General features: G+C 49.9%; 1 protein-coding gene across 1 annotated transcript; it reads left to right on the forward strand.

Moving 5' to 3' along the window:
- Positions 1-3,116: 3,116 nt before the first annotated feature.
- On the forward strand, positions 3,117-231,205 carry EPHB2 (EPH receptor B2). The gene is made up of 16 exons (XM_064281446.1): positions 3,117-3,196; positions 85,865-85,929; positions 89,014-89,698; positions 177,141-177,296; positions 178,470-178,805; positions 196,339-196,463; positions 206,889-207,051; positions 210,138-210,246; positions 211,152-211,216; positions 222,112-222,234; positions 222,835-223,082; positions 224,274-224,489; positions 225,414-225,563; positions 227,620-227,813; positions 230,118-230,273; positions 230,833-231,205. The coding sequence occupies exons 1-16, from the start codon at positions 3,136-3,138 to the stop codon at positions 230,939-230,941; spliced, it is 2,961 nt and encodes a 986-aa protein (XP_064137516.1). The 5' UTR covers positions 3,117-3,135; the 3' UTR covers positions 230,942-231,205.
- Positions 231,206-263,180: the final 31,975 nt, after the last annotated feature.

Consider the following 263,180-nt stretch of genomic DNA (forward strand, 5'->3'; position numbering starts at 1 on the left):
GAAACCATCAAGCAATCCAATCAAACAGACCAGCTACAGACCTGAGTGGGGTTGACCATCATTCAGGAAGCAGATAATAAGTGTGAAGGGGTCAGAGAGGGGCGAGGCCAGTGTCAATTAAAGCTCTTGGTGGGGGTTGGGGTGGGGCTGAGTCCAAGTCATTAGAGTGGAGATGGCAACTAGGTGGAGGCCGCGGCTGGGACAAAGGCCCTGCTGAAGGCAGTTGCCACAGAGACTGGTGTGGAGGCGGGCTTGGCCAGATTGTCAAAGGCAGCCATCTATAGGTTTCCAAATGGGGGAAAAAATCATGCTTAGGCAGAAACAGGGCGGGACTGAAGGGAGGCTTTATTTTATTATTATCACTATTAACTTTTTTTTAGCCAGGAAAAGGTTCTGGACTAATGCATATTTAATTAAGCAACACTGAGTAAGTCACTTCTTTCTTGGGCCTCAGTTTTCTTATCTATGAAATGGGACATGGAAAGTTGACTAAATGACTTCCTGAACTCTATTCGTTCATAGGAGGAAGATGGGGCCAGCGCTGGAGTCAGACAGACTGGATTTTGAATCCTAGATGCAACTTGCTGTATGATCTGAGACAGATTACTTATCTGGTCCTCAGTTTCATCATCTGTTAAACATTAGCCTGGTGGAGTTGAAAGGATTAAGGGGGATGATGTGTATATAAAGCTTAGCCCAGCATCTAGTGGTTGTTGTCATTATTCTTAGGTGCCATCTCGTTGATTCTGACTCATGGCGACTCCATGTATGTGGAGTAGAACTGCTCTAGAGGGTTTTCAAGGCTGTGACATGCTTCCTTTCAGAAGCAGATTGCCAGGCCTATCTTCCTAGGCACTTCTGGGTAGGTTTGAATCACATACATTTTGGTTAAATAGCCTTTCACAAAAAATCCAAACCTGTTGCCATAGAGTTGATTCCAACTCATGGAGACCCGATGTGTTAGAGAATAGAACTGCTCCATGGTTTTTTTTTGGCTGTAATCTTTATGCAAGCAGATCACCAGGCCTTTTCTTCTGTGGTGGCTCATGGGTGGGTTCAAACCACCAATCTTTAGGTTAGTAGATGAGTGCAAACCATTTGCACCACCCAGGGGCCTTACTAGTGCCTGGTACCAGATCCTTAATAAATGATAGCCACTGTTGTTCTTATTTTGAGTCAAAGGTGGGAGGTAACTGAGAGTGGATGGGTGGTGATGAGGGCCGGGGGGAAGAAATAGACCAAAGAGCTGAATCAGCCCAGTCCATAGCAGGGGCTCAATAATATTTCGTGAATTGGGCAGGGTCAGGAAACCTGGATGTTCTCGTGCACCACTGCCCTTCCTGCAGAAAGACTCTTCTGAAGACTTGGAGCAAGCCTGTCCAGGAGAGGGAGTCCTGGCCCAGGATGGGCCCCCCGACCCCCTGAGGTCTGACAAGCAGAAACTAAAAATAAAGGCCAGCCCCGCCGCCGAGAATCTTGACCCTGAGAAGAGTCTGGAGGCATAAAAGGGAGAAATCTCCCCTTGCCTTCTCTCTCCCTGCTCACTTCTCCTGCTTCTTACCTGCAAGGCCTTACCTCCCAGCCTGCAAGGCCACCTCCTCCAGGTGGCCTTCCGGGATCATGCCTATTTCAGTTGGACTCTTGGAGCTTCAATATGTGACCCAATTTTCCAAATCTTAGATGGAGTCCCAGAGTCTGTGGTGCCATTTTCTTGGTATGGACTGTAGGGTAGGCCCTCAGGGGAAGGGATTGCTAGGACATTTTGATAGTTTGTGGGACAAAGGGACAGGAGAGGTCTGGGTGGCATAGACTGGACTTAAACTGTCTGTGCCTCCACTGGGCTGTTACACCCACTCCACAGAGCAGAAAGCTCCCAGTTAAGTTTTGCCTGTCAGGAGTGCAGCTCCCAAAGGCCAGGGGCCCTGCCTGGGTGATTCCGGAAGGCTCCCTGCAGCCCGCCCACCATCAGCCTCAGAAAGGCCCTCTAATGATGATGGTGATGAAGGCTGTCAGAGCAGAGCTGGGCCCACAGGGATGGAAGATGGGCTTGTGTCCTCCCTGAAGGGACAGCCTGGTACAAAATCATGGCTCTACAGACAGGTTCATTCCACGACGTGGGAGGGGAAGGGCAGCTCCCTCAGACACCCCTACCGTCAAACTACATTCAGAACCAGACCTACAAAAAAAAGAGAAATTCTATGTACAGAGAGGAGGGTCTGCGAAGAGGGGCGGGTGGGCTCGCTCTGAACAACAAGCCAGGGAGAGGAGGCCTGAGGTCTGCCTGTCAGGACCTGGCCCACCGCTGCCAGAGAGACACCCCCGCTCCCCCCCCCCCGCCCCGCCCAAGGCCTTCGGGTTAGCGCCAAGGCCCCCTCTCCCTGGCTGAGGCCCCAGCCCAGCCCCAGCGCCTGGGAAAGCCGCCTGTTTTGTTCCCAGCTCCCCCCCGACCACCTTTTTTTTTTTTTTTTTTTCATTCATTGCAGTTCGGTCCCTTTCGGAGCCGCAGGGACCAGGGTGGCAGGGCTGAGACGAGGGGGTGGCACTCCCGGCCCTGACAGGTAGGGCCAGCCCCCGCTTTGGGCAGCCCCTTCTCCCTCCCTCCCCCCGGGTCCTCTCTCCCTGCCCCTGTCAGCCGCGCCAGACGCTCTCAGGCTTTGCAGCATTCAATAAAAATTGAGAAACATTTGGGCTGAAATCGCTGCTTTATCTGGAGAAGCCACAGCGCCGGAAGAGACCACTGCTGCGCGGGGGGGAGCCCGGGGTCTCCGTCTCCCGGGCGCGTGGAGTCTACGCGCTCCAGCTCCCCGCGACCCCGGAGTGACCCTGTGGACTCCCGGCACCCGGAGCTCCGGGGCGCGTCCGGCCAGCTGGGGTCCGAGGTGCGTGCAGGGGGCGGTGGCCAGACCGGGCTCCCCCCGCGCTGCGGCGCAGGTGGGCCGTGCCCAGCGCTGGCGGAGCCCGGGTCCCCGTTCTGCCCGGGCTGGATGGCTCATTCTGCTGGCTGCGCGGTGGCGGCGGCTGTGTGTGCGCCGCGCCTCGCCGCTCCCCCCGGCCCCCCGAGCCCGGGGCGCGCGCTCCCGCCCGGGCCGCCCGAGCCCCGCGGCGCCGCGGCCGGAGGCCCCGGGCAGCACAGCCATGGCCCTGCGGAGGCTGGGGGCCGCGCTGCTGCTGCTGCCGCTTCTCGCCGCCGTGGAAGGTGAGCGGGCGGGCGATGGGGGCGGGGAGCGGCCGGGCACGGGCGGCCACCGGCGCCCACCTCCGCCCCGCGGCCCGCAAAGTTTGCCCGGGGGCTGGCGCTGGGCTCAGGTGGCCGCGGGGAGGTGTGTCCGGCCGCGCAGGGAGGCGCGGGCCCCGCGGGCGCCCGGGAGCGGCGGGCGCTGATTGACTGTGCCAGGAGGAGGCGAAGGGACCATATTGCCGAGGCTTTGTAGCCAGCCCGGCGAGCACCGCCCAGGGCCGGGGGCTGCCCACGCGCGCTCACCGCCCCCGGTCCGGGCACCCCCCTCTCGCGGGCCTGGCTTGGCTCGGCACCCGGTGGAGGGGCGAGGGGCCCCGTGCACGGTCGGGGCTGGAAAGTTTGGCAGGGAGCAGAGGGAAGGAGGCACCACGGCTGGCCGGGGCGGGGGCTCCGGGTCCGCGCCCCCGGAATGGGGCCCGGCGCCCCGAGAGTGGCGATTGGCAGAGTGGAGTGAGCGCGCCGCCAGCCCCCGCGCCGGTGCCTGCCCATCGCCCGCAGCGTACAATGGGGTCCCCTCCCCGGGAGGACCGCGGGGGGGATGGGGCTGTGGGCATCTCTCCGCTGCGCGGGGTCTCCGGGCACCCCTGCCGGCCACCGCCCCGCAGGCGGCAGAGCTCAGCGTGGCCACTGGAGCCTCGGGAACTCTCCGGCTGCCGCCAGGGCGGGACCAGATGCTCTTGCCATGTGTTAGCCTTGGCTAGGTCGCTGGACCCCCTCCGTATGGCCCACGAATGTTGGTACCACCCGACCCCCAGCAGGGCGGGGGTGGCCGCCGGGTCTTCTAAGCTAGCTTGCTCTGGAGGGAAAGTTAGTGGGGCCTGGGTGTGTCTACCAGGAATGGCCAAGCTTGCAGGCAAATAAATGAATATGAATAATGGTTCTCATGTGTACTGCACTTTACAGTTTACAAACCGCTTTACAGTTTATAAAGTACTTTGTATTACAACGGGCTGCACAGTTGACAAGGTAGTTTTAGCTTTACAAAGTGCTTTCCCACCCACAATTTTGTTGGATTCCCTCAAATAAGTAAGTCTTTCAGGCAAGCCAGGTGGGTATGATTCTTACTGGCTTTTCACAGATGGAGTAACTGAGGCTCAGAAAAGTCCATTGTCTCATGCTTGGCCATTGGGTGATAAAAATACAATCCGGTCTGAGGACTTGGAAGCCCAGCTCTGTTCCCTTTGCTGGGTCTTCTTGTCCCTAAACAGGGTAGCCCCTTCCAGGATTCTGCCACCATGGGCTGAGGGGTAAAGCATACTTACCCTCAACTTTTCCATCTCAGGCCCGTTTAGGATGCCCCTTCCCTTCTGGCAGTTTCATCAGACTAGGCAAGGGGGTTTACAGCCCCTGCAGCCCCTGGGAACTGCTCAGTTGGGGGACCCATGCTATAACTTAGGTTTCTTGCCCTGTAATGAGCGCTTTAGTGACCACCGTCTGGGGGGAGGGGATGTCCCTGGATGGCAGCCACAGTTCCTGGCACTGAGGCAGCTGTCCTCCAGCTCCTAGAGAATTTGGCTGCTGCCTGCGGTTTCCCGGAGTGGGGCCACTGGGGCACTGGGGGTGCCACAGGCCCTGGGTGTGGAGGGCAGCCCCCCGGCCTTGCTGCTGGCGGCAGCTCTCTGGAATAGGGCTGAGGTACCACTTATTAACTCTGGCTTTGGGGAAATGACTCATTCGTTGGCCCGCTATACGTCGGGATGTTTACAGTATTATGGGGACCTTGGCATAAATATTGCTATTTAGGTTGCAGTCAGCAGTGCTGGAGGGGAAGAAAATTGGCCCCTCTCGTGTTGGAGGTGGCCTGGGTGTGTTTTTCATTACCTTGGGGGTAGATAGAAGGGCGATGTGTGTCCAGCCCTGGCCATGGTTGGAATCTAGTGGGCTGTGGCCAGGCTGGGCCCCGGGCTCTGGACACAGAAGGGCAATTGGGTTGCTGATATCATAGGAAGGGGTGACTGCTCAGGCTGCCACATGGGGGCAGGGTTGGAGAGGGGCTGCAGGGGGTTCACAAAGAGCTGGTGTGAGGTGGACATCAAGGGGCCTGCTTCTAACTCCCTGTGGGACCCCGGGCCAGCTGCTTTCCCTACAGGGGCCTCAGTTTGCCCGAGTGAAAAATGGTCTAGCTAAACTCTTGGAATTCTGTCATATACAAGCTCCGTCCTCTCTCTGAGCCTCAGTTTCCTCGTCTGTCAATGAAGGCAATCATAATGCCTGTCCTGCCTGTCTCCAGGGCTGTTCGTGCGGCTCAGACCAGATAAGCAAAGGGAAAAAGTCCACCTTGAAAAGCTGGGGTGGCCTTTAGGGGGCTGGCAATGGGGGTGAGCAGTGATGCCTGAGGCACATCCCAGAAGAGACCAGGATCCTTTTGGGGGCAGCACAGTCCGTGGTGGGGAACAACCCCGGTGTCTCCCAGCACCCAGAGACATGTGGCCAACCCCCCCCCTCCCCATACCCTGTCCTTAATGCTGTCCTGAGCATCAGGGCCCTAGGAAACTCCCAGCTCCTGCCTTGGAGTGTGAGAGAGGAGAGAGAATGCGTGCGCGCGTGTGCTCCTGGGTTAGGCTGATGAGCTTAGTGTCCCCCCCAAACCATGAGAAATAGGACCTTCCAGGAAAACATCAATCTGGAGCGTGTGGAGTGGTCTTCGACACGCACAGAAGTGCCCTGGGGACACGTTCGACAGGAAGAGAGGCTGGTCATAGACCAGCCACTAGATGGAATCCAAAGGTTGAGATCTAGAGAGAGCTGGACTCCTCTGTGCATGTGTGCATTCGATCTCCAAGTATTTATGGGGCTTCCTCTCTGGCCGAGTGTGTGCCGAATGCTGGGGTGGGCAGGGAGACAGGCAACAAGCTGACAGGGAGAACAGTTGGCAAGATATAATGTGATCACTGACCGTCCTGACCAGGGCCACAATAGATGGTCCTGAAGAGAATGGAAGAAAAACGTAAAGCAGAACTCAAATTCTTAAAAAAAAAAAGCAAAACAAACAAACAAAAGCCAGACAAACTGGAACAGTAGAGAGCAGGGCACTCCCTGAGGCTATCGCCCTGAGACGGTGTTTAAATCTAGAACTGAGCCTAGCCCCTCAGATCGATCACCTTTTAGTGAAGTAGCGGAATGGCACACAAAATGAAGGACAGTACCCGTAAGGCTGGTGCCATACCTAAAAACCATCAGGATGAGACCAAAAGGTTAACAATTGCTCCAAAGCAAAGATGAGATGATAAGGGGGCAGGGAAACTAGAGTACTGGAAAGGGAACAGACAACACAGTGGAAGAGGATGTGGATGAAAAGTGTTCAACGTAACCAACGTCTCTGAAAAATTTGTGTGGAAATTGTCAAAAGGGAACCTAACTTGCTGTGTAAACTTTCACCAAAACTCACATTATTATTTAAAAAAAAAAAAAAAAAAGATATGATATGATCAGTGTGTCCCAGAGTGCTACCAGAAGGAAGTTGTGAGCCACCTGGGGCAGCAGAGGCTCTTTGGGATAAAAAAAAAAAAAAATAGAAGAGGGATATTTCGTCTTTTGTGGCTTTATGCTTTGCCTCAGCTTCTCACTGCCCATTTTCTCTCCTATCCCCTGCAATGAAACTTTCTCAGCCACCTGTCCAAGTAACAAACTGTATTCTCAAAAGGTTGACTTTGGAATGTAGAGGGTGCAAATTTTGCCTGGAGAAGGAAACAGCACATGTAAAGATGTAGAGGCGTTAAAGATGTGGAGGCATTATGGTTGAGTTTTACTGGGTGTGTCTGAGGGGTATGAAGCTGAGAATGAGGGAGTGAGTCGGGTCCTGAAGGCTAGGATGGAAGGCTTGACGCCAAGGGCAGTGGGAAGCCATTGAAGGTTCTTGAGCCATTGAGGGACCTGGTCAGATTCGTGTTTGGAAAGATTGCCGACTTCCACTGTGTGGGGATGAGCCAGATACAGTTCTGCATAGTCAAGATAAGGCCAGCTTCTCTGTTCCCTGATAGACTGTGAGCTCCCTGAGAGCAGGGACCCATCTGGCTCATTTTTTAATATCTAGGTGTGGCACACAGGATTCTGCTCAAAGGCCACCTCCCCAAAGGCCGTCTCTGATTGCCTTATCTAAAACAGGCCCCAATTATGCCACTTTCTATCCCCCTACCTGCTTGTTTTTTTTCTATAACTCTCATTGCCACCTGAAGTGGTGTTAGAGACTGGTTAATTTCCTTGTTTAGTGTCCACCTTGCCCACTAGACTGTAAACTCCAGAGGCTGGGGTTCTTCTCTGTCGTGTCCACCATAGTATTCGCAGTGCCTAGAACTGTGCCCAACGCATGGTAGGTACTCAGCAACTCAATGACATAGTCAGTCAATGAATGAATATATTCTGTTGTGTTGTGTGCTAAGCATTAGGAGAGTGGCACAGAGATGGAGGAGAAGGTTGGTCCAGCTAGGCGATCAAGGAAATCTTCCCCGAGGAAAATTTGGAGGGGATGGCTTGAGCAAAAGCTAGGGAGGCAGGAGAGCATTTGAGGATAATCAATAGACCAGTTTAGCTGGACCAAAGAATTCGAATGGGCCTGCAGCAGCCAGTGAGCTGGTTAGACAAGATCCCCCTTGGGGTGGGGCAGGGGGAGGTAGGCTGCCTGCACCCCTCTCACCCCCTTGTCTTTGCTATCCCCGCCCAGCCCTCTACTGGGTGCACCTTTTGGGCATTACGTATCTAAGACCCAGCGACCTTCAGTGGGATTAATGTGGAATTGGTTTTCCTTTTATGTTTGTTTTTTCTGCTTCGCAGTTTTTAAAGGAGGCTGCTTTCATGTACCCGTCTTAGCCAGGAAATCAGGGCTCAGATTTAAAACCCAAATGCGGTAGAATTCAAAAGCAAGTTAACGTATTTATTCATTTTTCCATCCGCCCGTTTATTTTAAGAGTCACCAGGCATCTATTCCCTGTTGGGTGCTGAGTGGGAGAAGGGATTCTGGCTCTGTGTAGGGAACAGGGCCTGCCGACCTCACAGCCTTAGGGGACACACAGACCTGGCTTCAAATGCCAACTTGCGGTGTGCCCTGGGGTGAGGAGCTCAGACTCTCTGGGCTTCAGTGTCCTCAAGGGAAACTGTTGTCAGTTGTTACTTGCTGTCGAGTTTACTCAGACCCATGGCCACCCCATGTACAACAAAATGAAATGTTGCCCAGTCCTGTACCATCTTCACAATCACGGGTGAATTTGAGTCCATTGTTTCTGCCACTGTGTATTTTGAGTGCCTTCCAGCATAGGGGGTCCATTTTCCAGCAGTCTATTGGACATTGTTCTGTTGTAATCTGTAGAGTTTTCATTGGCTACATTTTGGAAGTAGATCACGACACCTTTCCTCCTAGCCTGTCTTAGTCTGGACTCCACTGGAGCCTCTCCTTTATGAGTGACCCTGCTGGTATTTGAAATACTGGTGGCATAGCTTCCAGCATCATAACAGCACATAAGCCACCATAGTACAGCAAGCTGACAGAAGGGTGGTAGAGGGGTTTCTATAGACACCCACATAAAGTTTCAGGCAGATGGTTGGGTACGTCAAATGCTGGTTGTGGCCGCTCTGACCTCCCCTCCCTCCCATGGCCTGGTCATGCCCATGCTGCTGCCATGGGCATGGTCAGTGACGCCTGTGTCCTAATTTGGCCCCCTTTTTGATGTCTGGGTTGTACGGGTAACAAATCAGTCCTCCATATCTCCCCAATAACCCGTGAGTCCCCATCTTCCTCCCCCCAGTGTGGGTAGGTCCAGGACTCCACCTCTTCCTTCTTCTCCAGACCTTATCAGGGAAAATATTCAGGTTCTTAGACCGGGGGGTAGGTGGGGAAGAGCTTTCAACTGGGGTCCATGGGCCTCCTAAGTCCTGGGGGCATGTGAACACCCTGAAATTTTAATAGAACGTTTGATGTTAATATGGATTTTCTTCGGGAAAGGGGCATTAGCTTTCAGCAGATTCCCAAAGTGGTACTGATATCCCAAAACGGTTCTGAAAACATCAGCCCATAGCCCGAGCACACAGTGGGAGCTTGCTTCCCCCCAACTCTGGGGCCCTAGATACATCCCCGCTCCCACTGCCACTGCCCTCTGCCCTGCTGTGGCCCCAGCCCCCTGTGGGATTGCCTTTGTCCCCATTTCATTTTTTTTTCTACATCAGCCTCAGAGCTGGGGTGGGGGCAGCCATGCTGGGCATTCAGGGTCGGGGCTGGCCAACTCTGCCCACCCAGAGCTCACCTATGAGTTTAGGCCTGAGATGGGACCCCTGCAGGCAGAAAGACCATAGCAGGAAGGGACAGATGGAGCTGGCTGGTGACAGAAGGCCTGGGCTTCCACTGAGGACAGAGTCGGGTAAATCAGGGCCAGCCTCCTGGTGGAGGTGGAGCTGGCCGGGGTCCTACAGGTGGGGAGGTTGTGGGAGGTGGGATGGAGGCCATAGGTCATGGGAGTCCTGGCCACTGGTGACCTCTGGAGGGTGGTCCCACACCTGCAGACCAGACGCCCCACAGCTGACTCCCTGGGATCTCAGGGGGCACAAGTGGCCAGATGGGCCATTTTCATTCTCACCTAGAACCCCAGACCTACCCTGAGATTCCTTCTAGAACACCAGCCAAGATGCTATGTAGAAGCTTCGGATCCTGCCTCGATTCCACCCCAACTCCAGACTTTAGGGCAGACCCTTTTTTGGGGTAGGGGGTGTGGGGGGCGGCAGTAAAACAACACACTGACCCTCTTTCTTGGAGCCCCGGTGGGTCTCCAGGACACTTGCCTTTGTGCTTTGATAATCGCACCTACACCTCACCACTGAGAGAGCCTGCCTGAAGGCTCCTTATAAAGTATAGAGCGTGAGGCAGAAGTAAAGAGGTATGTGTGTGTTGGGTGGTGCGGTGGACTCAGCCGTCCGCGCCACTGCCCACACATTAATTCAGCCAGCATTCATTCGTTTGTGGATTGTCCAGAGGACCAGGTTCTAGGGGTGAAGATGAGTTATCTGGCCCCACTTACCAAGAAGTCCAGGAGCAAGTCAGCTCTTATCTGGACTCTTGAAGTAGCTGTTTAATTCTTTCAGCTGCCACCTGGCCCCCTCAGCCAGACCAGTGTTTTCCTAAAATGCAGATCTGTGCCCTCTCCCTGCACCTACCTCCTACCAGCACCCATTGCCACCCTCCACCCATGCCACCCACTGCCTTGCCTGAACAACCATCTATGGCTCCCCATCGCCTCCCAACCAAGGCCCATGGCCTGGCCTGGCTGAAGAGTTGGTAGAATTGGAAGGAGGCCAGGGAGTCTGTATTTTTAACACACTCCTCAGGTCTTTCCATCGGCAGACAGATTTGCCCCCCAGAAGCCTAAGATAAAACATGGGACTCCTGGGAAAGAGGAAGAGAAACCTCAGCAGGAAGCTGGAAAAAGCTGAAATGAAATGAAATGAAACCAATCAGAATTCCAGCCTACAGGCCTGGGCTGCCTGCCTGCTGGGATTGGGGTGGATGGGGGTTGGCTGGGGGAGGGCAGAGAAGGAAGAATGTTTGTACAGTTTACAGGGCGAGGTCGGCCGTTGATCAGGATAGCACCTGGAAACTTCCTGATTGGGATCGGCTAGGTCTGATAAGGCTGCCTTGAAAGCATTTTAGGGCCTTTTAAAGCAGCAGTCTTCCGGAGGATGGGGGAGGGGACACCTGTCTCCCTGGCGCCCCTGCGTCACCTGGGGGCTTACGTAGGTCCCATAGCCTGGACGTTTATAGGTGAGCTTCCTAGAGCCATCTGTCACTCTCCTGCAGTCCCCTGGGAGAGGGGGGAGGTGCTCAGAGCTCTGGTGGCACAGTGGTTAACAAGTCGGCTGCTAACCAAAAGGTCAGCAGTTTGAATCCACCAGCTGCTCCTTGGGAACTCTATGGGGTAGTTCTACTCTGTCCTATAGGGTAGCTATGAGTTGGAGCCCTGGTGGCACAGTGGTCAAGAGCTTAGCTGCTAGCCAAAAGGTCAGCAGTTTGAATCCACCAGCTGCTCCTTGAAAACCTTACGGGGCAGTTCTCTGTCCTGTAGGGTCGCTGTGAGTCGAAATTGACTCGACAGTAGTGGGTTTGGTTTTTTTTTTTTTTTTTCCAGATCCTTGCCAGAAGTACCTGCTCCTTTCTCTAAAACCCCACAGCCCTTTAACTTAGCCCTGACCACTTTCTTGATCTTGAGGTTTACACGAAGGATATCTAGAGACTGACTGTCCCTTACTGTGTGTCCTCTGGCCAGTTACTTAAGCTCTCTGAGTCTTTGTTCCCTCATTTCTAAAATGGGGATAATAAAAGTTTCTAGCTCTTGAGAGGAGTCCCTGGGTGATGCAGACAAGTGATGTGCTTGACTGCTAACTGAAAGGTTGGAGGTTCAAGCCCACCCACTGGAAGAAGGGCCTGACGATCTATTTCCTAAAAGTCAAACAGAGCCATTGAAAACTTATGGAGCACAGTCCTACTCTGACACACATGGGGTTGACATGAGTGGGAATTGGTTCAATGGCGACTGGTTGGTTAGCTGTTGAAATGGTTGTGAGGAGTGAATGTGTTAATCCCTGAAAGACGAAGCTGAGTGAGAGCCTCACGTGTGATGAGCATGCAGTTATTGCTTGACTCCCATGGGAAACTAGATTCAGAGTAGGGGAACCTGGGTGCCATTTTACTCAGCGTTCCCTGTCTCTGGCTCTCCCCACCCCTTCTTCACTAAAAAAAAAAAATCTTCACTAGACCACAGGAAAAAGCTAAAGATGTCAGGCAAGGGCCTCTCTCTTTTTTAAAAAAAAATAATATTTTCTTGAGTTTTCAGTGAAAGTTCACTAAGCAAGTTGGGTTTCCATTGGACAATTTCAACACACATTGTTCAGTGACACTGGTTACATTTATCTCAGTGTGTCAATATTCTCTTTAATTGTGTTCTGGTTTTTCCCTTTTCAGTACTCTAGTTTCCCTGTCCCCTTATCATCTCATCTTTGGTTTCCAGTGATTGTTGACCTTTTGATTTCATCCTGATGGTTTCTAAGTAGTGCACCGATCTTACAGGTAATGTCCTTTATTTTGTGTGCCATTCTGCTACTTCACTAACATGTGATCTGAGGGGCTAAACTAAGTTTTAGGTTTAAAGAGTGTCTTAGGGTGATGGTCTCAGGAAATCCCCTATTCTGTACTGTTCCAGTTAGTCTGGCTTTTTTTTTTTTAATAATTTGAGTTCTGCTCTACATTTTTCTCCCATTCTTTCTGGGGCCACCTATTATGTCCTCAGTCAAAATGATCAGTGATGGTACCTGGCTACCATCTAGTTTTTCTGGCCTCAGGGTAGATGAGGATGTGGCTCATGTAGACTGGTTTCTTCTCTGAGCTTTTGGTTACCTTCTTGCTGCTTTGCTCCTGGTAAGTAGAGACCCGTAGTTGTGCCTTAAATGGCTGCTTACAAGCCTTTAAGACCCTACATGCTATTCACTTTACTAGGAAGCAGGTCATGATTTTTGTGAGCTATGTTATGCCAATTGACGGAATTATCCCATGAGACTATGGTCCTAAGTTTTCAAACCCAGAAAACCAATCTTGGAAGGTGTCAGGTCATGTCTGTGGAATGTCTGTATTTGTGCCTTCAATGGATAGGATGTGCCTCTACCCACATACTTGTACTTACACATACTTATACATATTTCCTAAGAGCTCAGCTCCTAACCAAAAGGTTGACAGTTCAAATCCACCAGCAACTCCTTGGAAACCCTATGGGACATTTCTACTCTGTCCTACAGGGTCGCTGTGAGTCGAAAATGACGGCAACGGGTTTGGTTCTTTTGATTTTTGTAGATACTTCTAGCTGTTATCACCTGTGTAAACCCCCATACCAATATGCCATATACCCACATACCAATATGCCTATGCCCATCCATATGTGCTAAGGGCCTGACTTGCTGAGTTGTTGAGAGACCCCTCCAGCCTGTGACTTTCTGATTTTTCTTAAATGCTCCAACCCCAGCTTGACTTTCCCAGGAAGCCAGTAGGGTCCTCAATGGCCATGCCCTCCTTGGCCCCATACCCACCAACTTCCATGCCATAATAATGACCGAAAAAAACCCGTTGCCATTGAGTTGATTCCGACTCATAGAGACCCTATAGGACAGCATAGAGCTGCCCCATAGGGTTACCAAGGAGCAGCTGGTAGATTCAAACTGATGACCTTTTTGGTTAGCAGCCTGAGCTCTTAACCACTGCATCACCAGGGCTCCAGGACAAAGTCAGTAGCCATTAATTCTTGTCAACTCAATGGAGAGTTTTTTTTTTAAAGTGTTTGTGGAACAAAGGAACCTAGGAATTAATGAAAAATGGCAGCAGAAGTCAGGAATATTCAAGACTGGCATGAAGCCTAAGGCCAAAGGAGGGGCCGAGAATGTGAGGGACACCTGGGCTGGGTGGAGCTGAGTTTGGGCATGGGGGTCCCAACAGCCCCACGAAGTAGTTCTGTTATTATTATGCCCATTTGACAGATGAGGAAACCTTGACTGGCCCAAGGACACATAACTACTGAGTGCTAAGGCAGGGATTTGAACCCAGGTCTGTGTGACTCTGAAGCTTATGCTCTTCATTGCCACATAGCCACTTCTAGAACGTGCCTCCTCACTCAGAAGAAAGGCTTGGCTCGAGCCAGGGCCTCTGAGGCAGCTGTCCAGCCTCTGACTCCATCAACATCCTGAGATAATGCAAGCAGGAGGATTCTGGAAATCACAAACCTGCCATAAAAATGCAATCTCTGTCATAATGGTCAGAATAATGTTGTTCTAACTTAGACAAATCGGGTGTTAACTCATTACATTGTAAGGGGCCCCTCCACAGAGGACTGAGACTATGGAACGGTCACAGGACCATTCACAGCTGTACTTCCAAATGTATTAGCTCATCGGTCTTCACAGCAACCCTGTAAGTGGGCAGGAGCCAGGGGGCCCATTTTAGAGATGCGGAAACTGAGGCCTGGGGGATAACACAACTTGCCTGAAGCCAGTGACGAGATCAAGCTCGAATCCCAAGGCCAGTCTCGATGGCCCAAAGACCATCAATCCGGTTTGAATTCTTAGCCAACATTTGAAAATCCAGATATTTTACAGAGAAATCCTGTTTCTGGCTTCTCTAAAAAGTCAGACAGTCTGGCTTCGCTGGGCCCACATTCCCACATGGCCATGGTTAGCTTCAGCCAAAGAGTAACTGCCTCTCCAGACAGAGCCTGTGAGTGCCAGGGGTAACTGCCACCAACTTGCATCACACGTTTGTGTTGCTCGTCTGGCCCCTGCAGGGTTCAGGTTTGCATCCTAGATCTACCCCTGACTGTCCATGGGGCTGAGAGTAAATTGCTTCTCCTCCCTGGGCCTTCTCTCCCCTGCTTCTTCTGTAGAACAAGGTAGAGGGGACTCAGTAGTTTCGGAGGCTGCTTGCAGGTCTAGGATTCAGTGCCAATTGTGAAGCTCCCTGGGTGGAGGGTCGGGGGGTGGGGGCATACAGAAAGTACAGGGCTCTGCCCCTGGACAGTGTTGTTGTTGTTGTTGTTAGCTGCTGTTGAGTCAGCCCTCAACTCATAGCGACCCCACGCACAAGGTGATTGGGCTGTTGTGATCCATAGGGCTTTCACCGACTGATTTTTCAGAAGTAGGTTGCCAGGCTTTTCTTCCTCGTTTGTCTTAGTCTACAAGCTCTGCTAGAACCTGTTCAGCATCATAGCAGTACGCAAGCCTCCACTGACAGACAGGTGGTGGTTGCACTTGAGGTACATTGGCTGGGAATCAAACCAGGGTCTCCTGCATGGAGGCGAAAATCTACCACTGAACTACCACTGCCCCCAGAGAGTGTATAGGTTATCTGTTGCTGCATAACAAACCATCCCAAAACCTAGTGGCTTCAAACAATAAGGATTTATTATTTCTCCTGATTCTGTGGATTGACTGGGCTCAGCTAGGCATTTCTTCTTCTCCACGTAGTATCAACCGGGGCCACTCACGGGGCTGCATTCAACTAGGTTGGCTAGAAGATCCATGATGGCCTCACCGACGTCTCTGAGGCCCTGGTAGGGATGGCTAGAAGGCTGGGCCCTCTCTTGCTCCTGTGGTCTCTCATCTGTCCATAGTCTAGCCTGAGCCTCTTTCCTTGGCGCTTGGCTCCTATGAGGGCAAAGCAGAAGCTGCAAGACCTCTTGAGGCTTGGGCTCTGCTGTCCCAAAATGTTACTTCTCCAGCATTCTGTTGATCAGAGGAAGTTCACAAGGCCTTCCTAAATTTATCCCAGGTTTCCTCATCAGATACAGGGAGAGGGGAAATCAGTACCCCCGTTGATGAGAGGAGCAACATGTATGTTCAGCAACGCGGGGAATTGTTGGCATCCGTATTTGGAGACAATCTGCCACAGGGAGCATATAGTCTAGTGCAAGGGTGGTGGGGAATAAACTCTAAGAACCAAACTCACTGCCGTCGAGTCAATTCCGACCCATAGCAACCCTATAGGACAGAGTAGAACTGCCCCATAGAGTTTCCAAGGAGCGCCTGGTAGATTCGAACTGCCAACCTTTTGGTTAGCAGCCATAGCTCTTAACCACTATGCCACCGGGGTATCCGGTGGGGAAAAGGAAGCCAAAAATCTCTGTCCTAACGTTCTGTGCCCCCTTAACATTACCTCCCTACATTGTCTTCCAGTGTTTCTGTCTCCCTGAGACGGCAGGGACTCTCCTCTTCACCCTTGTGTCCCCATGCCCAGCACAAGGCCTCGCTCATAATAAGCACTCAGTAAGTATTTGTGAAGGAGCCCTGCTGGTACAGTGGCTAAAATGCTTGGCTACTAACTGAAAGGTCAGCAGTTTGAACCCACCAGCTGCTCCACAGAAGAAAGATGTGGCACTCTACTTCCATAAAGGTTTACAGCCTTGGAAACCCTATGGGACAGTTCTTCCCTGTCCTGTAGGGTTGCTGTGAGTCAGATCGATTCAACAGCAGTGGGTTTGGGTTTTTTTGGTTTAAGTGTTTGTGGGAGTCCCTGAGTGGAGCAAGTGGTTAAGGTGCTTGGCTGCTACCAAAAGGCTGGCAGTTCAAGTCCACTCAGAGGTACCTTGAAAGAAAGGCCTAGAGATCTGCTTCTGAAAAAAATCAGCCATTGAAAGCCCTGTGGAGCACAGTTCCACTCTGACATTCGTGGGTTTGTCATGAGTCGAAATTGACTTGATGGCAACTGTTTTTCAAGTGTTTGTAGAACAGAGGAACCTAGGAATTAATGAAAAGTGGCAGCTGGAGTCAGGGATATTCAAGACTAATGTGAAGCCAGAGACTAGACCTGGGGCCCAGGATGTGGGGGACACCTGGGCTGAGTGGGACTGAATTAGGGGATGGGGGCCAGTGTGCCTGGGGCAGGTCACTTCACTCCTCTGGGCCTTAGTTTACTCCTCAAAAAATTGGGACTCATAATTTTAGCTACCTCAGAATCAGAAAACTGTGCCCAGGAGCAACTGTAAGTTTTTAATGGAACTATAAAAGAATCCATAAAGGTGTGACTGTGGTTGTCACTTCCCCCACCTTGGACAGGTGCCACCCCAGGAATAGAGAAGCATTGGGGGAAAATTTTGAAAAAATTCTAAAGCCAGTTGCTGTCAAGTCTAAGTTTGGACCATAGGTTGGCCCAGACCATATGGAGGTTTGTGCAAATGCCAAAGTGGCGGGTGGGGCCTCCTGAGTTCTGAGCATCACTCCCAAAGACATGCTTGGAGGAGACACCTGGTACAGTGCAGAGTCAAATTTGATGTGTTGAACCATTGAGCCAGCAATGTGGCTTCTCTTTGCTGACTGAACAGGAAACCAAACCCAATGTGACACAGGTAATAAATCACAAAGGCCCTGGTTGGAGATCCAGGTGAGTGTTGGATGGACCATAGGGCTGCTATACTCCGGGAGAGCGCTTGTCCTGCCTAAGGAAGGCAGGTGCTACTCCACTCCTGACATGTTGCCACACAGGGATCAGGGCTCAGGTTTGCCAGATCTTCACATTTGCAGAGTTCAGATGTTTATGGGAAAACTGTTTTTTAAATGTCAGCTCAATACATTTTTTTTTAATAATTTTTATTGTGCTTTAAGTGAAAGTTTACAAATCAAGTCAGCCTCTCACACAAAAACCCATATACACCTTGCTACACACTCCCAGTTACTCTCCCCGTAATGAGACAGCCCGCTCTCTCCCTCCACTCTCTCTTTTCGTGTCCATTTCGCCAGCTTCTAACCCCCTCTACCCTCCCATCTCCCCTCCAGGCAGGAGATGCCAACATAGTCTCAAGTGTCCACCTGATCCGAGAAGTTCACTCCTCACCAGCATCCCTCTCCAACACATTGTTCAGTCCAGTCCATGTCTGAAGAGTTGGCTTCAGGAATGGTTCCTGTCCTGGGCCAACAGAAGGCCCGGGGTCCTTCCAGTCTCAGTCAGACCATTAAGTCTGGTCTTTTTATGAGAATTTGAGGTTTGCATCCCACTGCTCTCCTGCTCCCTCACGGGTTCTCTGTTGTGTTCTCTGTCAGGGCAGTCATGGGTTGTAGCCAGGTACCATCTAGTTCTTCTGGTCTCAGGAAGAGGTAGTCTCTGGTTCATGTGGTCCTTTCTGTCTCTTGGGCTCATAATCACCTTGTGTCCTTGGTGTTCTTCATTCTCCTTTGATCCAGGTTGGATTGAGACCATTTGATGCATCTTAGATGGCTGCTTGCTAGCGTTTAAGACCCCAGACGCCACTCTTCAAAGTGGGATACAGAATGTTTTCTTAATAGATTTCATTATGCCAATTGACTTAGATGTTCAATACAGTTTAAAACACAGTCCTGGCCAAACCAAACCATGTTTGCTGGCTGGATTTGGCTCACTGGGTGGCAGTTTACAAGCTCTAGTTTAGGTGTTTGGGGGAAGAAAATTAGCAAGGGTGTTGTTATCTCCGTTTTACAGATGGGGAAGCTGAGGTTCAGAGAGCCAGAGTGACTTACCCACGGTCACACAGCTGGTAGGCAGTGGAGGTGTTAGAATTTGTGCTTCTTAACCTTGAATCAGAAACCCTGGTGGTGGAATAGTTAAAAGCTATGACTGCTGACCAAAAAAGGTCGGCAGCTCGAATCCACCAGGCACTTCTTGAAAACCCTGTGGGGCAGTTCTACTCTGTCCTATAGGGTCGCTATGAGTTGGAATGTACATGACGGCAATGGGTTTGGTTTTGTTTGTTTGTTTTTAACCTTGAACTGAGGAGTTTCTTTTCCTGTAACTTCTCTCTAAAACAATCCAGCAACATAAGATCTATTTTGCAGGGATCTGCCATGTTGGAAGACAGCGCACATGTCTCCTTCAGTTTCCTCTTCGGGGGGCAGAGTTGATGGAATGGAGCGCACACGGCTTAGGAGTAGAACCATGGCTCTGACACGTATGATTTGGCATGATCTTGGGCTCTTTAACTTACTTCTTTGAGCTTCAGTTTCTCCAACTGTAAAATGGGGCTAGTAAAATCTTCCTCAGGAGCCCTGGTGGCGCAGTGGTCAAGCACTTGGCTGCTAACCACAAGATCTGCGGTTCCTACCCACCAGTTGCTTTGTGTGGAGGAAAGATGTGACAATCTGCTTATGTAAAGATTACAGCCTTGGAAACCTTATGAGGTAGTTCTACTCTGTTCTATAGGGTCGCTATGAGTTGAAATTGACTCAACGGCACACAACAACAAAGGCTTCCTCGAAGAGGCAACTTCTTAAGAAATAGCCAGGTGACGAAGTGGTGAGGCAGGCATTCCAGGCGTTGGGAACAGCATCGGCAAAGATCAGGAGGCCTATGGGTGTGTCATGTATTTGGGGAGCTGGAACGAGTCCTGGGTGCCTGAGAACAGGGCATGCCAAGGCCTGGGGCAGGGTGCAAGCTGCCTGGCCCCAGCAGGGAGACAGCGTGGGGTCAACATTCCCATTATGGCAACGACATATGTCCACAGCACCAACTTGTCACTTGGCCTGAGTCCATGGGAAGCCGGAAGGACCAAAAGCATCTGAAACGTGTAAGTGAGGAGAAAGCGGCTTAGTGCACAGTGGGATGCGTCCCGGCTGAATGGGGTTTCTCTGCCTCTCACAGGGAGGCAGAGCCTGGGAACAGCCCTGGCCAGATCCCGCAGGGCCTTCTTGGAACCCACGAAAGGCTGTGGCCCAGGGAGTCTGTTTCAAGTCAGGACCCAGACCATACATCCTCTTGCCTGGCCCCATCAGCGTCAGCTGTCACTCTGCACGGCCTCAGATGGCAGCTCCCGCGGCTCTCGGGAGAACAGTCGAAAGAGCTCCTCAGCTGCCAAGGAGCCCCTGATGCTGGGTGTCCCTTCCCCAGCCCGGAAGACCAGCCATAACAGCAAAGCTTGGGACTCCCTCTGAGCAGCCCCTTCTGAAGTTAAAAGGGTCTGATGGGGCTGGGCCCCTTGGCCTGGGTCCAGGAACTTAGAAGAGACAGGAGATGTTATGAAAAGATCCTGGACTTTGGCAGCAGGCAGATCTGTGTTCAAATCCTGACTCCTCCACTCCCAGCTGTGTCGCTTTGGGTAAATCATTTCACCCTCCTTGGCCTTGGTTTCTCATCTGTAAAGTGAGGATTGTATCATTTGGGGAGTTAAAGGATAATATATGAAAAGCATGTGTTTATTTAACCTCTTCCAGCTTCAGTTTCTGAGCTGTTCAATGATAATAGTAATAACAGTATAATAATAATAACAGGTGCAGCTAGCATTTATTGAGGAATTACTAGAGGCAAAGCCCTGGGTGGTACAAACAGTTAACGTGGTTGGTGGCTAACCAAAAGGTTGGAAGTTCAAGTCCACCAACGGGCACCTCAGAAGAAAGGCCTGGCAACCTATTTCCAAACTATCAGCCATTGAAAAGCCTATGGAGCACAGTTCTACTCTGACACACATGGGGTTGCCATGAGTCAGAACTGAATTGACTCAACAGCAACCGGTTTTTACCAGAGACCAGGCACTGGGTTTAGGTATCGTTATTATCCACATCCTATAAATTAAGAAATTAAGGCTTAAAAAAAGTTAAATAATTTGCCCACGATCATTTAGCCAGTAATGGTGGAGCTGGGATCCAGGCTCAGGTGGTCTGGCTCTGAGATAGATTGACAAAAAGCTAATCTCGCCTCTTCCTCCTCCTCCTTTTGAACATTTCAAACATGCAGAAAAGTTAAAAGAATAGTAAAATAAACACACATAATATCCTCCACCTAGATTCAACAACTGTGAACATTTTTGCCGTATTTGCACTCTCTCTCTCTCTCTCTCTATATGCATTTTTTTTTCTTTCTGAAGCATTTGAAAATAAGTTGCAGACATGGACAGAGAGCTAATGTATATCTAGAACTGGCTCATGTAATTCTAAGGCCCACTTTCTTCACCACTATGTTAGATTACTTTGCCTGGCACACAGTAGGACTTGAATATTGGCAGTGATTGGGAAGAATAACTAATATTACCTACAGCTTACCGAGTACTCCACCTATATTATTTCATTCAACCCTCTTGACAGCCTAGGATAACTATTAATGGTTTGTGTCATTTTCAGAAGAGAATAGATAGACTCAAAGGTTAAGTAATTTGCAGAAAAATATGAGATAGAAATTTATACCTGGGTCTATTTAACAGCAAAGCCTATTCACATAAAATTTTGGGGGGTTCACTTTCCTCTTGTCTGAGTTTATCCCTTTTGTAGCCACCAGAACCCAAGCCCAGAGCAGCAGATGGCATCTTCTCTCCTAGCTGCAGTAGAATCTGCCCTTTCACTCAAGGAATTGGGGTGGGGGAAGCTGCAGGGTCCAGGGACCTTGGAAAAACTGGGTCCATGGCTAACCAAATGGAGACAAGGACTCAGACCTTTGGGCATCTAGAGTGTTAACCCACCATGCTGTTTCACACTGCCCTCCTTGCCAGGGTACCCCTCTCACCTTCTCTGGCTATCTCCTGTTGCATCCCCTCCTGTTTTAAGTCAGCTCTGACCTCTCTCTCCACCCCTCCACCCCCCTTCTATGAGCAGTGTTGATCCTTCTGTCCCTTCTGTCCTTAAAAAAAAAAGTGGCCTCTAATTCCTTGGTGGTACCTTGCATTGCAAAAACCCATTGCTGTTGAGTCGATTCCGACTCATAGAGACCCTGTAGGACAGAGTAGAACTGCCCCATAGGGCTCCCAAGGACTGGCTAGTGGATTTAAACTGCTGACCTTTTGGTTAGCAGCCGTAGGTCTTAACCATTGCGCCACCAGGGCTTCACATGGAAATCCTGGTGGCATAGTGGTTAAGTACTATGGCTGCTAACCAAAAGGTCAGCAGTTCAAATCCACCAGGCACTCCCTGGGAACCCTATGGGGCAGTTCTACTCTGTCCTACAGGGTCGCTATGAGTTGGAATCAACTCAACGGCAATGGGCATAACGGTATACCTTGCGTTGCACAGGTCAGACTACACTGCAACAGTATGTCAACATGTCTGATTTTCCTCCAGCTGTAGTGGGAGATCCTCAACCATATTAGCTGTATAGTTGTACAATTGGATAGCTGAATGAGTGATTGAGCAGTTGGAGGAGTGGTTAAGTGACTATGGGGCTGAGCTGATGGTTGGATGGCTGAGTAGCTGGATGAATAGAGGATGACTGCATGGAAAGTTGCATAAATTGAGTGGTTGGATGGATGATGGACAGGCGGATGGATGGAGGGAGGGAGGGATGGATGGATGGATGCATGGATGGATGGGATGGATGGATGAGTAGCAGTGTGGTTTCATGGAGAATACGTGGATTGGATGGTTGGGTGATTGGATGGCTGGGTTGATGGTTGGTTGGATGGATGGATGAGTAGATAATGGCAGGATGATTGCATGTTTTGGATAGTTGAGTAGATAAATGGATGGAAGAATGAACAAACACCAAACACCAGAGTACATTTCTCCCCACCTGCTCAGGTTCCTTTCAGTATCTAGACTGTGAAATTTCCCCAGTGCTTATTCTCTAGGTCCTTGCCCTGGAAGGATCTGGTAAACAGCAAACTTTCCAGGTGTGGAGAAATCTTCTGAACCATTGACTGGCCTTGCCAAAGTTTCTGTACTGGGTGGTTTTGGAGAAGTTGGCCCCTAAAGTGTAAAGTAAATCCCATTTTCCCATTGACTTGGCTCACACTTTTGGAGATGTGTTCCTGCTGTCAGGGGCTGATGCTCTTGAGGGCTGGTGACAGGTTGGGGCAGAGCTGGAACTCCCCTGGGCATCAGCTGCCCTAAGCTTCCGCTCACTCAACCTTGAGAGTAGGCTGATGCTGGCCAGGAGCACGGGAGCTTGGAGCCAGGGGGGAGATGCAACAGCAGGGGAACAGATTTGGCATCTGGTCCCAGAAGCCTCTGCTGCCAGTGGGATGCTATGCTGCTAGGCTTTTGGGATAACACACTCGGTCTCCCAGACTCATCCATTTCCATTCATCTGTCCATAGACCCTTCTTCCCTTCTCATAATCCTCCCTTCCCTCTTTGTATCCATCCATCTGTCTATCCATTCAGTAATCATTCATGAAAGCCTCCTGGGTGCTAGGGAACATAGTGAGGAATTCTGATGTCAAAGAGTTATATCCCAGTAGGGGCAATAGGCAAGACGCCCTTCCTGTCTCTCTTCCTTCTCCATCTCTTCTTTCCCTTCTCCTGCTCTTCCTCTTTCTTATTTTCCTTTTCCATCATTACAATGTTATCATCATAGGAGCCTCCAACCAAGTGCCTATTCAGTGTTAGGCACCGTACCAGGTGCTTATCTGACATGTTCTGATTTACACCTTGTTGTAGATTGAATGTGTCCCCCCAAAATATGTGTTGTAAATCCTAGCCCCTGTACCTGTCATTGTAATCCCACTTGGGAATAAGGTTTCCTTTGTTTTGTTAATAAGGCCATGTTAGTGTAGGGTGTGTTTAAAGCCAATCACTTTTGAGGTGTAAAAGAGCAGATTAGGCACAGAAGCAAGCAAGCAGGAATGGGGAAAGATAGATGCCACGTGGAGATGGCCAAGGAATGCCAAGAGCACTAAAAAAGCTTTCCCCAGAGTGGACAGGGAAAGCCTTCCCCTAGGGCTAGTGCCAGTGAATGTGGGCTTCTAGTCTCCAAAACAGTGAGAAAATACATTTCTGTTACTTAAAGCCATCCACTTAGGATATTCTGTTGCAGCAGCCCTAAGAAACTAAGACAGTCCCCTCAACAACCCTGCGTAGCAGTTATTAACCCCCGTTTTCCGGCTAAAAAAGTAGGTTCAGAGAGGTTCAATGATGTGACCAGGGTCACGCTCATTAATACATACCTGGTGTAAGATGGAGTATGTTGAGTGCAAAGGGGGAAGTGTCTTCCCATGAGGGCACCAGGGAAGGCATACGTGGTAGGTAGGATCTTGACACACAGAGAGCGGAATGAAAGGTATTCTTGGCAGAGCGCATAGCCTGAGCAAAGGCTGAGAGGCTGAAAGGGGACGATTTTGTAGAAGCCACTGTGAATGAAAGCATGTGAAAGACAGAAATGCAAGCCGAGGGTGGCAGAGGGGGTTTGAGCCAGAGAGAGGGTGACGAGCTAAGGTGTTTGGACCTGATGCTGGAGGCAGTAGGGAGCCACTGAAAGAAATCAAAAGCAGGAGAGGGAGAGTTTAGGAAGATGGCCATTGAGACTAGTGTAAAGGAGGACCCAGAGCCCTGGCAGGGCTGGGACTTGAGGCCAGATCCCTAGCCACCGACACCCTTCCTGAGAGAGGTAAGACCTTAAAGGCAGTGGCCCCTTTTCCTAGCTGTGGGCACTTGAACAGATTATTTAGTGTCTGCTTCTGGAGCGCTGGTGGTACAGTGGTTAAGGGCTCAGCTGCTAACCAAAAAAGGTCAGCATTTCAGATCCACCAGCCACTCCTTGGAAACCCTATGGGACAGTTCTACTCTGTCCTGTAGGGCTGCTATGAGTCAGAATTGACTCGATGGCAACAGGTTTTTTAGTCTGGTCCTTTGGAGAATGAGGTGGGATAAAAATAAGTAATGGACATTTAAAAAAAAATTACATAACCTCTCTGGACCTCAGTTTACCCATCTGTAGAATGGGAATGACAATGAAAACAAAAATAACATTATTTAGTTGTTGCTTTCTCCCATGTTAGAATGTAAGCTTCATGAAGGCAGGATTTTGTCTCTTTGATTCGCAAATGTCCAAGACAGTCCCTGGAATGTAGTAAGTGCCCAATAAACAATGAATGAATGAATGAGGAGTAGCCATCATTTAAAGCCCTTTACATGCAGAAATCTGTTTAATCCTCAAAACAATACCGTGGAGTAGGTGTGATTCTCCCCACTTCGCAGATGAGGGAACTGAGGCTCAGAGAGGTTACGCATGACTTTTCCATGGTCACACGCTTCCTGGGCAATGGAGCTGGCATTTGAACCCAGGTCTTTGTGGCCCTGAAGGCTGCAGAGCTCCCTGAACAAGATGGTCTTTTGAGGACCTACTGGGGGGCCTGGCACAAAGTAGGATTGGATACTCAGTGTCCCTTGCCCTGTTGCCCCAAGTCCTCTCCCCTGGACCTCAGTTTTCCCACCTGGAAAACTCCAGGGCTGGAGTCTGACCTTCTCACGGTGCTTTCACAGGAACCTGTCACACTGGGATGGCCTTCATATGCTAACAATGCCAAGGCCTGTTGGCCTGACTGATTGTGACCAACCCCACCCCACAGGGACAAGACCCCTGGAGGTTTCTCAACAACCACTTCCTCTTCTGGGACTCTAGCACTCCAAGGTGTCTCCACCAGCTTCCCAGAGGGCCCCGAATTGGCCTCGAGATGGATCTGTCTGGGTGGCAGAGCCTGGTGGCCTTTTGGAAGGGTGTTTTCTCCCTGACGGCGTCCGTCCTGAGGTGCGAGGCTCCAGCTGCACGCGGCGGGCCGGGCTGCCGCTCTGTCTGGAGCTCTGCTTGGAGAAACAAACACAGCTGTGTTTATTCCAGAAATTATACGTCCTGATAATCGGCTCACTCGGGGTAATGCCTCCCAGTTAGGATCACAGGGGGAGCCGCGCCGAGTTTCCTCAATTTCTGGGCGGGCTTTAATTCTCCGTAATAATCGTGCTATTGAGCAGACCTTGGCCAGCAGGTAGGCCTCAGCCAGTGGGCACCCAGACACCTTTGGAATGCCCAGTCCTGCGGGTAGTGGGCGTTCCCTCCTGGGTATGAGATACTAGGAGGAGGGGACCTTTTGCCTTGGAATCCTCAAATTGGGAGACTTGAACTTGACACCTCTCAACCCCGGCCACACCGAGAAAAAGACACAGACCTCTGTTAGGATAACTTGACCCAGGATGAATTTTGGACCCAATCATATTGTTTCTCTAAAACATTTCCGTGACTTCCTATTGCTTTCCGGATAAAGACTCACCCTTCCCGTGACCAGAAATCAAACGACATATTGTCTTGGGCAAATCTGCTATAAAAGAGCTCTTTAAAGTGTTAAAAAGCAAAGATGTCACTTTGACGACTGAGGTGCACCTGCAAGCCATGATATTTTCGGTTGCCTCATATGCATGCAAAAGCTGGACAATGAATAAGGAAGACTGAAGAAGAATTGATGCCTTTGGATTATGATGTCAGCAAAGAATATTGACTATACCATGGACTGCCAGGAGAACAAATAAGTCTGTCTTGGAAGAAATACAGCCAGAGTGCTCCTTGGAAGCAAGATGGTGAGACTTCGTCTCATGTACTTTGGACGTGTTATCAGGAGGGACCAGTCCCTGGAGAAGGACATCATGTGTGGTAAAATAGAGGGTCATTGAAAAAGAGGAAGACCCTCTAGGAGGTGGTTTGACACAGTGGCTGCAACAATGGGCTCAAACATAGCAATGACTGGGAGGATGGTGCAGGACTGGGCAGTGTTTAATTCTGTTGTACATAGGGTCGCTATGAGTTGGAACCAACTCAACGGCATCTAACAACAACTTCCCATGACCCAGAGGCCCTCCTTGGTCTGGCTACTCCTTTCCTGCTTATCTCCATCACCCACCATGGTCTTGCAGTTCCAGCAACTCTGGACTTTCAATCGTTATGCTTTCTAGGCTTCCTTGCACCACAGGGCCTTGGCACTAGCTGGTCCACTGTCACTGAGATAACTTTCACCCATCCTTCAGACCTCAGTTCAGATGCTACTTTTTTTTTCTAAATTTTGCTTATTTTGTTGTTGTTGTTGAGAATATACATGGCAAAACATACACCAATTCAACAGTTTCTACATGTACCATTTAGTGACATTGATTACATTCTTCTAGTTGATTACATTCTACCATTCTCACCCTCCTTTTCTGAGTTGTTCCTCCCTTATTAACATAAATTCACTTTCTCCTAAAGTTCCTATCTAATCTTTCAAGTAGCTGTTGTCATTTTGATTCCATATAGATAGTTCTTAAAAGAGCATAATACTCGAGGCAGCCTTTTTTTTAATAGTTAAACTAAACTATTGTTCAGTTTTAAATTATTTCAGGTGATATTTTTGGTTTAAGTTTTAAAGATTATCTCAGGGCAATAGTTTGAGGGGTGCATCCACCCTCCATGGCTCCAGAATATCTAGAGTCCATGGAAATTTGAAATTCTGTTCTGCGTTTTCCCCCTTTCAATCAGGATTCTTCTATGGAATCTTTGATCAAAATGTTCAGTAATGGTAGCCAGGCACCATCCAGTTCTTCTTGTCTCAGGGAAAGGAGGCAGTTGTTCATAGAAGCAATTCCATATCCTCCTCCTATTCCTGGCTCTCCTTCCTCTGTTGCTCCAGGTGAATAGAGAGCAATTGTTGTGCTTTTAAGGCCCCAGGCACAATGCAACAAATTAGGAGGTAAAACAGAAGCACTAAACATGTTGTTAGGCCAGTTAACTGGGATGTCCCATGAAACCATGACCCTAAACCTCCAAACCAAGGAACCAAATCCCATGAGGTGTTTGCTTGTATAGTGGCAGCCTCGGCAGCTACTCTTTCAGTTCAGATGCTGCTTTTTCAGGGAAGCCTTCCCCAAGCTCCCAGCAGCTTCACAGGTTGATCTTTTGCAGCATCTGTCCAAGTCATAATTTTAGGATAATTAATATGTTTCTTTGATTATCTCTTTCTCCCACGAGACTATAAACTCCACAAAGGCAGGGACCATGATTGAATTGCTTCATCGCTGGTTTCTCCTGACCTAGCATAGTACCTGTCCCACTGTAGGTCCTTAACAAATATGTATTGGTGGAACTAGTGAGTGAATGAATAAACAATTCTCAGGATGAATGAAAGAAGGATCCACTTCTGTTTGTTCTTTTGGGTGGCAGTTGGCGGAGTGCTGTGACAGCCATCATCTCACTTTAATTGAACTAATTGTATTGAAGTCTGCAGGAGCTTGGCACAGGGCCAGGCCCCAGGGTGGGTGATGGGACATGAGGTGAACTAGGGATCATGGGCCTTGCCCTCGGGAACTCACACATTGGATGTGTGCAGCCCCCCAGAAGGAAGGGCTAGTACCACTGGGGCTGTTCTTCTCCAGGGTTAGCAGACAAGGCTTCTGATACTCAGAGAGGGGAAGTGACTTGAGGGGGTCACACTGCTGATAAGTGGGGACAGAATGCACTCATATCCAGCGGGCATAAAGTCTGGTAACTTTTCCTTCCCCTGCTTCTTGCTGACACTGACAGGTAGACCCAGGGGTCTGATGACCTCTGGGGGTCTGCAGCCTGCGGCTTTGACACTGCAGTCTGTGACTGTGGACATATTACAGGGACAAAGCAATGTTTCTGCCCTGTGGAGCATCCCTTCTAGTGGGTGGGACTGAGAATCCATATCTAGGAAGTAGATTCGGTGGAGATGGTGCTAAGAAGAAAACTAAAGGAGGCTTGGAGGGCAGAGAGGGAACAGGGGAGGTGTCAGGAAGGCATTTCTAAGGAGGTGATGTTTAATCAAAGACCTGAATGAAGTGAAGGAGGGAGCCCTGTGGATAGCTGGGGGAGAGTGTTGCAGGCTGAAAAGACAGCCAGTGCAAAGGCCCTGAGGCAGGAGTGTGCAAGGAGGCAAGCGTGGCTGGAGCAGGAGCCTGAGCGGAGAGTGAAAGGAGGCGGCGTCGGGCGAGGGGCTTGTGCCCCTCGTGCAGGGACAGTCAGGACTTGAGCCTCTATTTTGAGTGAGATGGGAGCTGTAGGAGGGTTTTGAGGTGAGCAACAGATTCTGACTTGTGTTCTGAAAGGGCCTTTCTGACTGCTGTGAAGAGAACAGACCATGGGGGACACAGTGGGAGGGGGAGCAGGGGAACCAGGAAGGATGCACTGCAGAGCCCAGGCGAGGGATGGTGGTGGTGGGAAGCAGCCAGTCAATGGCTTTCCTCCCTGATTCCTCCTGCTTCAATCGGCTTGGTGCGGGAGGCAGGGAGGGGGCCACTCTCCCGTGCCCTTCACCCACCCCAGGAGGCTCTGTTGGCGTTTCGTGGTATGGAAGCATCTATCTTTTTGCTTCTAACATAGGTTAATAATCTATTGACCACTTGCTCTCCAGGCAGCCATGTTGGTGACTCTGGCTCACTGCCCCCTCAGATGGATCATTCTGAGGAGGAATGGGGGGGCAGGGGAAGGGCCTGGCCTGGGTATGCATCCAGCCTTGGTCAGGACTTGGGGGTGACAGCGGACAAGTCTTTTTCCCTCTTGGGGCCATGATTTATCTACCTTTAAAATGAGAGTGAGACTTGTCACCTTCTGCTTCGATCAGCATAACTCTCATTGACAGTATCCTTGGACCTGCACACATTATGCATCTGCTGTATACTGGGATCCTTAGAGTGACACAGAGAGGATTAAGCCTCGGTCACCATCCTCAATGAGGTCTGAGCCCCAAATACAAAAAATAGATACTTGTCAGGCCTCAGATGATTAAATAGAACAGGGCTGGGGGCTGCAATGGGGGGCAGCTGACCAAGGGGCTCTGGGATCAGACCACCCAGGTTCAGGTCGTAGTGCCACCACTTACTAGGTGTAAGGATGGACAAGTTCGCCTCCTGGAGCCTGTTTCCTTATCTGTAAAATGGGGATAATAGTAGTACTTACCTTATTAGGTTATTGTGACGTGTAGTTAGTGCTCAATAAATGATCATCATCATTGTGTAGAAGGCAGAAGAACAGAAGCCAGAGCCAGGAACACCCCTGTCCAGCCTGTGTCCCTGCCCCAGACCATACCCAGCGGGAACTTGTTGTATGTTCAGTTGAGCAGGCCTGGGATCCCCCAGCTTGTGTTTCAGAACGCCTCCCCCTTGATGCTTGGAGAACCTCAGCAGCCCAGTCCCCAGGAGACAGCGCCCTCTAGAGGAAGGACTCGGCTCCGGGGCCACACAGACGGTGGACAGGCTGTGTGACCCCGCGCTCAGGACACCTTGAGCTCCAGGGTGATGAGCCTCCCCATCTGTGCAGTGGGGATAATGAGAGGACCTCTCTCTCCCAGGCTTCCTGGGAGGCTGAAATAACCCACTTGGAAAAGGCTCAGAGGGTGCGGCTCAGCAAACGCTGCTACCCAGATGCGTGGGCCAGTTGCCTCCCAGGAGTGGGAACCCAGAGCCTTGAAGGGCCTGGGAAAGGTGAAGGGGGCATGGAGCAGGGGGTGGGCAGATGCCAGGAGGCAGGAGGAAGAGGGTTTGGGGGAGGGTGTGGACAGCCTCAGGGGTGGCTCTAAGAGTTCTCTTTAATTTTTGAGAAAATCTTTCCCCCATCTTCATATAATTAAGAATATTTTTAAAATGTCATGCTAAAATAAAAATAGTCCATTTCCATATGACCTCATTTCAGTCCACGTACCTCAACACACACACACACACACACACACACACGGCTAGGATTTAAAGCTGCCTTTTGTGCCTCTGCTTAAAAAAAAGAAGAAGAAAACAAACCCATTGCCATCAAGTTGATTCTGACTCATAGCGACCCTATAGGACAGAGTAGGACTGCTCCATGGTGTTTTCAAGGAGCACCTGGTGGATTCGAACTGCCAACCTTTTGGTTAGCAGCCATAGGTCTTAACCACTACACCACCAGCGTAGGACTTCTGCCCCGTTTGTTTTCTGCTCTGCAGTTGGAGGCGCTTTGGGTTCCTTAACACTAGCTAACACTGTGCAGCTCTGCAGTTTACAAGGTATATTCATAGACACTAAGTCCCCCTACCTCCAGGCCCTGGGAGGGGGTCACTATGATCTCAAATATCAACGTAGGACTGTGTGATCCTCATCCTTTTACCAGCAGCATCTAGCCCAGGACCTGGCATGTTACACATACAACTCAGACGTGTCTGTTGAATACAAATGAAGAATGAGGTCTACAAGACAGATGAGCAAACAGGCTCCCCGACTCAAACCCAAAAACCAAAAAAAGCAAACCCATTGTCATTGAGTTGATTCTGACTCATAGTGACCCTGTAGGACAGAGTAGAACTGCCCCCATAGGGTTTCCAAGGCTGTAATCTTTATGGAAGCAGACTACCACATCTTTCTCCCACAGAGCAGCGGGTGGATTCAAACTGCCGACCTTCCGATTAGCAGCCAACTGCTTAATCGCTAAACCACCAGGGCTCTTATTCCAGTGATATCAAAAAAACTCAAACCTGTTGCCGTCAGTCGAGTCTATTCTGACTCATTGCAACCCTGTAAAACAGAGTAGAACTGCCCCATAGGGTTTCCAAGGCTGTAATCTTTATGGAAGCAACGGCCACATCTTTCTCCTGGAGAGTGGCTGGTGGGTTCGAACTGTTGACCTTTGGGTTAGCAGCGGAGTGTTTAACCATGGCGCCACCAGAGCTCCTTTGAGGTTCAAACCCAAGACTGTTCCAAATTCTCTGTATGTTCTCTCTCTCCCCAATTGCCTTCCTAGTCAGGCCCCTTTTCAACTGGGAAACCAAAGCCCAAAAAGAGAAAGGATTTGTGCAAGGTGAACGGCAAATATTAGGGCCAGGTTGACTTTACAAAGTAGGTTCACATACATTGTGGCCTTCCTTTGTGCCAGGTACGCCTACTAATCACATTGCCTGGCTGAATCTACCACTGTGAGGCAAGACTGCTATTATCCCCATTTTAGAGATAAGAAAAGTGATTCTCAGAGAGGTTCAGCAACTTGCACAAGGCCACACAGCCAGTAAGTGACAAAGCTGGAGCTTGAATGCATGATCTTCAGACTCCAAAGCCCATGCTCATAATAAATATGTCAGGCTATCGGGTATGATTTTGTGGGGGCAGAGCTAGGAGTTGAACCCAGGACTCTGGACTCCTGGCCTCCTGCGTTTCAAAACAAACAAACAAAAAACCCATAGACAAAGAAGTCATCCCCAGTGGGAGCTCCTGAGTAGGGGAAGACAAGCTCTGTCCCGGACTTCCTACTCAGAAGCCAGCCTGGAGTGGGGAAGCGGGGGCTCATGGTTCTCTCAGACCCCTCTGTGAGAGGTGTCTGGAGTGGCAGATAAAATCCCCCGCAACACACGAACTTTGGACATGTTTTCAGGAGGGATCAGTCCCCAGAGAAGGACATCAGACTTGGTAAAGTACAGGGTCAGTGGAAAAGAGGAAGACCCTCAACGAGATGGACTGACACAGTGGCTGCAACAGTGGGCTTAAGCACAGCAATGATTGTAAGGTGCAGAACTGGGCAGTGCTTCGTTCTGTGGTACATAGGGTTGCTATGAGTCAGAACCGACCCTCAGGCACCTAAGAACAACAACACACAAACAGCCCTGTATAGTTTACAGGACCGTTTTACCTCCACAGTCTCTACTGAGCCTCACAACATCCTTGTGAGGTAAGCTGGGCAGGGCACCCCATACTTCACATAGGTAAACGGAGGCCCACAGAGGTGTACACTCCAAGAGAGTGCTACAGGATCGTCAGTGCTCTTTGCTGTGGTTCTTAGCTTCTTTGGGGTCATTTGAAAGTTGACAAAACCTGTGAACCCCCAAGTCCCCAGAAAATTGGAGACAAACGCACACGCTTTTATATACAATTTCAGGAGATTCACAGATTAAAAGCTTGTGTTGTATTGCTCTGTGGTGCTGATGACAGTGATGAGAGTGTGGGTTGACCAAGCACCTCTTCTATGCCTGTCTGGGTGTTTGATGCCTTCCATACATCATCTCATCTAATCCTCCTAACAGCCCTGCCAAGTGGGGCTTATGATCTTCATTCTATTGTTGTTGTTAGGTGTAGCGGCTCTGTGCACAACAGAACGAGACACTGCCCAGTCCTGCACCATCTTCACAATTGTTGCTATGCTTGAGTCCATTGTTGCTGCCACTGTGTCAATCCATCTCGTGGAAGGTCTTCTTTTTTGCTGACCCTTTCCTTTACCAAGTATGATGTCCTTCTCCAGGGACTGATCCCTCCTGATAACATGTCCAAAGTATGTGAGACCAAGTCTCACCATCCTTGCGTCTAAGGAGCGTTCTGACTGTACTTCTTCTAAGACAGACTCGTTCGTTCTTCTGGCAGTCCATGGTATAATCAGTATTCTTCATCAACACCACAATTCGAAGGCATCAATTTTTCTTCATCTTTCTTATTCATTGTCCACCTTTCGCATACATATAAGGTAGTTGAAAACACCATGGCTTGGGTCAGGTGCACCTTAGTCCTCAAGGTGACATCTTTGCTTTTCAACACTTTAAATAGGTCTTTTGCAGCATATTTGCCCAATGCAATGCTTCTTTTGATTTCTTGACTGCTGCTTCCATGGGTGTTGATTGTGGATCCAAGTAAAATGAAATGCTTGACAACTTCAATCTTTTCTCCATTTATCATCATCCTTGTTGGTCCAGTTGTGAGGATTTTTGTTTGTTTTTATATTGAGGTGCAATCCATACTGAAGGCTGTGGTCTTTGATTTTTATCAGTAAGTGCTTTAAGTCCCCTTCACTTTCAGCAAGCAAGGTTGTGTCATCTGCATAATGCAGGTTGTTAATGAGTCTTCCTCCAATCCTGATGCCCCATTCTTCTTCATATAGTCCAGCTTCTCGGATTATATGCTCAGCATACAGATTGAACGGGTGTGGTGAAAGGATACAACCCTGACACACACATTTCCTGACTTTAAACCATGCAGTGTCCCCTTGTTCTGTTCGAACGACTGCCTCTTGATCCGTGACAGATTCCTCATGAGCACGATGAAGCGTTCCGGAATTCCCATTCTACAGCTAGGGAAACAGGCTCAGAGACAGTCCTAGTCACTAAGGCTGCACAGGAGGGATTTGAATCAGCTCTGCCCGACCCTAGGGCTGCATTCTCTCACCCTCTGACCTGGGGGGCTCAGTGTTGAAGCCTGCTCCTAAGGCTACTCTGAGGAAGTCCAAAGTCCACGGTTAGTGTCTGCCTTTGGAAGAGGAGTGCTGGCTAACCCCAGGGCCTTGAGAGCAGGGGAGACCTACCGAGAGCAAGGTTTTCTAGCTCCATCTGAACTCCCACTTCCTGGTGGCATGATTTAAAGGCTTTGAGAGAACCTCTCTCTCAGCTCTGAATGACTGGAGAATCTTCAATTTAAGCTCAACTCATTTTGTTTAAATTATGGGAGTTTGTCTCCCCTGAAATTGTCCCTCCCACCCCAGGACAGCTTCATGATTCTTAATGATTATAGGGTACTCAGAGCTCTTTGGAACTGAGTCTGCCCCAAGACCAGGAATGAGGGTCAAGGGTTGTGGGGTTGATAAGGTCACTGGATTTAGAGCAGAGCCCCTGTCTGTTCACCCCTCATTAGCAGAGCATCCTCAGGATTCTTGCGTGGTGGTTAAGTGTGGGCTCTGGAGTCTGATGGACCTGGGTTCAAATCCTGACTCAACCATTTATGTGCTCTGTGACCTTCGATAGACTGCTTTCCCTCTCTTAGCCTCAGCTCCCCATCAGTAAAATGAGGATGATAACATGGCGCAAAGCGGCACGTAGCAGCGTGCCTGACACAGAGGAAGACACAAACAGTTCGTCAGATGTTGTTGTTGCATAAGTGTGGATAGGATGAAATGCACCCATGCTCTAACGAGTGGGCACATGTGGGCATATGCAGGAGGCTTGTCAGGGTTAGGGTCCTTCTCCACCTCTGCTGGAGGCAGGACTGCAGCCTGGAGGGGCATTGGTTGGGGAACGAGCAGGGGATCTGGGTGTAGGTATGGGACAAGGAGGCCCTTCTTGCTTGGTCAATGCAGTGAATGAGGCCCCGGGGCTGGGGCCCAGAGGCACAAAAGCGTTCCCCCTTCAATTTCCCTCCCAAATAATTCTGGAGGCTGGATAGAGTTCCTTGGGGTCCCTCTTCCCAGTGCAAGAGCAGAGGCTCTGTTTAGCTGCCCCCCAACCCACGGACCCACCCCAGCCCCAGTGACTGGTCACCACGTGGTGGGGGGTGGGAAGGCGTCTGGGAGCCTCAATGGGGCCTGCAGGTCGCAGTCTGGTTCCCATAGGCCCCAGGAGGAGGCCCCTTCTCAGCCTCAGCGCCAAGCCTTTTGGGGGTGGGGCAGCCCCTGCAGCTCCACCCATTTGTGCCGCTGACACGGTGGCAGGGTCATCATGGATAAAGGCGCTGCCTGGACCCCGGGCCCAGCCTGGAATGGGGCTTTCTTGTCAGAGAGGAGCCTTTCTTCCCAGTGCACTGTGGGGCGGCCGCAGGGGGTCACCCAGCCTAGGGGAGGATAATGGAGCCGTGCAGCCGACAGAGACACGGGGGCCCAGCCTGGCCTCCAGATTGCAGCTGGGGGAGGAGGGGAGGCTAGGGGCAGCTGGCTGGCTCGGGAGCTTGGCCGCCAACTTGGCAATGGCTCCCAGGGCGGGTTTGAAAGGAGAGACACAACCCCCGCCAGAGGCCTCTGGGTATCTGTGAATCCAGCCATCGGCCTGACGAGGAATCTTGGGCCAGTCATCCAGTGTCTGTGTCCTAAGCTGGTTGCCGATCTCAGCAAAGTATCCAGGCCACAGCCAGCACTGACCTTTTCAGCACCCCGACCCCGCACCCCCTGTTCCAACTACTGCTCGACTTTCCATCCCTCCAGGCACCCCCTGACCTCAAGGCCTCACCCTTCCTCTCCTGGATCATCTCAGTGACCTCTTGACCCCACACAGCATCACCACTGAATCCTCAGAATTGCAGCTCAGACCACTTTATTCACATGCCCAAACCTTGGGCTACTTGTCTGAAAAATCAAGGTCAAACTCCTTCCCTGGCTTACTAGCCCTGTGCTTCATGACCTTGCTCCTGATAACCTCTTCCGCCTGTTCTAGTCACAAACTCTAGGTTCTATACACACGTTTCCTAAACTCCCATGCTCCCAGACCTTTATTTAGACCCTAGGTGCTGCCGGGAATGCCCTTCTGTCACACCTTTGTCTGGCAAACTCCTACTCATTCTTTAAGGCCCGACTCAAATGTCCCTTCCTTAGTAGATCCTGCTCTGTCCCTGTTTTAGTTATTGTCTTAGTCATCTAGTGCTGCTGTAACAAATACCACAAGGGGATGGCTTTAACAAAGAAATTCATTTTCTCACGGTCTCGTAGGCTAGAAGTCCGAATTCAGGCTTTCCTCTCTTTATTGGCTCTGGAGGAAAGTCCTTGCCATCAATCTTTGCCCCAACTAGGAACTTCTCTGCGCAGGGACCCCAGCTCCAAAGGATGTGCTATGTTCCCAGTGCTTCTTTTTTGGTGGTATGAGGTCCCCATGTCTCTCTGCTCAATTCTCTCTTTTATATCTCAAAAGAGATTTGTTTAAGATACAATCTAATCTTGTAGGTCTCATCAATATAACTGCCGCCAACCCATCTCATTACATCATAGTGATAGGATTTACAACACATAGGAAAATCACATCAGATGACAATATGGTGGACAATCACACAATACTGGGAATCACGGCCCAGCCAAATTGATACACGTATTTTGGGGGGACACAATTCAATCCATGACATTCTACCCTTTGGCCCTCAAAAATTCATGTCCATGCCACATGTAAAACATATTTACCCCATCAGTTATCTAGTGCTGCTATAACAGAAATACTACAAGCAGGTGCCTTTAACAAACAAATTTATTTTCACACAGTTTAGAAGGCTAGAAGCCCTAATTCACAGTGCTGGCTCTAGCGAAGGGAAGGCTTTCTCTCTCTGATGGCTCTGGAGGAAGGTCCTTGTCTCTTCAGCTTCTGCTTCCTGGTTCCTTGGAGATCTCCAGGTGTCTTGGCATCTATCTTACCCCATCTCCTCTCCTCTGCTCAGTTGTTTAATCTCTTTTGTATCTCAAAAGAGATTGACTCAAGACACACCTTATACTAATCCTGCCCCACTGATGTAACAAAAACAACCCATTCCCAAATGGGATTATAACCACAGGCATAGAGGTTAGGATTCACAACACATATTTTGAGGGGATACTGTTAAATCCTTAACAGTACCCATCCTCAGCCCTTTATCCACAACGTTTTTGTAGACGGTCCTTATCACATCAAGATGTGGCTTATTTTGTACACATTGGCCTCCCAATGGTTGTACACATTGGCCTGCCAATGGACTGGGGATATAGAGACTTTCTTGTAAACAATGCTGCAGTGAACAAGGGTATGCATATATCTATTCGTGCGAGGGCTCTTACCTCTCTAGGTTATAGTCCAAGGAGTGGGATTGTTGGATCGTATGGTACTTCTATTTTTGGCTTTTTAAGGAAGTACCAAATCAATTTCCAAAGTGGTTGTACCATTTTACGTTCTCACCAGCAGCATATAAGTGTTCCAGTCTCTCCACAACCTCTCCAACATTTATTATTTTGTGTTTTTTTGGATTAATGCCAGCCTTGTAGGGGTGTTGGTGTAGTGGTTAAGTGCTATGGCTGCTAACCAAGAGGTTGGCAGTTCGAATCCGCCAGGCGCTCCTTGGAAACCCTATGGGGCAGTTCCACTCTGTCCTATAGGGTCACTATGAGTCAGAATCGACTCAACAGCAGTGGTTTTGGTTTTTGGGTTTGGTTTGTAGGGGCAAGATGGTATCTCATTGTAGTTTTGATTTGCATTTCTCTAATGTAGGGGTGGGGAATGGCTAATGATCATGAGCATTTCCTCATGTATCTGTTAGCTGCCTGAATGACTTCTTTGGTGAAGTGTCTGTTCATATCCTTTGCCCATTTTTTAACTGGGTTATTTGTCTTTTTGTTGCTGAGGTTTTACAGTATTTCATAGATTTTAGAGATTAGATGCTGATCAGATTTGTTGTACACAAAAATTTTTTCCCCGTCTGTAGGTTGTCTTTTTACTCTTTTGGTGAAGTCTTTGGATGGGAGCATAAGTGTTTGATTTTTAGGAGCTCCCAGTAATCTACTTTCTCTTCTGGCATTTGTACACTGTTAGTAATGTTTTATATACTGTTTATGCCATGTATTAGGGCTCCTAGTGTTGTCCCTATCTTTTCTTCCATGATCTTTATCATTTTAGATTTTATATTTAGGTCTTTGGTCCATTTTGAGTTAGTTTTTGTGCCTGGTGTGAGGTATGGGTCTTGTTTCATTTCTTTGCAGGGGGATGTCCGGTTATGCCAGCACCATTTGTTAAAGAAACTGTCTTTTCCCCATTTAACTGACTTTGGGCCTTTGTCAAATATCAGCTGCTCTTATGTGGCTGGATTTATATCTGGGTTCTCAATTCTGTTCCATTGGTCTATGTATCTGTTGTTGTACCAGTACCAGGCTGTTTTGACTACTGTGGCAATATAATAGGCTCTAAAATCAGGTTGTGTGAGACCTCCCACTTTGTTCTTTTTTTTTTTTTTTTCAGTAATACTTGACTTATTTGGGGCCTCTTCCCTTTCCATATAAAGTTGGTGATTTGTTTCTCCAACTCATTAAAAAATACCATTGGAATTTGGACCGGGATCGCATTGTATCTTTAGATTGCTTTGGGTAGAATAGACATTTTCACAACGTTGAGTCCTCCTATCCATGAGCAAAGTACGCTTTTCCACTTATGTAGGTTTCTTTTGGTTTCTTAAAGTAGTGTCTTGAAGCTTTCTTTGTGTAGATTAGATCTGGTTAGATTTATTCCTAAGTATTTTACCTACTTGGGGGCTATTGTAAATGGTATTGATTTGGTGATTTTCTCTTCGATATTCTCTTTGTAGGTGTAGCGGAGTCCAGCTGATTTTTGTATGTTTATCTTGTATCCTGATACTCTGCTGAACTCTTCCATTAGTTCCAGCAGTTTCCTTCTGGATTCTTTAGGGTTTTCTGTGTGTAAGATATATCATCTGCAAATAGAGATACTTTTGCTTCTTCCTTACCAATTTGGATGCCCTTATTTCTTTATTTAGCCTAATTGCTCTGCCCAGGACCTCCAGCACAATGTTTAATAAGAGTGGTGATAAAGGGTATCCTTGTCTGGTTCCCATTCTCAAGAGAAATGCTTTCAGACTCCCTCCATTTAGGATGATGTTGGCTGTCGATATAGAGTCTTTCTTACCTCACTCACTGTTGGATCCTTAGTGCCTAGCACAGGGTCTGTACCAACAGTCTCTCAAGTCGATGTTATGTGATTGAGGTTATGAATGAATACGTTGTCTGCCCATAAAATGACTCCCTCCTCTATCCTAGAGGCTTTTACAATTCAGCGTGACAGCCCCACAAGACCTTGGAAGTGGGAGGAAACTACCATAAGGCACCAACTGTTCAGATGCATCTGTAACTAGGTGGAACCTAGAACGAGACTGGCACTGGGTCTTGGGCCAGAAAAGGTGGCTCTTAAATTAGCCTGGCCTTCAAGAGGTCTTTGAGTCCGTGTCCCTCAGTGAGACAGGCCCTAATGAAACCATTTCAGGATGCATAACACTAACTCCTCTTAGAAATGAGAAATCTCCTTTGGGCCTGGAAGCATTCTTGGGGACCACCTGGCCCAGCCTCCTCTTTGGGGATGATTTATACAGAAGCACAGATGGCTTTATTCACTTGGGAACCTGATCTTAGCTTCCCTCTCCCTCCTTCCTTTGTTATTTCCTTATTCCTAAACATGCCTGGCTCTGTCCATGTCTATGCTGATGGTCTTTCCAAAGCCAGGAGACCTCAAATGTTCTCAGTTGTAACTGATGATGCCTATGATGGTAACGGTTTCTGTTCTCTGGGCACACCTGGGTGCCAAGCACTGTGCCAAGCTCTGCTCATACCTTATCTCACTGCATCTTCATAACAACCCTTTGCAGTAGGTAGTACCATTACCCTCATATTACAGATGAGAAAACCAAGGGTTACAGAGGCAAAGTAACTTGCTAAAAGTCACCTAGTTAGTTCAGTGCACAAATCTACATATGATTGCTTTTTCTTTTTGTATGACCATACTGCCTCCCACACGGTACCCATGGGTCTATTCATTCATTCATTCATTAAGCCATTCATTCAACAGCCATTTGTGGAGAGGATATGTCATTATTAATCATTTTAGTCATTTATTCATTCTTTGCATTCAGCAAATGTTTGCTGAGGGCCTACTACGTTGAATACACCAGGGACTGCCAAATGAACGAACAAACCTGTCTTGGAAGAAGTACAACCAGAATGCTCCTTAAAGCAAGGATGGCAAGACTTTGTCTCACATACTTTGGACATGTTATCAGGAGGGATCAGTCCCTGGAGAAGGACATCATGCTTGGTAAAGTAGAGGGTCAGCCAAAGAGTGGAAGACCCTCAACGAGATCAGTTGACACAGTGGCTATAACGACGCACTCAGGCATAACAAGGATTGTGAGGATGTCACAGGACCAGGCAGCGTTTTGTTCTGTTGTACAAGGGGTTGCTATGAGTCGAAATTGACTCGATGGCACCTAACAACAATAATAACACTATGTGCCAGGGCTCTGCTACAGAGGCTTCCAGGGGAGGTGAGACTTGAGCTGGGTCTTGAGGTTGGCAGAGAGGAGAGGAGAGGTATTCCCAACCCAAGATGGCAGAACCCCTAGGACTGAAGTGCCCCCACAGTCCTTGAAAACTTGGACCCATGGCCCTGGAGTCCTGCTGTCCGGCATACTGGGGACGGCAGGTTGTGGTATCAGCAGTGAGCAAGCATGCTCAGGGTTTTGGAGTGCGACCCCTGTAACTTCAAGTCTTTGGGGGCAGTGGTGGTTCAGTAGTAGAATTCTGGCCTTTGGTGGAGGAGACCCGGGCTCGATTCCCAGCCAATGTACCTCGTGCACAGCCACCACCATCTGCCATTGAAGGCTTGTGTGTTGTTATGATGCTGAACAGGTTTCAGCAGAGCTTCCAGACTAAGACCAGGAACAAAGGTGTGATGATCTACTTCTCAAAATCAGCCAGTGAAAACCTATGGATCACAACAGTCTGATGACAGGGGTGGCGCAGGATCAGGCAGCAGTTTGCAAGGAGTTGCCATGAGCTGGAGGCTGACTCTATGACAGCTAACAACAACTTTGAGTCTTAGCTCTGCCACCTTCTCACCAAGCCACCCCCGCCCCGACCTCATCCCGAAATGGAGCTAAGCAGACCTGCCTCACCTGCTTATTCCGAGGCCTCAAGGGACTCATCTGTGTTAAACACCAAGTGCACAGAAGGTCAGACAGGAGCTGGGGAGTCAAGAGTTCGGAGAAGCTGATTGGAGCCCGCTCAGCACAGCCGCCTGGAGCTGGGGGTGGGGCACAGGCTCCCTGCACCCTCCCGCCCAGCCCCGCCTGGATTCGATGAGTGATTCATAACCTGACACTGCAGAAAAGTTGTGCCGGGCCGCAGAAGGGCTGCCCAGGTTTTGTGGTTTTGAACGGGGAGAAGAATTCCCTCATCGGCTCAGGGCAGGATAACTTACTTGTTGAGAGAAACATTTTCACAGAATAAATCCTTAGAGAAACCAGGCGCTGAGGCAGGGAGGCCTGGTGAGGGATTATCTAAATAAACCCCGTTTTTGAAGCGATTTGCCTGAGCTTTTTGTTGCTTCCTTGTACTCAGCTAGGGGTCCCCCATGGCCCTGAGATCTTCCTCAGCAGTAGCGATGTAGCCAGAGCCTCCCATCTGGGTGATGTCCCCAGCATTTGACCTCACTGGAATGCCCTTCAACGGGGGTTCATTTGGGTTTTGTTCTTCCTTTGGTGGGGAGGCGGGAGAAGGGTGTTGTGATCAGTCTCATCCTTTTTTTTTGTTTTTGTTTTTTTAAAACAAGGATGCTGTTCACATTCCGGGCAGGACCATTCTTCGTTTTGTGGGACTGTCCTGCCCATTGCAGGATGTTTAGCGCCCCAGGCCCCAGCCTGTGAAATCCCCATAGCATCCTCCACGGTCACTGTGACAACCTAAAATGCCTCTACACATTTTCAGTGCCACGTAGGGGCCACCTCAGCCTCATGTCCCGTCACCTTGAACATCTTGCCATTCCTTGAAGTCATCCTACCCTTTCACACCTCGCTGGCTTTGCTCGTGCTGTTCCCTCTGCCTGAAATGCCCTTCCCTACCCATCCATTTTCCTCCAGAGCTCTGCCTTCAGCCTCAGTCTGAATGGTACCTTCTCCAAGAAGCCCTCCATTTAGAGTAGCATGTCAGCATTATGCTGTCCCCTCTGCCCGCACTGTTGTGGGCTTCAGGCTCATGTCTTCATCTCTCTGAGCCTCACTTTCCTCACCAGTAAAATGGGGAGAATAAAAGAAGCTTCCTCCTCCAGCTGTGGGGCGGTACATGTCAAGCTCTTAAGCTGATGCCCAGTGGAGTAAACACCTTGTGAGTAGGCGCCACCCCTACCGTACCCAGGCCTTCACTTGTTGCAGACAGGTCTGGGGTTAGCACCCCGGCTTGTGCAGCCTGCTCACCTGTCAGCCTCTGCTCCCCATCCCCTGGGCCGCCCATGTGGTGGGAGAGCAGATCTCATCCTCTCAGGGGCTCCTCTAATCCAGCAACGATGGCCTCACTACATTGGTGAGGAGGACACTGTATGCGTCAGCCCCAGTGAGTGTGGGCTTTGGAGACCCCCTCCAGCCCCTTATATAGTCTGAGCGTGACTGATCTCCCTTCTGAGGCCTCTTGGGGCACATCTCCCAAGACATCTGTCTCACCCTGGAGCTGCTGGGATGTGTCTCCCTGACCTGACATCTCAGTTGAATACCCCCTCCGCTCTCTCCTCATAAGTGAAACTTCTTAAAACCACGTTCCTAGAGCCCTCTGCTTCCCTCCTTTCCCGACACCTGGCTGTCCTCCCCCAGCCCGCGCCCCCTAGTCTCCCTCTTATCTAAATCCCAAGCCCTCCTGTCTCTCCTGGGGAGATAAGGGGATTCCCTCTCACCCGGGTAAAAGTAGATTACCGTAATTACACATAAGGCTCGCACCGCCTGACAGTGTAACGTCCGGCGTGTAGTAGGCACCTACGTACTTGTTGAGTGAGTGAATGGACCGCGTGCCCCCATCAGTTCCTCCTGCCTAGAGATTTGGAATAAAATCTAAAAGCCTTGGGGCAGGCAGGACGTATTCACTCTGACACCCTGGTTTTCTTCTTGTCAAGGAAACGAAATCAATTTCCCATGTTGGCTCCAATAACAACAACAACAACGGCGCCAAGAATAGCTGACAAGAATAGGGCTTCAGATGTGCCATGCACTGTGCTGATCCCTCCCATGTCCATCTCAGAGGTGGACTCTGTTTCTATCCTCAGGGGCCATATCAGCCCAGCAAACCTGAGGGCCCATGGATGGCATGGTCCAGGCCCAGAGATGCTGATGCCAGAACTCTTGTTGCTGTTAGGTGCCATCAAGTCAATTCCAACTGATAGCGACCCCATGTGACGGAGTAGAACTGCTCCATAGGGTTTTCTAGGCTTTAATCTTTCCAGGAGCACATCGCCAGGTCTTTCTCTGATGGAGCCCCACTGAGTGGGTTCAAACCACCAGCCTTTCAGTTAGCAGCAGAGTACTTAACTGCTATACCATCAGGGCTCCTTGACGTCAGGACTGCCCCACCTGATATAGGAGTATGCACAGCATGAGATGGTTTGGAGCCAAACAGCCCTTCCTGCTTTCAGGTAGACACAGGGCCAGTCAGAAGCAATGGAGGGAATTTGGGAGAGGGAAGGGCGAAAAGGCTGGGAGCCGGAGGTCCACCCAGTATTCCCAGCTCCTGGGCCTCACCTGGATCAGAAGGAGAATGAAACTTATTGACTTTCTATTCCAAGGGCTCTGATATCATCTTTCTGGGGAGAAAAGTTCAGCCTCCAGTTTTGTTGAGAGGTTTCTACTCTATTTCGGCTTTAACATCAGCTACCAATGGTGCACCTACTCTGTGCCTTGGGAATGCATTGCCCATTGATGCTCACATCTCCCCGAGGCTCAGTAATGACCTGGGCCATCTCCAAGGTCCCGATAGGCCACTGACCTTCAGTACCAGGAGGCCACCCTTTCCATCCGTTTATTTCCTGTGAGACCCAGGCTAGGGCGCTTCGCCTCTGAGCCTGAGTTTCCTCTTCTGTAAAATAGGACAATCATCATTGCTTGACAGTGCAGTTGGGAGATCAAAGGAGATGATGCCCCCAAAGTTCTGAGCGCACTGCCTCGTGCGTAGTAGGCCTCCCGCAAATGAGAATTTCATCTGCTTCTGGATGGGGTGCCCAGACTCTGAGTCAGGAAGTCTGAGCCAGTGTCCAGAGCAGCAGTTAATGGAACCACATTCATCCGAACCCTCGAATTGGCACATAGGAGGTCTGACAAAGGGTTTATGACTGATTTGTGACTGTGTTTCTAATGGAAATCGGTAGTATTACAAAGAGTTGAATCAATTTCATCATTGACACAGTGAATCATTTTTACCCAAAATAATAAAATTACCCCAAATCATGAGACCCCTAAGAAACAGTTGGGGCAGTGAATAATATCAGTCATATAACCCCATTAGAAAACTTTTTGTAGTTTCCAATAAAGGTAAGCGTATGCCTACGCCATGGCCCAGCCATTCCACTCCCACGTAGGTACCTAAATGAAATGAGTGCTCATAACCATCAAAAGATAGGTACTAGACCAGAATGTTCAGAGCAGCTTTGCTCACAACAGCCCCAAACTGGAAATGGTCCAAATGTCCATTGACAAAGAATGGGTAAATAAATTGTGGTATAGTCACACAATGGAATACCATACCATAATGAAAAGAACACACTGCTGATAACACACAGCATCGTGGGAAATCTCCAAATCATTATGCTGAGCAAAAGAAGCCAGACACCAAAAGATACACACTGAGCAATTCCATTTATATGAACTTCAGTAACAGACAAAACTAAGCAATGGTGATGGAAGCTAGGAGAGTGGTTACATGTGGTGGTGGTGGTAGGCAGTATTGTTGAGGAAGCGCACAAGGAACTTTCTGGGTTCCATGGGTGTATATGTCTGCAATATTCAAGAAGCTGTACCCTTAAGAGATGTGCACTTTCCTATATATGACTTATATCTCAATAACCAAAAACCAAACCAAACTCGTTGCTGTCAAGTCAATTCGGACTCATAGCAACCCTATAGGACAGAGTAGAACTGCCCTATAGGCTTTCCAAGAAGCGCCTGGTGGATTCCAACTACCGACCTTTTGCTTAGCAGCTGGAGCTCTTAACCACTACGCCACCAGGGTTTCTATACCTCAGTAAAGAAGTGAAAAATAAAAAAATCCCAACAGCAGCGTCTCCTCTCTACTCCCTAATATTCTGACTTTGGGTAAGTGACTTCACCTGTCTCAGCCTCAGTTTCTTTCACCTCTAAAGTGGGGTGAACAAATCCTGACGTCACTGGGGATTGTGAGAATTGAATGAGATAATTAATGCTTGTACAGGGGCCTGGCACACACTGGGTACTTGGCAAGGGGGGTCTTTGTGGATGTTGTTGGGCAGGACCCAGGCTGGGCCTTGGGCAGGTCAACAGCTGTGAGCACAGGAGGTGCCTGGCCCAGTGTCTGCCAGCGGATGTGACTGGCATGTCTGGCTGACGCTTGTCTGGTTTCTGTGACAATCTCCAGCTCATCTTTCAAAGCATGTCTCTGCCACCTCCACCCCCCACCTCCCACTGCAATCAGCCTGTAAGGGTAGGGACACAGCACGATCAGGATGTTTAACATTTCCAGATGCCACCAAGGCTTGGTGAGAAAGCCCTCCAAACCACTTAGTGACCGGCTCTGCTCTTGATAAAATCAGTGACTGAGCACCTCCTCTGGGCCAGCACTGTGCCCGGACCCGGGGGTGCAGCAGCAGACTGCACAGGACCCCTGTCCTCATGGAGCTTAGAGCCTCGTGGCAGAGACAGAGTCATCATGGAATCCCACAGAAATGGGACAGCCGTGTCTTTGACAGCTACTCCAAAAGAGGTTGTAAGGGAGGATTGGGTATTGTAGGGAGGTCAGGGAAAGCTTCCTGGAGGAAGTGGCACACAAGTGAGACCTGAAAGATGAGTGAGAGTTGAGCGGGCTGAGGGGGGAAGGGAGGGAACAGCAGAGGGAACAGCTTGGGCAAAGCCCAGCAGGAGTGTGGATTACTAGTGGCTGGAAGACCCAGCATGGCTGGGACTGAGAGGTGCAGGTAGAAGGGCTGGGGTAAGCCTGAGAGGCCTGTAGGCACCTGATCAAGTCCCACTCTGTAGCCCTTTTGCCTTTACACTTAAAGCAATAGGAAACCACTCCAGAGTTTGCTCCTGGGAGAAATGAGATTGTGAAACTGGCTTTCTGCAAGGATAACAAACCTACATGACTGACCGCCTACCCATGTGCCATGCAAAGTCCTCTGGACACCTCTCATCCTGACCACCTCTTGCAGGGAGGTCTCACCCCCACCCTTCAAGATGGAGAAGGAAGCTCACCAAGGTGTTAACTTCATGACCTTCAGCTAGGGAGTGGAGGAGCTGGGGTTCAAACCCAGCTCAGTATGAAGCCATGTCCACACCATTCCCCCTGCCCTTCTTTTTTTTTTTTTTTTAGGTCTGCCTGGAATTTTAGATTTCCTTTTTTTTATTGTGCTTTAGATGAAGGTTTACAGAGCACATTAGCTTCTCATTAAACAATTAGTACACACATTGTTTCATGACATTGGTTGCCAACCCCGTGATGTGTCAACATTCGCCCGTTCTTGACCAGCTTTCCTGTTCCCTCCTGCCTTCTTGTCCTTGGCCCTGGGCTGTTGTGCCCATTTAATCCTGTTTTTTTCTATGGTCCTGTCTAATCTTTGGCTGAAGGGTGAACCTCAGGAGTGACTTCAGTACTGAGTTAAAAGGGTGTCCAGGGGCCATACCCTCAGGGTTTTTCTAGTCCTTGTCAGGCCAGTAAGTCTGGTCTTTTTCTGTGAGTTGAGTTTTGTTCAACATTTTTCTCCCGCTCTGTCTTGGACCCTCTATTGTGATCCCTGTCAGGGCAGTCGGTGGTGGTAGCCGGACACCATCTAGTTGTGCTGGACTCAGTCTGGTGGAGGTTGTGGTACTTGTGGTCCATTATTCCTTTGGAATGATCTTTCCCTTGTGTCTTTGGTTTTCTTCATTCTCTCTTGCTCCAGGCAAAGTGGGACCAGTGGAGTATTTTAGATGGCCACTCACAAGCTTTTAAGACCCCAGACATAACTCACCAAAGTAGGACGTAAAACATTTTCTTGATAAACTATCTTATGCCAATTGAGCTAGATGTCCCCCGAGACCCTCTGCCCTTCTGATTTATAGCAGCTTCAGGTGTAAATCCCTGACCTTCTCAGCCTTGGTTTCCACATCCCTGGAAAGGGCTTAGAACCTGCCCTGCCCTGCCACCCTCCTAGGGGTTGTTGCAAAGTTAAATGAAATAAAGATGAAGAGATAGATGGTCAGAGTGGGTGAGCCCCTCCATCCAAGCCTCTTTATAGAAGAGGAAGCTGAGACCCAGAGCGGGGGATTGGCTGGCTCCAGATCACACAGGCGGTTATAGGCAGGTCTAGGACTGAAACTCAGGTTTTGGTATCGGCTGCGTCATAGCTGAAACCCAGGAGAAGCAGTGGGCAGGGGAGAGCTACCTTCTGCTTGGACCTCGGTCATTGGGCTGGGCCGCATTTTACAGATGGGGAAACTGAGGCAAGAGAGGACTAAGGAACTTGCTCAGTTCTGTGTATCATGCTCAGAGCAGTTGTGGGCCCACAGATGGGCCCAGGCCAGGCTCATTACATTACTAAGGGCTAAAATGTATTAAGCACTTTTTATGTGCCTGAACTGTGGTAATAATCATATTATTTAATCCTTGGCGTTGCCCTCAGGTGATGAAGTAACTTTGCCCAAGGTCAGACTCTGGACTGACCAGGCTGTTACAGGGACTTTGTGATCCTGGTAGGGCAAATTCAGAAGTCCTCAGAATCTTCCCAGTGCTCACTGCCAGTGCCTCCTCCGCACAGCCACGGGCATGAGAGTGGGTGCTGAGATGATTCACCTACCCAGGGGTGCAAAGTAAACACCTTGGGGTAGCATGTGGCCTGTAAGCTGGCATTGTCAGACCCCCAGTCATCGGGATCCTTGCCAGGCAGGGGCCTGCAGGACAGCAGGCAGATGAGCCGTCAGGATTCCTCTGCCACCAGGGGACTCAGGTGTGACCTGTCTGGAGCTCTAGAATGCATTCTGCTGTGGAGCTGAGCCAACCTACTAAAGGGAAGTACAGTGAGGTCAGGCAGGGCCTGGTCTGCCGCCGATGAGCTGTGTAACTTTGGGCAACTCACTTCACCTCCCGTGCCTCAGTTCCCTCATTTGACAAATCTTCATCATCATCATAACACCGTCTTTGGGGAGTTGTTATGTGAAGCAACTGAAAAAAACACGTGTAACGGACCTGGCAAAATAGCATGGTGGCTATAGGGTCGCTGTGAGTCGGAATCGACTCGACGGCAATGGGTTTGGTTTTTTTTTTTTTTTGGTTTTAAGAGCCGGATAACTCTTGAGCCAAGTGTCCTAGTTCAAATCGTGCCTCCACTACTTGAGAACCACTTGAGCAAGTTATTTAATCCTCTCTTGCCTGGGCTTCCCCATCTGTAAAATGGGGCAAATAATCTTATCTATTTCACTGAGTTACTGTGAACATTCGGTATGTTTTCTCACATAATGCTCTTAGTGCCTGGCACAGAGTAAGCACTCTAAGTTTTTACTATTATTTTTATTATTTCCCTTCATCGTCCCCTTTCAACCCGATTCCTTTCTCACCTTGGCTGCTGGGAAGCTCAAAGCAAGCATTGTGTCTTGATTACCATCATTATCTCGTTCCAGGCTCACGGAACAATTCTCTTCCTTCCCTCTAAGGGCTTTCTGGGGACCCTTTTTCATAAATTTAACTATTTGTATATTTTTTACTATAAACTTCCCCCTAGTTGTTTCTAGAACTCTGGCAGAGAGCGTGGTATTTTATGAAAACCAACAGGGAGGTTACACGTGTTCTAGGGCCTCTCACCTGCAAGTTGGTTGTTGTCAGGGCCTGTCTTATTTCTTTTGTACTTTGTGGCTTTGCTGGTTACGCCACATAATGGTGTCCTGGAAACAGGGTAGCAACTGGGATGTGTATTTCTTCTGGACACCCCCCAACCCCCATACTGCCTGGCCCAGGGCCGGACACATTGTAAGCATTCGGCAGAGCGTCTGAGGGATTCAGACCAAGTGTTCGACTCCAAGGCTGCTCGACAGAAGGTCATATGACATTTGGCTCCTGCTGGGATAAGTTGTCCCTCCCAATTCCTCTCTGAGGGAAAAGGAAAGGAAGCCAAGGGTGTCAGACCCAGGATGGAGAGGGGAAAACGCCACCTGCTCCCCATGCACAATGTAACTTGGTTCCACCTGAGCCATTACTTCATCCATTCAACAAACAGTGACTCCTTAGACCCCCATTGAGTTCCAGGCTCCACACTGAGGCTTGGAGAACCAAGATTAGTCAGCTGGTCCCTGTTCTCACAGAGTGCCCAGAACGACAGACAGACAGAAGGACGGATATGAGAAAATTCATGAAGTGCTACAGTTACTGTAATTGCAACACACGATTTGACAAAGGACATTTTGCTTGAGTTTTGGATTTATTTATAATAATATCAACAACAACTCGTCTCATTTGTTGAGTGCTACCTGTGATAAGCCCTTAGCCTGCATTTTCTTGATCCCTCTACGGTAGGTAGTTTTATCCTTATTTTGCAGACGAGGAAAGGGAACGGAGCAGGGATGTGATGTGCTCAAGGTCACGCAGTTAGCGGCTGTCAGAATGGAATTTCAAGTCCAGAATCCTTAGCCTCAACTTCTACCATGTGCTACCTCTCCATGAAAACAAATGGGGGGGGGTGGTCTAAATTGGGGTGACCAAGAGACTCCAGGGCAAGTAGATGATGGTTTTTCAGCAGGTGAGGGGTGGGAGAAGAAAGAGACATGGGGTGGAGGGGCTCCCACGGCCAGGACCTTTCTTTGGCATCTCCTTCTCTTCCTGGAGTCCTGGGTCATCAGAGCCAGACTTTAGACACGCTCTAGTGCGGTGTTTACCAGGGTGTCGGGCTGAGCAGACTCTGGGGGAACACGGAAGCGGTATTAAGTAACACTGAATCACACGGTGAGAAATTTCCCCTTCCTTCTCCTCCACGCCTGCTGATTACTCACGGAGAAAGTCTGTTTTCTGCCAGCATGTCTCTAACACCTCTCTGACAGCTTCTAATCTCCCTTTTCAATAGCAAAAAGCAGTCCTCAAGCTCAGACCCTGCAAGGGAGCTGGAATGTCAGGGCATGGTCTTGTTTTCATTGTACCGAGTTTACAGTTACCTTCTGTTTATGTCTTTTTATTTAACAAACACATACACAGCACTTACTAAGTGCCAGTGCTTTACAAATATTAACTCATTTAATCCTCGTAATGACTTTATGAGATCCCAAAACCAAACCAAACCTGTTGCTGCCGAGTCGATTCTGACTTGTAGCAACCAGACAGGACAGAGTAGAATAGCCCCATAGGGTTTCCAAGGGTGTAATCTTTATGGAACCAGACTACCACATCTTTCTCCCATGGAGCGGCTGGTGGGTTATTGGCACTGTTATTATCCTCATCTTATAAATGAGGAAACTGAGGCACAGAGACGTTAAGTAACTTGCCTGAGGTCAAACAGCTAGTGAGCGGCAGAGCCGGGATTTGAACCCAGGCCGCTAGCTACAGAGCCAATGTTCTTAATCACCTCACCAAACTGGTTCTGTGAACTGGTGTTAGCTTACTTCTAGTTACAATAGTTAGAGTAGTAACCTGATTTTTCCTTTATTAATACATTTATTTCGTTAAAAATAGGTGAGCCCGTTTAAGAAGTAAAATGTAGTCCAAGTAGTTATGTGAGCATGCTGAAGTCCTAAAAGTAGTTCAGTAATGACTGGATTTTGAGGAACGTTGGTCTTTTTTCTTTTGGTCTAGTCCAAGCCCTTCATTTGCTGGATGGGGAAGCTGAAGCCCAGAGATGGGAGGGGATCTGGTCACTATCACACAGCAAGTAAGCCTGTAAGCCGGCAGGGTAGTTAGGGCCGTCTTCTCAACCCCCCTCCCCGCCCCCCCATACCTATCTGCTTCCTGCACCCAGGGCTAATGGGCACCAGGCAGATGGAGCACTGAGGTGTGCTCACCTGCCCAGTGCTGTAACAGGCTCTCAGTTATTTGTGCTGCTCCCCACACAAGGCAGGCTCTCACCCCGAGGCCCAACCCCATGTCAGCATTTTTTGCCATCGCCGAGCTAACTTTGTCACTGGTGTCTACCTGCTCTCCCCCAGGTCTCCTTACAGCCTGAGTAAGGAGCTCTGTCCTCAGCCTGCTGGTCAGTACTCACCTTTCCCACCTCCATGCCTTCCAGGAGGTTCCATGGCCTCTGCATTAGGGAGCCATGAGCTGACCTAGGTTCAAATCCTGGTTCTGCCACATACTTACTGTGTGGCCTTCAGCAAGATGCTTAGCCCCTCTGAGCTTCTCTGTCCACACTTGTAACGTGGGGATGAATAAGAACAAGGACAGGTGACTGGGGGACACATGAGGTGAGGTGCAGCTGCCACTCAGAAAGGTCATTGGGCTGCAAGGGCCACCTCTTTGTCCTGGAGGCCACCAACCTGCCCTTCTATTCCAAGAGGCTCCTGGGAAGTGGAGAAGGAAGTAGGGCCACTGTCCCTGTTGTAGAAATGGGGAAACCAAGGCTCCAAATGGGGAGCTGACTTCTCTCAAAGTCAGGCACTGGTCTGGAATTCCGCCTTGTGAGCAGTGGCCCAAGTCGCCCCAGTCACAGGTTTTGGACCGTTGCTACTCACTAGCTCCACGTAGCTAGGGTGAGGTGAGGCATCATTTCTCCTCCCTTGGCCTCAATTTCCTCGTCTGTCAAAAGAAACCTACCACACAGGGATATTGTGGGATTTAAGTGCAGTGAAAGTCCTTGGTGATGTCTGTGTTCTCTACAGATGTTATTTATGACTGTCTTTATGCCTTGTGTAGACAGAAAAATTACTGTACGTGACTCTAAAATCGCCATGTAGAAGGGTCATACAAGGGAATTAAAACCCATTTTCCAGTAAGAAGGAGTCTCTGGGTGGTGTTAATGCACTTGGCTGCTACCTGAAAGGTTGGAGGTTCGAGTCTACCCAGAGATACCTCTGAAGGAAGGCCTGGTGATCTAATTCTGAAAAATCAGCTATTGAAAACCCTGTGGAGCTCAGTTCTACTCTGACAGATGGGGTTGCCTGAGTCAGAATTGACTTGATGGTAACTGACTTTTTTCTAGTAACAGGCTCTGTAAAGTGCTGACTGGAGTTGGGTCCAGGCTGGTATTGTGACTCTCCTTCATTCTTCCAGTTAGCCATCTTTTTTCACCATCCACTGTGTAAGGCCTCACGGTATGGAGGAAGGAGCATGGGCTCCAGAGTCAGGCAGCCCTGGATTTGCATCCTGACTCCCCCACTTCCTGGCTGGGTGACCCTGGGCAAGTTGCATCACCTCTCTGATCTTCAGGTTCCTCCTCTGTAAGCTGGGCATGATAATAGGACCAGCCTCACCAGGTTGCTGGGGGATTAAATGAGTCAATGCATGGCACACTCCCCGGCCCATGGCGGACGCCTGATAAATGATGGCTATTTTTGTTGTCAGAGTCCCTGAGTGATGCAAATGGTTAACATGCTCAGCTGCTAACCTAAAGGTGGGCTTTCAAGCCCACCCAGAGGTGCCTTGGACAAAAGGCCTGGAGATTTGCTTCCAGAAATCAGCCATTGAAAACCCCGTGGAACACAGTTCTACTCTGACGCACAAATCTGACACACACGGGGTTGCCATGATTTGAAACTGACTCGACGGCAACTGGTTTTTTTAGTCTTGTTGTCATAGTAATATTATGCCCTGAGCCCTCCACGGGGCTCCTGTGGCACAGTCAAGTGGGTTCAGCAGACATGCAGATAAGTCACTCCCATGCCCTTGTGAAGGAAGCCCCAGACAGCAAACCCAGTCTGAGTGGCCGGGGTAAATGGGGAAGGAAAGGGCACACCAGGCAGAGAGATCAGCATGGGCGAAAACTTGGAGGCCTGGCGGGAACTGTCTTTGCCTTTGGCCACTCTCTGGCTGCGTGTGGGGGAGAGGCAGGAGATGAGGCTGCCGAGTAGACGGGCCCCCTGAGGACAGTTTGTCGGGGAGCTTGACAAGGTTAAGGATCTTCCTCGAACATCCTTTCACTTCCCTTCAATAACCGGGCACTGATCTATCATTCCGGTATTTATATAAACCCTTGCTGGTCCCATTTATATCCTCAGCCTCTCCAGCTTCTCAGCATAATGAGCTCCAGATGTGGTGAAGGGCCTTCCCAAAACCTCTGCCTCAAACTTGGAGGGTGCTGGGATCGGGGGACGAGTCCCCATTCACCGCTCCACATCCTGCAAGATGGGAGGAACTCAGGGCATGCCCCCAACCCTGGCTTCACCCTTACATAGGCCCAAGATAGTCAGATTAGGGTTGGTGATAGGCCCTGAAGGGACCCTGGATACTGGGCCTGAATACCCTGCATGCTACGGTGACCTCAAGGGTCACCCCAGAGATACTGGACCCACTGTGGCTACCGCAGGAGAGAGACAGGGCAGTTAGAAAGTTCTTTCAACCATCAAAGATACACCAGGACGTCCCCAAACCAAACAGAACGTTAGAGCTTGAAGGGGCTCTGAAACCTCCTTGTCCTACGGTTCCCCAATGTCAGTCTCAATTTCTACCATCTCGAGCCATGTTCTTGCTGTTCTTTAAATGACTCACTCTTCTATTTACTCAAATAAATGTATTAAGAAGGAAAGTCCATATCCCTGCCTTAAATAAAACACCAATATCTCTTGACGCGAACAAAAGGTAACTCTAACTATAAATACAGCAGAAACAGGACAACGTGACTACCTTCTAGCTATAGCCTGCTGCTTAGTCTCTTAGCTGGGCTCCTTACAGAAAGGAGGGGAGCCTGAGGTAAGGGTTTAGGGAACCAGAGAGGGGTACAGGGAAGCAGGCAAAGGGAATCTGAAGGTGTGTTAGGAGCTGGACGTTGCCATGGGCAACTGGGGCTCATGAGGAGCCGGCAGCATGTGCCTCAAATCAAATCACTGCCCAAGGGGCATCATCCATTGGCTCTGCCCCCACTGGTCAGGGTTTCTCCTGCCGATTTATCCTGTGAGGGCGTGGAGGCTCCACAAACACCAGGGCGTCAACAAAGCCCCAGGGAGAATGCCAGAGATTTGCAGGTGAGTGAGCTCTAGAGGCAGCTCTACACAAAGCATGGAGGCTGAGACCCACTTTCTCTTTGTTAAGGCAGACCAGCACATTTCAGAGAGATGTTAAAGTCATAGCAGCCCCCGATGGAGACTTTCTTCTTGAGGGATCAGGGGATTAAAGAGAACCTAAAAGAGGAAAACGTTCTCACTTTATAGTGTTCTAGAATGCAGTGTCAGGTCCTGCTAAATCCTCACACAAACTACCCTGGTGAGAAAACAGGTTCAGAGAAGGGAAGGGACTTGTCTGAGGTGCAGGGCAAGCTTGTAGCAGAGCCAGGACGAAACCTAGTGTTCCTGACATTTGGTTTGGTTCTCCTTTCACTGTGCTGGCCTGCCTTCCCCAAATTCATTTATGTTCACTTTAACAATTTAAAAAAAAACAAGAGCCAGGAGACATTTTTAGATGGATGCAGGAAAGGAAAGGTCCCTCAAAATCAAAGGGCAGGAGGCTACCTTCAGCAGAGCGACGGTCAGGAGAAAGAAGTCACAGCCTTAGAAAGGCTGTCCCAACTGTCTACCCTCCCCCTGCTCACCTCTGGCCCCCAGGCCCAGTGTCCTTAGGGTGAATCTTGAATGAGTGGAATGATACAAGACAGAGTGGGGGGCCATCTCACTGAGCTGCTGGAAGGCTTTCTTGAAGAGGGACTTCCTGGGGGAACCAGATACAATGAGTTCAAGTCCCTGCTCTGCCCTGAACTGGCTCCATGACCTGGACAATTTACTTCACTGCCCTGTGCCTCAGCTTCCTCATCTGTAAAATGGGCATAAAACAGTGCTACTTCCCAGGATGATTAAATGAGTTAATACAGTGAGGCCTGCGAGAGCCAGAACTCGACGGCACCACCTTGTGTTTCCCAGTCTCGCAAGTTTTCTGCCTTTGACAGGGTGCGGTCTTACCAATTTTCTATCGTCCTTTTTAGTGGAAAATATTTATGTTTTCCTTCTCTGTTAGTTTTCTGCCTGACACAGGCTTCAGCTTTCATGGGTTTTACTGTCCACGTAAAGTGCTTAGCCCCAGCACTGTATGTGTTCACTGCTGTCATCATCGACATTGCCATTAGGACAAGGAAGAAAGGATGGCAGCATAGTAGGTATTTAGCCCTTACAAAGTGCCAGGCACTGTGCCTGCAGTTTGTAAAGATCATCTTATGTCGTCCTCGAGACAACTTGAGAAAGATAGTTGTTTTTCAGATGAGAAGCCGGGACTCAGAGACCGTAAGTGACATCGCCAGGGTCCCACCATTGGGGGTACATAGCCTGCATTCTGATCCTAGGCACAGGATGACCTCTTCAGGGCTCTCACGGACATGGACAAAGTGGGGTGATGTGAACACACAGTGAAAGGAGCCACAATGGCAAAGCAGAGGGCCTGGGGGTCGGGGGGGACATCAGGCTGGAAGGGGCGGCCAGGGCTAGCTCAGGAATTCCGGGGGAAGAAGTTTGCACTTTCTCCCACAGGCACTGGGGAGCCACTGGCAGGCCATGAGCAGGGAGTGACATGATAAAAGGGGTGTTCAGGGAAGGTCTGCGCGGCTGCGGTTTCAGGATGGATGGACGGCGGAAAAGCCCAGAGGGAGGCAGGAAGCTCAGCTGGGTTCCTGGACCCAGAAGGTCCCCTGAGAGAGGCACAGGGAACCTGCAGTCAGACTGACCCCCAGGACCCCTGGGCAAGGCCTAGCCAGGTCAGAACCCGGGGCCCGAGGTGCTGAATGGGCCTTGGAGACCCAACTCTCTTTCCCTTTGCAAGTTTGCAGCTTTATCTGGGAGTCTGGGGAGGGATGTCCTCAGTGGGGTTAAGCAGGACTGACCGCCTGCAGATTTATGAGGTGTGGGGGGAAGTTGGCTGGGAGGGGGGCAGCGGGTGTACGAGATAGGCCTGTTGGGAGAGGGGAGAGCGAGAGGATGTTCTGCAGCCCACAGCCAGCTGACGGTGTCCAACTTGGAACCCCGTGGCCCCCGCAGACAGTGTGACCCCATGTTTCTCCACTCCCTGCTCCCAAGACCTCCTGTGGGCGAGGCCAGGAACACAGCACCTGTTTCCTTAGTTTCCTCTCACACACACCCTGTAGAGAGGGCCTACATACAAGACTGTTAGACATGAGAAGGCTGACACCCTGCCAGTAAAAAGAATGTGGTGGATTCTTGCACTACAGGGTCAAAAGGTGTCTGTTACGTCAAAAGCAGGTTACAAACAGTGTCGAATGTGATTCCATTTGTGACTTTCAGAGAAAGAAATATGCGTTTATGCCTATCCGTATGCATTTTATGCACGGTGAAATGTCTAAATGACTTCTAATTGCGGTGTATCTGTGGAGAGAAGGCCTCTGACTTTTCACTTTATACCTGTCTACATTGTTTCAATATCTTATAATGAGCATATACTTTTTTCACTTACATTAAAAAAAAAATTGATTGTAGGGGTGTATTTGGGAGAGAGAAGGGAGGGGCATCTCCATGGTTACGGGTGATAGGTGGATTGCCGTTGCGGAGCCCTCACCGGCAGAAGGGTTCTGAGAATGCTCAGGGCTTGGGTTGTTCTGGAATTCTTGGGTCCTCTTCTCCTTTCTGAGAGCTCTGCCTTCCAGGAGACCCCAGCCTCAGTGGGGAGGCCTTGCTGGCCCACATGGGTGAGTGCATCACAGAGCCATGGATAACATGGGTACAGACAGGTTCCAGAGAGCATTGAATTGAGCTGGGGCCATCAGGGAGGGTCTCCCAGAGGTGCTGGGCACTGAAGGGTGAAAAGATTTGGCTAGATGGGAAAGAGAGCAGAGGACATTCTAGAATGGGAAGCTAAGAGCAGACTCTGGAACCAGTCAGGTGTAAATTCAAATCCTTGCTCTTTAACTTACCTGCTGAACAAATGTCACCTCGCTAAGCCTCAATTTTCTCATCTATATAATGGGAATCCTAATGCTGTTGTAAAGATTAAAATCAGATTGTGCTCACTATTGGAAGCTGTTTTTTTCAGTTATGAAATCCCAGGGCTGAGGGATGACCCCTCAGCTTGAAGTTTTTTTTTGTTTTTTATTTAAGTGAAAGTTTACAGCTCAAGTTAGTTTCTCATACAAAAATTCTTACACACATTGTTAAGTGACCCTAGCTACTATCCCTATAATGTGACAGCACATTCCTCCTTTCTACCCTGGATTTCCCATGTCCATTCAACCAACTCCTGCCCCTTTCTGCCTTTTCATCTCACCTCTGAAAAGGAACTGGCCATTTAGTCTCACGTATCTACTTGAGCTAAGAAGCACGCTCTTCATGAGTATCATTTTATGTCCTACAGTCCAGGCTAATCTTTGTCTGAAGAGTTGGCTTCGGGAATGGTTTCAGTTTTGGGCTAACAGAGAGTCCAGGGGCCATGTCCTCCAGGGTCCCTCCAGTTTCAGTCAGACCATTAAGTCTGGTCTTTTTTCCTAGAATTTGAGTTCTGCACCCCACTTTTCTCCTGCTCTGTCAGGGACTCTCTGTTGTGTTCCCTGTCAGGGCGGTCATTGGTGGTAGCCAGGCACCATCTAGTTCTTCTGGTCTCAGGCTGTTGGAGTCTCTGGTTTACGTGGCCCTTTTTGTCTCTTGGGCTCATATTTTCCTTCTGTCTTTGGTGTTTTTCATTCTCCTTTGCTCCAGGTGGGCTGGAACCAATTGATGCCTTTTAGATGGCCACATGCTAGCTTTTAAGACCCCAGATGCCACTCACCAAAATGGAATGCAGAACATTTTCTTAATAAACTTCATTATGCCAATTGACCTAGATGTCCCTTGAAACCACGGTCTCCAGATCCCTGCCCCTGCTACTCTGTCCCTTGAAGTGTTTGGTTGTGTTCAGGAAACTTCTTAGCTTGGTTTAGTCCAGTTGTGCTGACTTCCCCTGTGTTGCGTGTTGTCCTTCCCTTCACCTAAGATAATTCTTGTCTACTATCTAATTAGTGAGTACCCCCTTCCTCCCTCCCCACCCTCGTAACCATCAAAGAATGTTTTCTTCTGTGTTTAACTCTTTTCTTGAGTTCTTATAATAGTGGTCTCATACAATATTTGTCCTTTTGTGACTAATTTCACTCAGCATCATGCCTTCCAGATTCATCCATGTTATGAGATGTTTGGCAGATTCATCATTGTTCTTTGTTATTACGTAGTATTCCATTGTGTGAATATACCATAATTTGTTTATCCATTCATCCATTCATGGGCACCTAGGTTTGTTTCCATCTTTTTGCTATTATGAACAGTGCTGCAGTGAACATAGGTATGCATATGTCTATTCATGTGAGGGCTCTTATTTCTCTAGGATATATTCAAGGAGTGGGATTGTTGGATTGTACTGCACTTCTATTTCCTGCCAAATTGATTTCCAAAGTGGTTGTACCATTTTATATGCACACCAGCTGTGCCTAAGTGTTCCAGTCTCTCCAAAACCTCTCCAACATTTCTTATTTTGTGTTTTGTGGATTAATGCTAATTAATGGTATCTGATTGTACTTGTGATCTGCATTTCTCTAATGGCTAATGATCCTGAACATTTCCTCATGTATCTGTTAGCTACCTGAATGTCTTCTTTGGTGAAGTTCCTGTTCATATCCTTTGCCCATTTTTTAACTGGGTTATTTGTCTTTCTGTTGTTGAGGTTTTGCAGTATCTCATAGATTTTAAAAGATCAGACAGTGATCAGATTTGTCATAGCTAAAAATTTTACCCCAGTCTTTAGGTTGTCTTTTTACTGTCTCAGTGAAGTCTTTGGATGAGCATAAGTGTTGGATTTTTAGAAGCTCCCGGTTATCTAGTTTCTCTTCTGGTGTTTCTGTATTGTTAGTAATGTTTTATATACCGTTTATGCCATGTATTAGAACTCTTAGCGTTGTCCCTATTTTTTCTTCCATGATCTTTATCATTTTAGATTTTACATTTAGGTCTTTGATCCATTTTGAGTTAGTTTTTGTGCCTGGTGTGAGGTATGGGTCTTGTTTCATTTGTTTGCAGATGGATATCCAGTTATGCCAGCACCATTTGTTAAAGTGACTGTCTTTCCCCCATTTAAGGGAGTTGGGGCCTTTGTCAAGTATCAGCTGCTCATAGGTGGATGAATTTATGTCTGGATTCTCAATTCTGTTCCATTGGTCTATGTGCCTGTTGTTGTACCAGTTACTAGTCAGCTTGAAGTTTGAAGGTACCCTGCCAGATATCCAGGACCCCAACCTGGAAAGGCAGAGGGTCGTGATGACTGTGTGGAGGGATGTGGAAGGGAGTCAGTTCCTCCCTAGGAGGGGGCTTCCTTGGTAGCTGGGTGAGGGCAGGGAGACTGGCAGCTCCTTGTAGGGGCCATGGGCAGTGCTTGGATAAGGCCTCCCCCCACTTTGCCCCACCTAAGTGTCGCAGGCGCAAGCTGGGACTCATTTACATGGACACTGCCTCCTGAGCAGGGCTCCTGAGACACCCACAAAGCAGGACGCCATGCTGCTCCGGACCCAGGCCTGAGCCCTGGACTCTGAAGCCAGGGTGGGATTCTGGCTGCCACCTGGGGCCTCAAGAGACTGGAATTTAAGTTCCAGTGCTGCCTCTCGCTTGTGGTCTGTCCCTGCATAAGTCAGGTCCCATCTCAAGGCCTCAGTTTCCTTGACCTGAGGGAGGGTGGACCCATTTCTGAGGGTACTTCAAGCTTTGGAAGTCTGTGTGAGATTTGAGCTAGTTGTCTGATTCAGTTCATGTCCTCAGCCTCCAGCATGGGGGAATACCTGTGGGGGCCAGCCAGCATCCAGTGAGTGATGGATGGATTAGTTACCTAGTTAACTAATGAACACGCCAGAAAGTGACTGACTCAGATAATAAATACTCCCTCCTCAGGGCCTTTGCACTCCCTATTTCTTCTGCTTAGAACATTCTTTTTCTGTTATTTTCCTGGCTCACTTCCTCACCTGCCACGAGGCATGCCAAAAGAACGCTAGACTTGGAGGCCCAAGGCCTGGCTTTACTCCCAGCATGGCCACTAATTAACCATGGCCTTGAACAAGACCTTTGGCCTCACTGAGCCACAGTGATCTCACCTGGGGACACTGAGGCCTGCCTGCTTCCCTGCTCTGTGCTCCCCTGATGTGGTACCTATTACCCTTTATTGCACTTAATAGTGGTCTTGTCTCTGCCCATGCTTCCCCACTCCCCTGTCCCGATTTTCTGCATTGTCCAGGGGCTGGAACTCGGTCCTCCCCTGGTCCACTGAGCCCAGCACAAGGCTGGCCTACAGACGACAATCAGTAAAGGTCTGATGAATGAATGAATGTCCACGTTGCAGGACGGTTGTAAGGAAAGCATGAGACAATGAAGAAGGAGAGAGTGCCTTGCCAACTGTAAAGCACTGTGCTCACCTCTATTGCTTGATCTTTATGGAGGCTCAGTCCACGACCACATCTACGTGGCTCAGCCCTGGGCTGCCTTCCCAGGTAGCTCTGAGCCTTTGGACAGAGAATTCAAAGCAGTTTCCATTCACCACCCCGCCCCCATTGTGTTCATGTGACACACTTTAGAGGAGTGTCAGGAATGTCCTTCTCACAAGGGACAATTAACAGCTCACCTTCCTTGATGACCGGCCCTCCTGGAGGGGCCCGTACCACAGCCACGCTCCCTGATGGCTCCTTCGAAGCCAGACTTTGGGCCTATCTGACAGCAGGCCTGAGGTGGGAGGGGGGCAGCCCCTTCTTTGGAACATGGCCCATCCCCTAACACTCTCTCTTCTCACACTTTTCAGAATGAACCCACATCCTCTAATTTGTCATACATGCCAAGCCTCTGAGGCAGGTCGGATGGATAAGATGACCTACCAATTTTACAGCTGAGAAAACTGAGATTTAGAGAAGCCCATGCTTGGCTAAATTCAGACAGAGCATAATCCGACCCCACCCTACCCTCTTGGACCTCTCAGTTTGGTGGGGGTAGGACACTCAGAACTGGTTATATCTCAGTAGGGGAAGGAGTGGGGGCGGCGGCACCAGGAGATGGAGGCTGAGGGAGCCCAGGAGGTGACCTTGTAACTGGGTCCTGAAGGCCGAGCAGGATTTTGGCATGTAGTGCAGGTGGGGGAGACTTTTGGCTAAGGCCAATTCTGGGTGCAGCAGTGGGGGGGGCTAGTTTGTTAAAGATGGCAAGTGGCTGGTGTTTGAGTTAGGGGAGCAGGCGGGAGGGGGACGGGAGAGGCAGGAGACAATCTTGAAAGCCAACACATGGTAGTTGCTCAATGAGTGTTGGTGGAATGAGCCCCAGTCACATTTGGGTCTTCACCTGTGGGTAGTAGGGAGCCATCGATGATCCTTGAGTGACAGAATCCAAGCTGTGTTGGGGAGAGGGAGACCTCGGGGAGACAGAGCAAACCAAAATCAAACCTGTTGGTGTAGGGCCGATTCCAACTCATGGTGACCCCATGTGTTACCAAGTAATTAGAACTGTGCTCCATAGGATTTTCTTGGCTGTAATCTTTACAGAAGCAGGTCACCAGGCCTTTCTCCCTCAGCACCACTGTGTAGGTTTAAACAGCCAGCCTTTAGGTGAGCAGGTGATCACAAACCACTTGTGCTACCTAGGGACCCTAGAGAGGCAGAGGCAGGGCCTTAATCAGCCTCACCCACCCCACTCCCTAGCTCCTGGAGGCTCCCTCCCTGTCCTCAGGGAGTAGCCTTCTGCCCTTCCTAAAGCCTGAGCCCCCAAGAGCCCACTTTACTCATCCTGGCCATGGAAGGTAACGGCCCATGCCTGGGGTTCTCACATGCTCCTGCCTCCAAGAGGACTGACACCTGGGGGTCAGGTCAGTTAAGCACACCCCAAGACCCGCGTGGGTCACTTCCCCACTGCTGGAACCCATTTGCCTCTCCTCTGCTCCAGGAGCCTCCCCACCATCCCAGCCATACCCTTGGAAGTGGCCTTGGGACAGCTATGAAGGTAGCTTTGTGGGTTGGGGGATATAAGAGCTTGCAGCCTTTTTCTCTCATCCTCCCAACAACCCTTCAAAGGAGAAATTCATGGTCTCACTTTTCCAGATGAGGAAGCTGCAGCTCTGAAAGGTAAATTCACTCACCCAAGGCCACACAGCCCAGCCCATGGTAGAGCCACATTCAGACTTGACTCCAGCAGCCCCCAGAACCGTGGTCTTGGCCAAGCCCAGGTCTGTGGGCTGACCCAGGCTGGCTGCATCAGCATCACCGGAAGCTTGTTAAAATTTCAAATTCCCAGACGCCAACAGCCAGCCTGTCCCCAGATTCTAATTCTTCCAGTCCCCTGGGGTTAAAGGACAGCCAGGATAGGTATTTTTAAAAGGTGCCCAAGCCCATTGTGATGCGTAGCTTGGCTGCTACCCTGAGCTACCACCAAATGATGTGAAAAAAAAACATCACAAATGATGGGGAGAAAAAAAACAAAGAGTGGAAGGAACACACTAAAATCCTGGCAGTGGTCACGAGGAGTGGGGAGACTATGGGGACAAGCTGATTATTTTGAACTTATATTTCTCTTCGACTTTTCTACAGTTTCCAAATGGTCTTTAATGAGCACGCATTGCTTTTATAATGAAAAAAATAGATAACAGAGCATGTGGATGGGAGCAGTTTGGAGAGGAGTGAGAATCAGAACTGGAGTTATGTTCACACAGACCTGGGCTGGCTGCCCAGCTCCATCCTTTCCCAGCTACTGGGACCTTGGGCAGGGCATCTGATCTCCTGCGTCTCAGTTTTCACATCTGTAAAGTGGGGATAAAAAACCTTCAATGTTTTGCTGGGAATATTAAATAGGCTAATTCCCCAGAGCCAAGAATTTTTCTTCCTCCCTCTCCAGTACCTTTCTTTCCCTGGCAACAGTGTCTCTTACATTGGATGCCTCAGATGGTACAAATGATTAATGTGCTTGGCTGCTAACCCAGAGGTTGCAGGATCGAGTCCACCCAGAGGCACCTTGGGAGAAAGGACTGGTGATTTGCTTCTAAAAAAATCAGGCACTGAAAACCCCTACAGGGCACAGTTCTACACTGAGTCACATGGGGTCGCCATGAGTGGGAGTCGACTCTGTGGCAACGGGTACTGGTTCTACCAATGCCCAGTCAGAGCCTCTTCCCCTGCTCTAGCTCAATCCCCCACAGAGCTTTGCAGGCTGCCTGAGCCAACCCCATTTTACAGATGAGGAGGCTGAGGCTCAGAGCCGCAGGACTCGGTTGCCGGCTCAGCTCCCAGCCTTGGGGGTGGGGGGGGTGCATGTGTTTGCTGCGCCTCGCTCTCCCTGTCGGAGCCTTGCTCAGTGTGTGAGGGGGCAGCAAGTCACCATCTGTGTTTTCCAATAAAAGAAAATGAAAATTGAAGCACATTAAAAATAGCTCAATTGGGATTCTGAGCGGGGCTCTGAGACCTGCTGTGGCAGCAACGCCCAGCCTGGCACCTCCCCCTCCCAGCCTGGCACTGACACCATCGGGAGTCATCTGAGGCAAACATCTCCTAGGGGCTTATGGGAAGGGGCTGGAGCACAGGCAATGTTCCTGATAAGGTCTAAGGGGACCCCAATTCCAGCTTCCTAGCTCCCAGCTGCTTATGTACCAGGATCTTGGAGTTCCACTGGAGACAGTGGAGATAAACTCAGAGGCATATCCCTCCCCACTGGGCAGACCCTGGACCCACCCCCCTCACCGAGGACCCCAGGGCCCCCAGCTGAGCCCCTCTCTCAGCCGGTAGCTTCCTCTGTAAAACACAGACATTAATAGAGGCCACAGGAGTGGTACAAGAGTGGGCTTCCCAGCCTCAGCTCAGCCCCTTTCCAGCTATGTGACCTAGGACAGCCCCTTTCCCCTTCTGAGCCTCCATGCCCTAGTTGGTTCTCATTATTGTTATTTTTCCCTGTGAAATGGGAATGGAATGACCCGAGCCATAGGAAGCCAGGGTGAGGTCCTATGGGCAAGGGTTTTGCAGGGGTTACAGCTGCTTACCAGCAGGAAAGTGGTGGGTATCTGTCCAGAGTCCCAGTTCCCTGAGCCTTTCTTTCTCCCCAGGGGGTCCAACCCTTGGCACAGTCCGGCACCTGGAACCTCAACTACCGTTCAGACCCTCTGAGAGGCAGGCAAGAGTCACAATTCTTAACCCTGAAGCCCAGACTGCGGCAAAGCCAGGAGCAGAGAGTGGCCTCAGGTCACACAGCCAGGCCTGTAGCAATGGTCTACTGCCCGGCAGACCCAGTAGGATCCGAGTGGCCTTCAGTGGATGGGACTTCCAGGGAGGGCTGGAGCTGGACCTGTTCAAGCAGAAGCAAAGCCAGGCAGCCTCACTGGCCGAATGAGAGACACTAGAACCTAGTAGTGAAGATCACATCCTACTGGATGGCCTTGGGCAGGTTGCTGCACTTCTCTGAGACTCAGTTTCTTCATCTGTAAAATGGAGCTGATAATAGGCGCTGCTGCATAGGACTTTGGGATGATTAGGTCCTGGGCAGGGCTTGGCACATGTAAGCACTACATACACAGTAGCCCCAAGAGTAGGCCACCACACCCTTCTTCCCCTCCTGTCTGAAGGAGAGACTGCTGCTGTGCCCACCAGTGACCAATCACAGCCCCAAGCCTCCCCTGGCAGGTACGTGGGCAGCAGGATGGATGGGAAGTGCCGGAGTGGACGGCTCTCCTCAACCTCAGTGCCAGGCCCTCTCCCACCAGCACCATCACCCTCTTAGCAGAGAGGCTGGGCTTTCTCAGTGGTGGAAAGTGAGGATGAGGGCTTCCTGAGGGTTGAGCAGTTGCTGGTGTGCAGGAGACGACATCTTTGTTAAGGAGGGTGTATTAGTTTTCTGAGGGCAGTGATGGTTCGGCAGCAGAGTTCTCACCTTCCATGCAGGACGCCTGGGTTTGATTCCCGGCTCGTGCATCTCATGTCAGTGGAGGCTTGCATGTTGCCGTGATGCTGAACAGGTTTCAGTGGAGCTTCCAGACTAAGACAGACTAGGAAGAAAGGCCTGGTGATCTACTGAAAATCAGCCAATGAAAACCTTATGGATCCCAACAGTTTCACCTGCAGCTGATCATGGGGATGGCGCAGGACCGGACGGCATTTCATTTCGTTGTGCATGGGGTTGCCATGAGTTGGAGGCCAACTCTAAGTAGCTAACACTAGCTTCTTGTTGCCGCTATAACAAATTACCACAATCTCTGTAGCTTAAAACAACACAAATCTATTATCTCACAGTCTGGAAGCCAAAAGTTCGAAATGGGTTTCCCTGGGCTGAAATCAAGGCATCGCAGGGACACGCTCTCTCTGGAAGTCCTAAGGGAGAACCCATTTCCTTGCCTTTTCCAGCTTCTAGAGGACACCTGTATTACTTGGCTTGTGGCCCCTTCCTTCACCTTCAAAAAGCATCTCTGCGGCCCCTCTTCCGTCATTACATCTCTCTAACTCTGGCCCTCCTAGCTCCCTCTTTTAAGACCCTTGTGATTGGGCCCACTTGGATAATCCAGGATAATCTTCCCAGCTCAAGATTCTTTGCTTAATCGCATCTGCAGAGTCCCTTTTGTCATCTCAGGTAACATAGTCACAGGTTCTGGGGATTAGGGCATGGACATACTTAGTGGGGCCGGGTGGGGGGGCAGGGATTATTCTGTCTACCCCAGATAGGAAAGGCAGTCTGCCTTAGCCTTGACCAGAGGGGACTGGTTAATATTGATAATAATACCAATATCGTACCCCCCCCCATTAATGTCGTGTGCCTGCATGGTGCCAAGACGTGTAGAAATTTGAATGATTTAAAGAGAGTTGATGAGGAGCCCTGGTGGTGCAATGGTTGAGTGTTCGACTACTAACTGAAAGATTGGTGGTTTGAACCCACCAACTGCTCCAAGGAAAAAAAGACCTGGTGATTGATTTGCTCCAGTAAAGATTAAAAAAAAAAAAAAGTTGCCATCGAGTTGATTACAACTCATGGCAACCCTATAGGACAGAGTAGAACCGCCCCATACGTTTTCCAAGGAGCGCCTGGCGGATTTGAACTGCCAACCTTTTGGTTAGCAGCCGTAGCTCTTAACCACTACACCACCAGGGTTTCCAAAGCCTAGGAAATCCTATGGAGCAGTTCTCTGTCCTATAGGGTCGCTATGAGTCAAAATCATTTGACGGCACACAACGATGACAGTCAATATTTTACCGAGCACTTGCTATAGCCAGGCATTGGGCTAAGCATCTCACATGCATGATCTCATTCACTGTCACAACCATGGTCAAGGCGGATACTAATGTCATTCCCATTCTATAGCTGAGAAAATTGAGGGTCAGAAAGGGAAGGAAGTGACTTGCCGAGGTCCTGGGTTAGGAAGTGGGCTTTGAATCCTGATCTGACTGCTAATCTCGACCTCCTGTCTCAACCCCCACGGACACATCGCTTCCCTGGCAGTCAGACCCCATCTGGCTCTACCGCCAGGCTCTTGTCCTCCTGCCCCTGCTGTCCTGCTTCCCAGCATTTGCTCCACATTCCAATGACAGGTGTCAAAGCTGCTTGCTCAGGTGTGGCCCTCACCTGTCTGTGGGTTCCTCTGGGCAGGGGCTGTGGCTGGTTGGGCACACACTAGGTGCTCAGTGACAGAGTGTGTTAAAATCAGAGGAGACGAGGGGTAGAGAGGGGAATGGGTATATGTTAGTGTCCAGGTGGGGGTAGGGAGTAGGGGCAGGGACTCCGACAATCTGGCACCAGTTCTGGCCATACCACCAAGTGGCTGACATGCACCCTGGGCCCAGGCCTTCCTTTCTGAGGCTTATTGTCTGTGTAGTGGGGCTCCTGTCACATTCTGCCCCTGGCGGGCCAGTGTGGGGTCAGGGGAGGTCAGGGAGAACAAGCCCCAGTGCATTGAGAACCCCAAATTCATGCCTATGGTCCCCTTCACTCTCCTCTGCTCGAGCCCTGGCTCCATCTCTCTACCTCCCAGTGAACTTTCTGGGGCCCGTTTTCTAGTCTGTGCCACTCTGGGGTTTAAGCTCCACACTGGCTGCGGGTTTCGGTCCCTGCTGCCTCACCTTGGGACCTTGGACCCCTCCCCGGGCTGCCTCGCTCTTGCTGTCATGCTGCCCCTGGCCTCAGCCCATGGTCTGACCACTCCAGACCTCTGCAGGACTGACGAGGAGCCCTCCCCTGTCTAGGATGGGGGCAGAGGGAGGTGAGGCCCAGACATGGAAGGGTATCCCCCCAGCAGGAGCACACGCCATCCTTGCTCATTCAGTGACAGGCTCAGGGAGGATCCTTAGCAACTCCACCAGGGTCTTCCCGCCTCCCCAGAGAGCTCAGCCGGAGCCAGCGGGAAATGGGACAGATAATTGCAACTTTAAATAAGGCCAAGTTAATGCTCCCTGCCAGGCCCAGCACGGGGGACTCTCTGAGCTTGAAGGGAGGCAGTAGGGAGCCCCAGATGTTGCTTAGAATCCCAGCGCTACCCCTGGCTCCCTGGTGACCCCAAGCAAGTCACTGCCCGTCCCTGAACCTTGGTTTCCTCATCTGTTAAACGGGGACCAAATGGCAGTATCTATGAAAAGTAGTTAGCGCAATGCCTGACACATACTAGGTGCTCATAGCAGCACATAATAGGTATTCAGTATCTAGAAGCTGTTGTTGTTAGGTGCCGTCGAGTTGATTTTGACTCATAGCGGCCCCATGTGACACAATGGAACTGCTACATAGGGTTTGCTAGGCTGTAATCTTTACAGGATCAGATCGCCAGGTCTTTCTCCCACGGAGCCACTGGTGAGTTCAAACCGCCAACCTTTTGGTTAGCAGCCGAGCTCTTAACCACTGTACCACCAGGTCTCCTTATCTAGAAGTTAGAATTAAGATTATTATCCCTGTTCAAACGCAGCTGCCCATCCCACCCCACCCCAGAGATTTCTCCGGGAACTGTTCTCAGTCTTGTTGGCCTCCAGGTGACTGATCATTGTGGTACTAACCTCTCCTGAGCTAAGCAGGTCATGCAAGGCCTTGTGCTCAGAGCCTGGCATCTATACCTGTGAGTAGATCTTGTTTACTGTGCCCATTTCCCAGATGAGCTCACTGAGGTTGCAGTCCAGGAGTGGGTGGAGGGAAGAGAGGGGCAGTAGGGAAGGGGTCAGAGCCCCCATCAGTCAGCAGGAGGGAATGGGACACACCTTAACTCCGTCAGAGAAACATCCCATCCACCGGGGCACATGCCAGCACGGCAAGATGCTTGAGGTCTCAGATCCAATTTCCCAATTAGAGCAGGAATTCCTGAGCTTGCTCCCAGCGTCAGTAGGTCTGACGGGCCGGCTCCAGGCTGCCACCGCCGCCACCATGGAATTCCTGGCAAGGAGGAGCCCCAGTGCAGGGCGAGGGAGTCGAGGGCTGGCAGGGCAGGGAGCTGGGCCTGGGCCGTGGCCTGTGGTCCTGTGGCCTCTGGCTCGGGAAGGACCAGCTGGGTGTGCGGCCAGCAGCTTGAAAAGGTTGCTCGTTGGCTCAGCTCTGAGGCTGAGCCAGACCCATCATGTTCGTGGGCTTAGCACAAGGCCACCTGCTCACCATTTGGCATGGCCTCTCCTCGTGGCTGTGTGGGAAGCTGTTTCCTGGCCACCCTGGACATCTAGGGCCCCCTCATCTCACTTAGCAGACCAGCATTGCAGGACCCCAGCCCAGTCCAAAACCAGGCTAGGAAAGGGGATCAGACACACTCTAGAGGGAGCACTGGAAGCCCAGAGAAGAAGAATCTCACCCAAGCCGGGGACGTAGGGGTGGTCAGAGAAGGATTCCTGGAAGCAGAGATGCCTGAGCTAAGTCTTAAAGGATACTTAGCAATTTTCCAAGTGAAGAAGGTAGACATTCCGGGCAGAGGAAGCAGCTTGTGCAGGGGCACGGCAGCAAAGGCGAGCCCAGCATGTTTAAGGAACTCGTTTTTCCTGCCTCCGGGCCTTCGCTCATGCCGATCTGCCTGCTTGCGGTGCCCCAGCCTTTTCAGGGAGGGCAGTCCAGCAGGGGTATGGACAAGAGCAAAGGCTTGGCAGTGGGAGACAGAGGGTATGGGCTCAGTCACAGAAGACTGGCCTCATGGGGTAGAAGGAGCTACAATCGGAGGCAGAGCCAGACCAGCCCACAGAAGGCCTTGAATGTCAAACTGGCCTTGATGGTCCCACAAGGCCAGTGATAAAGCTATCTCCTCCTACCCTTTCAGCACTGCGTCAGGTTCCTGGGCTGGAACCCTGTAAAATCATAGTTGAGGAAGAAGGGTCTTACCCTCCCGGGATTACAGCCCACCTCCCCTCAGAAGCCCTTCGTGATTTCGTGGAATGAGTCTCTCTAGCATAGGCAAGACATCTCTTCTACCACCTTCCCTCCACCTGAAGCCTGAAGAGCTATTGCACGTGATGTGATTGTCAGGGCCCACTTCAGCCACTTCTCAGAGAATGCAAGGACGTCCACAAGTTGTGGTGAAAAGAGCCCCAGAGTGGGAGTCAGACAACCTTGGCCCCTGTGCATTCCCACTCCCTCCTCTGAGACTCTGGACCCCAAAAGGCTCCTTGGGGTTGTGGAAGGAGTTTGGGGCAGATGGTCCAGAAATCAAATTCTGCCTTCCCCACAAATTTGCAGTGGGACCTGAGTCTCCTAACTTGTCCTTACTGAGCCTTGCTTTGCTTATCTGCAAAATGGGGACAATGATACATCCCTTGAAGGGTTTGAGGAGATTTAGATGAACTCCGAGGACATTGGCTGTTCTGTGGTAGAATTCTTGCCCTCCACATGGAGGCCTGTGTTCCATTCCTGGCCCATAGACCTCACACGCACCCACCACCTGTCTGTCCGTGGAGGCTTGGTGTTGCTGTGATGCTGAACAGGTTTCAGAGGAGCTTCCAAACTAAGATGAACTAGGAAGAATTCCTGGTGATTTACTTTCAAAAATCAGCCATTGGAATTCTATGAATCACAGTGGCCTGATCCGTAACCGATCGTGGGGATGACACAGGACAGGGCAGGATCTCATCCTGTTGTGCATGGGTCGCCATGAGTCAGATACCACCCTGCTTGGCACAATGCCTAGCATATAGTAGGTGTTCATTAAACAGTAACCATGACAATGGAGATGCTGGTGGTGATGATGGGATTCCCTTACCTCCTGGCCGGCCTTCTCCTCCTTGCAGCTAGCTCCCCCAGTGTTTTCTCCATCCCAAGGGCCCCCCTCATTTAAGTTCTTGCCCCATTCTCAGGCCCTCCCCGCTGTCATTAACCCTTCCATGCCCACCACGTCAGGAGCCCTGCCAGTTCATGTCAGAAGCTCTCAGGCCTGGCTCATGCCTGGCGTCACCTCCCAGGGTATCAGGGTTGGTGGGGAACAAACAGTCACTGGTGATGAAGATGTGGGGGCTCTGAGCAGGAAGAAGATGATGGAAACTGCTGGGCAACCCTCCTGTGAAACATTGATACACAGGAAAACGTCCCAGCAGAGCCATGCCTGCTTAACCGCCTGAGATGCCAGGCGCGGCTGGCATGTGAGCCTGGAGAGTGAGGGGGAGCAGGCAGAGTCATGCTGAGCAGAGATGGTACCCTGGAGTGTCACTGCGCCCACACTGCTGAGGGCCTCCGCAGAGGCGAGGCTGGAGGGGAGCTTTAACTTGAGAGGAATGCAACCATTTTGGAAACATCTTCTCCTCCGAGGCAGCAGCCACTCCCCGAACAAGCAAGGGCTTTGGAGCCATCACCCCTAGGGTGGGATCTTTGTTCTGCTCCGGACCAACTGTGTGGCCTGGGACAGTCGCCTGCACCTCTGTGATCCCCAGGCCCCAATTCCCTTATCAATTGTTGTTAGGTGCCATCGAGTAGACTTTTGACTCATAAAGACCCCATGTAACAGAATAGAACTGTCCCATAGGATTTTTTAGGCTATAATCTTTATGGGAGCATACCACCAGCTCTTTCTCCCACGGAGCCTCTGCGTGGGTTTGAGTCGCCCACCTTTCAGTTACCAAACAAGTACTTAACCTATGCACCACCAGGCCTCCTTCCTTATCAACTACATGAGATCAATTACATGAGAGAATGTAGTGACAGCTAAGTCAAGCCACTCCCCCTCAATGGCTCCCTGCTACCCTCAGGATGAAGTCTTAGCCCGTTATCCTGTCATCTGAGACTCTTTGTGATGTCTGGAGTTCTCTTTCTTCCAGCCTTGACTTCACTCTCATTGCAGCTCTTAGAAGTGACCATGCTCATTCGCTCCTCCCAGCCGTTGTGGAAGCTGTTCCCTCTGCCTGGAACACAATTTCCCCTTCTGTGTTCTTCCCCTTTCCCCTCCTTCCTTTTGCCTATTTCTCACTCAGTATCTGGGGTTCGAGTGAGGATCGCCATTTGGAAACCCTCTTCTGATCCCCAAGCAGGGTTAAGGGCCCTCCTTTGCTATGAGATTATGTCTGTTTATGTCTGGGACTCCCCATTCAGACTGTGTAACAGGGGGCCCTGATGAGAATGGAGCTGAGCCCATGCTGAAGTTCACATTCACTAGGCCCTAGAGGGGTGGGGAGGAGAGAGGATGGACTTGGGCCACATCCATGCCCAGTGTGAGGTGGGAAGCCAGGTCAACAGGCCAAGTGGAGCCCCGGTGAAATGGGCTGTCTGGAGAAAGATTTGGAGAGAGCAGGACAGAACCTGAGATACCTGCCTAAAGAAGGAGCCAAATCTGAGAGTCGAATGTTGAGCCTGGAAAGTCCTTGGGGGTTGGGATCTAGCCTCTAGATGTTTTTAGGGCACTGGTGGCCTTGGCTAGGGTGGAGGCCATTAAATGTTTAGGGTTTACTCCAATTCAGCAAGTTCCTCGAAGTCAGAGACAGTATCTATTATTGATTCTTCAGTACCTAGCATGGGCCTGGCACATAGTAGGTGTTCAGTAAATTCAGGCTAGCTGGATGAGAGGAATGGATGGATAGATGGTAGTGGATATATAGATGTATAAGTGATTGCGGTGAATGGATGGATAAATGAGTGGGCAGGGAATAGCAAATTGGAAAGAAGAAAGGAAAAGAGGGAAGAAGGAAGAGGCAAAGGAGGAAGGGAGGTTGGTTCAGTGAGAAGACAGATCATTAGATGAATGATACTAAGTGAGCTGCTAGATGTATGTGTGAGTGGAAGAATGAATGGTGGGTTATTGGGTGAGTGGAAAGGTAAACAGATGGATGGAGTAAGTGAGAGGGTGACTGGAAGAATGAGTGGGTGGATGGATGGATGGCAGATGGTAGAATGGTTTTGTAAATGGTTGCTTAGATTGGGTGGTTCAGTGGATGAAAGGGTGTGAGGATGGGAGGAACATGGATGGATGGGGTGTATGGATTGTTGGATAAGTGAATCTACAGATGGAAAGGTGGGTAGATAGGTGTGGAGGTGGGTGAATAGGTAGATGGGTAGGTTAGTGGATGCCAGGATAGTTTCATGGAGATTGCAAGGATTGGATGGTTAGAAAGGTGGATGGATGGACAGACGGATGGGTGGACGGATGGATGGGTGGACTGGTGGGTGGGTGGACGGGTGGGTGGATGGGTGGGTGGATGGACCGATGGATGGGTATGTGGGTCAATGGGTGAATGAAGGAGTAAAATTTTTATGTGGCTAAATGTCTGACATCTTGTCCAGAAGCAGAGGGGTGGCCTGGGTTCTGGGATTTGAGTTAATCGTCCATCACTGGGGGAAACTAGTGCCAATTAGGCAAATAGATCCAGTCTCAGCAGGTCCTGCAGCAGGCTTGCTAATTGACTTCAACCTCACAGACCCAGCTTAGACTTATAATGGCCTGTGTCTTATTGTTTGCAATTTACACTGCACTCACATTGAAAAAGGATTTGGGGCAACTTATAATAGCACACCTACATGCAACAGGACAGTTAAAAAAAAAAGTGAGAAAGAGAGAGGCCACACAGCAGAGTAGTTAAAAGAGTACCTGGTTCAACTCTTGAATCTGCCACTTACTAGCTGTGTGACATTGGACAGGTTGGTTAACCTCTCTGAACCCCATTTTCCCCCACCTGTCAAAGGAAAAGGAGGGAGGGAAGGGCAAAGGGAGGCTGGTTAATGGGAAGATGGATGGATAGATACCTAAGTGGGATGCTGGATATGTGAGTGGGTGGATGAATGGGTGGTGGATTATTGGGGAAGTGGAATAGTGGACAGACGGATGAGGTAAGTGAGAGGGTGAATGGATAGATGGATGGATGGATGGATGCGTGGGTGGATGGATGGATGGATGGATGGATGGATGGATGGATGGATGGATGGACGGATCGATGGATCGATGGATTGGATGGATGGATTGGATGGATGGGTAAATGGGGGCAGTAATAATTCTATCACATCATGGTTGTAAGCATTAAAGGAAATAATATATGTGACAACTCAGTGCAGTGGCTGACACAAAGGAAGCACTCAGTGAATTATATAGTGTATGCAGCCATCATGATACCAGTGACCATATCTCCTGAAGGAAAAACCCAGACACCCAGACTGATGGTGTAAACAGGAAAGACCATGTGAGGTCTGAGTTGTTAGAGTTCAATGTCATGAAGTTAATTTTGACTCATAGCAATAGGCCTGAGTAACTGGGGATGTGGTGTGGGACTTGGGGTGGTTTTAAGAGAGAAGCTACTGGGCTACCACGGTGAACCAGACAACCCTGCCCACAAGGCACTTACAGTGCAGTTGAGAGACTGATGTATAAAAGGCAATTTCAGGGCAGGATAACAAATGTTATGATGGGAGACAGACATAGGTCTATGGGAGTCCAGGTGCCGGGGTCATCGGGAAAGGCTTCTCAGAGGAGGCAACATTTGAGACAGAGCTTAAAGGGTGTGTTTGTGTATCCTAGGCAGGTCAAGGGGCAAGGAGTTTTGCAGGAATAAGGAACAACACCTTGAGTGCAACATCACAGAGTGGGAGCTTTGTGCAGTGGACAGAGGGGAGATGGCCAGATATTTAGCAACCACTCAGTAGGGATGCCTCTGTAAACAACTAGGGGTCCAGGCCTCCTGACTCCCTTAGCCAACCTGAGCGGGGTCCCAGCTCTGCCATACCTTGTTAAGTGACTACTCCTCTGCACTTCCCTCTCCTTTTCTTTAAAATGGCCGTGACAATTATTCCTGCCCCACTGGATAACTGTTAGGCTCTCATGAGACGATGGAGAAAGGTATTTGGCACATAGTAGGTGCTCAGTAAAAGCTAGCTGACATTATGATATTTTTATTACTGGCTTACTGGAGTGTGTCAAGGTCTGTGGAATCATTTAAGTAAAAAGCAAAAAAAAAAAAAAACTATTACCATCAAGTCAATTCCAACTCCTAGCTACTCTATAGGACAGAGTAGAACTGCCCCATAGGGATTCCAAGGCTGTAATCTTTACAGAAGCAGACTGCCTCATCTTTCTCCTGCAGAGCAACTGGTGGGTTTGACCCACCGACATTTAAGTTAGCAGCCAAACACTTTTAACCACTACGCCACCAGGGCTCCTATTTAAGTAAAAGGGCTTGGGGACCTGCTTAACCTCTGCAAAGGACAGGATGATGGATGGGGGTCTGGGAAGGGGTTGCTAGGGTCTGGGTGGGCGGTAAATGAACACCAGGGCTCTTGATGGAGGAGGGAAAGAAGGGAGGCAGGGACAGGAATGGCCCTGTACACGTAAGACATCCTTTAGTTCTTGTGACAGCCCCGAGGACACCTGTGACTGGTCTCAGTTTAGGCACAAGGAAACCGAAGCTCCGAGAGGTTAGTGACTTGCCCAAAGTCACACAGCGAGTCAGAAATGGAACCCAAGCCTATTGCCTCCAACCTTCCCTATGTACAAGGCTGCCTCTTGGGGTCAGCATGTGCCCAGTGATTTTTAATTCTTAAAGCCTTAATGGGCTTAATCCAACCAAACCATTGCTGTCGAGTTGATTCTGACTCATAGTGACCCTATAGGACAAGGTAGAACTACCCCATAGGCTTTCCAAGGAGTGGCTGGTAGATTCAAACTGCCAACCTTTTGATTAGCAGCCAAGCTCTTAACCACTGTGCCACCAGGGCTCCAGTGGGCTTTGAAAATTAAAAATCACTGGGCAAATGCTGACTGCAAGAGGCTAGAGGCAATAGGCCTGGATTCCATTTCTGACTTGCTGTGTGACCTTGGGCAAGTCACCTAACCTCTCAGAGCTTCAGTTACCTTGTGTCTAAACTGAGACTAGTCACAGGCGTCCCCGGGGCTGTCGTGAGAACTAAAGGCTCTCTTTTTCATACAGGGCTGTTCCCGTCCCTGCCTCCCTTCTTTCCTTCCCCATCAAGAGCCCTGGTGTTCATTTACCGCCCACCCCACCCCTAGCAACCCCTTCCCAGACCCCCATCCATCATCCTGTCCTTTGCGGAGGTTAAGTGGGTCCCCAAGCAGCGAATCCAAACTCTCCTGAAGCCCTGGCCGCACAATGCAGCCCGCTGTTAGCAAGCAGCCCGGCTGGCCCTGAGGATTGGGTTTCCGCCGGGGCGGCCGGCGCTGGCGGATGCCCAGGCCAGAGGCAGGCAGGCGGGGACAGAATGGAGGAGCCAGCGTCGCGGGAACCCCTCCGCCCCGGCCTGAGAAAACATGAGCAGACTCCAGACAGGCAACCGAGGCAGGCAGAGCAGGGCCTCCGAGCGGCAGGAGGACAAGGAAGAGTATGTGCTGCGAGAGACCTCTGCAGAAGGATTTCACATTATCTGGGTCCCCTTTCCATGAGACTGAGGGCCGAGCAGGGGGCCGAGCTGGAAAAACAACATGCTGCCTGTTGGCTGGTTTCACTTTAGAATATCCAGGCTTCTGGGAGCCACCCAGGCCTCTCTGGCATCAGTACCCTGACTCCACTCACCTTGCTGGTGGACTCACTTTGGCCGGTAGACCTGAAGCCCTGTCAGGCTCCGATTCTCACTGTGGTTTCAGAGGAGAGGCCTCAGGAAACCCATTCAAGCTGACCTGGGTTCCAGCCCCAGCTCTGGTTCTTTCCAGCAGTGTGACTTTGGGCAAATCTCTTAGCTTATCTGGGCTCAGTTTCCACATCTGTACAATGGGGATAGCTGTCCCAGTTTTGCAGGGTGTGCTAGAAGGATTTAGCTTGGTGGCTTCTGGGATCAGACCAAGGGGGTCAGATGCTGCCCTTCCCTTTACTGGATGCATAGGCTTGGCCTTGGTTGAGCCCTTGGTCTCTCCGAGCCTCGGTTTCCTCATAAAGTTGATCTGGGATGTCAATGAGACAATGTTGATTAAGTCTTTGCCCATAGTCAGTCTTCACAATGTCAGCGATTGTCACCATTGCCTTTGTGTGGACAAGCCTCTGTAAGTTATGAAAACCCTTTGCACCTAACGCCTCCTTGGGTCCTCAGAGCAACCCTGTGAGGTGCTCAGATCAAGGATTTTGTCATGCCCGTTTTACAGATGATGAAACTGAGGCTCAGAAAGGTGAAGTGACTTTTCCAAGTCACCCAGCTTGTCAGTGGCCTTGCACTTTGTCTTCTGATTCCTGACTGTTGCCTCCTTTTGGAATTCCTACTCTAGGACGTGGAAAGAGTGCTCTGACTCCCAGCTGTTGATTGGCCAGGTCAGGCCCCAGACTCTGGCTGGCATCTCACCTAGGCCGTGGTATAGTGGGTGGGCCTGGGTTCAAGTCACCTCAGCCCCACTAGCCTCGGGAAGGGAACAGCACAAGCTGCTGGGAAAGGTCCAGTGTGGCATCTGCTGCTTGGGTCACCCGCCAGGCTGATTTGCTGCCTGGAGTGTGAGCCGCTGGCCAGGCTGGGGACAGAGACCCCCAGGAGGAGATCGAACCCGTCCATCTTCAGCTTGAATCCCCAGCTAGCTCCCAGCTCTGGCTTAATTTCTTCTGCCAGACCATTCTGTGGCCCAACAATTCTCAGGACAAGCATGCCACTACCTTCCTCAGGAATCGTCCATGGCTCCCCATTGCCTATGGGACAAGATCCAAACTCCTTAGCTGCACAGCCGAGGCCTACACATTCTGGCTTCATCCTGGTCTTACCATAACCTTCCATGAAATGTTTTGCTCCAACCACATGGGACAGAAGCTCCAGCATGGTGCAGTGGTTAAGATCATGGGCTTTAGTGTCAGACAGACACAGCTACACCTCTCTCTGGCCATGGAAACTTTGAACAACCTCTTCAAACTTTAGTTTTTCCAACTGTAAAGGGGATAACAAAGTATCTACTTTATAAACAGTTATGATGAAATGAAACAATGAATGCTAAACACTTATCCCAGAGCTTACCACTGAGAACTAGTCAGCTGGTTTTACTGTTGCCCAAACTGCCCCTAAAATTTCCTTCCTCTGCACCTTTTGTTCTGCTGTGCCTTCTGTGTGGTACGCCCTTCCCCTCTTCTCCCAGCTCAAATGCCGCCTCTTCTGAGACGCCTTTCCTGATTCCCTGGTCAAAGCGAATCCCTTCTTCCTTAGGGTTTCCTGGCTTCCAACCTGGACCAGCCGTCTCACCCTGCCTCTCCCTGCAGTATGTTCACATGTTGCACTGTCTGGAACTCCTTGAGGGAAAGGACCCTGCTGGTCTGTTTCTGCATCTGCAGCTCCCAGCACAGGGCCTGGCACACATTAGATGGAGTATATGTTCACTGAATGACCGTGACCTTGTTACTTAAGCCAGCCAGAGAGAGGGGTGATCAGAGATGACTGCCAGGAAGAAGGGGACTTTGAGCCAAGTCTTGAAAGAGAAGTTAGTCAGGCTAGCAAAGCAAGAAGGGCCAGGCATTCCAGGCAGAAAAATCTGGAAGGGTCAAGCCACCAAGACTCAAGGAAACATACTGACTTTTGCAAGCAGAAGGAAATATAGGGTGGCAGGACAAAGAAAGCGGCTGGAAAGTAATGGAGCCGGTACACTCAGCAGGGCCTTGAATGCTTCACTGAGGCACTGGACTTGATCCCACAGGCAGTGGGAGCCCTGAAGGATATTAAGCTCAGCTAAGACACACTTAGACATGAGCTTTAGAAAGATCACCCGGTTGCTGTGTGGAGACTAAATGCACCTACTATGTGCCAAGTCCAGTTCTGGGGATACAATGGTGAACCAGACAGACACAGAGCTCTAGTCCAGGGGGCAGAACAGACAGTAAACTAGCCTTCCCTATCCCTGGAATGAAGGCCCTGGGAGATATCAGATCAATAGGACTCACTTACATGGTGTCACTTTAATTCTTACAATAACCCATTTTGTGGATGCAGCAATTGAGGCCGAGAAAAAAATTGGTTTGCCTGCAGTCACACTACGAAGTGTTAGAGACAAAGTTCTAGCCTGGTCAGTCTGTGCCCCATCTCCCTGCTGCCCTTGGCTCCCTCTCCTCCTGTCCTCCAGGCCTACACAGAGAGACAGAATAAACACACACACACAAGCCATGGTGATTTTTTATTTTATTTTGTGTTGTCTGTTTTGTAAGGCTATAGCTGTGGCACTAAAAATAACACAGATAAGAAATAAGACAAATGTGCATTCAAATCTCAGTCCTTCCTGCCTGTGTGCCCTTGTGCAGATTGTTTTGCCTCTCTGGTCTCAATTTTCTCATCTGTAAAATGGGGATAATAACATTACGTACAGGGAGCCCTGGTGGCACATATGGGGAAGGGCTTGGCTGCTAACAGAAAGGTTGGCAGTACCCAGCGGCTCCGCGGGCAAAAGACCTGGCAGTCTATTTCTGTCAATACTATAGCCAAGTAAACCCTATGGGGCAGTTGTACTCTGTCACATGGGGTCACTTTGGATCGGAATCAACTCGACAATAACTAACAACAACAGTATTTACAGGTTGTCATGGCCCGAAATGATGTTTAGAGAGCCCAGCCCCAAAACCTGCCACATAATAGATGCTGAGTAAGAATTCCCTCCTCATGCTTTGGAGCGCTCACATACTGTCAGGAGTGCACACACATAGGAAAAAAAAAAAAAAGGAGTTCTGGCCCAAAAGCGGGTCAGGCAGAGCTGACCAGAGGAGAGGTGTGAGGAGCAGGGGCAACCACATGGCCCATCCTGATAGCAAGGGGCGGTGGTAGTGTCTGCATGGGCCCTGCACAGCCACTTTCCTGTCAGCCAACACTAACGACTTCAGTGTGTCTCCCCTTTTAGCTCAAATATTTCTGAAATGCACACTGCTCGTTCACACGTAGCCAGAGGGGCTGGCGGCCTCCCCAGCCCATGCAACAGGGCCCCCTGATTGCTTTCTTCTGTGCAGTCTCCAGAAAGGAGAGGGGGTGCCAGTGCAGCGGGGCTGGGGCCAAAGCCGCTCCCACAGCCCGAGTCCTGTTTTCTCACTGAGGAAGCTGCTTGGCCTGGCTGGAGGCCCCAGTCGGGCCTTCGCTTGGAGGCTGAGAATCTGTGTGGCCTTGGTTTCCTCATCTGTCCACTGGGATTTTTTTAATGGGCACTTTTAGGGCAGCCGGGACCTGGGAACTAGACACTTCCAGAGGGCTGGCTGTAGCGGTGGCCCCAGAGGCAGGTGGAGTGACACTGTTAGGCAGGGCACAGGTAAGTGGTACCAGGGAGGCTGGCAACAAAGTGGGCAAAGAGGCATGGCCCACCAAGGGGGACTGGGACAGCTGCCAGCCTTTCATGAGCGACCACTGCTTACCCTTTGCAGGCTCAGCTCTCCCCTCTCACCACTCCCCACCCCACCCTTCACCCACTACTTAATCCCATAAGCCATACTATTGCTCCTCACCATGCCTCGGCCCAGGAGTCCCTGGGTGGCACAAACAGCTAAGCACTCAACTACTAGCTGAAAAGTTGGCCATTGGGACCCACCCAGAGAACCTCGGAAGACAGGCCTGGTGATCTGCTTCTGAAAGACCACAGCCTTGAAAATCCTATGGAGCAGTTCTACTCTGCACACTTGGAGTTGCCGTGAGTCAGAGCCGACTGGATGGCAGCTAACCACAACGACCTGCCTTTGACCACGAGGTCCCCACTGCCTAGAATGCTCTCACCCCTGATTGACCCCCTCCTAATTCATTCTTTAAGCCTTCATTTGAGTGTCACTGCCTCCAAGATGCCTTCCCTAAACTTAGGATCCTCTTCCTCGCCTTCCACACCCAGTTGCCATAATCCACGGTACCCCTTGCCCATCTCCTAGCAGCATTTGTCATATCGTATGGTGATTAATTATCTATGTACAGTGACAATAGCTTCCCCTGCATGAGGGATTGTCACTGTCACAGTGGGGATGGAGTTGGGGACATCTCAGCACATCAGAGGCAGCTCAGTGGAGCCTGGTGGCTCCCAAAATGTGGGAAGTGAAATGATAGTTCATTATTATTAAAAGATAGTCGCAGGCGAACATTTTTAATTGTCTTGTGTTTGTATTTCCCATCTTTTCATGGCAAGCGATATTGGTTCTCCATTTATAATAATGATTACTTTTTCCTCTTTAAAAAAATGTACTTCACAAGAAAGAAGACTCAAATGGAAGAAAAGTAATAACTAAATGGTAGTACGAGCTGAATGTTGACTACATGAAAGGCTCTAGCTTGGGTAGCCTTGGTGGAGCAGACAGGTTGCATGCATTCAAGTCCTGCAGACCAGGGGGAATTCATCCTTTGGCTGAAGACCTACTATGTGCCAAGCCTTGTGCTGGCCCTTGGGGGCCCCAGAACCAGGACCCAACGCCTGCCCTTCAGGGGACCACAGATCATTGGAAGAGAATGGCAAACAGGAACAGTTACCACCCAGGGCATCTGCATGCCAGGACATCTAGAAACACCAGCAACTGGCTACATTATCAGAGCTGTGGGGGCTGTGTGGATTCAGGAGGACTTTGCAGAGGAGGTGACCTGAGTTGAGACTTCGCAAATGAGGAGAATTAGGGCAGGGCAGGAGGGGGAGAAGGTCAGAAGGAACAATCTGCAGCTGGAGCACAGCCTGTGAATGGAGTAGCTGTGTGACTTTGGGTAAGTTACTGAGCCTTTGGAAGCCTCAGTTTTCCCATCTCTGAAATGGGACAATATCAACTACCTCTTGGCATTGTTGTGAGAATGTTGGTAAGATCATCTGGTTCCTAATAAAGGGTCAGTGCACATGCGTTCTCCCTCTTTATAGATTTTCAGGGTGATAGGATTAGAGGGGAGATATCTGGGGTGTCATGGAGATGAGGAAGGAAGTGCTGATCGTGGAAACAGGTCTTGGCTTCCTGAACCCACCCAGGTCCCTGAAGCAAGAAATACTAACTCCACTTTCCCCGGGGAACTTAACTTGACTTTTGTGCTTGGTTTGAGAAGAACAAAGAAGAAACTCAGGGCATACCAGGAAAGCAGCTTCAGATGGACCGGGAAGGGCTCCTTGGGGGCCTGCGGCCTTCGAGTGCAGAGTCTGATGTTTGTCAGATGTTGGCAGGCGTGATCTACAGGCTGGGGGAGCCGGGTGGCCTAAGCTGGAGCCTCTTCACTTTCAGGGGCCACCTAATGAGCCCAAAGGAAATGGCGTGTGTGCAGGCCCTGGGTCGGCAAGCAAGCACCACGCTCGATCTGAAAGTAATAATTGCCACTTCCTGAGGCTCTACTTTGCGCTGGGCCCCAAGCTAATACACTTCACGTCTCAATTAGTCCTCACATCCACACTTGGAAGGTAGTAATATGGCCATTTCCAGGTGAGAAAACTGAGGCTTAGAAAGATTACATGTCTGAGGTTTCAAGGCAAGTAGATGACAGGGCTTGAGTTAGAATCAAGGTTTCTCAGGAGCCCCCAGATGATGCAAACAATTAACACACTTGGCTGCTACCCAGAAGGTTGTAGGTTCAAGTCTCTTCAGAGGCACCTCAGAAGAAAGGCCTGGCAACCTACTTCCAAAAAATCTGCCATTGAAAACCATATGAAACAGTTCTATTTCTGACACACATGGGGTTGCTGTGCACCAGAATCAACTCAATAGCAACTGGGTTTCCCACATCCCAGCCCCTGGTCCACCTGCTCTGCTAATCTGCCTTTTTTGCAGCCAGTAAGTAGAGAAAAGCGTCAAAATTTGAAAGCGTAAGGCCAAGGGGAATTTGAGGAGAGAGAACACATGTGTTCTCACCTACCGTAGCCCAGAGGGATAACAGCTCTCACTGCCCAGTTTCTAGGCAGAGCCCAGGACTGGCATGGTGAGAAGGGGCAGAGGAGCCTCTTGCCTGCCCCATCTTTCCAAGGCCATCTGCAGACTGCTCATTTCCTCTTAGCCCCTTCCTTTCTGTGAGCCAGGGGTCCTTGAGTGGTGCAAGTAGTCAATGAACTTGGCTGCTAACCAAAAAATGAGAGGTTTAGGTCCACCCAGAGATGCCTCAGAAGAAAAGCCTGGTGATCTACTTCTAAAAAATCAGCCGTTGAAAACTCTATGGTGCACAGTTCTACTCTCACCCACCTGGGGTCGCCATGAGTCGGAATTGACTCAATGGTAACTGGTTAACTGGAGTGTGAACCAGCCAGTCCCTTTACTTCCAGTCCTGAGATCTTCCCCTTCTTGTTCCCTACCCAGCGTGTGTTTGGGCCATGAATTCCTAATGAACATGGCCAGATATGGTGGAAGATAGAGGCGGGTAGTGGGACCCCCAGCCTGAGCTTCTTGCGAGCCGAAGGTGTAAGGCCCAGCATTTACTGTATGACTTTTGGTAAGTCCTCTGCCTTCTCTGGGCCCGTGTTTCCATCTGTACAATGAGGATGTCCTTCTCTGGACCATGGAATCCTCTAGTGCTTGGCCTCTGGGTCAGCCCAGGAGTCCAGCCAATGGGTGGGGCCTCCTGCTTGGCGGGCTTTCTCCCCCACGGATCCTTTTCTCCTCCCAAGCAGAGTCTCCCCTCTCCCTTGTTCCACGCAGCTCCCAGCAGCTGTTTCTCGAGCCCAGGCAGAGAGCCCGGCTTGGCACATCTCTGGCTGAGGCCAATGAGAGAAAACAGGTTAAAAGTTCATCCCTTGTTCTCTCCAGGAAGAAAAATCTGTAGCATTCCAAGTGTGAAAAGGACCCCTTTTTTCAGCTCCAAAGCAGCATAATAGAACTTCCCTCCAATTTGCCATCAAAAAGATGCCCTTGGCATTGGGCTCCACTGTCCCTGGCACACACACCCCTGTCCCGGCCCCCAGTGCAAAGGGACACAGTGACCACAAACACGAGCCACAGGCGGTCCTGGGGAAGCCTCACATCCTCTTGTCAGATCACAGGTCTGACTGGGGTTGCCCCTGGTCCAATGCTTCCTCCCATCCGCCCTCTATCCCCACTGCCCCTGCCCTAGGTCAAGTGTTCGTAGCCCCCCTATGGACCTTCACAGCAGCCTGGGCATTGGGCACCCTGCCCCACTCTCATCACCGTAGTTCATTCAGCCCAGGCCATCAAACTCTTTTAAAATACCTAGAAGTTTACAGGACTGGAGGCAGGAGACCTGGAGCTCCCTTTCTGCCGCCAACTCCCATGTGATCTTTAGGAAGTAATTTCTCCTCACTGTGCCTCAGTTGCTTTATCTCCAAAATGAAGCGGTTGGGCTGAACCAGGAGTAGCATCTCAAATCAGAATTAGTTTTCCGGAGCCCAGTACTGAGAAGCGTTGTATGGCCACAGAGTGGAGGGATTGATTAGTGATGTCTGCCCTGGCACAGAACGCCTCTCTTCTGCTCTCCCTGAGCTGCGTGGTGTGGAAGGTCCTGTCCAGGTATGACCTTCTAAGTCTCTGTGCCTGCTTTCATGCATCACCTGCCCTGTGGGAGCAAGTCCAAACTTCTCTGCCTACTTTTCCCATAACCCCAGAAAAACCAAACTTGTTGCCGTCAAGTCTATTCCAACTCAGAGCAACCCTATAGGACAGAGTAGAACTGCCCCATAGAGTTTCCAAGGAGCACCTGATGGGTTAGAACTGCCGGCCTTTTGGTTAGCAGCCGTAGCACTCAACCACTGTACCACCAGGGTTTCCACTTCTCCCATAGTTATTTGTATTCATACCTCATTTCCACTACCAGCCTGTGAATTGCTCAGTAGTAGGGTTTTGCTATTCACCGTTTTCTCCCTCAGGGTGCTCAGCATAGTGCCTGGTACGTAATGGGCATCAGGATAGGATGTATTTGTTGAATGAACAAATTTGTTGGATATGTTGAATATTTTCTTGAAAGGGATAGATTTAAGTCCTTTTCATGCAATGCAATTCGATTCAAAAAATGTTTTGAAGCCCCTGTAGCAGGGAAAGGGTAGAAGGAAGAAGGGACCCTGAGCCTGACTGGGCAGTGAATGGCATCCCCCTGACCCTGTACGTCCACTTGTCCCTTCCTTCCAGCCACCAGAACTGAGGGGAGGTCAGTGGACCCTGGCTGGTCCAAGAAGCTGGTCTGAGTCTCCCAAACCCCCAGGGGCCTAGCCACACTGGGGCCAGAGCTCACACTCAACACCCGTCTTCCCCAGGGCCCTACTCAGGGGGCAGAGTCAGCTGAGCCCTGGAAGAAGGTCCCAGGAATGGGGACCCAATGGAGGACTCCAGGTTCCTGGGCCAGCTGGATGGAAGGGTGGCCCCTCTAGGGACAGTGCTACTGTTTTTCAGAATTTGATGCAAGCCGAAAAGCACACAGATACCCAAAGTTTGCCATAAAATTTTAAGAGTTTCAAAGTTTATTAAGAAAATATTCTGCATCCTACTTTGATGAGTGGCGTCTTGGGTCTTAAAAGCTTGAGAGCAGCCATCTAAGATACATCAATTGGTCCCAACCCACTTGGAGCAAAGAAGAATGAAGAACACCAAAGACCCAAGGAAGATATTAGCCCAGGAGTCAAAAGGGCCACATAAACCAGAGACTCCATCAGCCTGAGACAGGAAGAACTAGATGGTGCCCTGCTACCAATGACCGCCCTGATCAGGAACACAACAGAGAGTCCGTGACAGAGCAGGAGAAAACTGTGATGCAGAACTCAAATTCCAGACTTAATGGTCTGACTGAGACTGGAGAAACTCTGGAAGCCATGGCCCCCAGGCTCTCTGTTAACCCAGAACGAAAACTTCCCAATGCCCACACTTCAGACAGAGATTAGACTGGACTGTAAAACATAAAATAATACTCGCGAAGACTGTGCTTCTTAGTTCAAGCAGAAACATGAGACCAAATGGGGGGCTCCTGCCCAGAGGCGGAAGCAAAGGCAGAAAGGGACAGGAGCTGGTTGGATGGGCATGGGAAACCCAGGGTGGAAAGGGGGAGTGTGCTGTCACATTATAGGGATTGCAATTAGTGTCACAAAACAATATGTGTATAAATTTTTGTATGGGAAACTAATTTGAACTGTGAACTTTCATCTGAAGCACAATTTAAAAAAAAAGAAAAAAAATTTCAAGAGTTTCCTGGTGGGCCCAGAGTCCCCAGTTAATGTACTCGGCGGCTAACCGAAAGATTGGAGGTTCAAATCCATCCAGAGGTGCCTCAGAAGAAAGGCTTGGTGATCCACTTCCAAAAAACCAGCCATTGAACACCCCACGGAGCCCAGTTTCACTCTGACACCCGTGGAGCCACCATGAGTCAGAGCTGACTCCACGGAACTGGTAAAAAACATAGTGGACCATTTCAAGCCCACCCAGGAGATCCCAGCTTAAAACCTCCCTCCACAGGAAAAGGAGGGAAGGGGCAGAACATGCGGAGGTGGGACATGACTGACTGAGGGACGGGTGGAACTAGGGGTGGAGCGGTGGGAGGTGGGTCTAGAGCAGTGGAGCCTAGAGGAATAAAGTCAGATGATTGGCTGTGACATGGGAGTAGGTGGGATTATAGAGCAGAAAGGGAGGCCTAGCGTGGGAGCAGCCTTAAGGATTAAGGCCAGAGGACTGGGGCCAGGGAAGTGGGCGGGGCTATGTAAAGAAGGACCGTGGGGGGGTCATGGCAGAGTGATTGACAGAACCAGCAGGTGGGGCTGGCCAGTGACCCTTTGCTCTCCCCACAGAAACACTGATGGACTCCACCACGGCGACGGCCGAGCTGGGCTGGATCGTGCATCCTCCATCAGGGGTGAGTCCATAGCCCCCAAGTTCTGCTTGGTCCTTCTCAGGGCTCTGTTGCAGGGCCCTGGATGCCCCTCACATTCCAGCCCCTTTTGCTTCTTCAGGGCCCAGAGCCAGGCCTCTCACTGCCCCACCCCCCTGGTCCCCTACCATTGATGGAGTGTCATTTACCAAGACAACATACTGGCTGCTCTCCGTCTTTATCCCATGGCACCCTCGGATTGAGGCTGAAAAGTAAGCACCTGCGCTGCCCCCATTTTACAGATGAGGAAAGTGAGCTGCCATTTCCTGTGCAGCCACTGTGTGTTGGGTACTGTATCAAGCACCTGTAGTCACATCATCTCCAATCCTATGGAGAGGAATTGCCTCCATTTCATAGATGTGAAAGCTGAGGCTCAAAGTGGTGTAGCCAGCTACCTGTCCAGGAACCTATAGCTAGTTAGTGATGGGGCTCAGGTTTGTATCCACAGCTGTGACTGAGTCCTCTCTGCCCCCATTTTGGGTTCCCATAACACAAGGATCTGACTCCCAGGGCTCAGCTCACACTTTCTTGGGTCTGGTTGTCTGAACACTTGCCTGGGCTGTGAGCTCCCAGAGGACAATATCAGACACAATTTGAGATTCCTCTTTCTCCCTACAACACCCAGCCCTGCACCTGCACACAGGCTGTGAGATCAGACACTCCTGACATTCTGTCCTAACTCTGCCACTAACAAGCTATGTGACTTCCGGCCAGTTCCTGGACCTCTCTGAGCCTCAGTGTTCCCCTCTGTAAACTGGAAATAATAATGTGTTCTGCACAGGGCTGTCGTGAGGTTTTTCTGCAAAGTGTCTAGCACAATGCCTGACATAGAGTAGCCCCCCCAGTAAAGAGTAGCTGTACCTGTCACTATCATCATTATCATCAGTTTCAGTGTCATTCTTTCCTCATGCCCCTGGCCTCTGGGGAGGGCTCCGGACTCCCACAACCCATCCTCCCCTCCTCCCACCCAGCTCCTCCACTGGGACTCAGCTGCTGCTTCTGGGAGCTGCATACCAGCCCCCCCACCACCATCACCACCAGGCCTGTGCTCTCAATAGGCAGGGCCCTAGGGTCAGGTCTCTTTCTGTGGCTCTTTCTTGTCACCAATTTTCCATCTGCGAAGGCGGCTGGGCCCATAGCCCCACCCTGCCAGTAATGAGGCCAGGCTGGGCTTCAGGGCCCCCGGACGCAATTATTTGGGGTGTTTAGGCTGCAGGGCCTCCGCATGTTAATTAGAGAGAGGGGAGAAAGGCAGAGTGCTCTAATTAAGTGCTCTAATTAAGTTCTGAAGAAGAGCAGCGGTTGTAACAAGGGGCTGACTTTGTCACATGGTGCCACCAAAAAAATATAAAAAATCAAATGCATTGTAGGGAGCTCCAGAGCCGCCATTGAAGAGGCCAAGCCAGCAGGCTCTAGCTCTGCTTCCCCTTCCCCGCATGCACTCATCCTTCAGAGCAGCCATCCCTCCCCGCCAGCAGCCACCGCTCCATCCCAGCAGACCTGGCCCAGAGAGGCAAAAGGACAAAGAACACCCACTTGAGGGTGAACCTCTCCCACCACCTGCTCTCCGCACCTCCCCCCCCCCCGCCACATTGGCAGTTTTGGAGACAGAAGCCCAGAGAGGGATGGTGACGTGCCCAAGGCCACACATCGAGCTAGCAGAACTGGGACTAGAACTCTGGTCTCCTGGTGCACTGTTGGGACCTTGTGTTTAAGGCAGCACATGAATGGGGCTGGGCCTGTATGACCTGGGTCAAGTGGCATCACTTCTCTGGTCTCTACTCCCTCACCTGTAAAATGGGGATGATCATACATCCCACGTGCAATAATCATGACAAAGAAATGAGACCCCGTCCCAGTACCCAGCCCTGGACCTGGCTCGAGTGGGAGGGAGGCTCTGGTGTTGGGACTCCTTTGGGTTGACCCTAAGGGCAGCCAGCTCAAGGAGGACATGGAGAAGGAGGGAAAGTTTGCACCCACAGCAAGCTTTCAGTCTCACTGAGAGACCAGACCAAGTGGACTGAGTGAACCCGTCACACACCCGGCAGATTGACCCCAAGGCCCAAGGGAGAGTCACTGAATGCGAACACCAAGAGGCCTGAGGGAAAGCCCACTACAAGTGATTCCAGAAGGACAGACTGAGAAGAGCAAAGAGGGTGCTCCAGGAGGGTGCCAAAGTATGGGCAAAGGCTCAGCAGGGGGAATGAGCTCGACCCATGAGGGCGCGAGGAGAGAACACAGGCTGTGTGTCTTCCTCTTCCCAGTCTCCCACAGCCTGGCCCAACCCTCTCCAGCAATGACACCTGGGGAATCTCAGCAGGTCTGTGAGAGCCCAGGCTGGAGCACCTTCCACAGGCAGGGAGTTCGGGAGGTCTCCCTCCAGGTACCAGAGAGCCTGCCAGCTCTCGGAGGAAACCTTAGCAGGCTAAAGCCCCAGAGCAGAGCTACTCTATGGGAAGGGCCCTGTGTTCCCCATCACCCTGGGAGTTCGATAGGGTGGGTACTGTCTTCCCCCATCAGACTGGCAGTCCTGGAGAGCAGAGGCTAGTCTCCTCCATCAGACTGGGAGTCCCGAAGAGCGAGGACTGTGTTCCAGCTTCCACAGGGCAGAAGTTCTGTTTCCCCACCAGACACGTAGCCCCCCAAGCACAAAGCTATTTCTTCTCTCATCAAAAGAGCTCCCTAACGGCAGGGTTCTCCCAGTTTTCCCTTCCAGGTGGGAGCTTCCCGGGAGCAGGACACTCCGTCATCAGATTAATGAACCCTTGACAGTAAGGGCCGTGTCTCCTGTGTTGACTAGGGGGTACCAAGAGTAGGGCCTGTGCCCCTTCCCATCAGATTGATGTGTCTCCCTTACAGACTGGGAAATTCACCAGGGCCAAGGCCGTTTTCTAATGGTAGGGATCGTGTCTCCATCACCAGACTGGAAGATCCCTAGGACAGACTCGTTGTCTCCCCCATTAGACTAAGAGGCCCATGATGGCAGTGGTCATGTCTATCCCATCAGACTGGAGGATTCCCTAAGGCAGGGTCTGTGTCTCCCCCAGCTGACTGGCATTTCACCCACAGTGGGAAGAAGTGAGTGGCTACGATGAGAACATGAACACCATTCGCACGTACCAGGTGTGCAACGTGTTTGAGTCGAGCCAGAACAACTGGCTACGGACCAAGTTCATCCGGCGCCGTGGCGCCCACCGCATCCATGTGGAGATGAAGTTCTCAGTGCGAGACTGCAGCAGCATCCCCAGCGTGCCCGGCTCCTGCAAGGAGACCTTCAATCTCTATTACTATGAGGCCGACTACGACTCGGCCACCAAGACCTTCCCCAACTGGATGGAGAACCCGTGGGTGAAGGTGGACACCATTGCAGCCGACGAGAGCTTCTCCCAGGTCGACCTGGGTGGCAGAGTCATGAAAATCAACACTGAGGTGCGGAGCTTTGGGCCCGTGTCCCGCAATGGCTTCTACCTGGCCTTCCAGGACTATGGTGGCTGCATGTCCCTGATCGCTGTGCGTGTCTTTTACCGCAAGTGCCCCCGCGTCATCCAGAATGGCGCCATCTTCCAGGAGACACTGTCAGGGGCGGAGAGCACATCACTGGTGGCCGCCAGGGGCAGCTGCATCCCCAATGCCGAGGAGGTGGACGTGCCCATCAAGCTCTACTGCAATGGGGATGGCGAATGGCTGGTGCCCATCGGGCGCTGCATGTGCAAAGCGGGCTTCGAGGCTGTGGAGAATGGCACCGTCTGCCGAGGTAAGGGACACAGCACAGCCAGGGCAGGTGCCCCTGTGAGGGCATGGGTTGGTATCAGCTGCAGAACTGGCCTGGCAGCTGGGAGCTCCACCTGGGAAGGGCAGTGCCCTGGAGTGGACCATGAGGCACTCTGTGGTCAGAGTTTGTTCAACTCCTAATGGGCCGGCACTCAAGCAGCACTACCTGCAGGATAGTACCTGTCCATACTCCAGGTGGTACGCATGATGGTTTTAGTTGGTATGAGGATAAACTTTTTAAAATATTTTAATTATTATATGATAATTTATGTAATGATGGGAAGTCGTGTACTGGTTTTTTATCGTTTTTTGGGTTTGTTTTTTCCCATGTACAAAAGTGATATAAAATTCCCTTTTTAAGAAAATGTATGTTGTTGTTGTTGGGTGCCATCATGCTGATTTTCAACTCATAGCGACCCCATGTGACAGAGTAGAACTGGAGATTTTCTAGGCTATAATCTTTACAGAAGCAGATCACCAGGCCTTTTTCTTACAGAGCCAGTGGGTGAGTTTGAGCAGCCAACCTTTTGGTTAGCAGCTGAGCACTTAAACATTTATGCCACCAGGGCTCCTTAAGAACATGTATAAGGTTCCATTCGGGGCTTCTGCACCAAAAAAAACAACAACAAAAAGAAAATGTATAAGGCATAATAAATAACGTGTGTATGTTAGTAAGTTAACATTTATTGAGCATTTATTGCATTAGTCAGTATAGGCCAGGCTATGCTGCACTAACAAAACAATAAAAGTTTATATCTCACTCAAGGCTCCATGGCCACTGTAGGTGAGCTTGGGACTCCTCACTCTAGGATCCAGGTGGATGGAGGAACCACCATTTGGAATGTTGCTGTCATCAGGGCAGAAGGAAGGGGAGAGAGTAGGAATTGTAGACTGGCTCAAAAACTTCCACCTGGAATGACCCACATATCACTCCTGTTCACATTTCAATGGCCAGTCACGGGGCAGCACACTGCCCACTGACTATCACCCTCACCGTGTGCTGAGCACATTACATGTCTTCACTCACCTTATGTTCACAGCAACCCTGTGAGAGAAAGTACCATCAACATAGAAAGATAGAGGCTCGGAGAGCTCATACAGAGTCAGCGGAGCAGCCAGGGTTCTCACCATCTAGTGTGCTTCCAAAGCCCAGCCTCTTAACCACATGCCAACCCGTTGCCATCGAGTTGACTCCGACCCATAGTGGCCTCCATGGAGCAGCTGGTGGGTGTGAACTGCCAACTTTTCACTTAGCAGCTGAGCACTTTAGCCACCATGCCACCACAGCACCTTACCACCATGCCACATAAGTTAATTTCAGGAAACATATTAGCTAAATACTAGTAGAGGTGATGTTTGAATACGGCAAACATCATGAAGGTGGTTTACAAACATAAGAAGTTTGTGAGAGATACCTACCTCGTGGTGGTAAGAATTCTGGCTGTGAAGGCAGACAGACCTGATTTCCAATCCCGTTCCTGTCAATTATTAGCTGTATGACCTTGGCCATGTATACACCCCCTTCATAGGGTGGGTGTGAGTAAGGATTTAAGAACTCAATACATGTAAAGCACTTTGAATGGTTTCTAATATACAGTGAGTGCTTAATAAATGTTAATTAAATAAGATGATGTATACGAAGTCCCCTTTTGGCACAAATGGTGAAACACTGGACTATTAACTGAAAGGCTGGTGGTTCAAATCCATCCAGAGGCACCTCAGAAGTAAGGCCTGCCAATCTGCTTCTAAAAGATCACAGCCTTGAAAGCCCTATGAAGTGTGGTTCTACTCTACCTCTACACACTTGGGGTTGCCATGAGTTGGAATTGACTCAATGATAACTAACAACAATGACAAATGAATGATGTATACAAAGCCTACCGTATAGCTGGTACTGAGCAGTGTTAGCTGCAATCGTGGTGCTGATCACAGTGGTGGTATTGATCTTGATGGTGGTGTCGATCTTGATGGTGGTGGTATAGGGGATTTGAAGCCTCCTTGTGCTCTTTCCACTTGCCACTAACAAGGGCTGGAGCTGGATCCCGGGATGCCTCAAATGCCAGGTTAAGAGTTTGGACCTCATTCCAGGGCCACCGGACAGTCAATGGTAATTCTTGAGCCAGGGAGTGGTTACAGTGACCCTCAACTTTATATAGTGCTGTCCAAGGCTCTTCACTCCAGCCCTACAGCCAGGCAGCATTTTAAAGAAGATTCCTGGAGGGGATGAATGGGGGATTCAAGAAACAGGAGGCAGCCACCCATTAGGAATCTGTTGTAGCAATCTCAAGAGGTGATGGCAGCCTGGACTGGGGCATGCACAGCACTGGGGAAGAGGAAGAGGGTGTTTTGTCAATGGAACAGATGGGCCTGCGATGACAGGTCAGAAAGAGAGGAGAAGGAGTCAAAGGTAACACAGGGAATTCCAGCTTGCGGGGAGGTGATGATTCTGGAAAAGAAAGGAGGAAGTTGAGAGAAAAAGCTAGTTTCTTGGGAAAGATAACAAATTTGGTTTCACAGACTTGAGTGTGGAAATGCAGAGCCTTGGAAGACTGCAGTGGTGAGAAGAGGGGGCGGAGACAGAATGATTGAGCGGGATCTCATTCACCCATTGTTCATTGTTTATTCCTTCCTCAAAGTCATTCATCAAATACGTCAGATTCATTCATCAGATTCATTCATCAAACCTGTGTCAAATCTGGTGCTGAGCATCAGGTAATACAGAGAAGAATCAAACAGTGGCCCTGCCCTCTAGGAGCTCACAGTCTAGCGGGGGAGACAGACCCGCAAGTGAACAAGATGGCAAGGCATCCGGCGTGTTTTACTAGGAACTACTCGGGCTGCAGTGGGCACAAAAGGTGAGGGGAGGCTTCGTGGAGGAGGTTAACAGCTGAGCTGAATCTTGAGAGAGGGATGTGTTAGCTAGGTGGCCCAGGAGAAGGCTTTCTGGAGGATGAATCTACATGATTAAAGCCCTGGGGATATGAATCTGCGTGGCCCATTAAGGGGACCACTAAACTGTTTGGTATGGCCACAGCTAAGGGCTCAAGGGGGGGATATAGGAAGAACTGTCACCCAGATGAAGAGGTGTATTAATTATCTGTTGCTGCTTAATAAATTACTCCAAAACTTGGCACTTAGAACAACTAACGTTTATTATCTCACAGCTTCTGAGGGTCAGGGATCCCAGTGTGGCTTGGGTGGGGCCTCTGGCTCAAGCTGCTGGCTGGGGGCTGCAGTTTCATCTGAAGACTTAACTGGGGAGGGATCCACTTCTGAGCTCACCACAAGGTTGTAGATAGGCCTTGGTCCCCCGCCACCTGGGCCTTTCGCATTTGGAGTGGCTTCCCCCAGAGTGAACGATCCCAGAGAGAGCGGGAGAGAGCACCCAAGATGGAAGGTACAGCCTTTTTATCACCAGATCTCAGAAGTGTCATCTCATCACTTCTGTCATATTCTATTCACTAAAAGCGAGTCATCAAGTCAGCCCACACGCCAGGGGAGGACATTACACAGAGTGTGAATGCCAGAAGAGGGATCATTGGGACCATTTTCGAGGCTGTCCGTCACAAGATGCTCTCAAAGTCAGAGCCTATCCTTGCAAGTAGTGGGGGTGGGAGATGATGCTGGGCAGCGTCTCCCCCAGACCTGACAGCCTGCTGGGAGCCCAGCCCCAGCTTAGCCAGTTGCCAGGTGTGAGTAGGGGCATGATTAATGAGTTCAGGGAACCCAGGGGGACACCACTGCTGCTCTGGCCTGTGCTGCAGCCACCTAGATGTGGGGCTGCTCAGCCCCAGTCCTGCAGGCCCTGCCCCCCTAGCCCCAGGACATGTAGAAATGGTGCTTACAGCTCACATCTGAGTGGTTTGCAAAACGCTTTCCCAGCCTCTGCCTCTAGCTCAGGTATCCCCAGCCTTTAACATGCCTTAGAAGTGCCTGGGAGGTGCTTTCAAATGCAGATTCCAGGGCCTAACTGACTTGAGCCTCTTCCCTGGCTCTGGTTCTGTGGCTCTGAGGTGGGTCTAGGAATCAGCATTTTACAACAGGCAGCCCTGATATTCTGTAATAGGGCCATTAGCTCAGAGAAGTGACGTGATAACATATCCTTGGCTAGATGGAGCTGGGACTCAAAGCCAAAGGGTGACCTCAATCCTGGCGCCTACAACACCCCAGGGAGCACCCACCCTAAGGAGGGGTTATTAACCAAATCTTCTGGAGGGTGCGGTTTGAAAAGACTCACTTAGTATTGAAACATAATTTGATGGGTGGGGGGTGAAGGTGGGAGTGTCCAAGGCTTTGTAAATACACAATAGAGAGAACCTGGTACACGAAGTCTTCTTGGCAGGTGGGGAATAGGTGAGACCTCCGGGGGTGGTGGTAGCTAACAAAGAGTTGGGAGTCCCTGGTGCAGTGAGAGGTTAACCAAGCTACAGTGAACATCCCTGGTACCTAGTGTGTGCAGGGCACAGTGGGAAAAGGGAGGGGCCTGGAGAAGCCAATCATTCAATAAGCATGTACTGAGTACCTTCTGTGCACCATTTAGCCCTTTACCACATATTTATTGAGAACCAACTATGAGCCAGACATGTACCAGGTGCTGGGGAATACAGAAATGAACGAGACAGACACATTTGCTGTCCTCCCAGAGTTCTTAGTCTGGGTGAGTGGATGAGGGAAGAAGGAGGGGAGATGTTAATAAACAAATAAATAATCACAGACCATGATGAGTGAAGGAAAAAATAGGACATGATAATAGAGCTCAGGAAGAGACCTCCATTAGCCAGGTGGTCAGGGAAAGCTTCTTGGAAGTGGTGTCATTTATGTTGATGGGGGTTGCCCTGGGAAGGCTAGAGGAGAATGTTTCAGGCAGAAGGTCTCTGAGAAACCCTGAGACTCAGAGTTTGGTCTCAAGTGGCTCCTGAGCAAGTGGGGGATTCAGACACACACGGAACAAGGCAGAACACACAGAGGTCCTTTGAAGCATCTTTTCAGACCAGGGATCTGGGAGGGCTTCACAGAGGAGATGGCATTTGAATTTGGCCTTGGAGAGTGAGTAGAATTTGAATGGATCAAAGGAGAAAGAAAATTGTAGGTTTTAGGGAACTACAAGAGTAACGGCCCTGAGAAGTAACAGTACAGGCCCCATTTGGTGGGTGGCAAGTGTTCTACTGGGTATAGGGGGTTGGGGCATGACTTTGCCCTGATCATTCATCTATTCACTATTTATTACTGCATATTCGGGCCTGAACTGGCCATACAGCTGCCAGCCAGGGGCTCCTGAGACTTCCTTCAGAAAAGCTGTGCCCCCAGTTAGAGAAGCTTCCTAGACATATCCAAACAACTTGCGGGATTGGTTTACTGGGTCAGGGGGCTTGGAACCATAGTCTCGGGGGACAACTTAGTCAATTGGCATAACATATTTCACAAAGATAATGTTCTACTTCCGAGTTTGGCGAGTAGAGTCTGAGGTCTTGAAAGCTTGCAAGTGGCCATCTAAGATACAACTATCGGTCTCTACTTATATGGAGCAAAACACAATGAAGAAAACTAGTCCATGGGACTAATAGCCCAAAGAATCCACAACCTTTTCTAATCTAAGACAAGAAGAACTAGATGGTGCCCAGCTACCACTACCAATCGTTCTGACCAGGGGTACAATACAGGGTCCCGGATAGAATGGGAGAAAAATGTAGAACAAAACTCAAATTCCTAAAAAAAAACCAGACCTGTTGGGCCAGTAGAGACTAGAAGAACCCCTAAGACTATTGTCCTAAGATACCCTTTGAACTTGGAATTGAAACTCTTTCTGCAGATCACCTTTCAGTCCAATAATAGACTGGCTTATAAAATAAACAATAACACCCGTGAGTAACTTACTCCCTTAAACAATTAACTGCATGAGACCAAACGGTCAACAGTTACCAAAAGCAAAGATAAGAAGCCAAGGAGGGGAAGGGAAGCTAGATCAATGAAAATTGAACAAACAGAATAGAAATAATGAGAAAGCTGACACATTGTAAAAATTGTAACCAATGGCATGGAACAGTTTACATAAAAATTGTTAAAGGGGAAGCTAATTTGTCATGTAAACTTTCACCTAAAACACAATAGAATAGTATTTTTTTTTAATTAGGTCCCGTTTAACATATAAATAAAAAGAAGAAGAAGGATAGCCATGTCCCCCTTGCTACCCCAGCCCCCAGTGTCCTCAGGATCACAGTTTCCACTGGGGCTTCCCACCCACAGCTCTGCTGGGGCAGCAGGGAGTGTCCCTGGAATTCCTTCTCAGCTGCTCTCACCCAAGGCCCTGAGTCTGTTTCTCTGACTCTTGCTAGATCCCTATGAATTTTATTGTGAAGGTGCCCCTGCCTCAGTTTCTCCAAGCCTATCTGTCTTCCTGTTTGCCTTGGTCTGTCCTTCCCTGCCTTGCCGCTGTGGGGGGCCCTGCCCTCCTCTCTCCATTGCCGACCCACATCTATATTGGATCTGAGGCCGTTCCACAGAGAGCATGATTGCTATGATGCTATCGGGGCCATAATGGGATTTTTAATATTTAGCTTGGACGGGAAGAGGGGCTTCAAGCCAGCGCGGGGTGGTTGCACGCACATGTAGGTTCTCTGGCTCCAGCTCAGGCTTTCCAGTTCCCAGCTGCTCCCAGCCTCTCCCTGCTGTTCAGCCCTGCCCTGCCCCAGCTCATCCCTCTCCCCCCTCCCCCAACACAAGGCCTCTCCTTGACCTTGAAGACCCAGTTTTAAACCCCAGCTCTGCCTCTCACTAGCTGTGTGACCTTGGGCAAGGAACTGACCCTCTCTGAGCCTTTGTTTCCTTATCTGCAAACAAGGGTAACAGAAGGGCTGTTGCGCAGAGCAAATGAGAAAATACCTTAAAAAGTATTATAAGAAAAAGGACTCTTACTAACAATGTCTTTGCCCAGTGAGTTTTATTTGGTTTTTTGCCTGATGAGCTTTTTTTTTTGGAGAGAAATAACTTTTCTTATCACCAAAGCAATGCATGTTATTTGTAGAATCTTTAGAAATTACTGATAAGCAAGAAGGAGAAAATTGAAATCAGTCATAATCCCGTCATCATCCAGAGATGACCGCTGTTAACTCCAGTAGATCCTTCTTGGCGTATTTATGAGTGTTTACACATATTGATCTTTTCTTTTTTTTAAGAAGAAAAAATGAACTCGTGCTAAAAACACATAAGGATTTTTGACTTAATTATATTTTGTGAATATCTTTCCATATCACATTAGAGCTACAACATCGTTTTTGGAGGCTCTTAGCATTCTGTAATATGGGTGAACCACGATTTATTTACTTATCCTCTATTGATGGACATGTAGCTTGCTTGAAGTTCACAATCTTAAACAAAGGCTAGAGTGAACTTCATTGTTCGTCTGTCCTTTTGCACTGTTGCTAGTATTTGTGTAGGATACATTTCCAGGCGTGGAATTGCAGGGTCAAAGGGCATATACTTTCTGTAGCGCTTTTGACAGGCATTGCCAAATTACCCTCCAGAAAGGCTGTGCCGAGTTACCCTCCTGCCAGCAGCCTCAGAGAGTGCCCGTTTCCCCACATGCTCTCCAGCATGGGATATTATGCCTGTGGCTTTATTTTCTGTTTTACTCCCAGAATCCTGTGCTCCCCAGCCAAGGAAGGGAGGGGGCCAGAGGCTAGGGATCCTCTCTAGACCCTAAGAGTTGGATTGTGGGCCACCCTCAGGGTAGCCTCCTTCCCACCCTGTTTTCAGCTCCAGCTCTTCCCACAGAGGCTGGACCAGCAGCCCAGATGTGTCTGGGGGAGCTTGCAGGGGAGAGGGTGTGGTTGGTCTAGGGGTAAGGAAGAGGAAGGTGCCAGCTGGCAGAGCCAGTGCTGGCTGGGGAAAGGGTGTGAGGGTTGGAATGCTGGTTGGGAGGGGAGGCCCAGACCCCCACCCAGAAACTTTGCTCCTTGTCTTCAAGGGCAGGGTGGAGACACCAGCTGGGGGAGGGGACAAGGTGGTGGACAACCCCTCCAGACCCCCAGGCCCAAGGGCAGGGCTGAGGCCACACAGGCTGGCCTTTCAAGAAGGGTATCCGAGAGGGACTCTGGCTAGTGTACTCAGACTATTCAGATCCTTGCTAGTAGAAATTGTAAAAGCCCCTCCCCTTGCTCCCTTCCTGTATGTTCTCAAAGCATCTGTTCTTGTTCCACAGTCATCTGTCCATCCGTCCATCCATCCAATGTTCATTGAACATCGGCTTCCAATTTTTCTGCTTCTTAGGAGGATTGGCGATGTCTTCATAGAGTACCAGGAAGCTACCATGGGTTGAATACCTATTACGTGCCAGGCATCGGGGAGTCATGGCCCCTACCCTCAAGGACTGCCCAGTCTAGAGAGGGTGTTAGATGTGTCCCTAGGCAATGAAAGCTCATGGGTGGGGAGGGATGGGGGGCTATGGAAGCAGACAAGGGCACCCAGCCCAGCCAGGGGCTTGGTGGCCAGAGAAAGGCTTCAGGGAAGAGGGGCTGCTCAAGTGAGGGCTGAGTGAGGCGTTAGCGAGGCAAGGAGGCAGGTGCAAAGGCCTAGAGGTAGCTGGGGTGGATGGGGTGGGTACTCCTGGGAAGTGCAGGAGGCTCCCTGCACCCTCTCACCTCTCTGAGTCAGCTACGTGGAAGAATTCTGGCTGTCAGGGCGTGGGAGAATTCTTCGTCTCTGCTTTTCACACCCCCTCAGTGGTCTGGACAGGAAATACATGATAACGTAGGCTCCAAAAAACAAAATCCAAACCCGTTGCTGCAGAGTCTATTCCGACTCCTAGCAACCCTATAGGACAGGGTAGAACTGCCCCAAAGGGTTTCCAAGGAGTGGCTGGTAGATTCAAACTGTGTTCCTTTTGGTTAGCAGCCCAGCTCTTAACCACCGCACCACCAGCGTTCCAGAGCCTCAAAACAGCTCATTCATTTTTCACTCAACAAACATTCTCCCGGCACCTACCAGCACCAGACCCTGGGCCAGGATGAAGGCCACAGAGATGATGAAGCTCAGTTCTTGCCCTCCAGCAACTTCCAGTCTGGGCTGGGGCGATGGCTCCATCCCTCACTACAGCCTTGGAGTACTCAGGAGGGAGTCGTGCCTTCCAGTTGGGAGAGCTGTTTTCTCAGGGCTTTAGGACATGGGAGGAGCTGAGGGCAAGAAGGGGAGTTAGCCCAGAAAAAAGATGGCCAAAAAGGATACTGATTTTTTTTTTTTTTTTAACCCTACCATCTCCATGACACTCAGGCAAGGCACAGACTTCCAGAAGGAAGTGGAGGAGAGGGGTTCTTGGGAAGAGGAAGGAGGGGATGCCAGGGCTTCAGTTCCATTGCTGTCACAGGGCCAAGTGAGGCTAAGGCTGAAGGAGAGAGGCCAGGGCTGGGGGATGAAAGGTACCTCTGTGTGCCCAGCACTGCTATATGCTGTGGTTCCATTATCATATAGAATCTTCTGTTGATATTATTAGCTCCATTTTACAAATGATGAAGCAGGCACAGAGAGGTTCAGCAAGTTGGCCAAGGACACACAGCGAGAGTAGCCAAGCCAGAATTTGAACCCACCTTTCTCCAACTTGCTGGGACAACTTATTGACCTGGAGTGGGCCAATGCCTGAACGTACTCTCCTTTTACACCTGGAGCCCAAGTCTTGTCTGCCTAGCCATTTTGTCCCCATCCATCAGGATTTATGGAGAACAACCAGCAGGGTGTGATGAGAAGAATCTCAATTTCCTCACGTGAGAAATAACGCCACTGGACCCTGCCCAGCCCACCGCCCAGATTACTGAGGAGCCCCTGAGATGATGGAAATGAGAAGAATTGGACAAGTAACTGCCTGAGGGGCTCATCTTAGGTCAGAATATGCCCCAGCACTGTGGGACTTCAAAGAAGGGAGGAAGCCCATACTACTGGACAAGTAGAAGGGCTTCCTGGAGGAGGGAAGCATATGAGCCAGGCCTTGAAGGACAAATGGGCTTTCATATCAAGAGATGTGGGGCAGGATGGAATGAGGTCCCAGGGCAATGGCTCAGAGGTAGGGAACTCCCATGAGTCTCAGTTCTTTATGTGGAAGAGACACAAGACCTCAGGGAAGGTCTTGTAACCTGTAGCCAGGGGGAACAGTCACCCTTCCTCCCCTCATACAGCATTTATGGAATGCTCACCACATGTTAGAGTCCCTGGTGGTGCAACAGTTAACACACTCCACTGCTAAGAGAAAGGTTGGTGGTTCGAGTCCACCCAGAGGCGCCTTGAACAAAAAAGCCTTATGATGTACTTCCTAAGTACCAGCCATTGACAAATCTATGGAGCGGAGCACAGCTATACTCTGACACAGGTGGGGTCGCCATGAGTAAGAATTGTCTCCACAGCAACCAAGGACGCCTCATGCAGGCGCCTTCCACATGTTACCTTGTTGAATCCCCTCAATGAGCCTTTCAGGCAGGTGACATCAGCCTTCTTTTTCAGATTAGGAAAGTGAGATTGGGCCAAGGATCCCTTAGAGAAGTCATGACCCTTATAGGTGGCAGAGAATGGACTTGAGGCAAGTCAGCACCCTCCGTACCCCCCACTTCTGAGTGGGAGGTGTCAGCAAGGGCTTCGTGGAAGGACCATGGTGCTCACACTTGCTAGGAGCCTGCTGTGGATCAGGCAGCCCACACTAAGGGTCTCAGTTATCCCACAGTGAAAGGTATGATCGTACATGTTTTATAGACGAGGAGACTGAGGTTCAGAGAGGTCACCAGCTTGTCCAAGGTGACAGTTACAAAGGGTGGGATTGGAGACAAGGCCATATGGCACTGTAGCCCCTGTGCTGTCTTTCCCATGCCCGGCTCATCCCAACCCTGAAAACACCAGGCTGATGGGTTTGGTCGCAGGCTGCCTACAGAACACTCCAGCAGGACCATAAACAGCTGGGAACCACCCCCACCCTCTTCAGCCGCTGCCTTTTCATCTGGCTGGGCTTCGGGATCTGGCGAGGGAGGCCCGTTTATTGAGGAAGTTTATGCATTTAACAGTTTAAGCCTTTCTAAGCCTGTGGTACAACAGGATTTGGGAGCCGTTAACAATTCTGTGTGGTTAAGAGATTTTCATTGCTCTGCGGCAGCTGGCTCAGGCCCCACAGGCCCCGCTCTGGCCTCGGCCCCACCCTGCTGGGACTCCCCTTCTCCAGGGCTCTTTGTCCTCAGGCTCCATCTGCAGCTTCTCCCTGCTTCCCTCACCCCAAACCTCCAGGTATGAACTTTGACCTTAGACAAGGAACTTTCTGAGGAAGGGAGTTAGTTGCCCAAGCCACATTGTAGGTAACAGGCTGAACTGAGTCCTGCCCGGCTTCAGAAGCTGGAGCCCTTTCCCCCACCCTAGACAGCCTCTGTTGGGCAGGGGAGACATATTATCAATTCCTCATTGGCAGAGCTTACAAACTTCCTTTGAAACCATCATCTCTTTGATCCCTATCAAGGCTTTGGGGCTGGGAGGGCAAATGACTGGCCCGAGGTCACCCACGTTGTCAGGTACAGAGCTGGAATCAGAACTTGGGCCTCCTGAAGTCCTAATCAGAATTCTTCACACCATACCAGTTGTTTTTTCCCCCCATAGCTTAGAGGGAAATGCCATTTGTAATTATAATGTCTTGCATATGTACAGTATTTATTTACTTACACCTGGCCTCATTCCAGAAAAGATTAGAGGCTGCTTTCCTGTAGCATTTGGTTTCACCCTGTGAAATGCTTTGATCTGAATGATACCCTCATGAGAGAAGCAAGCCAGGGTTATTAGCACCATTTTAGAGACAAGGAAACCTGAAGCCAAGAGGGGACATGACTTTGCTAGGGTCACACAGTGCTTCTGGGGCAGAGCCAGGACTAGAACCCAGTGCTCCAGTTTCCTGAGCCAGGGCACTCCCTGGAGCACCTCATCATCCAGTCAGACTGCCCCCCTCCCCATTTTGCCTTCACCTCTGCAGGGATGGGGCCCTAGAGTCCCCCTGAAGCTCCACAGGAGGCCTCAGTCTCCATCCTGAGTGGGCGGAGGTGGGCCAGCTTCAGATAAGAGCACCTCGTGGCCCAGAGGAGTGAGTGAGTGGGCTTGGCAGGATGTGAGCAGACCCATGACAACCACACAGATTAATCAGCCCATGGGCTGGGGACTCAGGCGCCACCCTGAGGGGTGGGCCAGCTCCAGCATGCCAACCCTCACTGGCCTTCCCAGTCTTTTACCATGGAGCCTCATGAAGGTTATTTTGTTGTTGTTTTAATCACGGGGATTTGCTTTCTGGGCACAGTAACCTGTCTGCCCAGTCAACCAAGAGGCTGAGGAGAGGGCCACAAACCCTAGCCACTCACTCTTCACTTCTACCTGAACATAGTGCATATGCTTGGTCTCCTGTCCCCTCTGTCCTCCTCAAATGAAGGGGGCCAAGGGGACCGATAGCCAGCTTCATGGTTATGAAAACTGAGGTGCCCCAAGAAGTAAGATAAAATGGTTTGTCCCAGAACTCAGCACCCAACTCAAGGTCCTATTCCCAACACCCTGTAGCTACCACTGGACTCTTAAGAGCAGAAATAAGAATCCAGGGAGGAGAGGAACGTGTGTATATCGACTGCCCACTATAGACCAGACCTAACGCCCTAAGCGTGGTATACAATACTTTCCGGAATCCTTTCTACAATCCCTAGGAGTTGGATACTGTTGTTATTTGCATTTTACAGATGAGGAAGTGGAGGTTCAGAGAGGTTAAAGAGCCAGCCCAAGATCACACAGATGATGGAGCCAGAAATGAAATCTAAATTCTGTACACTTGCTACTGGAACATTTGTACAGTGTTATTAGTAAACATTTTTTCGCAATCATCCTCTCATTTGATTCTCAACGACCCCAGGAAGTAAAAGGGGTATGTCCGCATTCTTCAGATGAAGAAATTCAGGCTCATTAAGGTGATGTGGCCTTCCCAAAGCTCACTGCTCAGAGGGGTCAAAGTTGGGACTAGAACTGGATTGGTTTGATTCTGAAGCCCAAGTTCTGCTCCTCACAGCCCCCGTTTCTGCTGATTTCCAATCCTTGACCTTTCTCAGACCCATTCATCAAGAATTTGTCCCCATCATCCCACTAAAGCTGCTCATAACCAAGGGTGCCAGTCACCTCTATGTCACCAATCCAGTGGTCAGCTCCCAGGCCTCAGCTTCCTTGATCTGCCAGCAGCATTTGGCGCAGTGACTGCTTCCTCTTCTGGGACAGGAGTCTCTCATGGTGTTCCTCCTACCTCTCTGGCTGCTTCATGGCTGCTTTCCTGCTCATTTCCCAGACCTTTCCACCTTGGAGGGACTGGGCTGTCGTTCTCTTCCTGCTCTCCCTGACTGATTCCATCCAGCCGCATGGTTTTAAACGTCTTCCCTGGGCTTGTCTCCAGCCCGGATCTCTTCTCTGAAGTCCCCACTCACATATCCCACTGTCTACTGGACACCTTCACCTGGGTATCCATGGGGTGACTCAAATTTAACATGTCTCATAAGGAACTTTTTTCTGCCAAGTCTCCTTTTCCCACAGTCTTCACCATCTCAGGCAATGGAACTCCATTTTTCCACTTAGCTGCTTAGGCTAAAAACCTTGAGTCATCCGTGACCTCTTTCTTTTTTTCATCCTTACATCCAACCCACCAGCAAATCCAATCAGCTTCACCTTCAAGCCATATCTAGGATATCCCCTACTGCCTTGGTGCGGCTACCTATTCCCAAGCCCCCGCCATATTGGTCTGGGTTACCGCAGAGCTCCCCGTCTCATCTCCACCCTGCTCCCTCCCTACCGCCTGTTCTCCACCCAGCAGCCAGAGGAACCCTGCTAAAACTCAGTCAGATCACGTCCCTCGTTTGCTGAGAATCCCCTGAGGCTCCTCATATCACACGGAGCAGAAGCCAAAGGCTTGACCATGGCCCACAGTGCCCCTCTTCCACCTCTCTAACCTCATCTCCTTCACTTTCCTCCTTGCTTCCTCCACTCCAGCCAATTTCTTCTGCCTGGAATGTTCTTTCAGCAGGTATCCTCATGGTTTGCTCCCTTAACCTCCTTGACCTGTGTCTAGATGTCCTCTTCTCACTGAGGATCCCCCCCCGCCCCCGCCATGGCTCTATTTTTTAAAAGTGTGCACGCTGCATGCATGTACATGGACTTGTGCTCCCTTCCATGCTTTGTCTGTCTGCATCACCCTTATCACCCTCCGACACACTGTGTATTTCCTTGTTCCTTGCTGCCTGTCTCCCCTAGCCCCAATGTAGGCCCCAAGAGGCAGACGTCTTTGTCTGTTTTGTTCCACTGTATTCCCAGTTTCTAGATAGTGCTTCGCACAGAGAAGGTCCCACTCACCCCAGTCTCAGACATGGTAACCTCCAACCCTAATGTGAGTAACAACTAACAAAGGCCCTTGGAGAGGCTGGGGGCTCCTCCTACCACCTCCAGTAGGCTCCTGCGTTGCCAGCATGCCTAGCAGGTCTGTCTGGGGTTGGGGAAGATGTCACTAGGCATGATTTAGGGGAAAAAAAAAAATCTAGTTGCCCATTGAGTTGATTGTGACTCATGGCAACCCCTTGTGTGTCAGAGTAAAACTGCTCCATAGGGTTTTCAAGGGCTGTGATCTTTCAGAAATAGATCACCAGACCCTTCTGCCAAGGTGCCTCTGCCAATCTTTCTGTTAATAGCCAAGTGCTTAACTCTCTGCACCCCCAGAGACTCCCTAGGCATGATGGAGGGTCCTTGGCACTCAACATTTCCCATAAAATCTCAGATCCTTCTTGGAGCCAGAGGCCTAGAGAACGTCTCATCTCCTCATTTCTTTACATTAGCAAGTGGACTCTTAGCACCTGCCCCTTCCCTGCACCATGAATCCCTGCAAAGTGGTCCTAGATCAGAACTGCTGTGGGACCCATGTCTCTCATCAGGAACTTTTGAGAGCCCACGTGTGCCTGGGTCCTCCAGACACAGAGCTGAAGGAGGAGAAAGAGGAGGAAGAGCCTGATGTAGAGGGAGGCGCACTGGGCATGGAGTCTACTGGTCTCAGGTTCAGATCCCAGCCCCGCTGCTTGTGGGCACGCACAAACACAAACGCACTGGTGAAACTTGGTCCGGTCCTTTCCCTGAGCCTCAGTTTCCTCCTTGTTAAACGGGGTTGGCAGTCTCAACCTCACAGGGTCTGGGGGAGGCTCAAAGGAGTTAAAGAGCTTCGAGGATGGGAAACGAATAGGGAGGAGAAGGGGCTCTCCTTTTCAGGGCTGTGCGCCAGAGCTCCTGGGAAGTGGGCAGTGTGTCCATGTGTAAGTTGGGGGGGCAGGTGGTAATCACCTCTCAGTAACAAAGGAGCCTGGGCACACAGCAGGCATCTAATGGGTGCCTGTGGAACAGCATTGTGTTAAACAGCCACGTGATTTTATTGAGCAACAAAAGAGCAGCTTGCAGAGTCAGGGGACCTGAGTCCAAATTTGAGCCCTGTCACTCCTTGCCCAGGGACCCTGGCAGAGCATGTCTCCCCTGGCCCCCAGAGCTCAGTGTCACCATCTGTAGAGGGACTCTTGTGCACTAACTGGCTCTGATTCTACTCTGCCTGGTCCTCACAGTGCCCTGGCGAGGCAAACAGGGAGGCTGTGACCATCTCTGGCTGTGACCGTCTCACATTGCCTCCACACCTCAAACGTCCATGAACAGAAAGATTTAATGAAGTGGGTAAGAGCTTGGGCTCTAAAGCCAGTCACCTGGGCTCAAATCCTGGCTCTGACATTTACTGCCCATGTGACCCTGACTTGCCTCTCGAAGCCTTGGTTTCCCCATCTATAAAATGGGCATAATAATACATGGAATGTTACAGACAGTAGTGAGGACTCAAGGAGCTTGGACACAGCGTTTAGCACAGAGTCTGGCACATTGCATGTGGTCAGTAAATGTTTTAACTCTGCTGATCAGAACCTGGAACTCGCAATGGAAAATGCTCAGGGCTTTTCCCATCCCACTTTTGCCAGAGAGGAAACAATTCGGAGAGAGCAAGTGACTTGCTCCAGTCCGCACAGCAAGTGTCTGTCACTGACCCCTTAAATCCTCTTGTATGGTGGAGCATGCGGGTGTGGTCTGGGCAGGGGCCTGAGTGGGGTTAGGGCCAGACAGAGCTATTTCTCATCTCAACATTTATTGTTGTTGCTGTTGTTAGCTGTCACCAAGTCGGCCCCCGACTCATGAGAACCCCGTGCACAATGAAACAAAATGCTACCCAGTCCTGCGCCATCTCCGTGATTGGTTGTGGATTGGCCAGGTATGATCCATAGGTTTTCATTCGTTGATTTGCAGAAGTAGATCACTAGGCCTTTCATTCTAGCCCATCTTAGTCTGGATGTTCCACTGAAACCTACAAATGTACGTATGCCCCCACTGTGCAAGCAGGCTGGCCGGACCAAGTAGCCATATGTGAGTGTGCACACACACTTGCACACAAGGAGATCAACGAGAATGTATGTATTTGTGCAAGACCAACCGGATATATGTGCGGGCACGTATTGTATTGAGCCAGATGTACACGCACCTGAAAATGGATGTTTTTGAACACGTGTGGGTACATGAGCGCATGCTGGATCAACTAGTTCATCATCGTAGCAACACTGACAGATGGGTACTGGTTGGGAATCAAACCCAGGTCCCCCGCATGGAAGGCAAGAGTTTTGCCACCGAACCACGAGTGCCTCATGTCAACCTTAGAAAATATTCTGGCCTGGAGTTATCTGTCAGGGTTGCAATGGTTCCTGCTGGGGAAACAAAACTCAAGACTCTAGTTTCTAGTTTCCTCCCTTCCAGCCATCACCATCTGATCAGCAAAATTTTAAAGACCTAAGAGTGGTCACCAGCCTTTTTGCACTGCCTGGGCGGCACTGCATCTTCGGGGGCCCACATCCGTATCCCTGGCAACCCCAGCCTTGCACTGTCCTCCCCCTACACCCTGCTGTCAGAGCTGGCTGTCTGCGGGGGCTCCCTGGAGGCTGAGAGGGATGTGTGCAACTGTGCTGGGTCGGCACGGAGCGGCCCTGGTACGCATGCGTGTGCGCTGACCCCCATCAGGCATGTGCATATGTGGCTGTGTGTGTGATGGGCCTGCTGGGAGTGTGCATGTGTGCCTGTCTGTGCACAAGTGCGCCACTGACCCGGCATCTGCGTGTTTGGTTAGAACACGCTTAGACATATGATCCTGGATGTTTATTTCTGGAGTAGGGTGTATGTGCACTTGCCTGTGCCAGGTCACCCTGGAGCCACTGTGAGCTGGTACTTCACCTGTATTTGTGTGGCTACATCTGCCTGACCTGTTCCAGTGCATCTATGTGCCGGCAGGACCATACTCACATATGTGCTGGATCGTTAGAACAAGTACATGTAGGAGACCATGTGTGCTGGGCCAAACAAGTGTGTGCATGGGTCCCTGCTTGTGTGTGTCCCTGCCTATGTCCTTGTGTGTGTATGCCCCCACTGTGCAAACACACTCACTGGGTCATGTAGGTATAAGTGCATGTGTGCATACACACACATGCACATAAAGAGATCAGTCAGAATGTATGTATTTGTGCTAGATCAACTGGATACATGTCCACGTGTGTACTGTATCAAGCCAGATTTACATGCACCTGAAAATGGGAATTTGTGAGCATGTGCGTGTGCTGGACCAACTAGAGGAGTGTCAGCTGTGTGCACACATGTGCACACTTTCTAGGGGCCAGGATGTCAGGGCCATTGATTTTCTGTCTCTTAGAAATTCCCTTTGAGGTCCTCTTCATGTCTTTCACGAACCAAAATCAGCAGTTTCAACATTCTTAAAACAAATAGGGCCCATTTTGTAGCGAGGCTCTGTCCCTGACCCACCCGCCTCCCCAGCTGGTTGTGTGCCCCAAATACATACACATAGAATCTGCTTGTCATTCACAGGAAAGCCTGGGGAAGAGGTAGTGGAAGCAGTGGGCTGGCAGTCAGGCTTCTCGTCCAGGCTCTGCTCTTGGCCTTGGACTTCACTTCCGGGAGCCTCGGTTTCCTTGTCTGCCAAATAGGCATAGAGTGGTGGTGAAGATGTTAATAGTGAGCCCCTCGCCCCAAGATCCGGGACTGTCATTCCCCTCACACCTGTCTAGGGTTTATGTTTACGCAGCACTTTCGCCTTTCCCCCCGGGGAGAGAGGCTCGTGTCTACACAATACCCCAGAGCAAGGCAGGTGTGGACAGGCCAGGAGACAGGCTGTGGTTCTGGGAGGAAGGGAAGGGGTACACATTAACTTTCTCCCCACCCCTGTGCACCAGCCCTGGGCTCCAAACACTGGCCTCATGTCACTTCATTTCATCCTGGCCTCCATCCTATATGGTGGCTGCTGTTACCCACATTCCACAGAGGAGGAAACTGAGGCCCAGAGAACTGCAAATACTGGCCGGAACCTCACAGGGAGCATGTGGCAAGCCAGGACTGGAACCCAGGACTGGCTGGGTCCTGAGCCTTCCCACCGCATTCCAAGAGTAGGAGCAGGAGACTAGGATTTGAAGGATGCCCAGACCCCGCAGGCACGGAGGTCATACAGGTGCAGGGCACCTGAGAGCCAAGGTGCAGAGGCGGGAAAGCGCCAACCTGGAGGGAACCAGGTCCTCAGCTCCCGCCTACTCCCCCCCTTCCCCGCCCCCCTCCAGATGGGCAACACCTCGCGGGGGTCCCCTCCCGCCCCCTCACGTTGCAGTCTTTGTGGCCCGGGGAAGAATGCCTCTCTTTATCTCTCCGACGCCCCCTTCCCTTTGATTCTCCTTTCCCCAGCGTTTCTGCTGACCTCTGCGTGTTGGGAATCCAATTAGAGGCGCGGATGGGAAAGAGTGACAGCCGCGCCGAATCCCGCCTCGGCCCCTCGGAGCACGCTCGGCCGAGCTGCAAGCGTCATGGGGCCTGCTTGTCATGCTGGGCCCTGCGCAGGGCTTTGTGGGGATTAGCTGCCGGGGGGTGGGGCGCTCCGCAGATGGGACCAGAAGTGATGCTGGTGAATGTCACGTCCCGGCGGAGAGCGAGAGGGGGCCGCTCAGTGCGGAATTCGGCTTGGGGACAAGGGGAGGAGGGGGCGGGGCAGGCTGGCCTTGGCATAGGATGGGCCACCCTGGCCTATAGGGGGCGCTTGGGGAAATGCGTTGGGTTATTTGGTTTCCCAGTTGAGGCTCCACCAGGCTCTCCTTGGAAACCATAGGGGGCAGTTCTACTTTGTCCTACAGGGTCGCTATGAGTCGGAACCGACTCAACGGCAACGGGTTTGGTTTTTTTTTTTTTTTTTTTTTGGTTGTGGCTCAGTCGGCCAAGGCCCAAAGCTAGACCGAAGTAGAGCTGGAAGGCAACCCCAGGTCAGCCTACCATGTGGGGAAACCAGAATTCCCGTGTAAGAGGGAGCTTGGGGGGTTGATTTGATTGCAGAGTAGGGTAGGGGAATTGTCTTGAAGCTTCATTTGCAAAGCACTTTACATATGATTTAAAAAAAAATTTAGGGGGGAAAAAACCTCAAGGAATGGGCAGGTGGCAGCCAGTGAGAGATGGCATCTTAAGAACCCCTACCTCCAGCCACCCCTTGGCATGGCCACGGGTCTAGGGCCAAAGAACATGCTTACCCCTCCCCCCAGCAGGCTCGACTCAAGGACACTAGGTCAGTTAGTGGCAGAGCTGGGATTAGATCCTTGCTCATTCCCCTCCACCCCCCATGTCAGACTGACCCCCCTCCCCTCAGCTTTCTGGACCTCCTGAGTGAAGAGGGTTCCTGATGTCCTCTCCCCAAGGAGGGACGTGGTGTCCAGGAAAATGGATTTTTGGCCTCAGGGAAAGCAGCAGCCCCATCTCCAGCACCAGCAGCATCAGACACAATGTGGTCTAACTGTCATCTCCAATGGGCCAGCAAAGGCCAGCCCCTCCAGAAGTGGCTGGGCCTTGTGCTGGACCCTGAGAGCCTGACAACACAAAGGGCAGAGTGTGTCAAGAGGAGAACTGAGGACTGTGGGGAGCCACAAGGGGGACTAGGAGGTGGCGATGGGACCTGGGATTCTGGAAGGCTTCCTGGAGGAAGGGGCACCTGAGCTGAGACCTAGAGGACAAATAGAAATAGCCTGAGGGGAAAAAAACCTACCTGCTGAGCGGCCCTGGGTATTCTAGGCCTAAAAGAGAGGGGAGGTATGGGGCTTCAAGGGGTGGGGCACCTGCCTACCCCCACCCCACACGCCCCTGTCCTCTGCCTCATTCCACAGCTGCCTGCATTGGGCAGGGCCACCCACCTCCCACCCCAAGGCTCCAGTGGGGCTGCACAGCTGTGGCCAGGGTGGGGCCTGGCGTAACTGGCAGATTTAGATGCTCAGGATCTTCAATAAAAATCATCACAGGGGTGGGATTGGAGGCCAAGGGGATCCCCATGTAGCCCCTGGCCAGTGACAGTGGTTAGGAGGCCAAGGTGCCTGAGAGCCAGCACTCCTCAGGTAGGCATGGAGCCCCTTACATACACTTTCTCATTGAACTGGGTAAGGAGGGATCTCACCCGCTTTTACAAGTGAGGAACCTGTTCAGAGAGGTAAGGGGCTTGTCCAGACTCACAGTGCCTGGTAATTGATGGACGCAGCATTTAAATCAAGATCCCATAGACCTTTTCACTATGCCCAAGCTGCCGCAGCCTGCTGTGAATGTGAATTTATTGGGCTTGTTCCTTTGGTACCCCTGCCCCAGCACAGTGCCTGACACATAGTAGGTGCTCAGTGGGTGGGTGGCAGATGGTTGGAAAGAATAAATCAGTCAGGCCATCCAATTCTTCCTTCCCAGATGCCTTATTATTATTATTTTTTAAATAATACATCTAAAGAACCCCCTCACCAGCAGGAGTGAAGGCCATATTAAATATGAATTAATCTTTCAGCTCAGCTACTGACTACAAAATGGGGATGTGTAGACCCAAGAGAGCAAGAAGAGACACTCCTGTCTGCTTCCCACCACTGCCTGGGCCAGGAAACACACACTTACCCTCTCACACCCACTGTCACATTCTCACACTCACATGTTCACATTCAGTCATACCCACTCACAGTCACACACACTCCCTCGCTCTCGCACATTCTCATCACGCCCACTCACACCCAAACATTCTCATCCACACCCACTCAGTCACACACACACACACACACACACACACACAAACACACGCTGCCTCATGCTGGCGTCTCAGGCTAGGACTGCAGCTCACTTGACAGCCCCCTCCAGGGACCTCTGGACTCAGCCCTGCCTGCCTGGCCAGCTCTTCTCCATCTCTCACCCCTTTCAGGCCCCTCTACTCCTCCGAACTTGACTCCTCCTCCCTCCCCACCTCCTCCTTCCCTCCTCCCTTCTTTTGTCTCTCCCTCCCCTCCTCCTTCAGCAGTCTCCTCCTCTTCCTTCTTCTCTGGGTGTCTCTAGTCAGGCTTCTGTTCTCTCTCCCTCTGACTCCCGCTCGTGCTGCAATGTCTCACTGTCTGTCTCTCAGTCTCTCAGTCTTCCTTTGTGTGTGTCTTTCTCTCCAGTATGTCTCCCCCTCTCTGCGTCTGTCTTGCCCCCTTACCCAGCCTCTTCCCATCTTCTCTCAGGCCCTGAGGGGACCACTTGCCCGAGCCTGGACACACAGGGGCCTCTGGGTGAGTTGTGGGCTGGAGAGTGAATCTTGTCTCCTCAACTCAGACCCTCAGGTGTCTAAGTGGAACCAGAAAGCAGCCCCCAACTTTCCCCTTAGGCAGGGCTCCTCAACTGCACAGATACTAGGGACGGCTGCCTCAGTGTCTTCACCTGCAGACTGGGCCGAGCACGCTTGCCCTATTGGCAAAGTGTATTGAAGGGGCTACGTGGGTGCTTGAGAAGTGCTGGTTCTCCACATTTCCTGAGCAGCCTGTCCCTGTGCCCAGCCCTGTGTCAGGCCTGGGAGGAAGCAGCCAGCATAGGCTTCAGGTTCACACAGCCCCAGGTCAAATTCCCCTCCATGCTCTAGCAGGTGCCTCCCCCTCTCTGAGTCTCGGTTTTCTCATCTGTAAAATGGAGACAGAAGGGTCCACCTCTATAGAAGGGCTTGTGAGGTCAGATGAGCTAAAGCAGGTAAAGAACCCAGTATTCTGCCCAGCACACAGTAGGTGCTCAGGAAGATGGACAGAAGACATGGGCTCTGCCCTCGGAGGACTCAGCCCAGTGGAGGGCAGGTGACTGGGAGAATTCACCTCCTCAGGCTCTAAGCCACATGCAGGTAGAACCTGACCAGAGCCCATTTGCCCCTGGGCTCTAAGGTCAGTATGGGAGGGCACACTGAGGGACCAGGGGTCTGGGGCCACAGAGAGGCATTGGAGGACCTCAGTCCTGTGTGATGCCGGGCCCGGGGCCTCAGGGGGAGCCACTGCCAGAGAATCAGCCTAAAACCTGGCCGTCTAAGAGTTTGTCAGCCTAGGGCATCTTGAGGACTCTCCTTCCCACCTTCCTGGTCTGGGAGGCCTCAGTTCTAGTCCCAGCTCTGCTAGCTCCACCCCCTTCCTTCTCCCCACATCAAATTAGAATCCTGTAGGTGTGGTTGGCGCCCCCTGCAGGTATAGGATGAGCTACCCAGCCTCTGGGTCCACACCCACCTGTCATCTCTGTGTCCCATACTGGCCACATGGGTCCCTAAGAACATGAGTTCTGAAAGAATGGAGCGGCACCTTGGTTTCGTGTAACCCCATTTGTGTGTCCCCCTCTGAGCCTTAGTTTCCTCTTCAGGGCCACTGACTACATTAAACAAGGGGCTGCTGGCCTCGTGGGCATTGGGTAAATGTGTCCTGAGCTCCTATAGGGCGCTCCACAGTGGATATGCCAGAACTGCCCCTCCCTCCTGGCCCCACGACATGGGCCCTCCCTTTCAGTAGCTGACCTCCCCTCCCACTGCCTGAGAAGTCACCCCAGGATCTCCTGCCCTTTGCCGCCTCCCTCCACCTCCCTGTAACCATCCAGACCAGCCATGGGCCGAGGTGGGGGAGAAGTGGGGGTGGGGAGGAAATCAGAGGTTGTGAGCAGCCTCCTCCTCCCACCTACCCTGGATCCCAGGGGTCATTAATCCTTCAAGTAGGTTGGGGGGAATGGAGGGGGCTGTGATTCTATCAGGTGGGGGTGGGGGTGAGGGTGAGAATCAGGCAGGTGCACGTGTGTATGTGTGTGTGTGTGTGAGAGAGAGAGAGAGAGAACACAAGCCACTCATGTGCGCCAGTGCATATGTGCCTGCTGGGGGGGGGGCTGCAGATGTGTCTGGGGGTGGGGGTGAGCCTGGTGAGAAAGAAGACAAAAGAATGGAGTAAGCCCAGGAAGCTGCCCTGGGTGGGAGGCTGAGCCTATTTGTATGCAACAGGGAGCAGGAGCCCAGCAAGGCCTCCTCTAAGAGGAGTCTTGATTCCCAGCGTGCTGGAGGGAGGATTCGGGAAGCAAGCTGGGACTGAGACCATCCAAACCACTGAGCCCTTCTGCACACACCATCCTAATTGTACAGGTGGGGAAACTGAGGCTGGGAAGCCACACAGCAAGTGACCGGCAGAACTGGGACTGGAACCCAGGCACCCCTCTCTCCCCACAGACCACGGTTCTTCCTATCAGTTGGGTGCTTCTGGGGACTCCACCCAGGTGCAAAGTTGAATTAAAGGAGGAAAGAGTAACGATCACCGATGTTGGTAAAGGGCACTGTGCAGACACTGTAACTCATCCTCACACCACCTATAAAGTATGTGCCGTTTCTATCACTTACGTTTTGCACATTGCAAAACTAAGGCACAGAGAGGTGAAGTAACTTGCTCAAGATAACACAGCTAGAAAGTGGCAGAACCAGGGTTCAAATTCAGGCCAGCTAATTCCAGGGCCTGTCCCATGAAGCTTCTTAGAATGTGAAGTCCTTACGCAGGGACTGCCACATGCAGTGCACCTGTTCTGAGCACTGGCCAGGCACATAGCAAGGGCTCAAGGATGCTTGATGAGTGAGTGAACTGAAGAGGGTTCAGGGTGAACGAACGAATGCAAGAGGGGCTTCACCATTAGGGCTTCTTCTCAGGCCCCAGGAACCCCACTGTCTCAGCACAGACCTACTGCGTGTGCTTGGCCCCGCCACCCCCCACCCCCACCCCCACCCCCACCCCCACCCCCACCCCCACCCGGCAGGTGTTGGCTGTGCCCTCCTCAGGGCCCAGCCCCACAGGGACAAAGCGGGGTGGGGGTGGGGCGCCTGGGCAGCCCAGCCCCAGCGGAGGCTGAAGCTGCTAACAGGCTGGAAATCTCTTTTGTCAAAGCCCTCGCTGCCTCCAACCTCCTTTAATTAAAGACAATTAGTGCTTTCAGCCCCTCTGCACAGCTCAGCTCCCCTGTTTGCAAACACACAGCTGCGGGAGCTTCGTGCCCCCCCTCCAAGCTGCCGCCCCCAGCCCTGCTTCCCCAGAGACACACAGAGGTGCCTTTATCATCAGCGCTCTGGCTGCAGCACCAAGAGGCGGGCGCCACGGCTCCGGGAAGGATGGTGGGAGGGCAGGAAGAGCTGAGGACCCCAGGGTGGCCTGACACATGTTGGGCATGGGTCCCACTTTGCGCGGAACAGCCGGTGGGTGCCAAGTCCAGCTGGGGCACCTTCGAGGAACCTGCTGCCTCTACCTCCTCGGCTCCTCCAGGTGCTCTTTCCTAGAATGGGGGCTGCCCAGCCTAGCAGAGTCCTAGCAAATGGGTTTCTCCCAGGGCCTCGTGTCTGAGCTGGGCACTACCACTTTATGAATGAAGGAAAAGGGGAAAAGTGGCCTTTTTTCAATGACAGTCAAGTTTTTTATTTGTTCATTTCTTACACTTCAGATATTCTTCAGTGACATCCTTGGCCTGAGATTTTTGCCATAGTCTTTACCAACCACACAACTGCAACCACTCACTTCACGGGTTTCCCCTTTCTGTCAGCTTTGCAGAGGCCCACCTATTCCCCTAGTTTCTCATTGTCATTGTCCTTAATCGGGTTGATGTGGTGTTCAATACAAGGGCTTCCTCCATCTTGACATACATAGACCCAGCACAACAGTTGGATGCAAGCACACAAAGATGTGCCTGGCACTTGCAGAAGGCTTTGTGAATTCCAAGTGCAAGGCTGTCATGGAGAGGAAGGTCTTCAGCACCTCTTGGAAAGCAGTCTTAAGCCAAATCTTGAATGCACCTGAGCCTCTTCCTCCACACAACTCAGCAGCAGCAAGGAAAGAGCAAGATGTGGCTTTTATTGAGCACCTGCTGCATGCTAGGACTCTTGCTAGACTCTGACTGCACAAAATAATCCTGAGGTTATTCCCATTTTATAGATGGAGGTGCCAAAGCTCAGAATGGCTCAGTAAGTAGTTTGGCCAAGGCCATGAGTAGGAGGTGGCAGCATTCAAGGCCAGGGCCCTGCCCCCTGAGTATACTAACTGTCCATGGAGCCCAACCTGCTAGAGGTCAAAAGGTCACCTGGTCCAGGTCCCTGTCTGCTTCAGCCCCCATGGCCTGAGCCTGTGCCATTTGCCAGGCAATGTCTGCCCCTCTGAGTATTGAAGAGAATACAGACACAGCCCATACCCTCCAGGAGCTCCAGGTCATGGGGAGGATGCCACAGACAGAACCGTAAACAGTGGCAGTGCCCAGAGAGAATGGAAGGCTCTGCAGAATTCTCTCACAGCACAGAGGAGGAAGTGACTGTTTGCAGGGAGAGGTGAGAGCGTTTGAGCTGGCTCTCAGGGGTGAATAGTTGCTCTCAAAAAAAGAGGACAGTGGGGCGAGAACATTCTAGACAAAGGCTGGGGGCATAAAAGAAAAGCAAATTCCAAGAAAGGTGAGCAGTTTAGGCAGGAAAGGTGTCACTGTGCCACTTGCGGATGAGGGGATAGAGACCCAGACAGGCTGAGTGACTAGTCTAAGGCCACATGGCAAACTAGAGTAAGAAGGGTAGCCAGAGGCCAGCTTCCCTCTGAATGAGGTCCTGCACCCACCTCCCCTTCTCAGCGCTTTTTGCAGTTCTAATTTGACAAATACATTTATGATCAGTTGATGAGGGTTTTCACCATTGGACTTTTGACTCCAGTGGGGAACCACGTCTATTTTTGGTCACCTTTGTATGCCAGGACCTAGTCCAGTGCCTGGGACAGAGCAGAAGCTTCAGAAATACCTGCTGAGTTCATGAAATCTCCCAGTGATAGCATGTTAGGGGCCCACAGGCTGCCTCTCTCCATTGCTGGGCCCAGGGCAGACACCACAAATCAATCACTGCACTCTTCCACCAAGTCCAGAGGGCACAGACTCCTTGGAGCTGTGTGTGAGGTGAAACTTACCTATCACTACAGTCAAGTTCAACGTCTGTGTTCTGCACATGGAAACCAAATGGGGAGGAAGGGATCGTAATAATAGCTTACTATTTGCTGAGCAATTACTACATACCAGGCACAGTTCTAAGCTCTTTAATTCCCATAATCTCTCTGTAAAATAAATATTATTATTATTCTCCTTATTTTATGGAAGTGGAAGGTGAGGCACAAAGAAGTTAAGTAACTTACTTAAGAACACCCACCAGTAAGTTGCAGGGCCAGGACTCAAACCCAAGGACCCTGGCTCCAGAGTCAGCCTCTTAACTGCTTTACCAGGCCACCTCGGCTCGCTGCACTGTGCTATTCTATATTCTACATTGTACTGCTGTTGGCATGGGGTGTCCCAGCCTCCAGAGCTGCCCACCCTGAGGGCTAGTGTATGTCCAGCCTGGCTTTCTCCCACCCTGGTGGAGACCAGAAAGAGAAAGCTGAGTCACAGCCATCGGGCTGGGCCAGGCCTGGGATCCATCCACCTTTCGGCAGCTCCGGGCCGTTTCCTCCAGCCTGGACAGCTTCCCAGCAGTGCCTCTGCAGGCCCTTTCAAGTCCCTTGGCATCCCCAGCCCCACTTCCTGCAACCCCTGGCCCCGGCCTGACCCGCTCCACTCAATTTCCCAAGATGAGTTGCAGAAGCTGCGGGGTCTGTGTGCAGAGACGGGAAAATTAACGAGCTGCTCCCCGTCAATTGGCGGTTTCCAGGCACCAGCTGGCCTGGAGTATTTACTCAGCACCCTCCAAGTGAGACAATTAAGTGGAGCTTAGGCTGGGGTGCAGAGATGTCTACAGATCAGACGGAAACCCTTCTAAGATGTTTTTCCAAGGGATCAGTGCCTGAGAACAAGTTTCCAGGGAACTAGGGCCTTTCTTCATTCGTATTAATATATTATGTATTAATATATATAACATATATGTATTCATTCATTCAGCATCGACGACGTGTCAGGCTCTTTACCTCATTGAATCCGCACCTTTTGTCTTCAAGGTAGACATAGTTATTCCCATTTTATAGATGAGGAAACTGAGGCCCTGCGAGGGTAAGAAACATCTGGATCACTCAGGGGAGCCAGGATCTGACTCCAAGTTTCTGCTTCCGCTTCTTGCATAGAAAAGGCCTTCTTCCCAGTTCTTGAGTGTGTGTAGCACTGTGTTGGAAACCAAGAATGCTCCAGTAGCAAGAGAAGACCCCGTATGTGCTGTATACTTACTCTGTGCCAGGCACAGAGAAGAATAAGAATATGAGACCCTCTCCACACCCAGGGAAGTGTGTATCAGGGGAATGTGCTGCACAGTATGTGAGCCCAAGAAGGCCTGGTCAGCTCAAATCTGTCCTAAGGGTGGGGCAGGGCTTAAAGGAAACAAACCTCATGCTGGGCTGTGAAGGATGAATAGGAGTCTGCCAAGTGGAGATAGGTCAAAGGGCATTCTAGGTAGGGAGTTCAACATGGACGCTACAGTACTTTTTGTGTTAGGGAAATGGTCCAGATGTTTGGTGAGATAGTTGGGGGAGGGGGAAGGGCAGAGTAGGTAGAGAGGACAGTTGAGACCAGATGGTAAAGGCCCTTAAATGCCCAGCTAAGGGGGTTGTGCCAGAAGCGTGGGCATTAGCCATGGAGAAGAGGTGTAGGAGATCGGAGTGAAAGCCTAGGTGCTGCTAACGTGCTCCTATGGCAGGAAGGGCCTGCTCAGTACCACACTGCAGGGGTACTGGGGCAGGCCAGGGCTTCCCGAAGCCCTCAGGCCCTTTTTCCTGTTCCCTTGTCCTGATGGTGACCTGAGGGCAAGCTAGTTGCTATACCATTGTGCCACCTCCTCCTAGCTGTCCTCCAGGACCTACAAAATCCACCTGGATTTCCCCCTTCTCTTGCCAAATCAGGCCAATACTAACTCACTGTATGTCCTGGGGCAGGTCACTTCTCTCTGGGCCTCGGTCTCCCCAAAAGTCAAAGAAGGAACTCCACCACAGTCTCCAAGAGCCCTTATACCTCTGCATGCCAGAGTTCTCTGAGAATGAGTAAGAAAGCTCCACCTCTGTGGACTTTTCCAGTGGATGGGAGGGGGGAAGCAGGGACGGCCCATAATCGGTCACAAGGTGCATGCAAGGCTGGGACCCACCCCAGCAGAGCTGCCAAGACAGGAAGTTTACCTTCCAACCTCTCTGCCCACCCTCACCTGTCCCAACCCCATTCAGGTCCCATCTTATTTTTTGTCACCTAATCTCCCCTACACTGGGTTTTGGGTTTTTAATATCCCCTAAAGGAGCCCTGGTAGCACAATGGTTAAGTGCTCAGCTGCGAACCAAAAGATTGGTGCTTCGAACCCACCGGTGGCTCCATGGGAAGAAAGACCTAGCAATCTGCTCCTGTAAAGATAACAACCTAGGAAACCCTATGGGGCAGTTCTACTCTGTCGTATGGGGTCACTATGAGTTAAAATCAACTTGAAGGCACACAACAACAAATCTCCCCTGAGGCATCAGTGTCTGTCATCCCACCCAAGGCCAGGAATGCAATGCAGCTCAAATGGGGACTTTCAGACACCCTGATACACCAGAGTATATATTTGGGCAGAAGCCACAGTCGCCTCCAGTCTGCCTCCCAGCCCATTGGCACCACACCCCATACACTTAATAAATTGTAAGCTCAGCTCCAAGTGGCCTCATATTAAAATTCTAAAATACCCTGTCTCTTGCCCTTGGTTGAGGTGGCAAGGGTTTGAACTGAAGAGTCAGGAGACATAGGGTCTGGTCTCAGCTTGTCCACTCATTTGCTGTGTGACCCTGGGTGAGTCCCTTGCCCTCTCTGGGCTCTGTTTTCTTATTTGTAAAATGAGGAGGCTGTATAGATGAGTGATTCTTAGCTCTGAGAGGTATATGAGAATCACTCAGGCCCCCAATCCCATTTCTGTTGCCGCTGGCCTGAGGACGGGCCCAGGCCTCCTATGCTCTGGGCCCTACCGGTCTAGGAGATCCCTGAGGGCCAAGCTCAGGTCCAATGCAGGATCCAAATTCCCTGTTTGCTTATCCATTTGGCCCCTGCTTAACACCTCAAGCCCTGATGACCAGGACCACAGAGTGAGTTAGCATCAGCCCCATCATACTTAAGATGTCTAGCCCAGATCCAGGTGGAAAGTCATCTTTTCCCCCTACTTTTGCTCTCAGCATGTCTGTACCTGAGCCTGTCTGTCCTCATGGGTGGCCCGGGTGAGATAAAGGACTTTAAATAACCTTGCCAGGGTGCTGAGGGTGAGCGTGAGGGCAAAAAATGTAAAGAGGAGGCAGAGTGGCATAAGCCTGCAGAGCCAGGCCAGACTTCAATCCCAGACCCAGCATGGCTTAGCGGTGTGGCCCGGGGCCAGTCAATTCACTTCTCTGAGCCCCTGGACCCTCGTGAAATGCAGGCTCCCAATCTCCCCTTCTGGGTAGTGGAGGAGTATGAAATAATAGGGAATTTCGGCACCACCAGTCAGTCCCCACTTGCCCCGCTTGCCTGGCTGGGAGAGGGGTAGTGGAGCTACAGTCCTGCCTGTGTCTGTCTGCTGCCCGAGGGGTGGGGGCCAGGGCTGGGGTCGGGGGGCGCCTCAGCCCACCTGGGGATTTTCCGCTAGGCTTCCACTCCGAGTGGGCAGCTATGATGTCAGTGAAATCATGGAACACATTTTGTAAGAAAATTAATAAGGAACGCATGGAGATGGAAATTATGAGCCCTTGGAAACCACGGGGTGGAGTGGGGGGAGGACAGGTATTCAGAAATGCCAGATCCACCCGATTGAGTTCAGGGGGACTTTAGAAACGAAGGGAGTGGAGGGCGGGAGCAGTGGAGAGTGAGGTGCTTGTAAAACACGATGAGGCTGCCAGCCAAGGCAGGAGAAGATGTCTGGCCAGCAGGGGCTGCAGGGCAATCAGGCAGCGCCAGGGGAGAGGGATGTGCACGCAGGCAAGGAGAAGGACCTTCCGAGTCCCAGGATCCTGGCCTCTGCCTTTCCGAGCCTCAGCATCCTTGTCTGTAAGATGGGCATAGCAACAGTTGTTGTAAGAATTAAGTGAAGACTTAGAACAAGCCTGGCAGAGTCAGGGTTCCATAAACAGTAGCTGATCTAAATCATGGGTGGGAATGAAGTCTTGCTGTTTCCACCTCGTCTGAGACTTTGCAAGCATGTTACACCTAACAAGAGCTTGAAGAGTGTTGGTAGAATGCCCAGATTGGTGGATCGGTGGATGGACAGGTGGATGGATGGACTGATGGACAGACAATGGGATAAATGAATGACTAGAGATCACAGTCGTTGGGAATGGGAGCCAAAACCTATCACCCAACAGGCCCTAGCCAGTGGCTGACACTTAGTGCCCTTTTAGTTGATAATTTGTAGTTTTTTTATGATTAGGTATGTTATGTACTTATATGTTATGGTTTAATATTATAATCCACTATTATTCTATAATTAATGTCCAGCACCTACCTAGTACCTTTTTGTTTACAAAGCACATTTACACCCATCAGCCCGTAACAACCTATCGGGCAGGTCCTCTTCTTCAGTTTTCCAGGCAAGGAAACTCAGGTCTAGAGAGGTTCACTAACTTGTCAAAAGTCACACTGCTCGTAAGTGGCAGGGCTGGAATTCAAGCCCTGGCTGTCTGAAAAAGAGGGGTTGGGCCTTTTCCTTCATGGAGCAGTGCCTGCCAGCATGGGTCACTCTGGATGGGGTGTTTAAGGCTTGATGCGAAGTGGCAGAGAGAAATGGCTTGAGTGTGAAGGAGAGTGAGAGGGAGACAGTGGGGGGTGGGACCAAGAAGAATGGGGTGAAGAGTGAGGACAGCTTGATACCTGTTCCAGGGAGAGGCCTGACTCCTTGTGTGGACATGAGGGGCTGGTGCCACAGAGGTAGACCTCGAGACTAGCCTCTGAGTTGGGTGCCAGTGGGGGGAAGAAGAGAGGGAGCTACAGAGGGGCCAGCTGGGAGGTAGGCCTAGTTGCTAGGAGACAGGATGGCACTGCAAGGCCTCAGGACATGGGTGGGCATGCCCAGATTTTCCTGGATTAAGTGCACAGGTTCTGGTGTCACTGTCCACAAGTTGTGTGACCCCAGCAAGTGACTTCACCTCTCTGAACCTTGCAAAATGAGGGCTTTAAGGAGAGCCCATGTATACATAGAGCCCTTTGCATAGAGCGCCCAGGGCACCTTGGCTGCGCTTCCAGCTGGTTACCAGGGTTCTATTCCACCTGCACCATCTTTACCCTCCTTTCTTCTCCTCCATTGGCTCATGTTTATTTGTTTACTGAGAACCTCTTGAGCTGTACTGGTGGTTCAGTGGTAGTGGTTCTTGCCTTCCACGCAGGACACCTGGGTTCAATTCCCAGCCAGGGCACCTTATGCACAGCCACCACCCCTCTGTCAGTGGAGGCTTGCATGTTGCTAGGAAGCTGAACAGGTTTCAGTGATGCTTCCAGACTAGGAAGAGAGGCCTGGCAATCTACTTCTTAAAATCAGCCAGTGAAAACCCTATAGATCACAACAGAACATTGTCAGATCTGCATCCAATTGTGCGGATGGTGCAGGACCATTCACTTGTGCATGGGGTGTCCATGAGTCGGGGATGACTCCCAGGCAGCTAGTAGCAACTGAGTGCCAACTTGGACTTTGATTCAGTGAGGACAGGGTCACTTGCTCAAGCTTATATGGGAAACCATATACTATCACGGTTCAATGCGATGAGGTCTTTAATGCAGTCAGACATACTGAGTACAGCAGGAACAGGAGGAAGGAGACCCTGACACTGTATGGGGGAAGTGGCCCTGTGTAGGGGTGATGCTGGAAGAAGGTGGGATGAATTGAGGGAAACTAGCACCCACTATGCACCTCCTTTTGACGGAGCTGTGCCCTTTCTATCCAACTCTGTTAATACTTCTAGTTATGCATCATTGTAACCCCATGCTCACTTTACAGATGAGGACACTGAGGCTCAGAGAGGCAAATGCACTTGCTCAGGGTCACACAACCAGGAAGCAGACTCCAGTTGAGGCCCGTCTACCTCCAAAGCCACCTAGGTGGGTGGGTGGGCCTGGGGTAGGGGCCAAGGATGCTGGGAGGAAGCAGGCACCGCAGCCCCCAGTGGCAGCCCAGAAGCTCTGTCCTCACAAGCCCAGCCGAGGCCACTGGCAGCCGTGGTTTACGAGGCACCGAGCTGGCTCAAGCTGTTTTGCTTCACAAACGCTTGCCGGCTCATCTGGGGTAAGTTTGCGCCTTTATGAGTGTTCTTCAAAAGCCCAGCTCGGCTCCCTGCCCGTCACCATGGAGACGGCTCTGGGTGGCTGAAACCGGCCGCCCTCCGTGGCCACGCGTGAAAGCTGCCAGGTGCTCAGGCCAGTGCCACGCTGGTGGTGGGGGAGGCACCCACTGAGGCCTTTCCTTTCCTGAAAGGCACTTATTGAGGTAAAGGGGACAGGGTAAGGGGCTAGCTAAATTCAGTGCCTGTGAAAAGGTCAAGTTCACTTCATTAGCAGCAGAGCCCTGAGGGCTGGGGGCTCCTGTCTTGGCCCCCATGTGCTGGCTCTCCCAAGTACAGCAGTGTTCTTTCCCAGACCAGCACCCTTGGAATCAGACAGGCTACAGCCAAGGGGCACTTGGGTTTGAGTCCTGCCACTTGGCTGCATGATGCTGGGCAAGTTGCTTAGTCTCTCTGGGCCTCAGGTTTCTCAGAGAGGGAGACTGACTGAATCCACCCCTTCAGCTGTTTCCACCTACACACCACAAAACACAGAGAAATGCCTCTTTGTAAAGGGGAAAACCGAGACCCAGAGGGAAGAAGCAATTTGTCCAAGATCATCCATCAAGGTCAAAGCCCGAAGAAGACTTGATGGACCCTGACTCTGAGTTCAGTGCTCATTTGGAGCCACCACAAAGCTTCTCAGTCGGACCCGAGGTGAGGCTGGGCCCCACTTAAGGCCAGGGCCGGGGTGCAGCCAGCCCACATTGGGAGGTGGGTTCACAGGCTGGGAGGACAGGACACCTAAGCCCTGTGTTGGCCCAGGGCCCTCCTTGGCTCTTAATTTTCGTCCAAGTCTCAGGGGCTGTTCAGAGATTCCAAAGGCATTCGAACATTTTGGAAGCAGTTGGTCAGCCCTGGAAGCTGTTTGGAGGCTCCAAAAGCTGTTTAAAATTTCCCAAACCTGCATTTCTGTGTGGTGTTTGCAAAGCTATTCATAGTTTCTAGCGTGGTTTGCAGGTTCTACGCAAAGGTCCCTGAGGCAGGGTGGGGGCTTTGGGGCTGGAAGCATGGCTGGTTGGCCATGTGGCACTAGTGGTAGAGCTCCAGGCAGGGTGAGCTACCAGCTCTCTTTCCAAGGAGTCAGTCTGTTGAGCCACTGAGTCCATCAGGGCATCTGCTGTTCTGAGGCCCAGAAGGCATGTGGGTGTTGGGAGCAGAGAGAGGGAGTTTAGAATCTAGCTTTACCACTCACATGCTATGTGACCCAAGGGCAATTACTTAACCTCTCTGGGCCTCCTTTATCCCATTTGTAAAATGGGGATGAAGACAGCCTGTTCTGCAGGCCTGACTGTTCCCCTCCTGTCTCATCCCAGGTGTTTATGGCACTATTAAGAAAGTGCCCCACTCCCTGGGTCAGGGGAAGGGCCCAGGCTCATTCACATTTTCCTGACTGCCCCGGGTATGGATTTGGGGGCTTTATTAGCATGGATTTCAAGTTGAAGCTGAAGAAAATTAGAACAAGTCCATAAGAGCCAAAGTACGACCTTGGGTATATCCTACCTGAGTTTAGAGACCACCTCAAGAACGGTTTTGACGCATTTAACACTAAAGATCGAGGACCAGACAAGTTGTGGAATGACATCAAGGACATCATGCATGAAGAAAGCAACAGGTCATTAAAAAGACAGGGAAGAAAGAAAAGACCAAAATGGATGACAGAAGAGACTCTGAAACTTGCTCTTGAACATCGAGTAGCTAAAGCAAACAGAAGAAATAAGAAGTAAAAGAGCTAAACAGAAGATTTCAAAGGGCAGCTCAAGAAGACAAAGTATTACGATGACATGTGCAAAGACCTGGAGTTAGAAAACCAAATTCAAGCCTCGAGTTACAATGGTGAAGGAATATATGGACAAAGTACTGAATGACGCAGGAAGCATCAAATGAAGCTGGAAGGAATACAGAGTCACTGTACCAAAAAGAATAGGTCAATGGTCAACCATTTCAGGAGGCAGCATGGGATCAAGAACCTATGGTACTGAAGAGAGGGCTCCAAGCTGCACTGAAGGCACTGGCGAAAAACAAAGCTAGTACCTGAGTCCTCCCATGCTTCAGTTTCCCCTTCTATAAATGGAAGGATAACTCTTGCTCTTTCCCACTCCCAAGGATGTTGAGAGGCTCAAATGAGGTGATGGGTAGGAACATGATTTATAAACTCCAAAGTGATGAGGTTACTGGTGGCCGAGTGGTTTGCCTGAGGCCACCCTGGGGAGTTGCGGGACAAGCCAGGACTTTAGTCCAAGGCTCCTGATTGGAGAAGCCTTTCATTTCACTGGAGCCCCAGACCACCCTGGGGGCCCCTCTGAGAAGTGCTACTTTTCTGCAACTTCTTGACCCACTTGCAGAGCTGCAAGTGGGCAGGCTGGCTCCCAGCTGGGATGACCCGCCGGCAGCTGAAGGATGCGCTAAATGCATCGTGCCTGCCTGGAAGACAAGAAGATCAATACCACGGTGGACGGGCAGCATCGCTCGATGCCGCAGCCAGCCCCCAAGGGTGAGAACGGGCCAAGAATAAATATAAGCAGGCCTGCTCCCTCCACAGGTTCAGGCCAGGCCAGAGCAGAACAATGTAAATTTTGAAGCTACCACCTGTGGCTTCCTCACCATCGTCATACCAACCAACAGTATTGGGCCAGGAAATGTTCTGAGTTTGTTTGTTTGTTTATAGCAAGTGTTAACTCACTGACTCCTCACAACCACCCTAGGAGGAAGGCGCTGGTATTATTCCCATTTCACAGATGAGGAAACACGGCAGAGAGAGGTTTAGTGACTCACCCAAGGTCACACAGCTAGAAAGCATCCCAGCCAGGGTCAGAACCCACACCTGCCTGGCTCAGAGCCCATGCAGTTTCTAGAATCTCCACTGCCTTTTTAGTTGTACAGACCACTCCATAGCCACACACACCCACAAACCCCTTCCCACTCAGAATGTCCACGCAGGGGCCTTGTCTTCAGCCCTCTCTCTGCTCTGGGCATTGAGGCTTTGGCTCCTGACCTGCATTTTGGGGGCTTGGATAGGTTGGGGCTTTGACAGGTTGAGGGAGGCATCTACCCAGCAGGTGCCCATGCTCTGTCTCACTCTGCTCAGAGCTCAGAGCAGGCAGGTTAAAGGTGTGCCTGACATTCAGTCACTCTGGACATGAGAGACCCCCCTGCTGATGTGAGTTCTCAGGAGTCTGAACCCCTGGGCTGGGGTGGGCACAGCTCTCACTGTCCATCTGCCAAAGGACCGCTTACCTGTAGCCAAGGATGGGCCTGCCTGAGAATTTGCCAACTCCCCATCTGACAGGTGGAGCAGGAGAAACCTTAGCCTGGAGCTTCCTGGGGTGAGGCTGAGAGGTGAGGGCACAAGATGTGGAACTGCTAAGTGGGAAGGACCCAGTCCTTTAATCTCCCTAAAGGGCAGAACAAGTGGTAGGAAATGTGTGGGCTGTGAGATCTGTTATGGGTTGAATTGTGTCCTTCAAAAAGATATGTCCAAGTCCTAGCCTCTGGTACCTGTGAGTGACTTCATTTGGAACTAGGTAGGATCTTTGCAGATGTAATTAGCTCACGTGAGGCCATACTGGAGTAGGAGAGGAGACAGAGGGAAGACAGCCATGTGAAGACGGAGGCAGGGATTGGAATTATGCTACCACAAACCGAGGAACACCTGGGACCACCAGAAGCTGGAGGACACAAAGCAGGATCTTCCCCTAGAACCTTTAGAGAGAGCAGGGCCCTGCTGACAGCCTGAATTCAGACTCCTAGCCTCCAGAATTGTGCTATTGTTTAAAGCCACCCAGTTTGTGGCACTTTGTTATGGCAGCCCTTAGGAAACTAATACAGGGTTGAACGTGACTGGGCCCTTCCTGGCTGTATGACCTTGGGCAAGACACTTAATCTCTCTGAGCCTCAGCCTATTACTTCCTTTACTACAGCTGGCCATTTCACCCTTTCCCAAACCGTGTGGTCCATCCCCATTCAGGTTACTGTGCATGTCACATGACCAACCCCCCTCTGCCCCCTCCCTCAGCCCCTGCCTCCAGCCCTTTCTCACCTCCATGCCTGCCTCACAGTCAGACACCAAATCCTGCCTATTTTTCCTCCTGAATTTCTCAGATTCTGCCGCCTTCCCTTCAGGCCCCACTCCCACCCTGCTCTGGGCCAGGCTTCTTCCTTTTTCTCTTGAATTTGGGCTGCCACCTCCAAACTGTACTCCTTGTCTTCCTCTTCCCCACCAACCCATTCCCCAGGCCCATCTTTCTATAATGGAAATCTGGCCATATTATGTGTCTGCCTAAAACACACACCCATTGCACACAGGGTAAAGCTCCAACCCCTTCCTGTCCTGCAAGGAAGGCCCCTCACCATCTGGCCCCAAGCCTTTCACTGGCCTCCTCTCTGCTTTCCATTCATAAGTTACAGCTTAGATCTGAGCCTTTGCACATCCTGTTCTCTTGGCCTAGAAGCCCCTTCTTTCCTCACCCCACCCATTCCCACAGCCATTTGCCTAACACCCATTCACTCTCCCAGTCTCAGTTTTGACATCAGCTCCTCCAGGAATCCTTCCTTAGCCCTCTCCCCCACCCCGTTCTCTGAGCTCCCAAAACTCCTCTCCCCCCATGCTTCCTGCATCATAGCTGCTGTGACTCTGAATTGTTATTGACTGTTTAGGTGTCTCCCACCCCACTTAGGTGAGGTCCCCATTCCCAAGCTCATAGATGGCCCCAGTAAGTTGGAGTGAACCCTGCCCCAGGCCCTCCTGTCCAGGGTGCATCTCACTCCCAGCTCACTGCACAACGGTTTGAGTTCTAGTCCCAGCTCCCCCAGAACTGGGCTAGGGGACCCCTCTCTGCACCTTAGCTGCCAAGGCTCTGTAAAGTGAAGAGGATGACTTCTTGGGTCTGGCCAGCTCTACAGTGCCTTGGCTTGCTCTCCCGGTAGATGCTGCTCTCTCTCTGGTGATCATTGTGCCTTTTCATTCTGTCTTGAAATCTGTCTCCAGCCACTGCCTCTCATGACCTTTGTTTTGGCCTCTCTGGTGGCCCTTCCTTTCTCTTTCTGCCCTCTGACTTCCTGTGAGGACTGAGGCCTCCTTTATGCGACTCCAGATCTAGGTCGAAGGGCAGGCCTGGATGCCTCCCCGGCCCCCCAACCCATCTTCGCTTGCTAGGACCCACCATCTGCACAGCCCCAGTCGGATCATTAACTCACCAGGAGTCCAACCAAGCTATAAATAAGTAAAGGGGTGAGGGTCCCAGGAGGAACTCAACCCCAGCTGGCTGCCCTGTCTCTGGCCAGATCTGGGGTCTCGGCTGCCCCGAATGGACTCAGCCTGACAGATCTTGACATGTAATCACTGTCTCCAGAGAGTGACGGGGAAATCACCAGGCCTCTCCGGCCCCCATTAGTGTCAGTAATTGCCAATCAATTTCCTGGGAGTCTGGTGGGGAAGAGGCCCCTGGGTGTCTCCAATGGGGAAACCACATCTAATGGGTTTTATTTGGATTGCTGCAAATTGATTGGGTTTTTTTAAAAACGGAGCTTTGGTTTTTCTCCCTGTATCTTAACCACCCCCCAGGGCCAGTTAAGCCAAAAGATGAGTGATAGCCTCATGGCTTTATTCTTGAAGAGCTGAGACCAGGCCTGGTCATACCCACACTGTTCACACATCCTGCCATTTGACAGACATTTCCTTAATCCACAGCCATAGCTCCCATTTTTCCAGGAGCTAACTCTACCCCAGGCCTATGTTGAATCTCACAGCGACCCTAATGAGATTTGCATCATTATCTACAGGAAAACATGACAAAATACAGGCTCAGAGAGGTAATGAGACTTGCTTCAGATCACACAGCTAATAAATGGTAAAGTTGAGATTTGAACCCAGGTCTCTTCTGGCATTGAAGTCTTCATTTTCCCATTCTTACCTGTGTCTCCCCAAAGTGCCGTGTGTAGAATGATGAAGATTCCCCTAAAAGCTAGAGCTACACAATAACAGTTATAGCTTCCATGGGGCTCCTAGGGAAGAGCAGGGCTCATTAACCAGTAAGCAAGGTATACACGGGCTTCCTTGTGTTTACTTAGTAACCTGTAGCCCGCAATTTCCCATCAAAGATATGTTGAAAAACAGGTGGAATTGTAAGCACAAATAAGCCCATATGTACCTTGCTTATCGGGAAACCCGTCCCTGGGAAAGAGACTAGCTGGTAACAATAATACTAATAGCAGTAACAAGAGCAGCTACTATTTATTGAGTCCTTCCTTAATTATGTGACAGGAACTGTGCCAGTGGCTTTACCTCTGTTTTTCATTTCCTCCTGGGAACTACACTGAGAAGTATGAATTATTATCACCATTTCACAGATCAGGAGGCTGAGACTCGGACAGTTTAAGTGACTGACCAGCATCAGATCGTTCAGATTGTTGGTGGTAGAACTAGGATTCAAACCTAGGTATGTTTGAATCCTAAGCATACACTTTTAGCCACTTGGATTTTCATTAGCATCACTCTAAACTGTCCCTGTAATGTATTAGCAGAATTTAACAATGCAATCAGGTAAGATATCGAATCCAACTTCTTGCTATCCCAGAAGAGGAACCTGAGGCCCAGAGAGAATTGACTTGCCCAGGACCAAACAGCAAGCTGAGCAGAGCCAGGCTCAGAACTGTCTTAATAAACACAAAACTCTCTCTCTAAGCACAGCCCCCTCTATCCCTTCAACATTTTGGAGCCTTTCTTTTGGTTCTGGAGTTACTCCTCTCATTTCTCCATTTTCCCTTCTCTCTTGCCTGAGCAGGTTAGTGGCACTCTGGGGGCTTCCTTTAACATTAGTAGCAGAGGGCCTGATTCTCTTCCCAACATCTATATTAAAAGTATCTGACCTTGAACTTTGGTATTCTGGTCTGAGAATGGGTGATCTTTAAGGTCCTTCCTGCTCTGATAGACAGTTTATGAGATACTCTGGAAGACCCTTAGTTTTACTTGGCAAATATAACCCTAGTGCCAATAGAGGTGTATGTTGCTCGGCCTTTGGAGTCTCCAGAGGTGGTACTTGTGGAAGGGGAAGGCAAGCTGAGGCAACGGATCGAATCTAAAAACTGTTGCCGTGAAGTTGATTCTGAGTCATAGGACAGAAGAAGCTGCCCCAGCTTTCTTTCTCCCCTGGAGTGGCTTGTGAGTTCAAACCACTGGCCTTTCGGTTTATAGTCGAGTGCTTAACCACTGTGTCACCAGGGTTCCTGGGCAAGGATAAGGGAGAGCAAAAAACTAAGGTCCTTGAATGATGCTAGAAGGAAAAAGATGATCTTTGTTGGGCATAAACCTGTTCTAAATGCAGTGCTACAATAAATGTGCACAGGTTATATTCCCTTATCAATAGACAATGACTCAGTAGGGTTAAAAAATAGGATAAATCTAGCTACATACTTTTAAAAAAAAAAAAAAGAAGCAAAATGATGCAGGGTCAAAAGTAAAGAGACTGAAAAAGGCCTACCAAGCCATTCTAAAAATAAATATAAAATAAAGACAAGGTCACACCCAAACTCCCTGAGGGACCAAATTACTGGGCTGAGGTCTAGGGACCATGGTCTCGAGGAACATCTAGCTAAACTGGCATAACATAGTTTAGAAAGAAAATGTTCTACATCCTACTTTAGTGAGTAGCATCTGGGGTCTTAAAGCTTGTGAGCGGTCAACTAAGATACTCCATTGGTCCCACCCTGCCTAGAGCAAGGGAGAATGAAGAAAACCAAAGACCCAAAGGAAAGATTAATCCAGAGGACTAATGGACTACAAGTACCACAGCCTCCACCAGACTGAGCCCAGCACAACTAGATGGTGCCCGGCTACCACCACTGACTGCTCTGACAGGGATCACAATAGAGGGTCCTGGACAGAGCTGAAGAAAAATTTAGAACAAAATTCTACCTCAAAACAAAACGAACAAAAAAAAACTGAAAAATATTGGTCTGACAGAGACTGGAGAAACTCTGAGAGTATGGCCCCTGGATACCCTTATAGCTCAGTACTGAAGTCACTCCTGAAGCCAAAGATCAGACAGGCCCATAAAACAAAACTGGACTAAATGGACACACCAGCACAGGGGCAAGAATGGGAAGGAAGGAGGGGACAGAAAGCTGATAATGGGGAACCCAAGGTCGAGAAGAGGAAAGTGTTGACATGTCCTGGGGGTGGCAACCAAAGTCACAAAACAATACATGTATTAATTGTTTAATGAAAAACTAATTTGTTTTGTAAACCCTCATCTAAAATACAATAAAAAGCTAAATAAAGATGAGGAAAGAGTAAGAGTGGTAATATTACTGTTATTATCCTGATTTCACATTAGAGGCTCAGAGTGGTGAAATAACTGACCTGAGGTCATGCAGCCCCTAAATGTCAGAGGTGAATTCCAACCCAGGTCTTTCCTAAATTCCTGCTCTTTTGTGAATGTCTTTGTTGTTGTTGCTAGTTGCTGTTGAGTTGATTCCAACTCATGGTGACTCCATGTGTGCGGAATAGAACTGCTCCTAAGATTTTGAAGGCTGTGACCTTTCAAAAACAGATTGCCAGGCCTATCTTCCAAGATGCCTCTAGGTGGGTTCAAACCACCAACCTTTCAGCTAGTAGTCAAGTGCTTAGGCATTTGCGACACACAGGGACTCCTGGGAATGCCTGGATATCTCCAATGAAGTCAACCAGTGTCAAAACCTTGGCAGGATGGGACACTAATCTGGAGCCATGTGCTCACTGTCACAGAGTAAGACTGGAGCAGGTGAGAGTGAAGGGAAGGCTGTGTTGGCTCATAGGGACCAGACCTGGGGCAGGGTACGCACTAGCCTCCAGGCTTAAGCCTGAACCAACTCCCAGAGTGCCTGCCATGGCACTGCTCCAGCCCACTTTCTAGATGATTCTAGCACAGCTCCAGACCCAGCTCCTGCAGAGGGCACCACCCCATACTGCCCTATTCACACCTTCAAACAGAGGGTGGGTTGAGGGAAGGCTGGTCCCACAGAGCCACGTGGCTAAGGTTCGTGCCTGGAATGGAGTTCCCTCTCTGCCTGGTGGAAGACAGCCTGACATCAGTCAGTGCCCGGACCCAAGCTGAGAGCCTCCGAAGCCTTCATGTATGCCAGCCCCAGAGCGAGGGCAAAAGTGGGGCCAGAGACAGGTCCTCATTGTTTCTTAGAAAGAGCTGGGCAGAGGACCAGGCCCAAGTCTTAGCTCTGCCACGCTGCCTGTGCACAGCAGGCTCCAGTCACACAGACCCACCACAGTTCCCGGAAGGCACCCTTGGCTGCCTCACTTCTCTAAGCTCTGCACAAGCAACAGAATATGCAAATGGAGCTCAACTAACCTTGCCCATCCTTCACAAATCATCTCAAGTATCACCTCCTCCAGGAAGCCTTCACTGACCTCTCCTCACTTAGTCTGTATTATAGTGCATGGAGCATTGTGTTTGGCATTCTATTTACTTGTGTGTCTCCCACCCAGCACCAGGAATCTTATCCCGAGGTACATGGCTGGCGTTAAGAAGTTCGTGAACTCACTGAAATTGTTCATAAAATGTTTTGTGTATGTATATATGTGCATGGAGGGGTGTAATAACTTTCATGAGATTCTCTTGAGAATCACTATTCTAAACTGTGTTGCTCTTATAGTTAAGAATCATGTCTGTCACTATATCCACAAACGATATATAATAGGCAGTTGTTAGTTACCATTGAGTTGGCTCCGAGTCATGGCGACCCCATGTATAACAGAAAGAAACGTTGCCCAGTTATGTGCCATCTTCATGACCTTTGATGTGTTTGAGCCCATTGTTGTGGTTATTATGTCAATCCATCTCATTGAGGGTTTCCGTTGTTTTTGCTGACCCTGTATTTTACCAGGAAACCCTGGTGGCATAGTGGTTAAGTGCTATGGCTGCTAACCAAGAGGTCGGTAGTTCAAATCCACCAGGCGCTCCTTGGAACTCTATCGGGCAGTTCTATGCTGTCCTACAGGGTCACTATGAGTTGGAATAGGCTCGACGGCAGTGGATTTGGGTTTTTTTGTTTGTTTTTTTTTGGTGTTTTACCAAACACGATGCCCTTTTTTAGCGATTGGTCTTTCCTGATGATGGGTCCAAAGTAAGGAAGTTTCACTATCCTATAATAGGAAAGAGATACAATAAATATTAATTGAATGAATGTTTGGTGAATAATTTGATGAGTGACGTTAGGCAAATAACTTCACCTCTTTCCATCTTGGCTTTCTCATCTGTAAAGTAGGGGCTGAGAGTAGGGATTCCGCTGTTTAAGCTTTTCATTATCCCTGTATTCCTCTCTACCCCCAGTACCTACTATAGTGCTTCAGTAGGTGTTCAGTATATGTGTATGGGAGGAATGGACAGATGGGTGATGGGGGGAAGATGGAAGAATCAGTGTTTAAATGGATTAACGACAGTGGGTGAGTAAATGGGTGTGTGGCTGCTGTATGTGGATAGACGATTCAACAGATGTATTGGAAGGTTTGTTAGGTAGGTGGTTGAAATAGTGGATAGAAAGATTGATTATGGTTGGGAGAATAGAGTGGATGGGTCAATGAAAGTCTAGATGAATGACTAGATGAATAGATCATCAAAGGGAAGAGTAGATATTTGGGAGAATATAAATGGGTAGGTGGGTTTTCAATAAAATGATCAGTGAATGGATAAAAATGATGACTAGGTGGATCATAGGTGGATTTGTGAATGGGTTGATAGATGATTGGATAGATGGTCTGAAGGATGGATGAATGGATGGATGATGGATGGATGGATGGATGGATGGATGGATGGATGGATGGATGGATGGATGGATGGATGGATAAATGGTTGAAAGGATGGACGGATGGACGGATGGTTGGATGGATGGAAGAATAGATGGACAGATAGATAGTTGGATGAATAAATTGATCAGTGGACAGTGGATGGATGAATAAACAGATGAATGGATGAGTAGATGGATGGAAATTATACCTAAAATGTTTTGTGAGCGTGTGTGCATATAGGGAATTATGGGATGTTTGGGTGGATGGACTAAGAATGAATGAATGAATTGGTCAATGGACAGTTGAATGGGTGGACTGAAGAGTTGATGAACTAATGGATGGATGGATAGAAATTGTACATGAAATATTTTGTGTATGCATATTTGCATATGGGAAGTATGGAATGTTTGAGTGGATGGATGGATGGATGGATGGAAAAATGGAAGGAGAGGAAGGAAGGAAGGACGAGTGGCCTCCATCTAACCCAAGCCAGAAAGTGGTGAGGTAGGGACAGAGGATTCCCTGGGCACAAGGCTGGCTTGCAGAACAGACAAGCCACCATTCTTCCAGTCTGTGTTGAGCCCCAGCGGAGTTCTTCCTTTCCACGAGTCCAAGGTCTCTCTGGCAGTGCTAGTACTCAGAAACTGATGCAGGAGGGAGACAAAGGGAGTGGGCAGATGCCGGGGCCAGAGAGAGGGAGGGGCAACCAGTGGGGGCTGGGGCTGCCACTGGGCAGCCGCCCCTGTTTACTCAGCTCCGGAATGAAGCCCCAGAGAAGGGCTGTTCATATTTCTCTCTTGAACAAGGAACTGACATTAATGAACAGCTAATTAACATCTTGGAGTGCGATGGTTCCAGTGTCAGTGTCCCTAATTAGTCTCGCGCTAATCTGCTTTAATTAACTGTCCCTGTCGCGGTTTTAATTTAATTTTCAGCTCCAGCCTGGGATGGCAGCCCTGTGAGCATCCATCCCAGAGCGCCTATGGCCTGGGTAGGGTGAGCTGGCCAGAGCCAGGCTCCCAGGGGCATTACCAGACAGCACTGGGTGGGCAGAGCTGGTGGGCAGACAGCCTGGCTTCTCCCTGACTCTGGAGGCAGAGAACTTGGGGATGGGACACTTTCCTCCCCTCCTTAGGGGACTGTCTGCAGGTTACCAGGAGCCCCCAGAATACTCATAAGTCAGGAGCATAGTCTGTGGCCATACCTTGGTCTTGCTCTCAAACAGCCTCCATAAACTGACAATGCTTCCTGGGAATGGGCTCTGGGTGGATAAAGACCTGGATTCATGTCTGCCACTTTCTAGCTGTGTGATCTTAGGAAAAGTGCTTGACCTCTCTGAGCCCCTGTGAAATGGGACTGATAACCTGGGTGTTAGTACCTTGCTCCTGCCCAGGATGCAGTTTTTTCAGGGGTGACTTGGCCAGCGTGGGATCTGCATGTCCACTCCCTTCATGGTCCGGGCAGAACAAACACTGTGGCAGCCACCCCATCTGACAGGAGTGGAGAGGGCTGGGAGGGAGCCTGTACTGGGAGGAGAAGAGCACTGGGCCAGGAGTCAGGATACTCAGGTCCCACTTCCTGCTCTGCCACTATCAACCTCTCTGAGCCTCTGCCTCACTCCCATCCATAAGACAGAAGAGGCAGGGGAGGAATGAGCGAGGTGCGCCCTAGCCGCTCGTGTTCCGACTGGGATTGGAAGATGGATGTGCAGCTGGCTCAGAGAGCACCACATCTGGAACAGAGCACGCACCAGCCTCCAGGTCCAATCCTGGACCAACTCCCAGAGTCCCTGCCCTGACTCTGCTCAAGCCCTGCCCCAAGTCTGAGGACCAGGTGGGAACTGGGGCTTGGGGCCGTCCTGCATTTTGCAAAGCAAAGCAGGAGCCACCTTGGGAGGATACAGCTGCCTGTATTACCAGGGCCCGCTGCAGGTGGGAAAGGAAATGAGAATGCCTGCCCCGTGGCAGGAGCTGGAGAAGCATCTGCCAAGAGAGTTAGGCAAATGAGGAGCATCTGAGGGGAAGCTGGCTGGTAGCAGGGGACAGGAGAGGAGAGCCCAGAAGCTGAGTCAGAACCTCCGTCCCGGAGTGGCCGGGAGCTACAAGTGCAGGGCAGGCGGTGAGGGCTGAGCCTGGAGGAGCAAGGACGCCCCTCTGAGGCCTTGTAGGCCTCTAAGGAGTTTAGCTACAATCCTGAGGGCACTGGAGAGCCATGGCAGGGTTTTGAGCCTGAGAGTGGCATGATCAGATGACTGGCTGCTGGCCGGGGGTGAGTGGGTTGGAATTAGGAGGCAGGAAGGCCTGTGCTGAGACTGTTGCCTTCTTTAAGGCAACCCAATCCACAGACGTCAGAGCAGGCTCAGCAAGGCTTCCGGAAGCAGAGAACTAATGTATGTAAACGGCATACCCAAAAAAAGGCCAGGTGCACCTCCCTCTCCCCGTGCCTTGGGGTTAATGAACCTGTCTGGAGTTTCTTTGTGGCTCCAGCTCCAAGTCTGTATCTCATACTTCCTCAAGTGGGGTCTGCAAATCCTGGTATGGGGGACCCCAGACGTATTCTCGGGGGTCCAGGAATTCTAAGAGAATTTAAATTTTCTGACTTTAGATTTTGACGCTGATGCAACCAAAAAAAAAAAGTTTTTCTTTTTTTTTTTTTGTTTTGGACCAGTTATAATGCAAAACTTCTTACGCAGTGACCTCTCGCAATGAGAAGGCTTCCTTGCTGCCCAGCCTGGTATCTGTAGTCTGGAGACAGAGTGTCCAAGGTTTCTCTGAAAAAGGTTCCCTTTCCAAAGGGCTCTGCCTTGTCTGAGAAATGCTGTCATGTTGGCTTGCCCCCAGGACAGTCAGTTCTCCCAACACCCGGTCCATTTCTGGCTCATCTTGCTGACCCCGCAGCTTCACACAGGTCTGAACTCATAAAGGGTTTATGAATTGAGGTGACTTCTCTCTGTGGACGCCCCGCGGGGGGCCCCCCTCGGCCTTGACCTCCAGGTGATCTTTGCTTTAAGTCCAGCCGTACCAAACCAGTTTTTCCTGAAATTCTCAGGACATTAGTGTGGAATTCAGAGCCCCTGCCCCCAACTGGTGCACACAATTCCCATGAACGTGAAGAAACCCTCACCTTTCTCTGTCCCTCTTCCCTACTTCATGGAAAGCTTGCACGTTTCCCAAGGTCCAGTTCAGACTAGGCTACTTCCAGGGAGCCCTCCCTGGTTTCCCCAGACAAATCCATCATCAGTCCATCCTAAGGCCCCTGGAGCGTGGGCTGCTCCCTGGCCCAGGTCCCCTCTTGTGTCATCAATATTCGCGGCCAAGGTCATTCATATCTCCATACCACCCATTTCACCCTCCCCCCACACTGTGCCCAGCTCACAGAAGCGGCCCACAGAGGGAAGTGACTTACCCCTCACCCCCAGGTAGGTGGGTGGGCATGCACCCTGAGCCATATTCTCAGCTGACAGGCCAGTGGTCACCAGCCTGGCCTATAGCCCAGTGATTCCAGCGGTGGCTCTGCTGTCCATGTACCGCAGCTTGACCACTAGCTGGGCAACTTGGGGCTGCATCTCTCAAAGTCTCAGCTGTCTCATCTGGAAAATGAGCACTTACATCTTGTGGGGTTACAGTAAGGACTTAATTGAGGGAATTCACATAAAGTGCCTGGGACATGGTGAGTGCTCAATAAAGCCAGCTTGGGTGACAGTGATGATAGTAATGAATGGAAGAGCCCCCAAACCAGAGTCTAGCACACCCAGACCTGGGAGCAGAGGGGCTCACACAGGCCCAGCATGGAGTTAAAAGAAGCCTGGTTCTCAGTTTGGGGCTGGTCCTCTGTGAGACCCACTCACCCTCCTTTTTGCCCTCTTACCCACCTAGGAAACTGCATAGAAATGTCCACAGAGACAGAACCAGAGCTACAGGCCCAGATGCCCACTCAGAGATTCGTATACACACACAGGATAAGCAGAAAGAAGCCAGTTTTGACGACTCCCAGGCAAGGCCAAGTGTTTAAAGGCAGTGGAGTCTTCCCCCCTCCCCCCACCCAGTTCTGGGTCCGTAGATGGGTTCCATCACACCTGCCCAATCCTATTTAGGTTGAGAGAGTTCCTGAGGACCATGGCTGTTCCAGGTCTTGTGTCAGTGCCCAGGGCAGCTACACCCCCAAAATCTGAGCTCACCAGGGATTTGGGATAGTTCCTGGCAGGTCAGCTGTTTCTGATTTGGGGCCCATGAGGGGCTGCACAGTCCTGTCCACGGACCCTAATGGGAAGCAGCAGCAGGACTGGGCTACTCCCAGGTCCCCCCAACAATGGGGCGGGGGGCACTGGGAGAAGTGTCTAGACCTCCTGAGAGCCCGCTGAGCCCTCCCACTCCACCTAAGGCCTGCCCCCCCCCCCCACCTGGGAGTTCCTGGAGCCTCTTCTCCATCCACACTGGTAAACATTTAGTTGCTCCAATCTTGTTCTGGCAGAGAGAGGCCTGAGGAAGAAAGCAGAAGACCTTTCTAAGAAAGAGGGAACTGCAAGCCCTACTAGAACTGGGAATAGCCAGGGGCTAGCAGTCAGGGAATGTCACTGAGGTCACATAGCCCAGGATCACAGGCTTAAAAGATGTTACAGTCACCACCTGTTATAGCCACAGAATTGTACGGTGTTAAAATCTCATAGTCAAGCAAGAAGTTTAGAAAGTTACAGTCCTGGAAAGGTTATAATCATAGAATTAGAGAATGTTACAACCATGCAATCATAGGCTGCTACAAGCGTAGCAAGAATTTTAGAATGTTGCAGGCATTAAAAGGTTATAATCATAGAATTAAAGAACTTTATAACCATAGAATATTACAATTGCAGCCTTACAAACATGAATTTTAGGATGTTACAGTTGCAGAATGTTGCACTCATAGAACTGTGGGCTGTTCAGTAAATACACACACAGAGAATATTCACTTGGAGGCTTAAAGGCTAGAGTTATCGAATGCTATAACCAAGATTGGCGGTTCGAGTCCCCCGAGATGCCTCGGAAGAAAGGTCTGGTGATCAAGCTGTGAAGAATCAGCCACTGAAAACCTGTGGAGCACAGTTCTACTCTTCACATGTTACCACGAGGCAGAGTCAACTCAACAGCAGTTGCTATAACAGTAGAATGTCAAAGTCAAGAATTGTAGATCTCACTCTTTGGATATCAGAGTGTCACACTCAAGAATTAAGGACTGTGAGAGCTGGACGAATAGCTTACGTGTACTGTGCCAGGTCCTGTGCAAAGCACGTAACATCAACCAGCTCATGACTCCTCACACAGCCCCATGAGGTGGGCAGACCCCAGGACTGGCACAGGGCAGGCTGGGAGGCAGGAGGCACAAGCAAGCCCCCCAGGCCCTGGATTCTTGGCAGGGAAGGTGGGAGCCGTTGCCTGGGCCTGTACTCAGCCCCTCCCTACCCCCAACACACCCCAAATGGGAGAAGCTCAGGTCAGCCTTTCTCCTCTTGTTGACTTGTGTCTGTATTAGCTTCCAGTGAGTGGGCAGGAAGCCTCCAGCCGGAGGGGGTCGGCCTGCAGGCCCTACCCAGATTCCTAGCCTGGGTGTGAGGGGCTTTGGATGAGAAATCCCCGAAGGCCTCGCCCTTCTTACCCTCCCCCTCAGCCTGCCGTTTGGTGCACGAGACAGTCACACTGTTTTTCACCAAACACCCTTCCTCCATCGGCCATTCATCTGTTCAGTCAGTCACCATTTTCAGATTACCTTCTGAGGGCCAGACCCTGCTCTGGATGTTGAGGAGACAGACATGAAACAAGAGGGCCCCTGCCCTCCAGGAGAGGAGGCGTGTGTACAAGGACAAGAACGGTGGGGCTGTTTGGGGATACAGTCAGAAGAGGGAGAAATGTCCAAGGCATCATGGAGGCCTTCCTGGAGGAGGGGCTATTTAAGCTGAGTCTTAAATTTAGGCAGAATTTGGATATAAGGGGATGGTGGTAAGGGTATTCTAGGCAGAAGGAACAGCAGAAGCAAAGACCCTGAGACAGCCACATGTAGAATGTGTTCAAGAATCACTGGAGAAGGTTTGCTTGGGCAGCGTGAAAGGTAGGTGGAGGCTTTGATGGCCAGGCTAAGGAGGTTGTGATTTGTAAATCGTAAATGGCTCTGCATGTTCATGGTGATGCTTGAGTTTGCTGGGAAGGGAGGACTAGGGCTTCTAATTTGCTTTTCCTTCCTTTAGAAATAAGAAATTGCAAATTCCTTCCCAGGGCTGGTGGGCCAGCCTGGGCTGGGCTCCAAAAACAGAAAGAAAGGGCTTCAGCAGGAATTCCAGGGCTGTGCTGTATAGCCTTTGTCCATGGAGGCTGGCAGCAGACAGGATGTTCTTGGGGAAGGGGGATGCTCAGACGCTAAATGGGACTCATGCAGGGACCACAGGATTCTTTCTAGTTCTTTGCAGTCTCTGATCAGGGAGGGAGGCCATGCACACCAGGGAAAGGGCCAGACAGACCTGCGCTCAAATCCTGGACTACCTCCTATTACTGGGTGCGTTGAGCAAGTGACATTACTGCCCCAAGCCTCAGTTTCCCTATCTGTAATGTGGGCCTAATAACAGAGCCTGCCTCCCAGGGCTACCAGGAAAGAATGATGCCCGGCCCCCAACAGGCTTGTGGTCTTAGCATCGACAGGAAGCATTCAGCTGAAGAACCTTGTTTTACAGGTTGGAAAACAGAGGCCTGAAGACCTACAGCGGACACATCAGAGGTAGAATGACAAATCGTTTGGTCACCTGGAAGTGAGAGCTAGAAGGGAGAAAAGGGGTAGAACACTACAATGACTCCAAAATGTGACCCAAAAATCTGAACTTCTGGACCCGGGGCAACAAGGCACGCAGTGAGCCCAGGGACTCCCCAGATGTTCCCTGTTGGGCATATTTGACCCCTTCTTTGCAGATCCTCTTTGGTGGCCTTTCTGCTCTCCACTGGGGGGCAGAGCAGCACTCCACTGAGGGGAGGGGAGGCTGCTGGGGAGAAGACGGGGTGCTGCTGAGGGGCATTAAATGAGGCTCTCCCGTAAAACACCTTGCAGAGCGCCTTGCGCATAGTAGGTCTTCAGGCCCTGGGAGGGATTATCACCAGGGTAAGAGTCCTGGTTACAAACCCAAAAGTGGGATGGGGAGTGGCTGTCTCCTGCTGGCCACGCCCCCCAAAGTGGCAGCATTTTGGCCAAAATCTCAGCTCTAAGCATGGTGCCTGCCCTCTCTTTAGAATAACATTTTTCTCTCCAACAAATATTTACTGAATTCCTGCTATGTGCCAGACAGTCTGCTCAGCCCTTTGCATGAATCCTCTCATTTCATCCCTACAACCTTTATGAGCGAGTCCACTGTTACTTCCACTTTACGGATGAAGAAACTGAGGCTCAGGGTGCCCGAGTGATTTGTCCAAGGTCAGACAGAGCAGGGAAGGAATCTCGGGCTTTCCAGGTCCATAGCCTTAACACTATGCCGTACTGCTCCGCCGTAGATCTCAGGAGCTGCTGACTGAGATGATTATAAGGGAAGGTCCAAAGTGAACATTGAAATCCCCCACTGTGAAAATTGGTGGGAGGTGCTGATCCAGGCTCCCTCAAGAAGGTGTGAAATGTTGACCCCTAGGGCTCTTCAAGGGCTCTGGAGGGGCTGCGTTATGCTGGCCTGGAGGCAGAGGGCTGACCACAACGGGCTTTACAGTGGGGCTACCCTTACCCTCCCCCCTAGCCAGAGGCAGCCAGGATTCCATTAACCTGATTCTCTGCCCCACATAAACCTGCAGAGGGAGCCCCGGGAGGGAGGGGTACTGGGGAGAGGAAGAATTGGGCTTCCCTAGGCCCCAAATAGAGCAGCCAATGGCGTTAGTTTCCTCTCTTTTAGTCTGGGAGGACCTTCAGGGCCCCTGGCTCTTTGAGCAGAAGAGCAAAGCAGGATGGAAAGCCAAAAAGTAGGGACAAGAGAATCCAGGCTAGGGGCAGCAGTAGGAGCTGAGTACATACCATCGGCCCTGATCCCTGAGGCCCAGTGCCTGCCCAGCCTCTGCCTGGCTGTGTGGCCTTGGACAAGTCACAAAACCTTTCTGATCATCAGTTCCTCCTTGGTAGTAAGGGCAAACCAATCCCACCTCTTTATATTGCTGGACAAATTAATGATTTGTGCCTGGCACATAACCAAAAAAGAAAAAGTGAAAAACCGAGCCTGTTGCCAGCAAGTCAGTTCTGATTCATAGTGACCCTATAGGATAGAGTAGAACTGCCCCTTAGGGTTTCCAAGGAACACCTCATGGATTCAAACTGCCGACCTTTTGGTTAGCAGCCAAGCTCTTAACCGCTGTACCACAGCCTCCTAAGAAATGCTTGAGCTTGCCGGGATTTTAAAATCCTGACCCCATTTAGCCCTTCTCGGTTCACTGGGCACATTCACATCCATTTTCTTCTGGGAGCCGCACAGTACTCCTATAAGGTGTGCAAGGATTTGTATCCGAGAGGCTAGGTGACTTGCCCAGAATCACACAGCTTCTAACCCTTGGGCTGGGATGCAATCCCAGTGATTGTCACAGAGTGGGCCACAGCAGCCAGGCCAAGGGGTCATCCAAAGATGAGGGGACACATTCAAAGTCAGTTCCTCGTTCCCTGGAGCAAAGTGCCCATGCAGAACCTGGGTTGCAAGCCCAGAGAAACTGAGCCCATCTGTCCCCTGACCACAGGGCCAGCTCCTATGGTGGTTTTAGTTCTGTGGATGGCAGCCCTACCCTGAGCTGGGCTGGCAGGGAACAGGAAACTGTCTCCTAAACTCTGCCAACAAACAGCAGGCCTGACTTCTCCGAGCCTGACCTCTCTGTTTAATTTTGCATCAGGGGGTCCTGTCAGCATCAGAGGAAAACAGAAGCCCAGGACAGGTGAGAGCATCAGTGAAAAGTCAGCACTGGGCGTGAGCCTCCCTGCCACCCTTACCCACATACACCCCACCACCATGACAGCCGTTACTCCCAGGGCAGGCAGCACATGGATGTCATTCCCTCTCTCCTTTCATCCCCCACCATCTCCCTTCCGTCATTGCTCACCCCAGTGGCAGAAAGAGCCTCTTCCCTGGTCCTCTCACCTCCACTCAGCCTGCTTCATCATCAGCCCCCAGTAACCTTCCAAAAGCCCAACTGCCATGTCACTCCCCAGCTCTACAACCTCCAGGTGAATTTTTTACCTCTGACTCTTCAGCCTGGCTGGTTTCCGTTCCTCCCTCAGGATTCAGGTCAGGCGCCTCTTCCTCCAGGAAGCCTTCGTTGACCACACAGCCTGAGTTAAGTACTCCGTTTCTATGCTCCCACAGCCTTCTGGACTTTTGTTAGAGCACTGCCAGATATTGTCAGAATCATTAGGTCCTCCCACCTAAGACTCTGAGGGCCTTGGATGACATGTTTCTGTGGCTATGTTCTCAGCACCCAGCCAATGCACTCTATAGGGGGAAGAGGATATCATGAATATTTTGTTAATGACTGCAGCTGCACCCACATAGGGGGACATACAGGTATACATCGGCCACATGTGTGAGCACACAGACACAGTTAGCACACAGGCAGGTTGATGAATACATATGTGTACACATAGAGGGAGAACTTTCTGGAACATAGTGGACCGAGCTGATGTGGATGCCCCCACCGCCCCCATCCCCATACCCCAAAAAATATGGGGTAAAATATTAATACAAAAACATAAATAAAGAGAAAGCTTGGAAAAAAGAAAAATTCTCAGGGAACTTATTTTTTAAATTTTAGGTTTTTTTTTATTTTTAATAATAGATGGAATGAAAATAGAGCCAAAAATGGTAGAAATGAGATTGGAATTAAGGCATGCTAAGATTTTTTTTTTTTTTAAGATTATTTGGGAAGGAGCCTGGGCACCGAAAGCAGTTTGCAATTGGCTACTAACCTAAAGGTTGATGGTTCAAACCCACCCCGTGTCTCCTCAGAGGATAGTCCTGGCAAACTGCTTCTGTACAGATTACAGCCAAGGAAATCCTAGGGAGCAGTTCTAGTGCGTGACACATGGGGCTGGCATGAGTCAGGGGCTGACCGACGGCAGCTAACAGCGAGTTTGTTTGGGAGCTGGATGGGAAAGCAACTAACTTTTTTTTCCTTATTTATTTTTGTATTGTGTATTGTCTTAACTTTCACCAAAGTTACCAGTTAACTTTTGACTTGATTGCATCAAATATGCAGGTTAAAAATGTAACGGAAGCCATGAAAGACTAGAAATAGAAGGTATAACTCCAAACCAGTAGGAGAAAAAAGGCAAAAAGAAAACTCAATCAATTCCACAAAAGACAAGAAAGGAGCAGAAGAAAAAAAAAAATGTAACGGATGAAAAATAAAATGCAGAATATAAGATTGTAGGAATAAGGCCAATATATCAGTAATTACAATAAATGAAATGGATTAAACTCAACTCTTAAAGAACGAAATCCTTATTTGGATCGAGAAAAAAAAAACATCTCTGTTTAGAAGAGACACACCTAAAGATAATGATGCAAAGGTTGGAATTAAAAGGATGGAAAATGAAATGTCAGCAAATACTCCCTAGAATAAAACTGGTGGCAAGATAAATAATGAGGGAGTAAAAGGCCCTTAAGACAAAAGGCATTATTAGGGACAAAGAAGGCCATTACTTAATGAAATGAACATTTCACCAGGAAGATAGAATAATCTTGAACCCGCATACACTTACAACACAGTCTCAAAACACAGCTTAAAGCAAAAACTGATAGACTTGCAAGAAGAAGAGGCCAAATCTACATTCTTAGTGGGATATTTTAACACAGCTTTCTAGGAAATCGATTAAGTAAACACAAGTTATTAAGGCATTGAATGACCTCATTAGCAAGGCTCCTGCTCCTGACAAATAAAAATGCACATTTTTTTCACATACACACGCAGAGAAAAAAATAGTAATTACACGCAGAGAGCTTTATATAAATTCACAAACCTTTCCCCAGGTGCGTAAGCACATAGGCTCGGAGAATAACAAGTGTGTAAGCGCAACTGCAGCTAACACGCACAGACACTCAGATGTGGGAGGGGTCCGAGGTAGTAACTAGAGCTTTAGCTTAACGTCTTCACTTACCAGATGCGTGATCTCAAACGATTAAATGCCCTGCCTGAGTCTCAGCTTCCTCCTGAGAAATTTCCTACGTTCCCAAATGTAGATTGTTGTTAGCCTCTGTCAAATCGGCCCCTGATTTATGGTGACCCCATGTGTAGAACTGTGCTCCATAGGGTTTTCAGTGGCTGCCTTTTTGGAAGTAGATCCCCAGCAGACCTCCTGAGGCACCTCTGGGTGAAGTCGACCCTCCAACCGTTTGGTTAGCAGCCAAGCATTTTAATCATTTGCACTACCCAGGGACAATATATAAACAAATGGGCATGGTTTTGTTCCAATAAAGCTTTATCTACAAAAACAGGTGTTGACCTTAATTTGGCCTATGAGCGAGCACTCATTTGCCGATGACCCCTGATGCTGATACAAGGAGCCCTGGTGGTGCAGTGGTTAAGCACTAGGCTGCTAACAGAAAGGTCAGTGGTTCAAACTCACCAGCCTCTCCGGGGGAGAAAGCTGTGGCAGTCTGCTTTTGCAAAAGATTACAGCCTTGGAAACCCTGTGGGGCAGTTCTACTCTGTCCTATAGGGTCACTATGAATCAGAATCAATTCGACAGCAATGGGTTTTGGATGTCGATAACCACTTGCCTTGTCAGGATTAGTTATGACATAAAGAATAGTAATAGAAGTAATGCATCTTACACAGAAGGAGCTGAATAAATGATGGTTATTGTGGACAAGTATATAGCATGAGGTGTGTACGCAGATATAAAAACAGACATGTGTAGATATGTTTGCATATGGATATACAAAGACTGAGGTGTATACATGAGCACGTTTTGTGCGTACGAGTGCTGTTGATGTTGTTAGGTGCTGTCAAGTCAGTTCCAACTCATAGTGACCCCATGTACAACAGAATAAAACACTGCCATCGTTACAGTCGTTGTTATGCTTGAGCTCATTGTTGCAGCCACTGTGTCAGCCCATCTTGTTGAGTGTCTTCCTCTTTTTCGCTGACCGTCTACCTTACCAAGGGTGATGTCCTTCTCCAGGCACTGGTCCCTCCTGATAACATGTTCAAAGTATGTGAGACAAAGTCTCACCACCGTTGCTTCTCAGGAGCGTTTTGGCTGTACTTCTTCCGAGACAGATTTGTTCTTTTTTCTGGCAGTCCATGGTGCATTCAATATTTTTCACCAACGCCACAATTCAAAGGCATCAGTTCTTCTTCTCTGTTTTATCTCACAGATGGTTCTGGGATGGTGTGTTACAAGTAGACATATATATGGACATGTGTCCGTATATGTAGCAAATCATCTAGAAACTGAGATAATAAGAGCACTGGTCTCGTTGGTTTGTGAGGATAAAACAGGATGGTGTTCAGCACAGTGTAAGTGCTCAGAAGTTCACTTTTATTGTACAGTGAAACGTGTGAGAGCCAGAACTCAACGGGACTGCCTTGTTTTTCCGAGTCTTGCAAGTTTTCTACCTTTGACAGGGTGCAGTCTTACCACTTTTCTAGAGCTCGTTTTAGTGGAAAATAGTTGAGTCTTCCTTCTCTGGCAGGTTTCTGCCTTACATAGGTTCTGGCTTTCGCAGGTTTTACTGTCCATGTGAACAGGTTCTGGGACCACACCAAGAGGCATGCGATACCTCACACGCTTGCACTGTATCCATAATGTGATTTTTGCCAGCTTGTTTCCAAAGGCAAGCCCGGGTAATGAGGAAGCTGTCTTCATAGCCAGTGGATGCCCGGAACAGCCCTGATGGGGACACGACTTAGCTTTCCCCGGAGATCCTGGGCAAGTAAGGAAAAAGGTATTTTAATCCCTTGTCACGTCTCCCAGGGCTGTAGGACATATGCTGAGTTGGAAGTTTTCAACTTCAGCCTTTTTTTTTTTTTTTCCTTGACACATCCATCCCAGAAACATCTGTGAGATAAAACAGAGGAGGTCTTATGAATTCAGCTCATACTCGGCCTGCGCTCCCACCCCGAGCGAGCAAGACATGAATCACCAGCCTCTCCAGCGGGGCCCTGGCCTTTCCTGAGTAGCTGCTTTTCATTTCCCTGCAGCCTTCTGATCAGCTGCACTCAGCCGAGTGAGCAGTGTGCCCGAGGGGAGGCATGCTGAGAGCTCCACTCACGCGTGGGGGTGGGGGGTCACCGCTCGTTCCCCAGGCTCTGCTGAGGCCTGCTCTGCACCAGGCACTCGGGGTACAAAGACGAATCAGACCAGGAGTCGGGGCCCCCTTGCTCATCCCCGTTTTCTATTATTTGAAAGCATGTGGAGGAAGGCAGCTGTTTGTGACTTTGTGAGAGGTCACCCTTGTAGGCCCTTGAGGTCCCTGGGTGGTACACAGTTGGCATTCAACTACTGACCTAAAAGCTGACAGTTCAAACCCACCCAGTTGTGCCAAGGAAGAAAAGCCTGGTGATCTACTGCCAAAAAGATTATTGTTGTGTGACATCAAGTCGATTCCACCTCAAAACAAACCTGCATGACAGAGTTGAACTGCCCCATAAGGTTTCCTAGGCTGTGATCTATACAGACAGGAGCAGATCACCAGGTCTTTTCTCTCGAGGAGCCACTGGTGGGTTTGAATTGCCCACCTTTTGGTTCGCAGCTCCTTTAACCATTGCACCACTAGGGTTCCTTTCCATAAGGATCACAGCCAAGAAAACCCTCAGGAGCACAGCTCTGCTCTGTAACACATGGGGTTGCCATGAGTCAGAATCAACTCGACAGCAATGGGTTTGGTTTTAGTTTGACTTGCTTTGCTGGCAGCGTATTCTGTCGTGTCGATCCGTAGAATATTATACATCAGAAGTTCCTATCCCTCAAGCAGGAGGCAGTGTGTGCTGTTGGGTCAGGGCTCAACCAGGTAAGGTTTTACGGCCAGCTATCAGTTGAATTTGACCTTACGGGTGGCCTCGTGTGGCCTCGTGTGGCCTGCAGCTTCAGATCCCTGCCAGATGGTTGAAAACCTAGCCCTCTCTTCCTGGCTCTTGCATTTTGCCTCACCTTTTCTGTATGTTTCAAAAAAAGTGGGCAGATTCCAGAGCTATGGTGTCCCCTTGGCCTTCTGTAGAGTGCACCCTGGGGACAGGGAGGAGGTGAGACTTGCCCTCTTGCTCATTTCTCCCCTCCTGTGGACAAACACGTACGGAGTACCTGCTATGCTCTGGGCCCTGTGCAGGGTGCTGGGGAGACAAAGAAGAGTAAGACAGGACCCTGCCTGTGAAAGCCGGTAGTCTCAGGAGGTAGACAGCCCAGGACACTAACAAGAAAGGCAGAAAGCTTTTCGTGTCCTCAGAGATGCAGACAAAGTCCTGTGGGGGTGCAGGAGGTGGGGAAAGAGCCCTGTAGCTCTGGGGGCCAGAGCAAGACCAGGAGAGGCATTACACAAGGAGGGGCTCTGAGCTGTGTGGACCCTGTGGACATGGGGGAGCTGACAAACCAGACAGAGGAAAGGCACGAAGACGGGAAAGCACAGTCATTCAAAAGATGTCCCACCCAGAAGGGGCTTAGCTATCCTCAACTCCCAGTGTCTTGAAGAAAGCAACCAAGGCCTGCAGGGAGGAAGCGATGTTCCCACAGTCTCAGGGGCCCCTGACACCCCCAATTCCCCGTCTAAGCATTTCCACAATCAGAGGCAAGAGACTTGGCCAATATGAGTCCCCTGCACACACTGCCAGCACCAGTTGCCATCCAGTCAACCACAACGCTTAGCGAACCCACGCGTGTCAGAGTAGAACTATGATCCATAGGGCTTTCAAAGGTGGAATTTGCAAAGTAGGTTGCCAGGCCTTTCTGTCACCTCTGGGCGGACTCAAACCTCCAACCTTTTGGTTTGCAGCTGAGCATGTTAACCATTGGCACCACCAAGGACCCCTTCTCCTATTATCCACAACCACTTCCGGTTGCCATCGAGTTAATTCCAACTCATGGAGACCCCATGTATGTCAGAATAGAGCTGTGCTCCATAGGGTTTTCAATGGCAGATTTTTCCGAAGAAGCTTCCCAGGCCTTCCTTCCCGGGTGCCTCCGGTTGGACTCAACCCTCCAACCTTTATGTTTGCAGCCAAGGCCATTAACTGTTTGCACCACTCAGGCACTCCTGCACATTCACAGACACCTGCCTTTCCTGGTCCAGGCACTGCCGTGGGGAGAGGAGGGGGTGTGATGTTTACAGAGTCACAAGTTTATGGGAATTCTTCTCTACCTGTCCCTTTTTGTCACACCTAAAAGGAGGGTCCAAGTGGGAGGAAAAAGGGTTTCTCTAGTACTGAAGTAAGGAGCCCAGGTGGTACAATTGTTAAGCACTCGGCTGCTAACCAGAAGGTTGGCAGTTTGAACCTACCCAGCGGCACAGTGGGAGAAAGACCTGGCAATCTGCTTCCATAAAGGTTACAGCCTAGGAAACCCTATGGGGCAATTCTGTTCTGTCCTACAGGATCACTATGAGTCAGAACCAACTTGATGGCACTCAACAACAACATACTGAAGTATTTTTCTCTGGGCCCATTTTATAGGTGGGAAAGTCAAGTCACAGGAGGCCAAGTAACATATTCAGAGTCGCACAATGTTTAAAATAAGATTAAACCTGACTTGTATGGAGCAGGGAGACAGGGAAAGAATGAAGAGAGCGAATATCATTTTCCCTTCTGTTTTGGGGTCATCCCAGTCTCCCTGAGGACAGTTTCAGACCAGTTCTTCTGTCTGGCTGCTTCCTGGTCAGCTTCTCACCTTAGGCCTCCCTGTCACCTTCCCAGAATCCTTAGCAACATGCAGACAGTCTGAGAGGGTCAGGAATGCCCCCCACCCTTGGAAGGGGCTGGTTCCTGTTTACCCAGCTGGTGTGAGCCTGAGCTGGGGTCACAGGGAAGTCCTAGGAGGCCTGCCGTCCAACTGGCACCCCACTGCTCAGCTCTTATGACCCCTTTTCCCCCCTTGCCCCCTCAAAGAGGTGATCCAGGGTGGGATGTGGCCTCATGGGAGAGGAGAACTTGGCTTCTGTTACATCCCTTTATGTCTCTGCTCTTTCATCTTTCCTGAGAAAGCAGGGATGGCATGGGGAAAGAAGACATGGAGTCAGACAGCCTGGTTAGTGGGAGCAGGTGGCTGGCACATGGTGCTTGAAATCAGAAGGCCTGGGTCCAAGTCCCAGCTCTATGTGACTTTCAGCAAATCACATGCCCTCTCTGAGCCTTGGTGTCCCAATCTGCCCACTGGGTCAATGGTCACCCCTCTATCATAAGGTCTTTGTGAAACTCAAGTGAAATAATGAATGCTTTGTGGAGTCAAAATGTAACACTGTTGGTGGTCAGGATGGTTATTTGATGGACATGAGTGGGTATGTCTGTTTGGCGAGCTAAATGCAATTAACCAGAGGGAAGGACTGCTAGGCTGGGAGCCAGAAGGCCCAGGGAATAGTGTGTGTAGGCTTTACCATGTGGCTCTGGGCAGTATCTTCATTTCACTTCTCTCTTGGCCCCACTTTTCTCCCCTGTAAAATGGGGTAATAAGCCCTGTTCTCCCTATAGGATAGTCTCAAGATGACCAAGTAAGAGCATTCACTCGGCCAGCATTTACTGAGTGCCCAGGTCCTGGGCTAGGCTGGCATGTGGCTCCTGTCCCCAAAGAAAAATCGGGGAGTTGTAGAATTCTGGAGTGTAAGGCAGAATTGAGTCTGTTGTTGCTGTGTGCCATCAAGTCAATTCTGACTCTTAGGAACCCTACCTGACAGAGTTGAACTGTCCCATAGGTTCCCTAGGCTGTAATCTTTACAGGACCAGATTGCCAGGTCTTTTCTCCAATGGAGTGGCTGGTGGGTTCAAACTGCCAACCTTTTTGTTAGCAGCCGAGCGCTTAACCGTTGTGCCACCAGGGCTCCCAGGATGTCAGAAATGAGGAGCATATGCTTCTACTCCTCTCCTGAATCCTAGGCAGACATTACAAGTCAATCACAGCACTCTTTCCACCAAACCCAGGTGCTACTTCAGTATCTTTCTCAACACAGAACTCTAAGCAATTGGTAGAAACTGGTGGGAAAGATGAAACTACTTGCCTACCAACCTAAACCTTAGTCCTGGACTTGCCAAAGATCATTCGGGCAGAGTTACCAATACTGGGACTCAAATCCAGGTTTTCTCTCTCACTCTCCTGCACCATCCATTCGACCAGATTTTATTGAGTGCCCTCATGTGCCCAGCTCTGTACTAGATTCCAAGATGATTAAGGCCTAATTACTACCAGCAAGAGGCTCACAGTCAAAGGGAAAATCACTGTAATAGGGGGAGATAGCTGGGGATATACACAGGCTACTGTGGGAACTTGGAGAAGACAGCAACCAGGGATGGGTTGGGGTGGGTAATGGTTAAGGAAGGCTTTCCAAAGGAGGGACAAATGACAATACAGCGAGGTTCACGAGGTCCGGTGTAGGGTCCAGATGCAGTGGGCTTCGCTGGGAATGAATGACAGCTGTGGCCTTTGAGATGATGAGGAGGCATCGCAGGAGGGGTCACTGACCCTGAGCCCGGGAGGGTGAACTGACCTTTGCAGCATCGAGAAGAGCAAAGATGGGATTTGGGAAGGGTGGCTTAGGGAGTGGGAGGCGTAGTTTCTAGTGTGGCTTTCCTAGTTGGGCTGAAGCCCAACCACATACCTGAAACAGCAGACACTGTCCTGAACTGTCCCGAACTGTCCCAGAAGAGGCCAGGCCACTACTGAACTGGTCCATACTGCTAGTTATTTAATGTAGGACTTCTCTGCTAGACTGGAAGTCCTGAGAGGGCAGGGACTGGGCCTTGTTGGTTACTAGCTGGGACTTGAACCTAGTATTGACAGAATACCTGGCTGGCTCATAACAGGTACTCAATAAATTTTGGATGGATGAATATCATGTAGCCTCTCTAAGCCTGTTTCTTCCTGTTTAAAATGAGGAAACAGTGCCAACTTCATAGAGATGTTGTAAGGGTTAAATTAGATGATGTGGCTAAAGCTCCTAGAACAGTGCCTGGCATTCAAAAAGTATTTATTGAAGAAAAAAATTTGACTATTTAAACACAAGTATAAAAACATTCAATAGATAAACCCAGTGCCATTGAATCAATTCCGACTCATAGCGACCCTAGAGGACAGAGTAGAACTGCCCCATAGAGTTTCCAAGTAGTGCCTGGTGGATTTGAACTGCCGACAAATTCGAACTGCTGACAAATGAATTTTGGATTTTCTGTGTTTGGATGCTTAAAAGATGAGGGAGCTCTATGTGGTGGGCACTGCTATTATCCCCATTTCTCAGATGGGGAGAGAGGTGATGTAAGTTGCCCAAGGTCACGCAGCTAGAAAGTGGTCTGATACATTCCTAAGGTCACTCTCTCTTTTTTTTAAATAGAAAACCTAACGGGTTTATTTGATTTTGATACAGATTATATTAATATATAATTAGGAAATTATTCTTTTTTTTATTGTCTTTAGATGAAGGTTTATAGAGCAAATTATTTTCTCATTAAACAATTTAATACACATATTGTTTTGTAACATTGGTTGCCAACCCCACGACATGTCAGCACTCTCCCCTTCTCCAGCTTGGGTTCCCTGTTACCAGCTTTCCTGTTCTCTCCTGCCTTCTTGTCCTTGCCCCTGGGCTAGTGTGCCAATTTAGTCTAGTTTTGTTTTATGGACCTGTCTAATCTTTGGCTGAAGAGTGAACCTCAAGAGCAACTTCAGTACTGAGCTAATAGGGTGTCTTGTCTGGGTCCATACTCTCAGAGTTTCTGCAGTCTCTGTCAGGCCAATAAGTCTAGTCTTTTTTTTTTTTTTTTTTTTTTGTGAGTTAGACTTTTGTTCTACATTTTTCTTCAGCTCTGTCCAGGACCCTCTATCATGATGCCTGTCAGAGCAGTCAGTGGTGGTATCCAGGCACCATCTAGCTGTGCTGGGCTCAGTCTGGTGGGGGAGGCTGTCATACTTGTGGTCCATTAGTCCTTTGGACTAATGTTTCCTTTGTGTCCTTGGTTCCCTTCATTCTCCCTTGCTCCAGACAGGTTGGGACCAGTGGAGTATCTTAGATGGCCACTCACAAGTTTTTAAGACCCCAGTCACTACTCACCAAAGTAGAATGTAGAACATTTTCTTTATAAACTACGTTATGCCAATTGAGCTAAATGTTCCTTAAGACCATGGTCCCCACAGCCCTCAGCCCAGTAATTTGGTCCCTCAGGGAGTCTGGATGTGTTTATGGAGCTTCCAGGACCTTGCCTTGGTCAAGATGTGTTGACTTCCCCAGTATTGTATACTATCTTACCCTTCACCAAAGTTCCAAGGTCATTGTCTTAACCACTTCAGAAGTTCATGGTCTGGTGAAGTAGACAGAGCTGTGCTACTAGGTAGTAGTTACTAAGGGCAGAGATGAATCTGGCATCCCTCTGTCCCCAGCAAAGTGCCTACCACATAGCAGGTCCTCAATAAGTCTGTGGAATGAATGAACAAATGAATGAGTCTGTACACCACCAACCCGTCTAGCAGTGTGACAAGCTCTAATGGTATTATGAGACAAAGGGCAGTGGGCTAGTGCCCAAACCATCTAAAGTGCCTGTCATATCTAAGTGGTTGTTGTGGTCAGTTTTAAAAGCTCTCTTAGGACACACACTTTGTGGTCCATTCCTGTCTGTCACTGCCTGTAAATGGCCTTGTTGATTCTTCCTCTGATCTTAGCCAGAGCCTCCTGGTACCATTTCGACCCTCATAGAGAAAGAGGGAAGCTGGGTGGCAGAAAGGGCCTGATGCCAAGAAAACCACACTCAACTCAAAGCCAGGAGGTGGGCATCTTGTCCGACATCTGCCACCAACTCCCACTTGGCCTTGAGCAGTGACTTCCCTCTCTGAGCCTCCCTTTGCTCATCGGTACAAAGGGGATGATAATGGCACCCTGCACAAGGTTGTTGTGAGGGTAGAAAGCGCACAGGTGGTCACGCATTGGAAATACAGGGGGGTGGGGTTGTTCTGGTGAATTGCAATGTACAGGTCGGATTCAGGAGCAGGTGGTTCGGTCATGAAGGTGGGAATGGTGGGAGACCGTGGTGAGACAAGAATGGCAGCCCTGTGCCCTGTCAGCCCAAAAGTCCCTCCTCCCTGACCTGCGACAATGCCTGAAATCTCCACCATCTGATTAACCCCCGGAGATGAGGGCCTGTGTATCAGGAGAGATTCTGGTTTAACGTACGCAGGGTGTGGACAATGTCACGTTTTGATTCCTTGGCAGAGACGCATCCCTGGCCTCACTCAGCATGAGCTTAGGTCAGAAGGAATGCGACACGGCTGGGGACAAAGGGCAGCTGCCACAAGTCAGAGAAGATCTGAGACCTCGAGTAGGGGTCCTAGGGAGCCTCAGGGCCATTTGGGGGGGGCCGCATGCCTGGGATTGTGTGAGGGGCAACAGGAAGACCCTAAAAAATGCAGTGGGGAACTGCCAGGAGCAGCTTTCCTCCCTTTCAACTTTTTGCCAAGGAGCAGCATGGCCACAGGCCCCATACAGCCCAGAGAGAGGGCTCTGCCAGCCCCTCGGGCACCTGTCCCAGAAGCCTAATTACTAGCTCTCGATGGGCAGTCAGCTCTGATTGCAAGTCCTTGGGGAGAAGGCACTGCTGAAATAGTGAAACTCCAAATGAAACACTTATTTTATTCGTTCACAGAGCAAGAACATGGTGTCTCGTGTCTTAGCCCTCATATTCGTGTGGGGTGTTACCACGGACAGAAGAACTTGCTCGGGTCCTCATTAAACCTGACCACCTCTCGTCACCCTCACCGTCATCATCCTGTCCACCCCCTTCCAAGCTGCCCAGACCAGAGCAGCAGACTCCTCATGCTTCCCTGCCCCTCTCTAGCCCCTTCTCTTGCCCCGCACGTTCCATTCTCTCCTCAGCAGAGACCTTTTCAAAACACAAGTCACTTTATCAAACCAGTTGCCACTGAGTGGATTCCAACTCATGGCGACCCCTTGTGGGCAGAGTAGAACTGCACTTCACAGAGTTTTCGTGGCTGTGACCTCTCAGAAGCAGATCACCAGGCCTTCCTGCTGCAGCGCCTCTAGATGAGTTCAAACCGCCAACCTTTCAGTTCATAGTCAAGCTTCACCATTTGTGCCACCCGGGGACTCCATAGTCACGTCACCAAAGCCAAAACCTATTGCCATCAAGTCGATTCCGATGCATAGCAACCTTACAGGACAGAGTAGAACTGTCCCATAGGGTTTCCAAGAAGCAGCTGGTGAATTCAAACTGCCAACCTTTTGGTTAGCAGCCTGAGCTCTTAATCTCTATGCCACCAGGGCTCCCTGCTTAAAAGCCTCCGGTAGTTTCCCATCACACTTAGAGTCAAACTCAGTCTCTTTTTGTGACCACAAGGCCTGCAGCTTGGCTCCTTTCTCCCGCTCCAGCCCATCTCCTACTCCTCTCCCCTGTGTTCACTCCTCTCTGGCTACACAGGCCTCTTTGCAACTCCTCAAACTTGCTGAGCATATTCCCTCTTGAGGCAGGGCCTTCGCACATGCTGTTCCCTCTGCCTAGACCCCTCTTCCCTGGGACCTCCCCACGGCCCGTTCCTTCTTGTCCTTCAGGTCTCAACTCAGATGTCGCCTCCTCCGAGAAGCCCTCTCTGACTCCCCCAGGTACATTACCCCCCACCTGCATACTCTAGCACATCGCCCTGTATTTCTCTGATACAGTGAAACCTGTGAGAGCCAGAATTGAGTGGAACCGCCTTGTTTTTCCGGATCTCACAAGTTTTCTGCCTTTGACAGGGTGCAGTTTACCACTTTTCTATCACTGTCTATTAGTAGAAAATATTTGCGTTTTCCTTCTCTGACAGGTTCCTGCATTACACAGGTTCTGGCTTTCACAGATTTATTGTAATGTATTTATTGTCCATCTTCCTCACTCCATTATAAGCTCTACGCGTAGGGAGCCAGCTTGTCTTATTCACTGCTGTGTCTCTAGCTCCTAGCACAGTGCCTGGCATATGTTGTTGTTAGGTGCCGTCAAGTCAATTTAGGCTCATGGTGACCCTATGTGACAGAGTAGAACTACCCCATAGGTTTTCTAGGCTGTAGTGTTTATGGGGGCGGATCACCAGGTCTTTCTCCCTCGGAGCCCCCAGAAGGGTTGGAATCACTAACCTTTCGGTTAGCAGCAGAGTGCTTAACCAATGTGCCACCAGGGCTCTTCCTGGCATATAGTAGGGCTTTATGTCTGTTGAAGAAATGATGCCTACAAGGGAAATCAGTAATATTAGCAGCCACTTAATGAGTTCCTGCAGGCACATGGCACTGTCTGGGTGTAACCTCACTTGGTCCTCACAGTAAAAAAACCCTACAGGGTAGGTGTGAGTGTTCCCATTTTACAACCGAGGAAACTGAGGCTCTGGGAGTTCTGGCAATTTCCCCATGGTCATGCAGAGAGTGGGAAGCAGAGATCAGATCTGTCTGCTTCTAGGCCTCAACTCTTCTCTTTGTGTTATTTAAATAGGTGTCATTAGTCCTCTTTTACAGGCGAGGAAACTAAGACTCAGAAAGGTGTGTGCTCATGAAGCGCTGGGGCTGGGATCTGAACCCAGAGTGCTGCTACTTTCTCCCCAGGGACAGGGGCTGGCAGGAGGCCCAGGCAGCTGTCATTAATGAAAGGAGTTTAGGGTGGGCAGGAGGCTGTCAGTTTGGCCACACCCCTAGGGAGAAGAGAAAGCCGTAATATTATCTAACATTTATTGAGCACTTATTGCACACTTGGCAGTATTCTAAGGGCTTCACGTATATTAACTCATTTAATCTGTTCGACAATCTTAGAAGGGAGATGGTGTTATTATCCCCATTTTGCAGATAGCAAAACTGAGGTACAGGGAGATGTTGTGACTTCCCAAGGTCACCACTTAGGAAGTCGTGAAGGCAGTTTAAGCCCAGGCAGGCAGCCTGTTCCCAGAGTACACGTTGCTAACCCCTGCACCATACTGCCTCTCTGAGGAGACAAAGCCAATCACCGCAGCAGACCTCCAGGTTCAAGGTTGGGCTCCAAGTCCATCAGAGTACACAAAGCCCGCAGGTCAGATGCTGAACCTCAGAACTCTAAATGATCCCAGCCACTGGGGGCTCTCGGTCTGGTCAGGCCTGGATGGCCTGTGTCCTGCCCACAGGTGAAGGCCTTCAGTGGCTCGGTGCCCTGCAAGGAGCCAAGCTCTGAAGGCAGCAGGCAGCTGGGGAGAATCCCAGCTCTGCCATGTCCCTACCATGTGCTTTCAATCAAGCCACTCAACACTCTGAGCCTCAGTTTTCCCAACTGTAAAATGGGGCTGTGATTAGAGGAGGGGAAATGACAGCCATGTGTGCGGTACCCAGCCTGGAGCCCCTCCACTTGAGTGGTGAGTGAGGAATGGATGAGGGAAAGCTTTGACATCCATCTTGACTTAAATCCCAGCCCTGCCACTCAACTGAATCTGTGATCTTAGGCAAGTGACTTACCTCTCTGTGCCTCAGTGTTATCATCTGCAAAATGGGCATATGATAGTATAATTTGAGGAGCATATGAGTTCATTCACATAAGGCGCTTAAAATAGCCAGAGTAAGCGCCAAGTGTGAGCTGTTAGTTTTTCAAACAATTACAAATGTTAAGATACTAATTCTGGCCTCTATTGTAACCAAGGAAACCCTCCCAAACAGGGTTCCCATGAAGTCAGAGAAAGTAAAGTAGGAAGCCCTTACTTGGTGACAGCATGAACTGCCTCTGCAGGCTGCCCTTCACCAGAATTTACCCCCCCATTCTCATCTCCAGTTAGTTTTCTCAAGGATTAGACTCCTTCTCTGTGGGTGCTAGAGCTAAGTGCTTGTCAAGTTTATGAGCTTTCAGAGACGCTTTTAGGGACAACCAGGCCTCCCCATTTTTATAAAGGCTGAGATAAGAGAAGGGTTTATGAGATTAGTGGTTTGTCATCGTCCTCTGCTTTGATGTCTGTCTCTCTCTCTCAGCCTCTTTCTCTTTTACAGAACTAAAGCGCAGGCTAGGAACAGCAGCCCCAGGCCCCGTAAACACGCTGTTCAAATAAAGGAGACATTTAGGGGAAGGTTGAAGCACCAGTTAAAGGTGTTTGCTCTAAAATGACCGCGTCTGGGCAATTTGTCATAAAGTCCCCCGGCTGTTTGCCAAAGATCACTTTTTCTGCAAATCTTGCTGTTGGCTCATAATTTTCAACTTTTGAACCTTTAAAACTGAGAAGGTGTGGGATCTTTGTAAGCTTTGGGGACAGGGATATTTTTAAAAATCACTTTTTCAAAAGTCATTTATGTCTGAGAAAAAATTGGGATCGGTTAGACCCGAAGGAGCACTGCAGAGACGTCTAGGATCCCCAGGGGACTTCATGATCCAAGAATGCCCTACAGAGACCAGGGGCTAGGCAGGCATCTTCTCATGCCAGAGGCGGACCCACTTAACTGCAGGCAGTAGGCACCGAGGCATCAATACATTGTCCTCTGAGGGGTGAGAGGCCGTCGGCGGTCCACTCCTGCCTGCTGCCCAGCCTAATGTCCTGCCATCCCTGAACTCGCAGACTTGGGCTCCCAGCTAATCCGCTGCAGCCCCTCAACCTCACCACACAGTGTTCCAGCTCCACACCTTTGCCAGGCCGCTCCCTCTGCCTGGCATGCCCCTCCTTTCTTTCTTGTGTTTGGTCATCCCCTGCCTTTCAAAACAGCGCAGGTGGTAACACCTCCAGGACGTAACAGGTTAGGGCTCCTTCTCTGGGTTGCCACCCCTGCCCCCACCTGCGGGCACTGATCGCATCGTTGTGAAACTGCCCATTGGCTTGAGCATCCGCCCCACCAGGCTGGGAGCTCACTGAGCTTTGGGTTCCCAGACCCAGCCCCAGATTGGTAAGGCCGTGTTTCCCAGTGGTTAAGCCCCGGCTTTGGTCTCTGATGATGTGGTGCTCCATCGCTCAGATCCCAGATCTGACACTGGCTGGGGGAGAGTTACTTACTCTCACAAGTCCTCAGTTTTCTCCTCTCTAAGTGGGAATATCAGTATATCCGCAGTATCTTCCTCATAACATTGCTGTGAGAATTGATGATGAAGCTAACATGCTGTATGGTGTTAACTCTGAATTTTCACCAGGGCAAGACCAATTAATAGACCCATTTTCCAGATGAGGAAATTGAGGCACAGAGAGACATTAAGTAACTTGCCTGAGGTCAGTAGCAGAGCCAGGGTTCAAGGCCAGATGGACCCTGACTCCAGAGTCTGTGCCCCTAACCGCTCTGATGTACACCCTCATTCCTCCTCCATAACGTATGTAAAGCCCTCAGCCCAGCATAGCAGGTGCTTGCTAAATGGCGGCTGCTGTTGTCAATACCAGGACGTTGGTGGTTCAGTGGTAGGATTCTCACCTTCCAGGTGGGATACCTGGGTTTGATTCCATCCAATGCACCTCATGTGTAGCCACCACTTGTCTGTAAGGGGAGGCTTGCTTGTTGCATGATGCTGAACAGTTTCAGCAGAATGTCCAGACTAAGACAGATTAGGAAGAAAGGCCTGGTGATATACTTTCAAAAATCAGCCAGTGAAAACCCTATGGATCACAACAGCTTGATCCATAACCAATCATAGAAGGGTGGTGCAGGACTGGGCAGTGTCTCGTTCCATTGTGCATGGGGTCACCATGAATCAGGGGCCAACTCGATGGCAGCTAACATCAAGCTGTTGTTAATAAGATGCTGTTTAAGAACAGAAATGGTAGGATTGGTCACGATGGCGGAGGAGGGACTTGCGACCTGGCGAAGGGAGAGAAGTGGGGAAGACAAAGACAGGAGACAGGGAAAGACTTGAGCTTAGAGAGTGGGTCAGCTAAGACCAGAACAGAAGGGCTAGAGTGCAAGGAGGCAAGGGCCCAAGCAAGCCACTGGGAGCAGAGGGCTAAGGGCACCAGGGCTATGTGGTATGTGACACACAACCACCACTGGCTTCCCTGCTCTTACAGCGTGAAACCCCAGATGACCACTCTTGCCTTGTCTCCCATCTCTCCTCCCGCATACTCTGTGCCCCAACCACCTTGCCCTGACCTTCACCCCTCCACTTCTTTGCATACACTGTTCTGTCTACCTAGAATGTCCTTCCTCTCTTCTGACCCTGTCAGACTCCTATTCATCCTTTAATACCCAATCCAAAAGGCCCCTCCTCAGGAAAGCCTTCTTTGATACCCCTAGCTGATCATATTGCAGTTTCCCCTTCTAGACTGTGAGCCTCAAGAACAGGGACTGTCTTATCTAGTTCTGTGCCTACTGTCTAACACAGCGTTGGGCACAAAGTAATCACCTAAAAACTAAAAAACCAAACCCGTTGCCGTTGAGTCAATTCCGACTCATAGCGACCCTGTAGGACAGAGTAGAACTGCCCCAAATGGTTTCCAAGGAACGCCTAGTGGATTCAAACTACTGACCTTTTGGTCAGCAGCTGTAGCTCTTAAGACAAGTAATCCCTTAGCAAAGATGTATTGTGTTTTTTTATTGATTAAGTTTGCCTTCAAATCAAGGGTAGGCCCTAATGAAACCACAGACGTGATCTCAAATCTCCAGTGTCCGGGAGGGCTAGGACATCGAGGCAGAAGCTGACTGAGACTAAGGAGAGGATTCATACTTCCCAGGGATCCAGACAAGAGGCTGCTGCAGGGCAAGCAGAGCTCTGGGATTCGGCTGTGTGCCTGTAAAATACTGCCTGGGAAAGTTTGTACCTGGAATCCTGCCCCAAGCCTTTCCACTGCCACCCAGAGGTGGCTGCAGATGGAAAGCAAGCTGGAGGCCTAAGATGCCTTGTCCTCGATCACTCAATGAATCCCTTTTAAAATATGGTGCTCGAAACTGACCCTGCCATCCCAGCTGTAGCCTGACCAGCAGGGAGGATGCTGGGCTGTCACTCTGCCTCTACTCTTACAGCCTAAGACCACATTGGCTTTTTCAGCAGCTTTTGGCTTGTGGTCAACTCAAACCCCCAGATCTTTTTCACTGGGATGGCTGCCAAGCCACATCTTGTGCATTTGATTTATGGCTTGGGTTAGCTGAGCCCCACTCCGGATCCCCAGAAGCCAACAGAGAAGGAGGATGACGGTTTCTGTACCCCAGGAGGGAGAGCAGTTCCAGGCCCCCCAGTTGGGAATCTCAGTGTGAATGTGAGCAAGCTTTCCCTCTCCTTGTTTGTGTTTCCAAGGTGGTGAACTGGGACCCTAATCCCTTCTCCCCGATGTGCCAAACACCAGGACCTCTCAGGTGGGGTTTTCATTAGCATTCAAGTCACAGGCCACCAGGACTCAGGCGGACCAACCTGCCAGACCCTTTCAGGTTACCGGGGAAAGCAGTGGTTCTGGAAAGCATCCAGAAAAGGCAAGGAGAGAGAAGGGCAGGTACTGGAGCCACAGGCATCCCAGCTTGGTGTCCATGTGCCCTGGGGAAGGTCCTGCATTGCTCTGAGCCTTGGTTCCTAATCATCAGAATAAATGGAGGTGACAGACCCCAGCCTCACAGCACTGCTGGAACCAAGGTGCCCAGACAGGAAGTATCTTCCAGGACACAACAAGTCCTCTCTCTCTGGGGTCGTAAATGACTGGGCTAGAAGGACATGGGTCCCGAGCGCCCAGTAATGTCCTGCTCTGATTTCTGTCACGCTGATGAAGGAACCACGGCTCTGAGATTTTATCACCTTTGTAAATATTGTTCCCACTCAGCAGAAATGTCACCTTTTCAGAGAGACCTTTCCTGACCACCCTCCCCACGGCCCTGCCTCGGCCCCTGTCTGTCTCCTGGCCCACCACAAATTGTTCATATTATTTTTGTTTGTCCATTGCTTCCTTTCCTCCACCTCTCTCACTAGACAGTCCGCTGCACAAGGACAGGGACCACGTCTGCCTGGTTCCCTGCTGTGTCTCCGGCACCCGGCACGCAGCACTCAGCGGTATGTGTAGAATGACCTTCATGGACTTTGGAAACATTCTTTCAGACTTTGGCAACAAATTCTAATTGTGTTCAGCAAGCTAGGGGATTCGTTGTTGTTAGTTGTCATCAAGTCAGCTCATGGCAACCCCATGTACAACGGAACAAAACCTTGCCTGCTCCTGCGTCATCTTCCCCATCGTTGATAGGCTCAAGTCCATTGTTGCAGCCACTATGTTTTGAGTGCCTGCCAATCTCCAGGGCTAATCTTCCAGCACTATATCAGATAGTATTTTGTTATGATCCATAGGATTTTCACTGGCTAATTTTTGAAAGTAGATTGCTATGCCTTTCTTCCTAGTCTGTCTTAGTCTGGAAACTTTGCTGAAACTTGTCTACCATAGATGACCCTGCTGTATTTGAAGTACCAGTGGCAAAGCTTCTAGCATCGGAGCAACATGCAAGCCACCACAATACGACAACCTGACAGCTGGGTGGTAGATCCATACAGAGCCAAAAAGAGAAGCATATTTATTTCCATCTGTTATAAATAAGGTCATGTCCCTTCCCTGGACCTCAGTTTCCCCTGCTGTAAAATGGGGTGATGGAGAGTTGAACTAACTTTTCTCTAAAGTCCTTCTAGTTCTGGAAGACTTAGTCTTGCACAAGAAGCGGGGGAGAAGTATATTGAATTATACTGCTCGTTGGGTTGAAAAAAACCACTTCTGCCAGGAATTGTTTCTCGCTTTGTCACTTTCTCCACTGGCCTGGAAAAAACTGCCCTGTGCAGGCCCAGGCCTGTGGAGCCCACACTGAAAAACTTCCCAGGCCCCCTCCTACCCTGGGCCTGGCGAAGGAGCTCCTGAAAGGTGTGTGGTGGCTGCTTCCCCTGGGGGTCCGGGGGCTTGTTGCCTTAACCGAGCTCACCAAGCAGGTAAAAAATTCCAGACGTGTTCTCTGCTGACAGCTAATTGTGTCCTTTATTAATGACTATGGCTTTCTGGGGGCAGGTGGGAGGAGGGAGGGGGCCAGGTTCAGCCCAGGGGTCTCCCTCAGGTAGCGCTGATGACCACATTTCTGGATTCCGTAGAAGGGGAAGTGCTACAAGAGGTGACCCCAAAAAGGCTCCCACAGCTGGAGAGGGGAGGGGGCTTTCCCAGGTTCCCCGAGCCCAGCAGGAGTGGCTGCCGGCAGAATGACGCAGGGACTTCGGAATCTGGGGCCCAGGTTCTGGGTCCTCAGTGGTCCTGTCAGAGTACAGCCACCGAGGTCCAGTGGATGGCCTGAGGGGACACCACAGAAGGAGCGTGGCCCCTGAGCAGCTTGGGAGAGGCTCCTCAGCTCTGTCAGGCCCAGCACCTCCTTGTGGCACCAGGATGCACCTTCCAGGCCGTTCCTCGGTGACCCACAACGCCACCTGTCAATACAGCAGCCAGATGTGCTGGGGGCTGGGGCTGGCCCTGCCAGATGTGTCAAGCTTTCCAAACACATCCGGCTTTCCTTCAGGCACATCGTGATTATTATTTAACGCTCGGTTTTCCAGAATCTCTTAGTTCTGAGGATTACTGGCAGAGACGGTCCAGGATGTAAACCCAGCTTGTGGTCTGGGGACCCAGAGCCCTCGCTTGTCAAAGCACCCATTTCCCTAAGGATCCAGTGAGGAGTTTTACATACCTGTTGCAGTGACAGCCTCCACTGGGGATGGGGCTGAGGAGGTGAGAGGGGTGGCTGCTCCCCCCATCTCACTGGAAGAACCCCATGTTAGCCTGGGGAGGAAGGCAGAGTGTGTAGCAATAACCCCCGTTATAGACAAGGAAGAGTCCCTAGGTAGTGCAAACGATGAATGCGCTCAGCTGCTCACCGAAAGGTTGGATGTTCAAGTCCACCTAGAGCTGCCTCTGAAGAAGGGCCTGGAGATCTACTTCCAAAAAATCAACCATCGAAAACCCCGTAGGGCACAGTTCCGCTTTGACACCCATGGGATCACCATGAGTCAAAATGGACTCAATGGTAACTGGTATATAGACGAGGGAGGTGAGGCTTGGAGAGGGGAATAGTGAGAATGCTGCTGAGCTAGGACTCGAACCAGGCAGAGAAACAGCATGTCCAAAGGCCCAGAGGCTAGAACAGGCCTGAGGTGCTCCAGGACAGCCAGGAGGCCAGGTGTGGCTGGCATGGAGTGGACAAGATGAAGGTCGTGGGAGGCGAGGTCTGAGAGGTGAAGGGGACTTTGTAGGCTATTGGTTTTTCCTCTCTGAGTGAGATGAGAGCTGTTGGAGAGATTTGAGCAGGGGAGCAATATGAGCGGACTTCTTTCTGCAGGATCCCTCTGACTGTGGCTGGGAGAAAAGGAGGTGGAAGGTAAGGAGGCAGGCCAGGAAAACCAATCGGGGGCTACTGCACTGATCTGACAGATACCCCACCTCTGCTCCACTTCCTTCCCTCCCATCTTGGCCATCTAGACTCCTGGGCTGGCGTCCCAGCTTCTTTGGCCTCTAGCTTGCTGTATGACCTTAGGCAAGTCACCACCCTTCTCTGAGTCATGTTTTCTATAATCATTAAATGAGGAGCCTGGACCAAAAGATCATGAAGGCTCTGCTGACTTTCCGTGACTCAGAGCCCACCTTCCTCTCCGGCCTCACCTCCCACCTCTCTCGACCTCAAACTTCATGCTCTAGCAACCCTTAACTATTTGTAGCACCCCACACACATCACGTCTCTTCATGCCTCCATGCCTTTGCACGGCCCTTCTGCCTGCACTGCCCTCTCCCACCGGCAGCCCTACACATGGAAACCTTGGGTCATTGGGCAGGTCTCAAGCTCAGAGCCATGTCCTCCACCCTGGGGGCACTCCTTCACCACTGCTCCCACGACACTTTTACACTCTGACCTTTAAGAGGCAATAGAATGAACTGACCACACAGTCAGAGCTGGCTTCAATCCCAGCTGTGTCTCTTGAATTGCCTAATGCTTTTGGGCCTCAGTTTCCTCATCTGTAAAGTAGAGATAATTCTGTCTCCTACTCCCAGGGTCCGGAGCCATGGTGGACCAGTGGTTAAGAGCTTGGCTGCTAACCAAAATGTTAGCAGTTCAAATCCACCAGCTGCTGCTTGGAAACCCTATGGGGCAGTTCTACTCTGTAGGGTGACTGTGAGTCGGATTCAGCTCGGCGGCAACAGATTTGATTTGGAATTTTTTAGTCCCAGGGTCCAGGAGAGGGTGCAGTGACGGTGTAAGTTCTTAGGCCAATGCCTGGCACGTGGTTACAGTCTGGAGTCTGTGCAACCAGGTTCCACTGCAGAGAGGGCCATTGAATGAACACAGAGGGGTTGCCCTGAATAGTGCGGCCCTAGGACAACCTCCCAGCACCCTCATGGCCTGGGGAATTTCCCATCCACCCCTCCTGTCACCAGCCCCTCCTCCTGCCTCTTCCATCAGGGTCTGGTCAGCGCTGCCTACAGGCAGCCATACAGCACTTGGAAATGTCCTTAATTGCTTCACCAGAGTGGGGAGTCACCCTGCAGGCAGATAATTAAAAAGTTCAGAGCTTGATTAATTGGGAGGAAATTGGAGGAATGGGGCTGCCTGCTGGGCGGGCGGGAGCTCTCAGCCCCCACTGTGGGGGAGCTGGGATGGCATGAAGGGAGGCAGGCCAGAGCCCTGACAGGGGGCTGACATCAGGTCCAGGGGCTGGAGGGGCCAGGCCACAAAACACCTCTCACCTGCCTTTGTGGGTTGCGGGTTCAGGTCTGGCTGCCCCAGGAGACTGTGAGCTCCGCTTACCCTGTCCCCACCCCCACACGGACGTTGGGGAACACAGTGGTTGTGAATGTTCTGGGCTTTGGGCCCAAGGGACCACAGGCCTTCCAGTCTGTCATTCAGCTGTTACAGAGCGCCTGCTCTGCGCCAGGCTCTGTGCCAGGCTCTGTGCCAGGCAGTGAGCAGGGCAGGCATGGTGGCTGCCCTCACGGGGCTCACAGTTGGTAAGGATAAGGTAGAAAGACAGATGTTAATCAAATGCCAGGAAGGAGGAAGGCGGGATGACTTCACCCCATTACAGACTAGGGGGAGGAGCTCTGGGGGGGCTCTGACAAGGCCTGGGGGGCTCTGACAAGGCCTGGGGGGCTCTGCCAAGGCTTGGGGGGCTCCAGAGGTCTAGAACAAAATCTGCAGTCCACACACAAGCTAAGTGACCCTAAGCACATGATTCCACCTTTCTAGGCCTCAATCACTCAGTCAGTCAACAAACACTTCCTGAGGGCCTTCTGTCTAACACCTCTGAGCCAGAAATGGGGGTGCCTGTGTCCCTGGCTCACGGCCTCGTGCAGGGAGACAGTTGGGATCCCGTATGATCGTTAAAGCTCTGGGTGCTTCAGGAGCACAGGAAGGAGGCCCAGAACCCAGTCCTGGTGCAGGACTGTGTCCTAGGAGAAGGACCAAGAGACGATTCAGGCTGGAGCTGAGATTTGTGGATGAGAAGTTAACCAGGCTGGAGCTGGAGCAGGGTTTCAGCAGAGGGAACGGGCTAACCACAGGCCCAGAGCGGAGACATGGCTTGTTCTGGGAACTGGAAGCCAGTTGCTGAGACTGGAGCCCAGGGTGTGATGGGTACCATGAAGGGAGGCCTGAGCAGGCTGCACTCTCCCCACAGGCACAAGGGAGCCACTGACGGGTCTTGAGTAGAGGAGTGACGCAGACAGATGGCCGGCATGGAGGCTGGCATGGAGAGGCCCTGGGTTCACTCCTCAGGCAAGGGGAGGCGTGTTAATACAGCTCCTACCGCTGCCTTCTGACTTCTGTCATCCTGCCAGTTGCTGGCAGGGCACCACAAAGCTCGGGTCCCCACAGGGGCAGGCAGGTGGAGCTTGGGCATGTGGGCGAGGTCGGGGGGTGGGGAGGCAGGGATTACTGACATCCCCTGGGTGGTCCCAGTGGGAGTCACCACAGCAGGGGGATGGCTCTGAGGCCTTCTCTGGACTTAGCCTGGCTGGACAGGCCTCCCTTCTCAGTGACAAGACAGGGAGGGGTGGGGTAACCAGGCAGGAGAGGCACTCTTCATCCAGTGGGGACAGGGTAGACCTCAAGGGCAGGTGTTTTAGAAAGAGCATGGACTGTGGAGGCACACTGCTGTGTCGCTAAGTCTTTGAATGACTTTGATGGAGCATGTCCTTTCTCCGAGCCTCAGTTCCCTCATCTCTAAAATGGGGACAACACCTCCTACTTCACATGGTCGCGAGGAGTAAATGAGGTCATGGGAGTGGAAGCTTGCAGCCCAGGACTGGGCGCATCATCAACGCACAGTGATTAATAGCTCCCTTCTCCAACCCAGGAGCTGGCTGTCTGCTTCCAGCTTGGCTTTGCCCATGACACTGAACACCGGGCACCCTGCCCAGCCCAGCCCTGGGGGACTGACACCGCTGGGTTAACCTCAGCAGCAAAAGCAGGAAGCATGCAAAATGCAAAAGTCAGTTTGCATGAGGCAAACCCCAAAACCCACCCACCCAGCTGCAAGAACACCACAACTACAGCCCTGACCTCGCCCAGCACGAGCCACTGGAAATGTGCAAATCAGTTCTTCCCCAGTTCTAGGAGAATGCAGGGCTCAGGACTGGGCCCTTCAGCCTGTTCTGCCTGAGTCCCATGCTCGAAGGGGTGGTAGAGATGGCCCCAGTCAACGCCATCCTTTGACAGGTAAAGCTGAGGCCCCGAGTGGCAGGAAAGGGCCACAGGGACCACCAAGCCCCTAGCCTCCCTTCTCTGGGCCCAGGATACTTTCCTCTGTACCACTCAAGCATCTCTCCCCGGCCTGAACCCAGAACTTCCCTGAGACCCCCAGGCTTGGTTAAAGGAAGGAGTTCCAGCCCTCTGCTCAGTTGTAGCTTCTGTATGGGCAGGGCCAGGGCTTTTTGTCCCAACGTCCCAGCACCTGGCACATAATGAGGCTCAATAAATGCCTGCTGAATAAACGTACAACTCACTATCTCCCCAGCTGGCCCTAAATTCCTGAAGCCATGGACTATATCTTCTTCATCTCTGTATCCCCAGAGCTTAGCACATAGTAAGTGGTGGGTCAAGAATAAATGAATATAATAATGGCAGACATTGTAAAGCACTTAACACGAGCCAGACACCATTCTAAGTGCTTTACCTATATTAACTCGTTCAATCTTTCCAACAGATATAAGATCAGTATATCCCCAATGTACAGGCAAGGAAACTGAGGCAGAGAGAAGTTAGGTAACTTGCCTGTGCTCACACAGCAAGAGGCAGAACCGGGATTCAGCCCTGGCAGCTGAGTCCACAGCCCATGCCGAGGTTCAATTTCATCAGACCTCCTGCTCAGGCTCTTGGGAGTGGGGCTTGACTGCAGCATGTAAACCTTTTCAGAAACCCACTTTTACCCGGTACCACAGACCAAGCCTTCCAGTCTATGGGACCCACAGGAAGGCAGAGAGACTCCTCCTGGCACTCTGAGCCTGACCAAGTGGCTGCCTCCACCGTGGCATCGGTCCTCCCTAGAATTAAGCTAGAGTCTCTGCGAGGAGAAGGAGGAGCTGAGGCAACAGACCAGCCAGGGAGGCTTTGAGGATTACCCGATGCCAATTAGCGGCCCTGCCATGCCAGGCCCAGATGGAGCCCTGCCTCGGCCTGACTCTGGGCTCACTCGGTCAATTATCACCTATCCCCGGAGCCCAGGGGGCAGCCAGGAGAAAATCTGTTTCCCCCGTAATCCTTCCTCCCCCAGGCCGGCTGCCATCCCTGCCCCAAGCTGCCTGGCCAAGGACTCCGGACCTCTGCAGGAGGTGGATACTGGCTGCTTTGGGCCCCAGTTCCCAGGTTTGGGGGCCAGACTTTGCCCCAACCTTGCCAACTCCATTCCCTCAGTGACCTGGCAAGAGGATCTACAGCCCGGACATCCAACCACTCAATGATTTCTATATTCAGTAGTAGTTGGGCACAAGGTCTTTGGCATCGTGAAGACCCGAGTCAGAGCCCAGCTCTGCTGTTGACTCTGAGCCTCAGTTCCCGTATCAGTAAAAACAGTACAGTGGCACCTACCTACCTCAGCAAGTGATCGTGTGAATTCAGTGAGAGAAGCCATGTAAAGTACTTAGCACTGGGCCTGGCATCTAAGCTCATAATAAATGGGAATTACTACACCAGATGAGTAATGATAACAGCTGATGTTTATATAGCTGTGTATTCTAAGCACGTTGCGTATATTAACCCATTCAAAAGCTTAGCCCCTTGCCCTTCAGTTGCTCATTGTCCAGCTGGGAAGACAGACCTGCCTTCATTCAGCAAGCTGAATTGACTGAGCACCTACTATGGGCTAGACCCTGTGCTAGGTGCTGGAGATGGAGAGATCAAAGACCCAGCCCCTACTACAGGTCACCGATACAGTACGCTGATAAGTGGCATATGGTTCAAGTCCAGTGGTGAGCTGGAGCTGGCTTGCAAGAGCAGACTGTGTACGCTTCTCTGCCTAACCCTGTGTTCAGTGACCTCATGTCGGAAGCTTGAAATTTACCCTGAAGGGAATACTGACACCACAGAAATTGGTAAACACAACACGTCAGAGTTGTTTCTTTTTCAGACAGCAGGTTTACCAGCACACCCCTGCATAGGCGCACGTGTCTCGTGTGCTGCGGTGGAGGTCTGAGTTGAGTGCTGTGGACGCCCATGGGAGAATGGAGGGCAGGTCTCCCAGAGGTGTACACGTCAGATTCGCCAATTCCAGGGAGTAGGAAGACAGGGGAGAAGGGCATTTGGACAGAGGGACCAGTGTGTGTGCAAGCCTGGAGTCCTAAAAGACAGCCAGGGCCTCTAGGGAACTGCAAGCCGACAAGAGGCACTGGGTGGGGCTAGAGAGATGTACAGTAGAGTGACCAACCATCTGACTTGCCTGCGATGCAGAACTTTCAGTTTTAAAACTAGAGAGTCCCAAGAAAAGCAAAATGGTGGATCACCCTAGTGGACAGGCCCCCTGGGAAGGGGAGAAAATGACAGGCCGGTGCCAGAGGTGAGGATTCTTCAAAGACCCTGAGAGAGGAGAGCGGAGAGTGAATCTGAGGTCAAGTGGTGACCTGACAAAATCGAGGTGATAATTGTGGCTCCAAGCCTGGCATTTACTTGGCTAAGCGTTTTCTCGGCCACTTTCTCATCTGATTCTCACAATACCCTGCAAGCGGCATACACGTTCCTTCAACAAGTATACACTGAGCACCTGCTGTGTTCCCACCGCCCTGCTAGGGCCTGGGGGACTAGCAAGAGGCAGATAAGCCATCCCTCTTGCCCTCCGCTGGAAGAACTTTCAATGCAGGGGAAGAGAGGGACAACGCACACGTTTATAGACCGCTTTCTAGCACAGGTGGTCCCCAACTTGTGACGTATTGGGGTCACAACAAACTGCACTTATGACCATCTGTTTTGGGGGAGTTTTTTTGTACGTTTTATCATCAGTAACGTGTACTACATACAATGTTTAAGCGCATAATTTGCAACTGTTATCATTCTTGGTTGTTCATTCACAGATGTTCAAAGACAAAGATTGGATTTATAAAGATCCTGATAATAAAAGGCAGTAATAATAAAAACTAAATCAAAAAGAAGGGGTATTCAACTTACGTCAAAACTGACTTACAATGGAGTCGTCAGAACGGAGCCCCGTCGTTAAGTCTTAAATCGGGGACTACTGTGTGATTACAGGTCATGAAGGAAACAAACAAGGGACTGAGACACTGAGGGAGAACTGCTCTAGCCAGGGTGGTCAGGGATGGCCTCTCGGAAGAGGTGATGTTTTAGCTGGGGCCCGAGGGTTGAAAAGGAGCATTCCAGGCCAAGGGTACAGCATGGCCAAAGGCCCTGAGGCAATGGATTGTAGGCCAATGGACTGGGAAGAGGCCCCCGTGGGCTGGAGCACAGTGGGTGAGTTGGGGGATGGCAAGAAGCGGGCAGGGAGACCTTCAGGGCTGACCTCATGGGCCTGGTGGACCAGGGTTGCTGTTTGCTGCTGTCCAGTTAGCTCCAACTCATGGCAACCCCATGCACAACTGAACAGAACGTTGCCTTTTCCTGCGTCATCCTCACAATCACAGCATGCTCAAGTCCACCTTGTAGCCACTGTGCCAATCCATCTCACCGAGGGGCTCCCTCGCTCTCGCTGGCCCTCTACTTCACCAGATATGATGTCCTCCTCCAGTAGCCTATCCCTCTGGATGACATGACCAGAGCTAGTGAGTCATATAATATTCTAGTGTGATCCATAGTGTTTTCAATGGCTAATTTTCAGAAGTAGATCACCAGGCCTTTCTTCCTTGTTGTTGCTTGCCATCGATTTGATTCCGACTCATGGAGACCCCATGTGTGCACAATAGAACTGTTCCATGGGGTTTCCAAGGCTGTGACCTTTCAGAAACAGATTGCAGGCCTATCTCCTGAGGCGCTGCTGGGTAGGTTCAGACTGCCAGCCTTTCTGCTAGTAGTCGAGCGCTTAACCGTTTGCACCACTCAAGATGCCGCCGTTTCTTAGTCTGTCTTGACCTGGAAGCTCTACTGAAACCTGTCCACCATGGGTGACCCCGCATCACAGGAACGTGCAACACACAGGAACATGCAAGCCGCCGCAGTACAACAAAATGACGGACAGCGGTGAGGGCCAGGTTAGGCGTTTGGATTTGTTCTAGTGCAGGGGGGCCACTGTGAGTGTAAGCAGAGGTATGGTAGGTCTGATTCATTTTAGACAGATCACTCCAGCGACTGTGTGGAAAAAAGAAGGGAGCTCAGGTGGGGTGTGGAGGCCAGAGTGGAAGCAGGGAGACCCATCCAAGGGCTCTTGCTGTCCTCTGTACCAGGCAGGTATCATCAGCTTCTTTTCCAGATGAGGAGGCTGAGCCTCAGAGCGGGGAGGAGACCATCCCAGTCCACACTGCTGTCAGCCATGCAGCCGCTGAAGCCTGTGTCTTCAGTTCTTATTGTTTTCTTTCCATGAGTCTCATGTGGCACTCAGACAGGCCACACTTCCCGGCCTTGTTTGTGCAAGCCTGGAAGACCTGCCCCGGAATCTGGAAGCAGTGTGGGCCCTAGGGCACTGTGGATGGGCGGCTGCCCCAGACCTCTCTCCTGGGTGGAAGAGGTAGTAGATGGGAGCTGAGGCTCCTGTGCACCCCATGGGACTCCAGGCCACATGGCAGAACTGGGTTCAGATTCCACCTCTACCACGTCTGTCCCTTCTCTCTGGGCCTCAGTTTTCTCAAATGTCCAATAAGGGGGTTTAACTGGGTGCTCTTCCAGCTCCTCATTCATTCACCCATCACCCACTGAGTCTCTATCAGGTACCCAGCATTGTATTGGGAGTTTATAATCTAGCGAGGGAGACAGATTCATAAATAAATAATTTAAATAGGCATCTAATCCCTGCCTGAGGGGTGAGGGAGGGCTTCCTGGAAGAGGTGTTGCCTGTGCTGAGTCTTAAAGAGGTGCACGAGTTTGCCTGATGAAGTGTTGGAGGGAGGGCATTCCAGGTAGCAAAGGGAGGATGGGCAGAGGCCGGCAGTGCAGGGACGGGCTGGGGCAAACACTGAATGCAGGTGAGTGGGATGGGATGGGGCATCAGGTGCAAGGCGCTGAGGTTCGAGACTTGGATGAATTCCAGTCCTGCAGGGACCTGGCGGGGGGGGGGAGTTTTGCTGAGGAGTTTGGGCTCCCCGTGGGTGATGGGGAGTCATTTTTTTTTTCTTTTTTTAAATTAGGAGCTTTGTTGTTGTTAGGTGCCATTGAGTTGGTTCTGACTCATGGCGACTTTATGTATGTGTAACAGAACAAAACGTTGCCAGGCCCTGCGCCATCTTCACAGTCCTTGGTATGTTTGGTTCCGTTGTTTTGGCTATTGTGACAATCCATCTCACTGAGAGCTTCACTCATTTTCACTGACCATCTAATTTACCAACTATGATGCCCTTTTCTAGCAATTGGTCTTTCCTCATCATGTGTCCAAAGTATGAGAACCAAAGTCTGACCATTCTCGCTTCTAAGGAACATTCTGGTTGTGTTCCTTCTGAGACTGATTTGTTCATTCTTTGGCAGTCCATGGTGTATTCATTACTCTTCACCAACTCCACAATTAGAATGCATCGATTCTTCTTCCATCTTTCTTTTTCATTGTCCAGCTTTTGCATGCATATGAGGTGATCACGGTTTGGGTCAGGCACACCTTAGTCATCAAAGTGACATCTTTGCTGAGCTATACTTCACATACCATACAATTCGCCTTTTTGAAGCGTACAATTAAATGTTTTTTGATATATTCACAGAGTTGTACAACCGTCACCCCAATCAATTTTAGAATGTTCCGTCACCCCTAAAAGAACCCCTGTACCCGTTAACAGTCACTCCCCTCACCCTCACCCTCCTTAGCCCTGGGCAACCACCAGTCTACCTTCTGTCTCTCTAGATTTGCCTATTCTGGACATTTCGTGTAGATGAAATCGTACACTATGTGACCTTTTGTGTCTGGCGTCTTTCAGGTAGCATCATGTTTTCTAGGTCCATCCATGTAGCATGTATCTAGGTGGAGAATCATTACTTCACTCCTTCTTGTGGCCGATTAATAGTCCTTTGTATGCCACTGTGGATTTTTAAGCGACACAAAAAGGTTTGTACTGTAGAAAGCTGGCTCTGATGGTGGACGGGAGGAGGCAGGATGATGGTGAGGGGCTGAAGGGTAGGTAGGAAGTACCTCCTGGATGCCCGCAGGTGTGGAGGGCAGCAGAGAAGAGCCTGAATGGGGCACTGCTGAGGAGAGGGGACCTGGTAATGGGTTGGCTGCAGGGGGTCAGGGGAGGAGGGAGGAGGGTAAGCAGTTCCTGATGATGGGGTAGAAAGTGATGCCGCCTCCCATGACAAAGAAGAGCCATGCTGACAGACGCAGAAAAGATGGAATGCCTGGGGGCAGGACCAGGGGGTGGCTGAGCAGCAGAGATGATGAGGGAAGGCTTCTGGAAGAGGCACTCTGGTGAGTCTGAGAGAGCCAGGCGTGGTGAGGAGGACGGGGCAGCCGGGAAGGAGGTCCAGATGGAGAGACTGGCATGACGTGGAGGTGAGTGAGCAGCCACCCCAGCCGGGCACAAGAAGTGCCACCAGATGGAAGTTGGGTAGGCTCTTGGCCGGAGAGGTAGCCAGGAGGATCCTGGTCTTAGGGCCAAACCCTTTGGCATTAGGATAGTCCTAGACCCCCACAGGTGCCTTGTCCCCCATTCTACAGAGGAGGAAACTGAGGCTCAGAAAGGTGGGCCACTTGACAAAACCCGAGGTTACTGTCTGCATGCCTTGACTGCCCCAGGAGCCCTAGGCAGTGCCAAGGTGGTGGCGCTGCCTCCTCGCCCAGCCAGAAGGGGAAAAGGCTGGTGCTTAAGAAGAAGGTGACAGTGAGGGAGGGCGGGAGGACCAGGGGGCCCCAGGGCCAGTGCGGCAGAGCCAAAGGTGCCAGTCCCTGCCTGTTGACACTCAGGAACTTCTGACACTGAGTCACTTAAAAACAATACAGTGTGGGGGTTACGGAGGTAGCCACAGGGATCATGCCTCACTCTGCCCTGTGAGCCAGCCCCACATCCTTGGGAAGCGACTTCACCTCTCTTTGCTTTTGCTCCTCATTTGAAAATGGCAGTGATAACTACCTCCACCACAAGGCTGGGTGAGGCTTATGTGAGCTGAGAGGTATAAAGTGCTTAGAACAGCACTAGAACTTAGTGAATACTCAATAAATGTTAGCCATTTTCCATTTTAGGCTCTGGAGCCCTGGTTTCTCCATCTGTACAATAGGGGGCATAATACCTCTCCAAAGGCACTCACTGAAATCCTCATTGGTGGCACTACAGCCTAGTTGGTTGTGTCAAAGTCACATCTTTTCCCTCGCCTGGTAGCTCTTTAAGGCCTGGGCTGGGGTTGGCTCTTCCCAAGACACCCATAGCACCTGGTCAGACACCTCAGGCAGGGTGGTTGTCGATTAAGGTGGCTGCCATCTTTGCTGCCTACCTTCTGGAAGCTCACACTGCAAGGCAGGCAAGGTAGTGCCATTTTCTATCCTCCCAGAGAGGCACTTGGCCTTTCAGGGACCAGGGAAATGGTCTTTGGCTTATTTATTGAGGACCGTATACAGTAATCCATGGAAGCCCGAGGATTGCAACCACAGCCTTACCGACCCTGGGCCAGGCACTGTGCTCATTGCCTGTAATCCTCATGGCCACTTTATGGGGTTGATACAGCTCAGAGAGGTCTGGCAACTTGCACAAGGTGACCCAGCAGAAAGGGATAACCAGATAATGGCTCAACACTGCCCGGAATTATTCTAAGCTTTTTCCGCAAGCTAACCAATGTAATTCTCACAATAGATACAATAGTCTCCATTTTCCACATGAGGAAACAGGTTAAGTGACTAGCCCAAGGTCACTCTGCTCTTAAGTGGTAAGGTGGCTCAGCCAGGTAACCTGTGCACTTAACCACTGGGCTCGATTGACCGCTTACTTGCTCTGCTCCCAGAAGAATTTATGGAGCACTTGCTGAGTGCCTGGTTTCGTTCTAAGGACAGGGGATGCAGCTGTGAATCAGATGTGGCTCCAATTCTGGGGAAGCTCAGACCCAGCCAGAAGGCCCCTAGATGAATAATTATGGCAGGGGGTGAAGCGCTCTGAAGCCAAGCGATATAAGCACTGAAGGGGGCAGTGTCTCTGAGGCTGGAGCTGGTTAGGGGTTGGGGAGAAGGGGTTTGCTGAGACTTGAAAACTTGGGGCTGACAAAATGAATTAGAGAAATACATGTTCCCCACTTGGAGTCCCTGTGTGGTACAATGGTTAACGTAGTCAGCTGCTAACTGAAAGGGTAGGGATTCAAGTCCACCCAGAGGCATCTCAAAAGAAAGGCCTGGCAATCTACTTCAAAATCAGCTATTGAAAACTCTGTGGAGCAGTTCTACTCAGACCCACATGTGGTTGTCATGAGTAGAGTCGACTCAGCAGCAACTGGTTATTAGTTATGTTCCCCACTTACATATGAGGAAGCAGATGCCCAGGGAGGTTGAGTCACTTGCTGAAGATCACACAGCACCAGGTACTTGACGGCATGTACTCCAAGTGAGGGACTCTAACCTGCAGATGGTCTGGCCACATTTCATCCCAAGGAGGAACTCACCCGTTATAAAACTCTTCCCCTTCCGTCCTCTCATTTGGCTTCTGCCCCATCCCCCAAGGCATCTCAGCAGAGCTGGAGTCATAAACTCCGTTAGGTGGAAGAAGAAACTGAGGGTGAGGCTGGAAAAGGGACCTTACCCGTTCAGTAGGAAAATGTGGGTAAAGCTTTTAGCACAGCCCTTGCCACATATAAGGATTAATAAATATAAGCTATCATCATCATGAAAACCAAACTCACTGCCGTCGAGTCGATTCCGACTCATAGCGACCCTAGACGACAAAGTACAACTGCCCCACAGGGTTCCCAGGGCTGTAATCTTTATGGGAGCAGACTGCCACGTCTTTCTCCCACAGAGTGGCTGGTGGGTTCAAACCGTTGATCCTTCTGGTAGCAGCTGAGCTCCTTAACCACTGCACCACAGGGGCTCCTTAGAGGGACCCTAGGCCTCCTGTTTCCTAGCCCAGGGCCAAAGGAAAAGGGAAGGTGGATTTGAATGCATGCCCATCCCCCTAGCTGTAGGTCCTCAGTTTGGAGGAGAAGAAAGTCACAGCCCTGTGCACTGGGAGAACCCAGTTATCCACCCAGATTACTGAATGCTGGCTGAGCGCAAACAGTGCCCTCCTCAGGCCTCCCCTGGTACTGCAGAACCCCTTTATTTTAGTAAATCTGTAAACAGGGACTACATAAACAGCTACAAGGAGCCCTGGTGGCGCAATGGTTAAGCACTCGGCTGCTAACTGAAAGGTCAGTAGTTGGAACCCATCAGCTGTTCCACAGGAGAAAGATGCAGCCGTCTGCTTTCATAAAGATTACAGCCTTGGAAACCCTATGGGGCAGCTCCACTCTGTCCTATAGGGTCGCTCTGAGTCGGAATCGACTTGATAGCAAAGAGTTTCTTGATAACAGCTACACTCACTGGGCGCCTGTAATATAAAAGGCCTCATGCCATGTGCCTTACACACTTATGCCAAATACTCACAATAGGCCCTGCAGAAATGGGCCTTAGAATCATAATTTTACAAAAAAGAAACCTGAGTCAGAATGGTTAAGTCACTTGTCTAGGGCTGCACAACTAATAAATGGTTGAATAGGGACTCAAAGCCAGGTCTGTCTGATTGGAAAGCCAGTGTTGTCTTTGGCTCTACCACATCGCCTCTCTACACACCCCGCCTTGTGCTAGGACTTGTCTTGTCCAATGTTATCACCTCAGTTGTCTGGAACCCAGGAGTCAGGGCCCATAAGCCATTAGTAAGCCAGACTAGGACCCGTGGGTACTGCCCCAGACCTCTTCAGCTGCCCTCCTGACTAGATCAGGATTGATCAGGGAAGCTGTGGCTCAAACAAGCTTGGGTAGGTAAAGTAGGATTGCTAGAGGACCAATCTGAGCCCACAGACAGCTTCAGGGACAAGAAGCTAGACAACCTGGGACCTTCTAGGGCTGCAGTGTTGGAGCTTGAGACCCTAAGAGCTTCAGGAAATGGGTTTCCCCAGCAATAATGCTGTGTGGGCCCTCGGTGAGGCTGTGTGGCCCTTCCATGAGGCTACATGGGCCCTGCTTAGAGCCTCTGTAAGGCTGCATAGCCCCTCTGTGAGGCTGTGTGGTCTCTCTGTGTGGCTGTGTAGCCCCTCCGTGAGGCTGTGTGGCCCCCTCCATGAGGCTGCGTGGCCCCTTTGTGGGGCTGCATGGTCCCTCCATGCTTGTGGCCTCCCCGAGTCCTCGTCTGGTTTCCCGGGTGACTCCCCTTGTCTTCTCTCCCAGGTTGCCCAACTGGAACCTTCAAGGCCAACCAGGGGGATGAAGCCTGCACCCACTGTCCCATCAACAGCCGGACCACTTCAGAAGGGGCCACCAACTGTGTCTGCCGCAACGGCTACTACAGGGCAGACCTGGACCCCCTGGACATGCCCTGCACAAGTAGGTCTAAGAGCCTCTTGAGGGCCACACCTGAACAAGGCTACTTGTGGAAAAGAGCTAGGGTTGGGCGGTTGTCTGGTTATAGCCAGCCTTCCTGAGTGAGGAGCAGCCAACTACCTGGTGGGAAGGGGAATGAAAACTGGTCAGAAAAGGACCATTCTGGGGCAGTCATGCAGCTAACACATAGGCACCATGGAGCTGGCATCTGGCTCCCTTCCCCCTTGTGCTGATCACGTGGAGGATAAAGTCAAGGTCTTGATTCACAAAGGAACAAAGGGGGATGGGAGGCTTGGCAAGAGAAGATTCCACAATGAGGCAGGCTCCCAGGTGGTGTTTGTGGCAGAAAAGACTGCCCAGTGTTCTAACCTGGCAGCAGCTGCCTGAGTCCCAGGCCAAGCTTCTCTAAGAAAAAGGTGACTAAGAGGGCATATTACCCTGTATCAGTCAGGAGTGGCATTCAGCCACAAGTAACAGACAGCTGAGCCCAGTGCCTTAAATCATAAGGATTTATTCTCTCACTTAAAAGGAGCCCCAAGGTAGATAGTGATGGAATAGCATGCTAGCTTCAAGAAGTTCTCTAGGACCTGGCACTTCCTTTCTGCTCTGCCATCCATAGCATGTGGTTTCTATCCTTACATTCACTTCATAGTCCAGCATTGCTGCTGAAGCTCCAGCCATCACACCACCATTCTAATCAGCAGGAAGGAAGAAGGGGAGAAAGGACAAAGGGGCATGCGGCAGCTGTCTGTCTCCCTTTTAAGAAACAGTCCCAACCCACAAATTCTGCTAAATCTCAGTGGTTGGCATTTAATCACAGGGAATCTAGGAAATGTAGTCTTTTGGTTGGACATATTGCCACCCAGAATAAAGTCAGGGTCTGTTGTAAGGAAGAAGGGGCGAACGCATGTTGGAAAGTCGTAATACCAAACACAAAAGGACTGTCCCCAGTAGTAGACATTGAGGAGGTTAGAATACAGGGCAAAAGTTTAAATAGGGGTGCAATAGAGTGAGAGTTATATTCTAGAAACATCTCTCTGGTGGGTGGAGAAAAGAAAGGATTTGGAGAGAAAGCCCTTTGGGAGGCCTGGGCTGGAGCCAGGGCAGTGGGCACAGCTGTCTTGGGGAACAGTGCCCCTGCAGCCCCCACTGACTGGCACCTCTCCCCCTTCCCAGCCATCCCCTCCGCTCCCCAGGCTGTGATCTCCAGCGTCAACGAGACCTCACTCATGCTGGAGTGGACTCCACCCCGTGACTCAGGAGGCCGGGAGGATCTCGTCTACAACATCATCTGTAAGAGCTGCGGCTCGGGCAGGGGGGCCTGCACCCGTTGTGGGGACAACGTGCAGTACGCACCACGCCAGCTGGGCCTGACAGAGCCGCGCATCTACATCAGCGACCTGCTGGCCCACACCCAGTACACCTTCGAGATCCAGGCTGTGAACGGCGTCACCGACCAGAGCCCCTTCTCCCCGCAGTTCGCTTCCGTGAACATCACCACCAACCAAGCAGGTAAGCACTTCAAATGCAGGCTCGGGGTATACCCTGTCATGCTGTGCCAAATGGGTATCCTGCCAGCCCTCATTAAAGACTCCCTCACATCTGTGTAAGGGTTTCTTCTTTTCAAAGGCTTTTCAAGTGATCCAGCCACCTGGGAGAGTAATTGCTCCCTCTCCATTATAGCAGCAATTAGAATAATTGCTACCACTTTTTGAGTACTATCAAGGTAAAAGTTAAGCTGCTATGACAAAAAGACCCAATGTTCAGTGGCTTAAAGAACACAGAAATGTATTTCCTTCTCATGTGATAGTCCAAGGGGTCCCTGGGCGATCCAAATGGTTAACGTGCTTGGCTGCTAACTGAAAGGTGGGAGATTCAAGTCCACCCACAGGTGCCTTGGAAGAAAGGCCTGGTGATCTATTTCTGAAAAATCAGCCACTGAAAACCCTGTGGAGCACTTTTCTACTCTGACACGCATGAGGTTGCCATGAGTCAAAAGAGACTCAACGGCAACTGGATTCTACCTTTTTTTTTTGTAACAGGCCAAAGGTGAAGTTCAGAGCAGGGTAGCTCTGATCCAGCTAGAGACTCAAGGACCCAGATCCTTCTGTCATGTGGTTTCCCCGCGCACCATGCTTTTCTGTGCGGTCAAAGCTGGGCCATGGGCATGTCTGCGCTGTAACCTGCAGGAAGGGGAAGAGGGAAGACCCAGGGCAACGATAAGGTTCTAAGGTCGGGAGGCAGAAGCATCACCCGTCATGTCTGTGTAGCTTCCATTGGGAAGAGCCTGGCCGCGTGACCTCACCGAGCCCCAAGTGAGGCTGGGAAATGTAACTTCTCAGTCGTCACCCATATGCCTAACTGGTGGCACAATGGTTGAGCACTTGGTTACTAATCAAAAGGTTGGCGGTTCAAACCCACCCAGTGGCTCTGAGGGAGAAAGACCTGGCAATCTGCTTCCATAAAGATTAGAGCCAAGAAAACCCTATAGGGAAGTTCTGCCCTGCCACATGGGGTCACCGTGAATCGGCATCGACTCGACGGCATCCGACAACAGCAAGCCTCCATCACCACAGAAGGATAGGAGACAGATTTTCACAAGTGCTTTCTTTGAGCCTCAGCCCACCCTAGTCTAACTCCAGCAAAACTCTTCTCCCTAAGCTCACCCTAACAATCCTTTCTGTGACCTCACATCTCCCCCTTTCTTCCGCCCTGCTTTTCCTCACAGCACAAGTTCTCCAAAGAGTTGCTGCACAATGCAGTCATGCCCCTCCCTCCTGCCTCAACTATCGTTCAGCCCACGCCAGTTGGGCTTCCGGCCCACCTCTCCACCGAGATCACTGTCCTCGGGATCACCTGAGATCCCCGTGTGACCAGGTTCAGGGGACACTTCCTAGAAGGCCCATCATTCTCAGCTCCCCACAACAAGCCCTATAATTGTCCTCTCCTCCCCACTTATAACCCTTTCTTACCTGGCCCATACTCTGCTGGTTTCCCTCCTATATCCCTGACTGTCCTTTTTCCAGCCCCACCTGCCCCATTTCCTGTTGGAAAGTTGGAACCTCTCAGGTCTCTGCCCAGGCTTCTCACCCTGAGCCATACTCTGCGCCCCATGGCTTCAGCTCCCATCCACCAGCCTGGACCTCCCCTCTAAATGCCAGACCACGCAGCTAACATGTACTCAACAAGTCCACTTGGATGTTTCACGGGCCTCTAGGGCTTAAACTCAACCCTTGATCACTTTCCCCTGCAAAAAAAATAAAACCTGTTTCTCCCTCAATTGTGCCCACCTCAGTCAACTCTACCACCATCCACCAGTCCAGGTCAGAGGCCCAGGAGCCGTCATCAGCTCCTACCTCTCCCTCAGCCCGTATCTCTTCAGTCACCAAGACCTTTGATTTCACATCCTTAATGCCTTTCCCAACTGTCACTCCATCTCACCACCTCTGCCATAGCTTAGGACCTCTTTGTCTTTTTTTTGAACCACCATCAACACATGTGATAAGGCACTGGTAGTTCCGTGGTAGAATTCTTGCCTCTCATGCTGGAGACCTAGGTTCGATTCCTGGCCATTACACCTCAGGCGCAGCCACCACTCATTTGTCAACGGTGGCTTACGTGTTGCTATCATGCTGAACAAGGTTGAGGGGAGCTTCCGAACTAAGATGGACTAGGACCTGGCAACCTATTTTCAAGAATCAGCCAAAGAAAATCTTATGGATCACAACTGAGCACTGTTTGATCCCCAGGTTCTGTTGTGCATGGGATCAGCATGAGTCAGGAGCTAACAACAACATCTAACACATATCTGCCTCTTTGGCCTCCTTTCCCTCTCTGGCTCTGTAATCTGTCCTTCTCACTGTTGGCAACTGGGACATTTCTCAAATGTTAATCTGGCAAGGTCACTCCTCCACTCCCTCTTCAGTGTAAAGTTTGAGCCCCTTGGTCCAGCATTCAAGGCTCCTCATGGGTCAGGCCCAGCTTAACTTTACAACATTGGCCACTCTACCCCATGCTCCCATTCCCCAAACACACCAGCCCTTCTTGCCCTGGGGTCTTTTCTTGTGCTGTATTCATGCATCTGTGCTTTACATGAATAATCCCTCGGATTCCCCAACTGAGCCGACCCGGACCTCAGCACTTGCTGCCCACATCATCACCTCTGCTCACTCCTCTGTCCCCTCTCTAGACTGTGAGCTGCTTGAGGATGGGGGCTGTGTCTCACTCAGCTCCGTGTCTCTGGTGCCCTGCCCTGGTTGAGGGTGCTCCCCATGCATTACCTCATTGTATCCCCTGATCTCCCTGAGAAAGAGGCATTCGTGTCCCCATTTCACAGATGACTCTCAGAGAAGTTGAGTTACAAATCCAGGCAGGGTGAGAGGTAGGGATTGACCTAGGTCTAATGGATTCCAGTGGTTGGGCAAAGTCCAAGGTGTGTCTAAGGAACCTTGAGTATGACTGTGTGCCTGATTGCTCGTGGGAGTCTGCATAAGTGTGAGAATGTGTGGATATGTCATTGTGTGTGTTTGGGCAACCGTGTGTTTGTGATCATGTGTGATCTCATGTGGCTTGGAATGTGTACAGCCATTTGTGGGCATGGATGTGACTGAATCTAAGAGGTCCAGAGGGGAGGGGACGTGTGTGTATTTGAACATGAGTTGGTATGTATGTCTGAGTGTGGCTGTGTGCGTGCATGTGTGTGTTTGTGTCTGAAAAACAGTATGGTTTTTTGTGTAAAAGTTTGTGGTGTTCCTGTGGCTGAGAGGACATCTGTGAGTGTGTGGGGCATTGAAGCCTCACTCAGATTGGGGGCCCGATAGAGCTGACTGGAGGTGGGCAAGGTGAGAGAACCCTCCAGAGCCAGCAGAGGTTGGTGAAGACACCTAAGATATTAGCACCTCTGGTATGAAATCTGTCCAGCTCTGAACTGGGGAAGCCCAGACTCCCAACGGGGGTGGAAGAGGAGAACTCTCTTCAGCTGAGCTAAGTTTCAATCCCCCAGAGCCTTGGGAGCCCTTTCCCTAACTGTAGGGGCTTCCCTGCATCCATCTGGGAGCCTTGAGAGTAGAGCTGCCTGCTCGAAGAGCCTCGGCCTGTTAGCAGCAAGTGGCTCCTGGTGAAGTCTGGAGCTAGAAGTCTCCAGGGAGTGGAGATGGGGTGAAGTATGGAAGGGAGGGGCTTCCAGAGAGCAGAGGTGCAGGGGAACCCTCAGAACGGAAAGACCGAAGCAGTGAGAAATGAGGCCTGGGCTAAAAGCAGAGCACCTGGGTTCGAATCACAGCTTTGCCATTTGCCGCGTGACCTTAGTGTACTAGTCAGCTATTTCTGCAATAGTGCTGTGTAACAAAAATGCTCCACAACAGCAACAAGCAAACACAACCACAAACATGTATTTTTTCAGTCACAATGGGTGAGTGAGTCTATGGCTCAGCTGAGGCTCAGCTAATCTTGGCTGGGCTTTCTGTGCTGGGTGGACTCCAGAATGTGGGTTGCGTTCAGTCTATCAGTGTGCCTCCTCATTGTCCTTAGGCCAGCAGCCACCTCAGGCTTGTTTCCCTCGTGGTGACTGGCAGGAGCAGTGGCCACGCCAGCACATTTAAAGCCTCTGCTTGGGGTCCAGCCGCTTACATCGTATGGGCCAAAGCAAGTCCCATGGCCAAGCCCAGCCTCAGTTGTTCTCTGCCCACATTGGCAGACCCTGCACAGTTACTTGGCAAAGGGTGTGGGTGCATAATCCTGTTATAAGGGAGGAAGAACTAGGATCATTAATCCCATCTACCACACTTATGAAAATCACTTTCTCCCTTTGGGCCTCAATTTCCCCACCAAAATGTTTATCAGAATTACAGTAAAACCTGCAAAAGCCAGAACCTGTGTAAGGCCGAATCCTGTCAGAGAAGGAAAACGCAAATATTTTCCACTAATAGAGACTGATAGAAAATGCACCCTGTCAAAGGCAGAAAACTTGCAAGACCCAGAAAAACAAGGCAGCCCCATCAAGTTCCGGCTCTCACAGGTTTCACTGTATATGGAAGATCTCCCAGGACACAGGTTCCTGGACCCCACCCCAGACCTGCTGAATCAGAACCCCAACAGTGGGTCCTGGGAATCTGTATTTTTAACAAGTGACTCAGGCATTTCTTATCATCAGATAAACTTGGAAAACTCAGGTCTGAGTGAGTCTAAGCCCCTTTAAGCCCTCGAAGCCCTGAGGCTTTCTGGATCCCTACAACCGTTTTTCCCTCATCTTTGTTCCAAGCCCCTTGACAAGCCCCACTCTCTCAGGGATGCTCAGAGTTCAGCTGGGAGCTGAGTAGCCATGCCACGCCCCTGCCCCATTATGCCACTTTGCCAGATAAGGAAACTTAGGCCCAGAGAACAAAAAAAGAAGAAAAAAAAAACCCAAACCCATTGCTGTCAAGTCAATTCCAACTCATAGCAACCTTACAGGACAGAGTAGAACTGCCCCAGAGAGGCAGAGTCGTTTAGGCAAAGACCCTCTACTAGGTGGCTTCAACTGGATTTAAACCCAGGAACATGTGACTCCAAGTCTAGACTGGAGAAGACACAGGTCCTGTTCTTTAGGGTTTATGCCCTGGTCAGGGCATAAGCAACATCATGATAAATGGAGAAAGGATTGAAATTGCCAAGGATTTCATTTCACGTGGGTCCACAGTCAATGCCTATGGAAGCAGCAGTCAAGAAATCCGATGAAGACCAGGCTTGCTGGTCTAACAGAGACTAGAGGAACTCCCTAGACTATGGCCCCCAGACATCCTGCTAACCCAGAACTGAGGCCATTCCCAAAGCCCACTTTTCAGCCAAAGATTAGACAGGCCTATAAAACAAACGGCAACACGTGTAAGGAACATGCTTCTTAGTTCAATCACGTATACAAGACCAAATGGGCAACTCCTGCCCAAAGGCAAGATGAGAAGGCAGGAAAGGACAGGAAAACTAGACGAGTGGACATGGGGAATCTGGGGTGCAAAAGGAGGGGAGTACTGACACATTGTGAGGATTGCGACCAATGTCATAAAACAATTTGTGCATAAATGTTTGAATGAGGAACTAATTTGTGCTGTAAACTTTCAACTAAAACACAACAAAATTTTTAAAAATCAAACGACATACTGCATCGGGCAAATCTGCTGCAAAAGACCTCTTTAAAGTGTTAAAAAGCAAAGATGTCACTTTGAGGACTAAGGTGCATCTGACCCAAGCCATGGTGTTTTCTGTTGCCTGATATGCAATGCAAAAGCTGGACAGTGAATAAGGAAGACCAAAGAAGAATTGATGCCTTTGAATTATGGTGTTGATGAAGACTATTGAACATACAGTGGACTACCAGAAGAACGGACAAATCTGTCTTGGAAGAAGTACACCCAGAATGCTCCTTAGAAGCAAGAATGATAAGGCTTCATCTCACATACTTCAGACATTTTATCAGGAGGGATCAGTCCCTGAAGAAGGATATCATACTTGGTAAAGTAGAGGGCCAATGAAAAGGAGGAAGACCCTCAACAAGATGGATTGACACATCGGCTGCAACAACGGGCTCAAACACAGCAATGATTGTGAGGATGGCTTAGGACCAGGCAGTGTTTTGTTCTATTGTACATAGGGTCACTATGAGTTGGAACCAGCCCCATGGCACCTAACAACAACAGGGAGATGAGACATGACACAGAGTCTGCATATAAGATGGCATAAATGAGGGCCCAAGGAGGGACTCAAGGAGGGGAGGGAGATCATGGGCAGGAAAGGTAGTTAATGTCTGAGAAATGGGAGAAGGGCATGTCATGGAAGGCTTCCCGGAAGAGGAGGCAATTAAGCTTGCCTTTGAAGAGTGAAGTGAATTTCAACAAACAGAAATAGAGTTGTGCAAGAAGGAAGGCATCCCAGGTAGAAAGAGGTGGAGGAGGCAGGCTGGAGGAGGGTCCTCCTTTCTATTCCTCCTGAACACCAGGCCACTCTGCACAGGGAACTTTGCACGTGCTGTTCCCTCTGCCTGGGATGCTTTTCCGCCCACTCTTTCTTCAGATTTTAGCTCATGTTCATGGACCTTCCTGGTTTGGTCAGATGCCCCACCCCGGCACATGGCCCTCCAGGTCCCACAGTTGAGATTTTAGCCTTATGTCTTGGTCTTGGAAACCCTGGAGGTGTAGTGGTTATGCACCATGGCTGCTAACCAAAAGGTCGGCAGTTCGAATCCACCAGGTGCTCCTTGGAAACTCTACGGGGCAGTTCTACTCTGTCCTATAAGGTTGCTATGAGTCAGAATCGACTCGACGGCAATGGGTTTGGTTTTGGTTCTGTCTCCCTGTCTCTCTCCCTCCACCATCACCACATGGTGGCATGGAACAGGTCTGCTTTTTCCTACTGTGGTTTTCCCAGCACTTAGAGCAGTGCACACCACAGTGAATGCTCAGTGAAGAGTTGTGGAAGGTTCTGAGAAGTGTGGAGTGAGGCAGGCTGTGGAGAAATGTGATAAGGCTGGAAGACAAGGCTGGGGACTTGGTTTCTAGACAAGCACATTCAGTGGTTGGTTTTAAACAGACCCTAAAATTTAATATGTAAATATCTAGCTCATTGCCTTAAAAGGAAAAAGTATTTCTTTGGGGCAAGTGACTGGGCCTTGCTTGCAATCCCTTGGCTTCCACCACGGCCAGAGCCGTCTTCTGACTTCATAAAGCCGTCACGCAGCCTTCTAGCCACACTCTGCCTCTCCAGAACGCAGTTCCACCCTATAGTCACAAGTCGAGCTTAAGGCCCCCCAGAGGAAGGAGGCTGGCCTGGGTTGCATATCCCCACTCGAAAGATGAAGAAACAAACCGAAGGAGGTTAAGCAACTTGCCCAGGGTCACTCAGCTGGCAAGTGACCCACTTAGGATTCAGGCTGTCCAGAGTCTGTGGTCTTAGCCACACTGCCGTTCAACACAAACAGTACGACTCCAGAGGGGGACAGGAGGGAGGGAGCTCCTGAGGGTGGGCGGCCAGAGGGGCCTCTGAGGAGCTGACATTTAAGCTGAAATCCGCTGACAAGGAGGAGACAGCTATGCAGACATGGGGAAGGGGTGTCAGCATTTCAGCCACACCAGTCTCGTCCCCAAGGGCTCTCTCCAGTACTCTTGGCCGCCCTCCAGGGCTGCTCCGGACACTGCTTAAGCCCTTCAGGATCTCACACTGAGCAAGCTCTAAACAGTGTTACCTGGTTCCGGAGGGGGTGGGAAGAGGTGGGAAAGGCTTGGGCTTTGGAATCAGGCAGATGAACCTGACTTTGAATCAAGCTTGGCCAGTTGCCAGTACATGGCTTTGGACACGTCACTTTGTCCTCCTCTGATCGCATCTTCCTCGTGGGTATTTTCACCCCCTCCTTGCAGGATCACTGTGAGGATTTGAGCTAATGCATGCAAGGTGCCTCATATATTGTCTCGTCCATACAGAGTAGGCATTCAAAACACGGAGGTCATTCTGTAATCATTCCAGCCAAAATAATGGCTCACGTTTGTCTCCTGCTTACTATGTGCCAGGCAGTGTTCTAAGCTCTTGGTGGTTAACCCTCACAACAACACTATGAGGTAGGTCCTATCATTATCGTGTTTTATAGGTAAGGAAACAGGTCCCTGGGTGGCACAAACAGTTTGCACTCAGATGCTAATTGGAAGGCCAGTGGTTCAAACCTACCCAGCAGTGCCAAGGAAGAAAGGCCTGGAGATCTGCTTCTATAAAGATTAACCGGTTGTCGTTGAGTTAATTCTGACTCATAGCAACCCTATAGGACAGAGTAGAACTGCCCCATAGGGTTTTCTAGGTTGTAATCTTTATGGATGCAGACTGCCACATCTTTCTCTCAAGGAATGGCTGGTGGGTTTGAACCAATGACCTTTGGGTTAGCAGCCAAGCACTTAACCACTGCACCACTTGGTCTCCTGCCTGTAAAGAGTAAGTACAGCCAAGAAAACCCCATGAAGCTCAGTTCTACTCTATAACACATGGAGTCACCATGAGTTGGAATCGACTTGATGGCAGTGGGTTTGGTTTGATTTATAGGTAAGGAAAGAGAGGCACTGAGAGTTAAGTGACTTGCCTGCGGTCACACAGTGAGTCGGTGGCAGAGCCTGAATAATGACATCGCTGCATACTCAGGGACCAGTGTGGGCAAGATCATGCCTTCTGCAGAGGTGGGGTGGCCTGGGTGTCCACAGCCTTCAGGGCTACTTGTAATGAGCAGTAGATTGACCAATTAGAAAGCTTTCTTGTCCCCATGTCCTAGCTGGTTATGTGGGAGAAAAGGCATCAGTGCTCTACCCTTGTCCCAGCACAGCCTTTTCCAAGCTATGTGACTGAAACCAAAAACCAAACCAAACCCAGTGCCGTCGAGTCAATTCCGACTCATAGTGACCCTATAGGACAGAGCAGAACTCCCCTATAGAGTTTCCAAGGAGCGCCTGGCAGATTCAAACTGCCAACCCTTTGGTTAGCAGCCGTAGCACTTAACCACTACGCCACCAGGGTTTCCACTATGTGACTAGGATACATAAAAACCAAAAAAACAAAACCCGTTGCCATCAAGTCAATTCCAACTCATAGTGACCCTATAGGACAGAGCAGAACTGCCCCACAGGGTTTCCAAGGAATGCCTGGTGGATTTGAACTGCCGATCTTTTTTTTTTTTTTTCTGGTTAGCAGCTGTAGCTCTTAACCACTATGCCGCCAGGGTTTCCAACCAGGCTGCATAGGAAACCTTATTTCTCTGAGCCACAGTTTCCTTATCTGCAAAATGGGCATTTATTATCCTAGCTTTGCCAGAGAGTTGCAGGATTAGCAACAATGTACACATGGCACATAGTAGGTAGGCAATACATGGCAGCTAGGCTTAAGATAGAGGACAGTGGTGGGTCAGTGGGAGATTCCATGCAGGAGACCTGGATTTGAATCGTGACCAATCCACCTCATTCACAGCCACCGCCTGTCTGTCAGTGTTGCTATGATGCTGAACAGGTTTCTGTGGAGTTGCCAGACTAAGACAGACTAGGAAGAAACGCCTGACAATTTACTTCTGAGAATCAGCCAGTGAAAACCCTATGGATCCCAACAGCCTAATCTATAACCGATGATGGGGGTCAGGTGGCGTTTCATTCCGTCGTGCATGGGGTCACCATGGTTCAGGGGCTGACTTGACACCAGCTAACAACAGCAGGCTTACACTGAAACCAGAAGTTTCCTTCTGCTGCCATATAAATTATCACAAACTTCGAGGCGTAAAACAACAGCCATTTGTTATTTTACAGTTTTGTATGCCGGAATTCTCACTGGGCTAAAATCAAGATGGCGTTGGGGCTGCGTTCCTTCCTGGAAGCTCCCCTAGACGATCCATTTCTTGCTTGTTGGGTTTGTTGGCAGAATTCAGTTCCATGTAATCATAGGATTGTGGTCTCCATTTCCATGCTGTCAGTGGGGATGGCCCTTAGCTCCTAGAGGCCTCTCTCCCAACCTGGCACCTGGTCTCCCTACATCTCCGAAACAGCAACAGGGTGGTGAATCCTCCCCAGGCTGTAGCACTCTGGTTCTCTGACTCTCAGCTGGGAAGGACTCATGTGATGAGACTGGATCTACCTAGATAGTCCAAGATTATTAACATGTGCGCCCTGGTAGTTCAATCGTTGCACACTCAGCTACTAACCAAAAGGTTGTTGGTTCAAACTCATCCAGCAGCTCCATGAGAGAAAGAACTAAAGATCTTCTCCCATCAACATTACAGCCTAGAAAACCCTGTGTGGGGGGCAGTTCTACTACATGGAATGGGGTCACTCTGAGTCGGAATCAACTTGATGGCCCCTAACAACAACCGTAATCACATCTGCAAAGTCCCTTTTGCCATGTAACCTAACATACTTAGAGATTCTGGCTATTTGGACATGGCTGTCTTTGGGGTTGGCCGTTATTCTGCCTGTCACAAATAGTAGCGTGAGTCAAATCAAAGCAGGTCGGCGCTGCAGGGGCCTCGGAGTTCATCTACTGCAACCACCTTCTCTTACAGATAAGAAAACTGAGACCCAGAGAGTTCCCATGTGGCTGCCCAACTTCACACAGCAGGTCCTTGGCAGAGCCGGTCTCCAACACCCTGGCCAGGTCTCTGTCCATGACACCACTCCACATGGCTTTCTCATGGAAAGACTTTCAACTTTCCAAAGCCCTTTCTGCCACCCGTGTTCTCCTCTGATCCTCCCGCCCTCCTGTGAGGCGGGCACACAATGGCTCAGTCTCTGGAACTGTCGTGAACATGTACTCACCTACTTCTCTCCCAGGGGGTCAAGGGGATCAGAGAGACATGGGCCAGGAGAGCCCCCAGTGAGGCTCAGGCCTGGGGAGAGAGAGAGAAGGAGAGGACATTTCCCTCCCCAGACCAAGCCCTCCACATGCATGCATCCTCCTCTTTGATCCTCCCGAGCTTCTGCAGGGAAGCCATTGCCAGCCTCCGGTATCAGTTAAGGTTGGGTTGGCTGCATATAACGGGAGGAAAGATAGCAGATAGCCGCTGTCACAGTAATGCTATTTAACAATCAACCACAAAACCAATGGTGTAAAACAAGAAGCATTTATCGAGCTTACGAGTCTCCAGGTCAGTTGGGTGGTTGCTCTCATCTTGGCAGGCACGTTCATAGGTTTGCAGTCTGTCTTCTGTGGGTCGCTCAGCAGCTCTTTGGGTTTTGGCGGAGCTCTGTCCTGTGTTTGGGGGTTGACTGCTGACAGCTGGTCTGGAATCGCCTTGGCTGGGACAACTAGGGTGACAACTCTGCTCCCCATGTCTCATTCTCCAGCAGGTCAGTCCAGGCGTATTCTCACGGCAACTCCGGAGGACCAAGACAGCAAGCAGATCTGTACAAGAGCTTTTCCAGCCTCACTTACACCATGTTTGCTTATATTCCACTGGTCAAAGCAAATCACATGGTTAAGCCCAGAGTCAGAGGCGGGGGGGGCTATACAAGTTATAGGGCGAAGGATACAGAAACAGGGAGGCCATTAATACAACCAGTCTACCATAGTGGCTTAGACGTAAAAGACATCTGAAGTTAGGAGTTATGGCAACCTCGTGGAATCATCAGGGATCCAGGTTTTTCAGCACACAGCTTCTTGCCCATATGGTCCAAGGTGGTTGCAAGAGCCCCAGTCATCACCTCTACATCCCAGCAACAGGATGAATGAAAGGGAGAGAGAAGGGAGGCTCCCCTCCCTTTTAAGGCATCCCACACAATACTTTGGCTTAGATATCTTCGGCAAGCACTTAGACACATGGCCTCTCCTAGCTGCCAGAGAGTTTGGGGAAATGTAGTCTTTTATCTGGTCCCTGTATGCCCAGCTAAAAACTAGGATTTTGTTCATCTGAGAGAGAATAGATATCTGATGAGAAGTAAGTAATCTCTGTCATGTCCCATTTTATAGGTGACAAAGCTGGGCTCAGAAAAGAAGGTGACTTGCCTGAGGTCACAGTGGCCTGGGAGTAGGAGAGCTGGGATCTGAACTCTGAATGTTCCCTCTTCTCCCCTCCACCACCATCACTCCCACCATTCAAGAGCCTTTGCTAAGACTCGACTACCCACAATGCTGTTTCAGAGTCTGAGTGACCCAAACAGCCACACATGGCTGATGTCCCCTAAGCCATTACTCTAGGCCAAGTCCTGCGCTTTAACTCCAGGCCTTCTTTTAACTTTCCCAACATCCCTGCCATTGTCCCCATCCTACACAGGAGAAACCAAGGCCCAGAAGGGTGTAAGATAAGTTGCCTAAGCAACCTGATTTGAGGCCCAGGCTCTTCCCATCTTGCTAGTCCAGGTTCTAGAATAGGACTGTGTCCCCCCAGTCAGCCATAGCTGAGACCAAGGCAGTTCAGCAGCCCATCAGAAGGTGGACAGTTGGAGTTTGCCCAGCACCAATCCCAGGACCTGGCATTGCCCCTGCCCTAATTCGGCTTGTGGGTAGAGCCAGGTAAGCAGAGGGAAGAAAGCTAATCCGGGCTTTGGAGTCAGCAGGCCTGGATCCCGATCCCAGCCCTGTCACCTGTGAGCTAAGGCACCCTGGGCAAGTGGCTTGATCTGAATATCACTTTCTTCATCTGTAAAATGGTGATGATTAACCCCTGCGCTTTCTGCTTGTGAGAGAGTGGCCTAGCACCCGGTCATTGTTGTTGCTAGCTGTCATCAAGTCGGCCCCTGACTCATGGCAATCCTATGCACAATGAGATTAGACAATTGTGACCCATAGGGCTTTCACGGGCTGATTTTTGGAAGTAGATCACCAGGCCTTTCCTCCTGGTCCATCTGAGTCTAGATGTTCCACAGAAACCTGTTAAGCATCACAACAGCACCCAAGCCTCCAGTGACAAACGGGTGGTGGCTATGCTTAAGGTGCATTGGCTGGGAACTGAACTTGGGTCTCCTGAGTGGAAGGCAGGAATCTACAATGAACCAAGGAAAGAATGAATGAGCAAATAAACAGTCACCACTCTAGAGTGGAGCTTTTCTCAGGTTCAAGGAAAAAATAATAATAACGTCTCCTGGGCACAGTTATTTTCCAAAATATGTTCTATCTATTGCTAGCTCCAAAGGACGTTAATCACTATTATGTGAAAAAAGCATTCTGAGGTCAAGTGAGACTAGGGCCGCCATGTTCAACCAAGTTAACTGGGTTTCTTCCCTGCAGGACTCTCAGACCCTTGAATAAACCAATGTCTGCAGCAGGGGTCTAGAGCTCCATGTTTTCCAAGCTTTCTTGGCTACAGAACAACTTTTTTTCATGGAAAAATGCCACCCTAGACCACCAGTTCTCAGCCTCCCTCTTTTTCTATCCCACACCACCCTCTAAGAGCCTTGGTCCCATCAGAAAGAAATAAAGACCCTTTTTCTGGAAGAATTTTGTTTGCAGAAATTCTTTTAGTGAGGGTTATGTTCAGGCTGCTCAGAATTGCAGTGGAATCGTTGGGAGTTAATTGCATTGCTACAGGTTTAAGAGACAAACACTCAAAACAGCCATTCGTTACTAGCCGGAGATCCTAAGAGTCCTGTTGCCATACAGCGTTCCTGCTACAGACCCTGGAGAACACAAGGACAATAATAGCAGTTGTGGTATCGTAGGCCAGCTGGTCAGCAAGAGACCCTTTGTCACGGCGGCAGGTGACAACCTCAGGTGGGCCTGGGCTCTGAGGGAGAATAAATTGTTGGCAACTGCCATACCAGCCAAGCTGCCCTCCACCGCTGCTCAGGGGAGCTGCCTGAGGCCACTGCTCCAGGGTCCAGCCAAAACTGTGGTCAGTTGGCTCAGAGTCCTGAAGGGGCTGGAAAAGATGAAAGCCTGCTTTCCCCTCCCTCCTTCCCTCATTACCTCCCTCCTTCACTCCCTCCCTCCCTCCCTTTCTTTCTTCCTTCCTTCAACAAATATTAATTAGGCACCTACTAAAAAAAAAAAAATTTTTTTTTTTTTTCTCCTAAGCCACACACTGTTCCAGGCACTGGGAGTAAAGAATTGACTGTAAGAGAGACAAGGACTCTGCCTTCAAGAAATTGAATTTTCTTGAAGACACTGCCATTTAACAAATAAATAAACAAGATAATTTCAGATAGTGTCCGTGTTATAAAGAAAATAAGGCAGGGCACAGGGCGAATGGAGGGGGCAGGATAGCCAGGGAGGGCATCTTGGAGGAGGTGACATTTGAGCCCAGACCTGAATGAAGTTACTGGCAAGATCTGGGGGAAGAAGGTTCCAGGCAGAAACACCACAGGGCCAATGACCTCAGTGTGTTTGGAATAGAAAGGGGGCCAGTATGGATGGTGCCTGGGATTGAGAAGGCAGGTGAGGGGAAGTGGGCAGGTACTGGGCAGGTGGGCCTTGCAGACCACAGCCGAGCACCTGAGTCTTATTCCAGGTGCAGTGGGGAGTCACTGAGGGCTTTCAGCAGGGAGTGACAGTACTAGGGATGCAGCAGGATCTGAATCTGGGGCTTGGCATGGGGCTTTCAGTCTGTCCTGTGCCTGGTGACTTCTCCCCATTCCCTTTGGCTCATGGAGTCTCTGACTAGTGAAAGGTCAAAGGCTGAATGGAAGGGCTTCTCTCCTTTCTCAGAGCTCAGGGCTGTGGAGGCAAAGCTGGGTGACCCCCTACTAAACCCACACCCTCTTACCCAGAGTAAAACTTCTTGCCCTGTATGAGATCCTGGTGCCAGAAGGCCCTTAGAGACCACCTTGTTCTACCCACCCTTTCTGCCTGATGAGGAGTCAGGGGCACACAAAGGGAGGCTGCTTCCCAAAGTCCCTCTGCTAAAACAGGGTTAGACTCGAACGTGAGGGCTCACCGGGGGCAGCAGGGCCCCTGACCACCTGCCCCAGCCAAGCAGGCCCCTGGCGGCCCTCTTCCTCTCCTCTCCTCTTGGCCACAAGCCTCTTTTGTGCTTGCTCCCTGGGGTTCCATCTTCTTGCAAGGGTCACGGGGCACCGCTGACCCCATCCCCCTGCCGGCGTGCCCTGGCTGGTAATTGAAAATACCAGAACTCCCTGATGACCAACTTACAAGGAAACCTGACACCCCAGGGTGGGCGGCGGGTGGCGGGGGGGTAGGAGAACTTCCAGCTGTTCCCTTTTCTCCACCGTTAATCCCACTGGATTCCAGGAGAAAGGCCAGCCCTGCTTGGCCCCGGCTGGACGCCTTGATCATCTTCCCAGCAAATGCCGCCTCTGCCACGCCCGGGGTTACGGGGATTACGGGATCAGAGCTGGAGTTAGCTGCCTGTAACCTAAGCCTGCCAGCTAAGCCCTCCAGGCCGGACCCCCATCGCCGTGTGGGACCTGCCTTCACCAGCAGCTGAGCTCGCGGACCCGGGCGGGCCTGGTGGGTGGTGGGTGAGCTGGCCGAGCTGGGTAGGGGTAAGTAGGTTGGCAGCAGCAGGGTGGGAGCAGGACCAGGGTGTCCTCGGAGGCCCTCTGAGGTCCCTGGCTTCCAGACCACACCGTCTGTTCTCATCAGCTGCAGACAATGGAAAGGAAAGGATATATTGGTCCTGGGTGAGGCTGAGTTCAAATCTCAGCACCACCGTTTGTTGTGTGACCTTGGGTGAGTTATTTCACTTCTCTGTGCCTCCACGTCCTGATCTGTACAATAGGGATAATAATAATACCAGCCTCGTGAGTTAACAGATATAAAAAACAAAACAAAGCCAGTTGTCATCAAGTCGGCTCTGACTCATGGCAACCCCAGAGAAGGGGCCCAGGGCATCTCTCTTCTCATTCTGAGGCTTGAGTTTCCCCAGGAATGACCAGGGACACCTCAGTGTCCACGTCTGTTGGTGTCTTTGATCTGAAGGTGCCTCCTGAGGGCTTGGGACTGTGCTCCGTAAGATTTTCAATGGTCGATTTTCACAAGTAGCTCTCCAAAGCACTTCTGGGTGGACTTGAACCACCAACCTCTTGGTTAGCCGCTGAGTGCGTTGACTGTTCGCTGCACCCAAGGACTAACTAATGTTAAGCATTTGGAAAATGCCTGGCATAGAGTGAGCGATAAGGAAGTGTAGGTGTTAGCTAAGGAGCCCTGGTGGTGCAATGGTTAAGCACTCAGCTGCTAACAGAAAGGTTGTTGGCTCAAACCCATCGAGCAGCTCTGCAGGAGGAAGGCCTGGCAGTCTGCTTCCATAAAGATTACAGCCTAGAAACTGAGGTTTCTGGGGGCAGTTCTACTCTGTCACACGGGGTCGCTATGAGTTGGAATCATCTCAAAGATACCCAGCTGCAGCAGGTGTTAGCTGCCGTGGGCTCTCCTGTTTGCTGGGTGTCCTGGGGCACACAGGGGTTGCCAAGGTGACCAGCTTGATGCCATGCTCGTGTTGTGATTGAGGAGCAGGCTTCCACTCCTCTAAGTTTTCCAACACCCAGGGCCAAGTGGTCTGGCCCCACCTGCCTTGGCAGCCTCATCCTTGCCCTTCCCTTATAAGGGCCGTGCTCTCTCACCACGCGGAACTACTGGTACCGTCGTTTCAAGACTCTGAGCTAGAGGGCTCTGTAGGAATAGTTAAGCCTGGGCAGATGAGATGGGCAATGAGTGGAAAATATACTAACCAGGGCTCAGCAGGTCTGGGCTCTAGTCCCGGCCCCACCACTGCCTGCTGTGTGACCTTGGACATGTCACTTCCCTGCTCTGGCTTCCGAATCCCCTGCTCCTCAAAGTGTGGTCCTTAGACCAGCAGCATCAGCATCACCTGGGAGCTTGATAGGAATGCAGATTCTGAGGCCACACCCCAGGCCAGCTGACTCAGAATCTCAGGGCAGGGGTCCAGCATGCCATGAACTTACTGTGTGATCTTGGGCTGGTCACATGCCCTCTCTGGACCTTGGTTTCCACATCTGTAAAATAAGGAAATTGGACTAACTTATTCAGAGAGTCCTTCTAGTGCTAAACACAGCCTCCCCTGGCTTCTGTCTCTTTCCCCCAACCACCCTCCATAAGAGCACTGACAGCATATTTTTATTTGTGGGTGGTTAGTTTTATGCACTGCTATATTCTCTAGCACATGGTAGGCACTGAATACAAATTTCTTGAATGAATGATGAATGAATCTCCCCACCCTTCCATGCTCTTCTCTGCTTCCCTTCCCCAGAGCTGCCGTCACCATGTCTAGGGTCTGTCTGTCACTGATGTAGACTGTGAGCTCTCCGAGAGAATGAGTGGCACCTAGCACAGTATCTAGTCTACCCCACTGGGGCCAGGCCCAGAGAAGGGGCCCAGTGATGTGATCCCCAGGGATGGTGGGAGCTGTCGGGGTCTTTGACCTGAGGGTGCCCATAAGAGCTCGGTAGCAGCATCAGTGGCCCTGGGTGAGCCCCGCTGTCCCCTACCTGGACCCAGGCATCTGGAGGGACCCAGGCTGGCTGTGTGGCCTTGGCCATATGGCTTTCCCTCTCTGGGTCCCCAGCTCCCCATCTGAGGTCAAGCTGGAAGCTGCACCTCTGTGTCCCCCTTTGATTCCTGACCCCTGGCCTCTGACCTCTGGCTTCTCTTCCAGCTCCGTCGGCTGTGTCCATCATGCACCAGGTGAGTCGCACCGTGGACAGCATCACCCTGTCGTGGTCCCAGCCTGACCAGCCCAATGGTGTGATCCTGGACTACGAGCTGCAGTACTATGAGAAGGTAGCTGAGATCCGGTGGGCCTCCTGCCACCTCCATGACCCCCTCCCCCCTCCCCAGAAGAGCCTCACCGGTGCAGCAGAAAGAGCTCCTGCCTCTGGTAGACTCGGGCAGGTGCCCAGACCCTCCGAGCCTCGATTTTCTGGCCTGGGGGGATCCGGCCAGCGACCTTGGTAAAACACAACAGTCATAGCCCTTTACCCACCCAGACCCCCAATCTTGACTTTTCCTTTCGTGGGCCTGATGTTAGAACTGGTTTTCCAAAAAGCTGTGTTTATTAAGTGGTAATTAGCCATTCGCTCGTTCTTACTAAGCAGAGATTTGAAACTGCTCAAGAAAGCTTCCACACGGAGTGAGAGCTGAAACTTTTCCCCCACCCCGCCCCTGCGTTGCTTTAATTCCAGCTAAAACACTTGTTTTCACTTGCCTGAGTGGCCTTTGTATGGGGAGAGATGATTTCTGTTTGAGCTTTTAAATCAGACCCTTAATGCTCCCTTCAGGTACCTGTAGGACCCAGAGATCCAGGTTAGAAGCCACGTGTAGTAGAAGGGGCATTGAACTAGGCATGAGATCCCATAGGTTCAAATCCCAGCTCTGTCCTTAACCAGCTGTGTGACCTTGGGCAGGTGTCTTTCACCTCTCTTGTGTGGGGGTTGTGCAGGTCAGGGAGAGAAGGCACATAAAGCACCCAGCACAGCGCTCTCAGCAGAGGTGAGTTTGCCTTCCTTTCCTCCCCATCTGCCTTGCCTGCTGCACGGTGGGCAAGTTCTACATGTATGTAAGGCCAGGTGCGTGCAGCACATCTGAATGGGGCCTACACATAGGGGCCAGGAAGGCAGACAGGCTAGCTGGCCACCCACATGGCTGGAGATTAGAGGCCCAGGAAACATCTCTTCTGTATGGTGACTTCTATTACCTGCTACTGAGGTATCAAACAGCCCCAAAGGCTGCAAGGGCCCTGGGAAAAGAAGTTACCTAGGCTTCAGTTTAGACTAAGGTGTGAATGACTGATAGGAAACCCCTTCAGTTAAGGGCAAGCCTGGGGACCTGAAATGAATGGAAAGGCTCATCCTAAAGGCTGAGAGAAGATAGATGGGGACAGTTACAGCCAGCTCTGCAGGAGCCGCCCTCTCGGAGGCCCAGCCTAGCCCTTCCACACTGTTAGCTGCTGAATCAGCCAAACCTGGTGAGTCTCAGGGGTTCGACAGATACGTATCCAGCCTTATAACAGGTTTATAATTGCCTGTTTACTTGCTCATCCCCTCCTCTAGGGACCACATCTGTCCTGTTCACCTCCCTCTTCCCGCACCCTGGGTCTGGCACCAAGGAGGCACTCGATAGATACTGGTGGAATGAATAAGAAACGAGCCCCTTCCCATGGTCTGTGCTCCGGCCACCGCAGCCCACCAGAAAGCCCCTGAACGTGCCCTGGGCCTTCACGCTCCCTGGCCCCCACTGGTACTTTCTTCTCCAGCCTCCCCCTCATCTCCACCATCAGAATCTTCAGGGCGCACCAAAATGTCACCTCCTACCGGGAGTGAATGTCTTCTTCCCTGGGACTGTGCTCCCTTCATACATCACTGAAGAGGCTGAGAGCAGTGAATGAGTGAACTGTATTAATGAATGAAAGGGAGAAGCAAGTGTGGAGCCTGTGAATGAAAAGGAGCCAGCGGGGTAGCTGGATGCCTGCATGGACAGAGAGATGGATTCCTCCCACCTAGACCTCTCCCCAGCCCTCACCTCCGTCTCGCTGGCCTCAGCTCATCCTTTCAGATCTCAGCTTCAACATCACTTCCTCAGGGACGCCCTCTCTTGCTCCCAGCACAGGGCAGGGCCCTTATTTACCCACTCATCTTACCCAGCCTTTGTCCATAGCATTTATTGTAATTACAATTCTTTGAATGTTACTGAGTAATTAGGTATTTGCTATCTCTTTGGAGCTAGACAGTAAGTCCCTCGAGGGCAGAGACTTTGGCGTTATCTCTCCTGTGGCTCCCACCCCCAGTGCCTGGCATGTGGTAGGTGCTCAGGAAGTAGCTCTTGGATCACTGGGCGTGTGACCACCTGAGGGCCAGAGCAGCCAGGGCTGATGGGAGGAAAGCAACCCCATCCCTCGCTGGGCCCAGAGGGCTGCCAAGGAGCCAGGGTCCTGGGCAGCCAGACCAGGTGCTCCCCAGCCCAGAGTGCCCCAGCATCTCCATGCCCCCTAGCAGGGACAGCACAGCTTAGCAACTCCAAATTCAAAAAGGGGGAAAAAAAAAAAAAAAGCTAATTAAGAAGCTTTATGATTAAATGAAACTGAAAGTGTTTGTCCCCAAAGACTGGAGCGGAAATGAGGAATCCCGGCGCGGGTCCTGCCTGTGACCTATTTCTCACTGTGAAGGGTGGGGCTGGGCAGGCAGATGGAGGTGTGAACTGGAAGGCAGTTCTGTCCTACTTTCTGCCACTGCCCAAGCATCCCCACCTCTGCAACTGCCGCAGTTACCACCTGCTCACATTTCACGAGCGCTCACTATGTGCTAAGCACATCACCTCCATTATCTCATTCATCTTTGCAGAAGCGCTATTCACCCCATTGGACAGGAGGGGAAACTGAGGCACAGAGAGGCTGCTTAACTTGCTCAAATTCATCCTTGAAGTAGTACTATTCACCCCATTGGACAGCAAGGGAAACTGAGTCACACGGAGGTTATGTAGCTTGTCTAAGAGCACCCAGCTGGCCAGGATTTGGACCCCTGTCCTCTACCTTCACTTGGCTCTCCTGCCTCCGAGTTTTCTGCCAGGGATGCTTTAGGATGACAGTTAAGGGGGTGGGGTAGGACCAGCTCCTGCCACAAAGGATTTTAGCCACAAATGGCAAGAGAGGGGCAGGGCCGAAAGTAGAGCGGCTGTGATGAGATGTGGCCCCACGTCTGTCAGTCCCCCCTCCCAGGGCCTGGGGTGCAGAGAGAGGCAGTTTGGGAGGTGGATACTGGATCATTCAACCTCCATTGGCTCCAACTTTGGGCCAGGCCCTGGGCTGAGTCCCAGGAATAACCAGACTGCCTCGGGGACTCCACAGACAGGCACAGACATAACTAGCCATGAGAACTGTGCTACGAGCCACAGGAGGGCCAGCAAGGGTCATGTGGGGGGCACCAAGGAGGGGCCCAATAATCCTGGCATGGGTGAGGGGAAGCCTTCATCCAGGTAATATTTGAATTGAGCCTTGAAAGATACTAGGAGTTCACCAGACAGACAAGTGATGAGAGCCAAGTTATTCCACGTGTCAGAAACAGCATGTGCAAAGGCCCTGGGGCAGAAATGTGCTGGCTGTGTTCGTAAAATAGCGAGAAGGCAAGTTTGGCAGGAGCAACATGAACAACGGGGAGAGCAGCAGGAGAGGAAGTTGGAGAGGGAAGCAGGGCCAGGTTGTGATGGGGCTTCCAGGCCTTGGGAGTCTGGATTGGATTTAAGATACAACAGGAAGCCATTGGAGGGTCCTGGGCAGAGGAACGATGTGATCTGACTCAGATTGCTTTAAAGATCTTTGTAGCTTCCTGTGGGAGAATAGACTGCACGGAGAGCATGAGGGACACAGGGGACCCTGCACAGACTCTCATGGGACAGCACGTGGGAAATGTTGGTGGTATGGACTAGGGTGCTGGCAGCAGAGGTGGCGAGAAGCTGACCTGACAGATTCAGACAGTATTTGAGGCTCAGGACCAGGGAAGAGCGAAGGACAACTCCCAGTGGATGATGGTGCCTGTTCCTGCGGTGGGTGTGGGTTTGTGTTTGCAGGTGTAGGTGTGGTGCTTAGAGCTAGGGGCGTGGCTGAGAGCAGGCAGAAGAGTAAGCAGAGGGAAAACAGGAGCAGAAGAGGATAGAATCCAGGAGAACGTCAAGATCTAAGGAAAGGAAGAAAGAGGAGTTGATAAAAGTGTCAGAGGAGGCACTGGCAGAGGGGTAGGAGGAGAACTGAGAGCAGCTTCTGTCCCTGACTCTCCAGCTATCACCTCTACCTTCCAGGGTCAGCCGCGCCGTTGAGGAAGGCCAGCCAGGCTGCAGGTGATAAGATTCATTTCGAGAAGCCTGTATCCAGTTATTACCTAACACCTCAGAATCCCCCTGGTGCCTGCCATTGATTTCTTTAATGAATGCTCCAGAACTTTCCAGGTAGAGAGGTTGGCTACGAGGCCCCACGGACCCGTGTGGGCCCCATCCGCACCTTCCTGCTCCTTTCTGTCTTTAGAAGGGGCATTTTTGGAACCTTTGGAGCAGGGCTCTTTCCATTTGCCCTTTCTCCAGCTCCACTGGGATTTTCCAGCCTGCCTGGAGCCCTGAGCTGACAACCACTTTGCCAGCAGGTTTCTGGATGCCACCGACGAATGGTGCTCGCCTCACTACAGACCCAAGGCTAGCTGTTCTCACCCATTCCTGGGAGAGGTGGCTTCCTTAGGCAGCTGCCCCAAAGCACACAGGTTCCCACTTTCCTTGGCTGTCCAAGAGCTCAAGGGGAAGAGTTATTTGTAAGGCCACTTGTGGTAGATGAACCCTTGTATTCCACAGCGATTTATGTGTCTATTCAACAGGTATTTCTGCCGGGCAGAAGTAAAAGGGAAGGGCATTACAAGCAGAGGGAACAGCATGAATGGAAATTTGGGCAGGGTGGGGAGTGGAGGACCAGGAAAGCCCAGCCTGCATTCAGGTTGTTGCCCAGTTGCAGCCGAGCCGATTCCAACTCAGGGCGACCCCATGTGTTTCGGAGTAGAACTGCTCTCCATGGGTTTTCAATGGCTCTGATCTTTTGAAAGTAGATCGCCAGGCCTGTCTTCTGAAGTGCCGCTGAGTGGATTCGAACCACCAGCCTCTCAGTTAGCAGCTAAGCCTTAACCATTTGTACCACCCAGGGACTCTGGGAGGAGTCGATTCACTCATGCATTCACCTTGGCATTCATTCATTCATTCAATGAACATGGTGAGAGCTTACTCTACAGTGGTGTTAATGATAATGATGATGATGGTCTCATGGTCGTCGAGTCAATTCCAACTCATAAAAAGAAGCCCTGGTGGCACAGTGGTTAAAGTGCTCAGCCGCCAACCCAAAGGTTGGAGATTCAAACCCACCAGCCATTCCGAGGGAGAAAGATGTGGCAATCTGTTTCCGTAAAGATTTACCTTGGAAACCCTATGGGACAGTTCTGTTCTGTCTATAGGGTTGCTGTGAGTCAGAAATTGACCCGACGGCAGTGGGTTTGGTTTTTATGATGATGATAAAAAACCAATAAAAAAAAATAGCTAACATTAATTAATCCTTAAATGTGCCAAGGACTGTGCTAAAAGCTTTACCCATGTTTTCCTATTGAATCCCCACAACCACCCTGTACGGTAGGTATTGTTGAGAAAACCAAGGCTCTGAGGGCTTAATGAAACACCTAGTGCCTCCCAGATCCTAAGCTTCTGGGTAAGGACTCAAACTAAGGACTGGTTGATTTCATGTTGATGTTGTGTGCTGTCGAGTCATTTTGAATCGTAATGACCCTATAGGACAGAGTAGAACTGCCCCCATAGGGTTTCCTAGGCTGTAATCCTTATGGTAACAGATCACCAGGTCTTTTCTCCTGCGGAGCCACTGGGTGGGCTCGAACCTTCGACCTTTTGGTTAGCAGCCAAGCACTTAACCATTGCATCACCAGGGCTCCTTACTGATTTCATACCACCTTCTAAATGTCTTCCCTTATCCCATTGGTGCTTAATCGCTGTTCAGATAGCCTGTACTTCAGACAGAGGGAAGAAGTGAATTGACTCTTCTTGAGCAACTCCTACATGCCGAATTATATCTTCACAACAACCCTGAAAAATTTACATTTACTGTTCCATTTTCCAGAATAGGAAACCGTGGCTCAGAGAAATAAAAGTTCTTTCCCAAGGCCATACTGCAATTAAGTAGAAAAACTGGCTTTTGAAACGACTCTCGCTCTGTCCCCTGTACTGTCCTTTGGGCCTGGCTTTAGAGAAGACATCTGCTCAGGTTGGTTCCTCACTCTTCAGAGGCACCGTAGCACCGACATGAAACCTCCCATCTCCTCCTATAATCAGAGAGCTTGAAGCCTCTAACATTGCTTAGTGGGCACCCACCCAGTCTGTGGAATCACATCCCTCTCAAGCCTGAGCTAACTCCACATTGGACAACGACACCTAGTGTCCATGTCTGGTACTGCAGCCCACGTTTTATAGTTTTTTTGTTTTTTTTTTTTTAATAGTTTGATACTCATTCAGGAGCCCTGGTGGAACAGTGGTTAAGAGCTCAACAGCTAACAGAAAGGTCGATGGCTGGAACCCACCAATCATTCCATGGGAGAAAGATGTAAGCAGTCTGTTTTCGTAAAGATTACAGCTTTGGGAACCATATAGTGTCCTATAGGGTAACTACCCCTCGAAGGCATCAGGTTTAGTGTTTATTCATAGGTTGCGTCAATAGTCAGTAACACCTACTGTATGCAGAGTCTGGGGGCCCTGAGATGAAGGAGACATGGTCCCTGCTTCCGGGGAGCCCACAGTCCTTAAAGAAAACCCAAGTGTTTATCAGAACAACCGGTGGTGGAGGAGCCAGTGGGCCTGCAACCTGTGGCTAGGACATTTGGGGTGTGACCCAGAAGGGGCTGAGTCTTGATCAGTGAGTAGGGAATTGTGAGGCAGATGAGGAAAGGGCATTTCAGACAGCAGCAACAGCCCTTGCAAGTGCTCAGAGGGTCCAGGGAAGGTAGGGTTGCCAAACAAAATACAGGTTGTTAGCCGCTGTCAGGTCCACTCATGGTGACCCCATGCACAGTGGAACAGAATGTTGCCCGGCCCTGCACCATCCCCACCACTGGTGGCCGATCAGACTATTGTGATCTGTAGGGTTTTCATTAGCTGATTCCCGGTGGTAGATTTCCAGGTCTTTCTTCTAGTCTTAGCCTGGAAGCTCCACTGCAACCTGTTCAGCATCATAGCAACACACAAGCCTCCACTGACAGACGGTGGTGGCCACACATGAAGTGCATTGGCCAGGAATCGAACCCAGGTCTCCCACATGGAAGGCAAGAATTCTACCACAGAGCTAAAATATAGGACATAAGGTTAAGTTTGCATTTCAAATAAACAACACATAATTTTTTACTGTAAGCATCTCCCAAATATTGTATGGGACATACTTATTATTGAAAAATTATTTGTTGTTTATCTGAAATGCAAATTTAACCTTGTGTCCTGTATTCTTACTTGCTGAGTCTGTCTTGGAACAAGTACAGCCAGAATGCTCCTTAGAAGCAAGGATCATGAGACTTTGTCTCACATACTTTGGACATGTTATCAGGAGGGACCAGTCCCTGGAGAAGGACGTCATGCTTGGTAAAGTAGAGGGTCAGCAAAGAGAGGAAGACCCTCAACAACACGGATTGACAGCATGGCTACAACCACGGGCTCAAGCACAACAAGGATTGTGAGGATGGTGCAGGACCAGCAGCGTTTCATTCTGTTGTACATAGGGTCGCTATGAGCCGGAACTGACTCAACAGCACCTAACAACAACGAAATCTAGTAGCCCTACCAGGGAAGGGGAAAGTAGTTGGGTACAGCCAGAACCAAGAGAGTACTGGGGACGTGGCCAGAGAGACTGGCAAAGGGTAGTCTTAAAGGGTCTCAAATGCCAGGCTAAGGAGTATGGCCTTCACCTTATGAGCACTGAGGGAGACCTCTGTGGGCAGGACCCTGTGCTCAGTAAAAAATAATTTAAAAAGATTTTAAAACCCACTGTCAAGTCGATTCTGACGCATAGCAACCCTCTAGGACAGAGAACTGCCCCATAAGGTTTCCAAGGCTATAATCTTTAGGGAAGCAGACTGTAACATCTTTCTCTCATAGAGCAGCTGGACGATTTGAACTGCCTACCTTTCAGTTAGCAGCCAAGCACTTAACCACTACGCTACCAGGGCTCCTTCTGTGCTTGGTACCAAAAAAAAAAAATCCAAACCCATTGCCGTCAAGTCAAGTCAATTCCAACTCATAGTGACCCTATAGGACAGAGTAGAACTGCCCCCATAGGGTTTCCAAGGAGTGGCTGGTAGATTCGAATTGCTGACCTTTTGGTTAGTAGCGGTAGCTTGCCATAGCTCTTAACCACTGGGCCACCAGGGCTCTGTGCTTGGTATGAGAGGGGAAAAAAAACATCGAGTTCAGGAAGATGAACCTGGGCCCAGGGCAAGAGGGTGTGGCAGAAATCTCATTCTATGGCACCTACAGCAAGTGCTCCAGGGCTCAGGGGAGGGAGAGGTATATCTGGCTGGTAGGTCAAGGAGGCTTCCTGGAGGATAGGGCAGGTGATCTGGCTCAGAGAGGCTTCCTATCTGCGTCTACCCCACACGAGCCCATCCGGCCTTCCCCTGCTATGGGGTAAGGAAGGAGGCCCTCACAGGATAGCCCCTTCTCTAACCCTATGCCGCCAGGTATGCTAACCAAGCTGTCTGTCAGCTCCCTGCCTTTGTACCTACCGCTCCTTCTGCGAGGAATGCCCTTCTCCCGTCTCGGCCTTTTGTTTGTTCATATCCCTCTCCAGTGCTCCCCACTCTCCAGGGAACTTTTCTGACTTCATCTGATACCTCCCCACATCCAGGCAGGGTTACATGCCCCTCAGCTGCTTGTGCTTACCCTACCAGTATAAGCATTTTGTTGTTGTTGGGTACTGTTCAGTCAATTTTGAGTCATAGCAACCCCACGTGACAGAGTCAAACTGCCCCCTAGGGTCCTCTTGGCTATAATCTTTATGGAAGCATACCAGCGGGTTTGTTTCCCTGTGAAGCTGCTGGGTGGGTTCAAACAGCCAACCTTTCTGTTAGCAGTCGAGCACTTAACCATTTGTGCCAGCAGGGCAAGCATTTTATGCGTATAATTCATTTTATCCTCCAAACAACCCTTTGAGGTAGCTACCGTTATTATCCCCATTTTACAGTTAAAGAAAAGGAGGCACAGAGAGGTTAAGGAACTCACCCAAGGTCACAAAGGTGATAAGTAGTAGAGCCGGAATTTGAACCCAAGAAGTCTGACTCCAGTCTGTGACCTTAATGTTTACACTCTAATGCCTATGATAACATGGCTGACTCTGAACTTTAATCGGAGGGTTTTCAGGGGCTCTATGCACCCCATAATGTGTACATGATGGGCATGGACAATCAGGTATGCAGTTTTCTGGATAAGGGTGCACAGCTTTTCATCACTTTCTCAGATCTGTTCATGATTTTCAAAGGGCTGAGATCCCCAGTCTGTTTGCTTTTCTGGACTGAGCTCTTAGAGGCCAGGGCCTGTGCTTTAGCCCCTGCTGGGTCCCCAGTGCCCAGCCCGGGGCCCTGCACAGAGAGGGCATTTTGAGAAGACTTTCCAGGTGTCTGACAGATGCCTGAATGAGCATCATCTAGGGCAGTCAGCATCGGTGTCCGACTCAACCACAAATCCACTCCCACTGCAGCAGCTGGATCTTTGTCTGGCTCCAGACTCTCAGTGGCGCCCTGCCCAGTGCCCAGGAGGTCAGATAGGCCTCTGCATCTCAAGGGAGGAAACATCAGGTCCTGGGAACCCAAAGGCATGGACACCAGAGGGGGCTTCATGCAGAAGACTAGTTCTGAGTCCCAGAACAACCACCAACTCATATGTGTGACATTGAGCATTATTTTTCCTCTCCGGGCCTCAGTCCTTGCCTTACCCAAGTGTGCTGAGTCTGAATGGGATTTCTTCCGATTAACTCATCAAAGCGTGGGGTACCGAGGGGGACGCAGAAGTGAATAAGGTGGGCCCTCTCCCTGCCATCTCCAAGAACTCACAGTCTAGTCTTCAGGGTCCGCACACAGTAGGCGCTCAGTACTTGCACATTAGTCAGCTATTGTTGAGATGCTGCTGCAAAATAAATAGCCCCCAAATTCCAACGGCTCATAACAAGTGGTTATTTTTCCTGCTCATTGGTTCTATGTCTGTGGTCAACTGGAGTGGCCCTGGTTCAGCCTAGGAGTTGGGTCAAGGCCTTCTCCACATGTCTCTCATTCTGGAACAAGATGTTACCAAGGGCAAGCCCTCCTCATGGCAGATGGCAGAAGCACAAGAAGCCAAGCTAAACCAGCAAGCACATGTAATGCCTCTGCTTACATCATGCCCGCTAGAATGTTCCAATGACCAAAGCAAGCACATGGACAAATCCAGCATCCATGAGGCAGAGAAATAGACTCCATCTGCTTTTGTGGGAAGTGCTACAAAGTCACATGGCAAAAGGCGTGGGTGTGTGATGCTATTACAGGGAGGGAGTGAAGAGAGAACCATAGATGCCAATGACCAGACCCACCCCAGGGTAGCAGGAGTGGGCAGTTGTCTCTGGGCCCACAGTGGGCAACAACCTCGCTAACTGTCTTCTCTGTTCCCCGGCAGGAGCTCAGTGAGTACAACGCCACAGCCATAAAAAGCCCCACCAACACGGTCACTGTGCAGGGCCTCAAAGCCGGCGCCATCTATGTCTTCCAGGTGCGGGCACGCACCGTGGCAGGCTACGGGCGCTACAGCGGCAAGATGTACTTCCAGACCATGACAGAAGGTGAGTGGGGTCTGGAGGGCAATAGGAAGGCAAAGACTCTGCAAACAGAACAAACTCAAGGGCCATGGTTCCTGTGAAGTGCCTTTGCGAAAATTCAAAAAAGCGCCCTCCTCTTCCAGATGTCATCCATCCCTCTCTCCTGGTTGGGGACCTATGTGCAGTGTACGAATTGCACAACCATATATAGAATCCCTGTTTCTATGGCCCTGAAAGGATGCAGACTTCTCCATTACCACCATGTTAGCCAAGCCATTTCCTTTCCCAGGACTCTTGAGAGCTTAGTCCTAATGCCCATTCCCTTGCCCATATTTTTCTCATCTATATGAAAGCACTGTATTCAGTTTAAGGGACTAAACCTATTTTATTCATACACTACTCCAATGAGTATAGTTAGATTGAAAAGAATTCTGAAGCCACATGACTGTTCAGCAAGGAGTGCTGGGATTGATTAGCAATGTCTGCCCTGGACAAGAGAGTGGGAAATTACAACACCTGTGCTGTGTGTCTCCCAGTTCGAGATCACATGGTCTCTAAGCACCCTTCCTGCTCAAATGACCTGTGAAGAGCACACGGTGAAGTGTGGGCTCTGCAGCCAACAAATGGCGCTTCCTCTGCTGAGTCAGCTGCTAGGTACGTGGCCCTGAGCAAGGCACCTTACCTCTCTGAGTCTCTGTTTTCTCAGCTACGAATGAGTGATAACAGCTATCTCATTATTGTCATCATCATCATCATTATCAAGCTAGAGTAAGGATTAGGGATAAATGTACAGGACCTAGCACAGGGTTAGCACTAGGTCCAACACATAGTTAACCAAAAACCAAATTTGTTTCCATAGGATCTATTCCGACTCACAGCAACCATGTAGGACAGAGTAGAATTGCCCCATAGGGTTTCCGAGGAGTGGCTGGTGGATTTGACCTACCAACGTTTTGGTTAGTAGCCTAGCTCTTAACCACTGCACCACCTAGTAGCAAAGGCCATCTTCGTAGTCAGTCTGAGTCTGGAAGCCCTTCCTCGAGCAGCCAAGCTCTGGGGCAGCCCACAGCCTCGGGTACGACCAGGCTTCAGCATCACTTCTCAGCATCTGATTTAGCAGCTGGGCTTAGGCTTCAGCCTTTGCCTGGTTAAGCATTTCAGAGGCTCTGTTGTTGTTGTTGTTGTTGTTGTTGTTGTTGTTGTTGTTGTTGTTGTTAGTTGTTATCAAGTTAATTCCAACTCATGACAACCCCATGTATGCAGAGTTAGAACTGCACCATAGGGTTTTCAAAGCTGTGACCTTTCAGAAGCAGATCACCAGGCCTGTCTTCCAAGGCATTTCTGGGTGGGTTTGAACTGCCAACCTTTTGGCTAGTAGTCAAGTGCTTAGCCATTTGCTCCACCCAGGGACTCTTTCGGAGGCTCTAAACCCGTAAAACCAAACCCATTGCCACTGAGTCAATTCCAACTCACAGAGACCTTATAGGACAGGGTAGAACTGTCCCATAGGGTTTCCAAGGCTGTAATCTTTATGGAAGCAGACTGCCACATATTTCTCCTGAGGAACAGCTGGTGGGTTTGAACCGCTGACCTTTCAATTAGCAGCTGAGAGCTTAACCGTTGCGCTACCAGGGCTCCTCTTCAGAGGCTCTAAACCAAAAAAAACCGGACCCGTTGCCGTCAAGTCAATTCCGACTCATAGCAACCCTACAGGACAGAGTAGAACTGCCCCATAGAGTTTCCAGGGAGAGCCTGGTGGATTCAAACTGCTGACCTTTTGGTTAGTAACCACAGCTCTTAACCACTACGCCACCAGAGTTTCCATCAGAGGGTCTAGGAACCGTGAATTCTCATCTCATCACAGAAACCCTCTCTTATGGCCCCACTCCTCTGTCACCTGCCCTGTCGAACACCCCGTTCCTCATGGCCAGCATTTGTCAGTTCTCTAAGCCCTCTTCCATGTTGGATGAGTGTCACTGACCTGAGGATGGGGACCTGGCCCAAGTGTCTTTATTAATTCAACAAACACATGCTGGGGCCCTGCCATGTGCCAGGTCGTGTGCAGGAATGAAGGCCTCAGAGCTGGCCTAGTCCCTGACCTCACCAAGCTCCTGTCCTGGTCCAGGAGGCAGATAAGACGTAATAACAATAGTATTAAACATGATGATGGTGTTGATGGCCAGTGCCAGGCTCTCTGCCAAATGCATCGGCATCTTACACATTGTCTCATTACACCCATAAGCCTTGAGTAAAGCAGGCCTGGATTCAAATCCTGGCTTTGGCTGCTTCTTAACTGCATGACTTCCGGTAAGTTGCAGGCTCTCTAAGCCTCGGTGACCTAGTCTGTGAAATGGAGTAATCAGAAGAGGTTCTGAGACTCAAACAAAACACGTAACATACTTAGCACAGTGACTGAAATGTAAAAGCACTCAATAACAATAACCCAAAACCAAAAAACCATTGCCACCCGAGTCGAGTTTGTCTTTATTGAACACTTACTCTGTGGCATGCATTGTTCTAAATGCTTTACACAAGAATCCTATGAGATGAGAACTATTATTCTCCCCATTTTAGAGATGAAGAAACTGAGACAGAGAGAGGTTAAGTCACTTGCCAGAGATCACACAGCCAGTAACTGATTCAGTCAGGATTCAAACCCAGGGAGTCTGGCTCCAGAGTCCATAGTTTTAACTGCCTCTTTGTGTCAGGTGTTATTGTTGTTTTTCATGTCAACACTGAGATGTCGGTATGATTACTACCCCCACCTTAGAGATGAGATATGAGGGTTGGAGTAGTTCAGGGACTTGCCCGAGGTCATTTGTAAGTGACATAACTCTGCAAGGGCATATGACAGGTGCTCTGTCAGGAGCCGGAACAGAGCCTGGGGATCCCAAGAGACCTGGTGGGGTGGGAGGGATTCAATTTGAGAGAGTAAACCTACACTAACTACTCCAAAGAGTGTAGCTGGATTGAGAAGAGTTTTGAAGACACATGAGTTCGGCAGGATGGAGTGCTGTGATGGATTAGCAATGTCTGCCCAGTTGGGTGGGAGAAGGTTGAGCAGGCCTCCCAGACTCAGGCTGAGGACACCCGCTGTGCTTTCTCCCCAGCCGAATACCAGACAAGCATCCAGGAGAAGCTGCCACTCATCATCGGCTCCTCGGCTGCCGGCCTGGTCTTCCTCATCGCTGTAGTCGTCATAGCCATCGTGTGTAACAGGTGGGTGGACATCCCCCAGCCCATCCAGCTGGCTGACCAAGCTGCATTCTGTCCACCCATTCAGCTATTCCAGGGTCCCATCCTTCAGTGTTCATGAACAGAGGGGATACACCCATAATTCCCAGGGGCGGGTGGGGACTCAGGTAGGCCTGGTTACCTTCAAGTGGCCTCCCACTGCCTAAATGCCCACCTTTAGCTGCCCACCCCTTTGGATTAGGCATTGGCCTTGACAAGTCCACTTTTCAGGAGGGCTGGCTTGTTGAGCACTAGGACTTTAGCATGAAGGAAGGAACATCTCAGAACGGTGGGCAGGAAGGGCTGCGGGGTGCTGGGAGCTAAGAAGATGGTGGAAAGGGAGTACAGCTTACCCACTGCCTGGGTTGGTTGAGGCCCCTTCTAGAATACGACCATACCTGAGTGTCGGAGGGGAGGTTGAGGCGCTCAGGTAAGGCCCCTGGCTGAGGTGGCTGGAAAGAAAGGGAAGACTTAGACAGGAGGAGGTGGGGGAAAGAGCCTCCCAAGTGGCAGAGCATAACGCAAAGAGAGACTGTCTTCTTCCTTAAAAAGGTCCCCTGTTTAGAACAGGCTGGGCCCCGTGGAGAGATGGACAGAGCCCCAGGGACTTCTGGGGGCAGAAGCCACGGCTGGGAGATGACTTTGCTCCTTGGAAAGGACTTGGACTAGAGCAGGAACAAAGGAAAGAGTGAGCCTGGGCCTGAGGCGGCAGAGGTGGGAAGGATAGGTGGGCCAGAAAGGGAGAGGCTGCTAGGCAAGGGGCAGGCAGGAAGCCCTCTGGCAGGCGTGTGGCTCTGAGGGCTTGCCCACCCTCTCCCTATCGCCTACTGTGGCTCCCAGCTCCCCGGGCACCTCCAGGTGGCTCCAGCCCTTTGCTCTTGTTCCAGAAGACGGGGGTTTGAGCGTGCCGACTCGGAGTACACGGACAAGCTGCAGCACTACACCAGTGGCCACAGTACGTACACCCCAGGGGGCCAGCACCCTCGGGCCCTTCACTATCATCCCCCAGCGACCACTCCAGCCTTGTTTCACCTCGTCTTTCCATGCTGCAGCCAGCCTGAACAATAGGCTGTTCCCTGAATATGCCAGGCTCCCTCCTACCTCCAGGCCTTTGCACGTGCTGTTCCTTTGGCCTGGAGCACCCTCCCCTCTTTGCATCACCTGTTTACCTCTGACTCATCCTTCAGGCCTCATCATATACAAGCCTCTCTGAGAAGCCTTCCCTGGCCCACCCAACCCTGGATTTAGGGCCCTGACTTTGCTTGCTCGGCCCTGGGCTTGCCCTGGCCTTACTCTTCACAGGCTGCGTTGTGATGACCTTCAGTGGCTCTGCCGTTATAGTGGGAGTGCAGGGGGCCTGATACTGTGTCTGGTGTTCACCACTGCCTCACCAGCACGGTGACCAGCACATAACTAGGTACATATTATTAGAATGAATAAATGAATTGAATGAATGAGTGAATGTGGATCCTAGGCCCTGGCCTGGGAAGTGAAAGGAGGAGGTGAGAGCCCCCTCCTCTTCCTCTGGCTCTCACTCCGTGGCTCCAGCCCCCTATTATTCCTCCCCTGGGGGCCGTCTCCCCCCACCCAGTGCTGCGATCTCCCCCAGCATCCCATTCCTACCTCTGTCAGGGCTGGGGCCACATATGCCACACACTCAGAGTAGATGTTCCCTTCCAAGGGGCCTAGCAGAGAGAAAAGCTGGCCCTCTCCATTTGACCTTGGCAGGACCAGAAATTGTGGGGAGAGGGGAAAGGAAGAGCTTAGTCCTTACCACAGTTCACTCAGCAAAAGAGAATTCCAGATGGGTCCAATGTAGGTTCTCATACTGTACTCAAGTGAAGTACCCTAGGGCTCCTCAGATGTGCTCCAGGGGCTGTCACATGCTAAAGGGGGCCACCAGCATATCTCTTTATTTGTCAAATATATATTCCAGGCCTATTGTGTATTCCAGGCTCTGTTCTAGGTTCTGGGAATACACAAATAAACAAACCAAAGATCCCTGCCCTTGTGGAACGTACAGTCTAGTAGGAACGAGGCAATAAGAAGTACACGTAATGAATGAGTACATTGTAGGGTGTATCAGAAGATGGAAGTGCTATGGAAAAACGGCAACGTAGAACAGTGTGATGGATTGGGAGTTGCAGGGTCGGGGTTGAATTTTTAAATAGGCTAGTTGGGGTTAACCTCAGTGAGAGGGTCTCATCTGAGCAAAGATATGAGGGAGGTGGGGGACTGAGCCATGCAGGTATCTGAGGGAAGAGCATCCCAAGCAGAGGGAACAGCCAGTGCAAAGGCCCTGAGGCTGGAGCAGGCCTGGCAGGTTCCAGGAGCAGCGAAGAGGCCAGAGTGACTAGAACAGAGTGAGGGGGTGTCTTAGTCATCTAGCACTGCCGTAACAGAAATAGTACAAGTGGATGGCTTTAAAAAAGAGAAGTTTATTCTCTCACAGCCCAGCAGGCTAAAAGTCCAAATTCAGGGTGCTGGCTCCAGGGGAAAGCTTTCTCTCTCTGTCAGCTCTGGAGGAAGGTCCTTGTAATGGATCAGGCTTCCCTTGGTCTGGGAGCGTCTCAGCACAGGAACCGCAGGTCCAAAAGACGTGCTCTGCTCCCGGCACTGCTTTCTTGGTGGTATGAGGTCCCCCCATTCTGCTTGCTTCCCCTTCCTTTTATCTCTTGAGGTATAAAAGATGGTGCAAGCCACACCCCAGGGAAACTCCCTTTACATTGGATCGGGGAGGTGACCTGAGCAAGAGTGTTACATCCCACCCTAATCCTTTTACTTGCAGGCTGAGATTATGATTTACAACACATAGGGAAATCGCAAAATGGAGGACAACCACACATGGCTTAACCAAGTCGATACATATTGTGGGGGGACAGAATTCAATCCATTACAGGGGGGCAGGAAGAGAAGGTGTGAGGGGCCACAACATGCAGATTCTGTACACCATTGCAGGACCATGGATTTTGCCCTGAGTGAAACAGAGAGCCATTAGAAATTTCTGAGCAGGGGACTGTTGTGCTCTGAGCTGCAGTTTTGGCAGGCCCTTCTGGCTGATGTACGGAGAGTGGCCTGAAGGGGCTGGGTATTCTGGGCAAGGGCAGAGAAGGGAGACTGGTAAGGTGGTTGATGGGCAAATCCAGATATGATGGTGGCTAGACCAGGGTGGCCGCTGTGGAGAGGTTGGATCCTGACCTATTTAAAGTATTACAACTAGCATTTGATGCAGCGTTGGCTGGGGGGTTCACAAGAAAGAACAGAGCTGAGAAGCTCTAGACATTGAGCCTCTGGAACGTTTAAAGTAAAATATCCTGGGCTTAAAAATAGTTTGGGACATAAATGGAAAAATAAGTGAACCATTAAACTTTCCAGAATGTAAGTTAGGTAACTATTTAACTTACGGAGCCCAGTTAAGAGCGCCTCTGGTCGTGTAGAGGTTAAGAGTTCAGCTGCTAACCAAAAGGTCAGCAGTTCAAACCCACCAGCTGCTCCTTGGAAACCCTATGAGGCAGGTCTACTCTGTCCTATAAGGTCACTGTGAGTCAGAATCAACTCAACGGCAATAGGTTATTTAACTGATACTTGAATGGAGAAGGATTTTCTAAGCTCAAAAGCAATGGAAGGATCACAAGAAAAAATGGGCAAATTAACACAGAAATAAAAATCCCCTGTACATTAAAAATAAAAGTAGTTACGTCATCCCTCCCTATTCTCCAAGAAATAAAGTCATGATATCAATGCGGCTAAACATATTGAGTGTTTTCTATGTGCCAAGAATTATTTTAAGGCTTCATATATATTTGGAGCCTGGTGGCACAGTGGTTAAGTGCTCAGCTGCTAACCAAAATGTCGGTATCAAACCTACCAGCCGCTCCTTGGGAGAAAGATGTGGCAGCCTGCCTCCGTAAGGATTTATAGACTTGGAAACCCTATGGGGCAGTTCTGCTCTGTCCTATAAGGTTGCCATGAGTTGGAATGGACTCAACGGCAATGGGTTTGGTATATGTATTTATTCATTTAATCCTTATAGTTTTGCGTGTGAGGAAACTAAGGCACAAAGAGGTCACAGAGCTGCTCAGGGCAGGAGCGGGGGTATAACCCTAGGCTGTCTTGCCCCAGAGTATGTACCCTTCGCTGTCCTGTTCTGTCTACACCCTGTGGTTGTTAGTTGCCATCAAATCCATTCCAACTCATGGCGACCCCATGTGTGCAGAATAGAACTACACCATAGGGTTTTCAAGGCTGTGACTTCAGAAACAGGTTGCCAGGCCTGTCTCCCAAGGAGCTGCTGGATGGGTCTGACCCACCAGCCTTTCGGCTTACTAGCTGTAGTCCAGCACTTAGCCATTTACACCGCCCAGCCACCTGTCTGTCTACACCCTGCTGAACTAGAACAAGATAGGCTCACACCCTCTGCTTGGAGCCTTTTGGGAGCATGGCTTTTTAGAGCATGAGTCAGCAGCAAGGAAACAGGTGACATCAGGGATTCATTTTAAAAATAGACCCCAGGATATGTCCATAGGGCAACACGTTCTAAACCCAAGCTCCTGCTCCCTGCCTCCTGAGCCGTAATATTAGATCTGAGCTGGACTGTGTTCTTTTCAAAATGCTGTTAGCCCTGTGACCCCTATCCACCCAACAGCCCTGTGTGGCCGGGGCAGAGGAGGAAGCAGGGACATGTGACTGGCTCAGGGTCACCCACACAGGCTAGAGTATGCCATCATTCAGCGGTTGCTGGGTGAGTAGGAAGGTGTGGAGCCTGGATGTGCAGCCAGAAGGACCAACTTGGCTTCTTGTTCCTGCTCTGCCACTGGCCAGCTCGGTGACCTTGGGAAAATCATTGAACCTCTCTGAGCCTTGGCATCTTGATATTGAAACTGGCAGGAATGCTACCTCCTTCACAGGGCTGTTGTGAGGATTAAATGAATTAATGTGTATTAGAGTACTTTATGGTAATATTTAATAACAACAGTTAACCTTCTTTATAACCAAACCCAAAGCCAAACCCATTGCCGTTGAGTCGATTTCGACTCATACAGCCCTTTAGGGAAGAGTAGAACTGCCACATAGCGTTTCCAAGGAGTACCTGGTGGATTGAACTGCCAGCCTTTTGGTTAGCAGCTATAGCATTTAAGCACTATACCACAAGGTTTCCTTCTTTATGACAGGTAATATTTATTCAGTGCTTTCTATGTGCCAACTCTTTCTATGTGCCAGTTACGATACTAAAACCAAAAACCAAAACAGTTGCCAGTGAGTTGACTGCAACTCATGGCGACCCCGTGTGTATCAGAGTAGAATTGCACTCCATGGGTTTTTTGATGGCTAATTTTTCAGAAGTAGATCACCAGGCCTTTCTTCCAAGGTGCCCCTGGGTAGACTCCAACTTCCAACCTTTTGGTCAGTGGCCAAGTGCTTAATTGTTTGCATCACCCAGGGACAAGTATTATACTAAACCTTTTTAACAGAGCGTCTCATTTAACCCTCAAAATCTCCTTCAAGAAGTTACTTGCACGCTGACTCAAAATTGTTCTATATAAAAATACTGTTAAAAGATACAGCAAAGCTATCTTAGTACCTTTTTCTTTTAATTCAAAACTGTAAGTCAGGTCCTTTATAAAGACCATAACAGTGGAAAACAATGGACTTTTTTTTTAATTGCTGAATATAGAATGTTTGAGAAATTTAGCTTTCATGTGTGCACATAAAATATGGAGGGAATACAGCAATCAAAACTAATTTTTTAAAGATAGCCATTACCTTTCTCTAAACTGTTTCAGTGCTAACATGTATTCTACAAAAGAGAATAGTTTCATAAATTAATTGATCTAAAAGTAGGTGCCAGTGTTAACCATTTTTTTTTTTTTAATTTTATGTCCAAGCCCATTGCTGTTGAGTCAATTCCAACTCATATCAACACTATAGGAAAGGGTAGAACTCCCCGATAGGGTTTCCAAGTCCGTAATCTTTATGGAAGCTGACCATGCACCTTAGCAGCTGAGCACTTGACCACTGGGCCACCAGTGAAATCTAAAAAAAAAAGGGGGTTATTTATTATCCCTATTTTGTAGATGAAAAAAGCTAGGCACAGAGAGGTTAAGTAACTTGCCCAAGGCCACACAGCTGGATTAACACAATGATTGATACTCAAGTAAAACTCATAAAGCAGCTTGTCTGTGCCCCTTATTAGTGACAGAGCAGGACAGAATGCCTGCCACCTCCTCCCTCATCCTGCATCTCCCACTTGGGTGATGAAAGTCTGCGACCCTGACAGCTGTAAATCATCCGAACAATAGCCCACTATTTTTTGAAGACTCTGCCTGCAGAAATCCTCATCCAACCTCCTGGGAGCCAGCCTCATGCCAGGCTTTGGCCCTGAGGACCTCAGCTTCCATCCCAGGAGACAGGCTGGGGAAGCACTAGAAAGAAACTGGTAGCATGGGTCTCACCAGTGTAGACTCTACAGCCAGATGACCTGGGTTCAAATCCCACTACTGCTGCTTATTAGCTGTGTCTGTGTTACCTTGAGCAGGTCATTTAACCTTTCTAGGCCACAGTTTCCTCATCTGAAATATGGGGATATTGGACCCAATGAAACTGCCATTTTCGTAGGCCAGAAACACTCAAATATTGGCAGTTTCATAGAGTTCGACCTAATGTTTATCAGGTAGGGTCATTAGAAAGGTTGATGGAGTTGCTACCTGTAAAGTGCCTAGAACAGGGCCTGGTACCTGGTAAATCTGCCCTGAACTGTGAGCAGGTGGGATGAAACTAAAGAGTGATGGAAGCAAAGAGGGCTTCACTCAGAGCCAAACATTCAGTTAGTATTTATTAAGCATCTGAAGGTCCCTGGGTGGCACAAATGGTTTGTGCTCAACTACTAACCTAAAAGTTGGCAGTTTGAACCCACCCAGCAGTACTGTGGAACAAAGGTGGGCAATCTGCTTTCATAAAGATTATGGCCAAGTACCATTACTAAACATTTTGATCAAAGATCCTGTAGAAGAATCCTGATCAAAAGGGGGAAATGTAGAACAGAATTTCAGATTCTCATGGAATCCAGACTTTCTGGAGCCATGGAGGCTAGATGAACTCCCCAAAATTATTGCCCCGACATAATCTTTAAATCAAAAATACCTGCTAGAGTCTTCTTAAAACCAAACATTAGTTCAGCTTAACTAGTAAAAAATTGTCTGCCTTGAGCATTGTTTCCCTTTAAGGTCTATGGCAGTTCTACTCTGTCCTATAGGGTCGCTATGAGTGAGAATTGAGTCGACAGCAGTGGGTGGGTATATGGGATCAAACTGACAACAGCAACTTGAAAGATTAGGTAGGAACCTTAGGGGGCAGTAAGTTTATGTTAATGAGGAGGAAGAGCTCAGAAAAGGAGGGTGAGAATATTTGTACAACTCAAAGAATGTAATCAATGTCACTGAATTGTACATGTAGGAACTGTTGAATTGGTGTATGTTATGCTGTCTATATGCTCAACAGGCAAAAATAAATAAATAAAACTAATTCTGAGAAAAAAAAAGATTACAGCCAAGACAACCCTATGGAACACAGTTCTGTTCTAACACACATGGGGTTGTCATGAGTCGGAATCGCCTCGACAGCAACAGATTTGGTTTTATTTTGCTTGTATACTACCCTGACACGTATTCAACCTGTATGCTGAGCCAATAATCCGAGAAGCTGGGTCTATAAAGAAGAATGGGGCATCAGGACTGGAGGGAGACTCATTAACAACCTTGAGTTATGCTGATGACACAACCTTGCTTGCTGAAAGTGAAGAGGACTTGAAGCACTTACTGATGAAGATCAAAGACCATAGACTTCAGTATGGATTACACCACAACATAAAGAAAACAAAAATCCTCACAACTGGACCATCAAGCAACATCATGATAAATGGAGAAAAGATTGAAGTTGTCAAGGATTTCATTTTACTTGGATCCATAGTCAACACCCATGGGAGCAGCAGCCAAGAAATCAAAAGACACATTGCATTAGGCAAATCTGCTGCAAAAGACCTCTTTAAAATGTTGAAAAGCAAAGATGTCACCTTGAAGATTAAGGTGTGCCTGACCCAAGCCATGGCATTTTCAGTCGTCTGATATGCATGCGAAAGCAGGATGATGAATAAAGAAGACCAAAGAAGAATTGACGACTTTGAACTGTGGTCTTGGAGAAAAATGTTGACTATACCATGGACTACCAAAAGAACGAACAAATCTGTCTTGGAAGAAGTATGACCAGCATACTCCTTAGAAGCAAGGATGGCGAGACTCCGTCTCACGTACTTTGGACATGTTATCAGGAGGGATCAGTCCCTGGAGAAGGACATCATGCTTGGTAAAGTAGAGGGTCAGTGAAAAAGAGGAAGACCTTCAATGAGATGGATTGGCACAGTGGCTGCAACAATGGGCTCAAGCATAACAATCCTGAGGATGGTACATGACCAGGCAGTGTTCCGTTCTGTTGTACACAGGGTTGCTATGAGTTGGAACTGACTCGAAGGCACCTAACGACAACAACCCTCACACATGGACTCTGGAGCTCACATTCTAGAGCAAGAGCTCATAAACTTAGGGTTCCCAGACCCCTAGAGCTCCAAGGACCTGTGAACACCCACAAATGATACGCTACATATGGGAGTGTTCACATCCTATGAATACTTTTCCAAGGAGTAGATTCGTCGCTTTCGTTACATTCTCAAAGGCAAATAGTTGTAGAGGGAGAAAAAAGACACGTACATGAGTAATGTTAATATTCAATCAATAAGCATTTATTGAGTGCCCACTATGTCCCAGGCCCTGGGATTTAGCATGAACAAGACAGACACAGCCCCTGTCCTCCTGGGGGAAAGAGGGTAAAACAAGTCCTCACAGGCAGCAGAGTGTTCCAGAAGGTGGTGACAGGGGGCCCTGACCATGCCTATCCAGGAGCCCTGATACAAGATAGAAAAGCTATATGGACATCAGGGCTGCCAGGGTGGGTGTGGAGACAGGGCTGCAGAGCCTGTGGAGAGAGCATGGGGCTCCACTAGAAGAATCCAGGCAGGCTTCACAGAAGAGGTGGCATTTGATCTGGACACAGAGACAGAAAGGAAAAGCGTGTTCCAGGTGGAGGGAATAACATGAACAAAGGCACAGAGGCAAGAAATTATGAGGTGTGTCTGGGAACCCTGGGGAAATAACTGTTTCCTGGTGGCATGTAGGGGTAGCAATGAGCTGTAAGTGGGGCCAGATTATAGAGAGCTTCGAATGCCAGGTGAAGACATTCATCTTTGTTCTGTCAGTGATGGATAGCCCTGCTGACCAACCAGCTGGCCAAGGCTCAGGGCAGCATCTAATTGGTCGGCAGCAGAGGCATCTGAGCAGGTTTTGAGCTCTTGCTGTGCGCCCCCTTAGCTCCCTGACCTGACCCGTTCCTGTCCTTCCTCCCCAGCCAGACCAGCAGAAAGGGCTTCCCCCAGTGTTGTTGGGAGGGAAGCGGAAAGCCAGTTGCCACAGGTCATGCAGTGAATCTGGGCAAGAGAGGGAGCATCTCCAGGCTCTGGTGAGGGCTCACTTGGGGAGGAGGAAGTCATGGCTGCATACTCCACAAGGAGGAAGCATGAACCAGATCCTGGTTGCTTTTCATCTGGGAGACAGTGAGCACAGTGGTTTAGAGGACTGGTCTTTGGGCTCAAGTCTGATAAACCTGGGTTCAAATCCTAGCCATGCTGCTCACTAGCTGTTTGGCCTTGAGTAGATTACTTAGCCTCTCTGAGCCGCAATTTCTTCCTGTGTGAAATGGGGAGAATGATCCCTTCCTCACAGAGTTCTTGGGAGGAGAAGATGAGGTAATGCAGACAGAGCCTGGCACAGCATCAGGCACAGACAAACGACTGGGTGAATGACAGCTACTAGTAGTAGTATTATTATATCTTGGTCATCTGGATTCTGCTCAGCTCTACAGACATTGAGGACCTATTGTGTGCAGAGCTTTGTGCAGGGTGTCAGGAAAGGGGGAAATGAGAAAAGATTGCACACCCACCCTTTCCTTCCAGGCACTCGCAGTCTAGGGTGGTGGTTCTTAACCTCTCCTAGGGTCTCAGGCTCCTCTGAGACTCTGCTAAAAGTTTTGGAGCCCATGGCCAGAAAAACACAAACACAGATGTTATGTATATGTGTGTATGTATAAAATTATAATAAAGGGAAATTATATTTAGAAATATAATATGTTCTAAACTTATCAACAGTAGATTGGGGGTAACTTATTTTCTAAAATACCTATTTTCATAACTTTTAGACTATTTATAAGGAACATTGATTATTTTTCTAATCCAAAAAGGCAATATAACAATAATGATGATAATAAGAATAATAAATGCACTCCATTTCAGGAGGTTACCAGATTCCATCCCCCTCAAAGCCTATCAGGTGGTTCACGGGCCCAAATTAAGAGCCCCTGACCCAAAAAACTAGAGAAACACCTACACAAATAATCCAAAATAAAGCTGGTGTGTTAGAGCAGGGGTCAGCAAACTTTTTCTATAAAGGGCCAGATACTAAATATTTTAGGCTTTGAAGGCCATACAGTCTTTGTCACAATGACTCACTTCTGCTGTTGCAGTGTGAAAACAGCAAAGAAATTGACATGACTATGTTCTAAAAAAACTAGTTAAAGTTATAAAAAGTTTGGCCATAGTTTTCTGACCCTGTGTTAGAGGTTCCAACTCCTAGATTCCTGTAATGTCTGAAAAAGAGGCTGGGACTAGTCAGCGACATGTCCAAGGCCACACAGCCAAGCAGGGTGATGCCCCACCCAATCCCTATGGTGGCCCACAGACTTCAGCCCCCTAAAAGCTCTCTGGGTGCCAGTCTGGTCCTCTCATTCCTTTCAGGCCCCAACTCCTAGAGTAGCTCCCTCCAAAGTCACAGCTCCTGCAGGAGGGAGTGGGTGTGGAGGGCCAGGAGGTCTGGGTGGCTGGAGGCCAGTTAGCTGGGAGGGGGGATGTGGGGGTGGGTCATCTTTCTTTTTTCCTTCATAGTGTTTTGGTGACTCGGTGCTAGGGACAGAGCTGGGTGTTTGACGTCCAGGTTACTTCTTCCTTTTTCTGTATCAAAAAAAATAAAAATCCACATCAGATTAATATGCCTCATGTGCCGACCCATGCTGATCACTAAGGTACCCTGAAAGGTTTAAGAGTTGGCTAGTAGAGGACCTGGGTGGTGGGCCCAGGGACCACGGCCTCTCAGACCCTGAGTGAGGCAGCCCCTCCAGGCTCTGGGATCTAGCTTTGAGGGCTGAGGCAGCCAGGGAGGGCTCCTGAGGGGAGAGGGGGCTGGAATTAGGCCTTGAAAGACAGGGAGGAAGTCTCGTTAATGAGAGCCCAAAAAGCACAGTCTATTGCCTGTTCTTTTTGTAATTTAGTTCCAATTCTCTGTCTTCTTTCTTGACTTTTTCTTTATTTGGATACCCCCGACTCTCTTTCACAAGGTGTCATGCTTACCTATCTTTTTATGCCCACATCTGTGGCAGACATTGAGAATCAATCCTGGCAGTTTTTTAAGCTGCTCCAGGAAGTCATTACTAATCAATTACAGTTAGAACAAGAGCTGGAACCAATTTGCCATCTCTACTGATCTCTATGTTCTCCTCACCCTTCTACCTAGCTCAGTGCCCACCTGCCCACTGAGGCCCAAAGAGGCCAGGTGACTTGCAAGGGGTTGCCCAGTTCTTATGAGAACCAACTAGGAGTGCATTTCCCTCCATGGAGGGGCTGTCTCCAACCTCACTTTTCCATTTGTCCGCATCTTAAGTCTGTTCATGTGACCGAGCCTGGTCTTCTCCCTGCAGTGACCCCAGGCATGAAGATCTACATTGATCCTTTCACCTATGAGGACCCCAATGAGGCAGTGCGGGAGTTTGCCAAGGAAATTGACATCTCCTGTGTCAAAATTGAGCAGGTGATTGGAGCAGGTATGTGGGGTCCTCTGCAATGGGTGGGAACTGCCCCATCTGCAATTCTGGGCCAGAAGTGAGAGGGTAGAATATGGGGCAGGGGCCTTAAGGGCCCTCCAAGACCTGAAGACTCAGAATGTTCCAGATGAAAGAGCCCTCAGAGGTCGTCCAGTAAAACCACATTGTCAAACAGATAAGGAAACTACGGTACAGGGCTGGGAAGGAGCTGCCACAAAAAGTCAGAGTTTGAGCTGGGTTTGGAACCCAGGTCTCTGTACTCTTTTCCAGTGCTTCCTGCTTTTCCCACTAACCCATGGTCCCCCTCCCTATCTCCCCAGGCCTCCTATATCCTCACCCTCATACTTCCAGTCGAAATTCATAACATCCATAAAGAATTTACTCTCCATTCCCATAGGTGGCTGGAACTTTTCAGGGTCTCCTTGGGTTTCCTCTTGGGAGGTCCCCACATTCTAAAATAGGTCTGTGTCTGAGAAAACTAATTGACTGTTGAGGAGGAAGAGCTCCTACAGGCCCCAGGAGCAGAAGTGACAGGGAACACGGAGGTGGCACTCCCATCTGGCAAATGACATCCTATCTCTCTCGGTGTGTCTGTACCAGGGGAATTTGGCGAGGTCTGCAGTGGTCACCTGAAGCTACCAGGCAAGAGAGAGATCTTTGTGGCCATCAAGACACTCAAGTCGGGCTATACTGAGAAACAGCGCCGGGACTTCCTGAGCGAGGCCTCCATTATGGGCCAGTTCGACCACCCCAATGTCATCCACTTGGAAGGCGTTGTCACCAAGAGCACACCCGTGATGATCATCACTGAGTTCATGGAGAATGGCTCCCTGGACTCCTTCCTCCGGGTAGGAGAAATGGAGAGTGCCAGAGGTCCATGAGTGGGGCAGGACAAGGAGTATGGACATAGATTCATACTGTAAGAAGAGCATGAAAGGGTCTTAGAAAAGCTATAGGTCGGGAATGGCAAACATGCTGCCACTCTCCATTCCTTCACTTGTGGCAGGCATTGCTAATCAATCACAGTATTCCCTCCCACTAAGACCAGAGACCATCTCAAAATCCTTCTAAATATGGTTCCCCAGGAAGCCACAGTCAGTCATTGAGTGTCGGCATACAGCCTGAAACCTGGTTGTTATTCATGCTCTTACCCAGTCTTCTCATTATGCGCAAGGGAAAACTGAGGCTCAGAGAGAGGAAGAGTTTGCCCAAGGTCACCCAGAGGGTCAAGGTTAGAGCCACAACTGGTACTAGGTCTCCTGACCACCAGTCTAGAGTTCCCATCAAAGTCTGGATTTTCCCAACTTTGTACAGTCCAGAGAGGGGAGTTGAGAGCACAAAGCCAAGAGAGGAAAATTTCAAGGCCTCCTGGGAGATCACAGACAATATGCTGGACAAAGCACTGGACCGAGAGTCAGAAGCATACCATGGGACTGGTTGCCATTCAACAAATATTTATTAAGCACTTATGCAGTGGTTAAAGCACTCAGCTGCTAAGCAAAAGATCAGCAGTTTGAACTTAACAGTCGCTCTGTGGGAGAAAGATGTGGCAGTCTGCTTCCATAAAGATTACAGCCTTGGAATCCCCATGGGGCAGTTCTACTCTGTCCTATAGGGTTGCTGTGAGTCGGAATCGACTCGACAGCAGTGGGTTTGGTTTTTTATATGCCAGGCACCTTCCCTGTACCTTCTCATTTAACTCTCAAAACAGCCCTGGGAAGTGGTGTTACTTACCGCATTTAACATACAGATGAGGAAACCAAGACTTGGAGAAATTAGATCACTCGTCCAAGGTTGCACAGCCAGGAAGGGGCAGAGCCAGAGTCAAACCAAGTGTGTCTGCTTCAAAGCTCATGTTCTCTTCACAGCCCTGAAGTCAGCCTCTCATAGGCCTCTCTAAGGTCACTGGGCATCCGAGTCCTTCCTACAGGGAGCCCAGGGCCAGGTGGCAGGGTCTTGCTCTGGTCCCCCATTAGGGTATAGTCCAGAGCTCTGACTTCTCTTCCATTCACTCAGCAATTTCTTGACTTCTCCCAAAGCAAAATGACGGGCAGTTCACAGTCATCCAGCTGGTGGGCATGCTGCGGGGCATCGCGGCTGGCATGAAGTACCTGGCAGACATGAACTATGTCCATCGCGACCTGGCCGCCCGCAACATCCTTGTTAACAGCAATCTAGTCTGCAAGGTGTCTGACTTCGGGCTGTCACGCTTTCTGGAGGATGATACCTCAGACCCCACCTACACCAGCGCCCTGGTAAGATATAAGCGGGCACACTGGGGTCACCTGTGCCCAGTGTGGATATCCATCTCTCCCTGAAATACGTCTTCACTGACACCTGCCGAGCACTGGGCTGGGCCCTGAGAACACAGAATGAGATAACCACAGATCCTTCCCTCTTGGAGCTCACAGGCTGGTGGGGGTCACGGATGTGCAGAGCAATATGGAATGACAGGGCTATGAACCAAGAAGCCCAGCCTTAGTAGGTAGTGGAAGGCTTCCTGGAGGGGGTGATATCTGAAGGGCCAGTAAGTTTGCCCTATGAAAAGGGAAGGAAAGGGCCTCCAGGTAGAAAGCACAGCAGAAGACAAGATCACTTGACAAGTCCAGGCTGTAAAGGGGAAAGGCAGTGAGCAGTGATACTGGAGAGGTAGGCAGGGGCTAGATCTTAAAAAAAAAAAAAATTTTTTTTAGATCTTAGAGGCTCTTAAATGCCCAAGTTCAGGACTCTGCCCTGAAAGCAGCTAGGGTTGTTGAAGTGTTTTAAACAGAAAGAAATAAGACACAGTCCCTGCCATCAAAGGGCACAGAGATTAGTGCAAGTAGAGCCAGACAAGGAGGCAAATAATTTGAGTACTGTTTTGTGTCATAAGCGTCTGGATAGAGAGATGCAAGGCAGTTTTAGGATTAAGGAGCGTGATCACCTCTTTGGAAGTTTAAGAGTTAGAGGGACTTAAAGGATGAGAAGGAAGTCTTCAGATGGCATAATGGGAAAAAGCGCTCCATCCAGATGGAACAGCATGTGCAAATACCCAGAGGTCTGAAGCAGCATGGTGACCTTGGGGAACAAGAAGGTGCATCATACGATCAATGCAGCACAGACTTGGGGTGGGCAGTATTGAGAGCAAAGGACACACAGATCAGCCTTCACCCATCAACCCTCCCATTCCCATTCCCCAGGGTGGGAAGATCCCGATCCGATGGACAGCCCCGGAAGCCATCCAGTACAGGAAATTCACCTCGGCCAGCGACGTGTGGAGCTACGGGATAGTCATGTGGGAAGTGATGTCCTACGGGGAGCGGCCCTACTGGGACATGACCAACCAGGATGTAAGTTTCTAAGGGGGTGGGAAGAGCCTTTCTGGCTAGCCAGAGCGGGAGAAGAAGATAGGAAATTTCTGGCATTGTACCAGAATTGTGCCAGGGATGAAAGAAAGGTCTCTGAGATCCCAGCCTGGCTGCCAGGGCAGCTTCCAGCCCAATGTTGACTGGTTCAAACCTCTACACAGGACCCTGGACTCTCCAGGGGTAGGGAGTAGAGAAGGCCCATTCAACCCCAAATCAGCAAATCTTCAGGATGCATGCACCTATAGCCAACCCTGAATGAGACCATGTCTTCCCTTCAGGTGTTTACCACTAGTTGGGGGGACAAGACAAATACGCAGGGAACCAGATATCATATCAGAAAATTCGATGATCAAGTGTAAAAATAGCATGGGGGCAGTATCTGACCTCCTCTAACTTCTCAAGGGGGAAGGAGAACCAAGATGAACAGCCCAAGGCTGATTCCTATGAGGCAGAAGTCAGCCATGCCTTCTTTCTCCACCATCTTTACCAATTCTGACACCAACCGTCCCTCCCACAGTACTCTCTACTCCTCTGCTCTGTTCAATAATTCATTGCAATGGCCACACAGAACTCACAGACCATACTCATAGTTATGGGGTTTATTAGGGAAGTAACAGTCACCATTCAGGGTCAGGAACACGCAGGATACAGTTCTTTCATCAGGACACCCTCTTCCCTGCCAGGCTTGCAGGCAGGTCTTTCCCTGGCCCTTGGCCTCTGCCCAAAGGCACTCTTTCTCTCTTCTTGGGCCGGGAAGCCCACCACACCATTTCTTGCTGCTGGGTCTCTGCCGTTGCTTCTTACTGCCTTCAGCGTTACAGCTCTCTCTCTCTCTCTCTCTCTCTGTGTCTCCTGGTTCCAGCAGCTTCTCAGTGCAGGGATCTCAGGTCCAATGGACATGCTGGCTCCTGGCTGTTCTTCCTTGGTGGTGGTGGGATCTTCTCCTTCCTGCCTCTGGGGTGGCTCATTTCAAGCCCAGCAGGATGGCAAAACTTACCAATCTCTTTGGTGGGTGACAATTACCTATTACACAGTCCCACCCAATCACTTGGGTGGGAAGTACAAGACCATGGCAAGATAGGCCACACAAAAGTGACCCATCGCACTGCAAGCACTAAATTGGAGAAGGCAGGTGTTGTAGGTGCTGAGGCAAGGGCAATATGGGCAAGATCACTCAAGAGAGTCTTCACAGAACTGGTGGGACTCAATAGTAATGAAACTTGGAGATGTCAGGACTTTCCAAGGGAAAGAACAGCATGAGCAAAGGCCCAGAGGTGGGATAATGAGACTGGCTGCCCTACCACCACAAGTGGTTGTGTTGGGGAGCAGTGGAGAGGAAAGTTGGTCAGAAAGGTTGGTGAGGCTCAGTAATGGGGTGTTGACAGTCAACCCAAGGAGTTTTGATTGGAAACAAAGCAGAACAGGAAGGATTTGAAGAAGCTTCTTAAGCAGGGAAGGGGACCACAGGAGGGTTGGAGAATCTGGCCTTGGTAGGAGAAGAGATTGGAGAGGATGTTTGAGCTCCTTTCTCTGACATAAGCTGGGTGGGAGTGGCAGGCAGGGGGTACCAGCCAGGCTCACGGCCATACTATGGGGCCTGACAGAGAAGGTATCTCTTACCTGGAGCTGTAAGTGGCACTTAACTGGAAGCATGTGACCACCCTGGGGGCAAGGAAGGGGCCAGAGGGGGGAGTCCTCAGGGCCATCTAAGCCAGAGGGAGTTCAGAGATGTCAGATGGGGAGGAACAGCCCACAGGAAGGTCAGCCTGGTGGAACTCTGAGGCAGAGGTTATCTGAGGGCACTGGATGGTCTGAGACTGGGGGAGGGGGGCAAGCTGATGGGTCAGACCCAGAGGACAGTAGGTAGGAGCCCAGATGAGGCCCATCATTGGGGGTGCCTCCAGGAAGTGGAGGTCATTGCCATGGCAACCACTTAGGTCTGGCCTGCAATGCACTGAGGGCAAGATGGGCCAGGCAGGAGGGCAGATGCCCTCACCCGACCCAGCCCAACCTCCCTCTGCCCCTGTATTGTGTTCAGGTAATCAACGCCATCGAGCAGGACTACCGGCTGCCTCCTCCCATGGACTGCCCGAGCGCCCTGCACCAGCTCATGCTAGACTGCTGGCAGAAGGACCGCAACCACCGGCCCAAGTTCGGCCAGATAGTCAACACGCTGGACAAGATGATCCGCAACCCCAACAGCCTCAAAGCCATGGCACCCGTCTCCTCCGGGTACGGCCCCGCCCCGGCCCCGCCCCTCTCCTCCCGGTACGCTCGTCCCCGGCCTCGCCCCCTCCTCTAAGCAAGCCTAAGCCTTGGTCCCACCCTGGCCCCGTAAGGTCCCGCCCCGGACTCGCCCCTCTCCTCTCGTCACTTTCCATCCTTGGCCTCTACCCCGACCCAGTCCCTCCTTCCGAAGACTCCCCTCTGGCCCCGCCCACTCCTCCCTTCTCCCAACCCCGTTTGACCCCGCCCCCTCCTCCCAGTCTGGCCCGCCCCTCCTCGGGACCGACCCAGCCACACCTCTCTCCTCCCTGGATGGCCCCGGCCCCTCCCCTCTCTTCTTTCCAGGGCCTCGGCCCCGCCCACCTCACCTCTCCCTCTTTAAAGAGTAAGCCGCCTTTAGGGCTCTGCCCTGTACAGGCAGAAGCTCCCCACCTCAGCTTGGGGTCAGGGAAGGATGGGACTAGTGTTTTCGGGCACCTACACTGCCTCGGGTGCAGAGGAGGAGAAGGACGCACACTCTGCGTGGTAGAGGAAGTACCTGGGGACAGGAGAGAGGGGCGAGGGGTTGGGGCGTTAGCAAAGTGTTCAAGCCCGAGCTGGTTCTTGAAGGGATGAGTGAGGGAATTCCAGGAGGAGGCGAGCCGGGTGCAATGGCAGGAAATACTTCAGCGAGTATGGGGGCAGATAGGGAAGAGCTGTGGCAGGAGGAAAAGGCAGGGGCACTGGGGCACAGGTAGCTCCTGAGGCCTGTGAGTTGCTGGCCTGCCTAAAGAAACTAGTGAGGGCTCTTTAAAGCAGCCTGAGAGGACAACATTTAAGAAAAATCACCAAAGGGTCCAGAATCTTGGTTGGTTAATAGATTTACTCATTACTAAGTTTCTTCTCTAACTATACTAATCCTTGACCCTGGACCCTCCAACTTACATTTGTAACCTCATCAACACATCACACACACACACACTCAGGGTCACACACAGTCCTACACACATACATGAACACACAATTAGCCACAGACACTCTTGCTCATGCTCACACAGACACATACAATCCCACACCCACAGATGCATACCAGTCTCAGGCCCTCACGCCTGCACACATCCACAAGCCCCTGGGTACGCACCTACATTCAAAACACTTACCCCACACACATACATGCCCCCCACACTTGGGTCACCTCCCCCAAACCAGAGAGACTGGCTCAACTGGAAGAGGGTGCTCCCCTTCTCTCCAGGGGTCCCAGAGTGCTTGCCTTGCACGCCTTGCCTTGCTTGAGCGGCTGTCTCAGGTCACACTCCCAGCCCCACATGCTTTTACTTTTCAGGACCCTCAGTCCCACAAGGCTTCTTGGGATCCTGATGTCCTCAGGATCCAGGTCTGGCTATGGTTAGAGGCTCTTTGTGTCCAAATCCTTCACCCGCCAAGTTTTCATGCCCAAGCGACCTTCCTGCTCGCATCTACCTGTTGCTCCTCCCCATGACCCTGCGCCAGCCACTCCTGACTATCCTGCTAAAATTACCCTGCACTTTCAACCTCACGGGACTCATCTCACTCCTTGCCAGCCAGGAAGTCATTCCCATCAGTGCCACCAACCTTATCTAGACTTTGGAGCTGCAGTCCACAACGTTAGCCTCCTGGAGCACAAATCAGAGTGGACAATGCCACTGGGGGAGGAAGCAGTGAAGAATCAGCCCAGTTAGCCCAGTTGAAATCCTGCTCCTGCAAGTTAGCATAGGAAGAAAGTCTCCCCTGCCTCACCACTGGTCCAGGCTCTTAGCAGCCCCAGCAGAGGCTCCCCTAGACTTCCAGGAGACCCCAGCTCTGATTCCTGCACACATACCCTCGCTATCACGTTCCCACAAATATAAGCCAAAAAACAAAAACCCATTGCTGTCAAGTAAATTCTGACTCATGGTAACTCCATGTGTGTCAGAGTGGAATTGTGCTCCGTAGGGTTTTCATGGCTGTAATTTTTACAGAAGCAGATCACCAGGCCTTTCTTCCAAGTCTGCTTGCTAGGTTCGAACCACCAACCTTCCATTTAGCCATAGTGCACAAACTGTTTACACCACCCAGGACCTCTCACATATATATATATATATATATATATACACACACACACCATCGCACAGGTTCAGACTCATGCCCGCACTCATGCAGACATACACTTGGACGTACACATTCCCTTATGTTCACACAAATGGATATGCTTGCATGTGTACACACACTCACAGCTCACACATACTTACCCTCAGCCTCCCTGCAAGCATGTTCCCTGACCATCTCTGTTGCCCACCCCACCACCACCCCCAGAATCAATCTGCCGCTGCTGGACCGCACCATCCCCGACTACACCAGCTTTAACACAGTGGACGAGTGGCTGGAGGCCATCAAGATGGGGCAGTACAAGGAGAGCTTTGCCAACGCCGGCTTCACCTCCTTCGACGTTGTGTCGCAGATGATGATGGAGTAAGTGCCTGGCCCTGTCTACCTACCGCCATCACTGCCTCTCCCCACTCCCACCCTCCAGCTAAATAGGGGGCTCTGGAAGGTGGGGAATAGACAACATCCCAGCTAGGAGTGGAGAGACCGGGGGCAAGAAGACCAACTTTGGAGCCACACCTGGATTCACATCCAGGTCTGTCTGCCACCTGTGGGCTATGTGACCTTGGACAAGTCACAGAACCTCCCCCAGCCTCAGTTTTCTTGTCTATAAGCTGAGGGTTGGTAGAAAGATTAAAGGAGAAGTCAAGTCGGTGGTTACTTAGTACATGTGAGCTCCCTTCCGCTTCCCAGTAGGGGAGCAGAGAAGTGCACCTACAACCTGACTCCCAGTCAGGTGTCCCTCCACCTCATCCCAGTCGCCCACTCTAGCTTTGGATGTCCATCCACTCCCCCATCTCCATCACCTCCCCCCCCGCCAGCTCTCTTAAGCACAAACCCCTGGAGAGACCCAGGCAGCTTTCTACTGGGCACAGAAGCCCCTCCACCCCCATCTATCCCTAACACACATCCTTTTCTCCCAAAGGGACATTCTTCGGGTTGGGGTCACTTTGGCCGGCCACCAGAAAAAAATCCTGAACAGTATCCAGGTGATGCGGGCACAGATGAACCAGATTCAGTCTGTGGAGGTCTGACCCTCACCTGCCTCGGCTCACCTCTCCCTCCAGGCCCCACCCCCTCCGCCCACCGCCGGGGCCCCCCCGCTGTCCGTCCACCGCAGGGTCAGCCACCTGCCAGGAGGCCACGGGCACCAGGAAGAACCAAGCGGCACTCCAGCCACGAGACGCCACCAAGAACACCTGCGACTCAACGATGGAAACAAAAGAGAATGGGGGAAAAAGCAAATCTATCCTGGGAGGGGGCGGGAAGTACAAGGAATATTTTTTAAAGAGGATTCTCACAAGGAAAGCGATGACTGTTCTTGGGAAAAAAAAAAAAAAAGAAAGGGCTTGGGAGAGCCATGCGATTTGTCCAACTGGAGGTCAAAAGCAGTTTCTCTCCAACTCCCTCTGGGAAGGTGACCTGGCTAGAGCCAAGAAACACTTTCAGGAAAACAAATAGGAAGGGGGAGAGAGGCCGCCCTTCTCTCCTGCTCACTGGCTTGTTCTTTCAGGCCTCACTCAACAGCAGAGCGCCAGGAAGACGGGGCAGGTGGACAGGCAGCCACCCCGGGTATCGCCCTGGGAGCCACCCCAGGAAGATCCATTCCCATTGCCACTGGGCAAATGGAAGAATTTTCCTAACTTTGGAGACGATTTTAGAAACTCCAATGAAAGAGACCCATTTCTCCTGTTAGCTCATGGGGCTGAAAAGGGGCTTTTGTCCTCCTGGGCCAGGGAGAACATGGGGACACCAGAAGGGTCAGCCTTCCTGAGGATGGCCACCCACCAGGCCGGTTGGCACAGCTGCAGCTCCACGTATGTGTCATGCCCGGCCCGCTGGCCTGGCCCGCATGAGCGCCTGCCCCCACCAGCCCCACCTGGAGGACAGGTGCTGCAGGGACCACCATCAGCTACGACTGCCATCGAGAAGGATTGATCCTGTGTCTGGGTTTGTTTACAGCGATTTGGCTGGAGGTGGTTTTGGTTGGGGGGGATTTGTTTGTTGGTTTTTTTTTTTTTTTTTTTATAACAATGAAGTGACACGTTTCCTACCTTTTGAGGACTTGATCCTTCTCCAGGAAGAAGGTGCTTTCTGCTTACCAACTTAGGCAATACACCAAGGGCGAGATTTTATATGCACATTTCTGGATTTTTTATATGGTTTTCATTGACACCCCTCCCTCCTCCCCTGCCCTCAGCATAGGATCCCCACCTGCTACCAGGCCTCACCAAAGCCCACTGCCGTGGGCCATCTGGGCCATTCAGAGACCAAGGGTGATTTAGGCAGGGTGGGGTGAGATAGAGGGGATCCCGCCCCAGGCCTGTTTTGGAAAGCAGCAGTTTGAGAGGGAAGTGGGCTTGGAGGCTGCAGGGCCAAGGTCCTTGCCTCTTTCCCACTCTCCTGCTCCAATCTATCCAGTACTTCCCTCGAGGTTTCTGAGTGCCCACAGATGGCCAGAACCCAGTTCTGCCTCTGGGTACCTGAGCTGGGCTGCCTCAGCACCAGGCCCCAGATCATTCACTGTGATACCCCAGCCCGCCAAAGGGTCGCCCTCGGAGACATGGGCCCCTCGGACATGGCCAGGCATTCTCCTTCCCTCCTCTGGAAAGAAAGTATGTGATTTCCCTCCCACCTCCTTCCTTCCTCCAGAACTTTGCCCCAGACTGAAGGTCTTGACCATGGGGAAACCATCCATCTGGGGTTCTGGCCACACACTCCCTCCTGTGAGCAAGTACAGGCATCTGAGCAGAACAATCGGCTAGTGAATCTTATGGAAATAAACACTTTAGTTATAAAACAACCCCTGTTCTCTGTCAGTTCCAGGAGGGACCCTAGCACCCTTGGAATGTGCCAAGGGGCGCTTTCTCCCTCTGGGTTTTAGAGAAGGTTTAGGGCCTCCGGACACCCAGAGAGTGAAGCTGAGAAGACGTGTGGAAGACAACATAGGCCCACACAGACTTTCTAGGTCTGGCTTGTCACAAGCATAGGCAGCAAAAGAAACGAATGGGAAGTGGTTCAGGATGTGGTGTTCACTGCCCTTGGAATCAGGGAGAGCCACCCCAGGGTGCTTCAGGAGTAGGGAGTTGGCAGGGGTTCCCGGATGTCAGGTGAGCTGTGATCAGGATGAGTGTGAGGGCGGGCATGTGGAGGTGAGGCAGGACACGGGGTCCTGAAGTACCGGTGGACCTCCAGTGAGAGCCATAGATATGATCTCCTTATCCTGGCCAACTCTCATTTCCTCTGTGCAAATGCGCTTCTACTCACATTAAACTCAGAATCCTTTGTATGGAGGGAGGAGGTGGACGTGCTGTGGATATCAAGTCTGGGTGGGGATGAAGAGCAAGGAATCTAAGGGGAGTAGGGGCCAGGAATGCCACAGCTCAGACCTCTTCCTTTGTCTGCTGAGTTTCATTGAGGAGGCTGACCAGTGGGAAAGATTCAGGCCACAAGCGGCCAGTCAATGGCCCCTCCATGCGAGCAAGATCCAGCTCAGACCAGCCTGTCATCTGTCTGTCACTCACCTGTTCTCTGGAGCCCAGGATGCAAAGGGAAGGAAGGGATTAGCGAGGAGCATGGCCCCCTGGTGGAACAGCAGAGTGAGCCACAGGGAAGGCATTGGCAGGCTTCCCACAAACTGGCCACAGTGCCCTGGCCGGCCATCCCTTTGTGCCCTGAAGATACCCGGCACGGGTGGCAGCTGTCTTGGGCATACAAGGTCACCTTCTGGAAGGAGCTGCCCTGATGCTTTTTAGATTAACTCTGGCTTCCCAGCCTGCCCCCTACTTCGATGGGGCCCCACAAGGGGCTGGCATCGATACCCCCCGTCAGATGGCTTCCTGTCCTAAGCTGCTAGGCTGGTATCTGCCAGCCAGCATGTCTGACCACCCATACTCCCTGACACCCCGCCCCCCAGAGTGAAGGTGCTACCCAGGCCCCCGGAGTCTCCACTTCAGGAGAACAGACAGACGTCACTGTGACCATCCCAGCAGTGCAGGTGGCTGCTCCCTTCTCCCTGATCCTGGAGCAGGTCCCCCACCACCTCTCGCTTCTTGGCGGGACTGGCAAGCCACACTGCCAATGCCTCCAACTTACGCTGCCTGCTCGGCCAGGCCACAAGGCTCTGAAGCTGCCTGCTGCCTAGTTACTAATCCTTTCCTGGCCCAACCACCCTGAGCGCCAGCCTCCACCTGCCCAGAGCTTTAGAGGGAGTTTCCGGCTGTTCTGTGCACAGTTGGTACTTGAGGAAAAAAAGCCGCCATGTAAACACAGTCCAGGTCACCAGGGAAATGGGGGCCAGCTGCTCCGGGAGGATGTGACAGGCAGACCTACGGAGGACCAGGCTGGGTATAGAGTGCCATGCCATCTACCCCTGCCCCTACTGTCCCAGAGGCCTCCTAAATTGTTGGTGATCACCAGGCCTTGTCCTGGGGGGCAATATTCAAAATATCTGTCAACTGGTAAGATGCTACAGACCAATCAGAACTGAACCGAAAGGCCCTGGAGTAAGGGCAAGGGTGGCAGGGGGAGTGGGGGACACTTAAGGAGCTCGAGGCAGTGGCTCTTCATAAACGAGATTCCTCTTGCTCAGACGGCATCAGCTGGACTTTCCCCAGCATTTCAGTTGGTCCCCACCCAGCCACCTCTCAGCACCTCTCTCTGTTCAGAAGTCCTCTTCCAGAAGGTTGGGAGCTCCAGGCCCCTCCCCAGATCTTCCTCACACCTGGGTGAAGCACATGGTGGACCTCCGCCCCAGACCACCACCCACCGCAGCGCTGGGCCCCTGGCCACCCCTGGCTACCTCCTGGGCCCCTGTAGTTCCAAGATGGTACCAAAGGCTGGAAAACTCTTGTCAGGTAAAATAATGTAAATGAATTAAAGAGCAGGATGCAGCGAGATGCCAGGGAAAACACCCTGATAATAGGTGACAGCTCTGTTCCTGCCACTAACTTGAGGTGAAGATCTGAGGGAGCCCATCCCCTCACTGAGCCTCAGGTCCTTCATCTGAAGATGAAAGGATTGGGCTGGGTGAGGCAGGCTTTGCAAAACACTTTCTATACTGCAGTCCTATGAGGGGGGACTATGTCCTTCCATTTGTAGGGGGGAAACTGAGGCTCAGAGAGGTAGAATAGCTTGCTCAGAATTACAGCCTGGCAGGGACAGAGCAGGGCTGTGAACCTTGGGTTATCCACTGCCAGTGCCCACCCAGCCACACTCAGATGACATGGAGCACTTGGTGCCTGATCCTGGCTGGTAAGAGAAAAGAAAGTTCAGATGGCTGGGCTTGTCTGGGAGGGATTCATGGAGGAAGCTGCCTTGAAAATGGAAGAAGTTGAGAGCAAAGTCATCCCAGGTGCTGTGTAACCAGAGAAGCAGAGGACTGGTCCAATGCAGTGATGACATGTGTCTGGATGGGCCAAGGACTGGCAGATGAGGGTTCATGTAAGGGGAGGTTGAGGCAGCCTGGACATGACACACAGTCCAGCCATGGTAGGTTCTTGAGCAGAAGAGTGGCAGGGTAAGCATCCGGTTCTAGTAAAAGGCGTCAGCTCAGGCATCAGATGGAAGCAGGATGCCTTGCAGCTACCCACCTCCCCTGGGAAGCAGAACCCCCAGAAAACCAAAAAAACCCCAACCCGTTGCCATCAAGTCGATTCCAACTCATAGCAACGCTATAGGACAGAGTAGAACTGCCCCATAGGGTTTCCAAGGAACAGCTGGTGGATTTGAACGGCCAGCCTTTCAATTAGTAGCTGAGCTCTTAACCACTGTACCACCGGGTCTCTGCCCCCGGAGAAAAAAAAAAACTGCCCTCATTTATTCCGGGAGCACCCAGGTCCTGCTGCTTCATTTTCCATCTTCACTCACTGATGCAAATAATCCAAAGAGCCATTTCAGCTGCTTTGAACAGCAGGGTTGGATTTTGTGCTACTGATTTCTCCTCTTAATTCAGCTGCATCCGACTGATGACCACCTCTCTTCTCCGGGCCTCCCTCAGAATGGGCAGGGTGCACGATGGGGAGAGAGCTGCCAGGCACCGAGGGAGCTGCCCTCTGCTCATGACCAGACGCTGAGTCAACGTGGGTGGTGGGTGACGGGCCTGGGAAGGCCGGAAAGCAGACATGGCAGAGCCCTGGGGCACAGACCAGAGCTCTGGGGTTGTATGAGTGGGCATGAAAAACTGTTCAGGAAGCCTGTTTCTGCCCTGGTCACCCCGGCCCTGGAGAGATCACCCAGGCTTGCTGGAAGGGGCCTAGTCCCGTACTCTTCAATAGTGTGTTATCCAGATTCCTATCCGGAGGGCAGTTCAGAATCTACAATGCTGTGTGACACTACCGTACATGCACACACCACTGCTGGCCTTGACTCAGCCTCCCCCAGAACAGCTCCTGCCATAAAAGTTAGGATGAAGAATGGACGCGGAGCTGGCCTGTTTCTCCCTCAGGGAAACCTAGATCCTAGTGTGGGACCCAGAAAAGGACTTGGCTTGTGTTACATAACTGACTGGGAAGAGAGTGGGCTTGGTATACCCCATCGCAGGACAGTCCGGGGTTGCAATAATAACTGGACATTTACTGTACGCCAAGGTCCCTGGGTAGCGCAAATAGTTTACTCTCAACTACGAATCGAAAGATTGGCAATTCAAATCCCCCCAGTGGCACTGTGGGAGAAAGGCCTGGTGGTCTGCTTCCATAAAGATCACAGCCATTGAAAACCCTATAGAGTGCGGTTCTACTCTGTAACATATGGGATTGCCATGAGTTGGAATAGACTTGACGGCAACAGGTTTAGTTTTAGGTTGGTTTTACCATATGCCAGGAGCTATGTGCTAAGGACCTTATAGATATTGTCATCCTCACTCTACAAGTGAGGAAACTGAGATTCCCATCAGCCTTCACCTCCCTTTCTGAATTTTTGCCATCACCCAGCTGTATGAATTCCCTGGGCAACATGTTCAACTTGCAGATTCCTGGGCTCCACCCCAGCCCCCTAAATCAGAATCCAGGGATCAGGCCCAGGAGCCTCCGCCTTTAACAAGCTCCTTCAGACTCTGAAATATCCTTGCTTCACTTCCCCCCGGAGACAAATCGTGCCCTGATATCTGCAGAGAGAGGGTCTGGCGTAGACAGGGATTAGGAAAAGCAGGACATCCTCAGATAAGATGCCCAAACTCAGACATGGATTAAAAGCCATGAAGTGAGGGGCAGGGCTGACCCTCAGGAATGTGTTCAGACTGAGCTAAGCTTTCAAGAAAATTAGAAAGACCCCCCAACCAGAGTCTGTCTGACTTTAGCTTCACAGCTTGGAGGCTGCCTCGGGAAAGCTGATATAAGAAGCGGCAGGAACTTAATACTTCAGAGGGGCCCAACAGCCCACCCAGAGCCGCCCCGTGGAGACCCCACAGACCCCTAAACTGAGGTCCGGGCCTGCTCAGTCAACACGTGGCCAGGTGGGCCAAGCAAAGGCAGGTGGGGCTTCCAGCTGGACCTGGAGCTTCAGGTGACTTTCCACTCCACCCGCCTCCAAGCCCTGCTACCCAGGCTAAGACCCAGCTTTCTCTGGAGGAGGGAGACGGAGCAAAGGCCCCTGTCTACTCAGGGTCTAAGAGTGCCTGTTGGAGGAGAGCTCAAAGTGTTGGCAGCGGAGTGGGAGAGAGGCAGGAGGTTGGGAAACATCTTGGAAGAGGTCAGAGCCAGGACCACATGCACTCTAAGGGTCCTGCTGAGGTCGGGAGAGCCAAGGATTCTAACATGCCATGGGCAAAAGATTCTAAGATTGCAAAACCCTGTAATGCTAAGATTCAGATGGAAGGAGCCTATGTTTTTAAGATTCCATCACTCTGTAATTCTATGCTGCTACTTCTTAACATTCCAACTCCCACTGTTCATCGCTGGCCCCAAAAACCTGAGGGCCCTAGCAGTGAAAAAGCACAAAGAGAGAGCAAGAGGGAGAGATGAGGAGGGAGACAGCTAACAACAAACACTAACAACCATGAGATAGAAACATGGCAGCACCAAGACCTTCCTTTTAAATGTGATCCTGACTTCCCCTCCTGGTAGAGCTGGCAGAATTGCCCATACCTGGCTTTGCTGGGGGCCCAAGGGACTGGCTGCCCCAGGCTGCAGCTGACCAAAGCCCCACACAGGCCACAGTGTCCACCTGCCTGTAGGCTCTGAGCAGCTCCATTCAGGAGCCAGAGAGGGGCCTGGCTGACTTAGTCTGGGGTGGAACTTTCTCCCCAGAGAGGAAGCTGCAGGGCCCAGCATTTGCCTTGGAGACAACCCCAGTTGGGGACCTTCCCCAGGCATCCTCTCTTCTTGTTCAGAGCCAGAGTCTTCACCCTGGGTGACCACAGGGTCTTGCTGCAACCCCTAGAGCCAGGTGCATTCCCTGTGACACTCGGGACACAGCTTCCATGGCCCACAGCTCCTGCCCCATTCCATGGACCCACATCACCCTTTCCAGTCAAGGCCACTCCCCTGGAAGCTGGGAAGCCAGCCTGCAAAGAGGCCCCTGGATTGCTTGGAGCTCACAACCAGTCTGGCTGCCTGCCCTTCTGTGCATGGGGACTCTGATGGGCAAGGGGCATGATGTCCAGCCTCTGACGCTGGCCCAGGGTCAGTCTGGCAGGGACACTCACCACCAGCCTCTTGGGACTCCAGAGAAGATCAATTATTGGTTGGTCATGCCCAGCCCCAAACCATCATCACAGCTGCTATTTCTTGAGCACCAACAATGTGCCAGGCATCGAGCTTAACTTTGTATACACAGTGTCTTGGTTAATCCTCACACGATTCTGTGAGGCAGGTACAATTATTATTCCCATTCCACAGACTAGGAAACTGAGGCACAGGCCACAAAGTCAGTAAGTGGTCTCTGCCCTCTTAATTACTACACTATGCTGCTACCAGTGGCCTCGCACAGTCTCACACCCCTCCTCCATCAGATCCTTTTCCAGTCAAATCCCAGACCCCCAGGAGGGGGCACTCAGCTCAGGGCACTCTGGGATTGGACACTCTTGGAGACACTCTTTGACCTTGGTCTTTCCAGACCTGCCATCACAGCCATGGGTGAGAGAGTGAGCGCCCAGACTCCCCCTTCTGAGGTGTTCACCCCAGCCTGGGTGGGGCAGGCTAGAGTTCCCACTTGTTGGGGTGAGGGGCTGGGGGGGGGTCTAGTGAGGTTTCACAGAACCCTGTTTGCTCTGGTTGGAGTCATGGGGTTTCTTGACAATGTTGGAAAGTCAGGGAGCAATGCCACTGGGGTCCCAGTGGCTATGGTCAGAGCTGGTTCCTCCCGACCCCCACTGCCATGACCAGGGAAATCTTACCACCTGTGTCCGTGAGCAGCCCTGACCCTGTTACTCCAATGCCTTTGTAGGAGTATTTTTAGAAGAACCGTTTTTGTTTTTTTTTTTTTTTCCAAAATAAATGTGAATTGTAAAAATCACCATTTGGACTCACAGTATTTTTTTTTTTTTTTTTCCTCCTTACTGTGGTCCCAAGGGAACAACTGGAAACTCCTAGAGGTCCTCAACTGGGTTCTGAAGCATGACTAGGTATTTTCCAGGGCTAAAGATGACACAGGCTAGGGGTGGTATTGGGGCTAGAGGTTTGGTCAGGACTAGAGTGGGGTGTTGAATTTAGGAAATAATCCGTAAGTGTTATAAGAACACTCGTTCATGTTTAAGAGTTTGGGCTCTGCAGTCAGAGGTCCTAGGGTTTGAATCCCAACTCTGCCACTTTTTAGCTGGGTGTTCTTGGAGAAGTCACATAACCTCTCTGAGCCTCCCTTTCGTGTCTGTAAAATGGAGGCAATGATATCTAACTCCTAGAGTTTGAGTGAGGATTAAATGAGGTGAAGCATCTGAAGTGCTTGGCACAAGGCCTAGCAAACCGTAAGCCCCCACAAGTGTTAGCTCTTCTTGTCTTGCTCGGCAGAAAGCCCTTGATGGCAGTGCCCATGTCGGTCATTCACCACTGTGTCCTCCACAGCCAGGATGACTGACCCACATGGGCTCTCAATAAACATTTATCAAATAAATGTCATTTGATATTCTGCTGGAAAAAAAAAAATGGACTTCCGGGGGGTTCCATGGTCAAATCCATCTGGCAAATGCTGGACTAAACCAAGTTAATCAGATTTCTTTACTTGAGGACGTTGCAGACCCTTAAATATGCTAGAAGTGCAACGTGAATCTCCAAAAACATGCTATGATTTTCAGGGTTTCCCATTTTGAGAAGAAGCATTTTATGGGACCAGTGTCCCTGGGAACGCACTTTGAGAACTTAACCAGAGCTTGAGTAGTCCTGGGCCTGAGTCTGGTGGCTAGAGGTAGAGCTGGGGCTGCGGTTGAAGTTGGGCCTGGGAAACATGATGGCTTAGAGGTCAGAGGGGATCTAGGAAGCTGTCTTTCGATTAACTCATTCATTCAAAAAGTACTCGGTGAATTCTTGTTGCATGTAGTGTGCTGCACCAGACACCGCGGGGGAAAATAGAAATGACTCACGTGGTGTCCTATCACTCGCCAGCTGATTTGGATCACGTCACCACACGTGAATTGGGCACCCACAGAGTGCCAGACACTAGGTGGGTACTAGGGATGCTGCAGTGGATTAGACAAATCCCTGCCATCATGGAAGCCCTCGGTCACGGAGACCTACCAGTACTTGAGTCATTGTAGCTCAGTGCAATGTGCGCAACAATCAACGTGTCTACAGCTTTCAGGGAGGATGCCGTTAGCCCCAAGTAGGAACCCTGGTTCTACATTGGTTAGGAGCTTGGCTGCTAACCAAAAGGTCAGCAGTTCGAATCCACCAGCTGCTCCTTAGAAACCTTATGGGACAGTTCTACTCTGTCCTATAGGGTCGCTCTGAGTGGGAATCAACTCGATGGCAACAGGTTTGATTTTAGGAGCCTCTGGAGGTCCCTAGGTGGCACATGGGGTTTGTTCTCGACTACTAACCTAAAGGTTGGCTGTTTGAGCTCACTCCAGTGGTACCACAGAAGAAAGGCCTGGCAGTTGGCTTCCATTAAAATTACAGCCATGACAGCTGGTTGATATTTGATTACAGCCATCCTCCAAACTAGTTACTGTAGAGTCAATTCTGACTCATGGAGACCCGAGTTTATTTAAAAAAAAAAAAAAACACTCAAGTCTTTACTTATTTTTCCGGGAGCCCCTGAAACTAGCCATGGGCTCCAGGTAAAAAACCACTGAGTTAGAAAAGGGCTGACACCTGTATTTTTGTGTGTGTGTCCACAATCTGAAACTGCTGATACAAGCATCAGCAGCAATGAGGGAGGTGAAAAATTTATTACAATATTTTATATAATTTAGGGTTACAAATTTGAGCAAGTGTATTCTAGTGAGACTGGTCTTCTTTCCTTAAAGTTATAATGACTACAATTATTTTTTCCTGGAAAATATTCCATGAAAATGACCCTGTGAATAGAGTTAGTCACGCTCAGGAAAACTGTGGCATTGCTGGATAACTCATTGTCCTAAAAAAAAAAAAAAAGCCATCACCATCAAGCTGATTCCAACTCATAGCAACCCTATAGGACAGAGTAGAGCTGCCCCATAGCATTTCCAAGGAGTGGCTGGTGGATTAAAACTGCTGACCTTTTGGTTAGCAGCTGAACGTTTGTCCTGTGGAATACTTACTCTCAGTTAATGAATTTTCAGAACATAATTTTTGATGAGTATTTGTGAAAAAATAACACACAATAAAATTATAATACCATCAAAAAAAAAAGAAAGAAAGAAAATTATAGCCAAGAAAACTCAGTGGAGCAGTTCTACTCTATAACACATGGGGTCACCATGAGTTGGTCTGGGGACTTTTTGGTTAGGAGCCTTTGGAGATCCTAAGCAGAGTTCTGAAGCATGACTAGGAGTTTTCCAGAAACCCAGGGCTGGATAAGATATTCCAGGTAGAAGGAGTAGCAGATACAAGGGCACAAACTCAAACATTGATGTGATACACTTTGTGAATTACTGTGTAAGTACTGTAAGGCTGATGCAAACATCACCATGATATTAAGAATAACAGTTCTTTGAGGAAAAGGAGGTCACCGCTGGGTGGGTATGCAGTCTGCCCACTCCTGCCCCTGACTCGCCGCTGTTTTCTCTCATAGAGGAACAAGTCAGTCAAGAAGCTGCACCACACCAGGGTGAGGCAGGGGAGGGCACCACACAGCTCAGGGCACCAGCGGCCTCGCTCTGTCACCATGCCATGGGACTCAGTCCTGGGATTACTCTGTCTTCTGGGGTGGCTGCCAGGAGAGAGGCAGCTTTTAAGGACACTGGAAAGACACCCGTGGAACCAGAGGTGGCCATTCACCAGGTTAGAATTACTCTAACCAGCTGCAAAGTCAAGTCCCTGGAGAAAGCACATGCTGGCTTGGCTTAATTAAAGGCACAAAAGTGCAGAACTTTAAAGTGAAGGGACCAGTTCAGATGCCTACCAAGACTCTGAGAATCACCATGAGAAAAAGTCTTTGTGGTGAAGGTTCTAGGGCCTGGGATCATCTCCAAATGAGAACCCACGGGAGACACATTGACTTGCACAATGTTTCCGAGATAGTTAAGCAGGTCACTCCCATCAGCACTGAGCCAGGGGTAGAGATAAAAATCACCATTACAGATGCTTGAGTCAATTATTTTAATAAATTATCAGTGGCTAAAAAACGTAATAATAGATGACCCTGTATACTAGCTTGTACATACAAGCTGACATCATCACTGGCTCCTATGAGGTGCTCATGGGTGCTGGGTGGGAGGAGATTCCACGGGAGCCCACAGTGAGGCTGATTGGGTCACACACAACACACAGGCCAGGCCCACGGTCAGAGTCCAGCTTGCAAACTCAAGCCTTCCTTAGGTATCCTGGGCCTCTGACCTCATCACCCAGGACAGTTTCATCTGTCCTCCTAACCCAGTTTGTCTGAGAAGCCTGGATCCCCTTACTAGTCCCTGGCCCAGTTGGTCTCCCCCTAGACTCCCTTGCTCATCCTGGGACCCAGCACAATGTCATGGGGGCCTGCTGACACTGACCCAGGGCCCCCCTTCTCCCTGAACCCTCACTTGCTCCTCTCATAGCTGAGACCTCTCTTAGTCCCTCCTGGCTCTATATGGGCACACACACACACAGAAAAAACCTTTGCCGTGGGTTGATTTCGACCCCTAGTGACCTTATAGGACAGGGTAGAACTGCCCCATAGGGTTTTCAAGGCTATAACCTTTACAGAAGTAGACTGCCGCATCTTTCTAGCACAGAGTGGTTGGTGGGTTCAAACCTCCAACACTTCAGTTAGCATTTTAACCACTGCCCCACCAGGTCACCCACAGGAACAGGGACGTTGTCTCTGCCACAGAAGATGTCATCAAGGAGAACAAGATAAACAGGGGAGGGGACTTTCTATTTAGTCTCTCACTGGGTTTGACCCTTAGCATCATGGCCATGGACCCCTCCCCCAAGACTGGTCTGTAGAAATGGTCCACTCCCTTACTTCCACCACCCCACACCAATCCCATGAGACCAAAGTGGCTGCCTGGACCAGCCCTTCCCAGAAACCCTTATGACTCAGTCTATGGAGTCCTGGGGCCACTAGCCCCTGCCCAGTGCTGGCATCTCCTCTCTTGCTGTCCCCCTGGGGTACACAGTGGTAGAACTTGAGACTCTACCCATATGGCTGCTGCTGCTATGGCACCTTCTCACCACTCCTGATTGAAGGGCCCCAGGCAGCAGGAAGTGTGCTGAAGCCCTGGGAATCCCCTTCCCCTTGCCCCTACCCCTACACACTCACACCTGTACATAAACACCCCACACACACAGAGGCGCCCACCCGTTTACATGCACTCCCATGGCCCACACACAGTCACACTGTCAGCCACACACAGACACGCAGTGTACACACATTCACACACCAAGTCATAACATCCCACACACCCACACATTCACGCATATACACGTCGATGCAGCCCCACGTTCCAGCTCACCCACACACACGCTGATCAAGTCAAACACGTCATAACAAAAGATAACATTCTCCTGACACTTCCTCCGGGTCAGGCACTGTTCTGAGCACTTTACGTGTATCAGTTGACTTAATCCTCTTAACTCCTGCTTCTCAAACTATCTGTGGTAAAGGACCAGGCTTGTTTTTTGTTTTTTATTATTTAATCTGTCTCAGATTGGCACTTGAAATCAACACCCAAACTTGCCTATACGCTGTTACACAAGACCCGCCCACTAATCACACACTCGGATGGCGTGGCAATGTCTGCTTGCTGTAAAAACCCAAACCAAACCTGTTGCCATCAAGCCGATTCTGGCTCACGGCGACCCCATGTGTTACAAAGTAGAACTGCTCCCTGAGGTTTTCTTGGCTGTAATCTTTACGGAAGCAGATCACCAGAACTCTCTTTCATGGCTCTGCTGGGTGAGTTCAAACTGCCAACATTTAGGGTAGTAGCCGAGAGCAAACCATTTGCATTACCTAGGGCCCTTAAGGAAACTCTGGTGGCGTAGTGGTTACATGCTACAGCTGCTAACCAAAAGGGCAGCAGTTCAAATCCACCAGGCACTCCTTGGAAACTCTATGGGGTAGTTCTACTCCGTCCTATAGGGTCACTGTGAGTCGGAATCAACTTTATGGTAACTGGTTTGGTTTGGTTTGGTTTGGTTTGGTTTGGTTTGGTTTGGTTTGGTTTGGTTTGGTTTGGTTTGGTTTGGTTTGGTTTGGTTTGGTTTAGGGCCCTTAAGGAGCCCTGGTGGCACAGAGGTTAAGCAATTGGTTGCTAAACAAAAAAGGTCAGCAGTTCAAATCCACCAGCTACTCCTTGGAAAATCTATGGGGCAGTTCTACTCTGTTGTATCGGGTCGCTATGAGTCAAAATCGACTCAACAGCAGTGGGTTTAGGGACCTTTAAGTTGCTATAAAAGTTTCTAAATGCTTTCTATTTCTGTATCTATCTCATCACAGATCTGTAGCAAACATTCTAGAACTGGCACCAGTCCTATCTATATTTGAGTAGCACTGCTCTATACTGTGGACAACCGTCATTATCCCCCTTTTACAGATGAGATAACTGAGGTACAGTATTTTGAAGAAACTTGCCCACAGGTACACAGTTAGTAAGGACTGGAGCCAGGATTAGAGCCTAGATGGTCTGCTCTCAAACTGTGTCGTCTCCAGTTTCTACACATTTGGACACAGAGTTATACTCACCTACACAGCAGAAGACACACACCTGCAAATATAAGTATTTAAAACACCCCAGAAACAAACATACACAGACAAGTATGTATTCATCTACTATAACAAACACACACATACACACAGAGAAACACAGGCACAAGCATACAGCTGAGTCTGTTTTGCTAACCAATATACCCCAGTACAAGTACTGTGCCTGGCACATAGTAGGCGCTTAGTAAATATTTCTGAATCAATCAATATGTTCATGCCCATTTATGTTCCTACCCACAACTGTGCCAGGGTTCACAGTTGCAAGCGAAAGAACACACGTACAAGCTTTATCACTACATGGGATATGCTTTACCCCCAAAGGAAAGGGAGAGATCAGCTTCACTAGTTGGCGCCGGTCTCCCATGGCCAGCAGGTTCATTCTGCATGTGGCCAGTGCAGGGTAGATGTTCTACATTCCACCCCTCTTGTGATGCAGTACGAGAGTCCCGTTCCCTCGCTGCCAGGAACAGGCACAGAAGTGGGGTTGGCCAGGTGCCACATGGTACCCACAGGTGTGCAAGAGACAGAGAAAGTTACTGTGTGCCCAGAGCCAGGGGAAGCCTTCTCTGATAAGGAGAAGGAACTGGGAGAGAGTTGACAACCCATTTCCCAGTCTCCTTATCAGAGAACATTCTGGGCTCAAGGCCTTTACTTGGGCGACCCAGATAGGAGGTATAGAGGCAGACCATTCCCCCAACACACACACCAAAGTCCATGTATAGGCTCTCACACATGGGAGGGGCTAAAGCAGGGGGTAGAGCACGGACTTTGATTTGAAGCAGATGACAGTTCAAACCCTATCTTTTCCACAAACGCCACGCAGCTTGGGGATGTCATGTCACCTCTCAGAGCCTCAGGGTCTTCAACTGAGAAAATGGAGATTCATTATCCACTGAACAAATATTTATTGAATGCCCACATGTGGTGGTCAGTTCACCAGGTTCTGGGAGCAGAACAATGAACAAAACAGACAGAAATGTTTGCCCACATGGACCCAAAGTTCTAGTGTGGAAAGATAGACACTTAAGCAATTGAACACATATAATATGTTAGGTAGGGATGAAACCATGGAAAAACTTAGTGGATAGAGGGTTTGGGGAGTGTGGGGGCTTGGGGAGGAGTTGCAATTTTAAGAGAGAATGGTTGGGCACAGAAGAATCTAGGATTCCACTTCTGTGAAGATTGAGAACAGCCAGTTTTATCAATGGTAAATCAATAGTTCGTAGGGGTAGTTACTTCTAGGAAATGCTCAAGGGGGCCTTACGGAGGGTTGAAAATGTTCCATTTCTGGATCTAGGTGGTGGTTAGCCAGGTACGTTGTTGTTGTTATTAGCTGCCATCTAGTCAGCCCCTGAGTCATGGTGACCCCATGCATGATGAAATGAAATGCTGCCCTGTTGTGCACCATCCCCATAATCATTTGTGGATTGGACTGTTGTGATCCATAGGGTTTTCAGTGGCTGATACTAAGAAGTAGATAGCCAGGCCTTTCTTCCTAGTCTGTCTTAGTCTGTAAGCTCTGCTGAAACCTGTTCAGCATCATAGCAACTTACGGGCTTCCACTGGCAGATCAGTGGTGGCTGCATACGAGGTGCCTTGGCTAGGAATCAAACCCAGGTTTCCTGCATGGAAGGCGAGAATTCTACCACTGAACCATCATCGCCACCTTACACAGGTATATTGTTGTTGTTAGGTGCTGTCGAGTCAGTTCCGACTCATAGCAACCCTATGTACAACAGAACGAAACACTGTCTAGTCTGGCACCATCTTCACAATTGTTGTTATATTTGAGCCCATTGTTGCAGCCACTGTGTCAGTCCATCTCGTTGAGAGTCCTCCTGTTTTTCCCTATTTCTCTACTTTACCAAGCATGATGTCCTTCTCCAGGGACTGGTCCCTCCTGATAACATGTCCAAAATAAGTAAAATGAAGTCTCTCCATCCTCACTTCTAAGGAACATTCTGGTTGTACTTCTTCCAAGACAGATTTGTTTGTTCTTTTGGCAGTCCATGGTATATTCAATATTCTTCACCAACACCACAACTCAAAGGCATAAATTCTTCAGTCTTCCTTATTCATTGTCCAGCTTTTACATGCATATGATGTGATTGAAAATACCATGGCTTGGGTCAGGCACACCTTAGTCTTGAAGGTGACATGTTTGCTTTTCAACAGTTTAAAGAGGTCTCTTGTAGCAGACTTGCCCAATGCAAAACATCGTTTGATTTCTTGACTGCTGCTTCCACCAGCATTGATGAATCCAAGTAAAATGAAATCCCTGACAACTTCAGTCTTTTCTCCTTTTATCATGATATTGTTTATTGGTCCAGTTATGAGAAGTTTTGTTCTCTTCATGTTGAGGTGTAATCCATACTGAAGGCTGTGATCTTTGACCTTCTTCAGTGAGTGCTTCAAGTCCTCCTCACTTTCAGCAAGCACGGTTGTGTCATCTGCATAACTCAAGTTGTTAACAAGTCTTCCTCCAATCCTGATGCCCTATTCTTCTTCATATAGTCCACCTTCTCGAATTATTTGCTCAGCATACAGATTGAATAGGTATGGTGAAAGGATACAACCCTGACGCACACACCTTTCCTGACTCAAACCATGAAGTGTCCCCTTGTTCTGTCCAAACAACTGCCTCTTGATCTAAGTAAAGGCTCCTCATGAGCACAATTAAGTGCTCTGGAATTCCCATTCTTCACAATGTTATCAATAATTCTTTATGATCCACACAGTCAAATGCCTTTGCATAGTCAATAAAACACAGGTAAACATCCTTCTGGTATTCTCTGCTTTCAGCCAGGATCCATCTGACATCAGCAATGATATCCCTGGGTCCACATCCTCTTCTGAATCTGCCTTGAATTTCTGGCAGTTTCCTGTCCATATACTGTCCATAAAGCCACTTTTAAACGATCTTCAGCAAAATTTTGCTTGAGTGTGATATTAATGATATTGTTCAATAATTTCCGCATTCTGTTGGATCACCTTTCTTGAGAACAGGCATAAATATAGATCTTTTTCAGTCAGTTGGCCAGGTAGCTGTCTTCCAAATTTCTTGGCATAGATGGGTGAGCACTTCCAGCGCTGCATCCCTTTGTTGAAACATCTCAGTAGGTATTCCATCAATTCCGGGAACCTTGCTTTTTGCCAATGCCTTCAGTGCAGCTTGGACATCTTCCTTCAGTACCATCGGTTCCTGATCATATGCCACCTCTTGAAGTGGTTGATCATGGACCAATTCTTTTTGGTATAATGACTTTGTGTACTCCTTCCATCTTGTTTTGATGCTTCCTGCATCGTCTAATATTTTCCCCATAGAATTCTTCACTATTGCAACTCGAGGCTAAAAATTTTTCTTCAGTTCTTTCAGCCTGAGAAATGCTGAACATGTTCTTTCCTTTTGGTTTTCTAACTCCAGCTCTTTGCACATGTCATTATAATACTTTATTTTGTCTTTTTGAGCCATCCTTTGAGATCTTCAGTTCCTTTACTTCATCAATTCTTCCTTTTGTTTTAGCTGGTCGACATTCAAGAGCAAGTTTCAGAGTCTCTTCTGACATCCGTCTTGGTCTTTTCTTTCTTTCCTGTCTTTTTAATGACTTCTTGCTTTCTTCATGTATGATGTCTTTGATGTCATTCCACAACTCGTCTGGTCTTCAGTGTTCAATGCATCAAACCTATTCATGAGATGGTCTCTAAATTCAGGTGGTACATACTGAAGGTCATACTTTAGCTCTCGTTGACTTATTCTAATTTTCTTCAATTTCAACTTGAACTTGCATATGAGCGATTGATGGTCTGTTCCACAGTCAGCCCCTGGCCTTGTTCTGACTGATAATATGGAGCTTTTCCATCATCTCTTTCCACAGATATAGTTGATTTGATTCCTGTGTATTCCATCTAATAAGGTTCATGTGTATAGTCGCTGTTTATGTTGGTGAAAAAATGGTATTGGCAATGAAGAAGTCATTGCTCTTGAAAAATTCTATCACGCTATCTCCAGTGTTGGTTCTATCGCCAAGGCCATATTTTCCGACTACTGATCCTTCTTCTTTGCTTCCAACTTTCACATTCCAATCGTCAGTAATTGTCAATGCATCCTGATTGCATGTTTGATTAATTTCAGACAGCAAAAGCTGGTAAAAATCTTCAATTTCTTCATCTTTGGCCTTAGTGGTTCATGTGTAAATTGGAATAATAGCGGTATTAACTTGTCTTCCTTGTAGGCTTATGGATATTATCCTATCGCTGACAGAGTTGTACTTCAGGATAGATCTTGAAATGTTCTTTTTGACGACGAATGCAATGCCATTCCTTTTCAAGTTGTAGTTCCCAGCATAGTAGACTACATGATTGATTCAAAATGGCCAATACCAGTCCATTTCAGCTCACTAATGCCTAGGATATCAATGTTTATGTGTTCCGTTTCATTTTTGATGATTTCCAATTTTTTTAGATTCATACTTCGTACATACCAGATTCCGATTATTAATGGAGGTTTGCAGCTGTTTCTTCTCATTTTGAGTCGTGCCACATCAGCAAATGAAGGTCCAAAAGCTTGACTCCATCCAGGTCATTAAAAAGTCAACTCTACTTTGACGAGGCAGCTCTTCCCCAGTTATCTTCTGTGTGCCTTCCAACTTAAGGGACTCATCTTCTAGCACTATATCAGACAATGTTCCGCTGCCATTCATAAGGTTTTCACTGGCTAGTTCTTTTCAAAAGTAGACTGCCGGGTCCTTCTTCCTAGTCTGTCTTAATCTGGAAGTTCGGCTGAAATCTGTCCACCACGGGTGACCCTGCTGGTATCTGGATCCCTGTGGCAAAATTTCCAACATCACAGCAACACACAAGACCTCACAGTACGACAAACTGACAGACACATGCACAGTATAGAGGCTCAATATGTGTTATCCCCTTATTACTTCCCAAGAGCAGCCCTGCCACTGCATGTCAGGCTGGGGAGGGGGCATGGTAATGGACTGAAGGCACAGCTAGGCCTTCCTTCCGTGGAGCCTTTCTGCCACCTGGGGGCTGGGGCTGGTAACAGGCCAGAGCTGAGCCCTAGATGGAAGCGGGACATCCTGGGGCTCAGGTACTTGATTCCTGGGCCACTGTTCCCCACCGTGGCTGAGGTCCTGGCCAGCGTGTGGAGCGCTGGAGATACAGTGATGGGTGAGAAGCAGAGAAAGCCGAGCCAAAGGTTACTCCTTTATCAGCTGCTCTAGATGCCCCTTTCAAGCCCCCTACTCCTGACCTATTAATAATCCTGTGTCCCAGACCCAGGATGTTGACCCTCAAATTTCTCTACAGGAAGAACTCAGGAGCAACCAAACTGGTTGAAATAAGAGACTAGGAAATTTGTCTTGAGGTTGTAGTTACCTAGCCAAAGTGCTATTTGTCTTTAGATTGCAAGTTTATCCGGTGTGGCTTGGGGAAGGCGACAGCTGGTAAAGACTGCCACTCCTTGGCACCACCACCTGTCAACTGTTTAACAACCAACTATCCAAATATAGTTTCTCTATGAACGTTGGTTCATATTTTCATCTAAGTTAGGGAGGAAACAATGAAGATGCATGTTGGAACTTCAGTCATTCCGCAATGACATGAGTGACTTCTTTAATAGTTTTCAAATACCGTAAGAGTATTTTCTCAATTTTTTGAGCCATTCACAACGTAAGGCTACAAATACGACACACTTTTAAATTTAATCTGCCTTATTAACGTTTTATCCATTACTTTCTTAGATCTGGACCATTGACCAATCAGTAAATAAATCAAGTCCTAATTTATAACATTTGCCAATTTCCATGGTGTCAATATTCTCACCTTAGCCAATTTCAAACTATCAATAGGAATCACTGACCAGAGCTGGGAAGAGATGCTCAGTAACACATCACTACATAGTATTTCCACCACACAGATACCACAGACATAAATATCCTAAAGAACATTCATAATAGTAACAGCTGGTAAATTAAGACGTGATTCGTTTTTGAATATCATCTTTGTTTTAACATAATTTATGATTGTAAGTTTATATAATTTCATTTTTAACGGTGGCTGTGTTTAACAACTGGCTCGCAAAATTCCTGAATATGTAACAATTGGCTCTTGCAAGGCAGTGTGAGCTGGTTCCAACTGACTACTGAGCTGTTATCCCATTTTACAATGGTGGAGACTGAGGCCTACTGGGATGGGGTACTCTAAGCACTCTAGGTAAAGCTGGAACATGGCCTGGTTGGGGTAACACCCAGATATGTTTGACTCCGAGAATGTTTCCTATACTTTCAAACTCCCTTCTCACAAAGGCCAGCAGCCCTGCCTCAGGGCCTCTTCCCTTCTCTGATCTGTATGTCCCTAGAGCACCTTAGACCAAGATACAGAATTTCTTCTTTTTCCTCCTCCTCCTTCCATTCTCAACCAACCCTCTGGGAATGCCAGCTGTGGCTACACCCTTCCTCACACTCATCAGGGACACCAAACCCTGGAGGGAGCCTCTGGCCTAAAGAAGGAGCCATTAGGTCCAAGGAAAAGTGAGGGAAACCCAGTCCAGCCAGCACATCCTGAAGTCACCTACCCAATAAATCTATCTTTAGTTCACACCTCTACGTGTAACAAGGCACAGCAGAGAGAGCTGTGGATCAGCTCTTTCCATAAAAACTGGGTTGAGATCTCAGTGATAAACCTGTGACCTTGGGCAAGTAATCTCATTTCTCTGAGTAAAATAGGGTTTATAATCCCTACCCTCAAGGTTGCTACAACAATTATCTGAAAACTCCATTCATTCTTTGCTCCATTTCCTTAAATGGTACGATTCAGCGGGTGCCAAGGAGCCCCTCACTTGCCCCTGATGCCTGGAATTCCACCATTAAAGGGTCACACCTTGGGTCCTAAGCATTGCCTTCTTCCAACTGTTCTTTTTAAATCCCAGCACTCCTGGGCGAAATAGCTGATAAATTCTGAATGCTTTCGGGGAGTTTATTCAGGCTTCCTCCCTGACTGAGGTCCTGGGTCTTCCCCTCTCCCCTCTTCCTCCCTCGTACAGATGGGAAGAGCTGAGGCCTGGCTGTCCCTCCCCTCCACCAAGGGCTCCATGGCCAGAGGCCTTGACTTGGACCTTCCCTTTGTGGATTCTTCATCTCTCCAAAAGGGAAAAGGGGTCCCAACACCTTGCTTCCTCACGTTACCTGCAGTTCCCTACACCATTCTGAGAGGCCCGTGTTTGCTACAATCACCCTTAACCAGTCCCCTCCCAGCTGCACCTAGTGACCACTAGCCCTACGCCAGGGACTGACCATGGGAGGCTGTCAGATAACCCAAGCTCTCGTCTTGGCCAGGGACTGGCCAATGGAAGGCAGTCAAATGACTTGATCCTCATCCTGGCTCTGCCACTATATCCCTGTGTGATCTCAGGCAACTTGATACGCCTCTCTGAGCTTTATTCATCCATTCAGCAAAGCATTCGTTGCTTTCATCATGCCAGGTACTCTGCTAGGCCCTGGAGTTATACCTGGGAGCAGGAGAGATGAGGCCCCTGCCTTTGTGAACTCTGCAGTCCTTATTTAAACAGAGTAATGGCAAACCATCCTAAGTGCTGAGCAGGAAGCCAGCTGAGCTCTGTGGTCAGTCAAGGAGGGTAGCAGACTTTAGACAGGGCAGCAGGAACACCGTCTCTGAAGAGAACTTAAGCAGAGAACCAAAAAAAAAAAAAAACCGTTGCTGTCAATTTTGACCCGTAGAGACCTTATAGGACAGGTAGAACTGTCCCATAGGGTTTCCAAGGAGCAGCTGGTGGATTCGAAATGCCCACTTTTTGATTAGCAGCTGTAGCTGTTAACCCCTGCACACCACGGCTCCAAGAATGAGGTAGCCATGTGAACATCAGAAGAAACAGAAGTGCAAAGGCCCTTCAGCAACCTTACCCATGACTGGTGAAATGAGTTCCTTTAGGTGGCCTTTTGCTTCGGTTCTTTGGAAAACAGCTTGAGAGATTTTCCCCTGAGGAGTTACATTTGCCCTAGTTTTTTTACCCCAGAGGGTTTGTTATTTTTCTACGGGTTGATTGACATTTCCAGGACAAGCTGTAAACAACTTGACTTTTTGTCTGGCCCTGGGCTGCAGCCTGCCCTGTGATTGGCATGCACTGTGCAGTGATTGGTCAATATACTCGTGCAAACTAAGTGACTATGGATTGTGCAAACTAAGTGACTATGGCTTATGCAAATGAAGTGACTATAGCCTACTATATAAATGAAGTGTCTGTGGTTTACCAAGAGGGGGATTGGTCAGATTGCGACCCCTCCCCTGCCTTGAAATTGACTAGGAGTTGTGTATATATGCAGCCAACCCCACAGATGTTTCTTAGACAAAAAAGAACAGGAAGCAAAGAAGCAGATGAAAGAAAGAAGAGTAAAGGCAGAAGAAACAGAGGCAAGGAACCTCCTAAAAGAGCTGTAACACAGATCAAGGGCTGTAACACTGAAGAAGACAAGACACCCAGAAGGGTCCCAGTGGCAGAGCTGGCAGCAACAATCCCTGAAGGGCCCCAGAGGCAGAGTCATTGGTTACAGACAGCAGGGTCAAGCAGAGCCTGTCCTCAGGGAGCCGAAAGGAGGCCTGCGTGGCTGAAAGGAGCTGAGAGAGCTGTCGTGCATGAAGAAGGGAAACTTTGCCTACATACTTTCTGGTTCTGATCATGAGTTGTAACCTACTGATCCTCATCCCGAGTTGTACCCTGTTGCTTCCTTAATAAAACACTTAACTGTAAGTATCGTCTGTGACCATACAGATCATACTTCCACAGACTGTACTTACAGTTAAATGGTTTGTTATTAAGCATGGTCAGTGAGAAAACTGTACGTAGACTAAGAGGCAGTCGTTCGAACAGAACAAGGGAATATTGCATGGTTTAAAGTCAGGAAAGGTGTGCATCAGGATTGTATACTTCCACCATACTTATTCAAACTATATGCTGAAAAAATAATCTGAGAAGCTGTACTATGTGAAGACGTGGCATCAGGATAGGAGGAAGACTCATCAACAACCTGCAATATGCAGATGACACAACCTTGCTTGCTGAAAGTAAAAGGGACTTAAAGCACTTAATAATGATGATCAAAGACCACAGCCTTCAGTATGGATTGCACCTCAACATAAAACAAAAATCCTCACAACCGGGCCAATAAGTAAATCATGATAAATGGAGAAAATATTGAAGTTGTCAAAGATTTCATTTTCCTTGGATCCACAGTCAACACTCATGGAAGCAGCAGTCAAGAAATCAAAGGATGCATTTCATTGGGCAAATCTGCTGCAAAAGACCTCTTTAAAGTGTTAAAAAGCAAAGATATCACTTTGAGGACTAAGATGCGTCTGACCAAGCCATGGTACTTTCAATCATCTCATATGCATGCAAAAGCTGGACAATGAATAAGGAAGACCGAAGAATTGGTGCCTTTGAATAATGGTGTTGGCAAAGAATATTGAATATACCATGGACTGCCTAAAGAACGAACAAATCTGTCTTGGAAGAAGTACAGCCAAAATACTCCTTGAAGGCAAGGATCGCAAGACTTCTACTCACATATTTTGAACATGTTATCAGGAGGGATCAGTCCCTAGAGAAGGATGTCATGTTTGGTAAAGTAAAGTGTCAGTGAAAAAGAGGAAGACCTTCAACGAGACGGAGTGACACAGTTGCTGCAATAATGAGCTCAAACATAGCAATGATTGTATGGTCAGCACAGGAGTGGCCAGTGTTTCATTCTGTTGCACACAGGGTCACTGTAGGTTGGAACTGACTTGATGGCGCCCAACAACAACAACATGATCTGTGAGTTCTGTGGGGCCTTTGCAATGGATTATCGAACCCAGAAGAGAAGTAGAGAGTTCCACGAGAGGGACCACTATTGTCAGAATTTTTGAAAAGTTTGGAGAATGGAGGTATGTCTGACCCCCACCTGATAGAAATCAGCCTTGGACTGATCTTGATTTGCCTTAGCATCACAGGTTTTGACAGTATTATTACTCCCACCACTTTACACCTGGAAGGAGAGGTTCAGGGCTCTTCAAATGTCTCTCCTTGAAACCCTGGGGCTCAAAGGAGGTAGCCCAAAGGTTCTTAAGGGGTCGAGAAGGAACTTCTGGGCTGAGCTCTGCCTCCCAACTCAACCCCCCTCCAGAACAGTTCTGGTTTTAAACAGATAGGGTCTAGAAGGATTTGTTTGGAAACAAATTTTCTAACTCCTAAAAAAAAAAAATCAGAAATAATTAGATGAGATACTCTCTAAGGAGTCTCCCAGCTCTAAATCTTTGGTTTTCTGAGTTCATGAAATAAAGGGTGACTGCACACTTTTAGGACCCTGGATAGTACAAACGGTTAACACACTCAGCTGCTAACTCAAAAGTTGGAGGTTCAAGTCTACCCAGAGGCACCTAGGAAGAAAGGCCTTTTGATCTACTTCCAAAAAATCAGTCATTGAAAACCCTATAGAGTACAAGTCTGCTTTGACCCACATGAGGTTGCCATGAGTCAGAATTGACTCAAGGCGCCTGGTTTCACTGGTGCAGAGTTATAGGTGAACCTCTAGTCTATGGCTACTTTAATAGTGGATTCTGGAAGCTGTCTGATCTCTAACATGTTGCTAAACCTTTCTGGATCTCAGTTTGCTCCTCCTTGAAATGGGAGTATACTGGTTTTCTAATGCTGCCATAACAACTTGTCACAAACTTACTTATTATCAAACTATATAGGTTAAAAGTGTAGCGCCAGTCCCACTGGGCTAAAATCAAGGTATCAGCAGGGTTGCATTGCTTCTGGAGGTTCCTTGCCTTTTCCAGCTTCTAGAGGCTGCCCTCTTTCCCCATTTTCAAAGTCAGCAACACTGCATCTCTCTGACTGTTCTTCCCGTATCTCACCTCTCCCTCTGACTCTCTCCTGCCTCCCTCTTTCACTTTTAAGGACTTTTAAGAACACACGTGATTACAACAGGCCCACCCAATGCTCATGGCGGCATTATTCATAATAGCCAAAGAGTGGAAACAGCCCAAATGTCCAAAACCCAAAACCAAACCCAGGGCCATCGAGTCAATTCCGACTCATAGAGACCCTATAGGACAGAGTAGAATTTCCCCAGAGAGTTTCCAAGGAGCACCTGGCAGATTCAAACTGCCGACCCTTATGGTTAGCAGCCGTGGCACTTAACCACCAAACCACCAGGGTTTCCAAATGTCCATCAACTGATAAATGGATAAAGAAAATGTGGTACAGCCATACAATGGAATATTATTTGGCCATAAAGAGGGATGAAATACTACAATATGGATGAACCTTGAAAACATGCTAAAGCTAGACACAAAAGTCCACATATTGTATGATTCCATTTATACGAAATGTCCAGAATAGGCAAATTCATAAGCAGAAAGTAGATTAGTTATTGCCAGGGGAAGGAGGGAATGGGGAGTGGCTACTAATTAGGATGGCTTGTTTTTGTTTGTTTATTTTGAACTGATAAAAATGTTCTTGAATTAGATAGTGATAATGGTTGTGGCTCAGCAGTTTACAGCTCAGCTGCTGACCAAAATATCAACAGTTCAAATCCACCAACTGCCCCTTGGAAGCCCTATGAGGCAGTTCTACTCTGTCCTATGGCTTGCTATAAATCGGAATCAACTCAATGACAACAGGTTTGGGTTTTTGGTTTGAAATGGTTGCACGGGGTGGTACAGAGGTTAAAGCACTTGGCTGCTAACCAAAAGGTCAGTAGTTTGAACCCGCCAGCCGCTCCATGGGAGAAAGATACGGCAGCCTGCTTCCATAAAGATTACAGCCTAGGAAACCCTACGGGGCAGTTCTACTCTGCCCTATAGGGTCTCTATAAGTCTGAATCGATTTAACGGCAATGGATTTGGGCTTTTTTTTTTTTTTAGTGGCTGCCTAACCTTGTGAATACACTAAACCACACTTTAAAAAGGTGAATTTTATGGTATGTGAATTATAGCTCGATTTTAAAAAGTGGGAAAAGATACCATGCAAACATTAATGAAATGAAAGCAGGAATGGCTATGTTAACATCTAATAGACTTCAGAATAAAGAAAATTACCAGCAATAAGGGAAGAATATCACATCATAATAAAAGGGTCAATCCATCAGATATATCAATCCTAGATGTGTACACACCAAACAGAGCTGCAAAATATGTGAAGCAACACTGATAGAACTGAAAAGAGAAACAAACAAATCTACAATTATAGTTGGAGACTTCAGCACCTCTCAACAAGTGATAGAACAAATGGAAAGTCAGCAAAGATAGACAAGAGCTCAACAACATCACCAACCAACAGGATCTAATAGACATCTGGAGAACATGCCACACAACAACAGCGGGATACACGTTCTTTTCAAGCACCCACAGAATATATACCAAGAAAGCCTATATTCTGAGCCATAAACAAACTTCAACAAATTTTTAAAAATTTAAAACAGAGTTTCTTTGCTGACCACAGTGAAGTCAAACTAGAAATCAATAACAAAAAGATAACAGAAAATCTCCAAACATTTGTAAACTAAATACACTTTTAAATAATTCATGAGTCAAAGAGAAAGTCTCAAGGGAACTTTTTTAAAATCTTTGAACTGAATGAAAAATGAGAACACAGCATACTGAAATTTGCAGGACACAGCCAAACAGTGCTGAGAAGGAAATTTACAGCACTAAATTCTTAAATCATAAAAGAAGAAAAGTCTGCAATCAATAATTTAAGCTCCCACCTCAAGAACTTAGAAAAAGAAGAGCACAATAAGACCAAAGAAAGCAGAAAGAAGGAAATAATAAGAGCAGAAATCAATGATATTGAAAAAAGAAAAAAACAATAGAGAAACATTGTCTTAGTCATCTAGTGCTGTTGTAACAGAAATACCACAAGTGAATGGCTTTGACAAAGAGAAATTTATTTTCTCATGGTCTGGTACACTAGAAGTCCAAATTCAGGGTGCCAGCTACAGGGGAAGGCTTTCTTTCTCTGTTGGCTCTGGAGCAAGGTCCTTGTCATCGATCTTCTCCTGGACTAGGAGCTTCTCCACGCAGGAACCCTGGGTCCAAAGGATGCACTCTACTCCTGGCACTGCCTTCTTGGTGGTATGAGGTCCCCAACTCTCTGCTTGCTTCCCTTTCATTTTATCTCTTGTAAGATAAAAGGTGGTACAGGCCACATGCTAGGGAAACTGCCTTTACATTGGATCAGGAATGTGACTTTAGTAAGTGTGTTACATTCCACCCTAATCCTCTTTAACCATAGGCAGAGATTATGATTCATAACACATAGGAAAATCACAAAATAGAGGACAACCACACAATACTGGGAATCATGGCCTAACCAAGTTGACACATATTTTGGGGGACACAATTCAATCCATAACAAATGTCAATGAAACAAAAATCTGTTTCTATGAAAAGATCGATAAAATTGACAAATATCTAGCAAGGCTGACAAAACGAAAAACAGAAAAGACACAAAAAACCAGTATCAGAGATAAAACAGGGGATATCATTACAGACCCTACAGCTGTCAAATGTATAATAAGGGAATTTTTCAAACTACTCTACACACCTCCCCCACATCTGTCGGTTTGTCATACTGTGGGGGTTTGCCTGTTGCTGCAATGCTGGAAGCTATGCCACCAGTACTCACATACCAGCAGAGTCACCCCTGTTGGACACACTTGGCATTTCTCAAGCTGAAACAACTGAAGAAAAAAATCAGGCCTTGAGTTACAATAGTGAAGGATTGTTGGACAAAATACCAAAAGACCCAGGAAGCATCAAAAGAAGATGGAAAGAACACACAAAGTAACTGTACCAAAAAGAACTGGTCGATGTTCAACCATTTCAGGAGATAGCACATGATCAACAACCAATGGTACTGAAGGAAGAAGTCCAAGCGGCATTGAATACACTGGTGAAAAACAAGGCTCCAGGAATTGACGGAATACCAATTGAGATGATTCAACAAACTGGTGCAGCACTGGAAGTACTCACTCGTCTACACCAAGAAATTTGGAAGACAGCTACCTGGCCAACCGACTGGAAGAGATTCAAATTTATGCCTATTCCCAGAACAGGTGATCCCACTGAATACAGAAATTATCTAACAATATCGTTAATATCACACATAAGTAAAATTTTGCTGAAGATCATTGAAAAATTGTTGCAGCACTACATCAACAAGGAACTGCCAGAAATTCAAGCTGGATTCAGAAGATATGGAATGAGGGACATCATTGCTGATTTCAGATGGATCCTGGCTAAAAGCAGAAAATACCAGAAAAATATTTACTTGTGTTTTATTGACCATGCAAAGTCATTCTACTGTGTGGATCATAACAAATTACGGATAACATTGCTAAGAATTGGGGATTCCAGAACACTTAATTGTGCTCACAAGGAACCTGCACATAGATCAAGAGGCAGTTGTTCAAACAGAACAAGGAGATACTGCATGGTTTAAAGTCAGGAAAGGTGTGCGTCAGGGTTGTACCCTCTCACCTTACCTATTCAATCTGTATGCTGAGCAAATAATTCGAGAAGCTGGAGTATATGAAGAAGAACAGGGCATCAGGATTGGAGGAAGACTCATTAACAACCTGTACTATGTAGATGACACAACCTTGCTTGCTGAAAGTGAAGAGGACTTGAAGTACTTACTGATGAAGATCAAAGATCACAGCCCTCAGTATGGATTACACCTCAACATAAGGAAAACAAAACTCACAACTGGACCAATAAACAACATCATGATAAACGGAGAAAAAACTGAAGTTGTAAAGGATTTCATTTTACTTGGATTCACAATTAACGCCCACGGAAGCAGCAGTCAAGAAATCAAACAATGTATTGCATCCGGCAGGTCCGCTACAAGAGACCTCTTTAAAGTGTTGAAAGATAAAGATGTTACCTTGACAACTAAGGTATGCCTGACCCAAGCCATAGTATTTTCAATCCCTTCATATGCATGCAAAAGCTGGGCAACGAATAAGGAAGGCCAAAGAAGAATTGATGCCTTTGAATTATGGTGTTGACAAAGAATATTGAATATACCATGGACTGCCAGAAGAACAAACAAATCTGTGTTGGAAGAAATACAGCCAAAATGCTCCTTAGAAGCAGGGGTGGCAATATTTTATCTGAACTACTTTGGACATGTTATCCAGAAGGATCAGTCTCTGAAGAAAGACATGCTTGGTAAAGAAGAGGGTCAGCGAAAAAGAGGAAGACCCTCAACCAGATGGATTGACAAGAAGGCAGTACAATGGGCTCAAGGATAATAACAATTGTGAGGATGGCACAGGACTTGGCAATGTTTTGTTCTGTTGTACATGGAGTCACTATGAGTTGGAACCAACTCGACGGCACCTAACAACAGCTCTACACACATAAATTTTGACAACTTTTATGAAATGAACCAATTCCTCAAAAAGCATAAACTATCACACCTCATTCAATATTAAATAGATCATTTGAATAGCCCTAAAACAATAAAATTGAGTTCATAATTTTAAAAACTCCTTAAAAAGAAATCTCTAGACCCACATGGTGAATTCTACCAAACTTTTAAAGAAGCATTAATACCAATTCTACACCATCTTTTCCAGAAGAAATAAAAAAGGAGGAAATACTTCCCAGTTCTGTTTCTGAAGCTAGTATTACCCTGATACCAAAACCAGACAAAGAGAACACAAAAAGGAGAAGTCCAGGCTATTATCTCTCATGAATATATATGTAAAAATTTCAACAAAATATTAGCAAATAGAATTCAGCAATATGTGTGAAGAATTATACTCCACGACCAAGTGGGGTTTATTCCATGGATACAGGATGGGTTCGATATTTGAAAATCAATCAATGATATCCACCATATTAACAGGTTAAAGGAGAAAAATTACATGGCCATATCAATCAAAGAAAAAGCATTTGACAAAACTCAACACCCATCCATGATTTAAAAAAAAAAAAAAAACTCATAAAACTGAGAATAACGGGTAACTTCCATAACATAATAAAGAGCTTCTACAAAAAATCTGTTGTTGTTAGGTACCATCAACTCATAGTGACCCTGTGTGCAACAGGACAAAGCACTGCCCAATCCTTTGCCATCCTCACGATCCTTGCTATGTTTGAGCCCATTGTTGCAGCCTGCATGTCAATCCATCTCATTGAGGATCTTCCTCTTTTTCGCTGACCCTCTACTTTACCAAGCATGATGTCCTTCTCCAGGGCATGGTTCCTCCTGATAACGTGTCCAAAGTACATGAGGCAAAGTCTTGTCATCCTCGCTTCTTAAGGAGCATTCTGGCTTTACTTCTTCCAAGACAGATTTGTTCGTTCTTCTGGCAGTCCATGGCATATGCAATATTCTTTGCCAATACCATAATTCAAAGACATCAATTCTTCAGTCTTCCTTACCCATTCTCCAGCTTTCCCAGGCAGATGAGGCAATTGAAAACACCATGGCTTGGGTCAGGCACATCTTGGTCCTCAAAGTGACATCTTTGCTTTTTAATACCCTAAAAGGGTCTTTTGCAGCAGATTTGCCCAGTGCAATACATCATTTGACTTCTTGACTGCTGCTTCCATGGGTGTTGATTGTGAATCCAAGTAAAATGAAGTCCTTGACAACTTCAACCTTTTCTCCATTTATCAAGATGTTGTTTACTGGTCCAATTGTGAGGATCTTTGTTTTCTTTAGGTTGAGATGTAATCCATACTGAAGGCTGTAGTCTTTGATCTTCATCAGTAAGTGCTTCAAGTCCTCTTTGCTTTCAGCAAGCAAGGTTATGTTATCTGCATATTGTGGGTTGTTAATGAGTCTTCGTCCAATCCTGATGTCACACTTTTCTTCATAAGAATAAATCTAGTACAAGCAATCTAGTATCTAGAATAAAGAATTTTCAAAACTCAATAATAAACAATTCAATTAGAAAATGAGCAAAAGGCATGGATAGCCATTTCACCAAAGAAGATACACCTATGGAAAATAAGCATATGAAAAATATGTTCAACATCATTAGCCATTAGGGAAATGCCAATTAAAATCACAAGGTGATGTCACTAGACACCTACCAAAATGGTTAAAATAAAAAATTGTGATAATATCAATTGCTGGTGAGGATGCAAAGAAACCTAACCACTCATACATTGTTGGTGAGAATATAAAATGGTACAGTCACCCTGGAAAGAAGTTTGTCAGTTTTTTTTAAAAACTAAACATGCAACTACCATTCAACCCAACAATTGCATTCTTGGGCATTTATCCCAGAGAAATGACAATTTATGTTCACACAAAAACCTATACATGAATGTTCATAGAAGCTTTATTCACAATAGCCAAAAAACTGGAAACCCAAATGTCCTTTAACAGGTGACTGGTTAAACAATCTGCTACACCCATTCCGTGGAACAGCTGCACAACAAAAAAGAGTAAACTATTGATACACACAACAAGTTAGATGAATCTCCAGAGAATTATGCTGGGTAAAAAGTATACCAAAAGATTACATGCTGTTTTATTCCACATATGTAATATTCTTCAAATAGCAAAATTACGGAAATAGATAACAGATTAATGGTTGCCAGGTGTGATGGTTAAGATCGTGTATCAACTTGGCTGGCCCTGATTCTCAGTGGTTTGACAGTTATGATATAGTTTGGTAGTTACGTAATAATGCAATCATCTCCATGATAAGGTCTGTTATTAACAGCCAATCAGTTCAAAGGGAGTTTCCTTAGGGGTGTGACCTGCCTCCAGTATATAAATGGATGTTCCAGCAAGGCTTTTGCTCTGGATCCTGCATCCAGCTCATCATCATCTGACCTCTGGCTCTGGGGACTTGAGCTAGCAGCTTACCTACCAATCTTGCGATTGGTCAGCCACTGAAACCTGTGAGCCAGAAGCCTGCCATCTGACCTGCTGATCTTGGGTTCATCAGTCCCTACAGCTGTGTGAGTCAC

The sequence above is a fragment of the Loxodonta africana genome, chromosome 3 (assembly GCF_030014295.1).
Source record: "Loxodonta africana isolate mLoxAfr1 chromosome 3, mLoxAfr1.hap2, whole genome shotgun sequence".
Taxonomy (NCBI): Eukaryota; Metazoa; Chordata; class Mammalia; order Proboscidea; family Elephantidae; genus Loxodonta; species Loxodonta africana.

Excerpts from the sequence above, each read along its gene's own strand:
- EPHB2 (XM_064281446.1), top strand. The coding sequence starts at position 3,136 with ATGGCCCTGCGGAGGCTGGGGGCCGCGCTGCTGCTGCTGCCGCTTCTC. Across the intron at positions 89,699-177,140 it reads GAATGGCACCGTCTGCCGAG|GTTGCCCAACTGGAACCTTC; the intron begins GTAAGGGACACA and ends CTTCTCTCCCAG. Across the intron at positions 225,564-227,619 it reads GGGACATGACCAACCAGGAT|GTAATCAACGCCATCGAGCA; the intron begins GTAAGTTTCTAA and ends TATTGTGTTCAG.